Source organism: Hyperolius riggenbachi, chromosome 8, assembly GCF_040937935.1.
Source record: "Hyperolius riggenbachi isolate aHypRig1 chromosome 8, aHypRig1.pri, whole genome shotgun sequence".
Lineage (NCBI taxonomy): Eukaryota > Metazoa > Chordata > Amphibia > Anura > Hyperoliidae > Hyperolius > Hyperolius riggenbachi.
This window is the reverse complement of record NC_090653.1, coordinates 71,464,781-71,753,138: the sequence shown is the minus strand read 5'-3', so window position 1 is coordinate 71,753,138 and position 288,358 is coordinate 71,464,781. Positions and strand designations below refer to the sequence as shown.

Genomic DNA, 288,358 nt, shown 5'->3' with positions numbered 1-288,358 from the left:
TATGAAATTCCCTCACTAACTCATCCGCATGCATGCGGTTCCCAGGTACCCATTGCCTCTCCTCAATGCCGTACCCCTTCCAATGTACGAGATACTGCACCGAGTTCTGTACAGTACGTGAATCTATGATTTTTTCCACCTCATACTCGGGTTGGGCATTGACTAAGACAGGAGGAGGAGGAGTGGGACCCAGCTGGACTGCGGGTTTGAGAAGTGATACATGGAAAGACCTCACTCCCCGCATGCTGGTGGGAAGATCAACGGTATATGTGACATCGTTGATCTTCCTAGTCACAGGGAATGGGCCCACGAACCTGGGACCAAGTTTGTCAGAAGGTTGTTTCAGAGCCAAATGACGTGTAGACACCCAAACCAAGTCTCCAGGTTGGAAGCTCCACTCTACTGAACGTCTCTTATCAGCTTGACCCTTTTGATTAACAAAAGCTTTTCGTAAATTATCTCTCACCGTGCGCCAAATATCTTTAAAAGATCTCTGCCAGGCTTCCAAAGCTGGAAACGGAGAGGAGGCCACTGGCAATGGTGAGAACTTGGGCAATCTTCCAGACACCACCTGGAATGGAGAGAATCCGGTGGAGGAGCTTTTTAAATTGTTTTGTGCGAACTCCGCGAAAGGCAGAAATTTGACCCAGTCGTTCTGTGTTTCTGCAACATAGCACCTCAAGAATTGCTCCAAAGACTGGTTGATTCTCTCCGTTTGCCCATTGGTCTGTGGGTGGTAGCCCGATGAAAATGACAACTTCATGCCCATTTGTTGGCAGAATGCCCTCCAGAATTTAGAAATGAACTGTACTCCCCGATCCGACACTATGTTTTCCGGAATGCCGTGCAGCCGGAACACATGTGTGATAAACAGGTCAGCCAATTCCTGGGCCGAGGGGAGTCCTTTCAAGGGCACGAAATGGGCCATTTTACTGAAGCGGTCGACTACCACCCAAATGACCGACATGCCTTCTGACTTGGGAAGTTCACCTACAAAACCCATGGACAAATGGGTCCATGGCTCACTCGGGGTGGGTAAAGGCTGCAAGGTACCCACAGGTGCCAGCCGGGAGGGTTTACTCTTAGCACAAACCGCACATTCCCTCACGAATTCCTTGCAATCAGCTGCCAAGGAAGGCCACCAAGCACATCTAGCTACCAGATCCTGTGTTCTAGATGCTCCAGGATGCCCAGCATTTTTATGCGTATGGAACATCTCTAGAACCTGGAGACGGAACGGTAGCGGAATGAACAGCACCCCTGCGGGTTTTCCTTCTGGGATGTCTTGTTGGAAGGGAATTAAAGTCCCCTTCCAATCCTCCCAAGTCTCTGTTGCGGCCAGTACCAACCTCTGAGGAACAATAGTCTCTGGAATGGAGGGCTGTGCTGTCTCTGACTCAAAGCACCTGGACAAGGCATCCGCCTTAGTGTTCTTGCTACCCGGTGTATACGTAATAATGAAAGAGAATCGAGAAAAAAATAATGACCAACGAGCCTGGCGAGGGCTCAACCTCTTAGCTCCCTCGATGTATTCTAGATTTTTATGGTCAGTGTAAACCGTGACCGTATGCTCCGCTCCCTCTAACCAGTGTCGCCATTCCTCGAAGGCTAACTTAATGGCTAAGAGCTCTCTGTTGCCAATATCGTAGTTCCTTTCCGCAGGGGAGAATCTACGGGAGAAGTAGGCACACGGGTGCAATCTACCCTGCAAGCCAGATCGCTGAGACTGCACAGCCCCCACCCCGACCTCTGAGGCATCCACCTCAACAATAAAAGGAAAAGACGTATCCACATGCCTGAGGATGGGTGCAGAACAAAATAAGCCCTTCAGGGTGGCAAAAGCCTGTAACGCCTCGGGAGACCAGTGAGTGGTATCTGCACCCTTCTTGGTGAGACTGGTAAGTGGAGAAATCACCGTAGAGTACCCCTTTATGAACCTCCTATAATAGTTGGCAAAGCCAAAAAACCGCTGAAGCGATTTCAAGCCTACCGGCTGAGGCCATTCTAACACAGCGGAGACCTTGGCCGGATCCATGGACAGGCCAGTAGTAGAGATTATGTACCCCAGGAAAGCGACAGATGTTACCTCGAAGATACATTTTTCTAACTTAGCATACAATAGATTCTGCCTTAGTCTGTTCAAAACGAACCTCACATGGGTCCTATGTTCAGAGAGACTGTTGGAGAAGATAAGAATATCGTCTAGATAAACTAGAACAAATCTTCCCAACACCTCTCTGAAGACCTCGTTGATGAGTTCCTGGAAGACGGCCGGGGCATTACATAACTCGAAGGGCATTACCAGGTACTCATAATGCCCGTCTGGTGTATTAAAGGCCGTCTTCCATTCATCGCCCTTTCTTATGCGTACCAGGTTGTACGCACCTCGCAAATCCAGCTTAGAAAAGATCTGGGCGCCAGTGATTTGTGTAAAAAGATCGTCTATCAAGGGTAGCGGATAGCGATTTTTTACTGTAATCTTGTTGAGACCGCGGTAGTCAATGCAAGGCCGCAGACCTCCGTCTTTCTTTTTTACAAAGAAGAAGCCTGCCCCAGCAGGCGACCGGGACGGCCGAATAAAGCCTTTGGCCAGATTCTCCCTAATGTACTCCTGCATCGCCAATTTTTCGGGCCCCGACAAATTGTACAAACGACCCCGGGGGGGTACACAACCAGAACGGAGATCAATGGGACAGTCGAAAGGGCGATGTGGAGGCAATTTATCGGCAGCTTTAGGGCAGAAAACATCAGAATATTCAGCATACTGGTCTGGTACCCCTTCCACCTGAATTCTGGTTTGCCCCAATGTTAGCTTCCCCAAACACTGATGAAAACAATGGGGAGACCAGGAGGTTAACTGACCCGTGGCCCAGTCGATGTGCGGTGAATGGACTTGCAACCACGGCATGCCTAAGATAATAGTGGAGGTTGACATGTGCAGCACAAAAAATTGTAATTCTTCCCCATGCAGAACCCCTATGGTAAGTCTCATTATCGGAGTCTGTGACAGGGCACGATTCCGTTGCAGAGGGGAATCGTCCACTGCCGTAACCTGAATGGGGGGTCTCACAGGAGTGAGTGGGAGGCCCAACTCCTGAGCAAATTCGAAGTTCATAAAATTAGCCGCTGAGCCAGAATCAATAAAGGCTTCAGTGGATACAGATTTATCCTCCCATGTAACCGTACAAGGGAGAAGTAATTTCTTCTCTTTAAGGGGTGCAATTTGCGTGCCCAGGGTGTCACCCCCCACTACTCCTAGGCAAACTCGTTTCCCGACTTGTTAGGGCAGTTTCGCACTCTATGCCCTGCTGCTGCACAATACAGGCACAGCTGTTCTGTCATTCTCCGCCTTCGTTCCACCTGGGTCAGCCTTGACCGACCAATCTGCATTGGTTCGGGCGGTGGCAAGGCCGGGGAGGGTGAGACAGGCGGAGAAGGTGTCACTAGGGGTGTAGCGGATGGTGCCGCGTACGATGTCACCCTGACACGGTGACTGCCCCTAGCCTGCCTCTGGTGGCGCAACCTGCGATCCACTCGAATGGCCGATGATATGGCTTCATCAACCGTCTTGGGCTCAGGCACGGTTAACATTAAGTCAGAGACCTCCTCTGACAACCCAGACAAGAAGTAATCCATTAAGGCAAAGTTGTCAAATCTAGTAGTGACTGACCACCTGCGGAATTCTGCCGCATAATCCTCAACCGAACCTCTGCCTTGCCGCAAAAGTTTGAGCTTCCGCTCAGAGGATGCAGCAAGGTCAGGGTCGTCGTAAATTACGGCCATAGCCTTAAAGAATTCCTCTACCGAGGTTAGAGCTGTATCGGTAGAAGGCAGGTTATATGCCCAGGACTGGGAGTCGCCAGTCAGCAGGGTTTTAATGAAGATGACCCGTTGGGCCTCAGTCCCCGAGGATCGGGGTCTCAACTCGAAATATGACAACACTCTACTCCTGAAATTCCGGAAGTCAGATTTGTGGCCGGAAAACTTATCAGGTACAGGCATACGTATGTCATCACTAGGAGGGGATCGCACTGAATCAACTGACGTCTGTAGGGTTTTCACAGAGCCTGATAAGGCATCAATTAAGGCTTTGTGCTGGCCCAGTGCTTGATGAATGTTATCTACCGAAGTGGCAAGCACAGTCAGAGGATCAGTGCGTGATTCCATCGTTTTTGTGGTCTGGCGTTCTGTAACGATCGGTGGGCGCAGAGAGTATCTGATTACCGGTGATCTGCAGTATCGCCGGAAATACAGATATATACCAGATTATAAGTGATCTGCAGTCTCACCGATAATCCGATATACAAACTAACCTCTGTTCGCCTGAGTAGAGTGTAGTGTTTTGGTGTAACAGTAACACTAGGAGGCCTAGGCCTCAGTGCAGCAAGGAGAACTGCACAGATTCCTTCCGCAGACCTGAGCTCTCCAAGACGGGAGGAGTCAGACTGACAGTAGGAAGGAAAGTCCGAGAGTGACACTCAGGAAGAAGTGTCACTAACAGGACTGGGAACCGCCTCTAATCGTGAGGTCGGTTCTCGAGGTCAGACAAGCCAGGTCGTACACACACGGACAGATAAAGTACAAATACAGTAGGCAAAGGCGGAGTCAAAGTACAGGCAGGGTTCGGCAACGGGGTATCAGATATATCGGGGTACAAAATCAGGAGGCAGAAACAGAGTCTAGGAACGAGCCGAGGTTCGGCAACAGAGTATCAGAAATATCGAGGTACAAGGTCAGAGTTCAGGAGGATAGTCGAGGCAGGCAAAAGTCATAACAGAAAATCACAATCAAACTAGTACTTTAGCTATCAATAATCTAGCTAAGTGTAGGATTACAGCTCCAGCTGGTCCCGGCACACTTAAGGATCTGACTACGGATCTGGGTGCTCCCACATATGTGATCGCACGCCAGACAAAGAGCAAGTGAACAACCAGCAGTATATATACTCTAGGACCTTTCCAGGACCTCCCTAATTGCTGGTCCAATGAGAGCAGTGGAATTTGTCAGCTGACCCAGCTGGTCAGCCGACACCCTTCTAACTGCTATTTAAACTCTGCCTCTCTGCTTGCGCGCGTGTAAGTCTGAATCTTGGTGGACTATCAGTCCCAGCCACACCAGTACTGTCATGCAATGTATCTAGTGCGGGGGCCGCCTCTGATGCGGATTCCGCCGCACTGCCTATGCGGCATGCAGCGTTTTTTCCGCGTTGTGACGCCATGCTGGACGCGGAAACAGCCGCCTCACCTTGAGAGACGGCGGCATTTCCGCGTTTCCTTACACTACCTAACAAACGCTTGTCTCCCACCACCCAGGGAAACGCCAAACTTTTGGCTCCAACTTGAAAACAAAAAACCACCAACCCCCTCCCAACCTTACTAAAATTAAACTAAAGGGCGGGTGGGTGGGACGTTTGCTCAGACTGCCATCCACGGAGGTTGTGACCAACCCCCCGGAAGCCCCTCCTAACTTCCTGCACCAACTAGCTCCAGCCCCCGCAACCCTGCCTCTCAGCTCTCTCCCCCGCCTCTCAGCTTTAACCCCTCGTCTACCCCACTATACTTGGGAGTTTGTGAGAACTCGCCTGGGGTCATGATGCCGCTGGGCTAAAGGCACAGCGCATCGCTTGACCCAGCAGCCTTATACGCTCACGTACCCACTAAATATCCTACCCTACCGAACCACTCTTCCCCCCAATATATTTTCCTAACAACCAATACATTTTTTTTTTTTTTTTATATACTTAAAGCAGCCATGACCGACCATTCCCACTACACTCACAACTAAATGAATACTAGAGACTCCATGTCGTCATTTGGAGTGACACTTTAATAGTCGGCCACAGCTGAACACACCAACAAATAACATTAATCACTGAACAGTTTAGATACAACATAAATAACAATAATCAAACAAAAAGCTTGAAGACTTCAATCTTCATCCCCCACTGCTACCTGGTGGCGACCGAGGGGCCCCCTAAAATTGCGACCGTCCACCCGAGCATGCAACCAAACTCCCAGCCGTGTTACCTGGCCCAGGAGTTCCGTGGGCTTACATGCCATGCTCCTCCTTTAGATCTCCAAATAACCCAGTACCTTAATTTTCAAAATCGTCCATTTATTTCCTTCAGAACCCCAATTAGCACTCAGACCCCTCAGTCTTACTTGCCACCCTTCCCAGCAGAAGGGGACCGCCGCCACAGCAAGCCTGCAGTGATACCTTACTGCAGGTGCGCCCGCCACAATTCGAAGGCCAGCTCGATATGTTCCTGAAGCAGCAGGTTAAACATATCGAGCCCCACGTCGTCTAAATGCACGCCGTCCCGATTAAAAAACATTACTTTGCCTTCCAGGCTAACGTGCCGCACCACCAACTGCCCTTGCTTCAACAAAAATTTTCCGAAGGCTCTATTCACCTTGACCCGTGCCCTCTCCATAGCTCTATGGCTACGAGCGAACCGCCACACGAAACGAGGGATCATTTCTGACCATATGATTCTTACCTTGGGAACCAGCTCCCGAATTGCAGCAATGTCTTCCTTCATCATCCTGAGAAGGGCCCGAATAGGCATGCGCCCCATGTCATTTCCCCCCGCGTGAATCACCAAGACATCCGGCCATGGTGTCACCAGAAGCTTCTCCCGAAAAAACGGCAACAAATCCCCCCAACCTAGGCCCCGGACGCCATGCCAAAACACCCTCATGTCCTCGACATTAAGACCCATCTGTAATCCACTCCGTCGTAATTCCGCTCTCTTAGCCGCCCAAAATATGTACGAATGGCCCATGATCCACACAACACAGCGTCCGTGACCTGTCAAAAATTGAAACAAAGACAAACGTTACCGATACCCCCCTGCCAACAAACCCCTACCTATCCCATACCTCCCCCTTCCTTGTCAACCGCAACCTATCCGAATCCCCACGGCCCAACCTCAGACGATATATTCCACCCGCTCTGGGCGGATGTACGTGCGATACCTGCTGGATTGCCACCTCCCAATCTTCATCAAGGCCCCAGCGGACAGACCTAGCCGAGCCGCCTCCGTAGCTGCCCCAATACGAAAAGAGTGGGAAGCATATTCCTTACTCTTCAACCCCATACGCTGCATGCACATGCGCATGACCGCCACAAACTGGAAACGAGATAAAACCGACCCGTCCGCATGAACCAACAGTTTCCCCCCCGAAACGCCCCGAACCGCTACATAACTCCTCCATACCTGTAAGGGGCACACCTCCTCCCCGTGTATTGGGAACAAGGCCAGCTGTGCCCCCTTGCCCAACTGATCCGTCTTGGACCGATGAATCCTCACAAACAGAACCTCCTCCTGCTCCCATACATCATCCATATTCAACCCCCCATTCCCTCTTTTTGACGCACAAACCAGTTCGCCGACCCGTAAAGCTGCATAAAATGCTAGTGCAAATGCCATTTTGAAAAGAACCGTCTCATATTCTGATATGCACACCCCCGTCAATTCCCGAAAAAGACCCCGTAAAATATCCCACGTGACCGGCCGCCGTTTGTCGGCTGACCGGCGCTCCTTCCTCCAACCCTTTAGAGCCTGCCGCACAACAAACCCTTTAGTGAAATCCCCCCACCCGTGTAACTTTGCCAAAAACGCCAATGCTGCGACCTTCTTGTCCAGCGTAGACGGGGAGACCCCTTGCTCCATCCAAAAACCTATCAGCCCCATGAACAGATCCTCACGCCCTGAAGCAGAGTCGTGCAATGACCACTGCCGCTGCCAAGTGAACCAGTCAGCCCATACTTTGTTGTAAGCCGTCCATGTCCTTGGCGCCACCGACTTCTGAATCCAAGACCACATCAACCCTACAGAACGCTCCATACAAACGCTGGGCACAGCTCCCCAGTCCGCCGCGCCTCCGGTGCCAGGCTTCAGAAACGATCCCACTGAAAACGAGATAACGCATCAGCAATCTCGTTGTTAACTCCTGGCACATGTACAGCTCTGAAATGAATATTGAATTTCAAACAGGCTAAAACAAAACGCTGCAACACTTTGATTACCGGGCCGGATGACGCCGTGAGGGAATTAATTGCTGAGAACTGCTGCCATGTTGTCTGATCTGAAACGAACTGCCTTATTAGCCAATTCTCGCCCCCAAATCTCCACTGCCACCCATAACGGAAAAAGTTCTAGGAAAGCCAAATTCCGGACAATTTCTCCCTGTAACCACTGTAAGGGCCATCGCTGTGCGCACCACTTTCCCCCAAAAAAGGCCCCAAATCCTATAGACCCCGACGCGTCCGTAAATAATTCCATATTTTCCATGTCCCTCCATGGATCCAGCCAGTAAGCTAGCCCATTATATTGGCCTAAAAATTCCTTCCAAACCTCCAAGTCTGCTCTGTGTTCGCGAGTAAGCCTGATGAAATGATGCGGCTCGGTTACCCCACATGTTGCCAAGGACAACCGCCGTGAAAAAATCCTCCCCATGGGCAGAACCCGGCAAGCGAAGTTTAACTTGCCTAACAGGGACTGCAGCTGTTGCAGCGTCACCTTACGCGCACCTAGCGCTCTCATAATGTCTCCCAGCAGTCCGTCCAGCTTGTCTTGAGGAAGCCTGCATACCCTTTCCACTGTGTTGATCTCTATGCCCAAAAACTTCATAACCGGCGCTGGGCCTTCTGTTTTCTCCTCCGCCACCGGCACCCCAAAGTCCTTAAAAACCCCCAACATACCCCGCAGCGCCAAGTCGCACACCCTCGTATCCCCCGGCCCAACACAAAGGAAGTCGTCCAAGTAATGAGTGATGGCCGTGACTCCCGTTCTCTGTTTCACCACCCATTCTAAAAAGGTACTAAACATTTCGAACAGTGAACATGAGATGGAACACCCCATTGGCAGACAGCCATCAATGTAAAACCCCCCTCTCAAAAAAGCAGCCAAGCAGCCTCATACTCTCCGGATGTACCGGCAGCAGGCGGAAGGCAGACTCAATATCTGTCTTGGCCATCAATGCCCCTTGCCCCGCTTGCCGCACCATGTCCAGAGCAGTGTCAAAAGATGTATAGTGTACAGATGACAGTTCCGGATCAATTCCATCGTTCACAGATCCCCCTTTTGGATAGGACAGGTGATGAATCATCCTGAACTTGCCTGGCTCTTTCTTAGGCACCACCCCTAAAGGCGATACCACCAATCCTGAAACCAGAGGTGTGGGAAAGGGGCCAAACATCCTACCCAGTCCCACCTCCTTCCTAACCTTATCCCTGACCACCGCCGCGTGTACCCTAGCCGATTTTAAATTCTTAGTACAAGCTATGGCCCCGGGAATGTCCGACGGTATCCAAAACCCTTCCATGAACCCCCGCCTCAAAGTATCTGCCACCCCTTTATCACTGTATCGATCTAGCCAAGGGGCCATCACTTCTACCCTCACCGGCATCCTCCCTTTTACCAGTACCATCTCCGGAGCGCCGTTGGGGGCCCGATCCTCTGGACTTACGGAAACATTTAAAGGCCGGGTGGCTGCCACTGCAGAAGGAGCATTCATGTTTAAATTTACAGCCCCCCGCAAATTTACACTGAGATTCATTGTAAGCCCAGCACACCCCCCGTCTCCCCGGGCTGGAGGCCCCAGCGCTAGCTGAGGCCGGGGCTGCTGGAAAGGGCTGTAATGAAGGTGCATTGGTATAGAGCCCCCCTCTCGTGTTCATTACCCTAAGCCAAATCCCGATGTCTTTATGCCCCCAATCCAGATCAGGTTGCACGGACATACGCTGACGAAATTGCTCGTCATAGCGTAGCCAGGACATACCGCCGTACACCCGGTGCGCCTTCCATATCGTGTCTAGGTAGCCAAACAAAGCCGAACATCTTTCCGGTGACTTCTCCCCAATAATACTGGCCATGATCGTATATGCTTGTAGCCAGTTACCAAAAGTCCTAGGTATAAGACGAAACCTCCTACGGTCCTCATCTTCCTCCTTCCTATGTTCCTTGCCCTTAACCCATCTGTCGATATTAAAACGCTCCAGCGGTAACAAAGTAAAAATATCCAAATATTCCCGCTTCCAAATCTTATCCCGTATCTCTTGCTTCAGGTGCGTCCCCAAGGGGCCCTCATAACAGGTATATGCATTCCCTTTTGCTAAATCAGAAATGGGCAGTGCTTTCCCCGACTTACCAGCCCCGTCCCCGGCCGGGGACGCCTCCGCAGCCTCCTCCCCAACTTCCCCAGATCCTGAACTGGCGGTAACCTGCGCGGAGACAGCCCCCCCCCCCGTATTGGCGACCACTGGTACCTCCACCCCCCACACTGACTCCAGGGACCCACTACCCTCAGTCGCTTCAGCATTCCTCGCCTCCATGCGTTCTAGGAGGGACCGAACACCCTGAAGTAGATCCTGTACCCCATGCCCTCCCAGATCTGAACCTAGTCCCTCTGACCCCGGCATTGTGTTCAAAGTAGAAAGTGGTAACTCACCAGCGTGACGCGCAGGTGTGTCTGTCCTGCCGCCTGACGCAAAAGCTAAAACCCCAGATCCGTTGTCCACAGAATCCATGGAAGAAGACGGGCCTGGAGCCGCGGAGGGTATCGCCGTCCTCCCACGTCCTGCACCCGTAATATCCGCCTGTGGAAAAGAAAGAACAGGACCAGCACTGGTGTCCGTAAAATCCCTGGACCCCACCCCAGCAGCCATCTGCACCCCACCCGTCAGCCCCCCAGCTCCCACAAAGCCTCCGGCCCCCAGGCCTCCCCTTGAAAGGAGAGGTGCTGATACTCCTGTCCCTGCATCTGCCTGCGCCCCTACTGGCTGAAGGAAAAGGCCCCCCGGACCCTGGGCCAACATGAAAAGACCTCCCAGCGCCGGCCACTGTCCTGGTGCCAACCCCCCTCCCCCCAGTTGTACTGCCTGCGGGCTCACCCCCCCCCCTTTCAATGCTATTGGGCCCAGCTGACCCCCCACTACCAACCCTGCCTGCCCAGCCCCGTTAGGCCAGACCATCTGCCCTCCTGCCGACCCCAAAGTAAAGCTGGCCGCCTGCAGGGCTGCAGATCCTGCAGCAGCCGACAAAGCTGTTCCACCCCCCGCACTCCCATCAACTTGAGCAGCCACACTGCCCGCCGTTGCCCCTGCCATCAAACTCCCCTGCCCTATCCCATCTGTAGCCTGACCATCCTGCGCAGCTGCTGTTGCTCCCCTCGTGGTGCTCTGGCCGCCATTTTTGGAGCGGCCGCCATGTTGTGCCCCCTTCTTCTTCCCTTCCCCCCCCCCCCCCCCTTTGCCTGCCCGTGCAGTGGTGGGTGTTGTCCCGTTCCCATATGTCCCTTGTGCACCTACCCGGCCTCCAGCCGGAGTCCCGCCGCCGCTTCCGCCAGCTGTCTCCGCCGCTGGCCTCTCCTCCTGCCGCGCTCTGGAAACCGGCGGCGATGGGGAGAGCCGCTCAGTCGGCCTGCGAGTTCTTTTGGGCCGCCCGCCCGCCGCCCCGCCTCCGTCCTCCTCAGTAGCGGCGGCTGCTAGTAAGCCCCGCAGCCAGCCTTCTCCTCTCTCAGCCGCAGCAGCCTGCAAACGGCGCGCCATGCCCGCAAGATCCTCCTCGGCCATCCTAAACCCTGCACTACGGAAAAAACTAATCTAAGCTAACTAAGGCAGCAGAGCAAACTCACGTTTGCTCAGACTGCCATCCACGGAGGTTGTGACCAACCCCCCGGAAGCCCCTCCTAACTTCCTGCACCAACTAGCTCCAGCCCCCCGCAACCCTGCCTCTCAGCTCTCTCCCCCCGCCTCTCAGCTTTAACCCCTCGTCTACCCCACTATACTTGGGAGTTCGTGAGAACTCGCCTGGGGTCATGATGCTGCTGGGCTAAAGGCACAGCGCATCGCTGGAGGAAACTGAGGGACCTGTAGGGTTTCGTTGGCTGGTAGAAAGCCCAGGTAAGTAAAATATAACTTTCCCCCCTGTCAGTTACACTTTAATTAGGGGCAGAGTATCAGCTAGCACAGAAGTCAGGCAGCTGGCATTATTTATTCGATAGAGAATGAAGGTGGCAGCCTCAATATTCCTCTCACTTCAGCTTCCCATAAAGGCCTGTCAGAAATACACAAGGGATAGTTCATTTGGGATAATCATATTGTCCAGACACGCCAAACACTGGTTTCCTTCTATTATTTCTCTTCTGAGAAAAAATTAGTTGCCACTAAGAAAATGAAAGTATTGACATGCCACATGGACAGTCATTATTGGCGTTTATTAAAGGGCAATTGAAGTGAGAAGAACATGGCGGCTGCCATATTTATTTCTTTATAAACAATACCAGTTATTACCAATATCTATTTGGCTGCAGTAGTGTCTGAATAACACCAGAAACAAGCATGCAGCTAATCTTGTCAGATCTGACAATAATGTCAGAAACACCTGATCTGCTGCATGCTTGTTCAGGGTCTATGGCTGAAGGTATTAAGCTAAGTACACACGGGGGACAATTGTAGCTGTCGCTAGCACACGGGAGCGTGTGCGCGACAGCTCGGTGCCAAGTCCCTCTGCATCCACACGGCAGCAGAGGGATTAGCGATGCGGCGGAATATGTCCCCAAGGTTCCTCCCCCCCGCCGGAAGCTCCGTGTGCTGTGTGTGGGTTGCTGTCGCTAGCGCGCATACACATGCGGGACTAGCGACAGCTCCGGCGAAGTTGCGGCGACAGCTCTAGCCGGCGATTGAACATGTCAATCGCCTGGCGACAGCTCCGACGGGCGACGGTTCGGGGTGCGCACGTCATACACGAGCGACCTGTCGGCACAACACGCGCGTGCCACGTGGTTGCGGCGACGGCCGTACCCCGTGTGGATGAGCCTTTAGAGGCAGAGGATCAGTGGGACAGCCAGGCAACTGGTATTGGTTAAACGAAAATAAACATGGCAGCCTCCATATCCCTCTAGGTACAGTTGTACTTTAAAGAGAAACTGAACTGAAAATTAAAAGTCAAAATAAACATAAACATGTCATTCTTACCTCCTGTGTAGTCTACTCATCAATCTCTTTCTCCTCTCCTGTGTCCTGTTTATCCACTATGATCAATGGAATTCTCTGTCCACCATTTTGAAAATGGCCATTACCAGCTTCCTGCTTAGCACACTGTTAAACTGTAATATCTCCTACTTGAGCCATAAGGAAACATGGACATTACCTTGCACATTCAGTTGTAACTGACAGCAGCTGATATATAACTAACTGCAACTGATATTGATATATTTCAGTTCTGACAAAATATTGTCAGAACTGGAAGGGATCACTATAAAAAGAAAATGGCGAGCTTCTGAGAGGAACTGGTGGTGAGGTAAGTATGTAATATTTATTTGCAGCTACATTATGTGTTTATTTTAAATATTTTTACTCAGTTCAGGTTCCCTTTAAGCATTTCATCAATGCATTGTCTGGAGCACTAAACCATTCTCACTCCTCCTTTGCAGATAAGCTTTGAGGACTGAAGGCCAGAGTAGGGAGGCCACTGTCATATGGAACATGCTGAACATGTTATCATTAGCTTGGATACTCTCTACAAGAACATTCAAACATTAGCCTCTTAACAACGAAAGCTATCATTTGTAGTTCATGACCCTAGCCTCCAACCTCCTGACCCATAACCCTAATCTTCAATCTCAATGTCAAACCCCTTCCTGGAACCTAGCCCCAACCTCCAACTTGAACATTTACACCTTCTTGATGTAAATCCCTAACGTTCAACCTTAACCCATTCAGGTTCCGTCGTTTTCACGTGAGAAATGTTCACCTCCCATTCATTAGCCTATAACTTTATCACTACTTATCACAATGCACTGATCTATATCTTGTTTTTTCCGCCACCAATTAGGCTTTCTTTGGGGGGTACATTTTGCTAAGAGCCACTTTACTGTAAATGCATTTTAACAGGAAGAATAAGAAAAAACGGAAAAAATTCATTATTTCTCAGTTTTCAGCCATTATAGTTTTAAAATAATACATGCCTCCATAATTAAAACTCACGTATTGTATTTGCCCATATGTCCCGGTTATTACACCGTTAAAATTATGTCCCTATCACAATGTATGGCGACAATATTTTGTTTGGAAATAAAGGTGCATTTTTTCCGTTTTGCATCCATCACTATTTACAAGTTTAAAAAAAAAAATATATAGAAATATTTCATCTTTACATTGATATTTAAAAAGTTTAGACCCTTAGGTAAATATTTACATGTTTTTTTTTTTTTTATTGTAATGGTTTTTCTTTTTTATAGTAAACATTTTATTTGGGTAGTTTTGGGAGGGTGGGAGGTAAACAATAGATTTATAATGTAAATGTGTGTTAATTTTAAATTTTTTTTTTTACAGGTGTAGTATTAATTTTTGGCCACAAGATGGCGGCCATGAGTTTGTTTACATGACGTCACTCTAAGCGTAACATACGCTTACAGTGACGCATCGGGAAGTGAACGGCCAGAAAATGCGCAGCTTCCGAGAGAAGCTGTCGCTTTTTCAGCGGGGGAGAGGAATCAATGATCGGGAACCATAGCCTGATACATTGATTCCCTGGCTACCGAATCCGCGGCTGGGAGTGCGCGTGCACGCGCGCGATCGGCCGCGGGAGCACGCGGTAGCGCGCATGGTTCCTGGACGTAGAAACTACGTCCAGGAACCAAAATAGGTTAATGTTAACTCCTTCACCCAACATTAACCCCCTGTTCCTGCATAACTCTTTCTTCCACCCCTAATGAGACCCTTCCAAATGCCTAACTCTAAGCCAAACTTCATGTTTAAACCTTTCTAATTCTTCTACTTCCAACCTTAAAAAGGAACTGTAGTCAAAATGACATATTAAATAAAATTGCTTATTTTTTACAATATTCATTTATAGATTATTTAGTTAGTGTTTGCCCATAGTAATTTTTTTTCCTTTCCCTGATCTACATTCTGAAATGTATCACTGGTGGTGAGATCTTTGTGGTGCCAGGTCATCTGTACAGAAGCGTCTATTTGAAAAGTAGGGATGGTCGGAATGCCAATTTCCGATTCCGCGGTAAATCCGCTTTCCGCTACCAATTTCCGCATTCCAATGCGGAATTTCCGCCAGAAATCGCGGAAATTCTGCCCGACTTTAACATCGATTTTCTCAAAAACTATAAAATCTTTTTGAAAACTTTTTTTTGCATCTTACGGGGGCTTTGCTATTAACCGCTAAATTCGACGGATTTTTACTGTAATGTAAAATGCAGGAAATAGGCAGATGCAGATTTTCTGCATTTTACATTACAGTAAAAATCCGCCGACTTTAGCGGTTAATAGCAAAGCCGCCTTAAGTCCTAGAAACACCAAATTTTCAGGGTTTATTAACCCATACCGCCAGGGGCCAGGGGGCAGCGCAGCAGTTTTTTTTTTTTTTAAATCATGTAGCGAGCCCTGCCCGCTTCGATCGCCTTCAGCGATCTCCGATCAGGAAATCCCGTTCAAAGAACGGGATTTCCTGGAGGGCTTCCCCCGTCGCCATGGCGACAGGGCGGGATGACGTCACCGACGTCAGTGACGTCATTGGGACTCCGGATCCAACCCTCGGCGCTGCCTGGCACTGATTGGCCAGGCAGCGCACGAGTCTGGGGGGGGGGGGGGCGCGCGCCACACCGGATAGCGTCGATCTGGCGCGCGGCGGCGGTGTTCGGGGTGCTGGCGCAGCTAGCAAAGTGCTAGCTGCGTCCAGCAAAAATAAATTGTTTAAATCGACCCAGCAGGGCCTGAGCGGCACCCTCCGGCGGCTTACCCTGTGTCACACATGGGGTTACCGCTAAGGAGGTTAAACCGAATCTTGTGAACAAGATGCAAAAAACATTTTCAAAAAGACCTTATAGTTTTTGAGAAAATCGATGTTAAATTCGGGTGGAATTTCCGCAATTTCCGGCAGAAATTTCCGGCGGAAATCCGCCTACGGCGCTTGCATTACCAATTTCCGCATTCCGATGAGGAAATGCAATTTCCGATCGGAATTTCGGAAATTGCATTTCCGCGGAATCCGAATGAGCATCCCTACGGAAAAGGTCTCCTGGAAAAAAGGGCTCCTGGTGTAGCCCATATATACCAAATTCAGCTACAAAAAGGGTGCCAAGTGTAGCCCATATACCAACTTCGGCTACAAAGGACACATGGTGTAGCCCATATATGCCAACTTCAGCTACAAAGGACGCCTGGTGTAGCCCATATGCCAACTTCGGCTTCAAAGGGCACATGGTGTAGCCCATATATGCCAAATTTAGCCACAAAGTGCACCTGGTGTAGCCGAAAAAGCTAGTTTTAGTTTATTACAAAGGATGCTGTTATAGGCAACATTTGTTGGGCTATAAAAGGGCTCTAGATATAGCTAAAGTGATTATTATGACCTAACTGCTCCCTACTCTCACACAGAACCTTCCCCTGATGCTGCTTAACCCTAACCCCCTGGCGGTGCCTATCCCTAACCCCCTGGGTGGTGCCTAACCCTAAGACCCCCCCCCCCCCCATTTGGTGCCTAAGACCCCCAGGTGGTGCCTAACCCTAAGACCCCCAAGGTGGTGCCTAACCCTGAGACTGCCCAGGTGGTGCCTAACCATAAGACTCCCCTGGTGGTGCCTAACCCTAATACCCCCCAGGTGGTGCCTAACCCTAACACCCCACTGGTGGTGCCTAACCCTAAGAACCACCAGGTGGTGCCTAACCTTAAGATTCCCCTGATGGTGCCTAACCCTAAGACCTCCCCGCTTGTGATGCCTAATCCTAACCTCCCCTGCACCCTCAAATCAAAAATCTCAGCTATAAAAGGGTGCCCTTTTGTAGCAGAATCAAAAACCTTGTAGCCTAAAACCTTGTAGCTGAATCAAAAATATGGGCTACAAAGGGTTGCCCTACTGTAGCCAAAAACCTTGTAGCTGATTAAAAATATGGGCTACAAAAGGGGCGCCCTACTGTAGCCAAAAACCTTGTAGCCGAATAAAGATATGGACTACAAAGGGATCCCTTTTTGTAGCCGAAAACCTTGAAGCCGAATAAAAAATATGGGCTACAAAGGGGTGCCCTACTGTAGCTGAAAACCTTGTAGCTGAAAAAAAATAGGGGCTACAAAAGGGTGCCGCTTGTAGCCTATATTAACTCGGAAGCCCTTTTCACCACCTTGTAGCCCATATTTGCAGAAATAACATTGATGTCTATGGAGGAGCCCTTTTCATACAGGCAGCTCAGCAGCCCTTTTCAACGGATCCCGTACAGAATGTTCGTTACGGAGAGTTCTATGCACAGAGGGAGATATTCCTTGCTGGAAATTGGAAAAGGCTGTAATTTCCCACAATGCATTGAGGTTCACAGATGGCAAACTCAGGGGCGTAGCAATAGGGGTTGCAGAGGTAACGACCGCATTGAGGCCCTTGGGTACGAGGGCCCAGAAGGCTGAGCAAGTCCATGCTACTGCGCAGGTCTTCTATGGCCCCGCTTTGGGGGTCTAATCGCTGGATCGGCCTGGCTGAGGAGGATGACGGAAGCCTCTGCAGGATCCTACGTTTACCATTAAGGATCATGAAAAGTATAGGCCTGTGACCAGAAGACAGTTGATGCAGACGGTAACATCAGCCTGGGCCATTAGTCGGCAGCAGGATGGCATAGTGGTAAGCCTTGCACCTCTGGGTTCCCGGTTTGATCCCAGCCAGGGCATTATTTGCAAGGGGTTTGTAAGTTCTCCTCGTGTCTACGTCGGTTTTCTCTGGGCACTCTGGTTTCCTCCTGCATCCCAAAAACATATAAATAAGTTAATTGTCTTCCCCCTAAAAATTTGCTATAGACTACAATACATACACTACACGATACATACATAGACATGGCAGGGATTAGATTGTGAGCCCCTCTGAGGGACAGTTAGTGACAAGACAATGTACTCTGTACAGCGCTGTGGAAGAAGTCGGCGCTATATAAATACTTATTAATAATTAGTCTTGACTGTAGGAAAGCACATCACAATGATGAAGTTAGTAAAGTTAAAACTACTCAGAGGAGAGTCCGGAATGTGAATGAGGAATTTTCAAAGCCCGGCACGTTCTTCTTTAATTAATACTGTAATTAATGCTACTGCAGCACCTGTATGAATAGCCTGAAGATAACGCTGAGGTCTCAATGAGTTTAGAACCAGGAGCTCCTCCTAAAGACTTCAGGCCATTATCACATCTGGGCGTAACTGTTGTTTTATGGTCTGTCTGTAGTGACGTTCCAGGGCTGGATTGCTGACCCACCCAAATGACATAAGGGAGACCCTTGCGGAGAGTTAACCCTGTCCCAGCTCAGTCGTTATTTACCTAACAAGGAACAGCTGTTATTGAAGGGCTGAGATCACCACACTGAGCACTGCAACAACCAGATGATGCTCCTGTGCATAAGTCAATGGGAGGGTATCACCCCTAATGACAAACAGAGGCTTGCCTTCTTAAAACAGGTTAGAGCTCACTCCAACCTGAATATCGCAAATACCTTCTGTTTAGTAGGCAAACTTCTGATTTGCATAGTAAGGGGGGTTTTGGTCTTTTTCAGCCCGTTACACACTCCTAGGACTTCTGGTCACCATGAGCGTGCTGGGCAATCTGTAACCCCTAAAAAATAAATTGTCAGAATTACCCAATGTGGTCTTTAAAGTGGTATAAAGCTCAGCATTTCCTCTTAGTTCTAAGGCCTAGTGCACACCAAAACCCGCTAGCAGATCGGCAAAATGCTAGCAGATTTTGAAACGCTTTTTCTTTTTCTGTAGCGTTTCAGCTAGCGTTTTGCGGTTTTGTGAAGCATTTTTGGTGTAGTAGATTTCATGTATTGTTACAGTAAAGCTGTTACTGAACAGCTACTGTAACAAAAAACACCTGGCAAACCGATCTGAAGTGCCGTTTTTCAGAGCGGTTTGCGTTTTTCCTATACTTAACATTGAGGCAGAAACGCCTCCGCAATCCAAAATCTGCAGCAGCCCGGGAGTATGCGTTTCTGCAAACCGCCTCCCGCTCTGGTGTGCACCAGCCCATTGAAATACATTACCCAAGCGGATCCGCACCCACAAGCGGATCGCAAAACGCAGCAGAACTGCTCTGGTGTGCACTAGGCCTATAAGATTATTTATAGCACAAAATCTACTACCAAAAAAAAAAAAAAAAAAAAAAACAGCACATAGGGCTTGATTCATTAAGCTGCACTGCTAAAGCAACGCACCTTAATGTGAAGGAGCGGCCACTATGCATGCCTTATATAGTAGCGCTCACTGCTATGTAAGGAGCATGCCTTCCTTAGATAGGAGCGTGCCTTCCTTAGATGCTTTAGCAGTGCAGCTTAAAGAATACCTGAAGTGACATGTGACATGATGAGATAGACATGTGTATTTTACAGTGCCTAGCACACAAATAAGTATGCTGTGTTCCTTTTTTGCTTCCTCTGTCTGAAAGAGTTAAATATCAGGTATATAAGTGGCTGACTCAATCCTGACTCAGACAGGAAGTGACTACAATGTGACCGTCTATCACTGATGAGAAGTTCCAACTATAAAACACTTTCCTAGCAGAAAATGGCTTCTGAGAGCAAGAAAGAAGCCCTTTGTTCTTCAGTGGAAAGCTCCTTGCTTCAGTAAAAAAGCTTCTGGCCGCATCTGAAGAGGTGATAACATTATTTTTTGTTTACATTCCTTTGATGGATAGATTTTGTAAATATTAGCAAACTACTGGAACTGAGCTGTACTGAGCTATGCAATAAAATGCAATAGCAGCTTTCAGAGCAGATACACTGTACTTTGGGAACTTGTCATTTGTAAATAGACAATATTACTTGTGCACAAAAGGAAATAGGATAACTGTATGGGTAATAAAAAGTAGGAAAACACATTGGGCTCAATTTACAAAACGGTGCTAACTTTAGCACTGGCCCTTAGCACGTCTAAACTCAGTTGAAATGTGAGAAGTAGTGATTGTGCGCAAAGTACCGCGCAAAGTGTTTTGCACGCGCACTGCACAGAGCGCAGGGCGCTTCGCGCGAAGTGCCCACTAAAGCCTATGGGACTTAGCGCGTGCAAAACTTTGCGCACAGTATTTACCGCGCGATCTGATTGAGAAAATCGGTGCTAACCTACTTAGCACCCTGGTTAGCACGCCTAAAGACTTTAGATGTGCTAAGTAGGTTGGCACCGCTTAGTAAATCAAGCCCATTTTATTGAATGTTATGTCAGAGTTTTATCCCACTTTAACTCTCACACAAATCAGTTTATGGAGAAGAAACAGGTTTGGCAGCAGAGATAAATTGCAATTTTGGGCAAATGCACATTTATGGTGTAAAAAAGAAAAAAAAAGAATTTTGCTTTCACAACATTTTTGCTAAAATCTTTATTTTTATATCATATTTATGCAACTAAAATATACATGAGGACAGAGGAAGGAAACAGGTTCTTCTTCACGTACTTTGAGGGCTAGATCACACTGGGCACTTTATCACGATTGCATTCATCTCTGCGATCGCAATTCGAAAGGCAAAATTTCACAATATACAGCGATTTACGCTTGTTCAATAGAACGAGAATCGCAGTGTGATTGTCACCAAAGCACTGCATGCTGCTCATTTGCGATTGCTCGCATAACAAAGATTTAAAGGATACATGAGATGAAAAAAAAGTCCTGCAGCTTCACTTACCTGGGGCTTCCTCCAGCCCCTAGAAGTCCCTTGCTGCAGTTCTGATGTCACCCAATCTTGGCTGCGCAGAATGCTCCCAGCCAATCGTGGCTGGGAGCATTCTGCGCAGGCACAGAAGCCCGGGATGGAGGGGGCATCAGAAGATTGTGAGACATCGGAACTGCGGCAAGGGACACAGAGTCTTCCAGGGGTTGGAGGAAGCCCCGGGTAAGTAGAGCCGCAGAACTTTTTTCATCTCCTGTATAAATCTTATGTATATTCAGGCCCTTTTACGCTTGTGCGCTGCACTGCCTCGTGTCATTCTTCCCTGCCGCATCCCGGCCACATGGTCCATGCAAGTCTATGGAGACCTGACTACTTCACACGGTGCGACACGGTTTGCCCTAAGTATCTAAGACGCTGCATTTCTGATGCAAAGTATGGCGTGCGTTGCCGCATGATCCATGCCTACTACATGGATGCAAGTCAAAGTTCAAAGCAGCAAGTATGAACAACGGGAGTGTGGTGTGACGTGGTGCGCACGCGCTGACCGTCAGGTATCCCAGTGCGTATTTCCTGTCCAGCAGGGAATATCGTCACAAGCTGGGGAGGGCTATGCATATGACCCTGTCGCCGCACCGTGGCTCAGGGTCATATGAAGGCCCATATCTGCGGTGCAATAAGGTGCTACAAACATTAGGGGTAAAACCAGCCTTAAGGTGTCTATCAATAATATTGCTAACATTTGTATAGCGCTTTTTTCTTTTCAATCATTTTTATTACATTTTTTCAAAAAATAGAAAGAACAACTTATATCAGAATACACAACATGTGAAAATACAGGTACAGTAACAAGATTGAGCAGCAAACCTCACCTACAAGGTTGGCAATAAAATACATGTTGTTCATGACCAACAGGGAACATGCAGACATTTGATATATAAATGCAACAGAAGAGGTAGGTGTTTACTAGCTGTTATGTATAGCGCTTTTTTACTGCCAGATTTAAAGCGCGTGAGAGCTGCAGCCACTACAGACGCTCAATAGGTCAACCTGCAGTGTTAAACAGTCTTGCCCAAGGACTCGATACTAAATAGATACTGTAGACAGCATCATAGTTGTACCATAGCTGTTAGTAGTTGCATTGGATAACATTACCAGAAACCACTTACCAATTAGTTGCAGAGACTAGTCACAACCACCAAGTATCTCTTATAACATTGCACTTTGGCGACATGGAAAATTCCAGGCTCACTATGATGCACTGTGAACTTTATTATGTTGCTTGAAAAAATAAAGTGGAGCAGTTCATAAAGTGTCATAATTGTGTAAAAAAATTAAAGCGAAAATATATAGCCGTTTTTGGCACATATCTTTGCCAAAAGCTGTAAGATAAATAAAAAATGACAGCCTATGGTGGTCACGCCCCTAGTCACTGCCCAGGCATAAGGAAATGTGTGCTGGCAACTATGCCACACACGCCACCTGCTCCCCTGTGATGCGTAGGCCAGGCTACTCAGCTTATTACAGTGTGTAGCACTGGATGGCACTCTGTGAGTGGCAGAAACAGTAAAGGCCAGTAGTGAAGCAATAGGGGATGCAGCTCACTGTGATCACACAAGAGCCCATGGACCCATGGACCTTAGGGCCTATTTCCACTACACGCAGATTGGATGCAGAATGGATGCAGAAAAACTGACTCCAATGAATGCCTATGGGCCTGTTTCCACTAAACGCGATTTTTCTGATGCAGATTTTCCCATAGGCATTCATTGGAGTCAGTTGTTCTGCATCCAATCTGCGTGTAGTGGAAATAGGCCCTTAGGCTGAGTTTCCATTTGTGCAAAAACGGGCCAATTCCTCGGCCACAAATTCGGATGGAATTTGGCAGCCTATAGAACTCTATGTAGAGCATATGAATTAGTGGCCTGGGAAAAATATGAGGCCCTGCAGCATAATTGCTCGCGTCACTGTCCGAATCCCATAGCGGTGAATAGCGCGGCTAGAGGGATTCGGCTGCGAGACACGTCACGGCTGTGCTAGCATCGCGTCTCGCATGCCGCATGCCGCGCACACGTGGAAAGGGGGCCTAAGTGGCCCACAAAATGCAATCTGGCTGGCGGCAGATACCTCCACAAAATACAATCTGGTTGGCGGCAGATACCCCCACAAAATGCAATCTGGCTGGCGGCAGATACCCCCACAAAATGCAATCTGGTTGGCGACAGATACCCCCACAAAATGCAATCTGGTTGGCGGCAGATACTCCCACAAAATGCAATCTGGTTGGCGGCAGATACCCCCACAAAATGCAATCTGGTCTCTTCATGGAAGAGTTGCAGCCTAAAAGCCATACATGGGAACAAGGCAAAGCGATTCAAGTATGCACGGAAACATAGGAACTGAGGTGCAGAAAAATGGCAGTAGGTGTTCTGGACTGATGAGTAAAAAAAAAAAAAATGAGTAAAAAAATAAAGTAAAATTTTTGGCTGTAACAGTATGTTTGTGCTTTAAAGGGCTGGAGAGCAGTTCAATAATAAATATCTGCAAGCTACAGTGAAGCATGGTGGAGGGTACTTGAGCGTTTGCAAAAAACTTTATGAAACGTAAAGAAGAAGAAGTCCTGAAAGTGATGGTCCCCACAGAGCCCTGATCTCAACATCATTGAGTGTGTCTGGGATTACATGAAGAGACATAAGGATGTGAGGAAACCTACATCCACAGAAGATCTGTGGCTAATTCTCCAAGATGTTTGGAACAACCTACCAGCCAAGGTCCTTCAAAAACTGTGCAAGTGTACCTAGAAGAATTGATGTTGTTTTGAAGGCAATGGGTGGTCACACCATATATTGATTTGATTCGGATTTCTCTTGTGTTCATTCACTGCACCTTGTTGAGAGATGAAAATAAATGATTAAAAAAATTGAAAAAAAAGGTATTTGCTGCCCCCTGGCGGATTTTAACAAACCGCCAGGGGGCAGCAAATACCTTTTTTTAAATTTTTTTTTTTTCATGTAGCGAGACAATGTCTTGCTACATGATAGCCGCTGCTGAGCGGCATCCCCCCAGCCCCTCCGATCGCCTTCGCCATGGCGACGGGGCGGGATGACGTCACCGACGTCTTGACGTCAAAGGGGAATCCGATCCACTCCACAGCGCTGCCTGGCACTGATTGGCCAGGCAGCGCACGGGGTCTGGGGGGGGGCTCTTGCGGCGATGGGTATAGCGGCGGATCGGCGGGTAGCGGCGGCGATCGGAGGTTACACGCAGCTAGCAAAGTGCTAGCTGCGTCTAACAAAAAAAAAATTATGCAAATCGGCCCAGCGGGGCCTGAGCGGTGCCTCCCGGCGGCATAGCCCGAGCTCAGCTCGGGCTTACCGCCAGGGAGATTAAGGCACGGTTCACACTTGCATTAATGGCAAACGGATCCATGAAAATGGATTCGATCGTACTGGTCGATTGGATCCGTTTGCTTTTTTGAATTTTGCTTGATAGAATGGTCCATTCTCTCATTGCCTCCAATGTTATGCTTCAGCGTCCATTTCTGTTCCTCTGGGCTCAGCGGCCCAGAAAAATTGGTGCAGCAGCAAACTTGCGGTCCGATCAGCGGATCGTGTGCAGAATGGATCCGTTTGAACGGACGGATGTGAACGGATCCATAGGTTAACATTGGATCCATTCGCATCCTTTCCGATCCTTTCCCATCGGATCTGGGAACACACTGGTTTTTTTTTATCGCTAATTTGAACCGGGCCTAACTCTTCCATTTTTGAAAGCGTTCTTTGTTGACAGCATTTTTTACACACCTGCCTAAAACTTTTGCACAGTAATTTACACTTCATTCCAACCTTATTATCATCATTTCAAGGATGCCCCAACAATAATTCAGATATCTGATCACTTTTCTGTTATGATTCAGAAAACAAGCAACTACAAATCATTACTAAGGTGAATTCTTGAGGCACACTGTGAAACTTGCGGCGGTCGTTTTAGAACACGCACATACCGTAAATACCGCACCATACCAAAATACCGCACCACCCCAGTGTAAAAGGGCCCTAAGATAAAAATGAACGGTAGCTTTTTTTCATGGACACTCTGGGGATTTTCTGGTCCGTCACAAAAGTTTCACTCTGTCCGTCTGCCATTGAGTTTGGATGTGGCTTGATTGGGTTACATGCTCTGACACACACAGCGTGCTTCCCCAGCCTCCCCGCCTGGCCCCCGCTCCTTTATGCCAGGCTCTTTTCTCATACGCTGAAAACATAGCGAGGAATTTCTAGGTCAGATCTGTGCATCTCGCTGAGTTCCCAAACCCTGTATTATTATTATCCCCCCTCCCTGTATTCACCCCACCCTCTGCCCTGCAATGGGCCTGCCCTCCCCTTTGTTTACCTGCTCCCATGCCCATCAATCAGAGCTCATTTGTGTTTCCCCTCTGATAGAGTCTGGCTGTAACCCTGTCATTGTCCTCCTTGCATGTTTCTCACATTCATCATAAATGTGGCTTGTACAATTAAAGGTACCTATTAACAGTACAATTTTCCTTTAGATTCGATAGTTTGACGCACTTTTTATGATTGAATTGTATATTATTATTATTTAGTATTTATAGAGCGCCGACAACTTCCGCAGCGCTGTACAGCGTAAATAGTCTAGTCATTAACTGTCCCTGAGAGCACATTGTAATCCCTACCACAGTCCTATGTCTATGTATATATCGTGTAGTGCATGTATCATAGTCTAGGGCCAATTTAGGGGGAAGCCAATTAACTTATCTGTATGTTTTTGGGATGTTGGAGGAAACTGGAGTGCCCGGAGGAAACCCATGCAGACACAGGGAGAACATACAAACTCCTTCCAGATGTTGACCTGGCTGGGATTCGAACCGGGGACCCAGCGCTGCAAGGCGAGAGCGCTAACCACTACACCAAACTGTGCCATGTGTGGTGCAAATCGATGTGAAACGATTCTTTGGTCGATTGGAAAAGGAAAAAAAATTGATCCGAAAGTTGCATTTTATGATTGAAAACCTTCTTAAATCGTTTCACTAATAGGAACAATTGAAAATTGCCTTCCGATTAGTTTTGATTATCCAAATCGCGTCAAAAGATTGAACATTTTTTACCATTAATGGGCATCTAAAAAAAATTATCCCCCCAGTAATATCCGCTTCTGTAATTAATCTTCCTGTGCCGCGCTGTTTGCAATCTGCCGAAGGTGGACACTAGCGACGCAATTTGCCAAATGATCGTTTACTAACAATTATTTGTATGAATGATCAAAGCTGATCGTTTGGGGCCACTAATGAACAAAAATCTCCTGACCAATCTGATCAGATTAATTAAAGAGAGTCTGAAGCAAGAATAAATCTCGCTTCAGACCTCATAGATAGCAGGGGCATGTGTGCCCCTGCTAAACCGCCGATATCCCGCGGCTTAACGGGGGTCCCTTCACCCCCAAATTCCCTCGGTGCAGCGGGGGAGCGCTTCCTGGTTGGGGCAGGGCTAACCGCCGCAGCCCTGCCCCACGCGCGTCTGTCAGTGCGTATCTCCGCCTCTCCCCCGCCCCTCTCAGTCTTTCTTCACTGAGAGGGGCGGGGGAGAGGCGGCGATGCGCCGCTGATAGACGCGACTGGAGGCAGGGCTGCAGCCGTTAGCCCTGCCTCCAGGAGCGACCAAGTCTGCGACCAAGTGTTGCAGTGGGGGGTTTGGGGGTGAAGGGACCCCCGTTAAGCCGCGGGATAGCGGCGGTTTAGCAGGGGCACACATGCCCCTGCTAACTATGAGCTCTGAAGCGAGATTTATTCTCGCTTCAGAGTCTCTTTAAATAGATCTGATTTTCAGATCGATCCCGTCAACCTGATTGGATTGGTCAGGAGATTTTTTGTCCATTAGTGGCCCCAAATGATCATTAGCGATTGTTCATATAAATAACCGTTGCAAACGATCTTTCTGCATATTGTATGTTTAGTAGCCACCTTAGAATGGTTTCTATTAACATTTCTGTATTGTAAAGAAGGCCATGCAACTTTTTTTTTTTTTAATTTATTTAAGGTGGCCACACAAGTTACAATCAAATTGATTGATTTTCCAGTTGCATAAGAAATAGGAAATTTATCGAGAAAAAAAAAATCTGATCGGATATGCTGGAAAAATTAAAAAAAAATATAAAAACTGAATGTTTTATTTGATCTGTTTTGAGAAGTGGTCACAAAAGTCGTATATAAGTTTTTGGTAGATTGATTTGATTTTTTAAATTATTTGATCAAGCTGAAAAATCAAACAGATTTATCTGGTCAAAACAACACATTGCGTCGCATACAATGAAGCATACTATCAATAATGCTTCACTATCACTATCAAGTATGCTTCACTGTCAAATGCATGCACTATGTGGCAACGCACTGCACCAGACGCACTGTGAACTTCACATAGATTTACCATTGCATTGCGACTTTGTGAAAATTGAAAATCATGTAAATTTGATCCATTTTTTTTGTTAATAATGAAGAAAATATGTCATCATCTGATTGATTTCTATTCAGCTGATGTAAGAGGTGGATCAAGTGACTTGTTTGGACTTTGTTGGAAAAATACACACAGGAAGGACAGCAACCACCTTCAGCGCGTTCGGGGAAACACCCATCCCACACTTGGGTAAGTGGAGGGTCTTCTTCATGGATAGGTTGCTCTCTCTAAAAATTGGGGCTTTGGGTATGTACTCATATGCAATTTTGATTGGCCAATTTCTTCACTTCCATGTAGTATGAGGACCAACAGATATTTACATGGAGGGAAGCATGGTCTCAAGCAATCTTTAATGTTAAAGTGGATCTGAGATAAACTTTTACTCATTGCATAATTGTGTTCCTTTCATGTAGTTTATAGGGAATTCCTCAAGCCAAATACTTTTTTTTGTTTTGTTTTAATACTCCAATTCCCTATAAACTAAACAAGCCTCGCCTACAGCTCCTTTTGTGCCTTGGCACTGTAGCAAGGGCTTATGGGAGCTCAGTCTGGGCAGGAGGAGGAGGAGGTTACTAGCCATTGATTTCAGAGGCAGAGGGGAGGAGAGAGGAAGAGAAGGAACTGAATTTACACACAGGCAAGATGATAGCATCTCCACCCCTCAGCCTGTGACAATATGACAAACAGAACATGGCTGCCCTCATTGTATCACAGGAATAAATAATCATAAACTGTTGAAGCTGTTTGCAGCTAGATTTGCTGTGTAAACTATCTAAACGTTAGATAAGCTATATAGACAAGTTACTTGTTATAGTTAGTCTTTCATCTCTGATCCACTTCAACGTAAACCTGTAGTGAAAATGTGCCCTTAGGGGGTACTTACTTCGGGAGGAGGAAACCTTTGGACCGTCCTCAGCAGTAAAGGCGATCCGGCGCTGGGACTAGCGGCTTCCCGCTCGGGCTCCGGCAGGAATAGCCGAACCCTGTTGGGTTTTCTGTACGTCTCGCGCATGCGCAGTAGAGCGGACTTAATTGGGCTCAGCTATTTCCAAGCAGGAAGCCGTTAGTGCACAACATGCGCACAGAGGCAAGCAGGAATGTTGTTTGTTTTTTCTTCCAGCGCTGGATCAGGCTGACTAGGGAAGCCTCTGGATCCTAATGAGGTAAGTACCCCCAGGGGCTCTTTTTTTCCATACAGGTTTACTTAAATGTCAAAGATTGTTTTGAAATTTCTAGCACACTAGGGGCGTAGGGAGACCTCTAGACCACTTACCCCCTACCGAGGTAAGTAACTTTTTTTTTGGGGGGGGGGGGGGGAGAGGGTCGGCCTTTAGGTGTACTTTAAGCACAGGTTCACTTCACTGGTTCAGAAAAAGGAGGGCTGAACTCTATAGTGTTCTCCTGTTTTCTGCTAGATTTACATACCACCTGAAGCTCAGCCTGGGAAGAATGTTTGTGTTTGAATACCACAGTTAATTCTTCCCAACAGTGATAATAAGATTTAATGCAGCCCAGAGTCTGCAGCAGCTGTCTGATCCCTCCAGCAAATCCCAAGTCTCTTCAGAGCCAGGGTGGTCCTGATCCTCCTGGCAGCTTTACATCACGGATAGTGTGAGGTGCCCACACATGTGTGCAGCACACCCTGGGAGCCCTGGATTATGGATAGTGTGTGGTGAGGTGCCCACATACGTGTGCAGCACCCCCTGGCAGCCCTGGATCATGGATAGTGTGTGGTGAGGTGCCCACATATGTGTGCAGCACCCCCTGGCAGCCCTGGATCATGGATAGTGGGTGGTGAGGTGCCCACCCATGTGTGCAGCACCTCCTGGCAGCCCTGGATCATGGATAGTGTGTGGTGAGGTGCCCACACACATGTGTGCAGCACCCCCTGGAAGCCCTGGATCATGCATAGTGTGTGGTGAGGTGCCCACCCATGTGTGCAGCACCTCCTGGCAGCCCTGAATCATGGATAGTGGGTGGTGAGGTGCCCACACACATGTGTGCAGCACCCCCTGGAAGCCCTGAATCATGGATAGTGTGTGGTGAGGTGCCCACCCATGTGTGCAGCACCTCCTGGCAGCCCTGGATCATGGATAGTGTGTGGTGAGGTGCCCAGACGTGCCCAGCACCTCCTGGCAGCCCTGAATCATGGATAGTGTGTGGTGAGGTGCCCACACATGTGTGCAGCACCCCCTGGCAGCCCTGGATCATGGATAGTGTGTGGTGAGGTGCCCACCCATGTGTGCCCAGCACCTCCTGGCAGCCCTGGATCATGGATAGTGTGGGGTGAGGTGCCCACCCATGTGTGCAGCACCCCCTGGCAGCCCTGGATCACGGATAGTGTGGGGTGAGGTGCCCACCCATGTGTGCAGCACCTCCTGGCAGCCCTGGATCATGGATAGTGTGTGGTGAGGTGCCCACCCATGTGTGCCCAGCACCTCCTGGCAGCCCTGGATCATGGATAGTGTGTGGTGAGGTGCCCACCCATGTGTGCCCAGCACCTTCTGGCAGCCCTGGATCATGGATAGTGTGGGGTGAGGTGCCCACACATGTGCCCAGCACCCCCTGGCAGCCCTGGATCATGGATAGTGTGTGGTAAGGTGCCCACACATGTGCCCAGCACCTCCTGGCAGCCCTCGATCATGGATAGTGTGTGGTGAGGTGCCCACACACGTGTGCAGCACCCACTGGAAGCCCTGGATCATGGATAGTGTGTGGTGAGGTGCTCACACATGTGCCCAGCACCTCCTGGCAGCCCTGGATCATGGATAGTGTGTGTGGTGAGGTGCCCACCCATGTGTGCCCAGCACCTCCTGGCAGCCCTGGATCATGGATAGTGTGTGTGGTGAGGTGCCCACCCATGTGTGCCCAGCACCTCCTAGCAGCCCTGGATCATGGATAGTGTGTGTGGTGAGGTGCCCACCCATGTGTGCCCAGCACCTCCTGGCAGCCCTGGATCATGGATAGTGTGGGGTGAGGTGCCCCCACCCATGTGTGCAGCACCCCCTGGCAGCCCTGGATCACGGATAGTGTGTGTGGTGAGGTGCCCACCCATGTGTGCCCAGCACCTCCTGGCAGCCCTGGATCATGGATAGTGTGTGGTAAGGTGCCCACACATGTGCCCAGCACCTCCTGGCAGCCCTGGATCATGGATAGTGTGTGGTGAGGTGCCCACACACGTGTGCAGCACCCACTGGAAGCCCTGGATCATGGATAGTGTGTGGTGAGGTGCCCCCACCCATGTGTGCAGCACCCCCTGGCAGCCCTGGATCATGGATAGTGTGTGTGGTGAGGTGCCCACCCATGTGTGCCCAGCACCTCCTGGCAGCCCTGGATCATGGATAGTGTGTGTGGTGAGGTGCCCACCCATGTGTGCCCAGCACCTCCTGGCAGCCCTGGATCATGGATAGTGTGTGGTGCCCACACATGTGTGCAGCACCTCCTGGCAGCCCTGGATCATGGATAGTGTGTGTGGTGAGGTGCCCACCCATGTGTGCCCAGCACCTCCTGGCAGCCCTGGATCATGGATAGTGTGGGGTGAGGTGCCCCCACCCATGTGTGCAGCACCTCCTGGCAGCCCTGGATCATGGATAGTGTGGGGTGAGGTGCCCGAACCCATGTGTGCAGCACCTCCTGGCAGCCCTGGATCATGGATAGTGTGTGGTGAGGTGCCCACCCATGTGTGCCCAGCACCTCCTGGCAGCCCTGGATCATGGATAGTGTGTGGTGAGGTGCCCACCCATGTGTGCAGCACCCCCTGGCAGCCCTGGATCATGGATAGTGTGGGGTGAGGTGCCCCCACCCATGTGTGCAGCACCTCCTGGCAGCCCTGGATCATGGATAGTGTGTGGTAAGGTGCCCACACATGTGCCCAGCACCTCCTGGCAGCCCTGGATCATGGATAGTGTGTGGTGAGGTGCCCACCCATGTGTGCAGCACCCCCTGGCAGCCCTGGATCATGGATAGTGTGGGGTGAGGTGCCCCCACCCATGTGTGCAGCACCTCCTGGCAGCCCTGGATCATGGATAGTGTGGGGTGAGGTGCCCCCACCCATGTGTGCAGCACCCCCTGGCAGCCCTGGATCATGGATAGTGTGTGGTGAGGTGCCCACCCATGTGTGCCCAGCACCTCCTGGCAGCCCTGGATCATGGATAGTGTGGGGTGAGGAGCCCACCCATGTGGGCAGCACCCCCTGGCAGCCCTGGATCACGGATAGTGTGTGTGGTGAGGTGCCCACCCATGTGTGCCCAGCACCTCCTGGCAGCCCTGGATCATGGATAGTGTGGGGTGAGGAGCCCACCCATGTGGGCAGCACCCCCTGGCAGCCCTGGATCACGGATAGTGTGTGTGGTGAGGTGCCCACACATGTGCCCAGCACCGATCTTTTATTCAGAGAGATTAAGCTCAGAAAACAGAAAGCATGGATTCTGCTGGCTATTACTTATGGTCAGAGGTCAGCAGGGGTGGATTATAATTGTCATCCTGCCAGATCTGGATTTAGCCAAAAAGGGGCCCTGGACACAAATCACTGGGAGGCCCTGTGCTGGCACTTTAAGCTACTGTTAAATGCTGTTTTAATATTTGCTATATGTCAGTCTAGTTAAGCAATATAAACTGCTGCAGAGCTGAAAAGGATTAAGACATAATGGTACCATAATGGTGCCCTAGGCAAGAAAGCAGTTTTTGCCAACAGCTGATGATCACCTGTCATTTTTAGTCAGATTTGGTGGGGACTAGAGTCCACCAGGCCCCTAGACTCTCCCCAGGCCCTAGGCAAATGCCTAGGTTTGCCTTGTGGATTATCTGGCTCTGCTGCAGAGCAAAGCTCTAATCTTAGCTAGATTGTATTGTTAGCTATGTGGCAGTGAGCTAAAGGACAGATTTAGATTGCCCCAAAGGAGCCAAGAGAGCACTGCCAAGTAACCGAACAGCGTGTCAAACGCTGACATCATGCCTGAGTTTACAAATGCTGCTGTCCGGTGCTCGGTGGGCATAGTGCACGGTGCAGAAAGAAGCCTTGGGGTGCGTTTACACCATGCACTCCTACTCCTAAAAGTTACTTTTAGATATCCCCCAGTTTTATGTTATGATTAAAAACTTTAAAAAAGTATATTTACTAGGGATGGGACGAATCCACAATTTCTTCGAATCCGAATCCGGATCCGAATCTAAAAAGGTTCTCGAATATCTCGAACCTTTCGAATCCCGAATCTAACGAATCCTGCATATAAGAATTGTGCGATCCGTGGTATAGTTGCCCGCAGTATAGGTACCCAGGCATAGGTAGCGAGGTAAAGGTGCCTTCAGTATAGCTAGCTAGGTATGGGTGCCTTCAATATGGGTAGCTTTCAGTACAGGTAGCAAGGTATAGGGGCCTTCAGTATAGGTAGCAAGGTATAGGGGCCCTAAGTATAGGTAGCAGCGTATATGGGCCTTCAGTATAGGTAGCAGGGTATATGGGCCTTCAGTATAGGTAGCAGGGTATATGGGCCTTCAGTAAAGGTAGCAGGGTATATGGGCCTTCAGTAAAGGTAGCAGGGTATATGGGCCTTAAGTATTGGTAGTTAACTAGGTATAGGGGCCTTCAGTATAGGTAGGTAGGTAAAGGGACCTTCAGTATAGGTATATAGGGTATAGGGCCTTAAGTATAGGTAGGTATGTAGGTAGGTATAGGGGCCTTTAGGTAGGTAGGTATAGGGGCCTTTAGGTAGGTAGGTAAAGGGACCTTCAGTATAGGTAGCAGGGTATAGGGCCTTACGTATAGGTAGGTATATAGGTAGGTATAGGGGCCTTTAGGTAGGTAGGTAAAGGGACCTTCAGTATAGGTAGCAGGGTATAGGGCCTTAAGTATAGGTAGGTATGTAGGTAGGTATAGGGGCCTTTAGGTAGGTAGGTGTAGGGGCCTGTAGGTAGGTAGGTATAGGGGCCTTTAGGTAGGTAGGTAGGTATAGGGGCCTTTAGGTAGGTAGGTAGGTAGGTGTAGGGGCCTTTAGGTAGGTAGGTATAGGGGCCTTTAGGTAGGTAGGTAGGTATAGGGGCCTTTAGGTAGGTAGGTGTAGGGGCCTTTAGGTAGGTGGGTAGGTAGGTGTAGGGGCCTTTAGGTAGGTAGGTAGGTATAGGGGCCTTTAGGTAGGTAGGTAGGTATAGGGGCCTTTAGGTAGGTAGGTAGGGGGGCCTGTAGGTAGGTAGATGGGTGGGTAGGTATAGGGGCCTTTAGGTAGGTAGGTGGGTAGGTAGGTAGGTATAGGGGCCTGCAGGTAGGTATATGGGCCTTTAGGTAGGTAGGTATAGGGGCATTTAGGTAGGTAGGTATAGGGGCCTGTAGGTGGGTAGGTAGGTATAGGGGCCTGTAGGTAGGTAGATGGGTAGGTAGGTATACGGGACTTTAGGTAGGTAGGTATAGGGGCCTTTAGGTAGGTAGGTAGGTATAGGGGCCTGTAGGTAGGTAGGTAGGTATAGGGGCCTGTAGGTGGGTAGGTAGGTATAGGGGCCTGTAGGTAGGTAGATGGGTAGGTAGGTATATGGGCCTTTAGGTAGGTAGGTATAGGGGCCTGTAGGTAGGTATAGGGGCCTTCCCCATGCCTCCTCCGCTCACCGCCAACCCCCCTCCCCGTGCCTCCTCCGCTCACCGCCAACCCCCCCCTGCGGGCCGTGGCCCCCTCCGTCCCCCGTGCCTCCTCCGCTCACCCCTGCATGAGTATCTACTCACCTTTCCGTGGAGCGCAGAGCGGCAGACCTCTTCGATACTTCCCTGTTCCCTCTAGTGGCCGGACCGGCTCTTACTGATGACATCATTGTAAGAGCCGGTCACTAGGGGGAACCAGGAAGTCGGCGAGAGGTCTGCCGCTCTGCGCTCCGCTCAGGTGAGTTGATGCTGGCGAACGGAGGAGGCGCGGGGGGGGGGTCGGAGGAGGTCGGGGGAGGACGAGTGCGAGTGGAGCGGGGCGGGGGAGCGGCGTATGCGGCGATGCAGCGTCAGGATTCGGCGGATTCGAAAAGTGAAAAATGGCGTCGGGATTCGAATCCACGAATCTCGAATATTTCTCAATATTCGAGGGATTCGTGGATTCGCCGGATTCGTCGTCCCACCCCTAATATTTACTACCCCTCCTCTTTTTTCCCCTCCATTCCCTTAGATTGTAAGCTCACAAGGGCAGGGCTCACTCACCCTTTCATGTCTTGGAATGTGTTACATATTTTGTGTCTTGCATTTTGTTGTGGTACATTTTATTCATTGTGTTACTTTTGTCACTGTAATTACCAACTCTGTATTTTGTACCAATTCTATCTTTTGTAAATTGATGTATAGGATTGTCTGTATTATTTTGTACACTATGTTTGTTTCCTGCTTTGTACAGCACCACGGAATACGTTGGAGCTTTATAAAAAGAATAATCATTTATGGTTTTATTTCAGCTCAATGTCAGTCTATCCCGTGTCTTAGAAAGCTAAAATATATGAAGTTGTGACCCTTTTTTTTTAAATCTATCCCCTGTTCTCAGAAACCCAGTTCTCTGCCAGGAAAGTGATTTATGGCTGTAATTCCCTATCAGGGAGGGATGCTATCGTCCGACTGCATTGCGACTGGAGAGAAACTGTCAGCTGCATAGGCGAATATGAACGCTTTAAGGCAGAAAAAAGGAGAAAAGGAATACAGCATAAATAGTTGTATGCTGACCACTGTACATGCACATGTCTATCTCATCATGTCACATGTCATTTGAGGTTCCCTTTAAAGGGTCAGACTATACCTGTATTTCAAGTTCCACTCATCAACTTTTTTTATTTCGCATTCTTGTAACTCAAGCATGTCTTGTGCTGTGTTTAAAGTACTTCTGTGACTGTATTGAGGTCAAAGGGAAATCAGTGTTGAAGAAGACCGGAATTCAGAACTTCCTCTCTGCTCTAAAAGAAAAGGAACAAAATAATAACATTTAAAGAAAAAACATTTGTTTGTTAACCACTTCCCTACCACGCTATTTTGTGCTGATCGGTGCTGCGTGGGCTCTCCAGCCCGCAGCACCGATCAGCTAGCAGCCAGGCCGATCAGACTTCCCCCCCTTTTTTCCCCACTAGGGGGATGTCCTGCTGGGGGGGTCTGATCGCCGCCGGCTGCTTGCGCTTGCGGGGGGGGGCTCTTCAAAGCCCCCCTCCGCAGCGCTTCCTGGCCTCCTTCCCCTTCCCTCCCTCTCCCTCCCCCTGTGAGCGGCGCAGGACGGATTTCCGTCCTGCGCCTGATGGGATAGGCTTTAGCCTATCAGATGCCGGTGATCCCCGGCCAATCAGAGGCCGGGGATCACCGATCTCCTCTACGGCGCTGCTGCGCAGCAGCGCCGTATACATGTAAACACCGGGGAAGGTCTTCCCCGTGTGTTTACATTTACCTTGCGAGCCGCCGATCGGCTCGCAGGGTGTTCACGGAGACACCCTCCGGGAACTGACATGGAACGGCCGCTCATACGAGCGGCCGTTTCCATGGAATACACTTCAGGATTCAGGGGCGTGTATATACGCTCCGAGAATCCGGAAGTGGTTAAAGCTGGTACAAATACTGCAATAAATCTGCAGTGTGTCTACTTCCTGCTTTCATGGAAGTAGATATAGGGTAACATCCTGTGTTTACAAACTAGCTGCTTTGCCAAGGCAGCCAGCTGACACCGCTGAGAGTTCAAATTGCAGTTGTGATTAGTGAGGGGGAATTAGACAGCCTAAACTCTCCAATTACAGACAGGGTGCATTTCTCTCTGCTTTACTTTAATAAGGAGGCCCCCAGAGCTCCCCGCCGGCCGACGCTCGTCTCCGCAACCCCCCACAAAGTTAAATGCTTAAATTCCTTACCGCCGCTTTACACCCGTCGGCCGCCGCATCTCCCCGCAAGTCCCCGCTGTGTAATTACAGTGTACGAGTTACTGTAATTACACTTACTTATAACAGAGTCTCGGCAAAGCATCTTTGATTCAGCCGCCGGGGCTCCCCATTGGTTCACAGGCTGGACCAATGAAAATGGCTCAGCCTGTGAACCAATGGGGAGCCCCGGCGGCTGAATCAAAGATGCTTTGCCGAGACTCTGTTATAAGTAAGTGTAATTACAGTAACTCGTACACTGTAATTACACAGCGGGGACTTGCGGCGGCCGACGGGTGTAAAGCGGCGGTAAGGAATTTAAGCATTTAGCTTTGTGGGGGGTTGCGGAGACGAGCGGCGGCCGGCGGGGAGCTCTGGGGGCCTCCTTATTAAAGGAGACCCCCTGATGCAGCGGCAATGTCGTGCGTTAGCATGTTTAGACCTGCTTTTTGCAGGTCTAAGCTAATGCTCATGTCTGCTGGGAAGCATCGCTTCCCGGAGACATGCAATGTGTAATAGGATAGGGTGTAAGGAACTTGCTGGGCGATAATATCGCTCAAGCGAGTTCTTTTAGCACCCTGCCTAGGGCTAAATGCAATTTGATCAGGCGACTTTATAGTCGCCTGATTATCGGACTCACCAGCGTTTAACACTGGCGAGTCTGACAATTGCATCAGACCCATTGACTCTTGTTCTCTGTAGCTAAATGACTCATGAACAGGTGAGGTGAGATTCTGTACTCCCAACCAAGTACAGCTGCCATGGTTTCAAAGTGTGATTTGAGTTTTCTGCTTCTTTTGCCGTCAACAAAGTGAAATTGTATTTTACTGATATACATCATGTGCAGCACTGATGGAAGCTTACAGCAACTTTTTTTAAACAAAAATGGAATATCCTTTTAAAGGTCCTAGGCATGCTATAAACCTGCGGAATTAAGTGCATGCTTGGCCTAGAATGGCAAAAACCATATTTTTTATGGCTTTGCTCACAAACCTACAGTGATGCATTATGGGCTTGTTTTCATGAACGTTTGCTTTAAGTGATGGCCTGAAATTACCTTCTTGCCTAATAAGAGAACCCGAGGCATCAAAAGGTCAAAAAGCAAATACTTCCCTAAGGAGAGGGAATTGTACAAAGGGTTCCTACGCTGTCCTCTGCTGCTGCCTGTGAGTCTGGGACCTTCCTGCAGTGCACATCACAACCACGCTCCTTTTCTAGCAAGAGTGCACACACCTGCACTAGCACTGCTGCACAGTAGCATGGAGCCACTCCAGCTTACTACACCTGTGCTAGTAGCATAGCGGCCCCTGCACAGAGCTGCTCCAGCTTACTACACCTGCGCTAGCACGGCTGCCCCTGCACAGTAGCACGGAGCCACTCCAGCTTACTACACCTGTGCTAGCACGGCTGCCCCTGCACAGTAGCACGGAGCCGCTCCAGCTTACTACACCTGTGCTAGCATGGCTGCCCCTGCACAGTAGCACGGAGCTGCTCCAGCTTACTACACCTGTGCTAGCATGGCTGCCCCTGCACAGTAGCACGGAGCCGCTCCAGCTTACTACACCTGTGCTAGCATGGCTGCCTCTGCACAGTAGCACGGAGCCGCTCCAGCTTACTACACCTGCGCTAGCACGGCTGCCCCTGCACAGTAGCACGGAGCCGCTCCAGCTTACTACACCTGTGCTAGCATGGCTGCCCCTGCACTGTAGCACGGAGCCGCTCCAGCTTACTACACCTGTGCTAGCATGGCTGCCCCTGCACAGTAGCACGGAGCCGCTCCAGCTTACTACACCTGTGCTAGCACGGCTGCCCCTGCACAGTAGCACGGAGCCGCTCCAGCTTACTACACCTGTGCTAGCACGGCTGCCCCTGCACAGTAGCACGGAGCTGCTCCAGCTTACTACACCTGTGCTAGCATGGCTGCCCCTGCACAGTAGCACAGAGCTGCTCCAGCTTACTACACCTGTGCTAGCACGGCTGCCCCTGCACAGTAGCACGGAGCCGCTCCAGCTTACTACACCTGTGCTAGCACGGCTGCCCCTGCACAGTAGCACGGAGCTGCTCCAGCTTACTACACCTGTGCTAGCATGGCTGCCCCTGCACAGTAGCACAGAGCTGCTCCAGCTTACTACACCTGTGCTAGCATGGCTGCCCCTGCACAGTAGCACGGAGCCGCTCCAGCTTACTACACCTGTGCTAGCACGGCTGCCCCTGCACAGTAGCACGGAGCCGCTCCAGCTTACTACACCTGCGCTAGCACGGCTGACCCTGCACAGTAGCACAGAGCTGCTCCAGCTTACTACACCTGTGCTAGCATGGCTGCCCCTGCACAGTAGCACGGAGCCGCTCCAGCTTACTACACCTGTGCTAGCATGGCTGCCCCTGCACAGTAGCACAGAGCTGCTCCAGCTTACTACACCTGTGCTAGCACGGCTGCCCCTGCACAGTAGCACGGAGCCGCTCCAGCTTACTACACCTGTGCTAGCACGGCTGCCCCTGCACAGTAGCACGGAGCTGCTCCAGCTTACTACACCTGTGCTAGCATGGCTGCCCCTGCACAGTAGCACAGAGCTGCTCCAGCTTACTACACCTGTGCTAGCATGGCTGCCCCTGCACAGTAGCACGGAGCCGCTCCAGCTTACTACACCTGTGCTAGCACGGCTGCCCCTGCACAGTAGCACGGAGCCGCTCCAGCTTACTACACCTGCGCTAGCACGGCTGACCCTGCACAGTAGCACAGAGCTGCTCCAGCTTACTACACCTGTGCTAGCATGGCTGCCCCTGCACAGTAGCACGGAGCCGCTCCAGCTTACTACACCTGTGCTAGCACGGCTGCCCCTGCAGAGTAGCACGGAGCTGCTCTAGCTTACTACACCTGTGCTAGCATGGCTGCCCCTGCACAGTAGCACAGAGCTGCTCCAGCTTACTACACCTGTGCTAGCACGGCTGCCCCTGCACAGTAGCACGGAGCCGCTCCAGCTTACTACACCTGTGCTAGCACGGCTGCCCCTGCACAGTAGCACGGAGCCGCTCCAGCTTACTACACCTGTGCTAGCACGGCTGCCCCTGCACAGTAGCACGGAGCCGCTCCAGCTTACTACACCTGTGCTAGCACGGCTGCCCCTGCACAGTAGCACAGAGCTGCTCCAGCTTACTACACCTGTGCTAGCATGGCTGCCCCTGCACAGTAGCACGGAGCCGCTCCAGCTTACTACACCTGTGCTAGCACGGCTGCCCCTGCACAGTAGCACGGAGCTGCTCTAGCTTACTACACCTGTGCTAGCATGGCTGCCCCTGCACAGTAGCATGGAGCTGCTCCAGCTTACTACACCTGCGCTAGCACGGCTGCCCCTGCACAGTAGCACGGAGCTGCTCTAGCTTACTACACCTGTGCTAGCATGGCTGCCCCTGCACAGTAGCACAGAGCTGCTCCAGCTTACTACACCTGTGCTAGCACGGCTGCCCCTGCACAGTAGCACGGAGCCACTTCAGCTTACTGCACCTGTGCTAGCATGGCTGCCCCTGCACAGTAGCACAGAGCTGCTCCAGCTTACTACACCTGTGCTAGCATGGCTGCCCCTGCACAGTAGCACAGAGCCGCTCCAGCTTACTACACCTGTGCTAGCATGGCTGCCCCTGCACTGTAGCACGGAGCCGCTCCAGCTTACTACACCTGTGCTAGCATGGCTGCCCCTGCACAGTAGCACGGAGCCGCTCCAGCTTACTACACCTGTGCTAGCACGGCTGCCCCTGCACAGTAGCACGGAGCTGCTCCAGCTTACTACACCTGTGCTAGCATGGCTGCCCCTGCACAGTAGCACGGAGCCGCTCCAGCTTACTACACCTGTGCTAGCACGGCTGCCCCTGCACAGTAGCATGGAGCTGCTCCAGCTTACTACACCTGTGCTAGCATGGCTGCCCCTGCACAGTAGCACGGAGCCGCTCCAGCTTACTACACCTGTGCTAGCACGGCTGCCCCTGCACAGTAGCACGGAGCCGCTCCAGCTTACTACACCTGTGCTAGCACGGCTGCCCCTGCACAGTAGCACGGAGCTGCTCCAGCTTACTACACCTGTGCTAGCATGGCTGCCCCTGCACAGTAGCACAGAGCTGCTCCAGCTTACTACACCTGTGCTAGCATGGCTGCCCCTGCACAGTAGCACGGAGCCGCTCCAGCTTACTACACCTGTGCTAGCACGGCTGCCCCTGCACAGTAGCACGGAGCCGCTCCAGCTTACTACACCTGTGCTAGCACGGCTGCCCCTGCACAGTAGCACGGAGCCGCTCCAGCTTACTACACCTGTGCTAGCACGGCTGCCCCTGCACAGTAGCACAGAGCTGCTCCAGCTTACTACACCTGTGCTAGCATGGCTGCCCCTGCACAGTAGCACGGAGCCGCTCCAGCTTACTACACCTGTGCTAGCACGGCTGCCCCTGCACAGTAGCACGGAGCTGCTCTAGCTTACTACACCTGTGCTAGCATGGCTGCCCCTGCACAGTAGCATGGAGCTGCTCCAGCTTACTACACCTGCGCTAGCACGGCTGCCCCTGCACAGTAGCACGGAGCTGCTCTAGCTTACTACACCTGTGCTAGCATGGCTGCCCCTGCACAGTAGCACAGAGCTGCTCCAGCTTACTACACCTGTGCTAGCACGGCTGCCCCTGCACAGTAGCACGGAGCCACTTCAGCTTACTGCACCTGTGCTAGCATGGCTGCCCCTGCACAGTAGCACAGAGCTGCTCCAGCTTACTACACCTGTGCTAGCATGGCTGCCCCTGCACAGTAGCACAGAGCCGCTCCAGCTTACTACACCTGCGCTAGCATGGCTGCCCCTGCACAGTAGCACAGAGCCGCTCCAGCTTACTGCACCTGTGCTAGCATGGCTGCCCCCGCACAGTAGCACAGAGCCGCTCCAGCTTACTACACCTGTGCTAGCATGGCTGCCCCTGCAGAGTAGTACGGAGCCGCTCCAGCTTACTGCACCTACGCTAGCACGGCTGCCCCTGCACAGTAGTACGGAGCGGCTCCAGCTTGCTACACCTGTGCTAGCACGGCTGCCCCTGCAGAGTAGCACGGAGCCACTTCAGCTTACTGCACAGTAGCATGGAGCCGCACTAGCTTACTACACCAGCACGGCGGCCTCTGAACAGTAGCAAAGAGCCGCTCCAGCTTACTGCACCTGCGCTAGCCGTGCCGCACCTCCACAGTAGCATGGAGCCGCTCCAGCTTACTACACCTGCGCTAGCACTGCCGCACCTGCACAGTAGCATGGAGCCGCTCCAGCTTACTGCACCTGTGCTAGCACGGCTGCCCCTGCACAGTAGCACGGAGCCGCTCCAGCTTACTACACCTGCGCTAGCACTGCTGCACCTGCACAGTAGCATGGAGCCGCTCCAGCTTACTACACCTGCGCTAGCACTGCCGCACCTGCACAGTAGCATGGAGCCGCTCCAGCTTACTGCACCTGCGCTAGCACTGCCGCACCTCCACAGTAGCATGGAGCCGCTCCAGCTTACTGCACCTGCGCTAGCACTGCCGCACCTGCACAGTAGCATGGAGCCGCTCCAGGTTACTGCACCTGCTCTAGCCGTGCCGCACCTCCACAGTAGCATGGAGCCGCTCCAGTTTATTGCACCTGCGCTAGCATTGCCGCACCTGCACAGTAGCACGGAGCCGCTCCAGCTTACTGCACCTGCGCTAGCCCTGCCGCACCTCCACAGTAGCATGGAGCCGCTCCAGCTTATTGCACCTGCGCTAGCCCTGCCGCACCTGCACAGTAGCATGGAGACACTCCAGCTTACTGCACAGGGGTGGCTGTACTCACACAGACGCAGTATGGTTGCATTCCTGCTTGAAGCTGAGCTCAGCCCTAATGTTCTGTGGCAACACAGGTGAGGGTGTGCACAGAGTTCGGAATACTGTAGAAGGAAACAACGTGGCAGTTTTATCAATGGAGGAGGCGGATTTTTAGACTTCTAATGATTTACGGACAAGTTGGTGAGTTACTGCCACTGACACCCGCCGATCCTTGCAGCTCTGACACAGAAGCTTTACACTATATTTTCTGATCAAACTTGATGGACATATCTTTTTTTTTTTAACCCAAATAAATATGTAACACTTATAAAAAAAATTACAAACTAGGTACTCTTGAAAAATGATGATGCTGCAAATTGCTATAAAATCTGCTCAGGCACACAGGCCTTTATTGCCTTCCTCTGCCCAATGCCGTCCGTGTGTCTCCTGCTTGTGGAAAGGGCCTTATGTTTCTTTGCCTTCAGTCAGTGGCATTGTCCCAGTCAGCACACATCCAGGAAACCTGAGTCAGAGGAGACGCGTGTGAACCAAGGCCCAGTCACCCTTGTCTTATCACCCCTAGCCAGTCTTGGCTTTTGTTTATTGTGCACTCTCTGCCCATAATTCACCTGCATGTCAGAGGGACGGCTCCAGCATAAATCTCACAGCTCTGTGTCCCCTCAGACTGAACTCTACCCCAGGACATTATCTCCGAATGGCTCTGGGCTTTTTATCATCTCCAGGAAAGTTCAATGGCAGCTTTAAAGCAAACCAGAGCTAACAATAAACTTTAAGTAACCCTGAGATGGGCTTATTAAAAAGTTTTATACTTTCCCGGGACTTCCTCCAGCCCCATAAACACTGATGTATCCCTCACCGTCCTCCCGAGTGCCTCCGTTCGCCTGGTATCGGCCCCGGTAACTGGCTCAGCCACGCCATGCCTGCGCACGTGCAAAGGGGCCGTGCATGCACAGAAGAGCCAACTGGCGCGACTGAGCCAGTTACTGGGACCGATACCAGGTGAACGGAGGCACTCGGGAGGGATGCATCAGTGCCTATGGGGCTGGAGGAAGCCCCGGGTAAGTATAAAATCTTTTAGTGTGCCCATCTCAGGTTTACTTTAACAATTAACCACCTGAGCATTACGCCGCTCAGGAGGTTTTGTTAGCTTTTTGCCCCCAAGATTAAATAATTTGCTCACATGGCTGTAAAACCTTTAGATAGCAATAGGCTAGCTAGTAAAGGTGTCTGGCACCCCCCGATCCCCCGATCCAGCCAGTTTATACATTACCCAGCCTGGATCCAGCGATCGGCACAGCCTCCCTGCACAGCTTCGGTCTTCACTATGGGGAGGAACGCACATGACGTTATGACGTCATGCGCAAACCTGATCCACCCCATAGAGAGAACGGAGCTGTGCAGGGAGGCTGCGCGATCGCTGAATCCAGGCTGGGTAATGTATAAACGGGGGATCGCAGGCGATCGGGGGGTGCCGGACACCTTTACTAGCTAGTCTAGTGCTAGCTAAAGGTTTTACAGCCATGTGAGCAAATGATTTAATTCTGGGGGAGGCCTGAGAACAGAGAGCGGTATACCTGACACAGTGCCAGGGATACCGCTAAGGAGGTTAAAGGAGCACTATAGCAATTTTTTAAAAAAGTACAATACACGTGCATGAAACAAGGGCGAAATTGAAAAAAGGTCTTGGCTTGATAACAAAATGGCGCAGGTGGATAACGAAATCTGATAACGAGAAACATTGTTATCAAACTTGGTTAACGATAAATACCATTGTAATTACAGACGGTAAATAATAATGAAAAGATGTTAAAGTTAAAATCGTTACGTATTTCAACAATACAGCTTAACCCAACCCCACTCTTACACAGAACCCTCCCCTGGTGGTGCCTAAAACTAACCACTCCCCTGGTGGCGCCTAACCCTAATTACCCCCCCTCGGTGGTGCCTAACCCTAATTACCCTCCCGGTGGTGCCTAACCCTAACCCCCCCGCTGGTGCCTAACCCTATCCACCCCCCTGGTGGTACCTAACCCTAACAAGCCCCCGGTGTTGCCTAAAACTAACCGCCGCCTGTGTGGTGCCTAACCCTAACAACTCCCCCTGGAGTTGCCTAAACCTAACCACTCCCTCTGCAGAAACACCCTTTTACACATAGAAACGATATAATGAGATAACATAAAATCTGTACAGATAAATGAGATAATATGACAAAAACTATAACGTTGCAAGCTTCTAAAACGATAACTACTTCAAAAACTTTAATGTTGTAATGTTATAACGATATTTTTTGCGGCACCCTTTTTTCAGCTTTTTTTGTCGTATTAACGATAATTGCATTAAAGTCTATTGCAACGCCCTTATCGTCCACCTTAGTCTGCGCCCTTTTTTCCTGCTACCTACAATACATTCATGTACCATGAATTTACACCAGAGAAAAGTGCACTATAAATTACTTTTCTACTATGTCAATGTCACATACAGTAGTTAATAAAACTCACGGTAGAGTTTCAGGGCTCTTTTTCTTTTCAAAAACACTTACTGAATGGCAATTGCTAACGACTAAAAATTTTGAAATTTACAGTGAAATACATGTGTACGCATATATCTAAGATGAACATTTGAGGAGATGAACTAGTCCAAAACCTGTCAGAACAGTCAGCTTTCTACTATCTACTGTGGTAGCTACATAGGAAAAAAGTAACTTATATTGCATATTGCTCTAGTGCAAATATACATTTTATTTGTATGCATACACATTTTACAATTGTTCTTGATAGTGGTTCTTTAATTTGTATTAATTAGAACTGCACAGTTTGTAAAAGCTTCCTCTCAACTTGTCCCAAGAAAATCACTTGCATTTCTCTTTCCTCATTTTTCAGTCCCCCTCCTCACACACAGAAGCCCAGCTACTTTAATTTCTGCACTCTGCTGGCTGCAAGGAACAGTAAGGAGGGTGTGAGAGGAGATAGTGTCTTATTGCACACTGAGCAGGGAGGAGGAACAGAGCGGTGGTACTGCAGTGCTGGCCACAAAGACTTAATCTATCAACAACAAGGGGAGAAAATGGGCAGGGTCAGGTGATTGGTTCTATGCTGAGGAAGCAACTCCAAATCTGCGGCAAGTAACTCAAGATGCAGTCAGGTACGTTCTTTTACATTTATTAAGTGCTAAAAGTAAACAGAACTGTGTTTTTAAAAAAACGTAAAATGCATTTACGAAGGCAAAGCGTAAACTGTCGTTTTAGACCAACTTGGTCTGTGTTCCATCAAACCTGACGGGTGAGAATGTTGAATGCTTCAAACACAACAGATGTTCGGATTCTCCTGACATCCATTAAGAATGGATGGGCATTATTCCGTTACTACGGATAATAGTTCCATCAACCATACCTAACTTTCCTCCCATTGGACCTGGCATTTATCATCTGTGGGTGGCGGTTATAGTTTGAGCTGCTTCATCACAAGGCTGTGTGGTGATGAGGACCGCTGGAGTCAGGGAAAAAGTGTCTGTGTGCAGAATCAGTTATAACTAGCTGAGTATACATAGGCCTCGATTCATAAAGCATTCCCACATTCGGAAATGCTGAAAACTGCTCACTTTACCGACCACACAGCAAAATCTGTATTCATAAAGGCTTTTTCCGCATGAAAAGCCGACATTCGCGAGCAGAGTGATCAATCACCGCCTTGCGCAGTGATTATCATAGCAAAAGTAACAAATGTCAATTCATAAAGATTAGAGGTAGCGGTATGCGGACGGGTATTACCGCTACCTCTGATGTGGCGAGAAGCGTGCGGAATACATTGCAGTGAATGGGACAGACCTCCCAAGCAGCTGCAGAGAGAACACCGCACGGAGGGATTCCGCCTGCTTCTCCTGTTTCCGCATGTCTCCCGACAGCCTAACGCCTGCCTACAGCGGAATATCTCTGCACGCCTGTCACAACTAGCAAAATTTTTATGAATTACCACCCTGAATGCGGAAATACCGACAGCAGTGTTTCCCCGCTCGACGTTACCTTCCCGACAGCACTTTTATGAATCGAGGCCATAGTGTAACAGGAAAGGCACCCCCAGCTCAATTCCAGCACCACCTGAGCGGTATGGACGAGCTCAGCTCGTCCACATCGCCGCAGGGGATCGCATGGCCCCAGGTGGGTTTTTTTTTTTATAAAAATGGTCTCATATCATGTAGCTAGCACTTGGCTAGCTACATGTGGCCCCCGATTGCCGCAGGCACCCTCTGATCCCCCCGATTGCCGCCCTTATACATACCTCCCCCCGGAACCCACGATGGCGCAGCCTCTCCAATAGCCTCCAGGCGTCACTATGGGGAAGATCTGGACTGCGCATGACGTCAGACGCCAGAAGCTGTTCTGGGAAGTTGCGGTTCTCGCGGGATCGCGGCTAGGTAAATATAGCCGGCGGCAATCGGGGGGATCAGAGTGGTGCCTGGGGACGTGGGGGACATGTGTAGCTAGCCTAGTGCTAGCTATACTATATAAAACACAGGGGTCTAGTCCTGGGAAAAAAGGTGGGTGGACTCTACCCCGACACTAAAATGGGCGTGGCCATGCAGCAGAATGTGGGCGTGGTCATGGGCGTGGTCATGGTCATGGTCATGGGTGGGCCACTTTTTAGACAATATTTCTGGAGAAATTAGGTCACTTTTTTTACAATATATCTGGAGACAGCAGGTCACTTTTTAGACAATATATCTGGAGACAGCAGGTCACTTTTTAGACAATATATCTGGAGACAGCAGGTCACTTTTTAGACAATATATCTGGAGACAGCAGGTCACTTTTTAGACAATATGTCTGGAGACAGCAGGTCACTTTTTAGACAATATATCTGGAGACAGCAGGTCACTTTTTAGACAATATATCTGGAGACAGCAGGTCACTTTTTAGACAATATTTGTGGAGAAATTAGGTCACTTATTTTACAATATATCTGGAGACAGCAGGTCACTTTTTAGACAATATATCTGGAGACAGCAGGTCACTTTTTAGACAATATTTCTGGAGAAATTAGGTCACTTTTTTTACAATATATCTGGAGACAGCAGGTCACTTTTTAGACAATATATCTGGAGACAGCAGGTCACTTTTTAGACAATATATCTGGAGACAGCAGGTCACTTTTTAGACAATATATCTGGAGACAGCAGGTCACTTTTTAGACAATATGTCTGGAGACAGCAGGTCACTTTTTAGACAATATATCTGGAGACAGCAGGTCACTTTTTAGACAATATATCTGGAGACAGCAGGTCACTTTTTAGACAATATTTGTGGAGAAATTAGGTCACTTATTTTACAATATATCTGGAGACAGCAGGTCACTTTTTAGACAATATATCTGGAGACAGCAGGTCACTTTTTAGACAATATTTCTGGAGAAATTAGGTCACTTTTTTTACAATATATCTGGAGACAGCAGGTCACTTTTTAGACAATATATCTGGAGACAGCAGGTCACTTTTTAGACAATATATCTGGAGACAGCAGGTCACTTTTTAGACAATATTTGCGGAGAAATTAGGTCACTTATTTTACAATATATCTGGAGACAGCAGGTCACTTTTTAGACAATATATCTGGAGACAGCAGGTCACTTTTTAGACAATATTTCTGGAGAAATTAGGTCACTTTTTAGACAATATATCTGGAGAAAGCAGGTCACTTTTTAGACAATATATCTGGAGACAGCAGGTCACTTTTTAGACAATATTTCTGGAGAAATCAGGTAACTTTTTTAGACAATATATCTGGTGACAGGTCACAGGTGGTCACTTTTTAGACAAAAATATCTGGAGAAAGCAGGAGGTCAATAATATTATCAGGCAATATATTACACTGACACTGGTCTGACTGGTGGGTGGTAATGGTATTATATCTGGCTGGACTGGCACTGGCAGGCAGAGTTAAATTAAGTCTCCTGAGTCCTGTCTGTACTAGCAGGCAATATATCTGGAGACAGCAGGTCACTTTTTAGACAATATTTGTGGAGAAATTAGGTCACTTATTTTACAATATATCTGGAGACAGCAGGTCACTTTTTAGACAATATATCTGGAGACAGCAGGTCACTTTTTAGACAATATTTGTGGAGAAATTAGGTCACTTTTTAGACAATATATCTGGAGACAGCAGGTCACTTTTTAGACAATATATCTGGAGACAGCAGGTCACTTTTTAGACAATATTTGTGGAGAAATTAGGTCACTTTTTTTACAATATATCTGGAGACAGCAGGTCACTTTTTAGACAATATTTCTGGAGAAATTAGGTCACTTTTTAGACAATATATCTGGAGAAAGCAGGTCAATTTTTAGACAATATATCTGGAGACAGCAGGTCACTTTTTAGACAATATTTCTGGAGAAATTAGGTCACTTTTTAGACAATATATCTGGAGAAAGCAGGTCACTTTTTAGACAATATATCTGGAGACAGCAGGTCACTTTTTAGACAATATTTCTGGAGAAATCAGGTAACTTTTTTAGACAATATATCTGGTGACAGGTCACAGGTGGTCACTTTTTAGACAAAAATATCTGGAGAAAGCAGGAGGTCAATAATATTATCAGGCAATATATTACACTGACACTGGTCTGACTGGTGGGTGGTAATGGTATTATATCTGGCTGGACTGGCACTGGCAGGCAGAGTTAAATTAAGTCTCCTGAGTCCTGTCTGTACTAGCAGGCCTGGCCTGCAAGAGCAAGGTGGTGCACAGTGCACACACACTGTCTGTGACAGTGCTGCAGTCAGTCAGTCCGGGTGGGCTAAGAGAAGACTCTCTGGAGTGGACTGGGTGACGGACGGTCACTCTCAGACTCAGAGTGACTCGTCTCAGGGAGCAAATAGGGCAGGCTAGCTAGCCTAGTAGGTAATGGAGAATCCGAATGGAGATCACAGATCAGATTTCGCACTAGAGCTCAGCTCAGGAGCAGCAGACTGTCTCTCTGTCTGTCTGCTCTGCCTGTGTGGCTAAAATGGCGCTGGGGGCTGCTGGGCTGGGCTGGGCTTAGCCTGGCTGGGCTGGGAGGTAAAGACGTCACGCCGCATCACGCGAGCGGCCGTCATTACGCTCCGGCTCCAGCTCCACCCACTAGAGGAGGGGAGAAGCCGGGAAAGAAATGCCCAGCGTGCCGAGCAGTCATGTGACTAAGCTGTCACATGACCGCAGCGCCTGCGATCACGCGAGCTCAGCTGCCGCTCCGGCTCCGCCTACTAGAGGAGGGGAGAAGCCGGGAGAGAAGTGCCCAGCGCGCTGCGGCTGTTCTGCGCAGTCTAGCCCAGCCGCCAACCAGGAAATGGGGACAGGGTGGACGGCGTTCACGTTGAAGAAAAGGTTTGTGAACGTCGTCCACCCGCGTTCACGCCCCACTCGACCACTGATAAAACACATTTTAAACAAAAATTGAATGCTAGGGTGGTTAATAAGGCTGGCTTCACACATAAAAGGTCTCCAGTCCTGTCCTGTCAGTTTCTGACAGTGGGCATCAGTTTTGTATGAGTTTTCTATGTCTTGGTTCACACATAAATCATTCTGTACATTTTACGTCCTGTCAGTTTTGTATGAGTTTTCTATGTCTTGGTTCACACATAAATCATTCTGTACATTTTACGTCCTGTCAGTTTTGTATGAGTTTTCTATGTCTTGGTTCACACATAAATCATTCTGTACATTTTACGTCCTGTCAGTTTGCATGAGTTTTCTATGGCTTGGTTCACACATGAAAGGTGTGCATTTCCGGTCAAGACCAGTCCTGCCCTGTCAGTTTTGCATCAGTTTTCTATGGGTGTGGTCACACATAAAATGTGTACAGTTCCAAAACTGTCAGGTAAAACTGACAGGACTGGGCAGGAAATGTACAGATTATGTGTGAACCCAGCCTAAGAGTACCTGTCTCTAATTAACATCAAAGGCAGAGATACCAGCTTTACAAAACTGCAGCTGTATGGGCAACCATGGGGCTACTGTATCTCTTCTACTCATGGTACCTATTACTATTAATGAAAATCATTTATTTCACTCCAAAATCTATCATAGTGCTGTACACATCAACATGTTACAACAAAGGCCAATACAGATAAAATACAGCTGTAAAGCACATATTGGGTAATGTACATGTGGATGTTCTCATCACTAAATGGCCTTAGATTGTAAGCTTATTTGGCAGGGCCCTCCTCCCCATGTGCTCTTCTCACCACCATCTGGACCCAGTGACTTGTCTGCTAAATTTATCCCTGCATTGTAATCTGTGCACCATTGTTCATTGTTACCTGTGTATTCTGTGGCAAATTAAAATTGGATGTGTGTATCATGCTTTATACACACATATGAGGCCGGTCTCCCTAGAGGGATAAATACTTGATCCTCTGAACACAACAGAGCGTTCTGTTGCTGTGGAGGGGAGGAGACAAAGTGGTGGGCGGGGTGAGTAGGGAGAACAATGCTCTCGGGTGGTGCATTGCTGAATCAATCTTCCAGGACAGATCGATTGGCAACATGTTGAGGGAGATCGGACACTGTACTGCTAGATCCTCACCTGTGGTGGTCTTTATAGGACACCTCGACTGAGTTTAGCATGTGTATGCAGCTTTACAATAAGGAATTCTAATACATGAACTGTTTCCCATGCAGCTTACTACAGCATTCCTTTATTCATTATAATTCCCCTATCCATGAAAAAGGCTCTATTTCCTGCATGTGTGCCATAGTAAAAAAATCACTTGTGTTGTGGTCGTATCATGGTACCAGCAGTGTGGTGATCCTCACAAGGATAGGAGGTGCCTCAACGCCTTGCCCTGCCCCAGGAGGAGTATCTATGTCCCTGCAAAACACCACTACAGCTCACAGGGGCGTAGATACTCGTCTGTTGCCGCTGCGCACTCCCACTCGCTCCTGCACGTGTTCTCGCCGGCGATCGTTAGAGGGGATAGTTCACATTCATTGAACTAAGTCCCCCGGGTCAACGATCACCTGCATCAAGAGATGCCGGTGGTCATTGTAAAAAAAACAAAGTAATACGCCCATGCACTAATTCCTGTTAGTGTACTAATATTCCGCACAGGAAAGTAATTCGCGAGGAGATCTTGTGGCCAAATAGTAAAATTATACCTATATAAAAAAAAATTTTTTAAATAAAAATACCTACACATACATTTAAAATTAACCTCTTACACTTTCCCATAGTTACCAAAATAGAACTTTTGCATCAAAAAAAATAATAAAAAAGACAAAAAATAAATTCATAAATAGTTACCTTAGGGATTGAACTTTTTAAATACTGTATTTTAATATGTATGTCAAGAGGGCGTATTACTGTTGTTTTTAAATGATAGGCTTGTAATTAGTGATGGATGCAAACCTTAAAAAGGCACCTTTACTTCCAAATAAAATATTGGTGCCATACATCGTACTATTTATTTATTTACTGTATTTATAAAGTGCCAACATATTACGCAGCGCTGGACATTAGTTTAGGTTACAGACAATATTTAGGGATTACATACAGCAATATGACGATACAGGAATACAAGGAAAACCAGATCACGCAGCACAGTATGAGTACAAGGTAATGCTTAGTCACTGGATGGGAGCATGGAGATTAGGCAAGTTGAGTTAACTCAAATGCATAGCACGGGTGCACAGTAATGGAGGTGCATGATCAGGGAGGACACAGAAGGAGGAGTACCCTGCATAAAGGGTTACAATCTAGAGAAATATTACTAGGGAAATATTTTAAACGCTGCAATAACTGGGGCAAATGGGCAAATAAAATGTGCGGCATTTATCCACAGCAGAATGTTTTATTTTAAAACTATAATGGCCGAAAACTGAGAAATAATGATTTTTTTCCATTTTTTTCTTATTATTCCCATTAAAATGCAGTTAGAATAAAATAATTCTCAGCAAAACTACCACCCAAAGAAAGCCTACTTTGTGGCAAAAAAAACAATGTATACATCATTTCAGTGTGAGAAATTCTGATAAAGTTATTGGCAGATGAATAGAAGCAGTGCTGAAATGTGAAAAAGGGGAAAAACGCTTAGAGGTGAAGTGGTTAAAGGAAACATGAGGTGAAAATAAACTAATGAGATAAATAAATGTATCAATGCTCCTCCTAAAAATGTATTTTTTAAATATCCCACAGTTTTATTTTATTTTTAAATCTACTTTTTAAGTTTTTACTGTTCCATTGTCTCTGCTCAATGACACATGCATTGAAGTATGCCAGAGCTTAAATCTATGAGCTATTGACCCCTTTTATCTCTTTCCTGCTCTGAGAAGCCATTCTCTACCAGGAAAGTGTTTTATGGCTGCCTTTCCTTATCAGTGAGGGTTATGCTATAGTAATGCTATAGTATAGTCCGACCCGGTCCTGACCCAGACAGACACTTTCAATTGCATACCTGATTTTTAACTTTTAGGCAGAAAAAGGGGAAAAAAAGGAACACAATAAGTTATTTGTGTGCTTGGCTCTGCACATACACATGTCTATCTCATCATGTCACATGTCACCTCATGTATCCTTTAGGACAGATGGATGTTAATGAATTAGATATGACTCCTGTTGATCACTTCGGTTCCAAAGTCCTTTGTGACATGCAGATTGAGCTGGTCAGGTGAGTCCAAGGATCAGATCCTCAGTGCCACCCATGATGTCCCCTTACACATTAGCTGCTGTAGAGATCAGATGCCTCAGAAGCTTCTTTACTTTCTGCCTGGACAGTGACTCTCCTGCCTCTAGGGAGCGGATCAAAGTTTCTTTCCTGCTCCAGGCATCATTCACACTCCTTCCTATAAGGTTAATTGTGTTGTTGTAACCTGGAGGGTCAAGAGATCAGCATCCCCTAACGAGTGGAGCTGTCCAGGAGCCACTAGAAAGTGGCATGTTTAATAGATTAACTTCACTTGTTAACATGGACATACAGGACTCTACTGCACAGTTTGTATGCTAACCATACACAGGAGGATTTTGAATCGCTAAGCCATACAATTTAAAGTAAAGAGAACCTTTACTCTGAGGCTTAAAAAGGGTTCTGAGCCAAGACTTTGAATCTAGCTCTAGACAGAGCTCGGAAGGGTTAGAACAGTTTTAAAGATTTCCACTAATCATACAATGTTTTTCTCCTAATCTCACCATTTCTACAGTATGTATTAGAAGGGACTACCTAAAATATCCATCCAAAGTATCTTCACTCAGTTTACCTTTGTACTACATAGATTTGGTAAGTGTAACGATAGGTGTCAGCAACAAGAGAGAGAATCTGATTCTTGGCGATCTGCAGTATCCCCAAGAATACAGATATACCTGATTATTGGGGATCTGCAGAATCGCCAATAATCAAATATGTCTAACCTCTAGACACCTGAGTGTGTAAGTGTTTTGGTGCAACAGTAACCTTTGGACCACCGGGGTAGCAGGTGGTCCAATAAGTAGAGAAGACTCTACTGCAGTCAAAGACACCTGGAGAGGGAGTCCCTGACTGATAAGGAGCAGTGTCCCCTCTGTAGAGCAGGGGACCCCTGCGGGAAGGCTGGACACCCTGAGGGGGATGACAGCCAGAAGGTCAGACTGGCCGGGTCGGCAACAGAGTATCAGATATGCAAGGTACCAAATCAGAGATAAGAAGAATAGTCAGGAAAGCTACAGGTCATAACAGATATCAGAACAAGGCCTAGTCTGAAGTGTGAGGTCCGTGATCTCAACACCCTGGAGCTATGCTAGAGAACAACACAGATGATATACAGTATTCCTAGTCTGGGGTGTGAGGGCCGTGATCTCAACACCCTGGAACTATGCTAGAGAATAACACAGATGATATACAGTATTCCTAGTCTGGGGTGTGAGGGCCGTGATCTCAACACCCTGGAACTATACTAGAGAATAACACAGATGATATACAGTATTCCTAGTCTGGGGTGTGAGGGCCGTGATCTCAACACCCTGGAACTATGCTAGAGAATAACACAGATGATATACAGTATTCCTAGTCTGGGGTGTGAGGGCCGTGATCTCAACACCCTGGAACTATGCTAGAGAATAACACAGATGATATATAGTATTCCTAGTCTGAGGTGTGAGGGCCGTGATCTCAACACCCTGGAACTATGCAAGAGAATAACACAGATGGTATACAGTATTCCTAGTCTGGGGTGTGAGGGCCGTGATCTCAACACCCTGGAACTATGCTAGAGAATAACACAGATGATATACAGTATTCCTAGTCTGGGGTGTGAGGGCCATGATCTCAACACCCTGGAACTATGCTAGAAAATAACACAGATGATATATAGTAACTGGCTAAGTTTGGATTCCCAGGTCCTCCTGGTTCCACCACACTGAAGGATCTGACTGGTAACACATAGGCATTCGCAACGCCAGACAACCAGCAACTGAACAGCAGGAGATATATATAGTAAAGCGCCCCACAGCGCCGCCCAGCTCCCATCAACCAATCACTGACTGAACAGGAATCAGCTGACCGTCCTGATCAGCTGATCTTCCTCCTATTGGTATAAAGAGCTTGTCTTGCAGCGCGCACGCGCGTAGCTCTCCATCTGTGTGCACTACTAGGTCCAGACAGCCCAGACACATGTTGCTGCGGGGAAACCACCGCACTGGACGCGGAATCCGCCGCCTTACCGTCAGAACACGCGGCGGCCCCCACGCCATTCCTCCCATGTGCACCACCAGTTCCAGACAACCCAGACGCATGCCGACGCGGACAAACCGCCGCATCAGACGCGGAATCAGCTGCCTTACTGTCAGAACATGCGGTGGCTTTTCCGCTATTCATCACAGTAAGATTGGTGAGAAAAGTGTCCCGAGGGTGCACTTTATGGTGCCTATACGTCTACCGATTTGGTGGCCAATCGGCAATCCGATTCTATAATTATTGAATCGAATGAAAATCTGTACCGCCAAAAGCATGCCTGATCAACGTTATAATTTACCTGGTGTCATCTACCGCTGTCTTGAGGCATCGGGGGGTACATAATGGGGTACAGCGGTCGATGGTGCGAGGCGTGGTCATGAGGTATGTCAAACCGGTCCTACGAGGGCCGAGATCCTCACACATTTTTGATACAGCTCAAATGAATTGATGGGTCTGAATCAGGAAAGGTGTGGTCCATCAGGTAGAACATGTGCAAATTTGGACAGAGGCGCCAGGCAGGTTAGTGATCTAAAAACAACTAAAAAGGAGGAGTACAGGTGGACTTACCTCCTGAAATGATGGACAATCAAGATTGTTCAAATCGCAAATAACAATTTATTTTGGCACTCTGTTACAGAGGCGCATTGCCACTATTGGACCTTTTTGAGCTTGCACTCCTTGCCTGGTGAAGCGGGTTACACCTGCGAAACGCGTTGCGGAGTGCCAAAATAAATTGTTATTTGCGACTTGAACAATCTCGATTGTTCATCATTTCAGGAGGTAAGTCCACCTGTACTCCTCCTTTTTAATTGTTTTTAGATTATTTTAACCAGCCTGGCGCCTCTGTCCAAATTTGCACAGTATATAGTCCACCTTGGGTGGAGGGGACTGTCTCCTTCACCACCTGCATTTCAAGTGGTTGCCTATGTGGTAACCAGTGTTTGTGAGTATATGCACATCTGTTAATTATTTCACCAACATTTGTTAGACTTACTGCACTATATTGGGCTCTCGGTTTTTCTTTTTTTTTTTTTTCTTTTTGTTTCAAGTGCATCAGGTAGAACATGTTCCTTTCTTTCTCGGTCCATCCTAAACACTGGCATGGATCTGGCCCTCCAGGCCTGGAGTTCGACACGTGCTTTAAAGGAATACTGTAGGGGGTCGGGGGATAATGAGTTGGACTTACCCGGGGCTTCTAATGGACCCCCACAGACATCCTTTGCCCGCGCAGCCACTCATGCTCCGGCCCCGCCTCCGGTTCACTTCTGGAATTTCAGACTTTAAAGTCTGAAAACCACTGTGCCTGCGTTGTTGTGTCTTCGCTCCCGCTGATGTCACCAGGAGCGTACTGCGCAGGCCCAGTATGGTCTGTGCCTGTGCAGTGCACTCTTGGTGACATCAGCGGTAGCAAGGACACAGCAATGCAGGCGCAGTGGTTTTCAGACTTTAAAGTCTGAAATTCCAGAAGTGAACCAGAGGCGGGGCCGGAGCATTAGTGAGTGGCTGCATGGGTACAGGATGTCTGCGAGGGACCATTAGAAGCCCCGGGTAAGTCCAACTTATTTTCTTCCGACCCCCCTACAGTATTCCTTTAAGAATACTAAACAAAAGCTTTGAACAAAAGTGAAGTGAATGGATTTCACCAGTGGAATCTCAGGTAGGGCTCGTTCACACTAGAGACTTTTTTGAGATTTTTAAGCGCTGGCAATTTTCAAAATCGCCCTGAAAGCGCTTGTGCAATGATTGTCTATTACAAAGTCCACATCTGAGCGTTTTGTTTCTGATCCGCTCAGATAAGCGCTGCATGGGCCATTTTTTAGGTGATTCCGCCTCAATGAAAGGTATAGGAAAAACACAAAACTCTCACAAAATCGCTTTGTGCATCGATTGCGTTTTTAAGAATAAATACATTGTATTTGTTCTTTTCCGGGTGAAATAGTTCACTTCCTGACTTCCGTCATGGAGTGAATTACAAAACCGCTCGAGATTGGAAGAACGTTTAGAATACCACTTAGCACAAAAACGAATTGCCCACTCAAGTTCTGGGAAACCCCCCAAAAAATGACGCATTAAAAACCGCCTAACGCTAACAGCCACGCGAATGGAATGCAATGTGAACAAGGCCTTAAGGGATGTGCTTAGTGGCGTAGCTAAGAAGCCGTGGGCCCCGGTGCAAGTTTATCATTGGGGCCCCCCAAAGCATGCTATAGATAACAATTGATACAACACACCAAAACCAATTAACCACTTCACCACTGAGGGGTTTTACCCCCTGACCACCAGAGCAATTTTCACCTTTCAGCGCTCCTTCCATTCATTCGTCTATAACTTTATCATTACTTATCGCAATGAAATGAACTATATCTTGTTTTTTCCGCCACCAATTAGGCTTTCTTTAGGTGGGACATTATGCCAAGAATTATTTTTTTCTAAATGTGTTTTAATGGGAAAATAGGAAAAATGTGGGGAAAAAAAAAATTATTTTTCAGTTTTCGGCCATTATAGTTTTTAAATAATGCATGCTACTGTAATTAAAACCCATGAAATTTATGTGCCCTTTTGTCCCGGTTATAAAACCGTTTAAATTATGTCCCTATCACAATGTTTGGCGCCAATATTTCATTTGGAAATAAAGGTGCATTTTTTTCAGTTTTGCGTCCATCCCTAATTACAAGCCCATAGTTTATAAAGTAACAGTGTTATACCCTCTTGACTTAAATATTTAAAAAGTTCAGTCCCTAAGGTAACTAATTATGTATTTTTTTTAATTGTAAATTTTTGAATTTTTTTTTAATTACAAAAAAAAAAAAAAATGGGGAGTGTGGGAGGTAATGAGTTAATTTTTTGTGTAAAAGTCATTTATTTGTATGTGAAAAATGTGTAGGGTGTAGTTTACTATTTGGCCACAAGATGGCCACAGTAACTTTTTGCTTTATTGCGACCTCCAAGCCTCCTTCCGGAAGCTTGGAGGAAGAATAAGGAGGCTGGACACGTGAGTTTCTTCTCACAATGATCGCGCTGCCCATAGGAGAGCAGCGGGTCATTGTGGGGCTTAGATCAACGAACGGGAATGGATTTTCCCGTTCATTGATCTCCGGGCGAGCGGGCGGCGGCGGTTTTACTAGCGGCGGGCGGCGTGTTTACGAGCGGGAGCGCGGACAGCGTCGGGAACGCGGAAAGTACGTGTTTCTCCGTCCCTGGTTTTTAAAGGATGGAAAAAAGGGGGCGGAGAAATACGTACGCGCGGGGGTAAAGTGGTTAAAGGACAACCACAGTGTCAGAGGTGCAAGAAAGGGATGGGAAGCTGAGTGTTAGTGATCACTACTATTCAAATCAACTATAGAAGTGAATATTATCAGCACAGGAACTAATGCTGTGTTTGAGGGGAGGGCCCCTCGGGGACCCATTAGCCCAAGAGCCAGATGCAGTCGCTACCTCTGCACCCCCTATTGCTACGCCAATGGATGTGCTGCTAGTCCCATAAGTTGTGAGGTGAAGCATTTTTCTAGTATGTTCCACTCATAGCTGATCCTTAAGAACCCAAAAATCCACATGGTCTAAAAAAAAGTTTGATTCATTTCTGATTGGTCGATAAGGGTCAAGTGTGGTGAACAACAAGAGTCAACATAGGCTCTCTGGTCTCCAGTATACACAGTAAGCACTGTGTATTTTGACCATGGCCGGATTTCTGGCAAGGCCACATAGGCCATGGCCTAGGGCACCAGATAAACAAGGGGCGGCCTGCACACAGTGGGCATTATTTGCAGGGCATTATTTGTAAGTATCCAAACAAATGAAAGTGGTCAGGATAACTGCACTATTCAGTCCGTTAACCAAACGTTTGTGAACAGTGTGTGACTAGCAAAAAGCAAGACCTTGTCCAATAACATAGCAGCAGCTCCAGGCAGTTACAGAAGGTCGGGTCTCACGCACTTGGTGTGGGGGATGAAAGGACCAGGGGCAGCACCAGCAAATAGTACAGAATACAGAAGGCAGCGTCTCACAGCACCCATTTCTTAATTATTGATTGGCCAGCGCTGTTACCCTGGAGAAAGCAGTGGGTACAGGACTCACTTTTACGTGTTGCTGACCCCACCCAATGTCCAATTGTGAGCCACTTTTGACTATGTGTGTGTGGTGGACGGCTCCCACCACGCCCATCACCTGTAGATCGCTTGATTGACCAGTTCCCCCGTGTGACATGATTGATTCACTTCACGTTGCCATGGAGACCTTGACACTAGCACCAATAGTGGACACCATCGGCCCAAAATTTTTTGGATGGGTGTGTGTGGAGAGAGGTGGTAGGATACGGTTTCGGTTGGGGCGGCTGGTAATAGTCGGCCTTGGGCGGTAAGAAGTACAAATCCGGCCCTGATTTTGACACCTTATACATTATTCTTACCCTTTAAGTTGAGGTTTTGCTTAGTTTCCAATGCTTATATAAAGAAGGAGTATTGATGATAAAAAGTTCTAATTTGATTTGAAAAGTGAAAATATGTCTTTGTGTGAATTACTGTGTTATTAGCAATGTGTTGGGGGCATGGCTTGAGGTGATGCAGGGACGTGGCTTGAGGTATGACAGGAGTGTGTGTCTCACTTTCGAAAGAAGTTGGGAAGTATGTATTCAGAACTATTTCCTTTATAAATAGATCGTGCTCTTGATAAATTGCAAGAAGGTAATTTCTTTGCTGGACCTGATGAGGAAGAGCAGGAGCTCCCAGTTGGTTATATTAGGCTCGCTGGTACGCACTGGTTGTCTTGATTTGGATGGTGAAAGACGACATGAAATAATTGTACTGAAACGTTCTGGCTGTGCGCTATTACAGAATGGCTGCCAAGATCCGTTGCTTCAGAGCAGGAAATTCATGGACTCAGTCAGCCCATTTTTGTGAGGCTGCTCTTGTGAAACCAAGTGGATGAAGTGGCCTGTGATTGCACACTATGAAGGGTGTGGTTCCCTCTAACCAGTGGCCATAAGGAAGAATGGAGAGTGTAGCGTAGCTTTGCCAGCTAACGATGAGAGCCAAGGCAAGCCTGTTTTCCAGCATAACAATGCTGCGTCAACAAGACTTGTTTTAACTGTCACAGGACTACTATTATTATCCCTTATTTATAATGTGCCAACATATTACACATTGCCATACTGTAAATCAATAAGGAGAGTAGATTACAAGACAAGACAAATAACAATGCAGAGAAGGATCTTTTCCAATCAGGCCTTTTCACCCTGCCAACTGAGGCCCGTGTCATCGGAAAGAGAAATGCCAGGGAACCCCTGTTATGTCCTCAAGGAGCCCTGGGGTTCCAGGAAACCCTGTTTGAGAAACCTTGCTGTCTACACCAGTCGCAATGCTTTAAAGTATACCTGTGATGGGCAAATAAAAAGATGTTATACTTACCCACGGCTTCCTTCAGCCCCATGAGCCTCAACGCGTCCCTTGCCAAGAGCATGTGCCGCCCCCCAAAAAATCTTGGCTATATCCAGTGCCCTTTATAGCCAAAAAGAAAAATGTTGGCTATAAAAGGGAACCCTGTAATAACTAAAAAAAATCTGTAGTCACTTCCTGTCTGAGTCAGGACTGAGTCAGCCACTTACATACCTGATATTTAACACATTCAAGCACAGAAAGAAAAAAAGGAACACGGCATCTCATCATGTCACATGTCACTTCGGGTATCCTTTAATCAGCACAGTGGGAGGTTCATGGGAGTGACTGACATCCGTACATTAGCAGCTCGGGTATGTAGGTGTGCATGCTGGTTATTATGCTGGGTGCACATTGCATGTCCGATAGACGGGAAGCGGACGATTATTTCCGTTATGTCCGATCTGTTCCCGTTTGATTATGGGATTGATTTTCGGAAGTTATCACAGGAAACTCAATCCTGTTCTCAATTGGGAGCAGGTTGGACATGTACACACAATGCAACTCCTGTCAGATTTATCATCGATTGGATGGGAAATTGCATGGTGTGAACCCAGCATTAGTTACCCAGTCTGTGGCCAGCTCTCTTAGGCTTTGTTCACATTATAAATCGCCAGCACTATCGCAAGCGCTGAGTGATTTATACTGGGATTTTTGAGGAGCTTTTCCCTGTGATTTGCACTTAGAAAAGCGCTTTTTAAACGCTTTTGCTCAGCGATGTTTTTTTTTCACGTCAGGAAATTAATAAAGACAATGGGCTCAATTCGCTAAAGCGTGATAACTCAGTTATCACGTGTAAAGGCTTTGCATGTGCTAACTCGAGTGTAAATGCTTTACATGTGCATAAGGCTTTGCACGTGCAAACTTGGGTGCTAAGTGTAATGAATAGCGGAGATGCCGCCGCGCGGCTGTCTCTGCGTTCAGACCGGCGGTTTCCGCACAGCAACATGTCTCTGGTTTGCCTGGGCCTTCTAGTGCACACAGATGGAGAGTTGCGCGCGCCAGAAGACAGGACCTTTATGCCAGCAGGAGAGATATCAGCTGATCAGGACGATCAGCTGATTCCAGCGGAACTCCTGATTGGCTGAGTGGCTGGAGGCGGCGCTGCGGAGCGCTGTAGTATATATAGATCTTCCTTGTCAGTTGCTGGTTGTCTGCCGTTGCGAGTACTTACGTATGAGCACTCAGACCTCAGTCAGATCCTTCAGTGTGTTAGAACCAGTTGGAACTGGGAATTCACACTTAGCCAGATTCCGCTCTTGATGTTTACTTGGTCATCACTGTGTTATACTTTAGATCAGTTCCAGGGTGTTGAGACCAAGGACCTCACACCCAAGCATAGGATTACTGTGTCATTACTGTGTTATACTTTAGACCAGTTCCAGGGTTTTGAGACCAAGGACCTCACACCCAAGCATAGGATTACTGTGTTATACTTTAGACCAGTTCCAGGGTGTTGAGATCAAGGACCTCACACCCAAGCATGGGATACTGTGTTATTCTTTAGACTAGTTCCCGGGTGTCAAGACCAAGGACCTCACACCTCAGACTAGGATTGTGCTTGATATCCGTTATGACCTCTGGCTCTGTTGACCTCGCTCTTGCTTTCTGATTCGGTACCTCTGCCTATCTGTCTACTAGTTGCCAACCTTGCTTGTACCCGGTTACCGAATCAGCCTGTTTCTGTACCTTATCTGCTCGTGTGTTGCCGACCTGGCCTGTCTGACCCTTCTGACTATCACTCGTCTTTCTAGTGATCAGTCTGTCTGTACTATCCGTGACACTAATCCACCAGGTGTCAGTTAGCTGCAAGGACCTCTGCTCCTCAGGGAGTCCTTCCTGCAGTTCAGCCAGTGGCCTCTACCCCATAGGAGTCCACTGGCTGCAGTACAGTCTGATACCCAGTCCATCAGGGAATCACTGGCTGCAAGATATTCTCTATCTCCTCCTCTTAAAGAGATAGTCCCTGCACAGCCAGAGGCCACCTGCCCCTCAGGTGGTCACTGGCTTCAGTAGTATCTGTGTCTCTCGCTCCTCGGTAGATAGCCTACAGTTGCACCAAGCACTTACACTTAATTAGGTGTCCAGAGGTTAGTCATACTTGTATTATTGGTGATTCTGCAGATCATCCATAATCAGGTATACATCTGTATTGTTGGTGATACTGCAGATCATCAATAATCAGATACTCTCTGTGTGCTGACACCGATCGTTACACTAAGTAGTTTGCAAGTGCAAACTTGGGTACTAAGTAGTTTGCACGTGCAAAGCGGCTTTTCACTGCCGTGCTAACACTTAGCACCCTTTAGTGAATCGAGCCCAATGTATTTATTCATAAAAGCGCTCTGGAAATTGCTATACAAAGCGCTTTTTCAAGCACTTTGCGATTCCCCTATACCTTCCATTGAGCCAAAGTGCTCAGAAAATGGTACATGTAGCGCATTTGTGATTTTAGTCAAATTGAAACGCGCACGTGTGGACACTCTCATAGGGAATCATTGCACAAGCGCTTTGTGGGAGATTTCTAAAATTGCCAGTGCTTCAAAAAACCCAGAAACGCTCATAGTGTAAACCAGCCCTTAACTGTATACACATGTATAAGGGCTGCCTAAGTGGAAATTTCAGAAATTCCTCAGTGACCAAGAGCTGTCTTAAAAGAAAAAGGAAGCAGAAAAGAAACCGGTTGCATGAATGAATTTCATTTCATTCACAACCTTGTTTCACATCCTCTTTGTAATGCGATCCTGGCAGAGGTTTGTTGTGATGGAATGGATTATCAGTAGCTGTTTACTTAATAAACAAGCATGTTAATTGGCTTGTCAATGCCAGAGCTTGTTTCTACTTATGCCTAATGGCCCGTACTCACGGGCTGCAAATGTTGCCTGTCGCCAGCACACGTGAGCGTGTGGGCGACAGGCCGGCGACAGCTTCTCGCCAGGTCCCTCCGCGTACACACGCGGAAGAGGGACCAGCGGCGAGGCGGAAGCTGTCGCCGACGTTCCTCCTCCCCCCGCCGGAAGCTCCATTTGATACAATGGAGGTTGCTGTCGCTAGTCCGCGTACTCACGCGGACTAGCGACAGTTGCGGGGGAGGTGCGGCGGCGACTGTCGCCATGCGATTGAAACTTTCAATCGCATGGCGACATGAGCGGCGGGCGACAGTTCGGGGTGCGCGCGTGCGACGGCCCATACTCACGGGCGACCTGTCGCCGCAACACGCGCGCGCCGCGTGTTGAGGCGACAAAAGTCCCTCGTGAGTATGGGCCATAATAGAGATGGGTTTCCAATCATAAGCAATTTTCTTGTTCCACAAGACGTGGAATTCCAGTGGGCAGAACAAACTTCGTACAGGGCTAGTCAGGGTACGTAGTTTTTGAATAGTAATAACTTGATAGCTTATTAGTCATGTACACTGTTAGGTGTCAATCATCAGCCTTCTGAACCAGATTAGATTTCTGGAAAGTTTCTGTTCAAGGTGAGTATTCACTCAGAGAGAAGAGAACCTGCCTTGACAAATTTTACATCACATCTCTAGTGATCCCCCTGAGCTAGTAACGGTAAAATTGCTGTGCACTCCCTGCCCACTGCAACGTTACTGGAATTTAGTGCAGATTGCATCGTTTATGCGAACAATGGGAAAAGCTGGTCTCATGGTTTAAAGAGCACTGCCCATTCATTTTAATAAACAGCACTTGAGCAATGAATGCTGGGACTGCGCACAGGGGCGTAGCAATAAGGGGTGCAGAGGTTGCAACCACATCAGGGCCCTTGGGTCAGAGGGGCCCTGGGGGCCCACCCCTCAAGCACAGTATAAGCTCTCTATTGGTCCTGTGCTCATAATAATCGCTTCTATAGATACTTTGAACAGTAGAAATCATTAACACACTGTTCCCCATCCCCTTCTTGCTCCTCTGACACTGTAGTTGCCATTGGCAGGTTTTGGTGCGCCGTATCATTTGTTATGTATAGAGTGCTTGAGGGGGCCCAATGTAAAACTTGCATCGGGCCTACAGCTTCTTAGCTACACCACTGACTGTGCAACTTGTAAACTGGTCCTAAGACTAGAGACATCTTTTAACTGCACCTACAGTGGTTAGAGGCAGGGCCGGGCCGAGGCATAGGCTGGAGAGGCTCCAGCCTCAGGGCGCAGTGTAGGAGGGGGCGCACAATTCATTCAGCTGTCATTCCCAATTGTGTTTGAAGCAGAAAGAAATAAGAAAAGGGGATACATGACAGTGACTGCAAGCCAGATAACTAGAGATTAAGGTGTTGGGGAGGTTGGGGGCCCTGGGGCACCTATTAGTCTAATAGCAATCAGTGTGTGACGGCTGTGGTGTCAGGGATGGAGGGGCGCACTTTGCTGCCTCAGCCTTGGGTGCTAAAGGACCTTGTCCCGCCTCTGGTTAGAGGCATCCCACTAAGGGCATATGTGGCTGCTCAGGTCTGTACATCTGTACACAGTAAAAACAATAAAATAAATTAAGTTTGAGGTGGCTTACCTTTATTTTATTGTTTATTTTGTTTTTAATTAATTTTATCATTTTCTGGGTGCCTTTTCATCCTGTTGTGCATTGTATACCCCCCACCCCCTAGGGTAGGGGATACCCTTGGACCCCGTTTATGGGCCCCTAGGCAGTGGTGCTCACCGCCAGGTCGTGATCACGCTTACGCGTGGATTCACGACCATTTTGACGCATTCCGCCTCGGACACGCTAAGCCGTGAATAGATTTTCAACCACGAAAATCTGCTTCGGCTTCGCGTGAATGCGAACAGAAATCCGCATTCACGCTCGTGAAACCCGGCGCTGAAGTCGTGGTTAGCGGAAATGCGTCAAACTATGCGGAAGTGACACATTGCAGGCCAATCAGAGGGCCCCAGCCAGGCCCTAGCAACCAATCACAGGAGGGGAGCTATGCCCTCCCCTCCTGAATATAAAGCGGCGGCCATGATGGAAAAGCTCTGTCCTTGCTAGACTGTGGTGCTGAGAGGATTATCTCCAGGCCATTGTTGTTTGAGCAAGTGCATTTATTGTGTTAAAAACAAAGCGTTTTTTTTTGCTAACACTGCTCTTATACTGTACACAGTTAGCTAGTCAGTGAGTGATTGCTGTGCTGCTACTACTACCACCAGTATGTTGCCATGGTCCTTCTGTGCTGCTGAACTGACCCTCCGCATTGTCCTCCTCCTCCTGACTCAGTCGCTTCCACCAATGTACTCTGTCTGCGTTCACACTGCCCGGGTCACCGGGTGCATTTCATTTTTTGGCCAGCACTATGACGCTGTGCTACTACTACTACCACCAGTATGTTGCCATGGTCCTTCTGTGCTGCTGAACTGACCGCCCGCATTGTCCTCCTCCTCCTTACTCAGTCACTTCCACCAATGTACTCTGTCTGCGTTCACACTGCCCGGGTCACCGGGTGCATTTAATTTTTTGGCCAGCACTATGACGCTGTGCTACTACTACTACCACCAGTATGTTGCCATGGTCCTTCTGTGCTGCTGAACTGACTGCCCGCATTGTCCTCCTCCTCCTGACTCAGTCGCTTCCACCAATGTACTCTGTCTGCGTTCACACTGCCCGGGTCACCGGGTACATTTAATTTTTTGGCCAGCACTATGACACTGTGCTACTACTACTACCACCAGTATGTTGGCATGGTCCTTCTGTGCTGCTGCTGCTGAACTGACCGCCCGCATTGTCCTCCTCCTCCTGACTCAGTAGCTTCCCGCTGCTGCACTCTGCGTTCACACTGCCCGGGTCACTGGGTGCATTTAATTTTTTGGCCAGCACTATGACGCTGTGCTGCTACTACTACCACCAGTATGTTGGCATGGTCCTTCTGTGCTGCTGCTGCTGCTGCTGCTGAACTGAACGCCCGCTTTGTCCTCCTCCTCCTCCTGACTCAGTCGCTACCACGGTACCACCAATGCACTCTGTCTGCTTTATCACTGCCCGGGTCACCGGGTGCATTTAATTTTTTGGCCAGCACTATGACGCTGTGCTACTACTACTACCACCAGTATGTTGCCATGGTCCTTCTGTGCTGCTGAACTGACCGCCCGCATTGTCCTCCTCCTCCTGACTCAGTCGCTTCCACCAATGTACTCTGTCTGCGTTCACACTGCCCGGGTCACCGGGTGCATTTAATTTTTTGGCCAGCACTATGACACTGTACTACTACTACTACCACCAGTATGTTGGCATGGTCCTTCTGTGCTGCTGCTGCTAAACTGACCGCCCACATTGTCCTCCTCCTCCTGACTCAGTCGCTTCCCGCTGCTGCACTCTGCGTTCACACTGCCCGGGTCACTGGGTGCATTTAATTTTTTGGCCAGCACTATGACGCTGTGCTTCTACTACTACCACCAGTATGTTGCCATGGTCCTTCTGTGCTGTGCTGCTGAACTGACCGCCCGCATTGTCCTCCTCCTCCTGACTCAATCACTTCCACCAATGTACTCTGTCTGCGTTCACACTGCCCGGGTCACCGGGTGCATTTAATTTTTTGGCCAGCACTATGACGCTGTGCTGCTACTACTACCACCAGTATGTTGCCATGGTCCTTCTGTGCTGTGCTGCTGAACTGACCGCCCGCATTGTCCTCCTCCTCCTGACTCAATCGCTTCCACCAATGTACTCTGTCTGCGTTCACACTGCCCGGGTCACCGGGTGCATTTAATTTTTTGGCCAGCACTATGACGCTGTGCTGCTACTACTACCACCAGTATGTTGCCATGGTCCTTCTGTGCTGTGCTGCTGAACTGACCGCCCGCATTGTCCTCCTCCTCCTGGCTCAATCGCTTCCACCAATGTACTCTGTCTGCGTTCACACTGCCCGGGTCACCGGGTGCATTTAATTTTTTGGCCAGCACTATGACGCTGTGCTGCTACTACTACCACCAGTATGTTGCCATGGTCCTTCTGTGCTGTGCTGCTGAACTGACCGCCCGCATTGTCCTCCTCCTCCTGACTCAATCGCTTCCACCAATGTACTCTGTCTGCGTTCACACTGCCCGGGTCACCGGGTGCATTTAATTTTTTGGCCAGCACTATGACGCTGTGCTGCTACTACTACTACCAGTATGTTGCCGTGGTCCTTCTGTGCTGCTGAACTGACCGCCTGCATAGTCCTTCTCCTGACTCAGTCGCTACCACCACTGCACTCTGCGTTCACACTGCCCGTGTCCACTGACAACTCTGCTGCGATGTCATTGCTAATTGCTGCAAAAAAAAAAAAAAACCTCTCTGGGGCCTTTTTGGCGTCAGCCACTCATCCTCCTCCAGCAGTACCTTCGCCGCCAAGTGCCATTGGAACTCGCCTTCACCTCTTTGATTGCTTAACGCGTATATCCCTTTTTAAAACCACGTATTACCAATTAATAGCCCCATTTACAGTGGTGATTTGTCTTTAAAAGCCATTAAAAAAAAAAAAAAAATTGGGGAATTTTTTATGTTGAAGTTATGTTGCCCCTTATCACCTCGATAATCCATGCAATTTGGGGGATTGTAGCATGTATGGGGGCTTTGTTATTAACGTTAAAAGAAAATCCGCCTCCGGGCGGGAATCCACGCGTGATTACGCCATTCACAGCAGAAAATCCGCGTGGTTGCGTGGACGCGGACGAAAATCCGCATGCGGCGGGGCCGAATGCGGATTTTTTTTTGCAACCACGCGGATTGCCGAATTCGTGGATGAGGCACATCCGAGCATCCCTACCCCTAGGGCCTTTCTCTCGAAAAGTGCAACCATCTCCGGCTAGCCTGGACCCCTGAGTGGAGTTGGGTTTGTTGATCTCCACCTCCCTGCAGTGGTTGGTTGCCCCTTTGCAATCTCCCTTTATGAGTACCCTCTGTTTATATTTTTTTGCTTCTTCTATCATCTGTGGCGTGCTGGCGTGCTGCACCATTTGGGCTCCCAGGGTCTCTGTGTTTTTTTGCTCCAGAGTGACTGTTCACCCTCTACTTTGTCATCTCCCCCAGGTTAAACAGAAGGTTATAGAAGCAGTCGAAGGCCTTTCACACTGAAAATCACGATTGTGATAACAAGCATGGAGAGATGCGATTGCAATTTGTACTAGTTTACGAGTGCAAGTTTTGCCACAATTATGCTTACGATTGGCAGGTTCTATTATGCTTCCCAATAAGGAAAATAAATTCTAGGTAAATTATTTTAAATGAGAGATTGCAAAGCAAATCGAATAGCACAGCTTTTGCTATGTGATTTGAATGCGCTTTTGGCAGGAAATACACTTGCTGGAAATCATACGTTTTTTGCTATGGATGGCAAAATGTGCACGGCTGCGCTGGCCATTTAAGTCTTGGGAAATGCACGTCGTTTGCATTCATTCGCATTTTCCCCAGCCATCCCTGACACTCCCAGATGTGAATGTCACTATTAACCACACTACTATTCGCCCTACCTCTCAAGCCTGCTGTCTGGGTGTCACCCTGGACTCCTCACTCTCCTTCACTCCCCACATCCAAAACCTCACAAAGTCCTGCAACTTCCACCTCCGTTACATCTGCAAGATCCGCCCTTCCCTGACCTCTTTCACCACCCATGCCCTCATAATTTCCCGCCTTGACTACTGCAATGCCCTTTTGTCTGGTCTCCCTATGACCCGAATTGCCCCACTGCAGTCCATCATGAATGTGGCAGCCAGAGCTATCCACTCCTCCCATCACTCCACGGCAGCTCCCCTCTTTGAATCCCTCCACTGGCTTCCTATCCAGTCCAGAATTAGATTCAAGATACTGTGTCTGACCTACAAATCTGTTCACAAAATCTGTCCAACCTACATTTCTGATCTTACTCAGAGATACACACCTAGCCGCTCACTCCGCTCCTCCAATGAAGTTCGCCTGACCACCCCCCGCATCACCCAGTCCCATGTACGCCTCCAGTACTTCTCAAGAGCTTCTCCAACACTGTGGAACTTCCTACCTCCACCTATAAGGGCAGCCCCCTCCTTCAGCATCTTCAAAAAGGCTTTCAAAACTCACCTTTTTACTCTTGCCTACCACCCCTTACTAGTGCTCTAAACCCTAGGTTCTCAACGTGTGGTACGCGTACCCCGGGGGGCACTTCTGATGTTTCCAGGGGTACTCGAGCTTGATCTACTTAACCAAGAATAACGAATTTAGAGTTTTAGAAAAAAAATTAAATCTCCTTTAAACACCAAATGAGTATTTTAGCTAATTAAAAGCAATAGTAAATGCTTGGAAATTGTTTGGAGCCAATTATGATGTACTAGGAATAGATTAAAAATATATTAACAAGGGGTACTTGTGATAATGTTTACTATGCTAGGGGGTACATGTTGAGTACAGGGTTTTAAAAGGGGTACATACCAATAAAATGTTGAGAAACACTGCTCTAAACCCGCAGTGGAACTCTGGTCCCCTACCTTTCATGTCCCTACCTCTCCCTCTAGATTGTAAGCCTTCAGGGGAGGGTCCTCCTCCTTTTGTGTCCAACCTGATCATGCACCTGCATTACTGTGCACCCATGTTATGCATCTGAGTGAACCTAACTTGCCTAATCTCCATTCTCCCATCCAGTGACTAAGCATTACCTTGTACTCATACTGTGCTGCATGATCTGGTTTTTCTTGTATTCCTGTATTGTCTTATTGCTGTATGTCACCCCTAAATATTGTCTGTAACCTTAACTAATGTACAGCGCTGCGTAATATGTTGGCACTTTATAAATACAATAAGTAAATAAATACATTTTCACCGTGATTTATAACGCCCAGTTTTCTGCTTTTCCCGCACGACACAATGTATAAAATGAAACAAATTAACAAAAAAATTGTGCAGAAAATGCGATCGCAAATGCACTATGATGAAAACCTGGGAATCACAGGAAAAACGCCCCTGCAAGTTTGTTCCATGGCTAATGGTGGCCACTCACCATCCAATGTTATGGCAAATCGATAAAAAAGATTGGTTGTCCCGAAAAATTGAAAGCTTTTTTTATTTGAGCAATAAATCGTTTTTGTTTGTTTTTTTCAACATAAGTTGATCGGTATTGGTGGGTTTTGTTGATCAATTTTTTAATAAAAATGTAATGGTGTAGGGTGAATTTATTAATGAATAGACCCAATACATTTTTTCAGAGTTTTCAATCTTTTTCTTTTCATAATTGGAGAATAATTGAACACATATGTGGTGCATTGGACAGATTTTTTTAAATGTTACAATCAATCAGACAAACTGATCGTAATTCTTGAATTGAAAAGAAATTAGAAAAATTGTATGGTGTGTGGCCACCTTAACCCAATAGCAATTGCAAGAAAAAGGCAGCAAGCACTACGTTTGCGATTGGGTGTCAATCTTATCACACGAGTGTGTACATACAGAGCCCTGTGGTTACTATGTTAATCATAGAATACCCAAGCAGCTCGGGGTGACCCAAAACTATTAGGAAAGTATAGGGGAGCAAAAGAGACCGAAAAGCCCTCCTACTAAAAAAGCAATGCTTAATGTGTTTACCTGCTTAAAACAGAAGGTACTTGCGATAATTCAGCTTTAAGCGTGTAACTGTGTTTACCCATAATGCACCACTGCTGAATATGCAAATTATCTCTTTATGCCACTGAAGCCAAGCTTACATCCAGGAGTGCTGGTTTATAGCAAGCCTGTGCTGTACCTATCATGGTGCCCTTGCGATCGGCAAAACACATGCGCTTTGAAAGTTGTATTAAAGCGCATGCAGCGCGGAAATGCCCTCATTACAGTTGAGACCTGATGATGTGAAAGCTGTAAAGTGTACAGTATAAAGCACAGATGCCTCTGAAATTCACAGAATGGCATCCAGTGATCTCCCTCTCTCATTCCTCAGCCTCCTCCCTCCCCTCTTCAGCCTGATGAGCTCCTGCAAAGGAATGCTCCCCTCTGCTATTGTACAAAGTCTTCTAGTGGGTGTGTGTGACTCACAAATAGAGGGGCAGACTTCACAGCGCTCAGACAATCCTCCCTTCTCACTCACCCGCCCCATCACACACTGTGCACTCCCCAACTCACTTTCCACAACTTTGCAGCTATTCAAGGGAGAACCTTCCCTTTTCTTCGCTAAAAAAAGTTTACTCTGTACTATCTGCTCTGTCCCTTGATTATTTATTGATTCTATGTGACATAGTACGGTTCCTGGGGGCTACCAGGGGACTTGTGTTCTGTACCTGCAGTGATTTGGATTTCCAAAAACTTCCTGGGAAAGGTTAGAGGCTGATACTCTCTTCTGCAGCGTTGTGGATTTTTGGGGGCATACTTGTGTTAATTGAACCCAGAAATTTTGGAAAGTTTTGAGAGCGCTGTTTGGGAATCGCTGTCTCCGATGAAGCGTTAACGTCGCCGGCGCTGTCTGGGAATTTCGGAAAGGGAGAACGCCTTGACACCAGGATGGGATTAATGTTTGGGGTGCTCATTCTCCTGGGAACTCTAGAAGATGTGTTGGCACAGAGTGGTGAGTAACAAATGAACCTTTTGTGCACTGATTAGAAAAGGAGTGACAGGGAGACAATGTGAAGAATGTGGGGTCTGAAGGCTAGACAGATAAGAGCGAAGGTTATATCTTTCCAAAACATGGATTTGTACCTGCTTCCTACGCACAGGTTTCAGGTCAACAAACTGTTATTTCCATCTGTGCCAAAAAACGTTTGCAGACTGGGTTGAGTTTCTTCCATCTCAAAATTGGGTACCATGTTCTGCAACAGAACTAACCATCTATAGTGATGCCAAATCTGACAGATATGGGCAGTCCGGACAAGTGGCCACCAGCCATAGAACTAAGCGGACAATGACAACGATTGTTTCAGAGCTGCATACAGATATCGGTGTGGTGCCAATCGCCCTCTCCCTCCCGCCTGTATGGCATTCAAGCAAATGATTGGTGGGCATGGATCCTTGCACGCACCAATAACTGGCAGAAAGACTCTCATGCTGGCCATACACAGAGGAATCTAAAGATTGCCACTAATGATACAATTTGCTGAACGATCGTCTACGAACGATTCTTCGTATAAACAATCGAAAATGACAGTTTGTTGTGATCATTAATGGAAAAAAATCTCCTAATTCGATCAGATTATTGAAGTCAATCCAATTTTTGGATCGATCCTGTCAATCTGATCGTTTTTTGGGGAGATTTTTGTCCATAAAGGTGCCCATTAATGGTACAATCTTTTATCAGATCTGTTGACGCGATTTGAACGATTGTAACTAATCAGAAGGCAATTATTGATTGTTCCCATTTATGGAACAATTTAAAAAGGTTTTACATTCCGATTTGATCATAAAATCCAACTTTCGGATCAATAATTTTTCCTTTTTCGATTGACCAAAGAATCGTATCACATCCATTTGTGCCACAAACAGCGCAGTTTTCTGTACAATTCGATCATAAATAGTGTGTCAAAAGATCAAATCTGAAGGAAAAATTGTACTGTTAATGGGCATCCTAAGTGGTCCCAAACGATAATTTCCAATCGTTCATATGAAGAATCCTTCACAAACTTTCGTTCAGCAAATTGTAGCGTTAGTGGCAACCTTTAATGATAGGTCGATCAAGCTACATAAACTGAATTTTCACAAATTGCTTGAATAGCACCCGTCCACTTCATCGATTGCACCAATTCAGTCCGAAAAAAATGTAATTTTGCAACATTCGATGTATGTTGATATTACTTGTCAATAGATCATTCAGCTTGGTTGCTTATTCTGATTGTTTGGTGATTTTTCTCGTGATGGTAGTTATATACATTTCAGTAAGACCAATCAGTAATCTGATTGTTTAATGATAGCATGAAACTTCCAAATAGTGCTTGGCATTTTTACACCATTATGATCCCTGGTACACCAATCCTGTCAGACTTTGATATAGATAATTTCTGACAGGTCCGATCTGATTTCCGATTTTTCAGTGTTCACTACTCCACAGTACCAGCAGATAGTGTTCTCTATTCTACAGTGCCAGCAGTCAGTGATCTCTCCCCCACAGTGCCAGCAGTCAGTGTTCTCTACCCAACAGCAACAGTGCGAGCAGTCAGTGTTCTCTACCCCACAGTGCCAGCAGTCAGTGTTCTCTACCCCACAGTGCCAGCAGTCAGTGTCCTCTACCTCACAGTGCCAGCAGTCAGTGTTCTCTACTCCAAAGTGCCAGCAGTCAGTGTTCTCTACTCCAAAGTGCCAGCAGTCAGTGTTCTCTACTCCAAAGTGCCAGCAGTCAGTGTTCTCTACTCCAAAGTGCCAGCAGTCAGTGTTCTCTACTCCAAAGTGCCAGCAGTCAGTGTTCTCTACTCCAAAGTGCCAGCAGTCAGCGTTCTCTACTCCAAAGTGCCAGCAGTCAGTGTTCTCTACTCCACAGTGCCAGCAGTCAGTTGTCTCTACTCCACAATGCCAGCAGTCAGTGTTCTCTACTCCACAGTGCCAGCAGTCAGTGTTCTCTACTCTACAGTGCCAGTAGTCAGTGTTCTCTACTCCACAGTGCCAGCAGTTCTCTGTCTAAATCACAGTGCCAGCAGTCAGTGTCCTTTACTCCACAATGCAAGCATAATCCCCCCCTCATCTGTAACTAATAACAAGTTGTAATTTGATCCCTCAGATGTGTCAACTGACTGCCATGGCATGGATGTTAACAATATGTCTTCTTCAATGAAAGCATGAAGTAGATACACTACAGATTTATTGCAGGATTTGTATCAGTTGTAACAAAGAAATGTTTTTCTCTAAAACGTATTATGCTGTTGCGTATCTTTTAGAGCAGAGAGGAAGTTCTGAGTTCAGGTCTGCTTTAAAAAAAACCCCAAAGTCAGGCTATTTAGCTTGTTTTTTGTTCATTTTTCATCAGGTTATCAATTGGTATAACTAAGACGTTTTCTGTGTTTGCACTTACCTGACTTACTATGAAAAATGCCACCTGTCCAGTTGTTTAGTTGATCTTCTACCTCTATAGCTAAACTTACACATAAATTGTATGTTGCATAACACCTGCGCTGTAACTCGGGCATAACACAATGCATGCTCTGCACATCATAACATGCATGGGATTTTTCATAGCATATATACCATAAGTGCTATGGCAACGTGCTGTTATTGAACACACTATCCAGAAATCTACTGTATACGTGTTTGGATAATGTAATCCATTATAACTTGTAGATGTGAACATACCCATACAATCGTAGCAGCAATGTGCATAGTGTGCTCACACCCTAATACCCTCAGAGTCACCAATCCAGAGCAGGACCAGGTGATCCTCTGCACTTTGTCACGGCTGGATGCATGCTGAGTTGTGTGGGTTAGGTGTCAGGTAGGAAGTTTGTGTGCAGGGGGGGGGGGGGTGTTAGGGTTAAGCGCCAGGTAGGAGGTTTGTGTGTTTTAGGGTTAGGTATCAGGTAGAAAGTTTGTGCGGGGGGAGGCAGTTAGGGTTAGGCGTCAGGTAGTAGGTTTGTGTGCGGGGGTGGGTGGGTAGGATTAGGTATCAGGTAGAAAGTTTGTGCGGGGGGGAGGCAGTTAGGGTTAGGCGTCAGGTAGGAGGTTTGTGTGCAGGGGGGGGGGGGGGGGTTAGGGATAAGTGTCAGGTAGGAGGTTTGTGCAGGGGTATTACGGTTAGGCGTCGGGGGGGAATCTGTGTGAGAGGGGTTAGGTTTAGCCATAGTAAAATTTTGGTACTTAATACTGATATTTTACACTTTAATAGTAAAATACTGGTATTAAATACGGATATTTTACTATCAGTATTTCTGGGCGCCCAAATTTCTATGTGACTTTTTTAAATGTAGGCATGAAGTTCTGTAGCGGCCAGAAAAGCAAGAATTATTGTTAAGGTGCCCATTAACAATCCAGTTTCCCAAACGATCAATCGTTTGGGCCAACAATGGAGGGGAAATGATGTGCAATCCGATCAGACCAATAGAATTTTTCTGAAATTTGTACAGAATTATTGTTCATCATTGATTAACACCATTAATGACACATAATTCGATTGATCATACGGTTGGTCGTTTGGGTGATTGTACAGTTAATGGGCACCTCTAGGTGTAGGTTGGCAGACGTTCTGTGCCCGCACAGCCACTTGCCGACGCTCTGGTCCCCGCCGCCGATTCACTTCCGAAATTTGCCACTTCGCCTGCACGGCCTTCTCCTCGCTCCCCCTGACGTCACGGGAGTATACTGCGTCAGCGGGAGTGAAGATGCGGCTGTGCAGGCGCAGTAAGGGCAGTGCATTTGTGAGTTTAAAGTCGCAAATTCCCGAAGTAATCGGAGACGAGGACCGGAGCATCGGCAAGTGGCTGCGCAGGCACAGGACGTCTGCGGGGGACCATTAGAAGCCCCAGGTAAATTCAACTCTTTTTCTCCTTAGCCCATTACAGTAATCCTTTAATCCATCTCTGGAGATTAGCGTGAGGATAAAATAAGACAGAATATCAGGAAAATGACTGATATTCTACTATCGATAGCAGGTGATAGAGGGTGAAGCAGTAGATTAGTGGTTGAATTAGTGTTTTTTTTTTCAGTTGTGTGGGACATAACCTCAGCCTTCCCCACATACATCCTACAAAATAAATTGTCATTATTCTCATAGTTATTCCTATTGGCCGGGAATCAGGATTGGTGGGCTCTGAGATCCTCATGTGACCTGACTGATATGTGGCTGCACATAGCCGCGGGTGTTTTGTCTGCTTGTCATCAGTATTTTGGTTTTGTCTACCTCAGGTTGCTTTATGCAGGTTTCCTATATTGTCACGGATACTTTATTATGGAAAAGGGGCTTTCAAAGAGGACCTGAATTCTTGCACAGGACAGAGAAATGCACCCTGTATGTATGTAGAGAGTTTAGCCTCTCTAATTCCCCCTCAACTGTGACTAAGCACAAGTTGTAATTTGATCCCTCAGCTGTGTCAGCTCAGGAATCTCCTCTGCCATGGCAGAGCAGCTAATTTGTTAAAAATATGTCTGCTTCCGTGAAAACAGGAAGTAGACACACTGTAGATGTATTGCAGGTTTTGTATCAGCTGTAACAAAGAAATGTTTTTCTTTAAAAGTTATTATGCTGTTGCGTATCTTTTAGAGCAGAGGGGATGCTCTGAGTTCAGGTCCACTTTAAGTTGATTACAAATACAGAGTGTACTTGGCATACTAGCGATGCTTGCCCAGGATTATGCAGATCAGGATAAGGTATTGTGTTTTGAGCGATACCATCAGTCCTTTAGCTCTAGGCAGTGTCTTTTGTGATGTAAAAATGGACTCAGTAAAAGTGACTGCTTATTTCCACCCTGCATATGAACACTAGTCATCATTTCCTTAGTATGTGATTGTCACTGTATTTGTAACAGTTTTGGGGGCAACTAATACACAATAATCAGGATTCAGACTCCTTGCCTGTTGTTAAATAGACAGATACAGGATACAGGCTAATCTCATACAATAGGTTGGCAGAATAGCATGAACACTTATTATGTGCATAACATACCTATGCCAGACTGCACACCTCTACTGATCCTCCAAATCAGATCAGTGTATTGCTAGGCAATAGGCATGCACTATAATTTTTAGTGGATCAGATAAGCAAACTTGTGTCTGCCAGATGCAGATTTATTTACCTGGTTTACCACTTGAGGCCAGTAAATATCAGCAGCGACCTTGTCTCAAAGGAAACCAGAGACGGAAAAAAAATTTTTTATACATACCTGGAGCTTCCTCCAGCCCCATGAGCACGGCCACCGGAGAGATACGTAGAGAGCGCACTTCTCTTGCGCAGACTGGCTGTGACTGGAGGAAGATTTGGGACCCGGTACTGGAGCTGCAGACAGCAGAGGATGGCAGCGTGGGAGCGATCCGTGCGCATTGGGCTTTAGGAAGCCCCAGGTATGTATAAAACTTTTTTTTTTCATCTCTGGTACACTTTAAGGAAAATTGAAGCAAGAGGTATATGGAGGCTGCCATATTTATATCTTTTTAAGCAATACTAGTTGGCTGGCTGCCCTGCTGATCCTCTGCCTCTAATACTTTTAGCCACAGCCCCTGAACAAGCATGCAGCAGATTAGGTGTTTCTAACATTATTGTCAGATCTGACAAGATTAGCTGCATGCTTGTTTCTGGTGTTATTCAGACACTACTGTAGCCAAATAGATCAGCAGGGCTGCCAGGCAACTGTTATTGTTTAACCACTTCAGGACCATAGGCTTACACCTCCTAGTAAACATGCTATGTTTTACAATTCGGGCCACTGCAGCTTTAAGGGCTCGTTGCAGGGCCGTACAACTCAGCACACAGAGCTTTCTGTTGGTGGGCTCTGATCACTGCTGCCTTGTATATTTATTTATTTATTTTTGTTTTTTTAAATAAATGTAGCTATTTTTACTTTTATTTCTGTTAATCCCCTCCCTCCCCCCCACCAGCCAATCACAGCGAACAGCTCTCATAGGCATCAGCCTATGAGAGCTGATCGCTTTCTGTACCTCCCAAGGGGACAGCCGAATGGCACGGCTGTCCCCAGTACAGCGCTGCCGTAGATCGCAGTGCTATACAATGTAAATCGCGGAGCTCTGTCATTCATGCGGGGATGCGTGCGCATAGTCGCACGATCCCCTGCAAACCACACCCCAGGACTTAACGCCAATTAGTGTTAAGCGATTTTGGGGGTGCCGCCGCATTCATGACAATTGGGGTGAGGTAGTTAAAAGGAAATAAATATGGTAGCCTCCATATGCTTCACACTACAGCTGTCCTTTAAGGTGCGGAGGCTCTGGATCACTCTGGTGAGATCGCTGTTTGTCATCATGACGGCAACCTCACTATAGGGTTACAGCACCATCAGGAGGATGGAGGGAGAACTGCATCGCTGGATCCCAGGGATCTAAGTAAGTGCAGGGGCTGCTGCAGATCTCTTGCGGCGTGTTTTTTGTTTTGTTTTTTTTTACCCTAAAAATTTGGAAATATTCATATTGTCAGGGAGGTTAAAGGTGAGTAGTATATATACCTCTGAGGCGAGTAGTAAAATCCATCTCTACTTACCTGGGGCTTCTTCCAGTCCCTAGAGGTCACGGGTGTCCCTTACCGCAGCTCCGGTCCTCTCCCAGGTCCCACTGGCCGCCTCTGCAGTGTTGCCGACCCCCGATAGGTTAGTGTCTTCTGCGCAGAGAGAGCGCCCATGTCGCTGTACTGTGTGCTGCATGTAGCGTCCCGGGCCGGCTAGCCTAGACTCAGATCCACACACAGTTATCAGTGCTCAAAAACAGATTAGATGAAATGAAGCCCAAGGCAAGAGAGTAGCTTTGGCTCCCCTTTATGGTCCTCTCTGTAATCTGAGATGGAAAAGGGTTAAGAGAAAATGTTAGTTGGGCTTCCTGACACCCACTGGGCCCCAGGCAGTGGTGCTCAGCAGAGCTCGAATATTCGAGTAGCTCGAATATTCGAGCTCTTTTTCAGCTATTCGAGCTCGGTATTCGAGCTCCGAATAGCTGGAGCTATTCGAATGGGCTATCCGAGTACACTCGAATAGCCCATTCACTATTCGAGCTATTCGAGCAACTCGGCGCTATTCGAGCTCGGTACCGAGCTCGAATAGCGTCATAGCCCAGATTGATGTCCTTAGAGCCAATCAGAGGGCTCCCAGGCCCTCTGACGGCAGCCAATCACAGAGGGGGACCCTGGCCAGCCCCTACCCTATAAATAGCGGCCGCCATGTTACGTTTCTCCATGCTTGCCTGAGACTTGTACAGAGAGAGAGTTGCTCCTTTGTGCTTTGGCTTAGCAAGTGCTCTATTGTGATCATTTACCTAGCGTTTTTGCTCACCTACACCTGCCATATACACCTATATTGTTGTTAGTTAGATAGACATTGTATTTTAGTTAGTAGCTTGTGTGTTACATTAGAGACAGGCAGCTGCTGCAAGCTTACAGGTTTAGGCCTCAGGGGGGCCTTGCCTCTGTGGGCAGCTGTCCTCTGTTTATTTCTCTCATCTATACCAGTATTTCTGCTGTCCTTTACTAATAGTATTGTAGTTATACTGTACTAGGAGTAGGACACTCACTGACTGTCACTGTTTATAGGCTACTAGCTAGCTCCTGCGTGTGTGCACTCACTCACTGTCTGTGTGTACACACACTCTATTTCCTTCTGATTACTGATAGATTATTGTTAGTTAGTTGTACTTACTGTTACTACTTACTCTTACTGTACTAGGAGTCTAGGACACTCAGTCAGACAGTCACTGTGTTCATAGGCTACTAGCTCCTGCGTGCGGTCACTCACTGTCTGAGTGTACACACACCACCCACACTCCATTTCCTTCTGATCGCTGATTGATTATTGTAATTAGTTAGTTCTACTTACTGTTACTACTTACTCTTACTGTACTAGGAGTCTAGGACACTCAGTCACTGTGTTCATAGGCTACTAGCTCCTGCGTGCGGTCACTCACTGTCTGAGTGTACACACACCACCCACACTCCATTTCCTTCTGATCGCTGATTGATTATTGTAATTAGTTAGTTCTACTTACTGTTACTACTTACTCTTACTGTACTAGGAGTCTAGGACACTCAGTCACTGTGTTCATAGGCTACTAGCTCCTGCGTGCGGTCACTCACTGTCTGAGTGTACACACACCACCCACACTCCATTTCCTTCTGATCGCTGATTGATTATTGTAATTAGTTAGTTCTACTTACTGTTACTACTTACTCTTACTGTACTAGGAGTCTAGGACACTCAGTCACTGTGTTCATAGGCTACTAGCTCCTGCGTGCGGTCACTCACTGTCTGAGTGTACACACACCACCCACACTCCATTTCCTTCTGATCGCTGATTGATTATTGTAATTAGTTAGTTCTACTTACTGTTACTACTTACTCTTACTGTACTAGGAGTCTAGGACACTCAGTCACTGTGTTCATAGGCTACTAGCTCCTGCGTGCGGTCACTCACTGTCTGAGTGTACACACACCACCCACACTCCATTTCCTTCTGATCGCTGATTGATTATTGTAATTAGTTAGTTCTACTTACTGTTACTACTTACTCTTACTGTACTAGGAGTCTAGGACACTCAGTCACTGTGTTCATAGGCTACTAGCTCCTGCGTGCGGTCACTCACTGTCTGAGTGTACACACACCACCCACACTCCATTTCCTTCTGATCGCTGATTGATTATTGTAATTAGTTAGTTCTACTTACTGTTACTACTTACTCTTACTGTACTAGGAGTCTAGGACACTCAGTCACTGTGTTCATAGGCTACTAGCTCCTGCGTGCGTGCACTCACTGTCTGAGTGTACACACACTAAATTTACTTGTGATTACTACTGATTATTGTAACTGCTAGTTGTACTTCCTGACTGTTACTACTTACTTACTGTACTAGGGGACACTCACTCAGTCACCTCACCAACCAACCCACTCCATTAAAGTACCCCACTTTTCACCCGCCCTTTTACAAAACTTTTGTCTATACGCCCAAAACATTTAAGATGTCTGGAAGTGGCAGCCAGCGCGGTTTGGGCAAGGGGAAGGGCAGCAAGGGAATCAGGAGGAGAGGGAGCAGCATTGTGGCAAGCCGCGGCCGCGGGCGCGCCACCATGCACAGTTCCGCAGCAGCAGCAGCAGCGTCAGTGGCTAACATTCCTCCCATAGCCACTGGCCGTGGACGCCTTGGGCGCCGCCCAGCAGGAGCATCTGCAACTCACGCTGCAGAGACACAGCAGCAGCAGCGTGTAGCACCTGCTCCGATTTTCCTCCAGCCGGGTCGGAAACGTCCCATTGAGGAAAAGGATGCAGACACTGTGGTGCAACTCATGACGGAGGATGAGCAGCCCGCCATCAGCTCTGCATCCGAGGCCTCCACCCTCACCACCACCACCACCACCACCACCCCTGTTCGCAGCAGCCGCCCAGCAGGGTCTGGGGAGGAGGCCAGTTCACCGTCAGTCGCCGACCTCTCATTCAGCACTCTTTTGACCCCAGGCATGATGAGTCAATTGTCTGCTGTTGTTGGCGATTTTGAGGAGGAGATGCTGATGGGCACTTTGGGGGATGAGGGATTGGACAGCAAGACTGTGGCGACAGTCAAGCAGCCCATCCATGCATCAGGAGAGGAGTTTGGGGGGTCATCATCCCAGCAGGACATGTTTGAGGAGGGGGAGGATGATGTTGATGACCCGGTGACAGACAGAGACTGGGTGCCACCACCTCCAGGGGATGTCGTCCTCAGCAGCTCGGAGGAGGAGGAGGATGCGCTTGTGGGCCTTGCAAGGAGGCGCATCATTGCAAGCATTGGCAGCGACCCACAGCCTGCTGGTGTCTCAGGCTCAGCAGCAGCAGCAGCAGCATCAGCCAGTACCACCACCAGCCGCACCCAAGCCCCCCCCCCAACCACCACAGGGAGACAGGCAGCAGCGCTTCCATGCCGTAGGGGGATGTTTCTGTCACCAATCTGGCGCTTTTTCACCATGCCCACTGTGTACAGCAAGTACGCCACTTGCAACCACTGTCAGCGGAAGTTGAGCAGAGGTGCAGACCCCTTAAAGTTCAGCACCAGCTCGCTGATCAACCACCTTGCGGCTAAACATTTCCACCAGCATGAGGAGTTCCAGAGGCTGAAGGCATCTGGTGCTGGCAGTGGCACCACACCCATCACTGCACAGCCTTCAGCAGCAGCAACAGCAGCCACCCGCCCTCCTGCTCCTCCAGCAGCACCAGCAGGAGTGCGGAAACGCACTGCTCCTCCCCCCTCTGCAACTCCTGCCGCCGACACTGAGGCCTGTTCTGGCAGCCAGTCCTCAGTGGCCTCCTCCGCTGTGTCTGGTGATTCCCGTGTCAGCAAAAGGCCACGCCAGAGCCTTTTGAGCGAGTCCTTCCAGGGGGTGGTTAGGGCTCTGCCTCCCAGCAGCCGTCGCGTGCGGCAGCTGAACGGCTTGCTGGCACGGGCCATGTGCTCCCAACTCCTGCCGTACACGCTCGTGCAGGAGGGGAGCGACATGCGGGCGCTGCTTGCTTGTGCAGCCCCAGACTGGCAGCTCCCCAGCAGACACTTTTTCTCCCGCAAGGCCATTCCAGCACTGCACCGCTTTGTGATGGCCAATGTGGAGCGAGGGCTGGAGCACGCGGTTGGTGAAAGGGTCCACGTCACCATGGACTCCTGGAGCAGCCGCTTCGGGACAGGCCGCTACCTGTCCTTCACTGTCCACTGGGTCAGCTTGGTGGAAGGGGGTGAGGATGGGAGAGCAGCAGCGGGCACAGCAGCAGCAGCAGCAGCAACACAGTGGGTGGTGCCACCCCGCAGGGTCAGGGGAACTGCAGCGGGTTCCTCCGATCCTCTGCCATCCTCCGCCACACCTGGCCAAACCCCCCGCCTCAGCAGCAGCGTGAAGGCCCGCCACTGCCAAGCGCTGCTGCACTTGGTCAGCCTTGGCAAGACCAAGCTGACGGCAGCCCACGTGTTGGCCAAACTCCAGGAGCAGGAGAGGATTTGGCTGACCCCCAGAGGCCTCAGAGTCGGAGAGGTGGTGTCCGACAATGGGGCCAATCTGGTTGCTGCCATAGACAGGGGAAACCTGACCCACATCCCCTGTCTTGCCCACGTGCTGAACCTGGTGGTGCAGAAGTTCCTGCGCACCTACCAGGGGATGGGCGAACTGCTGGAAACGGCAAGGAATGTTGTGCGTCACTTCCGGCGCTCGGCTGCAGCCTGTGCGAGCCTGGAAGACGTGCAAAAGGAGCTGGATCTGCCACGCCATCGGCTGATCATTGACGTTCCGACTCGCTGGAACTCCACCCTGGCGATGTTGGAGCGTATGGTTGAACAGAGGCACGCTGTCAACCAGTACCTTGCCCTGGCCACTGTTTCCGCAGCTCGGAGAAGGGACAAGACCAGCAACATCCCGTCCATCGTCCCCGATGATGACTGGAGGCACATGCAGCAGGTGTGCTTTGTGCTGGCTCCCTTCCTGCAGGCCACAAACATGGTGAGCAGGGACCATGCTATGGTCTGCGAGTGGGTGCCCCTGGTTTCTCTGCTGAACAGGGCCCTCGATGGTTTGCTGGAACAGGGAGCGGCAGCCTTGGACCAGCAGGAGCGGCAACCAGCTGCGCAGTCCACCTCTGAGGGGGAGGAGGAGGAGGACTTGGTGGAGGTCCCTGACCTGGCTGCTGATGAGGGGGATCAGCACAGCGCAGCTGAGTTGGTGCGGGGGTGGAGAGAGGATGAGGCGGCAGAGGAGGAGGATGAGGACAGCACTGACGTCGATGTGCCAGCAGACGTGGCCCGCCTCTTCCCAATGGCAGCGCACATGCTGGCGTGCCTGCGCAGGGACCCCAGGGTGATCCAGATGAAGCAGAGGGAGGACATCTGGATCAGCATGATGTTGGACCCACGCCTCAAGGGGAAGTTGAGCCAGTTCCTGCCGCCTGCAGGAGGAGACCCAGCGCAACAAATAAGGAGCTTGCAGCAGGCCCTTGTTGAGCGCTTGGAGGAAGCCTTCCCCCAGCCTTCCACCCCCACTGTCCAGCAGCCAGCACAGAGGCAGCAGCAGGTGCCTGCATCCAGCAGCAGCAAGCGCCCCACAGACCTGCTGTCTCTCAGCCACGAGCTCTACAGGACTGTAGAGGCTCCGGCAGCAGTGACTAGAGAGGAGATGCATGCAGCAGCATCCTCCTCCGGTCACAGCCAGCGCCTGACCCGCATGGTGGCTGACTACATGGGGTCGTACAGCGGGCTTGACAGCGATGCCCCTGTTGATCCCATGGAGTATTGGGTCAAGCGCATGGAGATCTGGAGCGAGCTAGCGCAGTACGCCCTGGAAGTGCTGTCCTGCCCCCCTTCCAGCGTGCTGTCCGAGCGCTGCTTCAGTGCAGCTGGTGGCGTGGTCACCGAGAAACGCTCACGTCTGTCTCACAAGTCTGTGGACAGACTGACGTTTCTCAAGATGAACCAGGCGTGGGTGGAAGGCGAGTTCCTGGCCCCTGTTGTCGGCGAGAGGGGGACATGAACTGGCTGCCGGAACCATCGTTAATGTGCCTTACCACCCTTTACCACCTCCTGGCTCCTGCTCACTAAGCCAGCCTGGTTCACTTTGACTATTACGTCGCCTGCAGCCACACATTTTACACCTACAGTGGGCTGCTGTGTACTGCCCTTCTGCTGTCTGTCTGTGTTTCCCACTGCCAGGGTACACAGAATGACCTTCTTCTGCTGCCACTCTGCCACCAGCTATTACGTCAAACAATAGCTATATTGGTTGCAAAACCGAAACCAAACAAACCATTAAAAAAAAAAAAGGTTTAATTTTTCTGAGGTGCCCGGGTTGAAAACTGTGTTGTCCCAGTTGTGTATTGGACACAATGTGGGCTGCACGACCGCTGTCTGGGACCTCCTGTTGTGTTTATTTACGGCCCTGGTATCACCGCTAGGTACCAGGGCTATTATGTCACGCTGCCTACCTGCTGCCACACTCACACTACTCCTCCATTCCTCCTGCTGCTGCTGTCTGTCTGTGTTTCCCACTGCCAGGGTACACAGAATTACCTTCTGCTGCCACACTGCCACCAGCTATTACGTCAAACAATAGCTGCTCACATAATTACTCTCCTCCATTCCTCCTCCTGCTGCTGCTGCTGTCTGTCTGTGTTTCCCACCGCCAGGGTACACAGATTTACCTTCTGCTGCCACTCTGCCACCAGCTATTACGTCAAAAAATAGCTATATATCTGTGTAATTGGTTGTAAAACCAAAACTACAAAACCATTACAAAAAAAGGTTTAATTTTTCTGAGGTGCCCGGGTTGAAAACTGTGTTGTCCCAGTTGTGTATTGGACACAATGTGGGCTGCACGACCGCTGTCTGGGACCTCCTGTTGTGTTTATTTACAGCCATGGTATCACCGCTAGGTACCAGGGCTATTATGTCACGCTGCCTGCCTCATTGACTGCATGCTGCCACACACTCATCCTCCTCCTCCTGCTGCTAAATTTACCTCCTGCTGTCTGTGTGTTTCCACTGCCAGGGAGCACATACAATGGCGCTTCCAACATGCGTGCGCCACCAGCTATTTGTTGTTACGCTCAAAAATAGCTGCATTTCTTTAAAAAAAAAAAAATGAAAAGAGAAATAAGTGACGAAGAAGACGATATAGAAGAAGATGAAGAAGAAGAAGAAGATGAAGAAGATGAAGAAGAAGATGAAGAAGATGAAGAAGAAGATGAAGAAGATGAAGAAGAAGATGAAGAAGAAGATGAAGAAGATGAAGAAGAAGATGAAGAAGAAGAAGAAGAAGAAGAAGAAGAAGATGAAGATGAAGAAGATGAAGAAGAAGATGAAGAAGATGAAGATGAAGAAGATGAAGAAGATGAAGAAGAAGATGAAGAAGATGAAGATGAAGATGAAGATGAAGAAGATGAAGAAGAAGATGAAGAAGATGAAGAAGAAGATGAAGAAGAAGAAGAAGAAGAAGAAGAAGAAGAAGAAGATGAAGAAGAAGATGAAGAAGATGAAGATGAAGATGAAGATGAAGAAGATGAAGATGAAGAAGATGAAGAAGAAGATGAAGAAGATGAAGAAGAAGATGAAGAAGAAGAAGAAGATGAAGATGAAGAAGATGAAGATGAAGAAGATGAAGAAGAAGATGAAGAAGAAGAAGAAGAAGAAGAAGAAGATGAAGAAGATGAAGATGAAGAAGATGAAGATGAAGAAGATGAAGAAGAAGATGAAGAAGATGAAGATGAAGAAGATGAAGAAGATGAAGAAGAAGATGAAGAAGATGAAGATGAAGAAGATGAAGAAGAAGATGAAGAAGATGAAGAAGAAGATGAAGAAGAAGATGAAGAAGAAGATGAAGAAGAAGAAGAAGAAGAAGAAGAAGAAGAAGAAGATGAAGAAGATGAAGATGAAGAAGATGAAGATGAAGAAGATGAAGAAGATGAAGAAGAAGATGAAGAAGATGAAGATGAAGAAGATGAAGAAGAAGATGAAGAAGATGATGAAGAAGAAGAAGAAGAAGAAGATGAAGAAGATGAAGATGAAGAAGATGAAGAAGAAGATGAAGAAGATGAAGATGAAGAAGATGAAGAAGATGAAGAAGAAGATGAAGAAGATGAAGATGAAGAAGATGAAGAAGATGAAGATGAAGAAGATGAAGATGAAGAAGATGAAGAAGAAGAAGAAGAAGATGAAGAAGAAGAAGAAGATATAGAAGAAGAAGAAGAAGATATAGAAGATAAAGAAGAAGAAGAAGAAGAAGTATATACAGTACTGAACAAAATTCTGGACACAACTTCTCTTTTCACCTTTTTTTTTTTTTAAAGGAACATCCCCACATAATCACTTGCTGTTGTCACTTGGAAAAAAATATGTTTCTTGCATCATTAACCCTCAAAACAAGTGTTGGGAAGCTATTTAAGGCCAATTCGAATAGTCAGCTCGAATAGTTAGCTCGAATACCGACTCAAATAGTGAGCTCGAAGTCCGAGGTCGAATCGAATAGTAAAAATTATTCGACTCGAATATTCGACTGACCTCGAATAATTTACTATTCGAATTCGACCAAACTCGAATTTTAAAAAGGGGTATTTGAGCATCACTGGCCCCAGGCACCTGCCTAGGTTGCCTTGTGGATGATCCTGCTGGCCACAAGCACCCTGCACAGAAGCAGGAGCAGCTGACAAGCAGGAAACTGCGCTGCTGTCAGCCATTTGCGTAAAAGAGCCCTTACAACGGCTTCCTTCAGTCTTTCTGAGCTTAAACATTTCAGAGAATATTTGGACACAGAGTGACATATGCTGTTCTTTAAGAACTAATAAAAGTGTCGATCGTATCAGCTGATGATCTGATGCTGTGATCGTTACACACACTCGTACACTCACAAGTTTCCAAATGAACCAATCATTTGCACATGTTTGTGGGAGCTATTAAGATTGCAGTGCCTGACCGTACCCAGATGCAGTGCACATGCTTATAGGGCTTATAGCCCATGTGCACATCACATGTGTGGTCACATGGGGCTTTGAAGTCTAAATTGTAAAGAGAACATCAGGCACAAGTGTAAACCCCATCGCACACCTTCTTACTGCATTTCTGCTCCTTAGAGCATTTTGTGTTATATGTCTAACTGCGGAATTCTTCTAATTGTAATATTTGTTTTATCAGCGTAAAGCTGCAGTAAATTCCTTGTGAATGTTAATTGTATTGCTTTTAATGTTATTCTGCCTGATTGTATGGCCATTTTCTAAGGGACCCTGTAGTCACTACAGGGGTGTCAGTATTTAGTTGGTGCCATCTGTTGCAGATCAGTGAATAATGGCGCACAGCGCCTATGCATAAAAATGGTGCTGCATTAAAAAGATACGCTTATCGCTATTTATCGTTAGTACTGCATAATAATGGCGCACAGGGAAAAAAGAAGAAAAATGGCACACAGCAACGTTATTTATCAATAGTGCCATTCATATGCCAAACAGCAGACGTTATTGCGCACAGTAACGTTGTATATCAATAGCGCCCTACATAAGCCAGACTGCAGACGTTATTTAACTGCAAAATGGTGAATGGATTTAATGTAACACTGTCAAGGTTAGGGTTAGGCACCACTGGGGGGGGGGGGGGTCTTAGGGTTAGGCACCATCAGGGGGGTCTTAGGGTTAGGCACCACCAGGGGGGTGGTTAGGGTTAGGCACCACCAGGGGGAGTCTTAGGGTTAGGCACCACCAGGGGGGTGGTTAGGGTTAGGCACCACCAGGGGGTCTTAGGGTTAGGCACCACCAGGGGGGTGGTTAGGGTTAGGCACCACCAGGGGGGTCTTAGGGTTAGGCACCAACCGGGGGGGGGGGTCTTAGGGTTAGGCACCACCAGGGGGGTCTTAGGGTTAGGCACCACCAGGGGTTAGGGATAGGTACAGAGAGGGTTAATACAATACAATAATACAATAACATTTGTAAAGCGCTTTTCTCCCATAGGACTCAAAGCGCATAGCTGTGTCTCAGATTAATACAGGGTTTCAGGCTGGGTTGTGTTACAGAGGAGATAGTCAGATGTTCATGAATGCCAGACTGAAAAGGTAGGTTTTCAGTTTAGACTTAAATGCTTCCAGGGATGGGGCTGTCCTGATTGGGTGTGGCAGGGAGTTCCAAAGTGTAGGGGCAGCATGACAAAAGGCTCTGTCTCCAAAGGTTTTGAGGTGGACTCTGGGGGTGACCAAGGTGTTACGTCCTTTTGATCTAAGATTGTGGGGGGTGTGATGTAGTTGCAACAAGTCCTTCAGGTATTCAGGGCCCAGATTGTGCAAGGATTTGAATGTCAGTAAGCCAATCTTAAACAGAATTCTCCATTTTATCGGTAGCCAGTGGAGTGAGCTCAGGGTTGGTGTTATGTGGCAATGGCGGGGTTGGCTCGTTAACAGCCTTGCGGCGGTATTCTGTACTAATTGCAGGCGGCGTAAGTCTTTCTTATGCAGGCCTGTGTAGAGGACGTTGCAGTAGTCTAACCTTGATGTGACGAAGGCATGAACTAGGGTTGGAAGATCCTCTGAAGGAATTAGGTGTTTAATCCTTGCAATATTCCTTAGGTGAAAGAAGGAATGTTTCACAACAGCTGAGATTTGATTCCTGAAGCTTAATTTCCCATCAATCAGTACTCCCAGGCTGCGCACACAGTCTGAGTTGTTCAGGTCTGAGCTCCCTATCCTTAGCGGTGTTGGTTGAGACTGGAGCTGCTTTGCTGTTGAGCCCTGGCCCTCGATAACAAGAACCTCAGTTTTGTCAGCATTAAGTTTTAGCTGTGTGTTAACGGTAAATAACAATAAGGCTTTAATGTTAAATAACAATAAGGCTTTAACGTTAAATAGCGATAAGCGGCAAACGGATTAGCGGCAACACCGTGCGCCATTATTCACAGGCGCCATTTTCAGATGGACCCATCTACGGAGGGTGGACTTATGGTCTTCCTACCCATCTTTATTCATATTGTGATGATATCCCCTCCAGTAACCTGGGCTCCTGTATGACTGTGTGGGAAAGTTGATCCAGGCCAGACATAGTGCCAGCCTGAGCCTTCCCCTGCTGAGTAATGTAAATCCCACCCACCCAAGTGGTGTAGCAGTAGGGAATGCATTGGTTGTGACTGCACTGGGGCCCCAGACCCAGAGGGCCCAACCAGGAGTCTCCCTTCAAACACTGCATTAGCTTTAACAATCTTTTTTTCCTCTTCCATTTAAAGTGAAGCAAGCACTATTTTTAGCATCCAGGGCATCTCAATAGCACATTTATAGGGAACCAAGCACCACTTTTTTTTTCTGCAGGTTGTCCTGGTTTCTAATAGCTATAGGAGCTGCCATGTTCCTACCCCCCCTCCCCCCCCCTTCTAGCTGCCCATTATTTATTCAGGAGAAGTTGTGAAGGTAGCATCTGTGGCTTCTGTAAACTCTACCCTACCGCAGAAGTTTCAGGCAGATAAGGACTGATGTAATTATTTTATTGCACACATTAGCAGAGAGCAAACAAAAGCCTTCATCAGCAGGGGGATGGAGAGGTTAGACACTCCGCTTCAAGGAGTTTCTAGTAGTCACAGCTGCTATCTTCACACCTTCCCCTGGATAAATAATGGACAGCTTGAAGGGGAGGGGCAGGGGGACATGGCAGCTCCTATAGCTATTAGAGACCAGGAAAAAAATGGTGCTTGGTTCCCTTTAAACCTCTCTGATGCTGAAATGGTGGATGTTCTTAGTAGGTTTTGGTGCCCCATATCAATTATTTTGGGTAAAGTGCTTGAGAATGCACCATTTAAAACTCACAGGAGGACCCATAGTTCCATAGAAACACCATTGTGCCCACGAATCTTATAAATCCAGTTTAGGAGAGGTGGTCAGAATGGGGTGTGGGTTTGAATGAGGAATGACAGAATTAACTGTGCTGACATTTTTGTTATAGTTTGGTTTGAAGCACACTTATTTTCTCCCTTGGACACCTTTATTGTCAGTTAGTTTTGTCTGCTATTTTCTTGCATCTTCTCCAGAATCCAACACCAAAGTCTCTGCACTAAAGCCTTGTACCTGCGATAGGTGGTAATCGGCTGAGGCGGGTAGCTGGGATGGACTCTGCGGAGAATCTAGCATGTGTATGGTGGTTTCTTAACCCCCTCCTCCTTAGTGAGGGATCCGGACTGCCAGATTACCTGGTCCAAGTCCCAGCTGAGGCCATTGTTCTCCTCCTTAAGGCGTGTACACACGCCGTACTTTTTCAAACGACTGGTCCGTCAGACCTTCCCGTGGTGCGGTCGTTCTGCCGACAGCTGCACGTGAGCACAAGCTGTCGGCTGACTGATAAGTCTGTTTTTGACTGATCCGCTCGGTAGATCAGTCTCTCACGTACAGCGTGTGTACGTGCCTTTATTCTTTCTGCTTCATACCGCTATATTGCGCTCCACACCGTTGGCCTTCCTTTGTCGTAGCAGAAAGCAACGTTGCCTGTAGGTTAAAGGGATACTGTAGGGGGGGGCGGGGTAAAATGAGTTGAAGTTACCCAGGGCTTCTAATGGTCCCCCGCAGACATCCTGTGCCTGCACAGCCACTCACCGATGCTCCGGCCCCGCCTCCAGTTCACTTCTGGAATTTCAGACTTTAAAGTCTGAAAACCACTGCGCCTGCAGTGCCTATAGCTTTTGAGTGTGCCAAGGTGTATCAATATGTGTTCTCTCGGTAATTTGTTGTTCATGTCTATACAAGACTATAAAGTCCTCTGATATACTTCAGGGTTCATGAAGACAGACAGTGTCTTTGTGCACATAGCTTTGAGTTCGGAGTATTTGGCACTGTGCAGAGGGAACTTTAGACAATACAGGCACTGTGCCTGGCAGAATACAGGACTCATAATGAGAAGTCAACCAGTGACAGAACATCTGCTATAAGAACTGATGCATCCACTGTGAGGCCCTGACTGATTACAACCCAAAGCCTAATTTTAACTGACCACCTGTACGGAATAAGATTGGACATTTCCATCACACTTTCACCTCTACAGTCTATCAAGGACTTTGCTGCAAGACACCCTCATTCTTTTCCAACCAGTGGCATAGCTACCGTAAGTGTTGTGTTCAGTAGTCACGGGGGCAGGATAACTGAAATAAGGTTTTACTTATGGCGAGTTGCACACCTAATGTTAGTGGTGCGATGCAGTGTAAGCACTGCATTACACCTCGTAAATCAGCCTATGTATGACCCTACTCCTCGGAGCTTATTATTTGCCCTAGGCCGTGAGTGTAAATGGAGAAGAGGAGGGGTCCAAGGACAGAGACTTGTGGTACTCCCACAGACAGCAGGCATGGAGAGGAGTTGGTATTACTAGATGTCATGACTGTACAGTGTCTTGAACTTCTGATATATAATATTTGTACTATTTACAGCGCTATGGAAGATGTTGGCGCTATATAAATAAAAAATACTATTAATTCTTTACATAACAGTGTATGATATGGAGCACCAAAACCTGCCAAAGATATACCCAGTGTTGTAGAGATTTAAGCAGGAGAGAAGAACAGCCACTCTTCTGAGAACATGTAAAGGTGATTATCAGCGTAGCACCAATGAAGAGATAATATAGCAGCTGAAGGCTGAACCCTGGTTGTCCTCCATCCATGGGGTCTGGTGCAGTCGCAGCCTCTGCATCCCCTATTGCTATGCCACTGTTCCTACCCCTCACTGGTTTCTGTAACGATTGGTGTCAGCACACAGAGAGAATCTGATTATTGGTGATCTGCAGTATCACCAAGAATACAGATTTATACCTGATTATTAATGATCTGCAGAATCACCAATAATATAAGTATAACTAACCTCTGGACACCTGAAAACGTGTAAGTGTTTGGTGCAACAGTAATGAGTAGAATCACCTGAGGAGCAGATGACTCTAACCAGAAGAGTCAGACTCTACTGCAGTCAAAGGACTCCTAGAGGATGAGTCCCTGACTGGTTTGCAGAGAGGTCGCTCTGAGAGACAGGGGGTCCCTGCAGATGGACTGAACACCCAGGGGGCGGGTGACAGCCAGAAGGGTCGGCCAGATCGGGTCGGCAACACACGAGCAGATAAGGTACAGAGACAGAAGGCTGATTCGGTAACCAGGGACAGGCAGGTTGGCAACAGGTAATCAGATATGCGTAGGTACCGAATCAGAAAGCAGAAGGAGAGTCAGGAAAGCAATAGGTCATAACAGATATCAAACAAGACCTAGTCTTGGGTGTGAGGTCCGTGGTCTCAACACCCTGGAACTAGTCTGAAGTATAACACAATAGTAACACAGTATCCCTAGTCTTGGTTGTGAGGTCCGTGGTCTCAACACCCTGGAACTAGTCTGAAGTATAACACAATAGTAACACAGTAATCTGGCTAAGTGTGGATTCCCAGGTCCTCCTGGTTCAACCACACTGAAAGATCTGACTAAGGTCTGAGTGCTAACACATAAGCATTCGCAACGCCAGACAACTAGCAACTGACAGGCAAGGAGTATATATAGTAAAGCGCTCCTCAGCGCTGCCCAGTTCCCTTCAGCCAATCCCCTGCCACGCCGGGATCAGCTGATCGTCCCGATCAGCTGACCCCTCTCCTATTGGCATAAAGAGCCTGTCTTGCAGCGCGCGCGCGCGTAGCTCTCCATCTGTGTGCACTACTAGGTTCAGACAAACCAGACGCATGCTGCTGCGGAGAAACCGCCGGTCTGAACGCGGAAACAGCCGCCTCACTGTCAGACCACGCGGCGGTGTCTCCGCAATCCATTATAGTTTCCAGTCTAAAGCTGGCTATACATCACACCAGGGCTGTGGAGTCGGTACAAAAATTCTCAGTTTATGAAACCTCCGACTCCAACTCCGACTCCGGGTACCCAAAATGGCTCCGACTCCTCGACTCCGACTCCTTAGTCTAATACTTACCAGGGCTGTGGATTTTGTACACAAATCATCCGACTCCTCAGTTTATGAAATCACCGACTCCAACTCCGACTCCACAGCCCTGCATCACACAGTCTTGACTGTAGTATCTTACCACATGTATTTAGTGTAAGGTGTGTGCACTTGTATGAAGATTGTCTCCCGCATTGACTGGGACTTGGTTACTCAGGTGACAGTTCACGGCGAGAGTCCTGTTGCAATAGGAGGGAGGGATCTTGTGCACTGTAAGGAGACACCAGTACCCATGCTAGATTCTTGGCCATGGCAATCCTTAGTGACCTCTTTGGCAGAGATTCATCCAGCATGCACCTAGCTTAGAGGCAACAGACTGGAAAAGTTTTGAACATATTGTTTGTGTACAGGGGAGTTAAACTAGATACACACTTTCAATTATGACTGGCCAATCACTGACCAATGTTACTGCCTCCATGTAGTATGAGGGTTTACCTGCAATCTGCTTCTAATATTCAGTATCTGTTGACTCTGATACTACATGGTGGTGGTAAAATTGGTCAGTGATTGACCACACATAATTGAAAGTGTGCTCTAAACTTAACAAGCATTTGCCCCCACAGCAAAACCCTTCATAAAGCATAATAATTGCCATCAGTGCCATGCTTCTGTGGTTAGGGGGTATGCACACATTCAATTTTGATTGACTAATGGTTGACCAATTTGACCTCTTCCATGTAGTATTAGGGCTAACAGATTTTGAATACTATGAACATATTTTTAGGTGAACCCTCCTACTACATAGAGGTGGTAAAATTTGCCAGCGAGTGTCCAATAAAAATTGGATGTGTGTACCAGGCTTAAGAGTGCATCAGAACTGAAGGTGATAAATCAGTGGCAGGGAGTAGGGATGATGGGAACAGGCGATTTTCGATATCGCGGTAATTCCGCATTCCGCGGTACCAAAATTCCGTCACCACTACATTCCGGCGGATCACCGTGGTATTCCGCGGAATTCCGCATTCCAGCGGAACCATTTCCACAATGTTGAAGGTAGAAAAAACGTTTTGTACAATACCTTTTAAATGTTAAAGGGAACCTAATGGATGTTTCCTTTTAAACAAATACCAGTTCCTTGGCAGTCCTGCTGATAACTTTGGCTTTAGTGGTGGCTGAATCACAATCCTGATTACAATTTTTTTTTCGGGAGCAGCAGGAGTTGTTGTAGGCCATGGGACCTAGAGGTGCTTTCACGGCGGTCATCACAATTATTTTTGAAGCAGCAGGAGTTGTCGTAGGCCATGGGACCTAGAGGTGGTTTCACAACAGTCATTATAATTTTTTTTTGGAGCAGCATGAGTTGCCGTAGGCCATGGGATTGGTTGGTTTTTGTTAAGACTCTAATTGGTGCAGAAATTCCGTTAATGCAGAAATCAGCATGTTTTAAGCTCCTGTGATGGGGCTATCCCTTCCGATTCTTCTGATTGGCTAATGCAGCTTTTACACGCTTCTGATTAAATTCCGACGGAATCCCGCATAGAAATTGCGCTATTTCCGATTACCGCTATAGCTTTTCCGTTCCGGCTCATCGGAACGGAATTGCCAATTTCCGACCGGAATCGCGGAAATCTCCATTCCGCAGATTCCGACGAGAATCCCTAGCAGGGAGCTGCCCACACAGTACTGATGGTCCTGCCAGCCTTGCACCTCAGATATTTGTAAGCTGCTGTGCACTGGCCTAACCTGTTTGAGGTCCCATGGTTAGGACTTTGACCTCCCTGGCCAGATATTTTCATTAGTAAAATGCAGGTGGGGCAGCTGCAAAAACCCATTACTGTGTGTTTAGTGTTACAATGGATAAAATACATTGTAAAGGAATAATCCACAACCAGTCGCCAGACAATCCTTCATTGCATTATAAAAGATAACGCCCAACAGCAGGTCTCACACACAGCAAACAATTTATCCTGGCAGATCCGATCACTCGATTATTGTTAAAGTGGACCGGAACTCTTGCCCAGGAGAGAAGGAGAGCATGGAGAAATGCACCCTGTATGTATTTAGAGAGTTTAGCCTGTCTAATTCCCGCTCGTCTGTGACTACGGTACGGTAAGGAGCGGAGAGATCATTTTCCCCACTGAGCAGTTTATTTGAATGAACTAGATCAGTGGTGCCCACACTTTTTTGGCATGTGAGCTACTTTAAAATTTGCCAAGTCAATGAGATCTACCAACATTTCAAATGCTAAGCTTAGCAAATATCTGCAGAATCCTTCTTCCCCCCACACACACACATTGTAGTGAACAGCCCCCAGCCAGGTACAGGTGACTCCAGTATAGGTAGAAAGGAATAGGTGCCCCCAGTATAGGTAGCCATATAGGTTTCCATTGTATAGGTAGCCAGGCATAGGTGCCTCCAGTATAGGTAGCTAAGTATAGGTGCCTCCAGAATAGGTAGCTAAGTATAGGTGCCTCCAGTATGAGTAGCTAAGTATAGGTGCCTATACTGGCGGGTGGCAAGCATGCGTGTATGTGGGCAGACGTTTTGTGCCCGGCGCTGCTCCCAGCTATAACACCGCGTCATGGCAGAACAGCCCCTGGCCTCTCCCCTTTAGCTCCGCCTCTCTCCTCCCCTTCCTTCCCTGATTGGCTGTGATCGAGACCAGTGGCCGGCTGCAGAATCTGATGGGCCACGTTCTACAGCTGGTGGCAGCAAAATTTAATGGTATTTTTTCAAAATTTAATTCTACCCAGCAGTCGGTCATGATCTACTGGTAGATCGTGATCGACCTATTGGGCCCCCCTGAATTAGATATTGCCTACCCATGTTATAGCAGCTCCCAGCACTGGAGCTGAAAGGACTTGTGATTTTTACAGAGATTACATTATTTTGGGAGGAAAGCAAGTAGGATATCTATATGGTCAATAAAGAGAAAGAAACAAGTTTTCGTTGTATTGTATGCAGGACTGTAACTCTGCTATTAGCCACTGATATCGTTCACACTCTGTACCTGTCCAGGCCCACTACTAAAGGGAATTGTATCAAAGTAAAAGGGCCCTTTGCTAGTGACTGGGCTTAATTCACAAAGCAGTGATAACTGTTCTCACGCTGTGAAAAGTGCTTAGCGTGAAATTTAGCGTGAAAACGGTTATCGCATGCAAAAATTCACGTTCGTGCGATAATGTGATTTTTTTGTGTGCGACGTTCCACGTTCGCGCAATACGTTTGCAAAGGTTATCGCGTGAAAATTTGCGGTAACGCTCGCGAAGCACTTTTTCACAGCCGTGATAACAGTTATTGCTGCTTTGTGAATCAAGCCCACTGTGAGCACCTATCATCAGAGGCGATGATAGGATCCTCAGACATCTGGGGCATTGTGGGGCACTCCAGCCAGAAAATGGGTGTGGCCACAGCCCAGAATTTGGGCGTGGTCATGGGTGGAGCCAAATTAACAGTGGTCTAAGTAGGTCTGCTTAGCAAAATGTTGGACAAAGCCCCACTCTCCATTAATACATTTGGAGGGACAGTCCCTCTTTGGGAGCCCTGTCACTGTGTCCCTCTTTCCTCCTCATTTGTCCCTCTTTCAGGACTTTGTCCCCTTTTCTATGTAAATATACATATTTCTCTACTAAATATGTGTTTGATTGACTCAACTTTATTTCCATCCTTTAAATTGATATATTACTAATTTGAAAATGTTAATATGAAGGAAAATGAACCAGGATAGAAAGGACCAGTGTGGTCTGAATTATAAAACAACATATTTTTCTTATGAAATCGTTATGGTATGCGTGACTAGGGGTGTGATCAGGGGTGTGGCAGGGGCATGGCTTAAATGTCCCTCTTTCTCATTTCAAAAAGTTGGGAGGTATGAAATAGGAAGTGTCACTTAAACATAACTAGAGATACAGACTAACCAGCAAGCTCATGGTGAACCAGAACTCATTGGAGTGTGTGAGGGGCTACAATGGTCCTAAAAGCCCCTTAAAACAGAAAGAATTTGTGATAATTCCGGTTTGAGTGAGCTTGAGATGTCTCCCAGTGCATCACTGCTGAATATATGCAAATTAACCATTGTTACCCTTAGAAGCTAAACACCCCTCCATGAGTTCTGGTTCACCATGAGCTTGCTGGTTAGTCTGTACCTCTCGGTGTTAAAAGCCCTTCTCCATAGAGCCAAATTAATCCATGCCATGCACTGATGAGGATCAAACAATCCAAAACAGTCTGTATGCATATTGGATTATTATGGCTCTGTACAAATTAACAAGCTGACACATCATTGCATTCCAGCGGTTCTGGAGGTGTGTTTAGCGTCTAAGGATAACAATGGTTTATTTGCATATATTCAGCAGTAATGCACTGGGAGACATCTCAAGCTCACTCCAAGCTGAATTATTGTAAATTCTTTCTGTTTTAAGAAAGCAAACTTTAGTTTTGTTAAACATAACTAGGCAGAGTTACCTGGCACCTGTGCTGGCTGATCTGGCTTTCTGCTGGGTGGGCTGGCGTGCCACCAGGTTATCTGGCAGTCCCCCCATAGCATTCCCTGACCTTCTAGTGGACCCCCTCCCATGCTCCCACAGGGCTCCCATTCAGGCACCACAACTCCTAGCATGCCCCATAGAAGAACCACAGCTCCATGCAAGCCCCCATAAAGGCATCACAGTGCCCAGCATGGCACCACGGCACCCAGTATGCCCACATAGAGGTACCACAGCACCCAGCATACTCTGATTGATGCACCACAGCTTCCAGCATGCTCGCCATTGAGGCAACACAGCTGACTCTGCCTGGGGGACATCCGGGCACCCCAGAATAGATCCGGGGCACGTGCCACTGTTTTTGGGGCTATCAACATCCACTGCCTACCATGTATTCAAATGATGTCAATGAACCTTGTGCATGCATATGCATCAATGGAGGTCAGTGAGGAGGGGGGTGGGGACTGGGGAGCACATGTTTTGGAACGTTGTAAGCTTACAAGTTTTGCAGATTAGATGGAGAAGAATCCACAGAAAGGACTCCAGTTCATGGAATAGGCCTTTCACCTGGTTAATGTGTAGGAGGTCTGCCCCTGAGTGCTTCAGATCAGCCTTGACTGCAGCCCACAACACCATGATATCTGTTCTGCGCTGTTCTGCTCTCTTACTCCCTGTGTGCAGCATTCTGTTCAGCCAGCACTTCATGTCACCAAACCAGTTTGTTGCGGGTCTCATTTTACACAATTATGCAATAGTTAACAAAAGCTGGCATTTAAATAGATTGTTTGTTGTTTGAGTGATTGCTATCTCTCTAGAGCAGAGGATTAAGGGCACTGGATTTGCTGCACTGCATTTAGCTGTACATTTTTACTTAAAGCGGACCTGAACTCAGAACTTCCTCTCTGCTCTAAAAGATAAGCACCAGCGTAATAACCTTTAAAGAAAAGCATTTCCTTGTTACTGCTGGTACAAATCCTGCAATAAATATGCTGTTTGTCTACTTCCTGCTTTCATGGAAGCAGGCATGGGGCTAAAGGGAACCTGAGAGGAGAAGTGTCTCAGATTCCATGCTCACCTGGACCTCCTTAAGGCCTCTCGTCCCTCGCAGTCTCCTGGGGTGTTTCCGGTCCCCCACAATTCAGCTCGAAAGCCTGGCTCCCTCGTTGCGCTTCTGTCCCCGGAGGCGTTCTGCGCCTGCACAGTAGTACTGCGCAAGTGCAGGTCACTCAAAGCTGCGGGAGCGCAGGGGAGAGCACTGGCCTGTGCATGCGTGACGAAGCGTGGCTCAGCCAGGCTTTCGGGCTGAATTGTGGGGGACCGGAGCCACCAAGGAAGATGGCGAGGGATGGGCTTAAGGAAGCCCCAGGTAAGTCTGGTACCTGAGATGCTTCTAGTCCCAGGTACACTTTAACATCCTGTGTTTACAAATTAGCAGTTCTGCCATGGCAGAGGAGATTCCTGATCTGACACAGCTGAAGAGATCAAAATACAGGTGTGATTAGTCACAGATGAGGGGGAATTAGACAGTCTAAGAGTTCAGGTCTACTTTAACCTCCTTAGCGGTAACCGGTAAGCCGCCTCGGAGGATATCTCAGCCCCTGGTGGGGCGATTTAAATTCTGTAAAGTGCTGTACGCACAGCTAGCAGTTTGCTAGCCACGCGTACAGCTTGATCGGCGCCGCCGAGTGGCGATTGGCCGCCCACCAGAGCTCTGTGCAGCCCGGACCAATCACTCCCAGGCAGCGCAAAGGGCTGGATCGGGTGCGCCTGACGTCAGCTGACGTCCATGACGTCATTCTGATCATAGCCATGGCGACAGGAGAAGCCAAATAGGAGATCGCGTTCTAAACGCAATCTCCTGTTTGCTGTTGTTGCCGGTGGCGATCGGACTAGAGGGCCACATGCGCCCTCTAGTGGTGTTTCATGTAGCTACCACTCGGGTAGCTACATGAAACAAAACAAAAAAAATATTACAAAAAAAGTGTAATGCAGCCTCCTTGGCGGAGAAATTGAACCGCCAAGGAGGTTAAAGGACAACTGAAGTGAGGGGGATATGGAGGCTGCCATATTTACTTCCTTTTAAGCAATACTAGTTTCCTGGCTATTATGCTGATCCTCTGCCTCTAATACTTTTAGCCATAGACCCTGAACAGGGATATGCAGATCAGGTGTTTCTGACATTATTGTCAGATCTTATGAAGTAATTACGTAGTAATCCGCACCACCTTCAATAATAAATCTTCATTTATTGGTATAAAAAGAAATACAATAAAAACAAAGAACTGTAGGGCAAGACAGCCCACTGTTTCAGGCTACCTGCCCATTTTCATGTTGCCCAGTTCTAAATGTTACACACAGCAATACCAACCTATATACACACAAGCATCCAATCAGAAAAGACATACAAATGTGAGGACCTGATGGGGAACTGCTAATTTGAATATTGAATATGTAAGTCACACCCACAAAGGAAACAAACCCTCCGATTGGCCACCCATGTTCCTTAAATATACACTCTATAACTGCTCATCAAAGCGATCAGAATAGTGTAATCATTGCAATAAACACCCATTAATCAAGTCCTAATCTCATCAATGAAGACGCCACACCATACTCACTCTGCAAAGAAACGTATCTTCCCTGCGGTATGGCGTCCTGGGAGGAAATGCCTAAGCCAATCGCTATAATGAAAAGGAAAGCCACGACCAAGAATTATTGTCAGATCTGACAAGATTAGCTGCATGCTTGTTTCTGGTGTTAATCAGCCACTAATATAGCCAAATAGATCAGCAGGACAGCCAGGCAACTGGTATTGTTTAAAAGGAAATAATTATGACAGCCTCCATATAATTCTCACTTTAGTTGTCTTTTAAGAAACAGGGAGGGTGTCCATCGTCTAATGTTCTGGGAGCCCCATTGGAATTTTGCAATGGTTCCCCATGACGTGTAGCCTCACCACTGCTAGAAAGCACCAACTTTAAGTAACATGGTACTTACATTATCATTCACTTTCCAATACGAATACAATGTACAACCTAAAAGATCATCAAGTGCACAAAGCCTGGTTTGATAATCTTCATGTAAAATTATCACAAAAAATGCCTGTTTGGCTCAGCGAAGCTTGTATGCTTGTACCTGTAGAGAGTGGAAGGGTAAAGTAACAGAAGACGTTCAGCCAGTGGGAACTGTGATAACAGTTTGCAAAAAGAACCCAACACATTTGACCAAGTTCAGATCCCTGGGATTCCTTGGCTTCTCATTGGTCAGTTTAGGTCACATGGTTACATGGAACACCTACCTCATAGCTCTTCCTACTTGCCAGTCAATGAGTTCCAGTTGGCCATAGCCAGATGGACAATATGGTCATACAGATGATATGAATGCATCCACCATTTTCAGAACAAGAGAGTCTGAAAATAGCGGATGCATTCATATCATCTGTATGACCATATTGTCCTTCTGGCTATGGCCAACTGGAACTCATTGACTGGCAAGTAGGGAGAGCTATGAGGTACTGGTGTTCCATGTAACCTTAATTAACCAATAGGAAGCCAAGGAATCCCAGAGATCTGACCTTGGTTAAATGACTCTCTTGTTCAGGGCACACTGTGTTTCTCTTAGCTTAAAGTGAACCAGCACTGTTTTTAGCATCCAGGGCATCTCAATAGCACTTTAAAAATGCATGCCAACAATGTGTCTCTTTATTAACAAAAAGACAAAAAAACTTCCATTACCTTTTCTTTTTACATTTAAGGTTTAGCAGATGTTTTATTAACCTACTTCAGCCAGCCTGCCCCACCGCGGAGGTTTCAGGCAGATAAGGACTAATGTAATTGTTTTGTTGTACACATTAGCAAGAAGTAAACAACACCTTTCATAAACAAAGGGGGGTGGGTAATTGGGACAACGGCTTCAAAGAGTATATCCAGAGGGAAGGTGTGAAGATAGCATCTGTGACTTCTGTAAATAAGGACAGCTAGAAGGGGAGGGGGGAACATGGCAGCTCCTACAGCTATTAGAAACCAGGAGAAATTCCAGGGAAAAAAATGGTGCTTAGATCCCTTTAAGAGTTTTACGCTCGTGTATCGATTGCTGTCTCACTTAAGACTTTAGTCACGTTTCAGTAATGCAAACATTTAATCCCGTGGCATGAATACGCTGCCTCTGATCTGAGTCATTCCCCTCAGCATGTGGAGCGCAGAGCCGCTGTCACTCGGAGGCTTCACGGTTTAGGGGAACTCCAAATCGATGTGACAGAAAGAGACTTTCTCCCTTATAGGGTGCTGAGCTCTCCGCTTCTCCACGGTGTGAGCCAGAAATCACTGCACAGCACTCTGAGACAGCAACCAACAACGCCAAGAGGAATGTTCTCCAATCTCCAGAGGATATTCATCCACAAACAGGAAACTGCATCTTTATCAGAACAATGCTAACTTTCTAAGTTTCCTTTTAAAGGGCATTTTATTGGTCTGAACGACCGTAAAACAACTGAATCTTCCAAAAGCTGCGCGTGTTGGGAGTGGAGCTCATTCCCTTGGAGAATCTGGTCATACAGCTGTGATATCTGCTTATGTAGTTAGTATGTCTCTTCTGCGCTCAACACAACCCAGAAGCTCATCTCTGGTGCCAGCAGGGAAGTTACAGAGCCATAAACTACACTGAACCACCCCCTCATATCCCCCCAGCACATTATATCTAACAATCCCTTTATACTGAGGCCAGAATCTGCTTTCCAAGAACAGCAGCCGTGTGAAAGAGGTGTCAGCTGGGGGAGGACAACCATTTCGTAATGATTGATAATTACCACTATGGCATTAATAGAGCGCGCATTCACCAGAGGAGTGCCCTAACTGGCCAATCTGATCCATGGGCCTAGGTGTGTTTGCTTCCTCTGCATCCCCTGTTACTACACTATTGTCTAAACCATTTGTTTTCATGCATAGCTCATACCCAAGATGAGAAGGAGTACATCATTTCCAGTGAAAATATTTGGACAAAATCACACCCCTGTTCCTCCTCTGATCATACTTCCAGTCACGCCTCCACCGCACTTCCAGTCATGACTGCACCCTAGACATCCCGATACATCCCTTACACACCTCCAGTTACATTTCCTTTACATCTCCAGTCACATCTCCACCACACCTCCAGTGATACACCAAAACACCTCCAGTCACACCTCCACCACACTTTCAGTCACGCCCCCACCTTAGACCTCCCAATTCATCCCTAACGCACCTCCAGTTACACTTCCTTTACATCTCCAGTCACACATCCACCACACTTCCAGTGACACACCAAAACACTTCCCGTCACACCTCCACCACACCTTATTCATACCCCTCTCACACCTCCACTCAGTGTCACTTCTCCACCACACCTTCAGTCACGCCCCCACCCCAGACCTCCCAATTCATCCCTAACGCACCTCCAGTTACACTTCCTTTACATCTCCAGTCACACATCCACCACACCTCCAGTGATACAGCAAAACATCTCCAGTCACACCTCCACCACACTTTCAGTCACGCCCCCACCTTAGACCTCCAAATTCATCCCTAATGCACCTCCAGTTACACTTCCTTTACATCTCCATTCACACATCCACCACACTTCCAGTGACACACCAAAACACTTCCTGTCACACCTTCACCACACTTCATTCATACCCCTCTCACACCTCCAGTCAGTTTCACTTCTCCACCACACTTTCGGTCATGCCCCCACCCCAGACCTCCCAATTCATCCCTAATGCACCTCCAGTTACACCTCCTTTACATCTCCAGTCACACATCCACCACACTTCCAGTGACACACCAAAACATCTCCAGTCACACCTCCACCACACTTCATTCATACCCCTCTCACACCTCCAGTCAGTGTCACTTCTCCAGCACACTTTCGGTCATGCCCCCACCCCAGACCTCTCAATTCATCCCTAACGCACCTCCAGTCACACATCCACCACACCTCCAGTCACACCTCCACCACACCTCCACTGACACACCAAAACACCTCCAGTCACACCTCCACCACACTTTATTCATACCTCTATCACACCTCCAGTCAGTGTCACTTCTCCACCACACTTCCAGTCACGACTCCACTACATCTCCAGTCACACCTCCATGGCCTCCCTCCATCACATTTCCTGCCACCAGCTGGTAGTGAGGTATCCGTGTATGACTGCCATGTTGCTAAAAGTTGTATCTCACCATTTGAGTACTCGTCATCATTGGGAGCCAAGATTTGTCATCCTCAGCAGGGGGGTAATTAGAAATCATGGGGCCCCTCATCAAAACTTTGATGGGGCCCCCCTGTGTTTACACCGTTTCCTTTGCCTAACCTTGGTGACCCTAAAAGCCTTGAGACCCATCTTGCTCTTATACCTAATCTTCATCTACCCCCAACCTGTAGACTCAAAGCCTTGTATACATGCTAGAGGGTGCGGCTGGTTGAGCCTTCTCTGTTGAGAATCTAGCATGTGTACCGCCTGTCTGATGCATTGCAGAGAGATCCGAAGTGCTGCAGCACCTGAGCTGAACATGCTCTGCTTCTCACCTCTCCTCCATGAAGCCACTTCATCATCACTTGCCACCTTATTATCCCTCTTCCCATCTCCATGGCAACAAAACATATCACGAGGCTATAACCCAGTGATGTGTCTGTGCAGCACTCAACTTTGAATGGTTGCTTGAGGGATCAAGTCCCATTCCCTGCAGGTGTAATTTTTAATGCGTGTCTACACATCTTAACAAATGGTTCACCTATGAAACCTAGATCTAACCCCAGCCCTCTTCCCCCATCATAAAATAAAGCTCTGCTCTACACCCTAACTTTTAAACATTTAGCACTGTGACTTTGAGGTTTTGGGTTGTTTGTGTTGTCTTTAAAATGTAGCTCTTCACATGATTTAATCTAGTGACAGAATTGTGCAATAGACACTTCCTATTCACTGTACATGTGGCTCTATATTTAGAACTCAATACTTCATGTGATTCAGTTTCCATTAACTGGGTACAATACTGGCTTCTCTGTATAAAGGTTATGTCAGGTTTTATTAGATCTTTTCTCATTACATCTGTAATTTAAATTTCTAAAGGGCAACTGTTGTAGGCTCAAATTCAAATAAAAATCACCAATATAAATCACTTAATTCTGGGAGTGTCAGCACCTTCCCAACAGTCTACCATAAGTTATGGTCAATTTTGGACAGTTTATTGATCAAAAACATGACTGAGAGTAGATTTTTACTAATACTGCACTTGGCGGTAACAAACCAGCAAGGCATCAGTAACATCATCAATTTTAGATCAGGTTTTTGGCAGAGATTTTATTGACATTGCATGCTGGATGTGGTGCACCACGGACCAGTTGCTGCAAAGGAATAAATGGTTGTAGCTGATCATAGACAGTAGTCTGTAACTAGCAGACGTCTGGTGCTGAGGTTGGAAGGTTTGGCTTAGGCACTTAGAGGAGGGGTTAGGGTTAGGTATTTAGTTGGGGCGGGGTTGGTTTAGGCACCAATGGAGGGTTATGGTTAGGCATTAGTTAGAGGGCTTGGTTTTGGCACTTAGATGGGAGATTAGGGTTAGGCATTAGGAGGAGGTGTTTGGTTTAGGCACTTACGGAGAGGGGTACGTTAGGCATTAGTTAGGAGGGTTTGGTTTTGGCACTTAGTGAGGGGGTTAGGGCTAAGCATTAGGTGGGAGTTGGTTTAGGCACTTAGAAGGAAGGACTCAAGTTAGAATGGGTGCCGGGTAGTGCATTGTGAAATATTGGTATTTTAAATTACCAATATTTTACTACTAGCAGCACCAACCGGCACCCAACTCAAGCATTGCCACTGCAATAAGTACTCGGTGCACCAATCCCTCAGTCTATAGTATTTTTTTAATTGTGCTCTGTATAATCCATGTGTGATACTATAAGTTACAGAAACAAATTGACTGTGGCCTGATCAGTTAGCTGAAAAGTTGATTGGTTGAGTAATAATTGGTTCACCTTACTGCAATATTTAACCTATGATCTGTTTAAAGGTTGGCTGCTTGGCTCACAGTGAGAACGACATTAGTGCTTAGCTGAGTAGTATCTAACTCGGGGGATCTGCAGAGGACCGCAATGATGCTGGGGGTACCTGTACCCTTTACTGATTTTGACCTGTAAAGATTATGAAGGATTAGTGAAAAAAATATATAGTGTGTGTACAGAGCTTTACAGTAAGTGAATGTCCATTCTAGTTGATCACAGCTGAACTGGGATTGCAATGGTTGGTGTTGTGGTTTTCAGAATGCACTAAGTTATGTTATGCTGTCTTTGGAAAACTGAATGCCTTACAACTGGGGTACGAAGGAATATAATTGAAAGGAAAGTCTGCACTTTATCCAAAATAGAAATCTTTATTGTGGGCGTATCCAGTAATAAACAGAAATCATTGTTCACCAACAGCTTACATAATCTGGCTATGACATAGCTATGACTAAGGACCATGTTGGTCTGCCGAAACGTGTCAGCTGTTGGTGTGTGCAGATTGCTGTATTTTACTGGATATGTCCACAATAAAGATTTCTATTTTGGATACTCTGGGCAAAGTGTGGACCTTCCTTTCAGTTATATTGCTTTGTAGACTGGCTGTCTGTGGTCAGGCACTGTCTGGATTCCAGAAGAAAGAGCCGTACATTTACATTTGTTACCTGGGGTATGAAGGCATTTAGATGCATAAGTACTTTGGGAGTAGATCTGGAAGCCTCAGAAAGGCAAAGGTCCCAACTTCTCACCCTTCTTCTCTCCTTTCCTCCAACACTGGGGTACCCTTTAGAGCAAGTGTTGTGGTGGCCTTGCTATGGGTGTGGCAGTCTTGGTGTTTGGAGGTCATGGTGGCCATACTCATTATACAACCTTTGGCAGATGGGCTCTCTGGCCATAGTGGTCACCATGGGGAAAGGATGAATAGGATGTGAAGAAACTGAAGGCCCAATCAAGGTTGGCATGCTTTATTTTCTCACTGCCTCTTCTTACTTTGAAAATGGCCAAACCAAGGATTTTTTCCCCCTCTAATGAGGGTTTGGTCCCCTGACATCCTTGTGAAGGTCTTTGGTCTTGGCCATGGTGACTAGTTTGGAATCTGATGGATTGCTTCTGCAGACAGGTGTCTTTTAATCTCAACTCGCTATGTGCATACAAGGAAGACACCTTGAAGCCTGAAATCTTTCTGGTTGATAGGGGATTTCACTCATTACAATGCACATCAAACGCTGACTTTGGGGCACTGAGTTTTAGAAGGTTTTTCATTGTTATTCTTTCTCTCACAGCTACGATAAACCTACCATTAGAACTATAGGCTGGTTATTTCTTGATCAGAGGGCAAATGAGCAAAATCAGCAGGGGATCAAATACTTTCCCTCACTATATACTGTACATATAGCTTGTAGATTGAAGTAATAAATCTGGAACAACAATTGTATCTTGGGCCTCCTGAAATCTCAGTTTCTCTGGCACTGTTCTATATAAAGGAATAATTGAGTTTTATTTGCCTTCTTATGAGCTAATAATGATAGCATGTGGTGCATAATAGTACAGCATATCTGCATTGATAATCATCACACTGTTCTATGTAATAACAAGATAATAACAATCTATTCAATGCCTCTACTTAATAAAGGACTTGCTTTTTTGTCACACAATGGAAAGCCTTTAGCCTCTGATGTACTCGCTGTAACCCATACTTAGGTAGAACAGTATGGAAACTTATAGACAATGAACTTGCAGTGTTTGCAGAATGAGTCAGTAGGTCTTTGACAAGTATATACACAGCTAGCTTATGAGGAAACCCATTCATGGATGGAGAGAAAAGGGTGATTCAGGCTCACAGGCGTTATCAGTAAAAGAGTCTGCTCTTATTTCCAAGTTACTCCAGGACAATGACATCGCTACACACTTTGTCCTCACAGCAGAAGACTTCTTGAAAGTTCCTCAAAGTTCATGTAAGTGCAGGGCAAAATGTTATGGCTGTAAATATTTCAAACGAGCCAGACAAGAAGTCTGTAAAAAGCAATGGAAGGTGATTTCTAACTCAGTGCATTCATAATTAGACTCGTAGCTTTATAAAATTATGGCACTCAAAAGATTATTAATGGACCACTATTATAAAAAAATAATTAATTTAAAGAGGCACTTTAAAGGGACACTGAAGCGAAAAAAAAAAAAATTATGATATAATGAATTGGTTGTGTAGTACGGATAATTGCTAGAACATTAGTAGCAAAGAAAATATTCTCATATTTTTATTTTCAGTTATATAGTTTTCTTTTATAACATTGCATTATTCTCTAATATTTGCAGTTTACACACTACTCAGCATTCTAAATGATTTTACAGAGCAGGCTAGTGAACTTTTGAATTGTCCTCTGCAGGAAAAAAAAAATACAGTCACAAACACTTGAGATAACAAGCTTCAGAAGACAGAGCTCTCTGCGGCTTTGAAAGTCATGGAGCTCAATGGCTCTTTTGCATAAATAACAACTGGAGTTTCTTAACTCTTCCTATACTGGAAACAATATTAGACTTATGTCTCTGCTCTTAACATTTTATTTCTTAGCTTTACTACACATTGAAATCATTATATCATAATTTTTTTTCGCTTCAGTGTCTCTTTAACCAATTATTGAACATCATCCCAATCAGTACCCCCTTTCCCATAAGAAATCTTTACCTTTTCTCAAATAGATCATCAGGGGGTTCTGTATGGCTGATATTGTGGTGAAACCCCTCCCACAGTGTGATGTCATGACCATGGTCCTGACTGTGAACCTTGTTGCATTGTGGGAAATAACAGCCTTTTCCAACTGCCATGTAAGCAATATCTCTCTCTGTCCATAGAACTCTCAGTAATGAACATTCCGCACAGATCACCTGGCAGAACTAAATATGTCACCACCAGTGATACATTTCAGACTGTAAATCAGAGAGAGGAAAGATTTTACAATGGGCAAACACTGACTAAATAATCTATAAATAAATATTGTACAAAAATAAGCAGTCATATTCTTGATATTATTTTCACTACAGTTCCTCTTTAAAATAGATACAATATACATTTCTACCAGAGTAAAATGCACTGTAAATTACTTTTTTATGCTGCTGTCACATACAGTAGGTACTTAAAGAGAGTCTGAAGCGAGAATAAATCTCGTTTCAGACCTCATAGATAGCAGGGGCATGGTGCTCCTGCTAAAACGCTGCTATCCCCTGGCTTAACGGGGGTCCCTTCACCCCCAAATCCCCTCGTTGCAGCGGGGGAGCGCTTCCTGGTTGGGGCAGTGCTAACCGCCGCAGCCCTGCCCCACGCGCGTCTATCAGCGCGTATCTCCGCCTCTCCCCCGCCCCTCTCAGTCTTCCTTCACTGAGAGGGGCGGGGGAGAGGCGGTGATGCGCGTCTGATAGACGGCGCTGAGAGGCAGGGCTGCAGCCGTTAGTTCTGCCTCCAGGAAGAGAATTTTAAGACCAAGTTTGCGACCAACTTTTGCGGGGGTGGGTTTGGGGGTGAAGGGACCCCCGTTAAGCCGCGGGAGAGCGGCGTTTTAGCAGGGGCACACATGCCCCTGCTAACTATAAGCTCTGAAGCGAGATATTCTCGCTTCAGAGTCTCTTTAAGAGCTGTAAGATCTTTCAGATTTTGGACTAGTCCATCAGCTTATGGGAGCAGCACGGTGGCGTAGTGGTTAGCTCTCTCGCCTTGCAGCGCTGGGTCCCTGGTTCGAATACCAGCCAGGGCACTATCTGCAAAGAGTTTGTATGTTCTCTCCGTGTCTGCGTGGGTTTCCTCTGGGCACTCTGGTTTCCTTCCACATTCCAAAAACATACAGATAAGTTAATTGGCTCCCCCTAAAAATTGGCCCTAGACTACAGTACTTACACTACATAATATAGACATATGGCAATGGTAGGGATTAGATTGTGAGCTCCTTTGAGGGACAGTTAGTGACAAGACAATTTATATACACTGTACAGCGCTGCATAATATGTCGGCGCTATATAAATACTAAATAATAATAATAATAAAAATAATATGGGAGATTCACAGTATTAACTTTTATTCTTTACAAAAGCAATCCCTGGAAAGGATCCATACAAACAACTCATCCTTCTTCCCTACTCCTGTGACCTGTCTGCATCTGACTGGCACAGTAATTAAAGGGACTCCGAGCACCTCTCATAGGTATGCCTTTAAGCCAGGCGACTTCCAACAAAGTCGTGCTATGACCCCTCTGGAGGAGCCTCTTGCAATGGCCGTGCGTGTCACTTCCTCTTCCTGCGTCATTCAGTGATGCTTTTCTCTAACAGAGAAGACGGGTGACCAGGAAGTTATAACATAGCCAAGATGGCAGCCACGATTTTTAAATTGAAATCGAACGAAAACTATTTGGTGTAGAACGGTGACAAATAAAAGAGGAGAGCACAAGCTACAAAATGGTACGCATCTTTAAGTACTTTGCAGTACTGGGCGGAGTCTTAAAGACAGACATGACAGGTGCTCGGAGTCCCTTTAAAGGAGGGAATTCTATATTCACAGCAGAAGTCAGTGGAGATCTGAGACAGTGGAGATTCTGTGTGTCCCAATGACACTTGTGTTGCATAGACAGCCTTGATAATTCATACTGTGTGTGCCACTGCCAGGCCCAGCACATTCAGTGACTACCTGTGTGTGTGACAGGTGCACATTGTAATACTCATCACTGCATATACCTACCTGTTGTTCACTGTGCTCCCACCTACCTACGTGAGCGCATGCAGTGTCACTGTGCCTGTCCGCTACCTGTCTGTGTGTGACAGGTGCACATTGTAATACCCATTCCTGCATATACCTACCTACCTGTTGTTCACAGTGCACCCACCTACCTACGTGAGATGAGTGCAGATGTTTTAAAGCACTTTAGGCATGCAATTTAGCATTCAATGTGATTTCTGCCCCTAAATTGCTGCTTTGCGTCCAATCCGGATTTTTCCCCGGGACTTTTAGCGTCTATCCCACTCCGCCATGCCCCCCTCCAGGTATTAGACCTCTTGAAACATCTTTTCCATCACTTTTGTGGCCAGCATAAGTGTTTCTAGTTTTCAAAGTTCGCCTCTCCATTGAAGTCTATTGCGGTTCGCAAAAGTTCGCGCGAATCGAACGTTTGGCGGAGGTTCGTGAACAAAAATCTGAGGTTCTGGAGATCTCTAATAGCAACGTGTCTGTACAAAACTTAGCCCTGAACTGTTGCCTGAACTGTTGCCCAAAAAGCTGAATCCTGATCCCTGCAGCTGACAGTAATTGTTGATGTGCCTATACCTTATAGGAGTAGCAGAGTTTTCACTATAAAGTCCTCACATTTCTACATCTGGAAGGGCTGGCTCCTGGTTAACTAGCAGCTTGAATAACTGGGCAAAGGTCACGTGACCCCTATTGTGGGTGTAAAAAAAGGATATTTAGCTTTATTAATGTTAGTAAATATGCTCTGTTTACTTTGCAATGAGGGAGGTTTGCAGACGAGCAAATCACTGAAGACTAACCGTCCATTCCTTAAATTCTAGATATCTTCTTTACAAAGAATCCATCCAACATCACGTCGTCCCTCGGGAAGGACACTGTGCTGCGATGCGTTGTGAGCGGAGAAGGAGAGCCGCCAGATGTGGAATGGGTGAAGGACGGGGAAACGCTGGACCTTGCCGATACCAACCAGATCCAGGTGCCTCAAGATGATGACAAATGGATGGCCATCAGTGAGCTGAGGTTAGTGGAATTCCTGACATTGTCACCTCCTCAATTGTCCTCCAGGAATTTGAAATGTGATATCTGGCTGAGCAACTAGTCACTCTACCATGTAAAGCATTAATGACTTTACAGCTTTTTTGGGGGGTAAAATCTGCAAGCCATTTATAGAGGAGTTGTCAGCCATACTATCTCAGAAAAACAACAACACAGATATAAGTAGATAAATACCTGCTTTACTTACATGACACATGTATTGCACTCTCCACGTTTTGATTTTAATGATTTTTCTGTAGTAAAAAAAGAGAAAACCCTTCTTAGGATTCTCCGTTTTAACTGTGTCTATGTTGAAGCCAATCCCGATGTAATTTCCTCCATATCTCTCATGCACATCTTCAGGCACTCCCACCCAGCTCTGCATTAGAAAGTGCATTGTCTCTGCATGAGAAATATTGGCCAATCAGAGCGGAACAGAGATGTGGGAAGGGAAAACAGGATGGAAAGAGGCTTCAGCCAATCAGGCTGCATTAGTTAAAGAGGAACTGTAACGCCAAAACGGCCCCTGGGGGGTACTCACCTCGGGTGGGGGAAGCCTCAGGATCCTAATGAGGCTTCCCACGCCGTCCTGCGTCCCTCGGGGGTCTCGCTGTAGCCCTCCGTGCAGTCCGGGCAGCGGTGACGTCATTATTTACCTTCCTGGCTCCTGCGCAGGCGCTCTGATGCCTCTCGGCGCCGAAGTAGGCGGAAATACCCGATCGCCGTCGGGTCTGCTCTACTGCGCAGGCGCAAGTTTCCGGCGCCTGCGCAGTAGAGCGGACCCGACGGAGATCGGGTATTTCCGTCTATTTCCGTGCAGAAAGTCGCCACAGCGCCCCCGCTGGAGCCAGCAAAGGTAAATATTGAACTGACAGTCGGCACAGTCGCCGGCTGTTCGGAGGGCTGCGGCGAGACCCCCGTGGGACAGAGGACGGCGTGGGAAGCCTCATTAGGATCCGGAGGCTTCCCCCACCCGAGGTGAGTACCCCCCAGGGGAGGTTTTTGTTGTTACAGAGTCTCTTTAAGTCTGAGAGGAAAGTAAAGAAGCGAAAAAATAGACAATCCAGCATGCCCTTCCTTTGTGCAGCAATGTACCAAACAAGAGTCAGGTAAACTGGGTAATGATCATTTATCAACAAGAAAATAAATATTGATTTTTAACTTTTGGATTGCCTGGTTAGCATCCTTATTAGTTGTTTACCAGATAAAAATAAAGAATTGATTTTTGATTTTATGCCCGACAGTTACACTTTAAAGGAAACGTGAAGCGAAAATACATTTGTGAGATAATGATTTGAATATATAGGACAGCTAAGGAATAGAACATTAGTAGCAAAGAAAAGTCTCATATTGTTTCCAGTAGAGGAAGAGTTAAAACAAATCTTCAGTTGTTATCTATGCAAAAGAGCTTCTCTGAGCTGTTCAGCCCACTGGGTCAATACAGTCCTGTTTTCTGAAGCACTTAAAGGGACACAATGGCAAAACATTGTAAAATTTAAAATATGTGCAAACATAAACAAATAAGAAGTATGTTTTTTTCCAGAGTAAAATGAGCCATATATTACTTTTCTCCTATGTTGCTGTCACTTACAGTAGGTAGTAGAAATCTGACAGAAGTGACAGGTTTTGGACTAGTCCATCTCTTCATAGGGAATTCTCAGCAAGGCTTTTATTCTTTACAAAGATATTCCCTAAAAAGGATTTAAACAATGATACTGGCCAGATTCCCTGCTCCCTACACATTTTTTTGGCAGTTGGACAGAGCAACTGCCATTCACTAAGTACTTGAAAATAAATAAATCCCTGAGAATCGCCATAGTGCCCCTTTAAACAGCAAAGAAACAGAGAGAGACAACTTGAGATAAGTAAAGAAAAACTGCAGTGATGTTCAAAGGGTCATTATTTTTGCTTTTGCTTGTTTTATAGTTTTAATAAAACAACTGATATTACGATCGTGCCAGCGTTTTGCACCCGTTATAACACGCGTAATGTTTTACGTGCGCAATTGCGAATTTTTGCACACAAACGTGAAAATTTGTGATTGCGCAAAAACATTACTCGCCTTATAATGTGCGCAAAACGTTACAGCCACCGTGATATCAGCTATCGCGGTTTAATGAATCAAGCCCAGAGTGCGGTTTCTAAACTGCAAGTATAACAGAAAATCATTAAAAAAAAAAAGCTCTATAACTGAAAAAAAAAAATGAAACGCTTTTCTTTGCTTCTAATGTTCTATTCCTAATCCGTACTATACATACAAATCATCATATCATGGCTTTCAGGTTTGCGTTAAGAACGCCACAGAATCTCATTGGCAGTGACATAGCAATAAGGGGTGCAGAAGTTGCGACCTCAACAGCAGTATTAGCTCTCTATTGGTCCTGTGCTGGTAGTAATCACTTGTATTCACTGCTTTGAACAGCAGTAATCATTAACAAACTGCTCTCCATCCCCTTCTTGAACCTCTGACGCTGTTTGTCCTTGGCAGGTTTTGGTGCGCCGTATCAATTATTATGTGTAGAATGCTTGGGGAGCACCAATGTAAAACTTGCATCAAGGCCCATCGGCCCTTAGCTACGCCACTGCTCATTGGATTGAGCTTGGAATAGGTAGAACATTTGTAATCTACTGTAAATCTTCTAAAACATTTTATGCTTCAAAGATTCTCATGTACTCTTGTTTGTTTGTACTCTGTACAGCGAAACGGAAGATAATGGCACTAAATCAATATGAACTAGATGGTGTCATTTCTGAAGAAACCACATGATGTTGGCTTTGTGTCTAATTGGCTGTATGTGGCTCCGCCCACCTTGCCAAATTTTAACCCCAGCCACCCAGTGACCTAGTGTGCCAAGTTTGGGAACTCTGGCTTTAATACTGTGAGAATTACAGCTGATTTTCTCATTGAAGTCAATAAGGAAAATCTGATTGGTTGTTTGTGGCTCTGCCCACTTTTTTGGGTCCCCAAAAATGTGACAGAATTTTTCAGCTTCACCCCATGACTAAGTGACCCAAGTGAATAATAATGTGCTTTGGCATAGAAAGTCTGGAATCCTGATCCCACTTTTGCATTGTATTCTTCTTGTAAAGAATAGCCGAGGCGAGGAAAAGACGTTCAGAAACTTACCTGGGGCTTCTTCCCGGCCCCTCCCCCGAGACCCCCCCCCCCCCCCCCACACACACACACACAGTCTCGGATGTCCTTGGAACACAAACAAACTTCCTTATGTGGCATTTGCATTTCAATAGATGTCAATAGATACATTTTTAAAAACAAGCAATTGCGTTTGAAGTGCATTTCCATACGTTTCCTCCATCAGTCATGGACAAACTGGAACACAGAAAAAACATGCCCATGATCACATTTAACCACTTGCAACTACTGCAAACGCACACGGGAGAACATATGGCCGTGCATCGGGTTTTCTTGACCACAATCACATTCGTTAGAGAAAAACCAACCCTTAGAGAACATTAAATGTCAACTGGAAAAACATTTTTTCAAATATATAAGTTTCAAACGATATCCGCCATCCCATGAAATATGTGGAGATTTCCTATAGGAGTATATAGGAGTGTATCGAGAGGCTCCTGGTTTCTCATTTCCTGCGGTGGAACGCGCCATTTTCCCCAGCACTATGCAGTTTCTCATTAGTCTCTTATCCCCCTGACAGGCATATAGCAGGCTATAAATATCGAGCTGCCCGCTCGGTGAGATTAGCTGTATAGTACGAGGAAATTCTGTAATCCAGATTGGAATGCGAGCATTAACATATCCAGCTGTGGGGAATGTCTGTACTGTAAACAGGAGTGGTCTGGGCAGGATGCTGACGGACTTTCAGATTCAGAGAAAGGGGAAGGCAAGAGGTCAGGCCGGAATGTGGAAGGAAGATGAAGTCAGCCTATATGAAGCAATAGGAATAACTAATCATGATATTTACAATACACTTTTGACCCTGTCCTTTTGTCTTAGTGACTTTTCACACTTTGCACACATGATTCGTGGCTATCCTACACACTTCGCTATATGCACCTTTGCACTTCTCAAATTGACGGAAGGCACAGATTGGAGACGAATCAGAGGTGAAAATAAACTGATGAAATAAATAATGATATTGATCCTCTAACTCCTAAAAATGACTTTTTTAAGTATCCCAAGTGTTTTTTGTTTTTATATTTGGTTGAATGTTTTACTGTATCTAATCAGTGGTCTCTAAACAGCCTATTAAGTGTCCCAGAGTACAAAAAAAAAAAAAGGTCAATAGTTCATGTATCTTCCCCCTGCCCTCAGAAGTTGTATTCTGCCAGGAAAACTTTCATGGATGCAATTAGCTTATCAATGATGTTTACTATATTCCTGACAAGGTACAGACAAGACAGAAGCTGTCACTTCTATGCCTAGAAATTAACTTTTTCAGGCACCAAAATAAAACAAGTAAAACAGCCTCGTTATTTATATGTTTTGCACTGTACATACACATCTATCTCATCATGTGAGTACACTTTAAGTGCAGAATCTGTGCTTGCTTCGCCGTTCAAACTACCCAGATATTTTCCCCCTCCCGCATGAGTAAATATCTACTCGGCACAGGAAAAGCTGTTACTTATTTTCCACACCTGCACTGATTGTGTGGCTGGTGGTGACCATCTCAGTCTGATATTCTCTGTCAGGATCATTATTGAGTGGCTATGTGTTTATATACACAAACTGAAGGTAAGCAAGTTGAAAAAATGTTTGCCAATAGCAATGTTGCTTATTTCTCAATAAAAGCAGAGTATCTCGTTAAAGGGATCTTACATTTTATAGAGTATACTTAAGCTGCATAGAAATGATAGGTTTTCGTTACGATGGTTAGTGATCATCATGGGTGATTATGTAGTGAGAGCAGAATAGCAGACACATATGACTGCTGTTTTTTGTCACCTCTAGGTTGTCTGAACCACATGTGCACACCGAAAGCAATCACTTGTCCACAACTACTTTCTTTCACTGCACAAAAAAAAATATGTAAACTGGCCTAAAAAAGCTAAAAGTGAGACTCGAATCTCATTGGTCATGGAGACACTTACAGCCCACCATACAGGATCCCAGCATGCAGGGCCGGATTTGTACTTTTTACTGCCCAAGGCCACTGTCAGCAGCAGTCATCCTTTCCCGCTAGCATTAGTTAGCCTAATAAACCTCCCTTCCCTCCAGAATAGGTATCTACCCCATTTCTCTAGTATAAGAAGCCCAATGACCCCCCCCCCCCCGCTCTATATAGATAGCCTGATGACCTCTGTCTCTCCAGTTTAGGTAGCAAGGTGAACCCTCCCTTCCCTTAGTAAAGCCTGCTGCCCACCCGCCCTTGATCCTGTGGTGCCCTTGGCCATGGCCTATGTGGCCTTGGCTTAAATCCGGCCCTGCCCGTATGAATGATCCAGGTACCATATTGCCACTATTATCTCCATCCTGTCATTTAGATACATGATACATATCAATACATTATATTTGCTTTTTGTTTAGCAACAAACCTTTTTCGTTTGTTATTTTTTCCAGCATTCACTCGCTTCAGCTGTCGGACTCCGGCTGGTATCAGTGCTCAGTCTCTGATGGGTTTCATGCAATCCTATCTGGCGCTGCATATCTACAACTTGAAGGTAAGAGGGATACAAATACATCCAAATTAAACACTGAATGCATTTATAAGAACATCTGAAAGTACAATTAACTACAACCAATCAGGCTTTGCATGTTTCTTCCACGTTTGGGGGTGGCTATATTAAAGTGTACCTGAGAGCAGGAATAAGAAAGATTTTATACTTACCCGGGGCTTCCTCCAGCCCCAGGTGCACCGATGCGTCCCTCACCATTCTTCTGAGTGCCTCCGTTCAGTCACAATCAGCCCCATTATCTGGCTCAGTCGGGTCAGTCGGGCTCTTCTGCACATGGGCGGACGTCCGTGAATGCACAGAAGAGCCCGACTGAGCCAGTTTAATGGGGCTGATTGCCCCATCAATTTAAAGGATTAGGGAGGAAACAGTGGCGTAGCTAGAGATTAGCAAAATTTTCATGGTGCCCTCAGATGCAGGTACTCTTGAGAAATGCCACCAGCCCCTTCTATGTCACATGTGGCAGCAAGTAAATTGGCACAAATTGAACACTTTACATTGAAAACATCATAACTGCCTAATTATTATATTCAGTTGGCACTGCTAGTTATTGGCCTCAGCAGGCATCCTTTCATCAGCAGCCAGTGTGGGTATGATATTGTTACCGCTTGCCTCATCCAGGTCTGCCAGTCTTCACTGAGGAGCCAGAAGATAGGCACTTGTACCCCAATGATCACTTTAATCTGACTTGTGATGCCCACGGACCCCCGGACCCTGTGCTGGTCATATGGCTGCAGGATGGCGCCCCTCTCAACACCCTGGCAGATGACCTGGCACTGACGCCTTCATTGCTTCAAGTGAGAGGTGAGTGGCCTGAAGGCTGTTCTCAGTGTCATATACCGGGTATCACATTTGAAATGTAATGTACATTGTATGGAAAATATCATGTTTTGCTAAGAAGCATTTTGCATTGCACATTTTTGTATTTTTTTTTTTTTACATTGATGTCTGGCTTTGCAAAACTGTCATCAAGTGTGGATGTGACATGCAGCTGGGTTAGATTGAAGCCTGTGTTCTGTACAAACTTCCACCCCATCCCATCATAACTCACAATACAGAGATGACCCCGCCCACCTCCTCTGTGCTGCTGAGAGAGATTACCTGTTTGTGACCAGCACAGCAGCTCTGTAGAGTCTCATCATCAATTCCTAGCTAGTTCCTCTCTGATCAGTGTGCAATAAAACCAGAGCATGATCATCCACAAGGCAACCTAGGCAGGTGCCTGGGCCCGAGAGGGTGAGTAACTTCTTTAACCACACTTTCACCTCAGCTTAACAGAAAGACAATCGGTAAGGGCTTGTGCCTTCTTAAAATATGTATTAAGGGCCTGTTTTCCATTTGGTGTGATTCATTCCTTTTTCTCGCACGCAATTTTTTTCCCCAGAATGCATTAGAACCCCATTGCATGGCACGATAGGGGGATTCGGATGAATATTCTCATCAGCACCGTTCCCAAAGAGTGTGTAAAAAAAAGTTAAATTAAAGATCTGTGAGAAATGTTTTCATACTGCAGGGTGATGAGAATATTGTACATTTTATCAGTGCTGATCCCAAACAGTTAAGCAGTGGGAGTGAGCAGGGTCAGGTGATCATTGTTGTGCTGGTAAAGGAACTCCCACTTTCCTGGCAATAAGGAGCAACTGGTTGCAGCTTGTGCAAAACCAGCCAGCTATTTTCCATCTATTTATTGCAAGAGGTGCAGAAACCCTGGTGCATTGCCAATGGATAGGAATGAGATCTGCGGTTCGGATTCTGAATTTCGAGTAAAATTTGCGAGACGCCGCAGGGGGGCAGTTATCCTATCCTTGTTGTTGCCTATAGCTGATGGGCTCCACATCGTGCTCCATTTCATTCTACGTCACTCGAATACTTCCTTCTTCCTGGCTTGAAGGAGGAAGCATTGGTGTGACATGGAGCACATTAGCTATAGAAGGAAGTAGGCAGGAAGTACCGCTTCACTGTGCTGAGTGGGACAGTGCAGGAACACGAGCAGCCAGGCCCAGTAGAAAAATGTGGAAAAAGGAAGGTCCGCACCAATGTCTCCACTTCCAATATCTTTATTCAGGACGTATCCAGTTTACAGGTAATAGCACTTGACTGACATGTTTCGGACTCCAGGTCCTTACTCATAGTCATTTCATGGCTCAGTAAGTGCAGGTTAAAAAGAGAGATGGCAGCTGGAGGTGGAACATGGCCCAGCCCATCCTAGGGAGGGAATAAATCACTGGCCACATCCCACCAAAAACTACCGACTCACTGGAGAACATAAAAAGTTTTTATATATGTATAAAACCAAACACTTAAACAAATAAAATACAAAAAGCCAACAAACAATGCAGCATAATGAATGAGGATTAAAACACCAGCCATTGATAGAACAAGACAACATGCACCAATGAGATCAGACAAATGGTTTGTTACAGTGTTGGGCACATAAATATGGGATAATGTCCAAAATAATGAGGACATACCTCCCCTTAACCCCTCTTTGGCCAACCTCTATATGGGGTGGTGGGAGGAGTTCCACATCTTTGGGGGTGGCGGGCGCCATCTGGAGCAGATTGCGTGGTACGGGAGATTCATAGACGACATTTTGGTCGTCTGGAGGGGTGATTGGGATCAGGTGCAGCCATTCATGTATTTTATTTGTTTGTTTAAGTGTTTGGTTTTATACATATATAAAAACTTTTTATGTTCTCCAGTGAGTCGGTAGTTTTTGGTGGGATGTGGCCAGTGATTTATTCCCTCCCTAGGATGGGCTGGGCCATGTTCCACCTCCAGCTGCCATCTCTCTTTTTAACTTGCACTTACTGAGCCATGAAATGACTATGAGTAAGGACCTGGAGTCCGAAACATGTCAGTCAAGTGCTATTACCTGTAAACTGGATACGTCCTGAATAAAGATATTGGAAGTGGAGACATTGGTGCGGACCTTCCTTTTTCCACACATTAGCTATAGGCGGTGACAAGGATAAGTTAAAGGGGAACTTCAGCCAAAACAAACATACTGTCATTAAGTTACATTCGTTATGTTAAGTGAAATAGATAGATATTATAATCTCTTACCCACCCTGTTTTAAAAGAACAGGCAAATGTTTCTGATTTCATGGGGGCAGCCATCTTTTTCATGGGGGCAGCCATATTTTTGGTTGAAGGGAGGTGACAGGGAGCATGAGACACAGTTCCAACTGTCCTGTGTCCTGATCACCCCTCCCAGCTGGGTGTGTTAACCTTCAAATCTCAAATTCAAAATTAAAAAAAAAAAATTGTGGCAAAACAGCAGAAGGAGAACAACAACATCAGAAATCCCATCATGCTTTGCACAGCATTGGAAAAAATGCCCGGGCAGTTTTTTTCTGTGAAGCTAAAAATGAGGCTTGGCTGCTGAGTAGATTTTTAGTCTGGAAGTTCACTTTAACTGCCCCCCTGCTGCAGCCCGCAAATTTCGGAAACTGAACAGTAGAGCTCTCTGCAGAGCTCACGCTTACTAATGGATGCACTATCATATGCATTAAAAGTTGGGAATCACTGAACTAGGGCTGAGTTTTATTAGATATATCTTTCCATTTCAGCCTGCAGTTAGCTAAGAATTTCCAGAACTGACAGTAAGCTCAGATTGCTCCTCTTTGTAACCTATAAACAGCACTGGCTGTACTCTGTAGGATTACCGTTTCCATGACCATGTTCAGAAATTCCCACCTTGCTACGGGAGTAATTAGCTGCTCAGGGCAGGAACTTTTGCTACTCCTTTTCACCAGGACTAATACAATTGCTGGCAGGAGATTGTAGCGCTCCTGTTTCCCAGTGTCTACAGAAACACTGCAGACTTCTTACGCTTTATATGTACACAAATACATAGCGGCCCAGGGTTTCCATCGTGCTCATCCATCGCACACAGTTACCACCGTGCTTTTGGCGGCACCGATTTGCTTCCGATTGTTTAATTATCAAATGGGATGGTCGATTGCCCGCCAAATCTCCTGATGTATGGCCACATTAAGATTGCTGTGCCCAGGCAGCACAGAGCAAATGTTACCATTGCTACCGTTGGCAGCATAGCACACTTTGCCTAATTAGTTACCTAAGTAAAGCGTACATAGAGGAAACATGAGAGCGATCGAGAGAAGCACGCGGACGTGCCCTTGCATGCGCAGTAACCCCCGCCTACAGCTGTAGTCAAGTATCTTTCAGAGGGGACAGTGGCACCCTGGAGGGCAGCAGAACTACAGTGAGAGACGTGACTGCTAGAGGCTGGAAGAAGCCCAGGTAAGAACCATAACTCTAATCTCCCCCACCCCACCCCGCTTGGATGTACTTTAAAGGAAACCTGTAACCAAAAAAACCCCCAAAAAAACCTCTGGGGGATACTTGGAAGGGGGAAGCCTCTGGATCCCAACGAGTCTTCCTCCGTTTTCCGGTGTCCCGGCAATCCAGCACCGCGATCACCCAAACAGCAGCAAGGTAAATATTTACCAACCATGATCCAGCGCAGGCGCAGTAGCGGCTCTTGGTTGGGGCTATGCCAGAAATAGCCGAGGCTGATCTTATTCGCTCTTCTGCGCAGGCACAAAAGTCTTGCATCTGCGCAGTAGAGTGGACACAATCGGGCTTGACTATTTCCTCCCTGGCTCGAACGAAGAACTGATACTGCACCTGTGCAGAATCACGGTAGGTAAATATTGTGCCGCTTGACGGTTTTGGGGGAGCCAGCGCTGGATTCCTCCAGGCTAATGAGGTCGGGGAAGCCTTATTGGGACCCTGAGGCTTCCCCCTCCTGAGGGCTCTTTCACAGTGGGACGTTAACGTCGCACGTTATAAAAATGTATAACTCAGACTAACGCACAGCAATACAAAGTCTGTGCAACATTCACAGTGCACACGTTGCGTTGTGTGTAACGTGTAGCAATATTTAGAGAGTGCTGCATGCTGTGCGTTTAGCAATACATTTGCTGCGTTATGTGTGTTGCACATGCTCAGTAATGTTCTTTTTTTTTTTTAATGTAACGCATGCACCGTTTTCGTTCCATCAGTATATGATGAAAACAGCGCACCAAGAGACACATAACGCAGTGCAAAATAACATCTAATTTCATAACCTACATGCGCTGCGTTAGGGGCACTTTGTGCGACTTTAACGTCCCATCAAACGCAACATCCCCCTGTGAAAGAGGCCTTAGGTAAGTGCCCCCCAGAGGGTGTTGTTGTTTTTTTCCGTTTAAGAGTCTCTTTAACACTGGCTGCATGCTTATTCTAGATGTGTGGTTCATATATTACTGAAGTCAAGAGATCGTTATGTATGCCAGGCTGCTCTCATGTTTAAAACGAGTCATGAAAGGAGCTATACCCGCATTTATTGCTGATTTTTTTCCTTGCTTCTGGAAAATGACACGAGTTTTCCAGGCATATTAAAAGATAATGTGAAAGTGCAGTGGCAAGTATTTACTGCTTTTAGAAATCAGAGAGAGTTGAGTTCCTGTCCGGTAATGTACGAGGCATTCCTTGAATAACTACATACCATAAACGTGAGTGGCGTGCTAAGGTCTGATAGCTTGCCATCTTTCCATGGTGCCTTGTAGGAACACGTCACGCCGTTCACACAAACAATGGCAAACTAATTGGTGGTCTCGCCGCAGCTGCCTCAATTCCACCTCAAGCAATTTCTCAGATAGATTTTTAACAGGACATCTGAGTTGTAATTCAGGGACTGCAACAATTAATGGTGCAATCTCCCAAACGATCAGTTGTACAATCAACCGGATCTGGTATTGTTTATGGTGCCGATCAACAACATTCTATCGATGGTTTTGTCAATCCGAATTACGGAAAGATTATTTAAGTCTGGTCGGATTGCTTATCGTATTCCCATGAATTAGTGGGCCCAAATTATCATTTCCAATGGATCGCAACTTTCAATTTGGACTGTGGATTATTCAGGAAATTGGATTGTTAATGAGCACCTAAATAGTGGTAATTCACAGCCTGTTCGCTTGTTTTTCACCAGCCTGTAACAGTTAATTGTCACAGAAAAAGTTCTTAACTTTTTTTTAACTTGAATTTATTTTTTATGTTGTAAAAAAAACCCCAAACAAACAAACAAAAAAAGCTGCGCCCCACACGGTTCTGAAACAAGGTTATTTGTTTGTGTTGACCTGAGGAAGCGGGCTGAGACCCATGAAACGTGTTGTCTACAGCATAACCGTTTTATAATAAAGACTCCTTATTTCCATCCTAGTGAGTCTTCTTTGGAGGTAAAAATCAGTAACCCCTCGCACAATCGCATGCAGATGTTCAAGCAAATGCATTCACAGATTCACTCATCCAGGCACCACTGTTATCCCTACAGCTAAATTAAAAGCCGGAGTCTTTTTTTTTTTTCTTTGTTTCTTTGGAGGTAAGGCACCTCTTTTTATATTACTTACAGTAACTATACCTTACACACCATTATAGTTCTATTGGGGGCCTCCCCAAATTCTTAACTTCATTTTGTAGGAGGAATGCTTACATTTGTTGTGATAAAATTAGTGGAAAAAGAACGTGGCCCTTAAAACTGATTAGCAATTAATTTCTGAACTAAACTATTGCTTGTGTATATTCGTTAGATTTCTTTTAGCCAAAACAAACGTGCCTCATCGTCTTGGTTTGTGTGTATCGGTGCAAAAAAGCCTACAAGTGTCCACTAGTGTCACAGGCCTCTACTCTAGCAGTATAACTGGACTGTGGGAGCTTCCTTTGAAGCTCCCCATCAGAGTCCTCCTTGTTCATTCCCCCCTCCCCTCTCCATTAAACAGAACTCTCCATTCAGCTGGGATCCAAGCTGCAAATTACTATACAAGCTACTGTCCAAAATGATTTCATCTGGAGTAACACAATTTCAAAATAAGCAAGTGGCTTGAATCTGAAATGTCAATTCCAATGTGCACTTTAACCCATTAGCACCTTTAAAGGAATTATCTCATTTAAGATAAGTGCACTGCTTTTGATCTCAGCCGGCAGAACTACTTGTGCTGTAAATTCTTGGAATGATTTGATGTCTTTCTACTAGCAGAAAATATAGAATCTGAAAGCAGAAGTCCTTTGTTATTGTCGCACACTGCCCCCTAGTTACATCTGGCCATAAATACACATTACAGCAGTACTAATTCTAATTATTAGCGAGCACCAAATAAATAAAACATGTGCTAAAATAATGTTTTCTGGAGCATTTGCAATGCTCTAAATAAATTGGCTGCTAAAGAGTTAAAGCCTAAGTCAAAGTGAAAAGGAAGTTATGCTGTTGATCCGTCTTATAAATGCCAGCAATATGTTACCAGGCTTTCAGCATAACTGTGACCCTGTGATTAGTTGGCATTCCATTCATTCCATGTTTGCCCTTGAAGAAGTGTTCCTTCCAACCAGCTTTCCATGTACACAACAACAGATTTTGGTTACAATTTAGCAAATTCCATATCATGAGGCTGCAAGTTTATTTTTAGACAGAAGGCCATAAAATCATGTCAAGCTAATTAAGAATGGGCATATGTGATCTCTTTCATACCTAAAAAAAAATCATTACAGGACTAAAGGGAACCTTATGAATGACTACGGGGGCTGTAAAAAACCCCAGGCAAGTGAAACTGACTGCTTTGTTGGGTTGAGTGGTTCTGTAAAATGTATAAGCTATAGGTTTGCCATTAGGGATAGTAATGCTTAGGAGGACTCAAGGAGAAGCATGTGACCAGCTGATAGATTTGTAAGGCTCTGATTTGCTGTGATGACTTCCTGGTTTAGCACATAATCATGACCAGCAAATCAGAGCCTTACAAATCTATCAGCTGATCAAACTAGTCACATGCTTCTAAGCATTGCCGTGGTTGCTAAGCGTTGCTATACACCAGAGGTTCTGGATGTGAGCCTGGTTTCAGGGGCAAAATGAGGTAATTAGCATATTGAGGTGTGATGCGTCATGGGAAACCACAGTTGCTCACTGAAAGTTGAAATATCGGTAATGCCTTCTGCTTTAAGAAGGCAGATTACACTTCATGTTCTCTTAAAGCCTTGTACACACTTTAGATGGTGGTTGGCCAAGGTTAGGCTGCCTTTGCTGAGAATCTAGCTTGTGTGTTCATCAGCCCGCAGTTCCCTTTGATGTGTCAATGTTAGATCTGCCTGGCGAATTGTTTTGGCTGAGCGCAGGCCAAGGGATTTATTCTCCTACTCAACCCGTCTGTTCCATACCTCTCTATTGTGCACTGGACTAACGGCGCCATACCCCCTCCGTAGCAATATAATGTATTGCTAGCCTAGAGGCTAGCGACATGTCTGAACTGCATTGGGCCTGAGACTGTTGGCTAAGGTATCTCCCCACAGAGCAAGTGTTAAAACTATACACAGAGTTCTAGAATAGAAGGAAAGTGAGCCGCACATACTACCTAAAAAAAGACTTTATTGAACATCAAAAAAGTGGACAAGCGATTTCACATGTCTCAGACCACAATGGTCCTTAAAGTGCACCTAAAACGGAGCATATAAAAAAATGATATATACCTGGGGCTTTCTCCAGCCCCCTCAAGGCTGATCGCTCCCTCACCGTCCTCCTTCTCCTCCTGAATCCACCGCAATTCCCCCCGGAAAGTCCTTTAGTCGGGGTCAGTCCGCCAGCTCACGCTCCCCTGTCGCGCTTCTGTGGCTGGGAGTATTCTGCGCAGGAGCAGAACATTCCCGGTGTCAGGAGTGCGATGAGGGAGCGCACAAGGCTAGGCAGCGCATGTGCCGGATGCCTCAGATCCTCGACTTTTCTGCCAAATTGGATCTAGGCAGTGCAGGAGGAGGGCAAGGGAGTGATCAGCCTGGAGGGGGCTAAAGGAAGCCCCAGGTATGTATACATTTTTTATATCCCCTGTCTCAGGTGCAGTTTAAGCTCGGTTTACACGGACACTTGCCAGGTAGTAAATGCCAGCTGCGGCACTGCGGCACTTGTTGTCAAAGCACTCCCAAATGAATGGGAATCGCCAGTACTGTCGTTTCCTGCCGTTTATCGTCACTCAATCTCTATTTTTCCCGTTACTTGAGAGGACCCTAGAAGCAACCTTCACGCCTGTTGGGGTGAAAATGCTGATCGCCGCCGAAAAATGCTGATCTGCCTGCTTGCAGAAAAAGCATTTGATGCTCCCGATGCCGGGACCTCGGTATATACCCAGAGTTCTGCTTTAGAGCATTCTGATACAGAATTCTTTGAAGGTATGGATCTGATTCAGGTCTGTATAATGCCTGAAGAAGAAACTTAACGTTTGGAAAGCTTGCAATAAATAATGTAAAGTTAGTCATTAAAGGTATCACCAGAATCAACGTTTGTTGGTTTGAAGTCTGCATTGAAGGTACGGATATCACTTAATAAAGTTAACCTCTAAGAAAAAATCCTTAAGTAAGCACCTGATGGTGTGAAATGCGTCAGAGAGAGGTGTCAAATATTCTTTCCATGCTGCAGCAAAGCCCTGGAGAGTAATAAACGTTGTACGCACCATCTGTTTTTTAAGTTCCCTAGCAATCACCCAAAGCTGAAATGTCAGCCCTGTATCATTATACCGAACGGGAAACATTATCTGCTAAGTGCCCAGATTGAGCCCTACTGAAAGGTCCCAAGAAAATCCAGAAAGGCAACCACTAGATGATATAAGCACCCGGTTTGCTAAATGTCTTCATGTCTTTGTGATGATGTCATACTTTCCTTAGCGCTGATCAACTGGCAGTATATAACTGTCAGAGGCAGCGAGACTGACTATGATGTAACCTGATGGAGGTACCTTAAAGGGCTTCCTTATCTCATCCAGAGAGATGTTAATAATTAGGATGGTCAGGCTGGACAGGAGACTCTGTTTTGTGGCTCTCTCTCTTATCCCCCCCTTCCCATATCATGGCTGTTCCAGGGACTTTTTCACTTTACACTATTCTTAGATCTCTTCATGTGTTTGTCTGTTTTCTGGGGGAAGTTCACAATTTCCACTGACATCTGTCTCAGAAGAGCTTGGGAAGCTGGAATATTGCAGAGCTGGCAAAGGGGAGGGAGTAGAGGATCCCAAAACTAAACCAAAACCACATTGCCTGTCCAGAGAGGGGGTGAGACGCAGAGGCGTACCCTGACTTTCACTGCTTACTATGAGCACACTGCATTCACTATTTATGCGGATGAGCAACATGTACCAACAACACGAACATCTGAGTCACTTCAGAGTTTATCAATAAGCATAAGCTGTTTACTAGTGCAGGGTGTTGTGAAGGAAACAACCAACAAACAAATGACAAATCCACTTACATAACATATTCACTGCTTACAATTAGACTTAACCATGGAATAGCTGAGCTTGGAAGATCGGAGCTGTAGCTAATGTCAAACATTCTGAGATCCTCCAATGCTAAGTTTCCAACTTTGACCAAAAGGGATTGTCATTTTTATTATGTATTCCTATAGATCCAGCACTTTTCCACAGTGGTTTATAGAATGTGTTGAACAAATCATGGCCCATACGCAATTCAAGATTCATCTTAAAGTGAACCTGAAGCGTTTCTGGAATAAAAAAATAAATACTGTATTTTTCGGACTATAAGACGCTCCCGTGCATAAGAGGCACCTAGCTTTAGAGGACAAAAACCAGGGGAAAAATATATATATACTAAACCTGGTGCATCCATGCTGAAGGGGCATCTTGTGGACTATGCCCTCTTTGTACTTCATGCCCCCTTGTACCGCATTGTGTCCTCCTCTGTCCCCCTTGTGTCCCAGATGTGTCCACCTATGTCCTCCTCTATGCCCCTTTGTGTCACTCTTATGTCCTCCTCTATCCCCCATGTGTCCACCTCTCTCCTCCTCTATGCCCCTTTGTGTCCCCCTGTGTCCTCCATTTGTCCCCTGTGTCCTCCTCTGCATGGGCACAGTACAGGCAGTCCCCAACATTGCAGCGGGTTGGAGGTTCATATTGGCAGGCGTTCACAAGTCAGGAACTCCCTACATTTGGACTATTCCCCCAAAAGTGGGAAAAAAAGTGAGTCTTATAGTCCAAAAAAATACAGTACTTACCTAAGGAGCCTTCCTGTTCCTCTCCTAGTTGCCTGGTTCCAGCGCTGTCACCACTGTTAGCATTCTCCGTTCGATGGGTCTGAGACTGCTCTCTTCCGCTGCAGGAGGCTTCAGAAGTAGTCTTCGAGAGCCCGAACACTCTCGAAGATAGGGTGGTTTTGTAGTGTGCATGTGCAGTAGGGCTTCCGGAGACTTCAAAAGCCTCACGTGGTGGAAGATTTGAATGGGGAGACAGCACTGGAATGAGGGGATTATTAGAGGAACAGGAAGGCTCAATAGGACCCAGAGGCCTTCCTTAGGTAAGTATCTGTTTTTTATTATTCCACACATGTTTCAGGTTTGCATTAAACCACAAACAAGCGAGAAATACTCCAAATAATTTTTAATAGTTCATTTTCTGCTACTTTTTGGTACTTTTGAACCTGTACAATTGAAATGCTGAATAAGTTGAATAAGTTATTTAAAAAAGAAGTTGAAAAATTATCTCCCTGGAAAAGTTAATTGCATTTGGGCCCATGTTGCTAAGGACTTACAGTTTTGTTCAAAATTATTCAACCCCCACTAAAATTTAGTGTTTTGGCCAGTTTGACATTGATTTTGATCATTTCAGTCATCTTGTTTACAATTAAAGAGGCACTTGTAAGTCAGACAAATATAACATAACATTTATAATGAAATAACCACAAATGTCTTTTCTGTGCTCACATCATTATCAGTTTATTCAACCCCCAAGTGACATTCATTCTTAGTTCTTAGTACAACATCCTTTTCCAGTTATAACCGCTTTTAAACATGAAGCATAGCTTGACACAAGTGTCTAGCAGTGATCTATGGGTATCTTAGCCCATTCTTCATGGGCAAACGCCTCCAGTTCAGTCACATTCTTAGGCTTGCGCGCTGCAACTGCTTTCTTTAAGTCCCACCAGAGGTTCTCAATTGGATATAAGTCTGGTGACTGCGATGGCCACTCCAAAATGTTCCAGCCTTTAATCTGCAACCATGCTCTAGTGGACTTGGAGTTATGCTTGGGATCATTGTCCTGTTGAAAGGTCCAACGTCTCCCAAGCCTTAGGTTTGTGACGGACTGCATCACATTTTCTTCCAATATCTCCTGGTACTTAAAAGAATTCATGGTACCTTGTACACGCTGAAGCTTCCCTGTACCTGCAGAAGCAAAACAGCCCCAAAGCATGATTGACCCCCCGTCACGCTTCACAGTAGGCAAGGTGTTCTTTTCTTCATAGGCCTTGTTCTTCCTCCTCCAAACATAGCGTTGATCCATGAGCCCAAACAGTTCTAATTTTGTTTCATCAGTCCACAGAACACTACCACAAAAGTTTTGGGATTGCTAGGAATTGTACCATTAGTAGCCACCTTAAGGTTTTGAGAGTGTCATTGGAGAGGTGTGTGTGTGTGTGTGTGTGTGTGTGGGGGGGGGGGTTCTAGGGAACAGATTATTAGCAGCAAGGAAGGGTACAAGAAACTCAATAAGTTTAACAAACTGTATTTGCAGTTTGATATACTGTATATGAACTGACTACTTCACTGGCTATCTCATCTCCCTCAGTGACATAGGATAGGATTATGTGATAGATCCAGTGCACAGTATCCACAGATGCAATATCCTGCTCTCCAGAGGCAGTCCATCCAATATCAGGCAGAGCCTCACTGATATTATATAAGAGCACAGCATGGGGATGCTGGGAGTTTTCCACTGCTCATGATGATGCTGGGCTCACCACAAGGCAGCTGTGTTGTTGTCTCCAATGCTCAGTCTAGGGAGGGGAGGGGGTAAACCAAAGTCTGATCAATTCCAGATGCTCTAATCCCTCTGCACCACATCTGGCAGAGGAAAGCGAATCTGGTGCCCATCTGAATGTCCTTGTTGCCTAGAAACCCATGTGATGGACTCCTCTGGCCAGTACAGGTGGTGGGAAGAGAGAGAGTGCTGGATCTAATGTGTGTCTTCTCCTTTTCCCCATGGTGTTTATCTCCCATCACTCTGCAGTTCCGGCTTCCTTCATTGTCTGTTCCACATTCCTCACTCCTCTGTGGTATGCTCGTTCCCAATCTCACGCTCTCTGGGCACATCGCTATTATTAAAATCATTTCCTCCCATCTAAATATAAACATGGACCATCGCAGCTTATTGTGAAGTGTCTAAAAACAGTTACATTAACCCCAAATTGTCCACATGGTGCTAATTAACACAACAATGCCTAATACAATATACACATACCAATGGCTGCCACTACAGCTGGAGGGTTGTTAAATATGGCAATATGCGTTAACCGATAGCAAACAATAAAATGTCCTGATTTATACCATCCAGCATGTGGCGATCACTTCCAGAGGCCGATATTAAAAAAAAAAGTGGAAAATCGGGGCCTAGAAAACATAATAGTAGAATGTTGGTAAATTTACCGATATTCGATTACAGTTAAAATGACGATAGCATAGTATTGGTAATGCATACCGATATTTTACTATAGCTAAACATAACCCTTTTCTCACGCTGAACCCTCCCACTACTGATGCCTAGTGATGGCCTGAACCTCTGATTTTAGGTTCAGGAACCTCCGCAAACGTTCGCGAACTTGCAAACTTTCGCGATCCGCAATAGACTTCAATTGGGAGGCGAAGTTTGAAAACTAGAAACATTTATGCTGGCCACAAAAGTGATGGAAAAGATGTTTCAAGGGGTCTAACATCTCAGTTTTTGCATGAATGAATGGGATAGACGCCAAAAGTCCCTGGTAAAAATCTCGATTTGACGCAAAGCAGCATTTTAAGGGCAGAAATCACATTGCATGCTAAATTGGAGGCCTAAAGTGCTTTAAAACATCTTGCATGTGTATACATCAATAAGGTAGTGTAATTAGAGTTCTGCTTCACACTGACAGACCAAACTCACTGTGTAACGCACCGCATACAGCTGTTTGTGTTGTGACGGCCGTGCTGGACTGGTGCACTATGGCCAGAGTGCAGGCCATGGAGGTTTTTAAGCTGCGGTGCAGCCAGAAAAGTTAGGCAGGCATGTACACACACTAGGAAAATTATTATAGCGGCCACTGCTAGCAGCAGCCTTAAAAATTCAGGAATCCGCCTGGAGTCCTGGTGGGCCCTGTTGGTGGTGGCAGAGAAGGCAGTCAAGCGGCCAGCAGGCAGAGATGCTGTATGGGGACCGACTTAGTCTTAGAGCAGGCAGTCACACGGCGTGCAGGCAGAGATGCTGTGTGTGGGGACTGACTTAGTCTTCGGGCAGGCCTGACTGTGCTTTGCAGACCAGGCATCCGTGGTCAGATGGACCCTTGACCCAACGCTGTGTGCCAGAGATGTCACCACTTGCCTTTCAACATCACGGTACAGTTTAGGTATCGCCTTTTTTGAGAAAAAATTGCGGCCTGGTATCTTTTACTGCGGTGTGTGGCTTTGCTTTTGTGTGCTGCTTTTTCCTCAGGTGGTAATGCCATTTCAGTTTGTGCTTTGTCATCGTGTGCCTTTGTAAGGTAGTTGTCCCTACGGTCTAATGATGCACTATGGGGGCGAATCGAACTTCCGAAAAAGTTTGTGGTTTTCCGCGATCGCGAACCACGGAAGTTCACCGGTTCCTGTTCGCCGGCGAATAGTTTGGGCCATCTCTACTGATGCCTAACCTTAACCCAGAGCCATCGATAGACCATCACAGGAGGTACAAGTGGATGGGGCCCCTGTGGCCCAGCCAGGGGGGTCCTACCATGAAGCACATGGAGGCACTTATCCAATACTTTACCAGAGCTGCAAGTTCTGAGGAGGATGCTTGCAGGTATAATATAGATTCTGAATGTCATTCAACAGCAGCAACAGCTTGCTGTGTCTCACCCAGTAGTGTTGTCCGGATCATGAACGATTCGGATCTTTGATCCGAATCTATTTTTGTGAGTCGAATCATCCGAATCATCAAAATGAGTGATTCGGATCGCAAAAGGGGTGGGAACAGGAGTGACACGCCCCCTTCTCAGCGGCCAGCGGGGTCCTGGAAGCAGAGCTGAGATGGATCGCTCTGTTGGATGGGAGCCAGCCTTGCAGGGAGACAGGTAGATGAGAGAGAGGGGACATGGGTGCCACTGCCAGATATGTGTAGAGCACACATACTGGCTATAACGTGCTGCTCATTATAGGCTGTCTGTTCCGTAGTCGTGCACAGTGAACACATTGGAAGCTTTTGGCTCAGCACAGCACAGCTCAGTAACTTTGCAGGCACTGTGATTGCAGCGCAATATGATCCTCCTGCACTCGTTCTAAACAGCTGCACTTTACTTCTGGGAATGCCTTTTTTCACTGTGCGACGTTTGCATTCAAAGTACACAGATGAGCATATAGGTGAAATACATGTAAAGCTATTGTATGATTGCAGCATGTGGGTATTGTGTGCAAGCAAACATTTCTGCTCTCTGCTCGTCCTTCCTCCCTTCTCTGTCCACTCCCTGCCCTCTGTCCATCTTCTCCTCTTCTCTGTGTGTCCACCCCCCTCCCCTTCTCCTGTCCACAGCAGTGAAAGACCTGTCCTGCTATTCATTTCACCCCCGAATGCTTCGGTAGTAAAATGATCCGAGATTCGGATCAAAGATCCGGATCTTTTCAATGATCCGATTCGAATCATCCGGATCATTGAAAAGATCCGAACTTCCCATCTCTATCACCCAGACCTCCTGACACCCCCCTCCCCTTCTCATTATTATTCACTTAGGCCCCATTCACACTTGCATTTTGCCTTGCAAACGGACCGGATCCTGATCGGATCCTGATCGGATCAGGACCTGATCCTGATCGGAACCGTACGGTTCCGATCAGGATCCGATCAGGATCCGGTCCATTTGCATCAGGCATGCATCAGGCTGCCATCAGGATCCGTGGGCAAAAAATAGCGAAATTAAATAAAAAAAAGTTGGGGTCAGCAGAAGGTGCACCTGTAGAATCAGGTTCCTCCGCTGTAGGCCTCACCTCCACCTCCGACATTCTGCCAAAACAGCTCCAGCACGTCTGTCACTGCTGCTCCACTCCAGACATGCTTGGCCCATGTGTCCCCATCCGAAATGGCCGCTTGGATACGCATAGGAAGTGGGGTAGAATGTCAGGTTTTTGTAGGCAGTGTGTTCTGTGCCTTCCGTTCCCCATTGGTTTCTGTGTGCCTGATGGTGCTGTCAGGATGCGTGGGTCGGAGATCCGGACCCAAAAAATAGCGCATGTTGGAAAAGAGTCCGGAGTCCGGAACCGATCCGGCTCCGGTACGTACGGAACGGACGCGTGTAAACGTCCGCATAGACATTACATTGCTATGCGGAACGTACGTTCCGTTTGTACAGTATGTGTTCCGGATCCGATCCGGAAAATCCTGATAGCGAGCGCTAATGTGAACCGGGCCTTAGTCAATGGGGTCAGGAGAGCAGAGAAGGCTGTAACCTGATCTGCTCCTACTTGCTGTTTGTTTACAGCTCTGAGCCAAGCTGATAATCAGAGTTCTGTAAGCTACATACACATGGGGGACAATTGTCCCCCATTGCATGGCTACAAGGGACCGTGGAGCGACAGCTCCCTGGCGGTGACAGCTATCCACACGTCTCGCTAGAAAGGCAGAGACGCGGCGGAAGCTTTCTGTGAATGGAGCATCCCCCGGCCGGATGCTCCATTCACTTGCATTGTGTTTCCTGTCGCTAGTCCGCATACACACGCGGACTAGCGACAGTTGCGGCAAAGTTGCGGCGACAGCTGTAGCCGGCGATTGAACATGTCAATCGCCTGGCGACAGCTCCGGCGGGCGACGGTTCGGGGCGAGCGCGTCATGCACACGGGCGACCTGTCGCCACAACACGCGCGTGCCACGTGGTTGCGGCGACAGCCGTACCCCGTGTATGAGCCATTACAAAGTTGGGCATGACAGGGAGGCAGTGAGTGAGTGCTGGCTGTGTGTGATGTATGCATATGCATAGCGCATGTGTGTTTGCATTTTGTGTGCTCTATACAGTAAGTACACATGGCTTTGCTGTTTTTGATCTGAGGGCTCATGCACACTTATAATTAGTGTTGGGCGAACACCTGGATGTTCGGGTTCGCGAACAATCGCCGAACATGGCCGCGATGTTCGGGTGTTCGCGCCGAACTCCGAACATAATGGAAGTCAATGGGGACCCGAACTTTCGTGCTTTGTAAAGCTTCCTTACATGCTACATACCCCAAATTTGCAGGGTATGTGCACCTTGGGAGTGGGTACTAGAGGAAAAAAATATTTGAAAAAGAGCTTATAGTTTTTGAGAAAATTGATTGTAAAGTTTCAAAGGAAAAACTGTCTTTTAAATGCGGAAAATGTCATTTTTCTTTGCACAGGTAACATGCTTTTTGTCGCCATGCAGTCATAAATGTAATACAGATAAGAGGTTCCAGGAAAAGGGACCGGTAACGCTAACCCAGCAGCAGCACACGTGGTGGAACAGGAGGAGGGCGGCGCAGGAGGAGAAGGCCACGCTTTGAGACACAACAACCCAGGCCTTGCATGAGGACAAGAAGCGTGTGGATAGCAATGCCTTTTGCCGCCATGCAGTCATAAATGTAATACAGATGAGAGGTTCAGTAAACAGGGACCGTAAACGCTAACCCAGCAGCAGCACACATGATGGAACAGGAGGAGGCGCAGGAGGAGAAGGCCACGCTTTGAGACACAACAACCCAGGCCTTGCATGAGGACAAGAAGCGTGCGGATAGCAATGCCTTTTGCCGCCTGCAGTCATAAATGTAATACAGATGAGAGGTTCAATAAACAGGGACCGGAAACGCTAACCCAGCAGCAGCACACGTGATGGAACAGGAGGAGGCGCAGGAGGAGAAGGCCACGCTTTGAGACACAACAACCCAGGCCTTGCATGAGGACAAGAAGCGTGCGGATAGCAATGCCTTTTGCCGCCATGCAGTCATAAATGTAATACAGATGAGAGGTTCAGTAAACAGGGACCGGAAACGCTAACCCAGCAGCAGCACACGTGATGGAACAGGAGGAGGCGCAGGAGGAGAAGGCCACGCTTTGAGACACAACAACCCAGGCCTTGCATGAGGACAAGAAGCGTGCGGATAGCAATGCCTTTTGCCGCCATGCAGTCATAAATGTAATACAGATGAGAGGTTCCGTAAACAGGGACCGGCAACGCTAACCCAGCAGCAGCACACGTGATGGAACAGGAGGAGGGCGGCGCAGGAGGAGAAGGCCACGCTTTGAGACACAACAACCCAGGCCTTGCATTAGGACAAGAAGCGTGCGGATAGCAATGCATTTTGCCGCCATGCAGTCATAAATGTAATACAGATGAGAGGTTCAATAAACAGGGACCGGAAACACTAACCCATCACAGATGTTCACTGTGATGGACGGAAGTACTATGAACGGAAGATACACTGGTGATGGACGGAAGTACTACTGATCCCAGCAGTACAAGCTGACTGGCAGTACAGTGGCAATAGAAGACAATGCTATATACTATTTTATACACTGGTGATGGACGGAAGTACTACTGATCCCAGCAGTACAGTGGCAATAAAAGACAGTGCTATATACTATATTATACACTGGTGATGGACGATGTACTACTGATCCCAGCAGTACACGCTGACCGGCAGTACAGTGGCAATAGAAGACAATGCTATATACTATGCTATATACTGGTGATGGACGGAAGTACTACTGATCCCAGCAGTAAATGCACGCTGAGCTGACTGGCACTACAGTGCAGTGGCAAATATAGTATAGGAGGCTGGGGGGCCCTGGCTAGCCTAGCTGGTGAGAGAGAGTCTAACCTGCCTGCCTACCCAAAGCTAAACCCAAACGCAAGTGGTGGAGAAATGACGTGGTTCGGGTATTTATTTACCCGAACCACGTGACCCGCTCGGCCAATCGCAGCGCGAGCCGCGTGTTCGTGCCCGAACCACGTGACCCGCTCGGCCAATCACAGCGCGAACCAAACGTTCGGGGAACACATGGCCGAACACCACGAGGTGTCCGGCGAAGCCCGAATCGAACTCGAACAACCCGAAATCCGGGCGAACCCGAACAGTGGCGAACACTGTTCGCCCAACACTACTTATAATGCACAAGCAAATGTGCATTATAAGTATGGGGCCCAGAAATGTGCAGTATGGGGCCCAGAAATTTCTGAAGGTGGCCCTGCCTTAAACCCTTCCCTATCCTAAACTTACCTACCCCCCCCCACCAACACCTAACCTTAATACTGGAGAGACGGGAGGAAACCCACGCACATGGAGAACAAACAAACTCCATGCAGATAGTGCCATGGCTGACATTTGAACTGGAGGTCCAGCAATGCAAGGCAAGAGTGCTAATCACTACGCCACCATGCTTAGTCTTTATTTAGCATTTTTCGGCTTCACTTGCTTGTTTGTCGGTATGACCTAGTGCCCAGCACCAGCAGCTGCTGGAAAAGGCTCCAGAACTTTGTGAACCCTTATTGCCTTTTATACACCTATCTTTAGGCATCAGGAGAGCCATAAATCCTTTGATTCTTTATTTTCTTAATAAAAACTGGCTTAATTGAGCTAAATATAATCTCATGCGTGTGCAGCCTTGGATTATTATTGCGCTGGTTAAGGACACTTTTTCTAAATATAGCAGGTGACCTTAGGTGACAGGAAAGTAAAACGTCCTCTCGTGCATTGCATGGCGCAGGACTAAAGTCTTTGTTCTCAGCCCAAGATACTACAGACAATGGCCTCTTGAACCAGAAGTAGAAACACAGATGTGGCTGGCACTCAATGCAGGCTGACCGGAGATACACACTGGACATCTGAAGCTACACTGTGCTCTCAGCAAGTATACAGTCTCAAATCCAAGACAGAAGATAGATAGAGCCGGGGCACCGGTGTAAATGCTTCAAGAATTTTGAATCCATGAGGTACAGTACACACAGTTACAGCAATAACAAGGAGTAAAGGGTTGGCCTAACCGCTAGGATAGACCTATCTTTGCCTCTGATGAAGCGGGGGGATCCGACAATTGGCAGTTAGGCCACCCCTTCACTCCTTACTATTGCTGTAACTGTATGTACCATACCTCCTGGATTAAAACTTGTTGATATTTACATTGGTGCCCCGGCTTTATCTATCCTCTATCTTAGATACCGTATATACTCGAGTATGAGTATAGGAATTTAGATCTGATTTACTTTATACAAGTATAGGGGTCGACTCATACTCGAGTCATGAGCAACACCGAGCACACTAGTAATGTGTGTACTATTAGTGACATTCCCATCTTGCATTTGCAGCAATTAACAGTGGTACGTAACACTTTCTTGATAAAGGAATTGCCAAGAAAACACAGGTCTGAAAATCCTGGCCACAAAAATTAACAAGGAGAAGGCGGGAGAAAGACCGGGCTGTGGGAAGGGTAGTAAATAATTTGTGCACTTTGGGGTCTGGAGGAGTTATTGGCTGCACTTAAGCGGCATGAGGGGTTAATGGCTGCAATACCGTATCCAGTGCCGTCATTATCCCCTCCTGGGCCCCAAGTGCAGCCATTAACTTTGCTGGGTAGACTTATAATTGAGTCAATAAAAAAAATCCAGCTTAAGAGGGTGAAATATTGGAGTCAACTTATACACAAGGTCAACTTGTATTCGAGTATATACGGTAATTGTCTCGGTTTGTTTTAAAGAGAACCCGAGGTGTGTTTAAAGAATGTTATCTGCATACAGAGGCTGGATCTGCCTATACAGCCCAGCCTCTGTTGCTATCCCAAACCCCACTAAGGTCCCCCTGCACTCTGCAATCCCTCATAAATCACAGCCGTGCTGTGAGGCTGTGTTTACATCTGTAGTGTCAGTCTCAGCTGCTCCCCCGCCTCCTGCAAAGCTCCTGTCCATGCCCCCGTCCCTTCCCTCCAATCAGCAGGGAGGGAAGGGATGCAGGCGGGGTCTGGAGTTCTGCAGGAGGCGGGGAGAGCAGCATACTGACACTATAGAGATAAACACAGCCAGCTCTGACAAGCTGTTTGTCAGCAGCGTGGCTGTGATTTATGAGGGATTGCAGAGTGCAGGGGGACCTTAGGGGGGTTTGGGATAGCAACAGAGGCTGGGCTGTGTAGGCAGATCCAGCCTCTGTATGCAGATAATATTCTTCAAACCCACCTCGGGTTCTCTTTAAGGCTGACAAAATTAATTGGAACTTCTCATTGTTTACACAGCATTTAACAAAAATCAGATGTGGCTTTAGAGTCTACAGAATATTTAAAATAACAAACATAGATTAAACTATATGGGCCCTCTTAAACTGAATACACACCACCTGACATAAGTGAGCGTTCCCCAATCCATCAATCTGCCGGATGGTACACATGACATCATGGGACGGACACAAACAAGTTCACACTATTGCGGCACTTTGCGCAGGAGCGTTGGGTGTTGTCGGGGATCTTAAACATCTGACCCATTGTGATGTTCATTATCGTTCATTATCATGACTAGAGGACATGATCCGCGCATGGAGGAAAAACGTTTTAGCCATTTATTTAGTAAAGGGTTCTTTACAGTAAGAGTGATTAAGATGTGGAAGGCATTGCCACAGGAAGTAGTTATGGCAAACTCTATACCTGCATTTAAAGGGGGCTTGGATGCTTTCCTTGCATTGAAAGACATCCATGGCTACAATTACTAGGTAATGCCCAGTGATGTTGATCCAGGGATTTTATCTGATTGCCATCTGGAGTCGAGGAGGAATTTTTTCCCTTTTGGGGCTAATTGGACCATGCCTTGTAAGGGTTTTTCGTCTTCCTCTGGATCAACAGGGATATGTGAGGGAGCAGGCTGGTGTTGTACTTTGTTCTCTGGTTGAACTTGATGGACGTATGTCTTTTTTCAACCCAAATAACTATGTAACTATGTTGCGCGTCCCCAAAAGTCGTTCTCGTAAATGCACACCTTTATCCATGTTGTGAGATTATGGAAGCGATCGCTTGTTGCTTATAGATATGCAGGACATGACAGACACACAGGTTTAAGTTGTTAAAACGTAGTTCAGATTTGCTAATATCCTGGCACTCACTTTCACCCCTTCCTGATCACTGATAGGGTAAAGCATGTATTAGTGGCCTTGCAATGTGGTTAGCGTGAGCTTAGCAGCCATTTTGTTCTGTACACCCAGGAACTGTTTGTGTGTACTGATCTACCTGACAACCAAAAGGCAGTAAATGGAGGAGGACAGAAGATGAGAAAAGGAATCATGTGGAGGAGGAAAGAAATGGACTTTAACATAGCTGAGAAGAAAATGGTCTACTTGAGTTTGCAGATTTTTTCCGTTCTCCTCAGATTAAGCATGTCTGGTCTTCGCCATTCCTTACTGTGGGGGCCGATACAGCCAGTGACGTACCACACTTTTCCTCTAAGTGTTTTAGTTATTAGATCATCTGAAATAGAACATTCAGACATGCCTTCCTTTCCTGGTGAAAGATTTGGACGCAAAATGAATTCCCTGAGGGTATCTTGCACACTTGCAGCTTGCCAAAGTCAATAATAATTACCGTAAAAGAAACAGTGCTGGGAGGAGGTGCTTATCACGGTGCCAGTCTCCACCACACATTGATACAGACAAAAGGTAATTTACCTGGAGGGGCTGATGTTTCACACACAAGATCCACCCACGTTAACAATGATCTATTCTATGATCTTAGTAATGTAGTCATTGTTTTATTTTTAAAGAGGTGCTTCTGGCAATTTTTTAATAAAATCTGCTACAGGAAGAGATTAGACAATATTCCTCTCCTACCTGGCATGAGCTGTGCTTCCCGCCTCAGCCTTTCTCTGGTTTCATGCCATTCCTCCTGGAGATCCTGGTGCAGGGGCATAACATGGGGGTTCCCAGCAATACTTTCATGGGGACAACACTTTCTTCCTTGCCACATCAGCGACCCCAGCAGCCTCAGAGCCCATGTGGCAGAGGTCAGATAGCAGGTTTGGCTATCATGATCCCCCACCAGGCCCACCCCTTATAAGTATGGCCACTACAGAAGCTGATCTGGAGACTGGAACAGGGATCAAGTAGCCTGGGGCCCTCCACAGCTCTGATTCAATCAGTAAGCACTCCATACATGTAATTAGTGCAGTGGCGTAAAAATAGCCATGTGACCATGGTGTATGTGTGTGTGGGGGGGGCTATAGGGGCCCACTCCCCCCCTCCCCCCCTTTGTGCAGAGAAAGCCCAGGGAACACTTTTATATTTACCCAGTCCATGCTGCATCAGGCTGTCATGTCATCAGGAGCCTCAGGGGGGCAGCATACAGTGCACGGAGGAAAAGGGACCACAGGGAGCGGGGACTAGGTAAATACGACAGCACTCCCTGTGCTTTTACTCTGCATGGGGGGGGAGGGGGGCAGAACAGTTGGCCACTATGGTGGTCTCTATCTGGCAATGAGGTGTGTGTGGGGGTCCAGCCATGATACGGCCAAGGCCATTGAAGTTACACCCCTGAAATTAGTGTAAATGGAGAATCTATTGATCCAGCATTTCAGAGTTGCAGCGATTCCCTTTCTCAAGTAGTAATCAGGTGAAATAACATGATCTGCTGAAAAAGGACACTGGGGACTCTATTGATTTCTGTCCAAAATGGTCAGAAGCATTGCGATCATCTCAGTCAAGGAAACACTAAATGTGTATTACTTTTTTGTGATTCTGCTGTTGGAATGTGTATTTTAGTCTAATATGTGTTTATCTATTTTGGAAGATGCATTACTAGCTATAAGCACAGGGTGGCAGTGTGGATTTAGTAGCAGAGGTTTTCCTACATCCTGTGTTGTAAATACATCTTGTTGGTATTCTTGGTGTGTAATAGCCAATAGAGCCAATAGGCAAGAGGTTGATTAATCTCTGTTTCTCCTGAATACTATATTGCTGCACACTAACAAGCTAGATTATAATAGCCCTTCTATCACCTGCAAACCCAAACCTTAATTTTGTCTACTAGGTGGCAGGAGCTTGCAGTCCTCAACAGAGGCATATCAGAATATGCGGTTGATGAACAATTTTTTTAAGTACATTTTGAGCTGTTGCAACCATGTGCTGCATCCATAGCAGGAATGTTTTTTTTTTTTTTGTAATTAGTTCTTTACCAGCCAATTAATTTAGAGGCTTGCAAGTGCTGCAGGCCAATTTATTTAAGCACATTTTTTTATTTTGTATTTGTTACATTTTCCTAATTAGTACTTCTGTAATGTCTATTTATGGCCACTTGTCACTAGAGGGCAGTGTGAGACAATAACAGAGGACTTTTGCTTTCCATTTCTATATTTTCTGCTAGTAGAGAGATCAAAGCATTCCAAGAATTTACAGCACAATGTGTTCTGCTGACTGAGGTCGAAAGCAGAGCACTTATCTCAAACGAGATAACTCTATTGAAGCTTCCAATGGGTTAATACAGTATCAGATTCATTATATATACATGTTTTTGCTGCCAGTGTGTTCTTATTACCACAATTCCACAAACACAAAATATGCTAATCTTTCAGCTCAGCAATCCTCCCTAGTGCACTAAGTCTTGCTATGACCCAGGTAAGGGTCGCAAACATATGCCACTTAATAGTAGACAATTTGAAAGCAATCCAGCCTGAGTTTGTCAGAGCACTTAAGTTCCAGTCTTGTTTCCGATGGTCTCTGCAGAAATAAGCTGATTGCTGTCTTGGAAGCATGCCTGAGACCAGCGCTATGTAAACATCAGAGGGAGAGTCTAGGGACAAAATACACAACACTGTTGCCTGGATGAAATGAATACACCAGGCCAGCCCTCTGAAGATACTCAAGGTTCAAGTAACAAATCTGTTTAACGTGGCCCTGAAAGGAGAGGGATAGGGAGGCTGTTATATTTATTTCCTTTTAAACAAATGTCAGTTGCCTGGCAGTCCATCTGATCCTGTGCTTAGGGCGGGCTTTCCGGAATGGTCACAAAGGCCCAGGCCTTAGGCGGCGTATGCCCAAAGGGGCGGCAGGACTGGAAATAGGAACCAACACATGGAGGAGGGGAGCTGCTGCCTAAGGGAGCTGTGCATGAAAGAGAGGGGCTTCTGTATATGGATGTTACACTTGTGCATGAAAGAGAGGAGCTGTATATGGAGTAGGGGGGATGATGCTACACATGAAAAGGGAGAAACAAGAAAACTGGTCTAAGAGTGTGTGTGGGTGGGAGGGAGAAGTTGTAATAACCTAATGTGCTTCTAATTCTTCAAGCCACTAACCCAGAAGAAGGGTGCTGATCAAGTACTGACAACACTAACTGAAGCAAAGTCTGACAACACTGGCTGAATCCTTGTTAAGGGCTCGTTCAGATCATTCAGCGCAGATGGCTGTGCGATTGGAATGCAATGCGTATGATCGCATGCCATCTGCGCTACTATGTGCTGCGCTGCAGATCCCATTCATTACAGTGAATGGGATCTGTGCTGCGATTCCCGAAAATGCATGCAGCAGCGCGATAGCGCATCACACTGCTGCACAGCGCATATGATGGGAACGGTAGAAGGGCTGTCTATGCCCTTCTACTGTTCTTGCGTGTCGCACACTGTAGGCGCTGCCAAAATACGCACGGCAGCGCGCATAGTATGAACGAGGCCTTAATGTGTGTGATTATGATACTTCTGCAGCTGAAAAGGTCAACAAGATAGGCACACAACTTGTTCTGTTTAAAAGGAAATAAATATGGTAGCATCCGTATCCCTTAGCCATTCATTTAGTGTTTCTGATTACTAGTGATAGAATGCTGCATCAGAGAGAGCATGACATTTTATAAAGGGTAGGTAGTGACGGGGAAGTTTTTGTTTTTCAAAACGAATTTAAAGGATACCTTGTGGAAGAAAAAAGGGTGTACTCAGTGGTGTAGCAATAGGGGTTGCAGAGGTAGCGACAGCATCTGGGCCCTTGGGTCAGAGGGGCCCTTCCTCAACCACAGTATATTAGCACTTTATTGGTCCTGTGCTGGTAATAATCACTTCTATAGATGCTTTGAATAGTAGTAATCATTAACAAACTGTTCCCCATCCCCTTCTTGTACCTCTTAAGGTGGCCACACACGATACAATAAAATGATCCGATTTTACTGTAATTCAATATAGACGATCGGATCTCCCGAAAAAATTGAAAGCTTTTTTTTCATTCGACTGAAAAATCGGATCGGCTTTCCTGTTTTCTTCGATTTTTATCGATCCGGAATGCCAGATATTTTTCTTCAATCTTTCTAAAGATTGTATGGAGTGTGTTAGATTGCCAATTTATTAATATACACACCCTGGCAATTTTGTCAGAGTTTCCAATCATTTTTTATTATAATTGGGGAAAAATTGTACATACAGTAGGTGTGTGGTACATTGGTCATATTTTTTGAAATGTTACAATCAGTCAGAAAAAATTATTGCAATTCTTAAATTGAACAGATATTTAAAAAATTGTATGGTGTGTGGCCACCTTAATACTGTAGATGACCTTGGCAGATTTTGTTGCGCCGTATCAAGTGTTATGTATAGAGTGGTTGGGGGAGGCCCAATGTAAAACTCGCACCGGGGCCCACAGTTCCTTAGCTACATCACTGGGTGTACTAGTCAGACTGCACAAAATGCACAAGATAGCAGTTTCAACAGTGGACTCAAAACTGGTAGCTCATGTTAATTCTTTAGGGGCTTCTAACAGGTTATATTGAAACGATACTACAAAAAGTTAACATCTTGATTCCACAGTTTGTAATGTATACACCTGTTTATTGTGTTACTCATATGCTGTTGCTGTATTCTTATCCTCTTTAGGACTCAACAAGTCATCTTTGTTCTCCTGTGAAGCTCACAATGGAAAAGGTGTGACAACATCTAGAACGGCATCAATCAAAGGTATATTGTAAATGGATGGAAGTCTTAATTTTACCACTTTAAAGTGGACCTGAACTCTTGCACAGGATATAAGGAAAACATAGAAATGCACCTGTATGTACTTAGAGACTTTAGCCTGTCTAATTCCCCCTCATCTGTGATTAGGCACAAGTTGTAATTTGATCCCTTAGCTGTGTCAGCTGACTGCCACGGCAGAGAGCTCATTGGGTAACACAGGATGTTAACAATATTCCATGAAAGTAGGAAGTAGACAAACTGCATATTTATTGTAGGATTTGTATCAGCTGTAACAAAGAAATGTTTTCCTTTAAAGGTTATTATGCCATTGCTTATCTTTTAGAGCAGAGAGGAAGTTCTGAGTTCATGTCCACTTTAAAGGAAGTTTGCTAGATTGGATGCCAGAACGCAGGCGAAACATGCCTCCCAGCACTCCCTACTGGAGGGACAACGAGTCCCTATTTTGTAACCATATCCCCAATCTAGCTTTTCTCCTTGGTTGTCCCCTTTTTAGATCTGATGTACAGATCTGTATAAATAAAGTTATTCATCTTCAAAATGGTGTTTCTGCTGAGGTAAACTTCATGTTGAACTTCTAAAATATCACATTGGTTATTCCTTAAAGCTAATGCTCATTCATGGAAAGTGTTGATGACAGAAAGCACCAATATTATGTGTATTCTGTCACACCTGACAGCAACAAAAAATAGGAAAAAAATTAATTGATAGTGCATTTTACTCTGAGAGAAAAGTACATATTTTTGTAACACTATTTTTATTTGCATCAAGTAGTAGACCATATGAATTCAGGTATATAACAACCAATAGAAGACCAAGACCAAGGATAAGATGTAAGTAAGGCATATAAGTAAGAGTCCTAAGGGCTCTTTCACATCAGAGCTGGCGTTGGAGAACGCTCAAAGCATACGTTTTGTTGTATGCGTTTTAATTGCGTTTTGATATGCGTTGCACTGCAGTGAGTGTGCGTTTTTAATCCGTTTTCAATGCGTTACAGCACATAGAAAAACGCAGGTAATTTTTTTTTCTTTTAGTTTTGAACTTTCTACATTGTTCCTCTGTTGCATTCTGGGACTGATTGCCTGCGTTAACGGATTAAAAACGTGCATAGTGTGCGTTTTACATTGACTAACATTGTAACGCATAAAGCTAGCGTCGGCCGAAAAACTGCACCTCGGTGCAGTGTAACGCAACGCACAAAAAGGCTGCGTTATATGTGAAAGCTAAAATGAAAGTCTATGGACTTTCATTTCACCTTGGGTAACGCAGACTTTACCCTTTGCGTTGAAACGCAGAAAATCTGCCCTAATGTGAAAGAGCCCTTAGGAAAGACTCCCTAAGTCCCTAAGGCCTCTTGAGCGCGTCCCAGTGACTGAAGCTCTTAGCGCTTTGAGTCCGACAGGAGAAAATCGCTATACAAATGTTTGGATTATTCATTTTAAGATATTTATAAGATATAAATAGATGTCCATAGAGAATAGTTCTAACATATTCCAAAAAGTCAAATGTGCCTACAGAAAACAAATATAACTGGGTTCAAAAACATACTTTTTGGGAAAATACAAGAATATATACAGTCCGTGATTAATGCACAGGAAAAATCAGCTAACATAATACCTATTGATAATGTCCATACTGAAGCTGTACAAGCCTAAGTATCGGGCGTAGCAATAGCCGTAGCAGCCATAGCAGCTGCTATGGGGCCCTGGAGGAGAGGGGGCACAGTTAGTACTTAATGTTCTCACCATTAACTTTCTTGTGTTTCTCCACCCACTTTTGTCTCAGTGTCCATGGACTATAAGCAGTGTACATTGCATGATAATGCAAATTGCCCAATTAACTCATATCCATAGGGTAGGGGCAGGTGGCATTGATTATGAGTGCCTACATGTAAAGGCCCCATGAGGGCGCGTTCCCACTAGGGACGTTTTCAGACTTTTTTCAAGAGCAGGCGATTCTTAAAATCGCCCACAAAACACTTGTGCAATGAATCTCTATGAGAAGGTTCATATCAGCGCGGTTTGTGCGCTGTGCGTGCAGCAAAGCGGTGCCTGTACCAATTTTTGGGGTGATTTTGCCTCAATGGAAGGCATAGGAAAAACGCAAACGCTCCCAAAATCGCTTTGTACAGCGATTGCGTTCGCGTTTTTAAGAAAAAATACATTGTATTACCTTAATTCTCTTCGAGGTCAAAGAGTTCACTTCCTGACGTTGCGTCAAGGAGTGAATTAAAAAAATGCTCAGAAAAGCGCTTAGAAAAGCGCTTTTCACAAAAACCCAATGCCCACCCAAGCACCGGGAATAAAAAAAAATTTGCTTCAGAAAAAAGACCAACGCGTGCGCTAACGCGACCAAAATGCAATGTGAACGAGGCCTAAAAGTTTTGCTATGGGGTCCCATGGTCTCTAGTTACACCACTGCTAAGTCCTGTATATACTCGCATATGAGCCGACCTGCATATAAACCAAGATGCCCACTTTTCCCTCAGAAACCAGGAATAAGTGATTGACTTGTGTATAAGCCCCCTCCCCAGTAGAGCCCCCTCCACAGTAGCCAGATGTGCCCCCAGTACAAGTCAACCCTCTCCCCATAGCCAGATGTGCCACAAGTATGACAGACCTGTGTCTCAAAACACCACTAGATGGCATCACAGATATGAAACACGGCGATTGCAACAGGAAGAATCCCCGATTATTGCACCGCTGACACGTAGCTTGCACCCTCCGCTCCACAAGCCAGGGGACACAGGTAGTCTTAAGCAGTGCACTCTGCACACCATGTTGCAGGGGCTGGGGGGTACGGACACAGCAGGGAGCCAGCTGGCAAGAGCAGAATCACTAGTGCAATGTCCTTATGTCCTTCTGCCAGTAACAACACCTGCTCCACCATCCGTACTGCTCCACTGACTTGCATATAAGCTGAGGGGGAAACTTTTCAGCAGATTTTTTGTGTTAAAAAATTAGGCTTATACGCAAGTATATAAGGTATACATTTTTAAGATACTGAAAAGGAGAGGAAATAACACAACATGAATAACTAAGGTGGAAGAAACACCACCTATAACTATTGAGGAGGGTCAAGTCTGTTTCCACATTACTCAGAGAAAAAATTTAAAACAAAGTCCTGCTTTCTGCACAGGTAAACTTATGCTGGGGATACACGGTACGTTTCTGTACCGTGTATCGAGCAGCTGATCAGGCCAGCTGATAATATTCAGCTGGCCTGATCAAGCCGCTCGACTGCCGCCCGCTCGATCCCCGCCGGCGGACAATGGCAGGGAATCGAGCTCTGATAAGGAAGCACCGGCAGGGGCAAGCGGTAATCCATCTGCGCAGACGAGGGGGACGTGGCTGGGGTCGATCCGGCGGCTAATCGAGCCGCCGGTCGACTCGTGTATTCCAGCCATTAGAACCAATGTTATTCAATTGGCTAGTGCAACCTTGAATGTGTACACTAAAAATAACAGACAGCAGTGAAGCACTGCACGCATTTTCTCTATCAATTACATTAGCGTCTGTGATAAACATGCATGTTTTCACACATGCAGACACACATGATGTGCAGAAAACGCATACAGAAAATCGCACCCAAAAAACTGACAGACTAGTGCGCTCCCTGCCGCGGCTTATTACACTCACTCTGTGTCTTTTGATGGAGCAGAACTGGCTCTGCAGACTCCTCCAGCATCAGTACAGTACAGAGCATTTGGGGAGTGGGTGGTGGGGGCTGGGCACTGTACACAAGACCCTGCTCTACACTGAATAGGGACTGTCTACAAAACTTTGTATGATTCTTTATCAGTTGCTGAGCACATGCAGTCATAAGAATATTTGTGCAGAGAGCAAAAAGTTTTTTTTCTCTCCATGCCCTTAGTTGTCAGTCTCTCAGGACAGGGAAAATAAATTTCTCCCTCCATGGGGCCCCCTGCAGCTTCTGGGCCCCCCTGCGCCTGCTTCCCTTTGCAAGGGATGTTATGCCTCTGGAGGTAAGGCCCCATATAGACCTTATGGAGAGCTGAGGGCTTGGAGTATAAGAGTTTCCAGTACTATATAATAATAATGATATGAACATTTTGTATAACACTTTTCTCCTGTCGGATTCAAAGCACTCAAAAGCTGCAGCCACTGGGACGCACTCAAGAGGCCACCCTGCAGTGTTAGGGAGTCTTGCCTTGAACTCCTTACTGAATAGGTATTTACTGACCCTAGCCAGAATTTGAACCCTGGTTGCCCACATCAAAGGCAGTGCCCTTAACCAGTACACTATCCAGCCACTATTGTCCCAGGATTCCTGAGAAATGTACATTTTATATATATGCATTTTGAATTTTACAATTTTTCATGATAGTGGTCCTTTAACTTTTAAATTAACCCTTTAAAAGCCATTTATAAGATGTCTTACATTATGGAGAGAGTCTTTGTAAGGGAAGGTTGAGCTGTGCATTGGTGAGTTCATGTGGTAAAAGTTAAAGAGGAACTTCAGCCTAAACAAACATACTGTCATTAAGTTACATTAGTTATGTTAATTAAAATAGGTAATATAATCTCTTACCCACAATGTTTTAAAAGAACAGGCAAATGTTTGATTTCATGATGGCAGCCATCTTTTTTGTTGAAAGGAGGTGACAGGGAGCATGAGACACAGTTCCAACTGTCCTGTGTCCTGAGCACCTCTCCCAGTTGCTAGGCAACGTGAATAACAACATAGGAAATCCCATCATGCTTTGCACAGCATCAGGGAAAAAAAGCCCGGGCTTTTTTTCTTCGATGGGTGGAGCTTAGCTAAAAATGCAGCTAAAAATGAGGCTTTGGTAAGAAAAACAAAGTTCTGATGCTGTGAAACTGTTAAAGAAACACCAAGTCTTTTCAGTTCTGCTGAGTAGATTTTTAGTCTAGAGGTTCACTTTAAGGTGCCAGTATAAAGACCATTTCACGAACCCGTGAACTGAGGCTTCACGCTAATCACTCCCACCTGTCTCCCATACCGGTGACACATCCTTGCGGAAGATTCCTGCAGGAGGAATGCGACTGATTCACTTGTTTAGCCTCAGCGTGGTCTGACTCAGTGCCCGCTAACCTCGCTGGCATCCCGGGCTGGAGAGCGGAAAGCGCTGCAGTCTTCTGTTAACTGCTGCATGGCTGCACTGATTCACTCTTTCACTATTTCCTCCAAATAATGATGGGCTTTATACACCCCTTTCTCCACCTGCTTTCTGCAGCCCGCAGATCAGTGTGAGAAGATGAAAATGTAATACAATCCAGCAGGATGTTACTGATTATACTGGCAATGACTTCTGACACTTTAACACTAGGCAGTAAAGGGCAACCGATCAACAATGCTGCCTGTGTAGATCATGGCAGAAGAATGTGGAATGGGAACAGCGTGTGGCTTTCTCTCAATTTTTGGCATTATTTGCTAATAGTTTATAGCTTGCCTTATCAATGTCTCTATAGCAGTGAAAATAAAGCAGATGGCATTGCAGCTATGCTTGGAGCTACTGATTTATAAAGATCAATGAGAGCTGCTTGCATAGCCTCCTGGGGATGACACAGCTTGACTGGGAACCACATCGCTCCGCCCAGTGCAGGCCTCCCGCATAGTACAAGGCTGCCTGACCTTTTTACCCAACACAGTGGAAAGTACCTGGAAAGGAAGATGTCTGATTCATCTGCTTTGTACTGTGCTTATGGAGTAACTGCCCAGAGTAACTGCTACGTGGAGAAGCTGCATGGAACTTTCCCAAAGCCACCCTTCACTATCATTTTAGCTGACAGTGTAGGAACAACCGTTGTATAGACATGCTGCTCAGCCCTCTTCAGTAAAGTTGCCATCTGCAAGGAGTGCATGTCAGTTTTACCATTACTTACAGTGAGAAGGTAGTGCACTGTGTGTGATTAGCGTGACCTGCATTTCCTAGGTAACGCCAGTGCTGTTAGAGCAAAGGTTCCCAAACGATCCACCATCTGATCTGATCAATGATGGGGAAAATGATAAGCAATCCAGTTAGACTAAAAAGAATCCTTTTGAAATTTGATTCGATGGAACAATTGTTAATTGTCGATTGCCACCAATAGCAATTGTTCAGGAGATTGTACCATTAATGAACACATTGGTGCACACTATGCAGGTACCATGATAACTGTTACTCCAGCAATGCCCACAATACCTAGGTAACACGGGCCGCGCTAATTGCGCAATGTGGGCTAAGTAATTTGCAAAGACACCACAATACAGAGCGTCCTGTTTAGAAGTGATGTTTATTGACAGTAATTTTTAACAAAAGTGGAGTTACAATTTAACTGACTTAAAGTGGTCTGAAAGTCAGCATTTCTACTATGCTCTAAAAGATTCCTTCCAGCTTTAAAGCTACTATCCCAGAAAAAAAATGTGTAGCAGAACATCATTGAAACGGTTAAACACAGCACTTTGTCCTGCTAAGGAAAGGCTATACAGCTTCAAATTCACATCCAAACTGGAGATAACGGTATCTTTGTTTACATTCCAATGTTGTTACATTTGTGTGTAAACAACTGAAAAAACTCTCTGAGAAGCTCTCTCTGCTTCAGGCATACACACAGTTCAGAACAGCTCACTAGAAGATTTTAATATATAATAAAAAAAAAGCAGCTGGAATAAAATGCAATGGCAGCTTTCTGGGCAAGATAAACTACTCTTTGCAAACTTGTAATTTGTAAACAGACAATATTACTTGGGCACAAAAGCAAATATGATAACTGTATGAGTAATAAAACGTATTTTTATTGGTATGTTATGTCAGAGTTTCAGACCACTTACAAGGGCAACTGAAGTGAGAAGAATATGGAGGCTGCCACATTTATTTCCTTTAAAAAAATACCAGTTACCTGGCAGCCCTGCTGATCTATTTGGCCGCAGTCATGTCTGAATCACACCAGAAACAAGCATGCAGCTAATCTTGTCAGATCTGATAATAATGTCAGAAACACCTGATCTGCATATGCTTGTTCAGGGTCTATGGCTAAATGTATTAGAGGTAGAAGGGTCAGCAGGATAGCCAGGCGACTGGCATTGTTTAAAATGAAATAAATATGTCAGCCTCTGCTTCAGTTCTCCATTTCATTTCACTAAACAGTAATATTAGTGGTTGGATCATGCCTGTGCTTTCTATGCTATTGTTCTCTGCACTGCTCAATACTCACAACATCATAGGATTACTCCATTGATGTCTCCTCAAACTTCATAAGAGTCATTAAACAATCACCTCTGTTTCTGTTCATTGTAGTTCTGCCAAGGAAACCGAAGGACCTGACACTAGTGACACGGAGTACGACAGAGCTGGAGGTGTCATGGCAGCCAGGAGAGAGTGGTGCTTATCAGGTGTATGTGTGTACTGTGCAGGTAACTGGACATTTCTGCAGCATATGGGGCTATTATTATATATTATATTATCATTTTATATATATATATATATATATATATATATATATATATATATATATATATATATATATATATATATATATATATAATATTACTTCCCAAAAACTACAATATATGAATGTCTTCTGCATTAAAGAGAAAAAAAAACTCTATTCAAGATCATTGTTGTTTTTGTGGGAATTAGTCGAGAATGTAGGGCTGTTGTTTTTTTGAAGTTTGTTATGTTTCCTAGGACAGGTCTCAGACCGCCCCTTATGTGCTTGTGGACTGTGATGATGTCACCATATGACTCCTCCCATTCACCCTCAAGAAATGCAGGCTCATTCAGACAAATTTCATCAAAGGAAGCTACATTTTTGGGTTTTTGAGGGAGCTGATGTATTATAATTGTTTTAACTGGGAAGCTTTGAATTCCATGTTAATACAATAGGATTGTAGAATGTAAATAATGCTTGAAAATGTCTGTAAAGTAAAGTCTACAATTAGGCCACTGTGGGCTCTCTAGTAGAGAAAAAGGTTGAGTGACGAGGTAGAATGTAAAGCTGTGTATTACAGCTATATCTCCTTATCAGAGGGCAACCCCCCAACCCATACCCCCCACCACCACCACCACCACCACTGGCCTTGCAGCAGGGCGGCATGGTGGCATAGTGGATAGCACTTTCGCCTTGCAGCACTGGGTCCCAGCCAGAGCACTATCTACAAGGGGTTTGTATGTTATCCTTGTGTCTGCATGGGCTACCTCCGGGCACTCTGGTTTCCGTCCACATCCCAAAAACATACACATAAGTTAATTGTCTGTCCCATAAAATTGGCCCTAGAGACTCAGGTAGGGATTAGATTGTGAACCTCTCTGAGGGACAATTAAGTGACAAGATTATATATACTCTGTACACCGCTGCTAAAGATGTCAGAACTGTATAAATACGAAATAATAATGCAAATAGCTACAGCCACAACATGCACCCTCTACCTATGGGGCCCTCTCCACTGCATAAGGGGTGTAATTACAACCTACCAGGGCCCACAGTCACTAATCTTACAGCCTCCCACCCTCATTATGCATTTGCTGACAGATGCAGGCCCCCTTAGCCCCAGAGGAGCATTACACACTTCTGGTGTCAGGACAGGTCTTCCTCACTCCCATGTTCAGTATAGCTCCACACTGTGCGGCCAATCGCTGTGTGGCTCCTGTCATGTGACAAGCACTGTGAGCTGCATGGTTATTGCTGTGACTACACAGAAGAGGAATGAGGAGGGTCTGTCCTGCTGCCGGAAGCACATTACGTATACTTCTGTGCTGCCGACCCCGCATTTTAAAGGAACCTGAGGTGTGAGACCTATGGAAGCTGCCATATTTCCTTTAAAACAATACCAGTTGCCTGGCAGTCCTGCTGATCTTTCTGGTCACTACCGTCTAAATCATACACCTGAAACAAGCATCTAATCTTGTCAGATCTGTCTGATCTGCATGCTTGTTCAGGGTCTATGGCCTAAAGTATTAGAGGCAGATGATCAGCAGGACAGCCAGGCAATGTGCACTATTTAAAAGTAAACAAACAGGTGGGCATCCATGTCCCTCTCACCTCCGGTTTCCTTTAACTCAGCACTTGCTGACGGTGTGGGCCCCTTAACCCACCCACATTAGTCACAGGGGTTATTCTTATGCCCCTGCACTGCATTACCTCTTTGTTGATGTTATAGTGGGAATCACTTTTATATATACTTTGAATATCGGTGATCGTTACCAACCCATTTCTTCTTCTCTGCTCTCACCTCTTAATGGCCATACACTCGTTAGATTAGCAGCAGATAGATCATCAGTAGATTTTCTGATCTATCTGATGTGTTTAGGAACATTTTTTACTAGGAACAGATTTCCAATAGATTTCAGTATAAAATCTATTGAAAATCGATCTGATGGCATTTTGTTGCCATCAGATTTCCATTAGTCCAATGCAAAATGATAAGCCATCTCAAGAGATAAGCCTAAATTTTCCAACATGTCAGATCGATTGAAATCGATCGAGATCGGACGCAAATCGATCGGCCGGAAATCGGCTGAGTGTATGGGCCCCTTTACACAGTGGCTGGCCTGGAATGCCAGCGCCACACACCGTATCACATGACTATTATACAGAACTGAAGGCAGTGTAACATTTGCTCTGTACCCCCAATTCCCCTTAATACAAGCAGAACACACTCAATATGCTCGTTTCATTTCTACGCCACAGAATGCAACAGAGGAAAACTGGATCATGACTGATCACCGCATGCAAGCCTATGGCTGGCTTCAGGATAGTAAGGAGCTATTGGTGTGTTACTGCTTTGGATCAGTGTTACTGATGACAGTGACCTGTCTTTATAGGCTATAACCTTTCCTCGCCACTTCATACATCTCCCCTGAGTAATGATTGCCATATAATAGGAGGGACAGCACTGTGACATTCCTTGAGACAGCCAGCTTCTGGTGAGCAGTGGGGGGGATTACATTGGAAAGCCATTACTCACTGTTAACAATGGAGCCTGCTGAGTGTAGAAATACCTCAGGGTGATGTGTCTTTTATCACAGTCTGTGCTGGGCAGAGGGGTGGATGGTGAGGAGCGTGCGGCCGGCTGCTATGTTTTGCCAGGTGGGATGAGTGTAGATGAAAGGGATTTTACAGAACAACTATCAAAATAAAGTAAAACTTTTCTGTATTTAATAGAACAAATGCGCCTATAGTGAAGTAAGTTCAATGTTTATCACTGCGATTGAGTATCGAGAGCAGTAAAAGCCAGTCACTTAAAGCCCAAGCATAAATGTTTTCCTTCATCTGTGCAGTACTCAGCTGCAGAGTTTGTTTTTTACCTGTGCAGAGGTTCATTATTATTATTTATTGTATGTATAAAGCGCCAACATATTACACAGCGCTGGACAATAAATAGGGATACATACAATGTAAACAAGGGGTGACAGACAGAGAGGTAGCTAACGGTCAGGGTCGGACTGGGCCACAGTAGTACAGTTTTTTCCCTCAGTGGGCCCCGCCTCCTGGTCTCTGGTGGGCCCCCCCTCCTTGTCTGACAGAGCTCCAATTGCTGCCTGCAGCACAAAAATTCTCTTCTCAGTGCTGTAATCACTCATGCTGAGAGCAGTGGCGTAGCTAAGGAGCTGTAGGCCTCGATGCAAATTTTACAATGGGGCCCCCCAAGCACTCTATACATAACAATTGATACGGCGCACTAAAACCTGCCAATGGCAACTACAGTGTCAGAGGTGCAAGAAGGGGATTGGAAATAGCTTGTTAATGATTACCACTGTTCAAAGTATCTATAGAAGTGATTATTATGAGCACAGGACCAACAGAGAGGTAATACTGTAGTTGAGGGAGAGCCCTTCGGGGCCCCTTTGGCCCAAGGGCCCTGATGTGGTCGCAACCTCTGCAACCTCTGCGGTCGCAACCTTTGCAAAGTAGGACATTACTTTATATTGAAGGAGGGGACTCTATGCAAAGTTTTGATGGGCAGCAGTGTCTCTGAATTACAATTTGTCCCTCTCCAAAATACATCATGACCACCCCCACCTTCCGGTGCATGATCACGCCCCTTTTTTCACTGCAATCATGGGACGTGTGGGCCCCAGGTTGAAATTTCTTTGGTGGGGGCCCAGTGTCCCAGTCCGACCCTGCTAATGGTTATACAACATAGCACAAGGTTGTCCATGCAAACGGTATAGGATGCACGATCATGCGCTTTTACAGAGACCCAGCAAATTAAGTCCGAGTTAGTCCATGGGAAGGGTGTCATTGCCGGGGTTGTAAGACCAAGAAGGACACACTAGCGCTAGTTCACACTGGGCGCTTTTGTAACGTTTTTCTGATTGCCGACGAGCTCCCCCAAGCTTCATGTGCGGCAATATTTACCTTTTGGGCTCCAGAGCAGGCACAGAAGAAGCTTTCCGATCGGCCTCAAGTGGAAATAGCTGAGCCTTATCTGGTCTGCTGTACTGAGCAGGTACAGGCGACTCGCACCTTTACAGTAGAGTGGACCGAATTGAGGGAGGGCCCATGGTGGTTAATAGACCCTTTTGCTATCTAAACAACTTGAAGAGCTTTATGAGGACATGATTTTTTGAAGACACCATGACAGGATATTGCAGTTGAAAACTTAGTTTGCTTTTATTGACACAAAAATACAAAAGTGAATCTTATCCAATCATTCAATCTTTACGAATATCACAATGCAGCATCAGAAGTCATAATCCAGACAAAACAATCCTTAATGAGACTGACAGAACGAATAATTTGGCTTGACGTAATGAGCGATCATTGTTTAGGAAACGACACATAAGTTTGTTTTGGGCAAGATGTGCCCTTCATTAGGCCTTTGTGTATATAAGAATTTCATAGACCCATTTGGGAACAGAACCAAATAATTTGTACAGGTAATGTAAAAAGAAGGACATCTGAACCAAACAGATGCAGTCAATCACACCACAGGCCGGTATAAGGGACCACCGTGCAGCTAAACGGGGAGTGTGACTGGATGTTTTTTGCCCTTCCCGTTGAAAGGACCTTTCTCAACTATATATCTATATAAGCTATCTCAACATCTGCAACACTTATTACTACACCAGTGCTAGACCACTGGCCCTGAGAGAAAGGTACCAAAACATAAAGCGCATTGTAGCTGGCTATGTATGGATATATAGCAGTCACAGAACTAGCCAGTATGCCCATGCTGATCCCTGCCCACCATCCACAGGGACTATACTGGGCATGTCAGAATTGGACTATGGGCCAATGGAGGAAGGTTTCCTGATCTGATAAATTGTGTTTTATTTGGCCTCCAAATTCCCCAGTTTTCAATCCCATTGAACATCTGTGGGATATGGGGGGAAACGTGCAGCCCATGGAGTCCGCACGTCTCAACTCAAGGATTTCCTGCAGACATCTTGGTACCAGATGCTACAGGATGCCTTCAAAGGTCTTGAGGTGCCCATGCCTTGGTGGTCAGACGTGTCTTGGCAGCATATGGGGCAGAAATGGATTCAAGTGAAATGGGGCTGTAGACAAGATATCAGTTTTGCCCACCACTGATGGTCACCTGACTTTTATTTTTAGTTAGATTTGGTGGGCGCTAGCATCCGCCAGGCCCCAGGCAACTGCCCACGTTTGCCTTGTGGATGATCCGGCTCTGGAGGAGGGCAACACAATATTAGACGCCTGTTTTTTGTTTGTTTGTTTGTTTTGTTTTTTTAAATATCTTTATTGGAAATCAAGGATAAATAAAAAAAAGATAAATCAATGCAAAAGAGTGCCATAAGACAAATTACAAGTTTCATCAAATAACAGCAAAATTGACCTCCATTTACTTTTTTTCCATTTTCTATTATGTTTTTAAAAACACAGCAAAAATTGGCAGGTGCCTCCACCTATTTTCCCATACGATGGTACATATACACATAGCATATCCTTATAGTGGGTATTTTGGGCCCATCTCGGTTCTTTTACCCAGAAACCCACTTCGTAGTGGAAAGACATTTGTCAACATTGACCATCATAATTAACAGGACAGTACAACAGTTTTTCCACAAACCTTATTTACTATGTACATTCCCAGTTTCCTCGTCAACACTAATCCCCAAAACTATCCTAGCATATCTCCCAAGTAAGGTCCCGTACATCTGCTCAACTTAAATACTTTCCTCAAACCTCAAGTTTTCCCAAATAACCACCTATCTTTCAGACACCTGGTTTAAACTTTGGACAATCAGTGTGTATCAATCAAACTATATTGCGATAAAAAGCCGGACCACAGTAGACAGAAACATTAACCTCAGCAGAAGACTGTATCAATATAGTCCTCCCAATGAACATGTCTTTTCTGAGATGCAGGATTTTTCAGCTAAAATGGATACAGATGAGATGTATCTAGACAGACGTGTGTATCGAGACAGACATTATGATAATATCCCTTATTATGGAATAACGTAATAGATGTGGAGGAATTCTGTGACAGGCTGTGGTGAGAGGATCCTGGTGGTGTTCTCCCCGTTTCCTGTGGTGTTGTTGAATTCACTAGGCTAAGTGTCCTTGGTGTATAAACAGACAGTGAAAGAGGAATCGCTTATTGCTGAGTGTGACTTCTTACTTCTGCAATTTTTGGGGGCTTGCAGAGAAAGGAAACTATTTGTTACAATGTGTGCTTATAATTTGTTTTATGAAGTTATCATTTCCAGTAGTGAAGTTCTGCAGGGAAGCCATTTTACATGAATAATTAGGAAGCCTGAGAAAAACCTTAACACCAACTTCAAAACATGGACAATAGCCTTACTGGATGATTACATTTATAGAAAACATGGTAAAATGGAGTGCTCTACAAAAAAATAGCATATCCACGCTAAACAACTAAAACTAGTATATAGGTGATACGTGTAATGTATTTCTTTCTCAAAAGGACAAAACAATAATTAATGGAAAAGGTATTTATTCATGCACAATAGACAATGCGTTTCACAGGTCTTGTCCTGCTTCATCAGGTCAATAAAAGTGCCTAGAATGCTGTTGGTTTGTCCTTTTGAGAAGGTAAGACATTACACTTCTCAGTCTCACCTATAAAGCAGTTTTAGTTCTTGTCTATCATCAAGGTTGCCTCCACCAGTACTTTTAGCATGGTCCATACCCTTCGGCGTTTATAGTTACAAGGACCTTAAAGGGAACCAGAGAGGAAGCACCCTTGTGTATTTTACCATGTATATCAGTAAGAACATTAGAGAAAACACTTACCATGCTCTCTGTTTCCTCCTCACTGCTAAAAGTGTCTGTTAACAGCAGTCACAAGAATCCCAGACTGAGCAATTAAATCTGGCTTTGCTGGGAATGATTATAGCTGAGTCATTATAGCAAAGCCACAAGGGGGCAGGCTTGGGCTTGAAATAACACCACAGAATACAGACTTAGCTATAATCTTTCTGTAGCAAAGCTAGACGGAGCAGCCTGACTTCTCAGTCGGGGATTCTTATCAGACGTGATAACAGTCAGATTACACAGAGAACAATGAAACAAAGGGCAGATTAGGTGTTTACTGTCATGTTCCCACTGATTTATAAGGTAAAATACAAGAGGGTGCTTCATCTCTGGTTCTCTTTAAAGAGAATCTGTATTGTTAAAATCACACAAAAGTAAACATACCAGTGCGTTAGGGGACATCTCCTATTACCCTCTGTCACAATTTCGCCGCTCCTCACCGCATTAAAAGTGGTTAAAAACAGTTTTAAAAAGTTTGTTTATAAACAAACAAAATGGCCACCAAAACAGGAAGTAGATTGATGTACAGTATGTCCACACATAGAAAATACATCCATACACAAGCAGGCTGTATACAGCCATCCTTTTGAATCTCAAGGGATCATTTGTGTGTTTATTTCCCCCTGCAGCTATCTTCCACTGAAGTGTCAGGCTATTTCTTCCTGCAGAGTGCAGACAGCTGTGCCTGTATGTAATTCCTCAGTATGTGAAAGCCCAGCCAGCTCAGAGGAGGATTTATCCAGCTTGTAAAAGATAATAGAACAGAGAGAAGCTGCACTGATCTAAATATCACATAGGCAGTGTGCAGAGAGAGGCCTGGATGGGAGAGTTCATAGCAGAACCACAACACTGAAGAACTTGGCAGCCTTCCAGACACAGGCCTGACAAGTCTGACAAGAGAGAGATAAGTTGATTTATTACAGAGATGGTGATAGTAGAACGTGTTGCAGTAAGCCAGAACACATTAGAATAGCTTTTGGAACTTGTAGGATGATAAAAAAACAGGATGCAATTTTTGTTACGGAGTCTCTTTAAAGTCCTCACAACTATCCAAGGAGAGCAACCAACCAGCATCTGCTTCGACAGACCTGGAAAACGGAGTTGGGATGGTTATATTCCCGTAAGCTCTGATAAGTTCTTGCAACCCACCTTTGTGAGTATATTTCTTATACATTTACATATACCAACTCATCCTATGATACTGCACCATTGGGATCCTGGTTTCCCTCTTTCTATAGATACTTGGAAGTTACAGGTAACCATCAGGAATTGAAAAAAACCTTTCTGCAATAGTATATCCAGAGCAGGATCTTGTACAAGACACCCTAGGCAGGTGCCTGGGGCTTAGTGGGTGTCAAAGTGCTCAACTGCTATCTTCTTTGAGCTCACCCTTGCTTTTCAGAAAGACTACTATGGGTAGCTAAAGATACTACCTTGCCTTAGTCCCCGTTTAGGCATAATCCTTCTCTGAGCAAACCTTACTGTGCATAAGTAATCACAGCTTCGCGAGAAGCTAAACCATACCCATTTGTGGCTCTCTTTCCTGCTCTCAGAAGCCATTTTCTGCTAGGAAAGTGTTTTATAGCTGTAATTTCTTATCAGTGAGGGTCACACTGTAGTCACTTCCTGTCTGAGTCAGGACTGAGTCAGCCACGTACATACCTGATATTTAACTCTTTCAGGCAGAGAAAGAAAAAAAGGAACACAGCATAGTTATTAGTGTGCTTGGCACTGTACATACCCATGTCTATCTCATCATGTCACATGTTACCTCGGGTGTCCTTTAACCACTTCAGCCCGAGAGCAATTTTCACATATAGGCGCTGCTCCCATTAATTTGCCAATAACTTTATTACTCCTTATCACAACTAAATGATCTATATATTGTTTTTTTCAGGACAAATTCGGCTTTTAGTGTGTGTTCATTTTGTTTAGTAATCACCTTATTTTCTATGAATTTTAAAGGGAAAATAAGGGAAAAAGATGAAAAAACAATCTATTTCTCCATTTACATCCATTATAGCTTTAAATTAAACAGTGCTGACTATAAGTTAAACCCACCAATTTTATTTGCTCATCCATCCTGGTTATTGCAACATTTAGATTATGTTCCTAGCACAATGTATGGAGAGAATATTGTATTTGGAAATAAAGGTGTCTTTTTTCTGTTTTGTGTTTTTTGCTATCTCTTTGTACACTGTCAATGATTACAAGGCCTTATTTTGAAAAATAATAGTAATATACCCTTATGGCATACATATTTAAAAAGCCAGGTTCCTAAGGTAACAATATATGTTGTTTCTTTCATATTCTGTCACTTTGTTTTCATTTTACAAGTCTTTTATTTTGGTACAGAATATGCAAAAATGTAATTTCTTTTGATTCAGTTTGTGACTAAAAAAAATACAGGAGACATGCGCCTCAACCCTAAAACTCTTTAAACTCTATCCTACTACTTCTCACGGTTAAAATGATACCACAAATGTCTCTTGTAGTGTTGCTAAAACTTTCCCAAGTTTGATCATAATTCTGAAAATGACTTTTTATATTTGATTGAGTTTGTCCCTACCTATTTTTTCATGTGACGTGGTTCACAGGTTTTAGACACACCAAAAAAGTTTCCACAACTCGTCACGGTTAAAATGATACCACATGTGCCTCATTTAGTAGCAAACTGGTGGTGCGCTCTCCACAACAACACTGGACAAATATATTTGTCCAGTTGGGCTTAAGTGGTTAAAGTTATAATACAGGCCACAGTATGAAAAGAAAGATCCAGCAATCAGTGTTATGAATTACTGATCTACAAACCAGCATGCATGCAGCATCATAGATAGGAGGGTTGTGGGGCACCATTCCCCGCCCACATTCCAAATGACATACTAGTAGGTTAACCTCCCTGGCGGTAAGCCCGAGCTGAGCTCGGGCTATGCCGCGCAGGAGGATTTCTTTGGCTCTACTGGGGCGATTCGCCCCATTCAAAGTACTGTGCGTGCAGCCAGCACTTTGCTAGCCGCGCGCACAGCTTGATCGCCGCCGCTCTGCGGCGATCGGCCACACGCAGCGGCGAAAGAGGGCCCCCGCCAGAGCCCTGCGCTGCCCGGACCAATGAGTTCCGGGCAGCGCTATGGGCTGGATCGGGTGTGCCTGACGTCAGGACGTCGGCTGACGTCCATGACGTCATCCCGATCGTCCCCATGGCGACAGGAGAGGCCAAACAGGGGAACGCGTTATATAAGCGTTCCCCTGTTTGCTATTGATGCCGGCGACGATCGCACTAGAGGGACACATGCGCCCTCTAGTGGTGTTTCATGTAGCTACTACTCTGGTAGCTTTACATGAAACAAAAAAAAATAAAAAAAAAAAAAGGATTTTTGCCAATTTGGCAAAAAAAATTAACCGCCAGGGAGGTTAAAGATTGGCCGTCAACTGTGGTAGAGATAATAGATTGTGACTCCCTCTGAGGGACAGTTAATGATCTGAATTATTCAGTATACTCTCTAATAATGACAGCAATAAAAATCTTAAGGGTGTGTGCAATAAACTGTGTTATGCGTAATGCATGGCATGTGATGTTTTGTATTCTGCTCTACTGATCGCGTGGTAAGACTTTACCCACCTAATCGTGCATTAAAGGAGCCCCAAGTGTGAGACATATTGAAGCTGCCATATTTATTTCCTTTTAAACAATACCAGTTACCTGGCAGTGCTGCTGATCTTCCTGGTCATTAGGGTCTAAATCACACACCTGAAACAAGCATGCAGCTAATCTTGTCAGATTTGTCATAGACATCTGATCTGCATGCTAGTTCAGGGTCTATGGCTTTACGTATTAGAGGCAGAGGATCACCAGGCAATCTGCATTATTTAAAAGGAAGCAAACATGTCAGCCTCCATATCCCTCTCACCTCGAGTTCCCTTTAACACAGTCCATTGCACACACTTCTTAGTCCTTGTTGTCTTTTGTCAAAATATTACATTTTGTATTTATTTTCTCTTGAGTGGAGGATGCCTTCAGGACACTGGTGTCATAGTCTCATCATCCTATACATTGTATTGCAGCATGTTTATACCAGTATGTTTGTCAACTACCGCACTTCAGCACTTAGGGTTTTACTTGTAAGTTTTGATTCCTTTGTTCGCTTCCTCATACACTGAATTGCAGGGACTTTTCTATGTTGCAAAAATATTTTCACTAGACAGGAAGAAAAAGAGGGAAAATCTAATCTAATATTAGATATCAGTATTTTTATAAAGCTTGCTTACATTTATTATGGAAAAATGAATAATTAAAATCAATACATTAATAAACAAAATTAATACACACACACACACACACACACGCACGCACGCACGCGCACACACACACACACACAACATTTTAAATATGTGCAAACATATACAAATAAGAAGTACTTTTTCTTCAGAGTAAAATGAGCCATAAATTACTTTTCTCCTATGTTGCTGTCACTTACAGTAGGTAGGTACAGTAGGAAGCGACAGGTTTTGGACTAGTCCATCTCTTCATAGGGGATTCTCAGGGATTTATTTATTTTCAAAAGCACTTAGTGAATGGCAGTTGCTCTGTCCAACTGCCGAAAAACTGTGTAGGGAAAGCTGGCCAGCATCATTCTTTAAATCCTTTTTAGGGGATATCTTTATAAAGAATAAAAGCCTTGCTGGGAATCCCCTATGAAGAGATGGACTAATTCAAAACCTGTCACTTTTGTCAGATTTCTACTACTTACTGTAAGTGACAGCAACATAGGAGAAAAGTAATTTATGGCTCATATTACACTGGAAAAAATGTACTTCTTATTTGTATATGTTTGCACATATTTTAAATGTTAAAATGTTTCGCCATAGTGCCCCTTTAAAGAGTCACACTAGCATATGGGCTGTCTAACACACTAAATAAGTAACTAGTTTCACGAAAAGCTTACTTTTTGAGTAATACTTTATTACTATTATTTATTTATGTTGTGTCAATATGCAGCATGAGATACATGAGATGTTCAAAACTCTGTACAATCAGGACATCCAGCAATACAAATACTGTATTGTCAAACCCCATTATCCTGAACTCAGTGGACCAGAAGTCTCAAGCAACCAGAAAACAAATCCGGGCCTGTTGCAGGATGCCGAAATCTACTTTTTTATACAGTAATAAACCTCTGTTACATGAAGTTTAGTCTGTCCTTTGTCCTAATTTGTTTTTAATTACTGTATTTAAACTTCAATACAGAGTTTATGGTAAGTATACAGTGTGGAGTATAGTACTGTTTATTAGCTAGGCTTATTTTTAACATTGACTCTCAAGTAACCAGATACTACTTATCCGGCCTCAGTCGATCCCCGTTGGTGTGGTATAATGGGAGTTTTACTGTATTTTCATAGTTGAGGTGAGGTTTGAGACATCTCCAATACTTGTGCATGGCCACATGATGAATTACATTAGATAAGAAACACTAGGAGGAGTTCCCTGTCCTTACGAGCTTAGAGTCAGGAGGGTAGTGGGTTGGAGACATTAGGGAATCACTGAATCGCTGTCTCACATTGAGGACTGACATCTGCAACAGTGCTGGGCCGAAATTACGCATGAGCGTAATTACGCATCGTAATTCAATGTAAATTTACGCGTAAGCGTTACGCGTAACTTACGGTCTTACGCGGAATTATTTACGCGTAAGACCGTAAGTGGTATCGTAATTACACTGTCTACCGTAATTGCTAGGCATGCGTAATTTTACGAACACTTACGCGTAATTTTACGCGTAATTACTAACGTAAAATCTCCCATTTTCTAAGAGTAGCCAATCAGTCAACATCCTAAGCAACCAATAGTATCTTCTCCCGCCCTTCAGTATAAGCGTACGTTTTGACGCATACGAATGATATGTACGCAATAACTGTCACATTGACGGCTATTGCGTACATATCGTCCGCATGCGTCAAAAAATACGCATTAATGGTTATTACGGCACTACTCGTAACATCGTAGTGTAAGCGCCTTCATTACGGTATCCTTACGCGTAATTGCGTAAGTTTACGCGTAATTACAGTGATGTACCGTAGATAATTTCCTACGCCGTAACCGTAATTGCGTAATGCGTAATAGCGTAAAATTACTCGTAATGATCCGTAAGCGTAGATTTTTCCATTACGAGCAGCACTGATCTGCAATCTCCAAGTCCACTGCATGCTTGTTGCAGCCATGAATAAGAAATTACTAAAGGCAAAAGATCAAAATTATAGGCAGACTACTGACTCTATTCTTAAAAGAAAAAAAAAAATAGATGGCAGCCCCAATTCCTGCCATTTTTGGTTTCTGGTGTGCTTATAATGACTTAAAATGGGTAATTGATAAATAATCCAATCACTGATTTTGCTCTCATTTTATAAAAATGGCATGTCACCTCTAGTATGTACAGTAAAAGCCATTACTCTGTGTCTGTTGTGAACTGGCTGCAATATATGTTGTTCCTTGTGTGAACAATGTGCTTCCCACTGCTGCTAAAGCGTTTTATTCCTTCTCTCTAATTGTAAATTATTATTCTGTGCAGTTTCTGACATCCATAGCTCTCTAGCAGTATATTTTAGCTACTACTGAGGTCGGCTATCAAACTCTCTGTGTATCATAACTCTAATTATGGTGCACAAGTCTTGTGGAGATGCTCAATTAGGCCCTGTTCACATTAAAGTGGATGCAAAATGGGGATGGTGCGTTACATGTTTTGCATCTGCTTACAGCAATTTCACCGTCTGCTCCATGTCCGCATGTCCGCTTCAATCTGTGTTCTGAGTCGATCATGTTCGCCCCGAACGCATCGCCGCTCACCTGTCCTACTGCCACTTGGTCCCTCTATATTCAGCCCGGAGGTCGGCAAGAGCATGGGGCTCTCCATAGGCTGCATATGCTAATTCTAATTCTCCCTAGCAACAGGGTCCACCATGAACCAATGAGAATCCTCCCTGTTGCTAAGGATTCCCATTGGTCTTTTGCAGCCCAGTGGAGATTCACATGCTTCCTCCGGCCACCAGGCTGTGTATGGGGACCGAGCAGCGATCGACGATGGGACAGGTGAGTATTACATCACGGCAGTGATCAAAACATGCGAAGCAGAAGCAGCAACTAGCCTAGTGAGAACGGACACTGTCTGTCCTTATAGGCTTTCTTTGCATACATTTTCCCGGCTGATAAAATGTGCAAAGTTTGGACTCTGCGTTCCGCTTAGCGCAATGCGGCAAGTGGATCCATTTTCTTAAGTGGAGGCAGATCCTATTTTAACATTAAGATCTGCTTTCTGCGCTAAGCGGAGCTTAAAAAATGTTTCGAACGGATACGTTTTTTAAGCAACTGTGAAGCGGCCCTTTACTGTTTCCAGGAATTATAAATAGTAATAATTGTTTGCTATATACAGTATGCTGCTGGGTTATTTGGACTATAGGGAAGGAGGGGTGAGATGCTACCCTTTGTAAACTCCAATAAAATAGTGATTGGTCATTACTGATCCCACAGTGATCACTGATTATGTTGTGGGAAAGATGCACTTACACTAGATTTTCACCTGGAACAATAACACCTGATTGTCTCAGTATATGAAAATCTAGTGTGTGCATTTAGCTCATGCTTTGGTTGCACGTATGAAGTGACTATAGAACATTTTCTCTTCCTTACCTAGCAACCAATCTCCCTCCATGTTTCTTGTTACTAGGGGAAGCTTCAACTTCTAAGCAGAGTGCTGATTGGATGCTAAAAGACCAATAGAGTTTTTTCTTCTCCAGTGAGACATTTTATACTTGCACTGCTTGTGAATTATTAGTGAATATGTGTGTGTGTTGCACGATGTTCTAACAATATCTTACTCCCTCTCTTTGATCCTCTAGGCCACTCTGCCTCACAGTCATCTTGGCACTGTGCCCCATCACAAGATCTACAACCAGAACATCAACGTGCCCCCTTATAGTCATGTGATCAGCGGCCTGGCTCCCTACTCAACCTACAATGTCCGCGTAGCCTGCCTGAACAGCGAAGGGGTGTCCCACTGGACTGAATGGGTCGCTATGGAGACAATGGAAGGAGGTATAATGCAGTGAACTATGCTGAAATTAATAAGATTTTTTAATAAGAGGAACTTTAACCAAGGATTGAACTTCATTCCAATCAGTAGCCAATACCCCCTTTCCCACAAGAAATCTTTATCTTTTCTTTAATAGATCATCGGGGGGTCTGTAGCACTGATATTGTGGTGTAACCCCTCCCAAAGTGTGATGTCATGACCAAGATCCTGCCAGTTGGCTGGACCTTGATGCATTGTGGGAAATAACAGCTTTTTCCAACTGCCAAACAAGCAATATCTCCCTCTGTGCATAGAACTCTCAGTAACAAACATCCTGTACAGATCACCTGGCAAAACTAAAGATATCCCCACCAGTGTTACATTTCAGAAGGTAAATCAGAGAGAGGAAAGAGTTTACAATGGGCAAACACTGACTAAATAATCTACAAATGAATATTGTAAAAAATAAGCCGTTTTATTCATTATGTTATTTCTACTGCAGTTCCTCTTTAAAATGGCCATTCCCCCCATTCCTGCCATACTTCCCCATGTTCTAACAAAAGATCTAATGGCTGCCTGTTCTGGGCACCCCTGAGCACCTGTGTGATTTACTTTTCACTTTGATTGTCACTGTTTTCTTTTTGCAATGGGATAAAAGATTTCTGCAATAAAGGTGAACTCACACACTTTAATTTTTAGGTTGTTTTTGACCAGAGAAATCAGATTGATTTTTCTTCTTGATCAAATATCAGAAAAATCAAGCCAATAAACCGTACACAGAAGCTGGGCTCACACTTATTAAAAATCATGTGCATTTTCCAAATGGGCGAAAATGCGTGTACTGCACACCTAATGAAAGTCAATGGAAAGTCAAAGGCTTCGTGTTTTCAAAAATAAGCATATATTTGCACATCGCATGTGATTTCCTTTTGGCTTGCTCATACCTCCCAACTTTTTGAGATAAGAAAAAGGGACACTTAAGCCACACCCCTGCTACACCCCTGATCACGCCCCTGCCACTCCCCTAGTCATGCCTACCATAAAGATTTCATAAGAAACATATGTTGTTTTATAATTCAAACCACACTGGTCCTTTCTATTCTGGTTCATTTTTCTTCATATTAAAATTTGAAAATTAGTAATGTATTAATTCAAAGGATGGGAATAAAGTTTATAGTGAAATACATTTTTTAGTAGAGAAATAGATATATTTATATATAAAGATGGACAAAGTCCTGAAAGAGGGACAAATGAGGAGGAAGGCGGGACAGATGGACAGGGCTCCTGAAGAGGGACTATGGGAGCTATTGGAAGCTATGCTTGCATCATCTGGGGAGAAAAAAGCAGGAGTGCAAAAAGACACACAAATTTGAATAGTGTTGTGCATAGAAAAATGCAGCCGAAAATAGCAGAGATAAGTGTGAACCCTCCCTCATAATCAACCCTTCCATAAATATCAAACAACAGTTTTTTTATATATAATTATTCTTTATTAAAAAAAAGAAAACGTTTTACAAGAGTTCTAATAAAACGTTTGCATTTTTTTATTTTTCTGATTTTTCCAATCTTTTTGATTTCTTATACAATCAATTGTTTTGATCGGAAAAAAGTGGAAAAAGTTTTTGTAACACTGCACAGTCTCCACGAAAGCATTGACTCTTCTGTGCTGTAGAGTTTGATGCCGTAATAGAAGATTAGAGGGATTGCTTTTGAGATGGAAAGGTCAGAGTGAGTTGGAGCACTACACACAATAGTTAAGTCTGTCCACCTCTCCATAAACTCTCCTTTTATAGATTCTACAGCTGTTGCTCTGCACTGTATGTACCAGCCTGGCTGTATACTATGTCAGCATTCTTTTCAGCTGTTCAGCTTCTTTTACTTCTTCTCTAGCTCTTTTTTTTAGTAATTTTTTTCTGCGGTCTCTGTTTCAGGCATCATGCAGGTTTGTTTTCTCAGTCTCTGTGTGTCTCCTGGCAGAGGAAGCGAAGGAACTGAGCCTTTCAGAGGGGCTTCTACTTTGCTTGGGCCCCCCAAGTTAATTAGTATACAAGGCGCAGGCATTTCTGTCTGTGTCAGAAGCCGGCCGCAGTCCCAGTAGCGGTGGGCCCACTGTCTCTCCTCTTCTCCTTCTGATACATCCATTTATTTCCCTTCGCCTCTCTCTGCTTGTCTTTGTTCTCTGTCCTGCTGCCTTTGCCTGGGAGTTTTCTTGGCGCACTCGCTGTATTGTGTGGCCAGAAATTAAAATGTAAATTAAGGATTATAATAAACTACGTTACGAGTTCTGCAACAGTTTTGCAAAGTTTTAAAGTGGTATTACCACCCCCCTAAGCTACCCAACATACCACTGCAGATTCTCGTGCACACACTACTTTACTGCTGCCCTCGTTAGTTTTTTGTTAGGATGATCATTTTCTGAACGAGTGCTATATTATTATTATTATTGTTGTGCATATATAATGCTGGCATCTTCTTGTCACTCTCGAAGGGGCTCACAATCTAATCCCTTCCGTAGCCAGTCTTTGTCTTAAAGTGTACCTGTGAGAAAAAAAGTGCCCCTTGGGGGGTATTTACCTCGAGAAGGGGAAACCTCTGGATCCTAAAGAGGCTTCCCCCTTCCTTCTCAATAGAGAGGATCCAGCTCTGGCACCTCCCCAAATCATCTTGTCAGTGCTTGTTGGCTTGCGCATATGCGCTGTAATGGTTCCCCACCCGGGCTCCGTCAGAAATAGCTGAGCACGATTGGCTCAGCTCTACTGCGCATGTGCAGACTGCTCATGTCTGCGCAGTAGAGTGGACCTGATTGGACTTAACTATTTCCGCCCGAGCGGAGAGCCACTATTGCGCATGTGCGCACCGGCTCTTGTAAATGTTTTTGTGAAAGATTGCTCGGTGGAACCAGCGCTGGACCCTGCCTGAGGAGACTGGGGGAAGCCTCATTAAGATCCAGAGGCTTCCCCCTCGCAAAGTAGGTATCTCCCAGGGACACTTTTCTGTAACAGGTTTACTTTAAGGAGGTCAAACACTTGTTGATTTTACCCATCGACATCTGGTAGATTCGGTAACTGTGATAGAATCTGCTAGAAATCGATGCTGCAAACAATGCCCGATCAATTTCCTTCCGGTGAGCCTCCTCCCATGTTCAGTGTGCTTTCTCCATGCCGCAGTGCTCCTCCTCCCTGTGTCTTCTCTCCCAGGGCACCTGTGTCATGTGCAAAAAGTCAGAGGTCAAAGACTAGAGGTCCGGCAGCATACATGCTGGACCTAAGTGTTCGATCTCTAGCTTTTGTCAATTGACACAGGCAGAAGAGACACAGGAAAGAACGCTATGGCATGGAGAGAAGACACCAGATACAGGAAGAGGCACCCTGGCGGGACCAGGGATAGTTAGCTCTGCCGCCAAGAGTACAGATGGGGAGACTTTGGTGGTGCGGCAGTTGGTGGCGGTGGCAGCTCCACAGATTTTCAGTAGATTTCATGCTGAGATGTATTGAAAATCTGTGTACAGTGTGTAGGCAGCTAATAGATCATATCTGATCAAAGTGGGATCTAGCTATCTATCTAATGGTTGATCTGGTAACCACCTATTAGTGTTACAGTGTATGGCCACCTTTATGTTCCTATTGTAGTCTATAGGCCAATTTTTTGGGGGGAGGACCAATTAAAAGACACCTGCAGTGAGTGGAATATGGAGGCTGCCATATTTATTTCCTTATAAACAATACCAGTTGCCTGCCATTCTTCTGATCTAGGTGACAAATTCAGTTAAACATCTGATCTGCATGCTTGTTCAGGGTCTATGGCTAAAAGTATAGAGGCAGAGGATCAGCAGGGCAGCCAGGAAATTTGCATTGTTTGGAAAAACAAAAAACAAAACAAAGAAAAAATGGCAGCCTCCATATACCTCTCACTTCAGGTGTCCTTTAACTTATCTGTATTTGTTTTTGAGATGTTGGAGAAAACCAGAGTACCTAGAGAAAACCTACGGAAACTTGGGGAGATCATACACGCTCCATGCAGATAGAGAACTGGGGGCCTGTTTCTGCTAGGCTAGTGGGCTATCCACCATACCACCATGCTGCCCATATAACACTACTTTGCTGTTCAGCTACACCAGCACAGCATAAGCTGGTCTGTGAAGAAGAGAGAATGGACAAGAAGCACACAGCATGGCAGCATGGAGGAGAAAAGAACACGATGCCCTCTTTTGGGTTTTTTGTCATCCATTTTGGTGATCTGCTTGAAAACCAAGGTGCTGCTAAGGGAAATTAAAAACTCTGCTAGATATGGTTAGTAATGTATGTTAGGTGCATGGCTGGGTTTGAGGCAGTGCTCAAAGGCCATGGCCTAGGGCACTAGAAAGCAAGGGGCAGGCACACTCAGGTAGTTAAATTGCCAAACCTGTAAATGACAGCCGTAAAAAAACCTAGTCCACAGCAGCGAAGGACGTTACAGGGCGGGGGGAGAACAGCACAAGACGAGGGAAGCACAGGAACGGGCAGCTGGGTGGTGGGCCTTGGGCAGTAATATGAACAAATCTGGCCCTGGTCAGGTGAGCAGACTGGTGAATCTCTGTTTCACAATCTTCTCAGCGGTGCTCTTTGTTTTTGTGCACCTTGGATATACTGTCAATATGTTCATCAGAGAACTTATTTTCTCCTTTTAGTTCCGTCTGGCCCACCTGAAAATGTCACAGCAGTCAAAAACGACACGGTTACCCTAGTGACTTGGAGAGAGCCAAGACCGCCGCTGAACGGTGTACTGAAAGGATACAAGCTGGCGTACCAAAGCAAAGATCAGCCAGAGGTGAGGAATGCATGGCTACTGTCTTTCTGGGCTGTGAGCTCACCTGCCATATCTCTATACCTGGCTGTGAGTAATACATGTACATAATACTGTATATGCAGGTGGTGATGGATGCTGGTCTGAACACTGAGGTGACACTGGAGATTGTGTACCCCGTGGACAATCTGACCGTCAGGGTTTCCTCTTATACATTTGCTGGTGATGGTCCATGGAGTGACCCCGTTGTTGCCTCTTATCGAAGTTATGGTAAGTAACATCAGTGCAGGATTGACTGAGCTGTGACTCTTGTATATTTGATAGAGTCCTAAGTGTATTCATTTTCTTTCAGATTCAGATTCTCCTCAAGGTGAGGGACAGAGCATGCTGGGAAACCATAGCTGCTTAACTGTTTATTGTCTTGTCCATCTTTGTCACTGTGTCGTGCTATAGCGGGTAAGACAGACTTTTCTATAGTTTGCTTCTATGTTGGGTTTCCTTTCCTTACAGTGCAAAACCATTTTTCCTATCATTGCCACAATATGATTTAAAAATGAGGAACAGTAGGCATAGTAGGCACATGCCTGGAGGGGGTTGGTGAGAAATGGAAGCCCCACCTTTAATTTCTATTGCTTCCTGCTGCTGCTCTGTTGTCTCCAAGTTTAGAGTTTTTGCAAGGACACAGTGAAATGTCCAGTTGTGGTTGGACAAGTATTGGTTTTTAGATGGCACTGTTCCTCTGCTTCTATAAATTATTTCAGCACATGCTTTTTCTTGGGTTTATTTGCAAAAATGTGGCATGCATAAGGGTATGACATCTGCTGAAGAGTGGAGTTGAGGGCCTCAGGTCTTCTGTGCCTATAGGCTCTCGAGCACCTTAAGGCCACAATAAATACTGGACCAATCAGACAATAGTAGGCTGATAAGGCGACAAGTTTAATGTGAGGGTAGGGTTTTTGGTAAAGGATGCTTCAAGTTAGTTAAAGATTAAATGTTAGTATTGTTGGATTATGTACGTGCAACAGCTTTCATGGTGTGTGTGTGTGTGTGTGTGTGTGTGTGTGTGTGTGTGTGTGCGTGCGTGCGTGCGTGCGTGCGTGCGTGCGTGCGTGCGTGCGTGTTTGTTTGTTAAACCACCAAAAGGTGGCACTGTGCATTTTGTTGATGTGCATGCTCAGTGTTATGTGATGCTGTGTGAAACTTTCTAATCTATAGTAGTAGTTCCCTGTGCGATCATCATAAAGTCTGCATCTACCTACAAATATGAAGCATTGTTGCAGGGATTAAAGTGGTCTGAAAGTCAGTATTTCTACTTAGCTCCAAAAGATTCCTTACAGCTTTAAAGCTACTATCCCAGAAAAAGATTCTAGCAGAACATTACTGAAACGGTTAAACAAAGCACTTTGTCCTGCTATTCAGCTTCAAATCCGCATCCAAACTGGAGATAACAGTATCTTTTTTACTTGATAAACACAAATGTATCAACACTGGAATGTAAACAAACACTCTCTGAGAAACTGTCTCTGCTTCAGGCACACACAAAACTCAGAACTGCTCATTAGAAGATTTTAATATATAATAAAAAGCCGTTGTAATAGAAAAATAATAAAATGCAAAGACAGCTTTCAGGGCAAGATAAACTACACTTTGGAAACTTGTAATTTGTAGACAGACAATATTACTTGTGCACAAAAGCAAATATGATAACTGTATGAGTAATACAAAGTTTGAAAACACATTTTTATTGGATGTTATGTTCAGACCACTTTAAGATTAGTATTAGGCCTAACCTTAAAGAGACTCTGTAACAAAAAAAAATGTCCCCTGGGGGTTACTTGCCTCGGGTGGGGGAAGCCTCAGGGTCCCAATGAGGCTTCCCCCTCCCCTGTAGCTGCAGGCAATCTAGTGCTGGCTCCCCTGAAGCGACACGCAATCCTCCCCCGACATGCCTGACAAGGCTTGATATATTTACCTTCCCTGGCTCCAGCGGGGGCGCTGTTGTGGCTCTCAGCACGGAGATAGGCAGAAATTGCCTATCGCTGTCGGGTCCGCTCTACTGCGCAGGTGCAAGTCTACTACGCAGGCGCAGAAGACTTGCGCCTGCGCTCTAGAGCGGACCGACAGCAATTGGCTATTTCCACCTATCTCCAAGCGGAGAGCCAATACTGCGCCTGTGCTGGAGCCGGGTAGATAAATGTTTACATCCCCGCTGTTCGGAGGGGCACAGCGAGACCGCTGTGGGACACAGGAGGACAGGGGAAGCCTCGATAGGATCTGGAGGTTTCCCTCACCCGAGGTGAGTACCCCCCAGGGGAACTTTTTTTAGTTACAGGTTTCCTTTTTAACCCCTAAAATGAGCTGAGCCAGTTCTAGGCTTGATGGGGCCCTGGGCAACAGTGGCATAGGGCATCCCTACATCCAGGCCCCTTTCATAAACAGCAATAGACCCCGTTGTTTTTATCCTCCCCCCCCCCTGCCAGGGGCCCAAGAGCCGACTAGCGGACCCCCCCCCCCCCTCACCTCCCCAGTCATGGGCAAACCCTATTAGCTGTGCGCTCCATGTCTCCTTCCCCGTTGCCACCGCTGTGATCTGGCACATGTAACTCGGGTAACATGCTGACGAGTCTCTGAAAAGATGTGGCCAGTGGGGATAAAGGCGGGGTGCAAGCAGACTGATGGAGGACTGCACAATTCAGACAGATCCCCTGCTGAACTCTCTATAGGGGCCCCAGGGACCACTACACACTTAGGGCCTGATTCACAAAGAGGTAATAACTCAGTTATCACGCCTAAAAGACTTTAGGCGTGATAACCTTTGCACCGCTGAGTTAGCACCGCTTTGTGCTCTTTATCGTTCACAAAGTTCCGTGCGCAAAGTTTTGCGCGTGCAATCACGCAATTCCGCACGCAGCGCACACAGGGTTTAATGGGCGCATAGCGCGCACTGCTCTGTGCGCCGCGCGATTGCGTGCGCAAAACTTTGCGCGGGGGAATTTCGCGCGAGTTTCATTTTATCACGCCTAAACTGAGTTTAGGGGGGATAAAGGGCTTTTCACAGGCGTGCAAACGCTTTGCACCGCTTTGTGAATCAGGCCCATAGGGAGGGACTCCCGTGGGAGGGGGGCTAGTAGCCAGCTTGGGGGCTCTGTACAAATGCCTGTGCAGACATCACTAGCTGTCCATTTACAGCAGTTTCCAGAGAATGGAACTGTGATTTTACCTTGACTTCCACTTTCATAGACATACTTACTACAAGAGTCCCATGTCCCATTATTTTAATATCAATGCTTATGAAAGTATTTTGGTATCCAGCATTCACTGAGGGCTTCATTTCCGTGGCTGTTTCCTATTGTTCATTAGAGTTGGCATGCTCTTGTCCCACATGGAGTCAATGACTTACAGATGGTGGCAGAACAGCCTCCCACATACCCATATTATCCCGAAAATAACACAATTAATCCAAGACCTGATTAAACTTTCTCTAACAATGCGTTATTATTACTGTATTGCCGAGAGGACAATAAAAGACCAGTTTTCCAAATACATTTTAATGGGCACATGGTTTCAAAATGAACTGGATATCAAGCTGAATAGCTGCCTGTGGAGCATTTGATGGAGTCTTCCTTGGCTTGGCGTGAGTACCAGACAGTGGTGCACCTGTTCAGAGTCACAAGGAGGTAGGTGACCCCCCCTGGTACTTTTACCAGTCGTATGGATGGTGGTGGTTTCCATCAAAGGATTTTCAGGCAGCTATTCAGCTTCATTATGTGCATCTACTAAGACTAAAGTTTAAAGGGAACCTGACTTGAGAGGGATACAGAGGCTGACATTTTAATTTACTTTTAAACCATACCAGTTGCTTGGCTGTCCTGTTGATCATCAGAGATGTCGCGAACAGTACCCAAACCGTTCGCCGGCGAACATCTCTGCATCACTGGGCCTTCTACTACTTCCGGGTCGCTATGACCCGGAGTAGTACGCCTGCGCTGCCCGGCGGAGCGCGTCCTAGATCGCGCTCCTGTTGCTGGGCACTTTCTGCGCATGTGCGTGACGAATGAACGACGTCACGCTCATGCGCAGAAAGTGCCCGGCAACAGGAACGCGATCAAGGACGCGCTTCGCCGGGCAGCGCAGGCGTACTACTCCGGGTCATAGCGACCCGGAAGTAGTAGAAGGCCCAGAGATGTTCGCCCGGAGAACGGTTCGGGCCATCTCTATTGATCCTATGCCTCTTATATGTTTAGCCATAGCCCCTGAACAAGCATGTGGATTGGATGTTTCTGACAGAATTCCAACTGGATTAGGCACATGCTCGTTTCAGGTGTGTGAATCAAGCTGGTTTCATAATTGTGTGATGCGATTTTACCACGGCGAAAGAGGCCATTGCAGGACAATCGCATCACACCAAACCCCTTTCATATGGCCCTGCGGCATAGAGCACTGAAAGGGTCATATGCATATGACGTTCTCACTGCTGGACAGGAAGCCACACATGCACATTCTGTCACACCACGCTCCGTTGTTCAGACTCACTGCATGGCTATAGACTTGCTTTACTGCATAATTGGTGCGGTAGGCATGGCTCATGCGGTAACAAACGGATGACTTGTGTGTGTGACGGGATTGCAGAGTTTTAACTACTTCTGTCATAGTGTGTTGCATCGCACTAAGTACGAAAGTCTCCATAGCCGCCTCTTGTGAAAATATTGCTTCCCGCAATGCCATAATGTGAAAGGGGCCTCAGACATGACTGACATACCTCCCTTCCTGCCCATGATAGCCAATAGATAGTCAATTTTAGAGTCCCCAGAGGTCATGCAGTGATATAGCTCACAACATGCAGGGAAATGAGAAGGGGTCATGTATGTTACTGATCACAGCTGCATTTCTCTACTGCCTACATGTGAATATGCCGTAAGGCACCAGGGATTTGTTGGTGCATTGGGGATTACAGTCCTATCCATCCACCACATAATGCAGTCTGTGTCACTGACTTACTGCAAGACTTTCAGGGATGGCCGTGTATAGGGAGCAGGTGAAGGGAGGGAAGGGGATATTTTCAGCAGTAAGGTGGCTGCCATCTGTGATATGTTGCAGTAGGTCATTTTTGCAGATTAATTGTAAATGCACAATCTTTTATAACTGTTTAGTTTTTTTTAAATGCAGCTATAAAAAGAGAGGATGAATATGTTTTAAATCTATCCTCATAGCCAATGGCCTTAATTTGTAAGGAATAGGGGATCCAGTGGGAAACATAATCCATCAAACAAACTCTAAAACTGCATACCGCGACCTTTGGCCACTAGACTTTGGGCACGGCGCTTGCTTTGTCTACCCCCTATACAACTTTTCTAAACTTATTTGGTTGGTGGTCTGGATAGTGTTTTCCACTAGGTCCCCTATTTCTTACAAATTAGTGGCCAAGACCAAATTGGCTTGAGCAAGGAGCTGCCGTTGGTCTATGAGGTTTCACGCTGGGTCACCTTAACTAGACTAGCTTCAAGTCTACTTGAACCCTTTGCAGCCTTTTATTTAGCTGAGCTCTATAAAGCATCTCTTTTTTTCCCATAGCTGTCCGAGATTTAACAGCCTCCCTTTTCACCTGGCAGTGGTGGTATGTGGTTCTGGTAGTTGCTGTGGCAATATTCGGTGCTGCCATACTTGCCATTTACCTGGCCCGTCATCGGAAAAAGGAAACACGATATGGGTAAGTATGCCACTCTGAGTAGATATAGGGGGATCCATCTGAAAATGGCGCCTGCGAATAATGGCGCACGGTGTTGCCGCTAATCCGTTTGACGCTTATCGCTATTTAACGTTAAAGCCTTATTGTTATTTAGCGTTAAAGACTTATCGTTATTTAGCGTTAACACACAGAACCCTCTCTGTACCTATCCCTAACCCCTAAACACCCCCTGGTGGTGCCTAACCCTAACCACCCCCTGGTGGTGCCTAACTCTAAGACCCCCTGGTGGTGCCTAACCCTAAGACCCCCCCTGGTGGTGCCTAACCCTAAGACCCCCCTGGGTGTGCCTAACCCTAAGACCCCCCTGGTGGTCCCTAACCCTAACTACCCCCCTGGTGGTGCCTAACCCTAACCACCCCCCTGGTGGTGCCTAATCCTATCCACCCCCTGGTGGTCCCTAACCCTAACTACCTCCCTGGTGGTGCCTAACCCTAACCACCCCCCTGGTGGTGCCTAATCCTATCCACCCCCCTGGTGGGGCCTAACCCTAACCACTACCCTGGTAGTGCCTAACCCTAACCCTAAGACCCCCCCTGATGGTGCCTAACCCTAAGACCCCCCTGATGGTGCCTAACCCTAAGAGCCCCCCAGTGGTGCCTAACCCTAACCTTGACAGTGTTACATTAAATACATTCACCGTTTGCAGTTAAATAACATCTGCAGTTTGGCTTATGTAGGGCGCTATTGATAAATAACGTTACTGTGGGCAATATCATCTGCTGTTTGGCAAATGAACAGCACTATTGATAAATAACGTTAGTGTGTTCCACTATTGATAAATAACGTTAGTGTGTGCCGTTTTTCTTCTTTTTTCCCTGTGCGCCATTATTATGCAGTACTAACGATAAATAGTGATAAGCGTATCTTTTTAACCTCCTTAGCGGTAACCCCGTGCTGGACACGGGGTAAGCCGCCGGAGGGTGCCGCTCAGGCCCTGCTGGGCCGATTTTCATAATTTTTTTTTTGCTGGACGCAGCTAGCATTTTGCTAGCTGCGCCAGCACCCCGATCGCCGCCGCCGCGCGCCCGATCGCCGCTATCCGGTGTGGCGCACGCCCCCCCCCCCCCCCCCAGACCCCTGCGCTGCCTGGCCAATCAGTGCCAGGCAGCGCCAAGGGGTGGATCGGGTCTCCCAATGACGTCCCGACGTCGCTGACGTCATCGCGCCCCGTCGCCATGGCGACGGGGGAAGCCCTCCAGGAAATCCCGTTCTTTGAACGGGATTTCCTGATCGCCTATCGCCGGAGGCGATCGGCGGGGCTGGGGGGATGCCGCTGAGCAGCGGCTATCATGTAGCGAGCCCTGGGCTCGCTACATGATTTAAAAAAAAAAAATTAAAAAAAAACTGCTGCGCTGCCCCCTGGCGGTATTTTTCATACCGCCAAGGGGGTTAATGCGGCGCCATTTTTATGCATAGGCGCTGTGGGCCATTATTCACTGATACCGATATAGGGACACAGGACATGTAACAAAGGTATTGACGATGATCAATGTTGTTCTCTTTGTGTTTACAGAGAGGCTTTTGAACCAACTGTGGAACAAGGAGAGCTGGTGGTCCGATACCGAGTCAGGAAGTCTTACAGCCGAAGAACCACAGAGGCTACTCGTAAGTCAATCAATCTGCGCACATACTGGGCCTGATGTGCTAATCCTAGCCAGATATGGAACAATATTTTCAGCAATCATATGAGAAGCAAGGGCCCTTATTCAATTAACTTTTTCTTACAAGTTTTCTCATGGGAGATCATTTTTCATCTTCTGTTTAAAATGACTGTTCTGCAGTCTACAATTGAAAATGTACCAAAAGGTGGGTGTAGAAGTACTGACAAAATTTATTCTGAATATTTTCTTGGTTGCTGGTGGCTTAAAGGGCATTTTATTAATCAGATGTGAAAATATTACCTAGGAGAAAACTTAGGAGAAATTCCTGTCCATTTTGAAAACCAGCCTGGCAGGATATCTAATGTGATCGGGTCCTCAGAACAGATGGTGATTTGTGCTAGTGGGGATGAGGGCATCAGGATTGTTAATATTTAGTATTTATATAGCGCCAACATCTTCAACAGTGCTGTACAGAGTATACTGTCTTGTGACTTAACTGTCCATCATGGGGCTCACAATCTAATCCCTATCATAGTCCATGTCTATGTATGTATTGTGTAGTGTGCAGGCCCAGATTTACATCACAGGAGCCTATAGGCACAAATGTCATGCCTACACTTCACCCTCCATGGACCTACAAACACCCATTGAACCGCTACAGGTGTCCCTTAGCATTAGGTAGCCAGAGGTACCCTCTGTATTAAGAAGCTAGAGGTGTCCCTGAATGAAGGGAGATCTAGTCAATAGAATGCAGAGAGCAGAGTGTGTAGCCTCTCTCATTTATGCTCTTCTCTGGACTCTGCAGAGGGAAGAAGGGAGGGAGGCACTAGGGGAGAAGAGTGAGCCGCCTTTCCATCAAGAGGTGCCTGTAGGCACGTGCCTACAGTGCCTTATGGTAAATCCGGCCCTGGTAGTGTGTGTATCTTAATCTCGGGCCAATTTAAGGGCAAACCAATTAACTTATCTGTATGTTTTTGGGATGTGGGAGGAAACCGGAGTGCCCGGAGAAAACCCACACAGACACGGAGAAAACATACAAACTCTGTGCAAATAGTGCCCTGGCTGTAATTCAACACCAGGGACCCAGCGCTGCAAGGCGAGAGCCCTAACCACTACGTCACAATGCTGATCCTGTTTGGTGTTCCTTTATCATCAGTATTGGACCCCCTATGGACTGTCGTAGCCAAGGATGAGATCAAGATCATTTTGCAAATTTATGCAGCGAGTTTCAACTACTAGTCCATTTTCAAGCTCAATAACTCTGCATCATTTCGGAACTATTTCCCTTTCATTGACCATGGCTAGTCCGAACACGGAGAAGACCATCTGTCAACTTTTTATGCGTATCTGTGTTCCTTTGTGTTCTCTCATTTATTTTCTCTGAGCCATTGGCAAAGGAACAAACGAAAGGAGAATTCCGCAATGTTCCATAATCCTCAGAATCTGGGCATAAATATCCCAGTGGTACATGACAACCATCGAGGTGGCTTTTGTCCTCTTCTTTTATAGATGCCCATGAAAGCCTCTTCATATCCGTTATTTACGATGGATTTCATTTCCGTGGTCATTTGCCCTTGTTTATGCACATTTGCGTTGGCATGCTCTGGTCCCAGATGAAGTCAATGACTTGCAGATGGTGGCAGAACAGCATCCCACGTACTCATGAAAATAACACTGTATTTCCATGGCATGACTAAGCAATAATATGACTTGACTGAGCATTCTCTAACAAAGCATTATATTATTATACTAGCCGCTATATCCTTGAAGTGGAAATCCAAATACAAGTTTTCCAAATACGTTTCTCACGGTAATGCCTGAAGGAAAATTGAGAAATTCCACTTTCATTATAAGCTTGCCATAAATGTAGATCAGTGTTCCAGAAGTCTATTGGCAATTTCATGTACCTTCTGTCTGCAGCCAGCTAAGAACTTGCACATCTAGCAATACGCTCAGGTTGCGCTTCTTTGCAACCATAGCAACAGTGCCCTCGTTGGAGTACTGTTACCATAAGATGTGTCCAGAAAATGCCACCTTGCTCCAGAAGTGCAGAAGCCTTGGCTACTCCTTTTTAAAGTGGACCTAAATTCCAAACTCCTCTCTGCTCTAAAAGATACACAGCAGCATAATAACCTTTAAACAAAAACATTTCTTTGTTACAGCTGATACAAATCCTAAAAAAAATCTCAGTTTCTACTTCCTGATTCGTGGAAGCAGACATATTGTTTACAGCCTTCTGTGCTTTCAAATGAGCTTATCTGCTTAGATGCCATAGGAAGTCATGTGACACAGGTGATTAGACACAAATGAGGGGGGATTACACAGGCTAAACTCTTTAAATACATACAGGGTGCATTTCTGTTATGTTTTCCTTGTGTCCTGTGCAACAGTTCAGGTCCACTTTAATGCTTGGACCAATCCATTTACTTGCACCAAACCTTGACACTCCTGTACTGTCTGAAATTTATGTTAAAGTGATTCCAAGCCGAAGCTCGGGTACAAAATGAGATACTTACCTAAAGAGAGGGGAGCCTCAGGATCCTATTGAGGATTCCCTTGCTGGCCTGATGTCCCTCGTCGCTGACTGTCGCCCCCCAGAAGATTAGTGACAAGGCATTGTCGCTAATCATATCGGGGCCATGCAGCTCGTTTTCCTGTATTGTGGCCTGCTACTGCCCGGTCATGATACAGGAAGACGAGCTTGCGCGTCCCCGATGTGGAGGGAGGCCACTCGCAGCAACAGGGGGATTCAGACCACCGAGGGAAGCCTCAATAGGATCCTGAGGTTTCCCTTTCTTCAGGGTAAGGTCTGATTTTGAATCCGAGCTTCGTCTCGGTTTTACTTTAAGCTAGGTGCACACTTTAGATTAAACTCGGCTGAGGCAGCCATTAAATGAAATGTATTTATACACTCCACAATGCAACACGTTTCGCAGGATAAAACCCGCTTCATCAGGTAATAACGGGAGCAAAAACTAGTACTGGTCACTGTCACTGCCAAACGCCTCTGTCTTGAAGCGGGGTTGTTCCTACGAAATGCATTGCATTGTGGAGTGTATAAATACATTTCATTGTTGACTATTAAAAGCAACCAATTTGTTGTCTACTTATTGGGGAGGTAAATCCACCACTACCTCCTCTTTTAAATGTTTAATGGTTTTATCCTGTTATTGGCATCTCTGTTCCATCCTTGCTACATTCTCGAGTCCACCCTCAGTGGAGGGGTGTTACCCCTTGTCTCCTATCTACAGAGAGCGACTTCTTAACCTGAGTGGGATCAGGTCCTAATGCTCCCCACCCACCTGTACAGTGGTTGCTGTTGAGGTAACTCACACTTGCGAGTATAACAGCACACATTTTGTCTTTCTCCATAACCTGGTTATACTACATACTTCACTTTATTGGGCTCTCGGTGTCCCTTTCTCTTTCCTCTTACAAGCTACTTTCTATGTATTTCAAATTCATGTGCGTGTGTATGTGCGTGTGTGTGTATGTGCGTTTGTATGTGCATGTGTTTCTTAGTGAGCGGAAGCCTTCTCGTCTATTACTGTTTTTGTTTTTTATAGAAATCTTTTGTGTCTTCTCAAAGCACACCTGTCTTTTCAGTGAGCGATAGCTCTGCTGCAGTACAATGCTTAGGGGCTGGCCTAAGACACACAATACCCTTGTATTAGCCAATCCTTTGTATACAGAGTCAGGTTCACAAAAGACTAGAATTACAGCGAGGATTTGAGAAAAGAGGTTGTCAGAAACACCATGTTTACTATTGAACGTTTAGGATGTCCAAAAGCAATTTTCTCTTTACAAATATGAGATGAGCTGACAGATCCACACAAAAGTGTTTACACTCCAATCGACAAAAAAATACAGGAAATCCTTCAAGACTGTGATACATGGACAATTCCCTGCCCTGCTACATGATCACTTGTAGGAAGCTGCCCCCAGGTCTTTAACTTGTACACAACCATCTGGCTGTGATAGGAGGGATGCTGCACTGACTCCATCTGGATTGTTAAAGGTAAAAATCTAGGCAAACAAGAAGCAATCTATCTAGGCAGTGAGCTTTCTATCTACCATGTCAAGCCATACAGGTCATTCCTTTATTGGAATTGTGTTGCTCAGCATAAAGGTTTGTACACACTTTTGATTAAACTTGGCAGAGGTGTCTGCTTAATGTCACCATGGCCAAAAATGTAGTGCGCACAATAGCTACCCCCACACCTTCAGCTAGAGAACGGGTGTCAAATTTAAATACAAAGTGGGCCGAAACTGAATACTGGGACCAAGTCCAATGTCTAGTGACCTCCTCCCTCCCTTATAAAGTTCCCTGGTGTCTAGTGGCCCTCTTTTTCTCCTATACAGTTCCCTGTTGTCTAGTGGCCACATCCCTCCCTTATAAAGTTCCATTGTTTGCCTAATGGGCCTCCTCTCTCCCCTATACAGGTCCCTGGTGTCTAGTGGCCTGCTCCTTTCCCTACATTTCCCTGATGTCTAGTGCCCCTCTCCATCCCAATACAGTTCCTTGCTGTCTAGGACGTCATATCTAATATAGCTTCCCTGGAGGTCCAGAGTGAGCCAAACACAAGGTAAAGTGGGTAAACCACTTGCAGGCCAAATCTGATTTGGCCCATGGGCCGGAGTTTGACATGGATGAGCTAGAGCCAGTAATGCGTTCTGTTGCTATGGATGGGGGATTAGGGCTGATGGTGTAGCCAATGATAGAGTAGTATGAGTGGTATGCTGCTGGCCGTTTGAGGAGGGGCACTCAGCCAAGATGGCCTGCACTCAGCCAAGATGATCCGCCAGTCTCATAATTCTTACCGACACACCGGGGGCCATCATACACACCCCAGATTCTTGGCTGAAGCAACCCCAAACAGCTGGTTTGGCCAAGAACTATCCAGCGTTTGTACAAGACTTAATAGTGGGAGCTTGATAACAAGAACGTATGAGGACATTTATTACACATTTTTGTGTTACCTCTTTAAACTAACCAATTAGCAAACCGTGGGAGGGGCTTTGTCCAGGCTAAGCAGCTGAAAAATGCTGACGGCACTGAGCTGATTGCGCTGGTTCAAGGTTATTTAGGCTCCAGAGCTGACTGAACAGAATTTCAGATGTTTTGATGAGATATTTTACATATAGGCCCATATGCAAATTACTTTTTCTCCTGAGTTTTCTCCTAGGTCCTTTTTTCACAACTTGTCAATAAAATACTTTTTTAAACCACCAGCAAGCAAGAGAATACTTTAAATAATTTTGATAGCACTTTTTCACCTACTTGTTGGTACTTTTTCAAATGCAGTGCTGAAAATGTATTTTAAATATAAGATAAAAATTGCATACGGGCAGCACGGTGGCGTAGTGGTTAGCTCTCTCGCCTTGCAGCGCTGGGTCCCTGGTTCGAATCCCAGCCAGGGCACTATCTGCAAAGAGTTTGTATGTTCTCTCCGTGCCTGCGTGGGTTTCCTCCGGGCACTCTGGTTTCCTCCCACATTCCAAAAACATACAGATAAGTTAATTGGCTCCCCCTAAAATTGGCCCTAGACTACAGTACTTACACTACATAATATAGACATATGGCAATGGTAGGGATTAGATTGTGAGCTCCTTTGAGGGACAGTTAGTGACAAGATATATATATACAATGTACAGCGCTGCGTAATATGTCGGCGCTATATAAATACTAAATAATAATAATAATAATAATAATATGGGCCATACTGTGTTTCAACTCCTTATTTAGCTATACATAGCTTTCTGCCTAGAGTTCAAGTTCAAAGAGTGATAATTGATATTCATGAATCGATATATTTAATTACAATAACAGTCATGATAACTCTAGTAGTTACAGCTGACTGTGTTCAAAGAGTAAATAATATTTCAGGGCCACAGGGCTGACACTTTAAGCAGGACGTATACCCTTGTTAATTGTTGCTTCTCCAATTGCTTATTCTTTGGCATGCAGCCTGGATATCTTCAAGGATGAAGTCAACTTAGATTCCAAACATCGCTAAAAACATTGGGAACATTTTGTTTCCTTACAGCAAAATTAATTGCTGAATTGAACTAAATGCTCTCTTATGTAACCTATAAATATTTTATGACTGCTAAATTGTGGTCCTCTCCAGATGTCAGGACAGGTCCAAGGGTGTATCTAGAGGAGAAGGGCTGAAGTAAGGGTAGTAGCCATGGGATAGGTGGAGTACCCATTAGACTAGATTAATGGACACAAGATATTGGAGCGGTCTGCAGAGAATCTGCCTGCGTAAAGACCATTTGGCAGTACATCAGGAAATTCCTGCTCATGTCTTGAGTTGGACAGAAATGTGATGGAGACAATTCTGTGTTTAGAAACCGTCCGCCCAGCTATGGTCACTCTGATACTCCAGCTCACATCTGTTTTGGCTTCTGAACTTTGTTCTCTAGGAATCCGAGTATCATAAATCAAGAAGCCATTAAGGTTTTGTCTGCTTACACAAAACTTACTTTTGTTATTTTGACTTTCCTGACGTTACTGGGAGACCATGTCTGTACAATTTTTTTGCTTTGATGTCCCTCGTGTAGAATGTGAATCAGAGCACTACAACATCGTTCTGTTTTCTGACAAATTCCTCACTCATAGACTTCTTACATCTCTGAGATTCAGTGGTGTGATTTCACCGTAACAATTTACACATTTGTAAGATGAAGGTGTCATTCTTGGTTGGATTTGCCAGTTATTTGTTTAGTCTGCAATATGTATCCATCTAGGGATAACACCATCATTTGGCTCCCAAGTGGCTGCAACCACTGAAATCAAATTTAGTGTGTGATGCTTCTGAGTCTCCCAAAGGAAATAATTATCATTTCTGTATTAAACACTGGCATACAAAAAACGAGCATTCTTGATGATGGTTGAAAATGAGCCGTCTATGGACATGGGCTGTCTTTTTTTACATCTCCTGTCCTTCGTGCAGCTAAATCTCTTGGTTGGGACCTCAAATGTGGCCTAATGTTGGTCAAACCTGTTGACATCTGACCGAGAAATATATTCACAGTCTTACACAAAATTGCAGAACCTTGAAACAAACAACGTGTAAATAAGAAGACTGGTTGGCAGAAAGTGAGCATGCTATGTGGTAAATTTCAGGGGCAAACCCAGGATTTTCAAGGAGGGGATTCCTAAAAGGTCTCCCTCGCCACGCACAATACAGTTTAATAGTATGGTAGGACATCATGCTAGGTACACACAATGCCATTTCCCGCCTAACCAACCGACAATGGGATCGATCAGGAGCAGTTTGGATACAGATAATAATGAGGACAGACGACATTGCTAATGAAGGGGAAAGTGAAGCATTCACACAGGGCTGTGCTTATACCTGACTCTGTTAAGTTCCCCAGAGCTGCTCCATGCTCTGTACACACGTTGCTGCTACATCCAAAGTCAGCTGTAGCAGGGAAAGAAAGAGGGCAGTGCTATGAGCTGCAGGAAGCCTGCAGACATCCTGGTGTCTCAACTTGTGCCTGTCCCCAGACACTGCACCGGCCCTGGTCTGAGGGGGGATTCTGGGCAGCTGTAATCTCCCCCTGCGTTTGCCTATGCATTTGTTCAAAGATTGCTCAGTTCTGTCGCAGCAGAAAGCACATGAATTAGCTTTTGAGGTGCTAGACTACCACTAGATTATATGGGTCTCTGGGTCTTTTTGAGTGTTCAGTGAGGATTCTAACCTCTAAAGGCCCACACCCACTAAGCGATTTTTTTAGAACGACTTTTCTTAACGAACATTTTTTCCACGATATTGCGCTACATCATTTCATGAAAAGTCAGTAAACAATAAACAAAAAGCGTTCATGATTCATGTTTGAACTACCGCCATGTTGGTTCAAATACAGCAAGGCTGTGTTGAAGAAACTTTGTCACAAAAAGGCATTGGCTAGTGTTTGAACTGTCACTTTAAAAGAGTAAACACAGTGAAGGTTTCCCAGTCAGTATTACTAACAATATTTACATTCTCGGTTTATTGAGAAATGAAACTTAGCACCGTCTCTCAGCGGAAGCTGCCGGTTGGGGACACCTCGGCTGATAATATGTTGTTGTTTGTTGTTGGTGACATTGCTGCAGGTTTTTTTAGGAGATATATCTTTCTTGTAATTGGTCACTGTTCAAATATATAAGGCTGTATGATAACTATTTGCAGCTAAACAATACCTTTTTTTTATGTTTAGTGAACCGGCTTGGAATTAGTGATGACCTTAAAGAGAAACTCCGGGATGTGATGGTGGATAGACACAAGCTCACTCTTGGAAAGACCCTTGGAGAAGGTAAAATCCCCACACAAGGCATTATCCTATCATCACTGCTTATTACATCCTCTGGCAGCAAGATGTGCTGTGAACATCTAAAGTATAAGTGGACTGTTAGGGAATTAGAATTGTACTTGTGACTCATGTGACATTAGTCTGGATCTCTCCCTCCTCCTCGTACTCCTGTTTGGCCTGTTGTTGACTTCTCAGTCTGCTCTTGTGCCTGCTCGGGGACAAGACCCGCCCCTATCCTGCCTCTGCAGGCTTTACAGAAGTTATTATGGACAAAGCAGTGCACGTTGGGAAAATAGCGCGCTGCTCCAGAACCTGAAGGTGGCACCTGCAGTCACATGACCACATCTAGGATTTTAAAGAGAACCCGAGGTGTGTTTAAAGAATGTTATCTGCATACAGAGGCTGGATCTGCCTATACAGCCCAGCCTCTGTTGCTATCCCAAATCCCACTAAGGTCCCCCTGCACTCTGCAATCCCTCATAAATCACAGCCATGCTGTGTTTACATCTGTAGTGTCAGTCTCAGCTGCTCATCCGCCTCCTGCATAGCTCTGGTCCCTGCCCCTGTCCCTTCCCTCCAATCAGCAGGGAGGGAAGGGATGCAGGCGGGGACTGGAGTTCTGCAGGAGGCGGGGAGAGCAGCAGACTGACACTATAGAGATAAACACAGCCAGCTCTGACAAGCTGTTTGTCAGCAGCGTGGCTGTGATTTATGAGGGATTGCAGAGTGCAGGGGGACCTTAGGGGGGTTTGGGATAGCAACAGAGGCTGGGCTGTATAGGCAGATCCAGCCTCTGTATGCAGATAATATTCTTCAAACCCACCTCGGGTTCTCTTTAAAGGACAACTGAGGTGAAAAGAATATTGAGGCTGCCATTTTTATTTCCTTCTAAACATTACCAGTTGCATGGCAGCCATGCTGGTCTATTTGGCTGCAGTAGTGTCTGAAACACACCAGAAACAGGCATGCAGCTAATCTTGTCACATCTGAGAGTAATGTCAGAGACACCTGCTCTGCTGCATGCTTGTTCAGGGTCTATGGGTAAAGAGGCAGAGGATTAGCAGAATAGCCAGGTAACTAGTATTGGTTATAAGGAAATAAATATGGCAGTCCCCATACCTCTCTCTTGCTCTAGTTGTCCTTTAACAAAAAAAACTTGGGCTGTTTTTGTTTTCTTTTAAGGAAATCTGTCACCAGATTAAGCTGCAAGAGACAGTTATAAATACATTGAAAGGAGTGCCTGTGATAGTCACCTCTTCCACTGCTCTACATTGCATTTACAGCGCTGCTGGTCCAGGTCTCTGCCAAGCCTTGTACAGACAATAGATGGATAGATGGTTCTTGGCCAAGGTGTCTGATCGGGGCCACCTCTGCCGGGAATCTAGTGTGTGTACAGCGGCCCGATCCCCTGCAAAACGTCAGCGAGCTGTCAGTCTTGAGGATCATCTACACCGAGCGCAGGCTGAGGGTATCGTTCTCTTACTAACCTCACCTGCTCCATGCCGCTCCATCGTGCCCCGTTGCCATCCTTCCCCCTCCATAGCCACTGAATGCATCACCAGCCTGCAGGCTAGTGACGCTTTGTCAGAGTTCTGCCCTGAACCACCGATCCCACTGGGTAACAGCCCTTATACTTGTGTACAAGGTTTTAGCTAGTGTTACACTCTCCATTGAATAGACATGGAACTGAAGTGTTATCAAGCCCCTGGGTCAATTGAGTGATTGCAGTGAGAGAGATGGTTATTGCTTCTACTCCGTCCAATGTGTTAAAGCGGACCTGAACTCAGAACTTCCTCTCTGCTCTAAAAGATAAACAACAGCATAATAACCTTTACAGAAAAACATTTCTTTGTTACAGTTTACAGAACTCCTGCATTATATCTGCAGTGTGTCTACCTTCTGCTTTTATGGAAGCAGACAAAGGGTGAACATCCTGCATTTACATATAAGCTGTGTCTGCCAGGACTGCCAAATTGTTGTGCTGACACAGCTGAGAGATCAAATTACACTTGTAATTACTTGCAGATGAGGGGAGATTAGACAGGCTCTACCCTCTAAAAACACACATTTCTCTCTGTTTTCCTTGTGTCCTGTGCAAGAGTTCAGGCCAACTTTTAAGCCCTGTAATTAGGTTGAAGCGTACCTGAACTCTTTGTTGTCCTGAAGACTTGAGACCATGGGCTTAAACCCCCCTAAAGACCAGGCTATTTTTGTCAAAAAAGGCCAGTGCAGCTTTAAGGCCAAGCTGCAGGGCCGCACAACACCGCACACAAGTGATTTCCCCCCCCCCGCCTTTTTCACCCCCCCCCCCCCCCCCCCACTGCCCTTTTCACCCTACCAACAGAGCTTCCTGTTGGTGTGTTGGTGGGGTCTGATCGCTCCCCCTGTGTTTATTTTTTTTTGTCAATATTTTTCTATTTTTTTTTTATAATAAATATTACTATTTTTGTTTGTTTTTTCTCCCTCCCCGCAGCCGGCCAATCATGGCGATCGGCTGTCATAGGCCTTGGCCTATGAGAGCCGATCCCTCTCTAGTGTCCCAGGGGGACAGCCGTGTCACACGCCTGTCCCCAGTACACGGTCCTGGGGCTGCCGCCGTGGCCACCCCGATCGCGTGATGCGGTCGGCAAGCAGTTAAAATGTATTTGTTTTACATTCCCCTCCGATGCATAATAAGCTACATATATATATAGTTCATTTCTTGCAGGTCCCATTCCTCAGATATTCTCATTTGCTGCCTTCTGACTGCGAGCAGGCAGGACATGGGAATATCTGAGGAATGGGACTGCACAGAGACAAAGTAAAGGTATGTAGCTAATAATACTTTAAGAGGAGAACCTACTTCAGAGTGCATGTACACTTTTAATGCAATGGCTTTCATTCATAAAGGTGCAGTCGGTAGTGCGGGAAAACACAGTTCTTCTCCGCAAGCGGTACTTAAGACTTCAGGGTGGTCATTCATAAATAAGTTGCCTGTTGCGATACAAGTGCGGAGGTTTTCTGGAGGAAGCTGGCGGTAGCGTGGCGGAAGACATGCGGAAACATAAAAGCTGCCCGATTCCCTCCGTGCGCTCCTCTGTCTGATGCTGCTTGGGAGGTCCGTCCCATTCATTTACAAGTAATCCGCCCGCCTATCGCTACTGTCGAGCAAACGGTATTTTCCTTCCGCATACCGCTTGCTCTAATCTTTATGAATGGACGTGTTTGTTACTTTTTCTAGATAAATCTAGAAAAACTCCGCACAAGGCGGAAATGTATCGCTCTTCACGGGAATGTCAGCTTTTCATGCGGCAAGAGCCTTTTATGAATTGGGATTTTGCTGAGTGTTCGGTAAAGTCAGCGGTATTAAGCATTTCCGCATGCGGAAATGCTTTATGAATGATAACCAATGTATACTTGTGATGGACTATCCAGGCTCATTACAGCAGCACCTGGAGTCTCGATTTAGTACTAAATTTATGCCACATTGGGCGTAGCAGTGTAAAGAATCCACTGTTTAATGATGAATCCATTTATTTCCTGAGTGTAGAATGTCCAGAGAGGAAATGCCCTTTTGAGTAAAGCCATTCTTTTGCATGGACTGCTCATTAGCATTTAAGACTTCCCCTAGCAGTAGACCTTGACTGTGTATTAAATGAGAAAGGTCCCTCCTGTCTGCTGCTGTGTTTTCCTATGCGTGGGAACGGTCACACAGTAACACGAGTCTTGCAAGCTCCGTTTCCGCTCCCTGTTTTATCCTACACAGTCTGGAAAAGCTATCGGAAAACAGTCCTTGGTCTAATGGCTTCCTCTGTCTTCCTCCTGGGAGCCTGGTCTCCAGCCAGGGCTGCCTCTGCTACTCCTGCTGGGCAGCTTGTTAACCCAGTGGCTGCTGACTTATGTGTCTCGTGGTAGGAAGGACACCCACCGCCTGCACATTCTTTATACAAGCCTACAGCCAATCTGTGCCACGTGTAATAACAGATCAAGCATTTTCCTTACATGTAAGAAATATAAAGCCACTCAAAGTCCTGTTTGTGGCATTACAATGAAAGAATAAATGATACCCGAGGTGACATCTGACATGATGAGATAGACATGTGTACGTACAGTAGTGTTGCTCGGATACAATCTGCTATCACGGCATAACCGTTTTTTCACTATCCGACATCGTGATCCGAATCCATGATGGGGAATCGATCACTGAATTCAATCACGGATCCGTTATTCTGCGTATTCGGCCCGTGAAAATATATCCGTGATTATAAGCTGAAAAGCCGCCAACTTTATCGGTTAATAGCAAAGCCCCCTTATATGATATAAATATCAAATTTGCAGGATATGTTAAGCAGAACAGTGGGAACAAGGGGACATTTTTTTTTCAAAAATAACTTATAGTTTTTGAGATAATGGATTTTAAAGTTTCAAAGGAAAATAGTATACATTTAAATGGGGTAATGGCAGTTAATGTATTTACCACATTTACATCTATACTTTTTTCCTTTGAAAATTTCCTTTGAACCTTTAAATTCGATTATCTCAAAAACTATAAGGTCTTTTTGAAATGTTTTTGTTCCTTGATCCCACTGTTCTGCATAACATATCCTGCATATTTGGTGCTTATAGCATGTAAGGGAGCTTTGCTATTAACTGCTTAAGTTGGCAGGTTTTGGCTTTATTTAAAGAGAACCCGAGGTGTGTTTAAAGAATATTATCTGCATACAGAGGCTGGATCTGCCTATACAGCCCAGCCTCTGTTGCTATCCCAAACCCCCCTAAGGTCCCCCTGCACTCTGCAATCCCTCATAAATCACAGCCGTGCTGTGAGGCTGTGTTTACATCTGTAGTGTCAGTCTCAGCTGCTCCCCCGCCTCCTGCATAGCTCCGGTCCCTGCCCCCGTCTCTTCCCTCCAATCAGCAGGGAGGGAAGGGATGCAGGCGGGGACCGGAGTTCTGCAGGAGGCGGGGAGAGCAGCAGACTGACACTATAGAGATAAACACAGCCAGCTCTGACAAGCTGTTTGTCAGCAGCGTGGCTGTGATTTATGAAGGATTGCAGAGTGCAGGGGGACCTTAGGGGTGTTTGGGATAGCAACAGAGGCTGGGCTGTATAGGCAGATCCAGCCTCTGTATGCAAATAATATTCTTCAAACCCACCTCGGGTTCTCTTTAATCACCATTACTTTTTCATTGGAAAATTTAAATTCGATTTTCTCAAAAACTAGAAGTTATTTTTGAAAAAATTTTTTGGTTGTTGTAACTACTGATCACCTTTATAATCCATGCAATTTTGGTGATTGTAGCATGTATGGGAGGTTTGCTATTAACGTTAAAGGCAAATCCGGATCAGGAACCCATTATCACAAATTTTACAGGCAATCACGGATAAAATCCGAGTCGAATTTGTCAGTCAGTTTCAAATCCGGATCACAATCACGGCTTATCCGGATTTTGGGACTGCCGTGGCCAGATTTATTTGAATCCGTGATTGGGAGTATCCAAGCAACACTAATGTACAGTGCCTAGCACACAAATAATTATGCTGTGTTCCTTTTTTTCTTTCTCTGTCTGAAAGAGTTAAAGGGACTCCGAGCTCATAAAAAAAATGAAAGTTGTACTCACCTGGGGCTTTCTCCAGCCCAGTGCTGGTCGGGAGGTCCCACGACGGCGTCCTGGCTCTTCTCCTTCTCCCCGCTCCGGAATGGCTGACAGGCCGCAGCCCGGGCGACACTCAGCAGAGTGTCGAGCTGCTCCTTCCGCATATGACGCGGATTACGTCACACGCCGGCCACCTCGCGTCATCACGGCGGCCGGCGTGAAAGTACTGCGCATGCGCGATTAAAGCGCGCATGCGCCGTACTGCCCCTCTGCTGAGTGTCGCCCGGGCTGCGGCCTGTCAGCCATTCCGGAGCGGGGAGAAGGAGAAGAGTCAGGACGCCGTCGTGGGACCTCCCGACCAGCACTGGGCTGGAGAAAGCCCCAGGTGAGTACAACTTTCATTTTTTTTATGAGCTCGGAGTCACTTTAAACATCAGGTATGTAAGTGGCAGTTCCTATCTGAGTCAGGACTGGGTCAGACTACAGTGTGATGCTCACTGATAAGAAATTACAACTATAAAACACATTCCTAGCAGAAAATCGCTTCTGAGAGCAGGAAATAGATAAAAAGGGTTGATAGTTCATAGATTTTAGCTCTGGTATACTTCAATGAATGCGTCATTGAGCAAAAACAATAAAACAGTAAAAACTTAAAAAGTAGATTTAAATATAAAATAAAACTGTGGAATATCTTAAAAAGTCATTTTTAGGAGAAGGAGGATAGATACAATTGTTTATTTCATTAGTTTATTTTCACCTCAAGTGTCCTTTAACCTCCTTGGCGGTAATCCCGAGCTGAGCTCGGGGTATGCCGCCGGAGGTCGCCGCTCAGGCCCTGCTGGGCCGATTTGCATTCTGCAAAAAGCAGCACACGCAGCCGGCACTTTGCCAGCCGCGTGTGCTGCCCGATCGCCGCCGCTCCGCGGCGATCCGCCGCGTGCAGCGGCGAAAGAGGGTCCCCCCAGCCGCCCGAGCCCAGCGCAGCCGGAACAAACAGTTCCGGCCGGCGCTAGGGGCTGGATCGGGCGGCTCTGACGTCAGGACGTCGACTGACGTCCATGACGTCACTCCGCTCGTCGCCATGGCGACGAGGAAAGCGAAACAAGATGGGCCGCTCATTGCGGCCTATCTTGTTACTTTCGATTGCCGGAGGCGATCGAAAGTACGCTTCCGGAGCGCCCTCTAGTGGGCTTTCATGCAGCCAACTTTCAGTTGGCTGCATGAAATATTTTTTTTTTTATTTAAAAAAAAACCCATTTCAGCCTCCCTGGCAAAATAAATAAACCGCCAGGGAGGTTAAGGGAAGAACAACAATTTTTTTGAGGGGTCAGAGAAGGATTAACTTGAAATGGGGCCGAAGGCAAGATGCCAAATTTGGTTCCCACTGTTGGTCGTCTAGATTCTTTGGTAAGGTAAGATAAGGGAGGTTTGTCGGTAAAAGGTGCCAGCCAGGCCCCTAGGCACCAACCAGGCCCTAGGCGCCTGCCCAATTTGCCTTGTGGATGATCTGGCTCTGTCAGGGCTAGTTCACACTGAGGGCAAGTATGTTTTGCTTGACGATTACCAGCAAACGGCAAAGCGCTAGTTCAGTGTCACCCTATGAGGGTGTTCTCACAGCAGTGTTTTGATTTTTAGAAAATCGAACTCTTGCTGCCTGAACCATTATTTTTTAGAGCGATTCTGAACACACATTCCTTAAAAATCGTTCCAAAAATTGCATTGAAAAATCAGCAATTCCTTTTGCAGCGTGTACTACGTTGCATTTTTCAATTCAATTTCGATGGCTAATAGATCGCAAAACGCAAGGTACCAATAGAAACAGCGGTGACCGTTTTCATCAGTGCGATCAGATTGCGGTGTGATTTTTTTTTTCTTGAGGGCAATCGTCCTTATGCCTGGTTTTGGGTGCGATTGGGCTCCTATACTGCATATATTTCCTAAATCGTTATCGCAGTATTGAAAAATTGAAAATTAGGAAGAAACGCAAACGCAATGGAAAACAGCCCTAAGCCTTATGGTGTTTCCATATAAAATTATATGATATGATTGTGTTTTTCTTCTGCTGTAAATTTCCATCCTATATGCTAGATATAGCAGTTTATGCATTAGTCACTGTAGCCATTGCAATCACTTTGCTTCCATTATTGAAAAACGGTTGATACACGATATTAGCCACATAGAAAGTGAGGCCCAACACAGAGACCGGCATTGACAGTGGTGATTGTTATCAGTTCTAAATATGATTGTTACAACATATCCAACTCATGCTGCTTTCAGAGGCAGGAAGCTGTGGAGAGTGACATTTCCTGCAGGCTGGGATTGGTACATGCTGTATTTTGCTTTTCAGCACTGATATCCTGCCATTGTGTTATAGGACACAAGACATCGGGGGTTAATCACAGAACGCACAATTGCTGTACTTGGGTTACTTCTGTTGCCACTGACCCTCCTCTCCAGCTTAGCCCTAACCTCTTACTAGTAAATAAGGGCGCATGCGGCGAGTCGGATGATTGGGCGCCAATGTAAAATATTGGTATTGGTATTAGTGGAAATTTGGGCACCCGGTAAATAGGGCCCTGGTACTGCGGGCACCCAAATGCAGATATTTTTAGGTGCCCATGGAGGCATCTGAGCATTTGCGATTTGCTCTTCTCTTTTCTTGGAAGTCTGTGTGTGTGTGTGGGGGGGGGGGGGTTGTTAGGTTTAGGGAGTTAGTGTGCGGGGATGGGGGGAAGGGGATTTAGGGATTAGGCAGGTTGTGTGTGTGTGGGGGGGGGTAAGGGTTAGGCATTAGCTAGGTAGATTGTCTGGGGAGGGGGGCTATGGCTTCGACATTAGGTAGGTAGTTGGGGGGGGGTTAAGGGTTAGGCGTTAGGTAGGATGTGTGTGTGTGTGTGTGGGGGGGGGGGTTAAGGGTTAGGCATCAGGTAGGTCATCTCTACAGGAGAGGGGGGTTAAGGCTTAGGCCTTAGGTAGGTAGTTTGTGCAGGGTTAGGTATTAGGCAGGTAGTGTGTGTGTGGGAGGGGGGTTAAGGGTTAGGCGTTGGGGGGAGGGTTCTTCTGTGTGAGAGCAGGGTTAGGTTTGGCCATAGTAAAATATCAATTGTAGAAAAAATTACAATGGTGAGCGCATAACCATTTATACATCTGTGTACCCCACGTGATGTGGGGAGGCCACCATAAGACAACTACACACTGCTAGGAATTGAAAAATCTCCAGGGGCCTTCAAATCACATATAAAGTTTATTAATAACTAGCAGACCCAAGCCCATTTAAAAACGGGCTCTAGGTCTGTGTTTACGGGCTCTAGGTCTTTAATTTATGAACCTCCCGCAGAAGGAGTTTGTTTTTGAGAAGTTTTGACACTTTAGTGCAAAGTACCCATTAAGTTAACCTGCACCTTTTAAACTATCACTAAGGTTAGGTTCACACTATCATTTAAAACAGTCCGTTTCACAGAACAGACCATAACGGACCAATGGACTTGTAGACAGATCCTATGTTAAGCACAGGATCTATTAAGACATGTGCTGTCCAGTGTCTGTTGACACAGGCAAACTTTTACAACCTAATTTAAGAGCTTGAGGTCTGGCAAACGTGGCTTGGCTCCCAGAGGTATTCAAACATACAAAATAGCTGTGCTCATCCTACACAGACTATAAATGGTGGAAAGGGCGGAAATGTGTATTTGAACTTGTTGAGGGCTAGTTACGGGGAATTTGTACCCATTTCCTGAACCTTGACAAGTAAATTACCTCTGTGATGCTTAATGAAGTTTCTAAGTGAAAAGGGGTGTCCTGTGAGTTCCCATGAACTGTAATTATATCTGACATGCCCTGGGGTCAGGTTAGATAAACACGATAGTCACTAATTTCATTTCTTATTTTAGGAGAGTTTGGCTCAGTCATGGAGGGTCAGCTAAACCAAGATGACTACATCCTCAAGGTGGCTGTGAAGACCATGAAGAGTAAGTGATGATGGTTGTCCACTGGGGACCTTTATCCTCTAGATCCAAGAAGCATTCACATAACCCAGTCCTTCAATCCTGTCATATCTGTCTTCTAAAAAGATGTAGGAAATATGCAAATATGACCAGGTTCTCTTGCTAAATCATGGCTTGCATAGTAATCGTCTCCTTTCTTTCTTTAGTGAGGTTCACATTATGTTCTCATACCATTTTTGTCTGTGTCACCCTACAGTGGGAGGGACAGACTTTTTGTCATAGTTCCCTTTTGTTTGTGTCATCCTACAGTGGGAGGGGCAGACTCTGTGTGATAGTGCCCTTCTGTTTGTGTCATTCTACTGTGGGAGGGGCACTCTCAATAACTCCCCACATCTGTTACCCTGCAATGGGTGGGGTAAACTTTATGTAAGATAACACCTTTAAAGAGGAACTCCAGTGAAAATAATATAATAAAAAAGTGCTTCATTTTTACAATAATTATGTATAAATGATTTAGTCAGTGTTTGCTCATTGTAAAATCATTTAAAACTCTAATTTACATTCTGACATTTATTACATGGTGACATTTTTACTGTTGGCAGGTGATGTAGCCGCTGCATGCTTTTTGGCAGTTGGAAACTGCTGTAAACAGCTATTTCCCACAATGCAACAAGGTTCACAGACAGGAAACTGCCAGGAGTACCACGATCCTCAGAGTTTTTTGTGGGAGGGGTTTCACCACAATATCAATCATACAGTGCCCCCTGATGGTCTGTTTGTGAAAAGGAATAGATTTCTCACGTAAAAGGGGGTATCAGCTACTGATTAGGATAAAGTTCAATTTTTGGTCGGAGTTTCTCTTTAAGCCTATGTCACACTATAGTAAGTTGAAGAAGAAGAGGACAAATTCGTAACGCACAGCTCCCTTCTTCCTATCTTACTTAGCAGTAAGGAGGGCAGACGTCATGTCTCATAGCGCCCCTATTTTAGTTACCCTATGGTTTGAGGGGAAGTCTCCATGTCTCATAGTTACCCTATTTCAATTTCCCTACAGAGGCAGGGGCAGTCTCCATGTCTTATTGTTACCCTATTTCAGTTGCCCTATGGTGGGAGGGGCAGTCTCAATCTCTCATAGTTACCCTATTTTAGTTGCTCTACAGTGGGAGGGGCCGTCTCCATTTCTCATGGTTCCGTATTGTCTGTGTCATGTTACAGTATGGGGGGCAGACTACATGTATCATAGGTCTCCTTTGTCATTTACCCTACAGTAGGAGGGGCAGTCTCCATGTCTCATAGTTACCCTATTTCAGTTGCCCTAAAGTGGGAGGGGCAATCCCAATGTCTCATATTTCTGTTTTGTTGCAGTATGGGGGGGGCAGACTACATGTATCATAGGTCTACTCTGTCAGTTACCCTATGGTGGGAGGGGTCTCCAGGTCTCATAGTTCCTTTCTATCTGTCTCCTTACACCATTTTTCCCTTCTATCCAGTTGCTATCTGCACCCGCACCGAGATGGAAGACTTTTTGAGTGAGGCCGTCTGCATGAAAGAATTTGATCATCCCAACGTCATGCGTCTCCTTGGTGAGTGGTGGGTCTTTGACACCCTGAAAATGATGTTCTGAGCAGTGGCAGCACCCATATCTCCATCTTAACTAGTTTCCTCTAAACATCTGCAATAACATGCTCTAGAATCTTCCAACCTGTACTTCCTCCAGCAGCGACAGGAAGTGATGTCAGTGATCTGTGTGCATCGTGGGATAGCTTGTTTATGTAGCTATAGGGATGTTGCTAGTTGTGGTAGACTCCTTCATTCCCAGACATATTACTGTATCATGCGATATTGCTGTCTTATTAACATCACTGGTTCTGGAGAAGTCGACCTTTTGCAATACGTTTTTCCTCCACAGAAATGCCTTGCTGCCTCCGCAAACCACCAAACAATTTAAAACTCACAGATGTTTCTTCACTAGTTAGTGATGATCAGAGCAAATTAAATCCAATGCGTTCAAATGACTCAAACAAACCTAATGCCCTGCTGTGTTGTAAAAGGAATAATAAGATTAAGAAATGATTTCTCTCATAAAGGATAGGAAACAGTGCGCAGTGCCTGAACCTGAACTTGTACAGATATCTGTTTACTCCCCAAAGAGCATCAGAAAACTAGAGTGGGCTCTTACCTATTATGTATTTGACGATAGTGCAGCCTAGGGCCATGCTGATCCACATAGTCAACTGTAAAGTGACATCATCTCCTGTCTACCCAAAGAAGCTAGGATGCTGACAGGGAGTAGGGCTTCTAGGGGCTTAGGGGTTAAAAGTGAATCCAAGATTAAAAACTAACTATGAACAGTAACTTGTCTATATATCTTATCTAAAGTTTAGATAGTTTACACAGCAAATCTAGCTGCAAACAGCTTCAACAGTTTCATGTTTATTTATTCCTGTGATACAATGACAGCGGCCATGTTTTGTTTGTCACATTATACACAGGCAAGCTGCAGCTACATCTCTAGCCCTCAGCTCACTCCCCTCTCCTGCTCCCTCCTCCCCTCTGCCTCTGAAATCTCTGGCTAGTAACCTCCTCCTCCTCCTGCCCAGACTGAGCTCTTATAAGCCCTTGCTACATCGAGTGCCACGGCACTTTGAGCTTTGGGCGAGGCTTGTTTAGCTTATAGGGAATTAGGGTATTAAAATAAAAGAAAATAAGTATTTGGCTTGAGGAATGCCATATAAACTATATGTAAGGAACACAATTATGCAATGAGTAAAAGTTTATCTCGGATCCACTTTAAGGAGGGTGAATTCTGCCATAGACTTATATTGCCCCACCCACTGCAAATAGAAACTCTACCTTATTTCATAGCAGGTGTGTTGCTAGCCCCAAAGAAGGTGGCACGCGTCTGGTGGATGCCCCCAACAAATCTTATAAAAAAAAGCCAGGTGACCATCAACAGTGGGCAACAACTGCTATCTTGCCTGGGGCCCCATTTCATCTTAATCCTTCTCTGTTCTCAGGTAGGAAGTACACTTTAGATACACTGGGGTGGATAAACAACTTTATTAAAGCGTGTAACTAGATTTACGCTTTAGGGCACTTTCACACTATGGGCTTGATTCACTAAAGCGTGCAAAGTGTTAGCACACCAGTGAAAAGCCACTTTGCAAGTGCTAACATACTTTGCACGTGCTAACTACGGTGCTAAGTGGTTTGCAGGTGCTAACTAGGGTGCTAAGTAGTTTGCACGTGCTAACTAGGGTGCTAAGTAGTTTGCATGTGCTAACTACGGTGCTAAGTAGTTTGCACGTGCTAACTAGGGTGCTAAGTAGTTTGCACATGCTAACTAGGGTGCTAAGTAGTTTGCACGTGCCCTATTAATATTGTGTTGCGCAAGCTGAAAAATAGGATTGTAATGGTGTTGAAAAGTCGTGAAGCACACAGTACAAAGAAGTATGTGTCACTACAACTATAACTGCACATGCCCGCCAGCATGCTGTATGTTGTTAATTAATCAGAAGTATAAGCTGAACTAAATAAAGATGGATTGGTCACATGACCACAGACTAAAGCGCTGCAAAAGATAACAGAGCTACTCTATATAAATACACATTGATAATAAAACGCATTTACCTATATATAGCTTAGAAATGTTGTTATTTTTTGCCACCTTGTGGCTGCAATAGAGTACAGCACCTCCTGTTATAGGCCAACATCTGCCAGTGGATTTAGCCCAGTCCACCCTCCTTCTCTGTGCTGCAATCTATCATTTCTGAGTGCAGATCCCTAGATTGTACTGAGATGTTTTCTTTTTCTAGTTAAAACCATCTGATTTTGGGTGGAACGGCATTACAGCAGTGATTTGCAGTTTTAGCCCCGACGTGTTTTTATTACAACATCTTTTTACGTGGAATGCCCACCCTTCCCAGAACCACCGATTAGTAAGAGTGCGATGTTCTCGTAAATTAAAACAGCTGGGCGATATCATAAAAAAATGATGCTATATGACCTCAACATTTCTACCTTCAATGTAAACCAAAACGCAACAGTGGACTCTGCTGTGAGAAAAACAAAAAACCTGCTGACTGGTGTAGTTCTGAGAAGAGTCACATGACCAGCGGCACGGCCACTAAGGGGTGGGACCTTTTGCCGAAGAAAACAGCAACTGATTGATTATTTTCTGAAATGACAAAATAGCAGGTTATTCCTCAACAAATAATAAATAATGCAATTAAAATAAGCAGCGAAAGGGGTACTTGAAAGAGAACCCAAGGCGGAACACTACATAAAAAAATATACTACCTAATTTGCCTCTGTTTATAAATAAAATGATGCCCTCCTTGCCATCCTACAGTCTTCTGTTCCTCCTGGAAGTCAGCATCAGTGTTTCAGCTCTACTTTTGAGCTGAGGGGTAGCTAGCTACACAGAGAGGTGGGGAAGGAGGTGTTCCTGAGGCATTCATGTAAACAAGGCGCCCGGAAAAAAGGGTGCAGGGGATTTCCAATAGTAGAATATTGGTAATCTTTACCGATTATTTTACTATGTCTTAACCTAAACCTACTTTCACACAGAAACCTCTCTCTATCGATGCCTAACCCTAAGACCTCCCTCTACTAGTGCCTAATCCTTAACCCCTCAAGGTGGTACCTAACACTTAACCCACCCACCAATTACTTAGTGGATGCGGTGCCCCTAAAATTACCTTCTTTGCTGCATTGGGCGTAGCAATAGAGGGTGCAGAGTTTGCAACCGCATCAGGGCCTTTGGGCCAGAGGGGCCCCCGAAGGGCCCTCCCTCAACCACAGTATTAGCTCTCTATTGGTCCTGTGCTCATAATAATCACTTCTATAGATACTTTGAATAGTTTTAATCATTAACAAACTGCTCCCCATCCTCTTCTTGCACCTCTGACACTGTAATTGCCATTGGCAGGTTTTGGTGCGCCATATAAATTGTTATGTATACAGTGCTGGGGGGCCCCAATGTAAAACTTCATCGGGGCCCATAGTTCCTTAGCTACGCCACTGGCTGCACAACGCAGCTTTTATAATGAATGACTGTGGCAGAGTCATTTTTTCCGCAAGGGTCCCTGCGCCCTTTTTTTTTTTTTTTTGTTCTGGTTATAGAGACGCCGAGAGCCTCAGAAGCTAGTATAGGAGGCGGGGAAGGGAAGGGGCATTCTTAAGGCAGGGAAGGGGTGTTCCTAGTGCAGGAGTGGGCATAGTGCAGGAGTACCCTTCCTGCAAAGGACGCCCCTTCCTATTATGAGATGCTGACAAGCTGCTTGGTGGCAATTTCAGGGGGTGGCAACTTCAAAGTCTGGGGTTACGGGAAGTCTGTAAGACGATCTCTACGGACTTGGAGTGCCTGTTTTAAGGCTGACATATTGAAGGTCCTGCACAATGTATTGGAGGCCCAGCACAACTTTTTATTCTCCTTAGAGCCAGGGTAGAGTGTAACTGCTATCTCAGAGCAAATGATACAGGAATAATGTATCATAAAATATGTTATAGTTGACTTAAAATATGTCTGTACTGAAATCCAATGTACCTTCAGTTTTAAACATAAAAAAGAAAGTCTGTTAGCTTAGCAGTGTTTCTCCTTGTCCCTTGTCACAGGAGTGTGTCTTCAGAATACAGAGAATGAGGGTTACCCGTCACCTGTGGTCATTTTGCCATTTATGAAGCATGGAGATCTTCACAGCTTTCTTCTGTACTCTCGGCTCGGTGATGCACCTCTGGTACGTATGAAGTCTGTTGTTGTCTAAAAGAATGAACCATTTGCAGCCTTTCATAAGCTGCTACTGTGTAGCTACAGGCCCAGCTTGCCCTGCATAGTATATCTTATGTATATGGGACTAAGCGTATCCAGACTGGCTGGATATTGTACTTCTTCAGCAGATGGAAAGCCACAAATAACAACAGGTGTCTGTGTACTCTCTGCATATTGTATAATACCGATTTCTCAGTGTTGTCCCTACCAGGTAGCAAGAAACTCTGTAAGGCAGGGCCACAGTCTGTGTGCATGTTGGGTTGATGTGGCTCTGTAAAATGTATAAGCTATAGGCTTACTATACACCAGAGATTTTGGATGTGAGCCTGCCTTCAGGGGCAAAAAGAGATAATGTGCATATTCAGGAGTGGTGCATTATGGGAAACCACAGTTGTTCACTTAAAGCTGAATTATCGCAAATATCTTCTCTTTTAAGAAGGCAAACTACACTGTGGACCCCAAGAGTGGGACATTAACATTTTTAAAGTCCACACAGTGAAGAAGGTGTTTGTTTTACAAAAATATTTGTTACCTTTAATGTTTACTGATGTAGCTGTCACATGACCATTTAGGCACGGTCCTGCTGGCCACAGATAAAAGTATCCAGTGCACAAGGTTAGTCTGTGGGCCACCAACTTTTCTGAGGCCAGTGGCCACTGTATCACCTGCACAGAAAGCAGAGGCCAACTTCCATTGCCGGGCCGAGGCATAGGCTGGAGAGGCTCCAGCCTCAGGGCGCAATGTAGAAGGGGGCGCACAATTCATTCAGCTGTCATTCCTAATTGTGTATGAAGCAGAAAGAAATTAGAAAAGGGGATACATAGCAGTGACTACAAGCCATATAACTAGATATTAAGGTGTTGGGGAGGATGTGGGCCCTGTGGCCCTCTTAGTCTAATAGCAATCAGTGTGTGACAGCTGGGGTGGGAGGGATGGAGGGGCGCACTTTGGTGTCTAAGCCTTGGGTGCTGGAGGACCTTGTCCCTGCTCTGCCAACTTCTGACCACAAAGAACAGAGCTGAATATGTGTTTTTTGTATCTACTGTGTGTATTGGCTGATGGTACTAACAACATGTTAAATTCATTTAACAGTTCCTCCCCACGCAGACACTGGTGAAGTTTATGACGGATATAGCTAGCGGCATGGAGTATCTGAGCAGCAAGAACTTCATCCATAGAGACCTGGCGGCCAGGAACTGCATGTAAGTTTGTTAGAGCAGATAACGAAGAGGGGAGCTTGTCTAAATATAATAAACTTATACAAAACGAGTGATTGGAGAATAAATGGTCATGAGATGTAGTTGCTGGTGTATTAGGAAGTACACTCAGCTGTAAAGCTTTGGTACTCGCAAGGCTACCAGCCTGATAAAGCTACAAGGATTGCTTCTGTGGTTCTATCGTTCAGAGAGGGGAACCATGCTGGAAGCACTTGCTACTATTGGGGGAGTTTGTGTGTGTGTGTGTGTGGGGGGGGGGGGGGTTGGATGGAACATCTTTCGCTAAGGGGTGAATAGAGATTAAATTGTTAAGATGATCATCATGTGACCCTGGTGGCCTTTGAGCTCTGTTATCAGCTCAACACGGAGAAGCCAGAAGGAAGAAGAGCTGAAGAAATAAGGAACTAGCCTGGCCAATTTTTACTATATTTACATAGCCTTACTCGCTCTCCCTTAGTTTGAAGCTTAGTGTCTACCCCTCTACTGGTGATATTGGTGCAGATCTACCAACCCCAAAGTGACTTCATTTTATGATCTATTCTCTCTCAATCACCTGTTCATAATGACGTTACCCGAACTAGCATTTGACCAACTACCTGATGGACACAGATATACAATTCCCATAATCCCTAGTGGTGACTGTCAGTTGCTAGTAACTTGCTTAGAATTTTCTTATTATCTTGCAGAACAGTCCTCCCTGCTGGTTAGAACAGTTTAAAAAAAAAAAAACTGTCGCTAATGCTTGGAAAAATCTGCCCCGCTGACTCTTATTAGTCTGTAGTTCTACTGGCCATGGTATGACAGTGAGCAAAATCAAAGTAGCCCAATGTCGTCATAATACAGGAAGTGTGGCCATATTAATGGCTTTCAACAAATGGAAAATATAAAAGTTAGATAAACAGAGGCACAACAGTACTTTTATTTAATTGCACAAGTATATAGTTATATCTCTCTTTTGCCTTAATTTCCCATTAATTTTACTTCTTACAGGTACCCTTTACATCAGTGGATAGTTGTTTTCCTACAGAACATCTATGTGATACTTTGTGTTGCTTCCCCTCAGGTTGAATGAGAACATGAATGTCTGTGTGGCAGATTTCGGCCTGTCCAAGAAAATCTATAATGGAGATTATTACCGCCAAGGTCGTATTGCCAAGATGCCGGTCAAATGGATTGCCATAGAGAGCCTGGCAGACCGTGTGTACACCAGCAAAAGTGATGTGGTGAGTAGCAGCTCTCAGTAATGGGATATCTCCTTGTAAGGGAAGGCTACATGGAACTAACCTGGTTATATGTAATGTATAATACTGGAATTTCTCATGAGGCGGCAGGCGCAGCTAGTTTACTGACTGAAACCTGCTTAGAGTATCTATAGACTTACCTCATCAGAAATGTTCTTTCATCATCCTGGTGAAAATATACAATGTATACAGGTGTCCCATGACCCCATTGGCCTTCCCTAGGCAAGTCTGATAGCTCCTGTCTGATCACTATTGACATTCTTTTATATTTCCCGCCATCAGGCGTTGCTCACCCCCCGGGCTGGTTCTAGACTTTGTGCTGCCTGAGGCAAACTTGTGAGGATGCTGTGGCTCATCAATCATCACTGCAGGTTCTATCCCGTGGTGGTGGTGATGATGGGCAGGGCGGGCGGCAAGCAGCATGACTATTCTTTCTGATCCAGACTTTCGGTTTCTGCCTCCACCCGCTGTACTCATGTGCGGCAGGGAGGGCAGGGGCCAGGGGGTGTCCAGGCAAATGGCCAGGCGGGCGGCAGTAAGGCGGGTGGCGGCAGGCCAAGCACTTCACTTCCTGTTTCTGCCTGGCATCGCCCCTCACTTCCTCCGCCTGAGGAAACAGGGTCACCTGGGTTCATGGGCGCTGCACACTCCTCTCCTCTCCATAGAAAAGAACATGCTGCTCAGCCAGTAAGCCAAGCAGTGTGTATGTACAGAATTAATTTTTAAACTCCTCCCCCATCTAAAACAATCACAAATGAGTGTTGTGGGAGACAACGCCTATTCAAAGTGTGTACTTAGTTTCATGTCTGAAAGGGACGGGAGTTTGAAAGAACATAGAAAGTGAGGGAGAAACAAAGGCTAAAACAAAAGTTTAGTATAGCTATAACTGTCTAATGCCCGGCATTCAACCTCTACCATCAGCTACAAATCAGTGATCAGCATTAGTTAATCGGAACCTGGGCTAGAGAAGCCTGACCAAAACCAAAACGAGGTCATGTAAAGAAGTGTTTAATGCCTGTTAAACATTTATTTTTCTACTTTTATATCTACTTTACAGTATCTGGGCCAGAACACTATTAGCATGGCATTTGTATGTTCTCCTCGTGTTTGCATGGGTTTCCTCCAGGGACTCCAGTTTCTCAAAAATGTCCATATTGGTTAACTGGCTTCATCACAAAATAGGCTTCAGATTATGATGGATATGACCGTTTTGACTATCTCTAAATGGAAACTATAGAGGGAACCTTCTGGATCAGACAGGAGGAGGGAGAGGACAGTGACAATTGCATTGAAAAGCTATAAAGGAAATCGATTTATAATAGTAAAAGTCTATTTCACTTTAGCCTGGCCACATAGAAAGGAGCACTGACCTGTTTCTGTTATTGGTGATCCATTCCCATGGTCACTACTAGAAGCTCAAACATTGAACAGTTTGTGGCCAAGCTTACCACCAAACTAGAAAAGCTGAAGTTCTCTTAAAATAACCTGCACAAGGATGTTCCCTATTCACAGAAAGTAGTTTGAATGTTGTCACAGGTACTTGGATGCACTACAAAGTGTCTCTTCCAGTTCATCCTGGTCATGTGATGAGAAAGGTCCACTTTAAGGTGTGACTTCCTGCCAATTCACTGCCTCTTACAAATGCTAAATCCCAGCCGTGATGATAACCTCAGTCCAATCATAGCTAGGATTTTGCTATGAGGCAGTAACAGGTACCTAAGGCTGGATTTATACCTTTTTGTGCCCCTAGGTATGTTGTGGCTCCCCTTTCTTGTGCAGTAGCCCTCCTATTTCATGTGCAGCCCCCTCTTCCTTGTGTAGCATGCATTTACTGTAGCCCCTTTCTTTCATGAACAGCTCCCTTGGGCATCAGTTTCTCTTTTTCAAACTTCTCTCTCATATATAGCCACCCCTCTTTCATGTCGAGGTGCCGCCTTGTACTTCCGCCACCCAAGGCCCAGGCCTTGGTGGCTTTTCCAGAAATCCAGCCCTACAGACCTGTGACCTTCAGAAATTACCTACATCATGCACGGTTTCCTACTTTAGAATCTTTCTTTTTCCTGGGCATAAAAGGACAAACTATTAATTGCAGCATGCCTTATTAGCCCTCATCGGCCCTCTCACCAAGTAAATTGCAGCTGGTTTTGGCTGTGCTTTGATGTACATGAAGATTGGCACATGCGTTATCTTCTGTTGCTCTCCCTCAGAGATTTTCTTGTCACTGGCCAGTCTAAATATGTGATGATGTCAAGTAGTCTGGAACACTTCAGCTGTAGTGGAAAATTAAGCAAACATGTTCCGACAGGCAAGCAGATAAACTTATAGACTGAAATGTTTCCAAAACGACTGCAGTTATCAGCGTGACCGTATGACCTGCTTTCTGTCTATTCAGGAGGATGTACATAGCTGCGTCTTGTTATTTTCATACCAGTATAAAGTGAATGACCCTATGTCCTTCTTTTCAGTGGTCTTTTGGTGTGACCATGTGGGAGATCGCCACACGAGGTCAAACTCCCTATCCTGGGGTGGAGAACAGTGAAATCTATGACTACCTGAGACAAGGAAACCGGCTGAAGCAGCCTCCGGATTGTCTGGATGGATTGTAAGTCTTAGTGATGAGCGTAATCTGATAATTACGATTACACGTACATTTTTGCAATTATGGCCAACTTTAGCGGTAATTAGCAAAGCCCCCGGACAGACTGTCATCACCACAGTTGCTACATACGTTAAGGGGAGTAGTGGCAAAAAGTAAAAAAAAAATAATTTTTCAAAAAGACCTTGTAGCTTTTGAAGAAATTGATTTTAAAAATGAAAAGAAAAAATGTTCTTTTACCATTTGTGCCGCCAGGACGTGATTGTCACGTCCAAGGTCCCCAGTAGAAAGACGGACCGCTTTCCTGTCCTTCTTATATTTCCTGGAAGCTTCCAGGACTAAAAAAAAATAAATCAATGTGACCATCTTGTGGCCAAATAGAAAACTACATCTACATACATTTTTTTTTAATAAAATAAACACACATTATTACATTTAAAATTAACTGTTTACCTCCCACACCAAAAATTACCCAAATACATTTTTTTTATGAAAAAACAAAATTACAATTAAAAAAACGTTACCTAAGGGTCTGAACTTTTCTATTATGCATGTGAATATTACGTGCATTTTTTTAATTATAAGCTTGTAAATAGTGATGGACGCAAAACTGAAAAAATGCACCTTTATTTCCAAATAAAATATTGGCGCCAAACATTGTGATAGGGACAAAATTTAAATGGTGTAATAACTGGGACAAATGGGATAAAATACATAGGTTTTAATTATGGTAGCATGTATTATTTTAAAGCTATAATGGACGAAAACTGAGAAATAATGAATTTTCCCATTTTTTTCTTAATATTCCTGTTAAAATGCATTTAGAAAAAATAATTCTTAGCAAAATGTACCACCCAAAGAAAGCCTTATTGGTGGTGGAAAAAACAAGATATAGATCAATTCATTGTGATAGTTAGCGATAAAGTTATTGGCGAATGAATGGGAAGTGAAAATTGCTCTGATGCATAAGGTGAAAAATACTAAAATGGTTAAACTCAGAATGAGAGTTTAGGGGAAAAAAATGTCATTTGCATTTTTTAAATCGTTTTTAAGAAAAACGACAAGGTCTTTCTGAAAATTTTGTGATGATACCACGTAATAGGTACTTTGCTATTAACTGCTAAAGTTTACATGAAAGTTATGTGAAAATGCGAAATTAAGTTTTGGTGGGGAGTTTTTTTGTAAATGGAGAGTCTAGTTTCAAATGTTAGCTTGTAGTATAAGTTTAAAGGAATACTGTAGGGGGTCGGGGGGGAAATGAGTTGAACTTACCCGGGGCTTCTAATGGTCCCCTGCAGACATCCTGTTCCTGCGCAGCCACTCACCGATGCTCTGGCCCCGCCTCCGGTTCACTTCTGGAATTTCAGACTTTAAAGTCTGAAAACCACTGCGCCTGCGTTGCCGTGTCCTCGTTCCCGCTGATGTCACCAGAAGTGTACTGCGCAGGCACAGACCATACTGGGCTTGTGCTATACACTACTGGTGACATCAGCAGGAGCGAGGACACGGCAACGCAAGCGCAGTGGTTTTCAGACTTTAAAGTCTGAAATTGCAGAAGTGAACTGGAGGCGGGGAACGGAGCATCGGTGAGTGGCTGCGCGGGCACAGGATGTCTGCGGGGGACCAGTAGAAGCCCCGGGTAAGTTCAACTCCTTTTCCCCCAACCCCCCTACAGTGTCCCTTTAACAATAAGTTTAACAATGCATGTTACCAACGCAACTGACGCCCGGGATAGGATGAGAAAGAAAGAGAAAGCTTGCGTGCGGGGATCGCGGAAGGTGAGTTATAACTGCGCTATGCCCGCTCTCCCCTGCCACTCTGCCGGGTGCCCCGGACGGTCCCACTATTCGCATGCCCATAGAAACGGGGGACCCGGGAGGAACTTTAACCCAGGCTTGAACTTCATCCCAGTCAGTAGCTGATACCACCTTTCCCACGAGAAATCTTTACCTTTTGTCAAATAGATCACCAGGGACATCTGTATGGCTGACATTGTGATGAGACCCCTCCCACAATGTGATTTGCTGTCTGTGAACCTCATTGCATTGTGAGAAATAACGGGTGTTTCCAAGCAAGCAGCATCTCCCTCTGTGCATAGAACTCTCATTAAACGAACGTTCCGCAGAGATTACCAGGATGGGCTATGGATCTTACAACGGACAGACAATGATTAAATTAAGTCAGCGCCACGGAATATGCTGGTGCTTTATAAATCGATAATAATAAGTGAATATTGTAAAATATAAGCAATTTTAATAGTTACTTTATTTTTACTACAGTTCCTGTTGCACTAAAAATGCACTATAATTGTTTTATTTTTTTTCCTTTAGTAAGAATATATCTGGTGAATATGCTCTTTTTTATCGTACCCAGCAGAATATTCTCTGTAAATTGGGCTGATGACACTTTTTACAGAGAATAGTCTGCTGGTTACAATAAAAAAAACTGGTTGTTAGCTGTCACCTGGTGGCCTGACATGGGTACTACACTTGTGTGAACTGCTGCCTATAGCATGCAATGTTAAACTTCCACACTAACTAACTATCTAACTAACTAAACTACTTCAAGCTAACATTTGAAACAAGACTCTCAATTTACAAAAAAAAAAAAAAAAACAACCAAAAACAAATATATTTTTTTTTTATTTTTTTTTTACAATGTAAACTGCAGCTCAAGGTTTCTAGAGAAATATCCTAAGAAAAATAATGTTGCTCCACTTGGACAGTATTTTTGGTTCTGGTGGACGTTCCATCACTCTTACATAGTACATTCTTAAAGAGACACTAAAGCGAGAATAAATCTCGCTTCAGTGCTTATATTCAGCAGGGGCACGTGTGCCCCTGCCAAAACGCAGCTATCCCGCGGCTGAACGGGGGTCCCTTCACCCCCAACCCCCCCCCCCCCCCCCCGCCTGCAAAATCAACGACCAACTTGGTTGTAAATTTTGCTCTTCCTGGAGGCAGGGCTAACGGCCGCAGCCCTGCCTCCAGTCGCGTCTATCAGCGGCTCATCACCGCCTCTCCCCCGCCCCTCTCAGTGAAGGAAGACTGAAAGGGGCGGGGGAGAGGCAGAGGTACGCGTCTGATAGACGCGCGGGAGGCAGGGCTGCAGCGGTTAGCGCTGCCTCAATGCGGAAGCGCTCCCCCGCTGCACGGAGGGGATTTGGGGGATCAGGGACCCCTGTTAAGCCACGGGATAGCGGCGGTTTATCAGGGGCACACATGCCCTTGCTATCTATGAGGTCTGAAGTGAGATTTATTCTCACTTCAGACTCTCTTTAAAGCCTGCTACACACCTTTCATTCTGATTGGCCTATGATTGGCCAATATTACCCCTCTATGTAGTATGATGGTCAACAGACTGTGAATACTATGAGCAGATTGTGCAGGTAAGCTCTCATACTGCATGGAAGTGGTAAAATTGGCCAGTTATTGGGGTGTACTAGGCTGTGATTCTGATGCTGAAACCAAGACAATTACCATAAAAGTAGGGGTCCTGAATAATTACCTGCATTCTAATATATGTCACTACAGTGGCTCTTTAATGTGTGGGCAGGATTATGTCTGTAGCTGGGAATCTTTGTACAGACAGGGCACACCCGGGACAAGGTCCTTCAGCACTCAAGGCTGAGACACCAAAGTGCGCCCCTCTATCCCTCCCTCCCCAGCCATCACACACTGATTGCTGTTAGGGTAAGAGGCACCCCAGGGCCCCCAACACCTTAATCTCTAGTTATCTGGCTTGCAGTCACTGCCATGTATCCCCTTATCTTATTTCTCTCTGCTTCAAACACAATAGGGGAATGATAGCTGAGTAAGTTGTGTGCCCCCTCCTACACTGCGCCCTGAGGCTGGAGCCTCTCTTGCCTCTGCCTTGGCCCGGCCCTGGGACAGGGTGAAGATTGGCAGCCATCCACTAGAATTATGAAAATTTCACATCCAGAGTCCGTAAATACAAATTCAAAAGTTAGATCCACTAATTATCATGTGTTAGTTCTCTATCACTGATCAGCAGTTCCAGACTAAATTACTCATAATCAGTTATTTCACAATATGCTTGCAAACATAACACACAATGATGCCAAAAAATCCTCATGCATTTAACTCCCTCATATGCTGTCAATAGCAAAACCTTCTTGGGAAAATAAAAGTCTAAAGACGGGTGAGGTAATAAAACAAGTTACCCTCCTGCTGTCAAGACCCATTACATTTAATAGTGGCCGTAATTTAGCTGTCGTCTGCTTGGAATGTAGGTCTGTCATGCTGTGGTGGCTGCCTTGTGTAGTGACAGATAATATGGCAAAAACAAGCAGTACATTGCAGCGCATGCATGAAATAGCAGCAGGGCTGGTGCTTCCATAAGGGCAAACTAGGCAGTAGCCCAGAGCCTGTGGGGCTCCTAATTCTCCCCCCTATAAGTGGCGCCATTATGGGGGAAGAGACACCTCTGTTTGTTAATGCAGGGTTAGCATAGCTCAATGTCTGGCCAGCAAGCTCCTCCCTCTACCATAATGCTTTATGGGAAGGGGGCAAAGACCACCTAATACCTTTGTATAGGGGGATAGAGGCACAGTGGCCACCTAATATTGTCAGCAAGTAAGGGGGGGGGGGCATGTTCATGTGGTCTCCATATAACCTAAAACTGGCCCTGTATAGTAGGCATATACAGTGCTGTTCATAGCAAAAATTGTGTATACGTATGAGAGCTACTCCCGTAGTAATTGATTATCCTCAATGAAGAAAATCCTTTCAATTAGCGCTTAAACATTAATCATGCTCAAATCAAAAACTAAGAACAAATAAACATTTCCACAAATGTCAATGTTTTTCTCAATCAAGTCCCTCCCCTTTTTGATTTTAGTGTTTTAACCCCTGGGCACCTCTTTCCCTATTGTGCTGTATACCCCCCCCCCCCCCAACCTTCTAGCTTGGGAGGGTACTTTCCTAGCCCCACATTGGTTCCACCAGTGTGCAGGCAAGCGTTTTTTCTTCAAGAGAGCAACCACATCCTCTCCGGTCAGAAACCCTGGGTGTGGAGTCGGGTTAAAAATCTCCACCATTTCAAAGTGGTTAGTTGCCCCCCCCCCCCCCCCCCATGCAACCCACCTTTGTGAGCATTTTTCAATCACTATATTACATCATTTGATCCTTACATATTGCGCAGATGTTCTGGCACCTTAGACTTTGCTCTCCATGGATCTACAAACCCCCCGCCGAACCACACCACAAGTGTGCTGGCTGTACTAGCTGTCACTTCTCCCACATTACCCATGCCTGGTGTAGGTAGCTACAGGTGTTTCTTAGTATTAGGTAGACATAAGTACCCTCAGTATTAAGTAGCTAGTTATGCCCCCAACTGACGGGATCTCTCATCAGTGGAATGCCAAGAGCCTGGTGAGTAAACTCTCATTTACACTCTGCTCAGGACTCTGTATGGGGTAGATGGGAGCCAGGCACTCGTGGAGGGAAGTGAGCCGTCTTCCCATCATCAGGCGCCTGTAGGCACGTGCCTACAGTGCCTTATAGTAAAACAAGCTCTGCTAGGGCACCAAAATATCCATAAAACAACTCTGAACACACTATAAAAATTGTACATGGCCTGAGTCACTTGATCAGTTCTGTTATTACTGTTATACATCCGTTACATAATGCTGTTTCCTCATCTAACTGTCTCTAGGAAAAGACTGTAAACCACAGACCTACACACTCATGTCACAATCCACAACTTGCATGGGCACATTGAATTTCACAGTCTTACAAAACTGGTTTTGCAGTGTAGTCTCTTATTGCCATGAGTGCTGGTCAGATAGGCGAATGCCATCTGCTTTGGGCCCGAAGGCATTTGATGAAAAGGTTCTATTTCTCATTTGAAAGACATTAAACCACATCCTGCACTTATGCCGGGAAGATGCTGACGATTTTACCAGCAGGATGATGTGACTCCAGGCCACATATTTACCAGTGGTTCTGACTGTCAGAGCAGCAGTGGTTTTACCCACAAGAAAGTGTGCTGTCAGCAATCTGCCAATGTTATCCATAGCGGCTCACCCAAAGCCACGAGCTTTAGCGCTCTTCCTGGGATTAGGAATGGTGTCACGGTTGCTTATGTTTTGAAAGACAACTTGTGGGTGCACCTGCTGGAGCCACAGATCAGCATTCTTGTGTTCTGATAGCTTAGAGCAGATGGGTTGATGTTCTACATTTTGGCCCTTTATTCTTTTTTTTTTTTTGTTCAGAAATTTAAAGGGACTCTTCCAGATAACATGATTTTCTAGGTCATCATAGAGAATTTTCCAAATTTACTTTTCATGTACCTCTAGGCCAACTATTTTGTGGCTCCCATTTCATGTACAGCAGCGCCCCTTCCATTCCATGTGCAGCCCCCTCTTCCATGTGTATAATCCATGTACTGCAGTTCAACAGCTCCTTTGGGCATCACTTTCCATTTTTCATGCGTTGCTCCTCTTTCATATGTAACAATCCCTCTTTCATGTTCAGGTGCCCTTTTGGGCTGCAGCCACACAAGGCCTGGGCCTTTTTGGCCTTTCCAGAAATCCGGCCCTACTCGTTATCTGCATTGTTCTGCTCCTGTTGTCCACTCAAGGCAACTGTGGATTGGCTTTAGAAGCATGCAAAAAAAGTATAATTGAGGTTTCAGTGGAAAATTAGGTTATACGTCTGTGTGGCAACCATGGTAAGAGAGTAAATGGCTACCCCTACAGGGGGCATACGTTCAATCAGGCCACTGCGGTAATTTGGATGATTGAGAAAGCTGCTAGTGAAATATTGGTAAAATTGCCCAAATTCAACTTCTTAATTCTTGCAGTTCCTAACACCTTATCTTACCCTGTTCTCACACAAGCCCTTCCTCTACCAATGCCTAAGCCTAACAAATCCCCTGTTGCAAAATGCCCAACCCTAACTGACCCTTCCAACCAATGCCTAACCCTAGCCAACCCCCCAAACTCCCGGTGGCACCTACATTTCCAGTTATAGCTATTAATGTGGGCACCTATGGCAGCACCCAATGTTCCTCAGCACCTCCAAGGCTTAAAGAGAAACCTTAACCAAGAATTGAACGTCATGCCAATCAGTAGCCGATACCCCCTTTCCCATGAGAAATCTTTTCCTTTTCAGAAAAATGCTTGATGCACTTTTTGTGGCAAAATCACGATTTTGCACAAAGTTCTTTACAGTCAAAAGAGATGTGATTTGTCACGATCAAAGTTGAAGACTGGCAATATGAAAGAGTGAGCATGTATTTACGTAATAGCTCTGAACTCAGGGTCGGATCTAGACCAAGTTGCGCCTGGGGCAAGGTCAGGTTTTGGCGCCTAAACTGCCATTCCCCATCCAGTTTTGGCGCCTAAAGGTCAGGTTTTGGCGCCTAAAGATCAGGTTTTGGTGCCTAAACTTGTATTCCCCATCCAAATTTTGCCGCCTTTTTAAGAATTCAACAAACTGCGCCTGGGGCAAGAGACCCGTCTGCCCCCCCCAGATCCGTCCCTGTCTGAACTGGAACTGGTAAACAACAAGACACTTGTATGTTTTTAATAACTGAGAAACTACTGGTGTATTGGTCTCCTGAGCTGAACAAAGAACCGTGGTTCACACAGTATACCACAGTGATCCCTGCTGTAATATGCTAAAATATTGATACTATGTGCATTTTTGCCCAATTGCTAATCAGCTGATGTGAGTATAATTGTTTTAATAGTTTCTTTCCTTTCTTAAGGTATGAGTTAATGTCCAGTTGCTGGCAGTTGAATTCTAAAGATCGCCCAACATTCGAGACACTTCACAGTGAATTGGAGAAGATCCTCAAGAATTTACCCCCAGCAAAAGACCCAGATGAAATTCTCTACGTCAACATGGAAGAAACTCTTTCATCTGCTTTCATTGATGAGGAAGACGGGGAACTTGGCGCTGTTGGTGGTTTGGATACAAAGGATTTCGGAGATGATATTTTCTCCAAACCTAGTTCTGTCACGGCAGAAGTCCACCAGCCTGAAAACACCAATCGATATGTCATGTGCCCAGGACGGGAAGCCACGCGGCTGTTAACATCAGTATCTATGGAGCACCCACGTTACAGCTCAGCTTTGGAAGAAGGGACATTGGAAGAGTTATTGGCTGGTCAAGGATCCAGATAATAAACAAAGTACTCTTGAAATCCAATATCATATGACATGGAATCTTGACATTGGATTTCCAACATCAATTTCATGGAGTTTCAGTCTTGCCTTAGAGTATTTTTATCTTTTTAACAAGTCGTTCTCATTCCACAAAGGCATTACGTAGCATATTGTCTCGCTGGTCTTCCTACTCTAGAACCTCCCAAACCAGTACGCAAAGCATCATTAATGAGACAATAATGTGTTGGTGCTTCCTGTGATAAGGTCATGTGAACAAAGACCAAGAGTGAGGTCTAAGCAACAATATCACTGTCACGTCAAGTCTTTTTTTTTTATAATGCTGTGGTACGAAGAACCTAGTGTATGAGTGTGTTTTGATACTGAAATGTTCAAGAGACTGAACAACATTCCTATAACTTTGCGTACAGAACAATTCCAGATTTGTGCTGGAAGAGGTACAGAACATGACAAACTCCAGCGCACAATGGAGAGGTTTGAACTAAACATCTTCCCAGTGGAAATTTCACCATGACGTTCTAGATGGAACTAACAATTCACAGTTGCTGGTGATATTTTTTTTAAGAAGCACTTCTATGTTATTTAGTCCCATGTCTATGACTTATTCTGAAGGATGTGTATTTTCTTGAGAAAGGGTTAAAAGCCCAAAAGTCCAATACTGATTATGAGAGAGATATTTGTTTTTGTTTTTTTAAAAAGGGACATGCACCTTTCTGTTTGAAAGACTCGTTGGCCTGGTCATCCAGGTGTGTTTATTGTGGGCCTCCAGTTTCAGGGAGGAAAAACTAGCAAGGCAGAACAATGGAATCCACCGTCTTTCTGGCTGTCTAGCCCCAATGGTTAAATAAGGCTGGCTGAACACTATTTGATCTTCTCTATCGCCAAACCTAGACACACGCTCCACAAACACCATTATCTATAAAGTGGCATTGTAGGAGTTTAGAAAAAAGATAGGCTTGAGGCTTTTATTGATCCGTGTAAACAAAATAGCTCAGAAAAATGGCATATTTCGATGTTTAGCCACTTGAGGTCAATCTTTGAAGTTCTGTCATATTTCTTTGAGTTTGCTCAGCCCCCAGCCATTTGATCTTTGTAGAGAGTCCAGAATCCATCAGAGCTAATAGTAACCGCAGAGTTAAAACCATTAGACCTGTGTCACCTACCTAGATGACATTCATGAGCACTGTAATAATCAGTATTATAATTTCACTCTACACAGGGAATGACATTGCACTGTTTGTTCACTTTTTACCTTGCCAAAATCCTGCTGCCTTTAATATACAGTAAGACAATGAAATAAAGGGATCTATGCTATTATGTATTATTGCCTTTGCTGCAGAGTCACTGATGAGGGGTTATAATGTCACTTATTCAGATCTTTGAGTCATCCTGTAGTGAGAGGGGTAGAGTTATTTTGTAGCTGTCTGAGTGAGTGGGAGGTGCAAAGTCTTTGACCAATGTATCCCCTCATTCTGGCTAACATTCATTACGTAGTTCCCTCCTATCTGGGTCATTTTGCATGAGAAGGTCATACTTCATGTCTTACAGCTCCCTCCTGCCTGAGTGAGTGAGACATATTCCATATTGCCTAGCTCCCTCCCGTCTGGGTCATCGTGCAGTGAGAGGGTCATACTCCATATCTCCTAGCTCCCTCCCATCTGAGTCATCGTGCAGTGAGAGCGGTATACTCCATATCTCCTGGCTCCCTGCCACCTGGGTCATTGTGCAGTAACAGAGGTAGCTAGTCCTAGCTCCCAGCTGCCTGGGATTTCCTGTAGTAAAAGGGGTATACTCCATGTGTCATAGCTCCCTCCCACTTGGGTCATACTGCAGAGAGAGCAATGTACTCCATATCTCCTGGCTCCCTGCCGCCTAGGTCATCGTGCAGTAACAGAGGTAGACACCATATGTCCTAGCTCCCGGCTGCCTCGGATTTCAGCAGGAAAAGGGGTATACTCCATGTGTCATAGCTCCCTTCCCATGGGGGCATCCTGCAGTGAAGACAGGCTCCATATGCTCTAACTCCCTCCTGCCTGGGTCTCACTGCAGTGAGAGGGGCAGACTTCCTGCTTCATAGACCCCGCTTCCCTAGCCAGTGTCATCCTGCAGTCAGAAGGGCGTACTCCATCTGTCCTAGCTCTGTCCCGCCTGAGTCATCCTGAGTGAGACAGACAGACTACATATCCCGTAGCTCTCTTCCGTCTGGGTCATTCTGCAGAGAAAAGCATACATTATCTTTCTTCATCCTTGCTTTGTTTGTTTTTTTACAATCTTTTTATGTACTTTTTGTTTCCACTGTTTGTATTTGAGTTGCACATGTGAAACCAGCTAGACACTGCCTACTAGCCACAAATGCCTTTTTGTAGTATCTGTCTCTTCCATTTTCTTTGGTCAGTCCTTACACCCTGGACTGCAATGTTTACAACAGGTGTGAGCAATCTGCAGGCCTTAATCTCTGGAGGAACTCTGATCCAAACAAAATATGAAATGCCAGTCTCTAGACATGCTAGGGCTTGTAATTCCTCATAAATTGAAGTTCTGTGGATTAACCACACCTGGTTTACAGATACATTTACTACGTTTTTGATTGGTCAAATGTATCAAATACGTAGAAAATATGTGTTCGTGTCCTAGAGGGCTCAGACATTCTTCTTAATAAATAAAAACACAAAATTGAAGTCACATCAAATGTACTTATGAGTACATATTTGAAATATGATGTAGGGGAGGAAAGAAAAGCTGGATAGTGTACTGGTTAAGGGTCTGCCTTTGACATGGGAGACCAGGGTTCAAATCCTGGCTAGGTCAAGTACCTATTCAGTAAGGAGTTCAAGGCAAGACTCCCTAATACTGCATGGTGGCCTCCTGAGCGTGTCCCAGTGGCTGCAGCTCTTGAGCGCTTTGAGTCCGAAAGGAGAAAAGCGATATACAAATGTTTGGATTATTGTTATTATTATTATTAAAAGCCGATGAGATCTGATAACTCTTTTTGCTCCTGGGGCTCATAGCTGCCTGAAGTATTGTTCTCGCACCCACCAGCCACTAGAGGCCACTCTTGGCAGGCAGAAGATGGGCTGTTTACTCACCAGAACTGAATAGTCTCCAATTGAGCAAAAGTTGACGCTAGTGATGGGGTGCTACTTCCCATCTCAGCTGTCTGTCCTGCAGTTAGATGGCATTCCTTTACAAAGGAACTTAGTATTATTCACTTTGACTGCTGTTCCACTACTTCATTAGGATCTAGAAAGGGTAAGAGATAGTCTTCCCCTTTATAAAAGCCAAGCTTCCCTTTAAAGGGAACCTAAACTGAGAGGGATCTGGATGTTATTTTTTAAACAATACCAGTTGCCTGGCAGTCCTGCTGATCTCTTTGGCTGCAGTAGTGGCTGAATCACACACCTGAAACAAGCAAGCAGGTAATCCAGTCTGACTTCAGTCAGAGCACCTGATCTGCATGCTTGTTGAGGGGCTGTGGCTAAAAGTATTAGAGACACAGGATCAGCAGGAGAGTCAGGCAACTAGTATTATTTTAAAAGGAAAAATCCATATCCTTCTTAGTTTAGGTTCCCTTTAACCTTCTCTACCTTTTCTGGTGTCTGAGTATTGCAGCCAATTACATTTTTCTAGTGGACATTAGAATGGACACATTAGAATGGATACATAGACTTTATTACAGAAGCCTGGCCAGGAATGGTTTTGGGGTGCTGCATTGTGGTTTTCACCACTTAGCAATACTTAAAGGATACCCGAGGTGACGTGTGACATGATGAGATAGACATGTGTATGTACAGTGCCTAGCACACAAATAGCTATGCTGTGTTCCTTTTTTTTCCTTTCTCTACCTGAAAGAGTTAAATATCAGGTATGTAAGTGGCTGACTCAGTCCTGACCCAGACAGGAAGTGACTACAGTGTGACCCTCGCGGATAAGAAATCCCAACTATAAAACACTTTCCTTGCAGAAAATGGCTTCTGAGAGCAAGAAAGATGTGAAAAAGGGGAATTTCTTATCAGTGAGGGTTACACTGTAGTCACTTTCTGTCTGAGTCAGGACTGAGTCAGCCACTTGAATACCTGGCATTTAACTCTTTCAGGCAGAGAAAGAAAAAAAGGAACCCAGCATAGTTATTTGTGTGCTAGGCACTGTACATACACATATCTATCTCATCATGTCACATGTCAGTTCGGGTATCCTTTAAGATGGCCATACACTGGCATATGGCCGCTGAATGTGCCCGGATTCCTCTTTGATGGAAATCTAATCAGAGGGATCTATTCCTGCCACACATTGCAAATAAACGTTTAATAAATTTCATCTTGAAATCTATTAAATATCTAGAAACTGCTACTGCTGGCTGACAGCCCCCCCTCCCCCCACACTCTCCCCCTAACTCATCTCTTAGGCCAGCGTGCTCCCTTCTGTGTCCTTCCGTACATTGGTGCCTGATCTCTGTGACCTGGTGGCAAGTATGCACTTACATAACATGCTTGTGGGGGATGAAGAACAGGTGGCTGGTGGGAATGCAAACAGAAGGACACAGGAGGGGTCTTGCCGGGCCAGGTGAATGTGCTACTCTGTCCAAGGAGCATGGTTAAATCTTGGGAAGAGACCTAGGTGGTCCTTCAGACGGCCATTGATCTATGTCCCACAATGCCCCTGCCCCACCCCCCTTTGAGCAAGATAATTTTGATCAACATTGGCCAGAAAACTTTCCTAATTATGCTCAGGCTGCCATTTTGGGGTATCAAAAAATGTATTAGTGTATGGGCACCTTTACAGTGTGAAAGTCACAGTGCGTGTTGTCCACAGAAACCAATCTTGATTTCACTGTGGAACTTACCCAAGACCAACTGCTGAAAACTGCTTGGCTGTATTGAAGAACACATTTTGAAGTTTCTCTGGTGTTTACACAAGTTACATACAGCTTTGAAGTTAATTTGATCAGTGATATCTAGAGCCGGAACAAGGTCCTCCAGTACCCAAGGCTGAGACACCAAAGTGCACCCCCCCATCCCTCCCACCCCAGTTGTAATACAGTGATTGCTATTAGACTGAAAGGCGCCCTAGGGCCCCCAACCCCTTAATCTCTAGTTATCTGGCTTGCAGTCACAGCCATGTATCCCATTTTCTTATTTCTCTCTGCTTCAAACACAATAGGGGAATGATAGCTGAGTGAGTTGTGTGCCCCCTCCTACACTTCGCCCTAAGACTGGAGCCTCTCTCGCCTCTGCCTCGGCCCGGCCCTAGTGATGTCACTGATCCCTGGTGAGCTGGGTGGTTGTATTCTCCTATTATCGGCCTAGAAATGTCTTTGTGCACATAATGCAACACTTTAAGGGGTCTGTCCACTGATTACAGCTATCACTGCTACAGGTAAACTCTGAGGTGTTGAACCACTCCCTGGCTTACTATGGCTTTTTAAACTACCAGTAGAGAAATGTTTGGCTATGCACAGTCTCCTGAAAAATCTGGTACACACAGGCAGATCTGCCACAACCGTTTGGGCAATCAATCTTTATTCATGTGCCAAAACAACATAAAAACGTCAACAGTACCTCTATATCTGACCTGTTGTTCCCAAATAAGTGCCCTCGGGTGCCCACTAGTTTACACTGACCAGCTGTTTGCACATTAGGGATGCTCGTTTGGAATCCGTGGAATTGAAATAACCGCATTTCCCATCAGAATTCGGAAATTGGATAACGGAACTTTATAAATTCCGTACAGTTCTGTAGAATTCCAGTTTGCCGCAACTCTGTCATTTTAGACCAATCACAGAGCTTGGAAGCACTGGACCAATCAGAGAATGCAAAATTTTTCCATAAAAGTATGGTTACTGCGGTAATTTTATACCTTTCACAAGACTCGGATACTTTCTGTGGTATTTTCCGATTATCGTATTTTCCGATTATCGCTTCTGACTCAACTCCTAAGTATTTGGCCAATCAGAGAATACAAAAAATTACAAAAAAAAAAGACTTCTTGGAAGTCGGAAAATCGAAACTCAGCATTGGCGGAAATCGGAATTTCCACAGAATCAGAAATTGGCATTTCTGACCATCCCTAATTGCACATATACCAACTGATCATTAATCAATCAAGACCTATGTTGTTAGAGTTTTCTAATCAATCAAGATCTCAGTTTCTGGCCAGCAGACAAATTCACTTTCAGAAAATCCCAAAATTTGGTCAGATTGTTTACCGGATTGTAAGAGAAAATTTGCCTGTGTGTACCAGGCCTAAGAGATACTCGGGGACATTTATCAAGAGCTGCATGTAACGCGTCTGCGGTTAACGCTAACCGAAAAACGTGCAAACACTACCATAGGGTTAAGTGGCTAGTGGTTTTTAAAAACGTTTGCGGTTAGCGGGAATCGTGCGGTTCCCGCTCAAGTGTGAACGGGCCCTTAGGAAGCTTTCTCAGACAATGCAGCGTGTGAGGGAAATTGCTATTGCTGAGGTAACCAATGCATCTGCTGTATGGCATTAAAGAACAGCTTCACAGGATTCAGCGGGGGGGAGGAGCACTTCACAAAGCATGTCTAGCCTGCACTGCACAAGCTGTGTAGAAGTGCTATTAAGCACTTCTTAATCTTCAGCAGTTCAGGAATGGATTTGCACTTTTCTTAACTGTAGTGCTGTTCTAGAAAGTCAAGCTAAACTGTCGCTATAAAGTAGGATTAAGAATTTTCTTATTATCATGCAGGACAGTTCATCCTGCTGGTTAGAACTGTTTAAGAAGAAAAAAAACTAATGGTAATGCTTTGATAAATTTGGCCCAGTGTATGATTATGTAACCAGGAGAAGCTAGGAATTCATGTGCAGTGATCTTGCTGCTGATGTCCTGAAGAAGCCAGTAGATGCCAGCCAATCAGCAGCCACCCAACACAGAATTGTCATTTTGGTTGGACTGTGTGATTAATGTCACAAGTGCAATTTGATCCACTAGACACGTTTGTGTTGAGCCTATTCTGGGACAAAGTGACATATCTGCGTTACAGATCTAGAGGTAGATTTTTTTATTTTTTTTTTATTTTTACAATCCTTTTTGTTACAAATGTATATACTTATTTTTTTGTATATCAAATGAAATATATATTTCTGTACACTTTCCTAATAGAAAAGCTTAAACTGTCAAATAAATGCTTATTTTTAATCACTTCATAGTCTTGTTATTTATTCATGGATTTCAGTTTGATTGAAGTGGAACTCAATCAATTAAAGAAAAAACTTTTTAAGTTGGAAAATAGTCTGACCTAGATGGTAGCCAGATGCTGAGCTCCTCCAAAGCTGTGTAACGTGGTCCCATACAGCTATTACTATTCATGAACCAAATCCTTAGGCCACTTGTACACCTGTAGCCTGGGTCGCCCTGCGTTAGGCTTCCCCGAGGCAAGGGCAATGCCGGTCTATGGAGATTTGCACACTTAACGCGGTGCAAGGCAGTGCGCCAGAAGAATCGAAACGACTACAATCATGATGCAAAGTCTGCAGTGTCCTGCGACGTAATCCGTGGCTACTGGACGGATTATGCAGCAATGCAAGTTAATGGGCGACGCAGTAAGTGTAGACGTGCCACGCATGCGTGGACCGATGGAATCCCAGTGACATGCTTCCTGCCCAGCAGATAGTATGTCACTATCCAGAAGGGCGGCGCTATGCATTCGACCCTAACACCGCACAGGGTCCTATGAAGGCTGATTTCTGCTGTGCACATCACACTGCAAAACTGCAAAAGTGTAAAACCAGCTTCCAAGGGCCACCATTGTATAATGTTAAAACCATATGTAAACCTATTTATAAGGAGTTTCCCACAGAGCAAAATGCACTGTAAATTACTTTTCTCCTACATTGCTGGCATTTACAGCAGACAGTAAAAATTTGACATGTGACAGGATTTGGACTAGTCCAACTCCTCATGGGGGATTCTCAGTATTTCCTTTATTCTTTACAAAAGCACTTTAAAAAATAAATATCTATACAAAGATGCCAGCCAACCTCCTTACTTGCATACTATTTTGGCTGTTGGACTGAGCAATGCTGTTCATTAAGTGCCTTTGAAAATAAAGAAAACTCAGAGAATACCCCATGAGAAGATGGACTAGTCCAAACCCAGTCAGATTTTAGTGACAGCGAAATTTAGGGCCGGTTCACACGGACGTCTGCCGACGGTATTTTTGGTCGTTTAAACATCACGTTTTAACCGTTCGTAATAGGTTTCTATGAGAGTGTTTGTTAGTATAGTCTGTCAGTGGTTGTGCAAGTTTTTTTCAGTGTCGAGGTAGATGGCGTTCTTTCGGACGCCTCATGCGACTTCTATTGACAGCTGCATTTGACTAACGTCAGCGGTAAACACGAATAATCGCCGTCGTAAGCACGCAAACGACGTCCTGGAAAATGCGGTTGACAGGAAATGGACCAGAATTCATAGGGAAGCTAGCAAGCTTTTAAACGCGAACGCTCCCTCGAATGCTGACAACCGCAGGCAAACAGTTTTGTCAGCCGCTTTTCAAATGACATGACGATTTATGTCATTCGGCGTTCAGCGGTTGAACGCTTATAAACACAGATGCAGCACAGACGTACGTGTGAACCGGCCCTTAGAGTGCATTATACTCTGAAATAAATGTACTTTTCATGCATATGCATACACATGTATGCATATGTTGTTCACAGTGCACCCACCTACCTACGTGAGCGCAGGCAGTGTCACCGTGCTTGTACGGTACCTGTCTGTGTGTGACAGTTGCACATTGTAATACCAATCACTGCATATACCTACCTGTTGTTCACTTCAGTCAGTGCACCCACCTACCTACGTGAGCGCACGCAGTGTCACTGTGCCTGTACAGTACCTGTCTGTGTGTGACAGGTGCACATTGTAATACCCATCAGTGCACCCACCTACCTACGTGAGAGCACGCAGTGGGATATAACACTCCGTACATACTTGTTAACTGCACCTGTGTGATTGCACATTGTATTAGTCAAGTCAGTGCATACCTTTCACTCCCCCCCCCCCCTCGATATGGACAAAACAGGTAGAGGCAGAGGTAGAGGCAGACCCAGAGGAAGGCCACCCGGCAGGTCTGTGTGAGGTCGTGCTGATGCGATTTCATGCGGCCCTGGCTCAAAGTACAGTGCTCAGAAGAAGGCAGATCCCATCAACTCCCAAGATTATCAGAACGTGGTTGACTATTTAACACAGAACACCTCATCTTCCGCAGCCACCAGCACTACTACAAGCACCACATCTGCTACATTTGACAGTTCGCAGGAGTTATTTGGTGGGGAAATCACCGATGCACAGCCATTCTTGTTACAACAAGATTAAGGCGCTAAGCAAGTTACACCACCTCATATGTCTGAGTTAGGCGGCGACACTATGGACATAACGTGTGAGGAGGAGGATGATGAAGTACCTGCTGTTGGTGCAGTTTGTGAGGTGTCTGAGGCAAGCGAAGCTGGGCAGGATGATTATGATGATGACAATGATATGGATGCCACGTGGGTTCCTAAGAGAAACGATGACCAAGGGGACAGTTCAGAGGGGGAGTCAGAGAGGAGTAGGAGGAGACGAGTTGCTGAAATAAGCAAGGGGAGCTCGTCGTCAGAAAAAGCTGGTGGCAGTGTCTGGCGCCATGTATCACCACCTATGGACAGCCAGCCAACATGCCCTTCAACGTCAGCTGCTGCTGCCACCATAGTGCCATCACCCCAGGGGGGCTCAGTGGTTTGGAAATTTTTTAATGTGTCTGCCAAAGTTTAGAGCAATGCCATCTGTTCTCTCTGCCTCCAAAAACTGAGCCATGGAATAGAGATGGCCCGAACGGCTCGCCGGCGAACGGTTCCAGGCGAACTTCCGGTGGTTCGCAATCGCCATGGAACGCAAACTTTTCTGGAAGTTCGGTTCGCCCCCATAGTGCACCATTAGGGTCAACTTTGACCCTCTACATCACAGTCAGCAGGCACATTATAGCCAATTAGGCTACACTCTCTCCTGGAGCCACTCCCCCCCTTATAAAAGGCAGGCAGCCCGGGGCTTTACACTCACTCGTGTGCCTGCATTACTTAGTGAAGGGACAGCTGCTGGCAGACTCTCATAGGGAAAGAATAGTTAGGCTCTTGTAGGCTTGTTAGCTTGCTCCTGGCTGATTGTTATTGCTAAAATAGCACCCCTCAACAGCTCTTTTGAGAGCTAATGTTCTCCTGATGTGTTTTTTTTTGTTGCCCACTGACACTGCATTATACAGCCCTATCTGTTGCAGCTGGACCTTGGTAATTGCTATTACTATGCCAGCCAGGCCCTGCCTAACTATCTATACTGGGACACCTACCTATGCCTACCTAACCACTGGGGCACCTACTTACCTATACAGGGACACATACCTATGCCTACCTACCTACCTATACTAGGGCACCTACCTATGCCTATCTACCTTTTCCTCACCTTAGGGCTCTCCCTCCCTCGCTCTCTCCTCTCCTAATGTGCTGTGTGGCGTTTGGCAGAGGGGCGGAACTTACCTCCGCCTCGCTCCAGCGCCGGAAGTTCTGATCTGGTGCCGCTGCTCTGGTCTGGATCAGACCAGACTAGCGGCAAATCATCCCGGGCTGCAACGAGACGCAGGTAAGCACTTACTTCTGGAGGGGAGAGCGAGGGAGGGAGAGCCCTAAGGTGCGGGAAGGAGATTTGAGATGGCCCTCCTTCCCCACTGTGCCCATAGCTCTCCCTCTTCCCTGCTCTGGGGACATATACCTCTGGCTACATATACTGGCCACATATACCCCTGACTACATATACTGAGCACATATACCCCTGACTACATATACTGGGCACATATACCCCTGACTACATATACTAGGGACATATACCCCTGACTACATATACTGAGCACATATACCCCTGACTACATATACTGGGCACATATACCCCTGACTACATATACTAGGGACATATACCCCTGACTACATATACTGGGGACATATACCCCTGACTACATATACTAGGGACATATACCCCTGCCTACATATACTGGGGACATATACCCCTGACTACATATACTAGGGACATATACCCCTGCCTACATATACTGGGGACATATACCTCTGGCTACATATACTGGGCACATATATCCCTGCCTACATATACTGGGGACATATACCTCTGGCTACATATACTGGGCACATATATCCCTGGCTACATATACTGGGGACACTGGCTGTTTGTCATTATGTGCATTTACTGGTGAAAAGCTGTCTCTTATTATGTGCATTTACTGGGGAAAAGCTGTCTCTTATTATGTGCATTTACTGGTGAAAAGCTGTCTCTTATTATGTGCATTTACTGGCGAAAAGCTGTCTCTTATTATGTGCATTTACTGGTGAAAAGCTGTCTCTTATTATGTGCATTTACTGGTGAAAAGCTGTCTCTTATTATGTGCATTTTCTGGGGAAAAGCTGTCTCTCATTACGTGCATTTACTGGTGAAAGGCTGTCTGTCATTACGTGCATTTACTGGTTAAACGCTGTCTCTTATGTGCATTTAGTGGGGAAACGCTGTCTCTCATTTCATGCATTTACTGGGGAAACGCTGTCTGTCATTATGCGCATTTACTTCATATTTTTTTTATGTAACTACATTAGCTAGTATAACTACATTACAGTTAGCCCCACCCACATGACATCATGGCCACGTCCATTTTAAAAAAAAATTCCTCGAATATGTTGCTCCCTACCCATTTTTGACTGCTCCCTCATATATGCCAGTCTAGAACCGGCCCTGTACCCCTGCCTACATATACTGGGCACATATACCCCTGACTACCTGTTCTGGGGACATCTCTACCCCTGGCTACCTGTCCTGGGGACATCTCTCCCCCCGGCTACCTGTTCTGGGGACATCTATACCCCTGGCCACCTATTCTGGGGACACCTATAGACCTGGCTACTTATACTGTACTTAGTGGGGTGTGGGAATGTTGGGGTGGAGGGTCCTGGAGGAATGTTTGGGTGGGAGGTCCGAGATCCGTGGGGTTGGAAGGTCGTGGGGGGGCCCATAAAATTTTTTTGCTATGGGGCCTAGTCATTTCTAGCTACGCCCCTGCTACCTACCTATACTGGGACTCCAACCTATGCCTAGCTAACTACTGGGGCACCTACCTATGCTTACCTACCTATACTGGGGCACCTACCTATGCCTACCTACATACAAGAAGATAATAAGGTAGTTGCTTCATTGTGGATAGACCAAATTTGATCAGCTGGACAGTCACTGTTGTTCTATCATTGAGCTACCACAGCCCGGCGACCATATGGGCTTAAAAAACGCTATCACCATGGTGTGCACCAGTCCAGCACGGCCGTCACTACGCAAACAGCTGTTTGCGGTGCGTTACACAGTGAGTTTGGTGTGTCAGTGTGAAGCAGTACACTAATTACACTACCTGATTGATGTATACACATTGATGTATAAAGCACTTTAGGCCTGCAATTTAGCATTCAGTGTGATTTCTGCCCTTAAAACGTTGCTTTGCGTCAAATCCAGATTTTTTCCCCAGGACTTTTGGCATCTATCCCACTCATCCATGCCCTCTTCCAGGTGTTAGACCCCTTGAAACATCTTTTCCATCACTTTTGTGGCCAGCATAAATGTTTCTAGTTTTCAAAGTTCGCATCCCCATTGAAGTCTATTGCGGTTCGCGAAAGTTCGCGCAAACCGAACCTTTTGCGGAAGTTCGCGAACCGAAAATCGGAGGTTCAGGCCATCTCTACCGTGGAAAGGACAACTGCCTTACGAAGGCACACGCAGAAAAGGCACAAACTGCAATGGGAAGAGCACCTGAGCAAATTCGGCACACAAAAGAAAAGCCGCCCACCTTCTCCTCTTCCTCCTTCAGGTGCAGCATCTTCAGCTGCTTTCTCCCTTGCACCTTCACAGCCACCCTCCTCCACTCTGCCTCTGACCTTGAGCGGTTCCTACTCCTCTGCCCACAGCAGCCAGGTGTCTATGAAGGAAATTGTAACGATTGTGGAACTTTCTCCGTGAGCAGCGCACAACGCGTGCGCTGATACGGCGGAAATCCTCCACAAGCGTATAATTGCAGGCACTCAGCAAAAGGTGCTACGCACCCGTAGAGGGAAATTCCTGTCGGCAGATGGCGCTGGGGAGTGCAGAGGAACCAATCCTCTGTACCTCCACAAATGCCAGACAGGAATTGTACGAAGCGCAGAACGCAATCGCAAGAGAAGCGATTGCAAATGAGAACGAGCAAAGGGACAGGTTGTGTGTGTGTGTGCGCCAATCTACAACAACAGCAGATACGAAACAGAAATGCGATCGTGAGAGGTGCAATCGCCAGAAATGACAAGGCTACAGCAAGGCGGAGCACGAGAGTAGCAAAGGCACAGCAAATCATACAATGAGGAGATCCGGAAAATAACAAATGCTAGCTAACCGCAAACACCGCACTCATTCGCAACAGTGCACGTGGTTATGCGCGGTCTCCACGTGATAAGCACAATAGAGACAAGCACGCCTAACTAACCATCGACAGACAAACATGAAACAGAGGACGCGAACGCTTGCTTAACGGTTACCTCACCGAGCCTCCAGCAAGCGTCCGTAGCAGACAAGACAGACACACGAGAACAGGAACAAGCGAGAGACAGGATCCACAGCACTAGCGAAAAGAGACTAGTGCGATCCAGATACAGAGTAGCAGAACAGAAGGATCCACAGCACTAGCGGAAAGTGGCTAGCGCGATCCCAGGAGACAGAACAGAAGGATCCACAGCGCTAGCGAAAAGTGGCTAGCGCGATCCCAGGAGACAGAACAGAAGGATCCACAGCGCTAGCAAAAAGTGGCTAGCGCGATCCAAGGAGACAGAACAGAAGGATCCACAGCGCTAGCGAAAAGTGGCTAGCGCGATCCAGAGAGGCAGAACAGAAGAGATATCTGCTAGCAACAGCTGCACCAGCTATGCTCCAAGAACAGAGATCAGAACGACTTCCTATCGACCACCGCTGGGACAGGACAATTGCAACAGACAAACAAAACAGATAAACAATCCTAACTGCACTAGGGAAATCTGCCTAGCACAGTTTCCAGGAATTACTCTAAGCTGATCTTCAAACAAAGAGCATGGCTGACACTCTCCAGAGTGTTTCACAGGAAGGAATCCATATGAACAGCGAAGCATTGTGGGAAACACATAGTACTTATAGTACACGCCTCTAATGAATGTGGCCAGGCAATTTGCATGACAACGTATGCAAATTCCTCAGCAAGCACAAGCTGCAAAACTGACAGAAGCTCTTCTTTCCAGAGTCCTGCAGCATGCAAACCTACACAATGGTCAAAAAGCTGCCTGCCTGCACAGGCAGCTGAGCAAATCATCACAGTACCCCCCCCCCCCTCCAGGGTCGATTTCCAGACGACCCTCAAAAGTGCTATTAGCAACAGACTCGAACTGAAGACTCATGAAGGTCGGAACAGCCCGACAAGGTCCAATTCCAGAGTCAGTCCACCCGAAACCGACCTCATCGGAAACAGAAGCCACCGAAACATGCCCATCAGCACTACAAGTCTCAGCTTAACACCCATCAGGACTGTGGATACCAGAGAAGAAGCCACCGAAACCCTCTAGACAATACCCACCACCTTCCAAGGAGCGTCCGAAAATACCAAATCTGCCACAAAACCTGTTCGAAGTGTCCCTTACAACACAAAAGCCACCTTTGATCTTATCCAGGGTACCAAGCAAAATTTCTCCCGGAATCTCCCAGAACCTTTTGAAGCTCCACAGAGATCCCAAGAGGGCAGAACAATCACCAGGCTCACATGGAGAACTATCAAGAACCCCTATGGAACCAATGACAATTCCAGATTTGGAATTACCAGGACACCCATCAAGATCAAGACTTTCAGGGACCACTTCTGGGCATGCAAGCAGGCAGGCTAAATCAGAACATGTCTCCACCGAGGAAGCATCTGAGTACGCTGGTAACCGAGACACACTTGGGCTTCCTGGGTCACAGAGCACACTGGGGTACACCAGCACAGGAGAAACCTCAGGACATGTCGGGGAACTGCCAACCTCAGAGTCCGGCACGATCAGACCAAAACCAGGACCGGGCAGAGAATCATCACGAGCAATGGTTTCAAGCACTGGACTTTGAAATTTCTGTGACTGCAATATCATCATTGACTACACATGACTGAAGCTCCACCAGAGCTGAAAAGGTAGCCAGCAAGGCAGCAATGCCTACGGAAGAGGGCAACACCTCAAAAGGACTTGGGGGGCAGGAGACATCTCCTACAAGTTCTGCACCCTTTTGGGAGGAACTCGGAGACCTCCAGAACATCAAACAAGACCTCAGGAACATCATTTTTCAAGTTTTCTAAGAAGGATTCTGTACTATCCATGTTACAGGGCAAAACTGGAACTTTATTTTGTGAACAGGGCAGATGTCCCAGGGAAGGTTCCACCATAAACTGAGACTGAATTTCATCATCATGAGTGGAACGTACAGGAATATTCACTGGACCACACACTGACTCCCTAACTTTAATCTCGCTGCACCCAGAATTCTGCGTAGCAGTCAAACTAGCTTGCAACTCCAAAACTGCAGAAAAACAGGTAAAAATAGCAGCAATACCTAGACGAGCCTCTAGGGGCAGGGCAGGAGATATTATACAAGGCAATATTGACTCATCCAGAGTACAGGGTGGAGAGTCAGAACTTTCTTCAAAGCAAGAAAGGGACTCCCAAATGTCAGTGTGATTGGACATCATTTTGTTATTCATGATACAGGGCAGGCTCAGAGAAATTTTCTCTGGACCCAGCAGAGCTGGTTTAGAGTCAGATTCGCAAAACCGAAGCGCTGTCTCACTCTTAGATTCGGCCAACAATGTCAAATCCGAAGAGCCAGGACACAAAACCTGCGAATCAAAAATCACTTTAGGTTGTGAAACTGACGCTTCCATAGCGCAAACCTCCGCGATCTGCGGAGCAGACTGCAAGGCATCTAGGACGGAAACGCTGGAGCAACTGTCCCCAGGCAACGGGCCCTTACAGGTGAGAACAGGGTGAGACAGAGACTGATTTGCAGAAGAAATAGCGACATCAACAGGATAAACTTTATTAGGCATATTAATTTTACTTTTGACGCTGCACAGTCGAGAAACTTTCCCCATAGCAGGGTCACAGATGGAAGATCTCAAAGATCTGTTTCTAAATGACAAAGGATCCCACACATCCTTGAGGAAACCGGCAGACTCATGCCGATCACAATCTGCAGGAACATCCGAGAAACAGGCATCAGATCGCACAGATTCAAATTGCACACTGTCAGGCGAGAATCCTTCAGGATTCGCACAGGAATCAACCACAGCGGCATACTCATTCATTTCAGATTGCACAAAGTCAAGACTCTCATGCTTTACCCCTGAAAGGCAGGAACAATCATCCGACAACGATGTCTCTTTATTGGAATCAATTGGTTGGTGTGTGTGCAACTCATCCAAAATCGTTTGCCATACATAGATCACCAGATCCACATCATCCTTGTCAAATTCATCGGAATCAATTAGAAGGTACATAGAATCGAGACAAGAATTCAAGACATCTTCGCTTTTTGCGATGTAAAAATCGCAAAAGGCTTTCCAATCAAAATCGAATTCCTCCAGCAAGGCCCCAACATCCCAGGAAGCAAATGGGGGTTCAAACAGGCCAGTATCCAGATAATCTCCATAGGGGTGGAGTTCAGGAACAAGAACAGATTTTTTAACTGCTTTAATATAGTGTGCGATCCTACCTATAGCAGGATCCACATAAGCTTTGGATTGGGGCAAAAAACCTGGAGATTGAGCAACAACATCATACACATCATTAGGGAGTGTTTTATTCCGATGCTTGCGTTTTTTAGTTTTTCCCTTTTTTGCAACTTTGCATGTCTGCTGTTTAAAACCTGAAGTGGCAACAGACACATTGAACTGATGGTCATACTGAAAGGTTTTGCATGGAAGGGATAGGTCAGCTGACTTAGCTGGCAGCTACACACTCAATCAGAGCAGGTGGTAAGCCAGGCAGTTTAAACCAGTGAGAGAATATCACTGCAAGAAACTGATACAGATTATCATTCCAAGAATTGGTTTTTAGCACATCATATGCCCAGGTGAACAAATCGTCTTTTAAGAGCACATAGGCAAACAGAAGAGCCGATGTGGACGGATCAGAAATCTGAAAGGTGGGATTCAGGCAAAACTTCACACATTCAGAAAGAAATTCCGCCTTGGTTTCTGAATTTAGCCTTTTAAAGCTCTTAAAGACACAAGACCCAAACTCGACAAAATGGTACAAATCAGAAATTCCGTCTACACTGGGGTTTTGGGTTGGGCTGTTCATACTGTAACGATTGTGGAACTTTCTCCGTGAGCAGCGCACAACGCGTGCGCTGATACGGCGGAAATCCTCCACAAGCGTATAATTGCAGGCACTCAGCAAAAGGTGCTACGCACCCGTAGAGGGAAATTCCTGTCGGCAGATGGCGCTGGGGAGTGCAGAGGAACCAATCCTCTGTACCTCCACAAATGCCAGACTGGAATTGTATGAAGCGCAGAACGCAATCGCAAGAGAAGCGATTGCAAATGAGAACGAGCAAAGGGACAGGTTGTGTGTGTGTGTGCGCCAATCTAGTCGCCACCCCGTGACCGCGCACACACAACAGCAGATACGAAACAGAAATGCGATCGTGAGAGGTGCGATCGCCAGAAGTGACAAGGCTACAGCAAGGCGGAGCACGAGAGTAGCAAAGGCACAGCAAATCATACAATGAGGAGATCCGGAAAATAACAAACGCTAGCTAACCGCGAACACCGCACTCATTCGCAACAGTGCACGTGGTTATGCGCGGTCTCCACGTGATAAGCACAATAGAGACAAGCACGCCTAACTAACCATCGACAGACAAACATGAAACAGAGGACGCGAACGCTTGCTTAACGGTTACCTCACCGAGCCTCCAGCAAGCGTCCGTAGCAGACAAGACAGACACACGAGAACAGGAACAAGCGAGAGACAGGATCCACAGCACTAGCGAAAAGAGACTAGTGCGATCCAGATACAGAGTAGCAGAACAGAAGGATCCACAGCACTAGCGGAAAGTGGCTAGCGCGATCCAAGGAGACAGAACAGAAGGATCCACAGCGCTAGCGAAAAGTGGCTAGCGCGATCCAAGGAGACAGAACAGAAGGATCCACAGCGCTAGCGAAAAGTGGCTAGCACGATCCAGAGAGGCAGAACAGAAGAGATATCTGCTAGCAACAGCTGCACCAGCTATGCTCCAAGAACAGAGATCAGAACGACTTCCTATCGACCACCGCTGGGACAGGACAATTGCAACAGACAAACAAAACAGATAAACAATCCTAACTGCACTAGGGAAATCTGCCTAGCACAGTTTCCAGGAATTACTCTAAGCTGATCTTCAAACAAAGAGCATGGCTGACACTCTCCAGAGTGTTTCACAGGAAGGAATCCATATGAACAGCGAAGCATTGTGGGAAACACATAGTACTTAGTACACGCCTCTAATAAAAGTGGCCAGGCAATTTGCATGACAACGTATGCAAATTCCTCAGAAAGCACAAGCTGCAAAACTGACAGAAGCTCTTCTTTCCAGAGTCCTGCAGCATGCAAACCTACACAATGGTCAAAAAGCTGCCTGCCTGCACAGGCAGCTGAGCAAATCATCACAGAAATATTTGAGCGGAAGAAGCCCCTTGCCCAGTGTCTGACAGCTGGCTTGGCATAACTGTTAGCTATCCAGCTGTTACCATACCAGCTGGTGGACTCTGAGGCCTTCCGTAAATTTGTGGCCATTGGGACACCGCAGTGGAAGATACCAGGCCGCAATTATTTCTCTAAAAAGGCGATATGCAAACTGTACCGTGAAGTTGAGAGGCAAGTGGTGTCATCTCTGGCACGCAGCGTTGGGTCAAGGGTCCACCTGCCCACGGATGCCTGGTCTGCCAAGCACGGTCAGGGCAGGTACATTACTTACACAGCCCAATGGGCCAACCTGGTGCAAGCAAGCAGGGAGTACGTGGCTGTGCAGCGGACCAACTTGTGACACCTCCATGGCTTGCAGGCAGACCTCCTGCCACCTCCTCTCCTTCTGCTACATCCGCTTCGCTGTCGTCGTCCTCCTCCTCCTTGGCTGAGTGGCAGTTCAACTCTACTGGTGCTGCGATCTCCTCTCCAGCTACACAGCCCCAGCTCCCCAGGGCCTATGCTGCATGCCAGGTATGACGGTGTCACGCCATCTTAGACATGTCTTGCCTCAAAGCGGAGAGTCACACTGGAGCAGCTCTCCTGGCTGCTCTTAACAAACAGGTGGAGCTGGAGATTGGCAACGTGGTGTGTGACAACAGGAAGCTCTGTTGTTGGGCAGAAATCACTTGCGTGCTAGGTTGTACGGCCCTGCAGCGAGGCCTTAAAGCTGCAGTGGCCTAAATTGTAAAAAATAGCGTGGTCACTAGGGGGTATAATTTCAAATGTCCTCCAATGATATGCGCTCACATGTATAATACAATGTATCTTCCTCCAGTGATATCACTCAAAAAAAGGAAACAAGAAGAAAAAAACAAAACATAGCGTGATACTGTATAGGTATATATATATATATATATATATATATATATACATCCACTTTAAATCACCCTTAGACACCCAATCTCTGCACCATCAATCCAATGCAGTCACATGTGATCGCTGCTGAGATGTTTGTTTATTTTTATATATATATATATATATATATATATATATATATATATATATTTTTTTTTTTAATAAATACAGCTATTTTTTTCTTCTTTTTATTTCCCACCCTCCCCCGCCAGCCAATCACAGCCATTGGCTGTCATAGGCATCAGCCTATGAGAGCCGATCGGTCCTGTGCCTCCTGGGGGACATCCATGTCACATGGCTGTCCCCAGTAAAGCGCTGCCATAGATCGCAGCACTGTACATTGTAAATAGACGGCGGTTTTGGCGTGTAACAGTCTCCTAGCGACGATTGGAGCTCCGTCATTCAAGCAGAGATGCGCGATCTACTGCAATGCACGCTCCCAGGACTGCACGCCTGGCGTTTGGCGGTCCTGGGGCTGCCGCCGCGTCCACGCACAAATTTCGTGGAGCAGTCTTTAGGTAGTTAAGTCTCCCAGGAGAAAAGTACAATATAAATGTTCAGTGTCTTGTCTTGACTCTTGACTTGTTTTGAAAGGGGACTGTTAGGCCCAGTTCACATTAGCATTCTGAGCCAAAAGGATCCGGTGAGCGGATCCGGTCTCCGCTTCACCGGATCCGGATGGCTCAGTCCGTGGCCCAGTTCACATAGTGAAAACGGATCTGATCAATGATTGATCGGATCCGTTTTCACGCAGCAAACACATACCTAATCTTCCGTAGCAGCCGGCGGTAGAGGCTTCCTCTTCTTCTGCTGTGATTACACAGTCACATGATGCAGAAGAAGACGGAAGCCTCTACCGCCAGCTACTACTGAAAATTAGGTATGTATAAACCCTCCCTCACCCACCCGCCCGGCTGCTGCACCCTCCCCTCACCCTCCCGTCTCTAGATTTGCGTCAGCACATACCCCCATCCCCTGTGGAACGGTCAGTTTCTTCACTAGCGTGAAGAAACGTTCCGTTTTACATTGCACACTTTGGAATGTTTAGGCATAGACTAGGGATTATAGGATTTGTGATGGGGCAAATATGAGAAATGGTTACAGGGGAAAGGGGGGAGATGAATGTATGAAGTTTAGGAAAGGTTATAGAGTATAACATGTAGGCAGGAGGGATAGTTGTTGGGGGGCAGGGAGTGAATAAAATGTAGAGTATAGGGCAGGGTGGAGAGTGTAAAATGTGGCCTGGAGGTGTTTTGTAGGCAGAGGGAGATGAATTTATGCAGGAGAAAGATGGGGAGGTATAAAATGTAGGGTTGAGGGGTGGTTGGTGGGAGCAGAGGGAGATGAATTTGTGGGATGTACAAATGGGAAGCACAGTGGCGTAGTGGTTAGCGCTCTCGCCTTGCAGCACTTGAGTCCTCTGGTTCGAATTCTGAGCCAGGGCAACATCTGCAAGGAGATTGTATGTTGTCTCTGAGCATGTGTGGGTTTCCCCTGGGCACCTGATTTCCTCCCACATCCCAAAACCGATAAGTAAATTGGCCTTAGACTACAATAGACATATGACTATGGAAGGGATTAGATTATGAGTTTCTACCAGGGACAGTTAGTGGCAAGACTACACACTCTTTAAAGCACTGTGGAAGATCATGTCGGTGCTGTATAAATACTGATAATAAAATACCATGATACTTGGGTCCATCCACAACAGTTTATAATAGAAAACACAGAGCAGAAAGCAAATTTGTAGTAAAAAAAAAACATTTATTAACAAAGAAAGAAATTAATCTGTACAAAACACATTTTTTTACAATTCTAAAACTTGCTTGGTTTCTGTAAAAAGAATATAGACAATCTATAGCGAATCTACCGTATAAGGAATCTTTTACATTTTAAAGTAAATTCTGAATCGTAACTAAAGGAAAAATGATTTGCAAGGAGTAATACAAGGAGATTGTCTGCATCTCATTGGTCATCTCTATGTCCAACAGCTCTGGAATAACTTGTTGATGGTTCAACCATCATGGTTGCAACTGCCTTCCACTCAAATGACCCAAGGGATAATAGCTGCAGAATGTAGTTTTAGATTTGGATAGGGAATCTAATTGTCATATACACTCAGGATGGGCCCATCCACAGATAAGCCAACCTCCCCCCCTCCCCCCTAAAAAACTAGGAGAAGAGTGTGACGCTCAGATAAGCCTGCCCCCAATGTGTACTCCTAGGCCCCTAGTGCGTGTTGGAAGTGAGCCGGCAGACATAGGCCTTGATTCACTAAGCTGCACTGCCAAAGCAGCTTAAAATGAGCTGCACTGCCAAAGCAGCTTAAAATGAGCTGCACGAGTTAAAAATCCTGTGCGCAGGCTATGCGTGCGCTGCTAATTTATGCCAGCTCCTTTCTAAGTACCGTCCGCTCCTTTATTCCCACCCTGAGCCCCTTCGGGTCCAATGTCTTTGTAAGACTTGATTGGCCCAATAGGCTGCCTGTTATGTTTCAGGCAGCCTATTGAGCCAATCAAAGTGCGGGTATCACGTCCTACAAAGTCACTGGACACAGCAGGGCTCAGGGTGGGATTAAAGGCGCTCCCAGTACTTAGAAAAGAGCGGGCGTAAGTTACAGGCAGCCTATTGGCCAATCAAAGTGCAGGGATCACGTCCCATAAAGTCACTGGACACAACGGGGCTCAGCATGGAATAAAAGGAGCGCCCGGTTCTTAGAAAGGAGCTGGCGTAAGTCAGCCGCGCATGCTACGCAGCACTACCGCGCATAACATGCGCATAGGATTTTTTACTCGCACTGCTCAATTTAAGCTGCTGCTTTAGCAGGCAAGCCTATAGTTACTTCTCCCGGCTGCTGCAACAGTCCTTGCTAGGGATGAACAAAATTATTTATATTGACTAGTCATGCCATTACATGTACACGTTTATAATGCAACAAATAACATGACTAAAAGTCATAAACATATAAACATATGAATGCTAGTTTTCAGCACAACAACATGAATGTTACCAAAACCTAACCCTAACAGAGCTCTTTGCAATTGCAGAGTAACAAGTGTCATTTTTATTTTTTTCCTATTTTTTTTTACCTGGTGAACTTGGCTGCCTATATAACGAGAAGCGCGCTAAATGAGGTTGGGACTGATTCAACGTGAGACCGAACTTGAAAATTTTGCTTGGGCATGGCTAATCCTTGCATGTCCCAGTGAGAGCTCCAAGGCTCACTGTCACACAACTATAGCGTAGACCCAAAGCTCGGAGCTGTAGGAAAGACATGAGGATGGATACAAGCATGCTTCCAACCCCACACATAAGCCGAATACCTAGCTTTGTGCACGGCTGAGCCAACCCCAAACTTTTCACCTAATGTTCAGGAACAAAAGGTTGGCTTATCCGCAGTAATATACGTTTATTTCTTCCAGGAGGTCAACAGTGGAGCAGAACATAGAGCATATCTAAAAAAAAATCTCATTTAGCCTTAAAAAAAAAAGTCTTAAAATATATACAGAAAGAAAGTCATGTTCATCTGCAGTTCTTGTGTTATCTAGAAGGTGTTTCATCACCCATTTGAGTGACTTCCCCAGTTCACCACTTATCCATGTTACTTGTAAAATGAATTGCGAATTGAGAAAGCCTCTCAGATCAGTGATGCCACATCTTCATCACTCAGTGCCTTTTATTCAAATAACTTTTCTTATGAGTTTTCTCTCAAGAGATAATTTTTGATCTTCACTAAAAAAATACTTTTTCAATATTTAACAATTGAAAAAGTACCAAAAAAGCAGGTTATGTAAAACTTATATTGAGCATTTTCTAACTTTCTGAGGGCTGTCAAGGAATTGTATTGATAAGGTGTAAAAATATCTCCTGGATAAAAACTCAGGAAAAAGTTAATTGAAAAGGGCAAATGTGTCAATTGAAATGTGGCTTACTTTAGCTATGTAATTCAAAACATGATTCTTTATTTTGGGAAGAATTGGCAGTAATTTTAAGCAAGAGTTTCTTTTGGCTTAAAGGCGAGATCATAGGTAACCTCATAGCCATCGTTGTACATGTAGAGCTTGTGGTCATTGGGGTTGTAGTTCAGCCCCTGTATGTTCTCCATCATTTTGTCAAATATGATGCTCATTTGCTCCTCCTTGCCTGACTTTGTATCATACATATAGAATATTTCTTCTTTCCGGGTGCTGAGGGTTCTAGTGGCGTACAGGACTCCACAGATCATGAAAGCATTGGTGGTAGCAGGTTTGTACTGGGAAGTTTTCCAGGTCTGCTCAACAGCCATGCTGGTTGAGTTAAGTTTGCTTATGACAATATTTCCAGAATTCTCCTCTGTGGAGTAGATGACCCAAAGACCGCTTTCATCACCGGCAAGGTCAATGTCTTGCCAGAGAGATGAGGCATAGGAGAAACGGTTGTTGAAGGTGGCATCAGTAAGTGTCTTCCTCTCCACTGCACCATTGTCTACGTTGTATTTGCAAAGGTCCCTTGTGTTGTAGCAATTGTAGTACATGGAGTTGTTATACATGATCATACCACCTCCTTGACCACAGGTGGAGTAGTCAATGTTGTTATAAGCCAGATTTCTTGTGAGGACCTTATCGGTGGGTTTCTTGAAGAGTAAGAGATCATCATAGGTTGGGTAGACTCTTATGATGTTCATTATACGGGAATCTGTCATTAGAGGGGCCACCCAATGTACAACCTGACCTGCACCTACAAATGTGTCTTTGCCCCAACCTCCAAACTTGTAGTTGAACCCCTGCCAATTCAACTGCACCACAAAAGGCTTGCTGATGTTTTTAAGATTACCATGATTGCAGGTACCTGTGGATTTAAAAAGAAAATATTTTACTACATAGCCTGTTTGGCAAAATTGAATTTTTTTCAAATAAAAAATAATATATATATATATATATAAAATATACTAAACCATGATAATGGCAATGCTATTTCTTTTATATTTTCTAGAAGATTTACTTATACTATGGGAGACTATTCCCAATTTCCCCATTTATAATAAACCCCAAATTTGCAGTTAGAAGTAGCAACAGTAACATGGGAGGTCTAGAGCCCGTTGATGTAACGAGCTTAGGTCTACTAGTAAAGTATAACTTCAAACTGGCACAGCAGCTCCCACACAAAGAAATAATGGCCTTTTGAACTTTTCATTACTGTCCTGCTTATTTCCATAGCCACACAGTGGATTTATGCCCTGTGTCAGTTTTCAGAAGAGCTTTGGGTATGATTGGACAGGTAAAGCAGGTGTTTAATCACTTTTACAAAGAAAAAACAAGGCACTTAGGAAAATTCTAAATAAGATTGGCACTACTTTTATCTTCTCATGTCACATTTTAGTTCAGGTAACCCTTAAGCAGGATACACTCTATACAACTAATGTTGATCATAATGAATACATTTGCTTCTGTGAATTCTATACATTTTATAACTACGATTCTGATTATAATTACGTTTTTGAGGGTCATCTTAATTTCGCATAATTTTATAAGGTAGCCTAAATTTTGTGTGGGAATTAAAAAACACATTTTCACATAAAAGCATTAAAGTCTATGGGCATAACAAAACATATTTTGTTCACAAATGCATTGATGTCTATAGGCATGAGAAAGTTATAGCCTAGCAAAATTACGTGTCAATACGGAAATTTCACATTACAATTACATTGTAACTGTGAATTTCGCTGTAAAATTACTATTATGTGAAATTAAGCTCACCATACAACCTTGATCGTACAATCTTTTTTCAATATCTACTTCATCTGTGTGCTATATATTTGTTGATCATATTACATTTGTCACTGTAATTACTACTGTATGTCTACCAATTCTGTATGATATACTAATGTCTTCTTTTTGTGTATACCAATGTCTGTATTATTATGAACCCCATGTTTGTTTCTTACTTTGTACAGCCTCACAGTATGAGTGTGATTATTATTGGTGCATTAATTATAATCATGTGCTATAAGAGGAAACAGTTTCGGTATACTTTGAGCAAGATTGCATGGGGTGTGGTCAGCTTTAGCACTACACTGGGGGAAAGAGAGAGGAGACCATGATCTAGATTCTAGAATGACATTGTTTTGTTTCAATAATTTAACATAAGGCACTTCGTTGGAAGCTGTATATAATACTGTTGTCCTTTCAGTTTTGCACATTGTACCATTACGGTACATAAAGTAAATCTTGCTGCAAAAAGAAACGTTTTCAAATAAAGTAGCAGACCAAATACACACAAGTCCAAGTTTACAATAGAGCACAACCTGCACAGAAATGAATAGTTTAATGCTGAATGGATAGTTACTACTGAGATAACCTGTTATTATATTTCTGTAAATGACTGACCAATCAGTTTTGTTTTCTGCACTAAATGATTTTGTTTTAAAGGACCACTACAGCAAAAAAAAGTAAGCAGTTAAAATCTGACATGAACCGACAGGTTTTGGACTAGTCCATCTCCTCATGGGGTATTCTGTTTTTTTTTTGTTTTCAAAAGCATAACCTGAACGCCAGTTGCTAAGTCTAACTGCTAAAATAGAGAGTAAGGAGGATACCCGGTATCTTACAATTTGTCAGTTAGACTTAGCAACTGTGGTTTAGTTCGGGGGTAACCTGTTCGGGGTAACCAGTTCGGGGTAACCTGCGCAGGAGGATTTCTCAGGCCCCGCTGGGCCGATTTGCATAATTTTTTTTCTTACACGCAGCTAGCACTTTGCTAGCTGCGTGTAGTACGCGATTGCCGCCGCTCGCCGCCGAGCCGCCCCCCCCCCCCCCCCCGCCCCAGACCCCTGCACAGCTTGGCCAATCAGTGCCAGGCAGCGCTAAGGGGCGGATCGGGATTCCCTCTGACGTCACGACGTCCATGACGTCGGTGACGTCATCCCGGCCGGTCGCCATGGCGACCGGGGAAGCCCTGCAGGAAATCCCGTTCTCAACGGGATTTCCTGCATACTCGGGTGGGGGGATGCCGCCGCTCAGTGGCTATCATGTAGCGAGCCCTGGGCTCGCTACATGATTTTAAAAAAAAATAAATAAAAAAAGTGCGCCGCTGCCTCCTTGCCGGATTGTTTAGACCGGCAAGGAGGTTAACAAAGGAAACCCTGGAATCCCTCATGAGGAGTTGGGCTAGTCCAAACCTTTCAGTTCTGTCAGATTTTAACTGCTTACTTTTTTCACTATAGTTGTCCATTAAGTCAAAAATAAGATTGTAATTGTGATTGGCTGCTGGGTGGTAGCTATTGAATGCTCTGAAAAAGTCTTACCAATATTGATGGGAGGTGGGGCTGGACCACCCTGGTTCTTCTCGCACTCCTCCAGTTTCTTCCGCAAAGCGACAATTTCTCGTCTTACAGCCAAGACGTTGTTTTTGTCATATGACTCCAGTTTGTTCACCATGACAGAGATATTGTGGATCTGGAATAAGTAGACAGAAAAAGAAAATGTAAGAGAAAGAAAACATGAGTGAGAAGGAAGAGATGCAAGAGAATGCAGAGAGAGAACATGTTTCTAGCAGGCCAAAAATCAGTCTAATTATTTCTCTACCTACAGTTTTGGTGCTGGATCACACTCAAATCGCACTTGATTGGATTCCTGCCATGTCCACCACATAAACCCCAAGTCAGAGAGTCTACATTGTGTCCCTTGACTTGGACAGGTCATGTTTAGCATTGCTATTTATAACATGTCTGATTTTCATCAGGTCTCTCAAATTATGTTGTATATCCACTCGCTGCAACGGAATAGTGACAGCAGATCCCTTGACAACAGACATGAACAGATCCCATACTTAAAGCGATTTCGAGATGTAAAACGAACTATAACAAGTAACTTGTCTATATATCTTATCTAAAGTTTAGATAGTTTACACAGCAAATCTAGCTGCAAACAGCTTTAATAGAATATGATTATTTCTTCCTGTGATACAATGACAGCAGCCATGTTGTTTGTAAACATTACACAGAGGCAGACTTATCTGTATCTTGAGCAAAAAAACCTAATCCCCCCTCCTCCTCCCTCCTTCCCTCTGCCTCTGAAATCTCTAGCTAGTAATACCTCCCCCTCCTCCTGCCCAGACTGAGCTCCCATGAGCCCTTGCTACTGTCTGAAAGTGCCTTGGCTCTCTGAAAACCTGTGGGTGTGGCTTGTTTAGTTTATAGGAAATTAGAGTATTAAAACAAAAACAAAAAAGTATTTGGCTTGAGGAATGCCCTATAAACAATAGGAAAGGAACACAATTATGCAATGAGTAAATGTTCATCTCGGATCCACTTTAATATCTATCTACTGACATGTCCATTTATCCGCTGCTCTCCGATGTGGAAAAAAGGCTAATGGGGAGGAACCGGGTCTAATGGGGATATCAAGGCTGCACAGCAGACTTCAAGCAGATTGGTTGGCCCGAGTTAGTACTTGGCACAAGCACAAGTAGTGGTTGTGGAATTTAGTCAAATCAGACAACTTACCTGGTTACTAGGGGTTACTTTTGCATTGAAATCCCTGTGCGGTCACCAGGTTAGATACAAACTCTTGAAAGGGATACTAAGAAGGATGTTATTGAATATACCAGGCATGATGGAATGTATACAAGTGTGAATCATGCATGATAGAATGTCTACATATGTAAACTCCAATATATACTGCACAACCAGTAAGCTTACCTCCACAAAAATGGATTCCACCAACGTGCTGGAGCCATTGATGGATTCTTTGAGCTTAACCACCAAGGACTCCATTTGTCTGATTTCCATTTTAAGCAGCTCAAAGTCCAGCTCCGTAAAAGAGATGCCACCCATCTCCATCACTTCCACCCGCCGCGTCAGGTTCCTCATTTTCTGGACATACTCAGTCAGTGTGGCTTGATAACTTTGCATCTGGAGGAGAAATTAAAAGTATTATATGATACTTTCCAATAACAGTATAGCCAGACCTACAAAAAAAATGATTGTTATTTAAAATATAATCTTTCACTAAATAGATGTGGATATCAACTACCGAAACAAAAAACTGTTTCTCATAACAGGTTTTAATTTAAAAAAAAAAAATGTATTATAAGTTTCCATCAAATATACAGAAAACTGCATTGACAACAGTTTTTAATTTTAAACTGCCATGGGTCTGTCAGGTTTTAATAAGATGTGTGTAACTTTTAAAGAGAACTTGAAATGAGAGAAATATGGAGGCTGCCAACTTCATTCCTTTATAAACAATGCAAGTTACCCCCATTCTTACAATTTTATAACAACTCCCAATACTGATGTGGCGGTTATAAGAACCAGCATACCAGTATAAGAACTTTAACCCTTTCCACTCGGAGTTCTTTCCTAAAGGAAGTCGTTTCTGCTCGGAGTTTGAAATGCGCTCTCCCTCTTACTCTCTCTCTCTCATTTTAACATGGAACGTAACACCGTAACATGGCATATCTTATTTTAAAGAACACATTATAACTTTTAATTTGATAGCTTATTTGGACAGTTTGGCATCTTCTACTGGCTGGTAGCAGAGGAGAAAGCCAAGGTATGGTGAATTGAAAAACAGTTTCCTGGGTGTAATCCGGGCCTGCGTGAGCAAGTTTCGCAATAATAGGTGGTTTTATGCCCGCCACCCAGGGTCTTACTGTCCCTACACACAATGCAATCTTTGGTATATCGATTGGGCAGATTAGCAATAAAATACTGGCTACTATTTACACCCTCCCCAGTCTCTTCCATAGGATTCTCCTTGCAACTTTGCAAGCAACTACTTTTTATGAAAAAAAAAAAAAACAGAAAAAAGTGACATTTAAATGTAAAGGCCACTTCCTGCGGATCCAGGTCGCAGACATCCGGTACGGGGCTAGGGGGCACAATGTGTGTGGGCATGTACTATTACATGCCCACAAACCGGCGCACGGTGATCAGTGGTTTGCGGCGGTCCTGATGCGCTGCAAACCGCCGTTGCAGGGACATACGAGCACATCGGGTTTTCCCGTATGTCACTCTATGCGGGACATACGAGTGGAAAGGGTTAAAGGACCTCTGTTGCGAAAATCTTAAAATGTAAAATACATGTAAACATATACAAATAAGAAGTACGTCTCTTCCAGAGTAAAATGAGGCATAAGTTACTTATCTCCTATGTTGCTGTCACTTACAGTAAATAGTAGAAATTACCAACTGATTTTGGACTAGCCCATCTTCTCATGGGGGGGTTCTCCGGGTTTTCCTTATTTTTAAAAGCACTTAGTGAATGGCAGTTGCTCCTACCAACTGCCAAAGAAGTGTACGGTGAGCAGGGAGGCTTGCGAGCATCACTGTATAAAGCTTTTTCAGGGAATGTCTTTATAAAGAATAAAGGCCATGCTGAGAGTCCCCCATGAAGAGGTGGATTAACCCAAAACCTATTGGTAATGTCAGATTTCAACTACCTACTGTAAGTGACAGCAACATAGGAGAAAAGTAATTTATGGCTCATTTTACTCTGGAAGAAATGTACTTCTTATTTGTATGTGTTTTAAATTTTAAGATTTTCACAACAGTTCCTCTTTAAGGGCTGGTTCACAGTGCTCAGTTGCGTTGCAGAATAGTTCTGCATGTCAACTCAATGCCCATGCAATTCTACGGGCCTGTTCACAGTACTGTGTTGTAACTGAAAACGTTATATTACTTACGGCATGCAGACTTTGTAATAAAGTCTACGTCTGGTCTCCATTGCAGTTCACAGTCATTTTAAGGCGTGCGCAGGGGCGTAGCAATAGGGGTTGCAGAGGTAGCGACCGCATCGGGGCCCTTGGGCCAGAGGGGCCCCAAAGGGCCCTCCCTCAACTACAGTATTAGCTCTCTATTAGTCCTGTGCTCATAATAATCACTTCTATAGATACTTTGAATAGTGGTTATCCTTATCAAACTGTTTCCTATCCTTTTCTTGCACCTCTGACACTGTAGTTGCCCTTGGCAGGTTTTGGTGCGCCGTATCAATTATCACGTATAGAGTGCTTGGGGGGGCCCATTGTAAAACTTGCATCGGGGCCCACTGATCCTTAGCTACGCCACTGGGCGTGCATAATGGTAATATCTTGAGTTTCATAAAAAAGAAATTTGAAGACAAACACTGTTCCTCGGGTCTGCAGCCAAAAGACTGGCGACAATTTTTGATTCAGAGCTGGATTATTAGCGGCAGCAGCATTTACAGTGCCAGCTTGTTCCTGACTCTCTACTACTTCTGCATTATCTGGGAATACAAACAGTACCTTAGTGATCTCTGCCTGGACACTGATGCTCATATCTCGGTTGGAAATCTCCAGGACTTCCAGGCGATCTGCAGGGAAGGTGTTATCAGGAAGGATGACAGAACACTGGCAGGTTCCAGATTCATTAATTTCCCCTGTGACATTGATCTGTGTAAGAAGATGATTAAAATGAGATACATAAATGGTAAACAGGAAGTGTTCAGTCATTAATTACTTCAAGTGATGAAAATAAAAAAGATAGACACTTACCTTGTTAGTGGCAGGGGCGTTGCTAGGATCTTAATAGATCCGGGGCACTTTTGGGCACACCAGCCCAATGGGTGGAGCCATGCACCAGAATGTGGGTGTGGTCATGGGTGGAGCCAAAATTACATGAACTTAACAGCAGTCTAAGTAGTCCCTCCAAGCAAAATGTTGGCGGAAGCCACCTCTCCATTCATAAAATAAATACATACATGCAGCATATTACACAAATAGGCAGTTCCACTAAAACAGCTTGCACCCATAGAATAACCACAGCTCCCTACATAACCCCATAAAGGCATCACAAGAACACCCAGCATGACACCACAGCACCTAATATGTCCACATAGAGTCACCACAGCACCCAGCATACCCTCATTGATGCATCACAGCTCCCAGCGTGCGCTCACCATTGAGGCACCACAGCTCCCAGCATGCCCTCATAGATGCTCCACACAGCTCCATAGCTCTGCCTCTGCCTGGGGGACATCTGGGGAACCCCAGAATAAATCCGTGGCATGTGCCACTAATCTTTGGGGCTAGCAACGCTCCTGGTTAGTGGGAAGCATCTGTGTAGCCCAGAGGATTCAGTTGTGTTTGTATGCAAGGTTGAATATGTTTTGAGGGACCTGGAAAAGAAACAGTGCAGTGCTCGTACAGGTCTCCAGTATGTGACTGCAGCCATGGACGAGCATGTCTGTGCTGCACCTGCATGAGTACGGTTCATGCAGGCCCAGTAGAATGAAGTTGCTTATGTGCAGCATTGTGCCTCAATGCACGAGTACCTTCATTCTACTGGGCCTGTGCAGCTGCACTCATGCATGGCATGGTGGCACAGTACAGCCACGCTCCCTAAAGACACTGAGGGACCTGGCGCTAGAATAGTTGTTGTCTTCAGTAGTCACGGAGGCATGATAACTGTAACTAGTTTTATTTAGAGGATTCCTCAACTCTCTACATAAACATTTTCTTCTCTCTGGGTTTCTAGCCAGGGTGGAAAAGAAAGCAATGGCCCACTAGAGTATTGATAATCTATTGCATTAAACAAGCATAACAGTGCCACCTGCAGGCCAGATGTATGAAAATCACAATGGTGCAGTGTACAAAGGTAGAAGAAACCTCTGGACTATACAGGCTTTCCACTACAAGGTATATATGACATTCGTGCTCAGTGGAATTAGGGCCCATTTCCACTAAGTACGAATTTGCTAATTGCAATGCAATTTTTTTTTGCATTAAAAATGAAACCAATCCATATCAACGGAGTCATTTCCATTGAATGCAAATTTTTGCATGCAGCGAGATGCAGAAACACTATGGATTGCATGCTGCATTTCTGCACCACGCATCCGTTTCCCACTTAATGATTGCTAGACACAAACAAAAATTCACATTAAAAATTGCATACAAACACAAAAAACTGTAACAACATACGCAAAATGTAATATTCGAGTGGAAATAGAGCCATAGGACCAAAGTGCTGTGGAAGATGTCAGTGCTATATAAGGCCCGGTTCACATTGGCAGTCGCCGTCCGGAATCGCCGTGCCGGAGCCGGACCGCATGCGGAACGGACGGAACGGATGCACGGCACAGCAATGAAAGTCTATGCGTCCGCTCACATGCGTCCGTTCCGTCCGGACCGGAGCCAGACCGGATCCGTACTCCGGCGTAAGATCCAACATGCGCTATTTTTTGGTCCGGCTCCTCCGGCAGACGTATCCGGAGCGGAGCCGGACTGTTGTATCCGGCCAATACAAACCAATGAGAACCGGAGAGCGCACAACACACTGGCCGTAAAAAACGGACGCTCCACCCCACCTCCCATGCTTCCTCCATGCTACAGCGGCCATCCTGGACGGGGACACATGGGCCCAGCGCCCACAGAGTGGAGCAGCAGCGACCTCACGCTGGAGCTCCCCGGCAGCAACATGTCCGATACGTCTGATAACGAGGAGGTGAGGCCCTACAACGACCCCAGAGCTTCTGCCGACCTCCCAGACCCCAGGTATTATTATACAGCTTGTTATCTCAAACGGATCCGGACTGCAACCATGTTCATACCGCACGGAAAACGGATGCAAACGGACCGGATCCGGAACGGATCCGGATAGGAACCGTACGGATCAGGTCCGGTCCGGATCCGGTGCGGTCCGGACATCTGTTCCGGTTTTTAAAAAACCGCAAGTGTGAACGGGGCCTAATTCTATAATGATCCAAATTGCATAAAAATCAAAGGCAGGGGTGTACCTGGGGGGGGGGGGGGGAGCAGCTCCTGTGACTGCAGGGGGCTGAGAAGTGTGTAGGGGGCTCCAACTACTACACTTGTGGCTACACTTATGGGTGTGACGATCTGCTTTATGACCCTTGTTGGGCTCCCAGGCTGTGAGGGTCGCCAAGAACAGGCAAAAGAAGAGTTGTGAATATTGCAGGGCTTCATCAAAGTTTTGCGGGGCGGGCTGGGCAATGCATGATTTGTAGTTACGCTCTGATCATAGGAAAGGTATTTGTGGTTAGATGTTATCTTTTGTATTCTTGAAGTTGAATAGTTCTCCAGGCTAATCTCGTGGGCTTGCCATTTTAAATGAGGAGATGACATGCCCAGAAAGTCATATGTCTGTATAGTATAGGCACCAGAGAGTCTGAATTAGATTACATTAACCCTCTGGGCGATACAATTACATCGCCCAGGAGGGAGCGCAGCACTTTTTTTCAAAATTTTTTATTTTTTAAATCATGTAGCGAACCCTGGGCTCGCTACATGATAGCCGCTGCGCAGCGGCATTCCCCCACCCACTCCGATCGCCTTCGGCGATCAGAGTAAGCAGGAAATCCCGTTCAGAACGGGATTTCCTGCTGGGCTTCCCCAGTCGCCATGGCGACGGGGCGGGATGACATCACCGACGTCATGGACGTCGTGACATCAGAGGGAGTCCCGATCCACCCCTCAGCGCTGCCTGGCACTGATTGGCCAGGCTGTGCAAGGGGTCTGGGGGGGGGGCTGCGCGGCACGGCGGGTAGCGGCCGGATCGGTGGCGAGCGGCGGCGATCGGAAGTTACACGCAGCTAGCAAAGGGCCTGAGAAATCCTCCTGCGCGACATACCCCGAGCTCAGCTCGGGATTATCGCCCAGGAGGTTAAGGGGCCCACACACCGAATTTCGCCGCCGATATACAGCAGATTCGATCACTGTGATCGAATCTGCTGTGAAATTGTTGCACAAGCGCTGACAGAACGATCGATTTCTGTCCGAAATCAATCGTTCCCATTGATTCCCGTCGAGACGTCCGTGCGGAAGATTTTTCTCGATCGCCGGTGGGTTTGGGAGGGCGTCAATAGCGGCGTTCGAATGCCCGACGACCTACGCAATACAGGGCAATACATTACCTGCTCCGGCCGGCGCGTATCCCCGCTGTCACCTATGTCTTCTTCTCTGCTGGGTTCCGCATTCCGGTCCGGCTGGCTTCACTTCCTGTCCCGGCAGGAAGTTTAAACAGCAGAGCGCCCTCTACTGTTTAAACTTCCCCGGACAGAAAGAATTGAAGCTAGCTAGACCGGAACGCGGAACCCAGCGGAGAAGAAGACATCGGTGACAGCGGGGATACGCGCCGGGGGGGGGGGGGGGGGGGGTTGGGGGGGCGGGGGAAGAATGACTTTTTTTTTGATAATTAGACCCTTACTAACCCTTATGCTGGGAATACACAATTCGTTTTTTCGGCCGGATAGATGGCTAGATGAATAGTTTATGGCAGGTCCGATCTGATTTCAATCAGTTTTGTGATTGATTTTCTGATCACTTCTATACAAATCTATCAGAAAAACGATTGAAAATCAGATCGGACCTGTCGGAAATTATTGAACCATCTATCTGCCAATGTGTATGTGGAGAGGGTATGTGTAGGGGGGCAAAATATGTAAAGTTACATATATCAAAAGAAATAGCAATGAATTTCGGGGATGGCGGGGGTTTCCAGGGGGTCCGCAACGCTTTGGCCAGGGATCGCTATACAGCCACAATATGGCTATGACAACTTTATCTATTTCTTTAAACTTTTTTTTTATGTTCAGGGAGTGTGAAATGTAAAAAAAATGATTGTGGGGTCCCCCCTCCCAAGCCTTTTTAACCCCTTGTCCCCCATGCAGGTTGCAATAGCCAGAATGGCTCCCCCCCCCCCCCCCCCCACACGAAGCCATTGTCCAACCCATGGACGACTGGGCTGGGGGTTCAAGGTGGGATTTGGGAGTCCCCCAAGAAGGGGACCACCAGATGCCTGCCCCCTCCCAGGAGAAATTAGTATAGGGGTCAGGAGGATCCCTATTGGTCTGGAGCCAAAATTCAGAGATGCTTTCGCGGCTGTAGCTGTACAGAGTATAGCTAGAGCTGTGCTGTGCGGTGGGGAGTGGCGGTGTGTAGCTTCAGGTGCACGTTTTTGATCTTTTGCTACAATCAAGCTTGCAAGATGAGAGGATATTGGTGTGGGACATTTCCGAGGATACTGGCCTGGGAATTTTTTTTATAGGTACAGGTATGTATTTATGGTTAATTAACGACTGAAGAGCCCCCGCAGCACAGATCAGATATCAGGCAGGGCGATCAGACTTCCCCCCCCTTTTTTTCCCCACTAGGGGAATGTCCTGCTGGGGGGGTCTGATCGCCGCCGCGCTGCTGTGCCTAGCGGGGGGGGGGCTCCTCAAAGCCCCCCTCCGCAGCGCTATTCCTCCCTCTGCCTCCTTCCCTCCCTCCCCTCTTCATAATGGGCTGCGCAGGATGGAAATCCGCCCTACGTTGCATCAGATAGGCTTCAGCCTATCAGATGCTGGCGATCCCCGGCCAATCAGAGGCCGGGGATCGCCGATCTCCTTTACGGCGCTGCTGTGCAGCAGCACCGTATGTATGTAAACAGCGGGGAAGATGTTCCCGCGTGTTTACATTTACCCTGTGAGCCGCGATCGGAGGCTCGCAGGGTGTTCACGGAGACACCCTCGGAGACCCACGGAGACACTCATACGAGCGGCCGCTTCCATGGAAACCGCTTCAGGATTCAGGGGCGTACTTCTGCGTACGCAGAATCCTGAAGTGGTTAAGAAAATAAAGGACTTTTTTCGTGGTTGTGTTTCAGTTTTTGCCGACTCGCAGTTGGTGGGCCACTGCGCCTGGCCCTGGCCACGTGTATCCTTCTTTGTGTTCCCCACGGCAATAGAAGGGGAACGCGAAGAAGGATACGTGTGGCATGGGCTATGCATGCGCAGTGGCCCACCGACTCTGAGTCGGCAAAACAGAACTAACCTGCGGCAGGGGAACAGAGGATCATTGAGGACTGACGTTGGCACAGGGTGGCTGCAGGGGGCTGGAGGAAGCACCAGGTAAGTGAAATTATTTTTTCCCCTGTCGGTTTAGGCTTCCTTTAAATACATTTTTCTATAGAAAAATACATATATTTACATAGATATTTACATCAGTCCTTAAAGAGGGACACATGGGGAAGAATGAGGGACAGAGGGACTGAGTTTCAATAGAGTGACTATCCCTCTAAAGGAGGAGGCTCTGAAGTAAGGGAATTAGTACTGAGTACTTACCAGGGAGGCAGCATGGCTCTGCAGCAAGCCTGCAGCAAGGATAAGCAGTGACAGCATCTTGTCCTTTCTCGACCTGACTCCTGTCCCTCCTGTCCTGTGCTGGGACACTGCCAGCTATATTTATGAGGACAGTTCAGGGAGGAGTGACCTCTGGGAATTTCCAAATTCCCCCTCAGAAGAATACACCCCCCCCCCCCCCTTCTCTGTTAAAACACACACACCTTATTTGTGCCCAAGTCTTGAGAAATCATGCTGTTGACATAGTTGTAGTAGTAATAATGTCCTTTTAAATCTATATATGTAATCTCTGTGCAGTAACTGGGCGAATGCAAACACTCTGTCTGGGAATCTGCACCGGCTTTTACTGGAATTCAGACTGAGAGGGAACAGCAATACTAGAGGGAAAGACAATAATGTAAATGGGGGGATACAACTTACATAAAAGATGCCTTTACAGCTATTAAATGGACTCAGGAAATAAAAGAACTTGACAAGGGCACAGGCTCACTATCCTGAGCGATATCTAGTAAAAAAGAAAAATCATAAAACTAAACTACAACAATAAGTAGGGAAAAAATGAAATACTACTGCTATTCGTTTGTGATTTGATCACAATTTATCAAGCGATTGTGGAGGAATGTGCGATTTTGCATCAGTCTTTCAAGCACCATTGCTAAAAAAAATGCTGCAGGCAGCGTGTTTGCAACACAGGTGTAGCTATGGGGGGGGGGGGGGACATATGTCCACGGGTGCAGCACTGTGTGGGCGTCAACACCCCCCCATGAGTGAGAGGAGGATCCCTGGGTGTCCAAAGGGTCCCCCCGCCTCTCTCCCGCCTCTGCAGAGGAGTACAAAAGCCTTAACAGCAGCAGAAAACATGGGACACATCTGGCTATCTTAAGAGGGGGCACATTTAACTATTTAAAGGCGGGGCAAGGGGGGCATATATGGCTATCTTAAGGGGGGCACATCTGGCTATCTTACCAGGAGTCGTTGCACCAGAAAGGAGTGGCCGAGGAGGACGGCGAAGGAAGCCACATTGCTCATGGGGCTGGAGGTAGGGCTGCTCAAATCCGGATCCAGGAGATACTCGGATAGTTGCTATCCGGATATCTCCCAGTAAACCTGTGCAGGGTAGGCGGGGGGGTCAAGCTTACCTGTCTGACGTCTTCTTCGCCCGTCACGGGCGCCTCCCACGATGCGGTCCACGTGCATTACGTGACTACAAACACTTCTTCCTTCAACCAGGAGGAGGAAGTGTTTGTTCTCACGTGACCGCTATGTGGAACGCATCGTGGGAGGCGCCAGGGACGGACGAAGAAGACGTCAGACAGGTAAGCTTGACCCCCCCAAACCCCCGCCCACCCCGCACAGGTAACTGGGAGATATCCAGAAAGCAACTATCTGGGTATCTCCCAGATCCAGATTTGAGCCGCCCTAGCTGGAGGAAGCCCCAGGTAAGTATAAATAAGCGGCGCTAGTGAACCATCTCAGGTTCACTTTAAGTTAGCCATTAACGATACAATTCTTCGGACAATCTATTTTCTGATTCGATCGTAATATTGATCAAAAACGATCATTTCGGACGACTAATGGAGGGCAAGCTGCTATGATGAGGTATCGTGCATTGCACACATCCATCATAATGCACATCCAACCGCACAACATGACCAACCACACAACAAGTTGTTTACATTACAAGTACGTACACACACAAACCAACCAATTAAACAACCAACTCACTTAAATACATCAATACGTTTCATGGGTACTAGCCCGCTTCCTTAGGTCAATTCAAAAAGTTGTGTATAATTCAGTAATAACAGTGAACAGTGAGCGTAATCTTCCGCACCTGTTATCAGTTGGTCGTCTGGTTGTTTGCCAGCCGTACGCACGCCCAACTCCCAACTGTAACGATCGGTGTCAGCATGCAGAGAGAATCTGATTATTGGTGATCTGCAGTATCACCAAGAATGCAGATATATACCTGATTATGGATGATCTGCAGAATCACCAATAATACAGATATAGTTCTAACCTCTGGACACCTATGTATACTCGTGAGTGTTTGGTGTAACAGTATGACTTTGAGTAACGCACCTGATGAGCAGGTGATCTTAGACAGTATAGGCAATACTGCTCACAGAGAGCACAGAACCTTCCAGCAGCCTGAGACTCTCCAAGGGGTGGAGTCAGGCTGAGGTAGGAAGGACCAGAGAGTGAGTGACACCTGAAAATGGATGTCACTGACAGATCTGGAGGCTATCTCTTAAAGTACAGCGCAGTACAGCCCGGAGGACGTCCGATGACGTCAGCGCGCCCCTGTGAGGCGCATTTTGAAACGCAGAAGAGCCCGACCTGGCAGCCGGCCTGGCCAGGTCGGGTCAGCCACCGGAGGGGACCGGGAGCCTGCGGAGCGGCGCCGAGGGCACGTCCTGGCTGCCCACGGCTGGAGGAAGCCCCAGGTAAGTGGATGGGCATTTTTATTTTTTTAAGAGCCACCCTGAACCTTCCCTTTAAGAGGCGAGATAGCTCTCGAGGTCGGGCAAGCCAGGTCGGCAACACACGGACAGACAAAGTACAAAGACAGAAAACTGATTCGGTATCCAAGACAGGCAGGGTTTGGCAACGTGATATCAGATATGCGTAGGTACCGAATCAGAAAGCGGAGGGATAGTCAGGAAAGCAATAGGTCATAACAGATATCAAACAATGCCTAGTCTTGGGTGTGAGGTCCGTGGTCTCTACACCCTGGAACTAGTCTGATGTATAACAGAATGATAACACAAGTTCCCTAGTCTTGGGTGTGAGGTCCGTGGTCTCTACACCCTGGAACTAGTCTGAAGTATAACAGAATGATAACACAAGTTCCCTAGTCTTGGGTGTGAGGTCCGTGGTCTCTTTACCCTGGAACTCGTCTAATGAATAACAGAATAATAACACAAGTAATCTGGCTCAGTGTGAATTCCCAGGTCCTCCTGGTTCAAACACACTGTTGGATCTGACTAAGGTCTGAGTGCTTCCACGTAGTGTTCGCAACGGCAGACAACTTGAGAGTGGCCAGCTGTAACCATATATAGTGAATTGCTCTCTGGCGCCACCCTGAAGTGATCAACCAATGGCTACCAGCTCTGAGGTCAGCTGACCGGCCTGGTCAGCTGATCCCTCCTTGGCCATCATAAAAGTTCTGCCTTTCAGCGCGCGCGTATTCCTAAACCTGTGTGAACTAACAGGCTCAGCCACACTAGCTGCACGCTGCTGCGTGCAAACCGCCACGCTGGACGCGGAACCAGCCGCCTTGCTGTCATTACATGCGGCGGCTTTTCCACGTTCTGCCATGTCACTAGATGCACGCTTCCGCGTGCAGACCGCCGCGTTGGACGCGTAATCAGCCGCCTTGCCGCCCGCCAGTACACACGGCGGCTTCTCCGCGTTTTCTCATACCAACAGACCAAGTTTAGATGATAGTTGGGCAGATTGTTTGGACCTTTGTACGAGACTTTAGCTTTACATCCTCCATTCTCTGCTTTATTCTGACCGGCTAGCATCAGAGTAAGCTAACAATATATGGAACGCAATAGGGATCTGTTCACAGTTTACATGAGTGCTTTTTTGCATTTTTACACAATGCTCTCGTCTCTTTTGTAGGGTGTGTTGCAGGTCCAGTCAGAGCAGCCTTGTGCCTTTCATCAAATGAATGGCACAAATGATATCCACTGTTCAGGAAAAAAATGCATGTAGCAATACATTTCTGCAGTCAACTGCAACAGACGGGAAATGGATTGGGATAATAAGAGGACTGCAGTCTTCAACCTATTCGTTTTCAGTCCATTGCCTGGTCTATCATCATGCAGGACAGTGGTCATAGTGTGAACCAGGCCTGAATCCTTCCCTAAACTGAAATCCTCTAACTGATTCAAAGTAAAAAGATGCTCCATGTAAATATTTTACTTTAAATAAATGATCCATAGCTTTTCAGTGGGATTGTGTCCAGAGTCAGAATTTAAATTTAATAACATTTAAAGTTAAATTATATTTATTGTGAGGCTGAGGTTTTTAAATTAAAAAAACAAAGCAAATGAAAAAAAAATCGGCAAGTAGACTGTGCCCAGATATTTGTAGTTAAAAGATTTGTTCATCATAACTGACTAAGCAATCAGCTTCTTCCTTCTGCAAGCAAATCTTTTATCAATAAAGATGGCCCGAACAGTTCCAGGCGAACTTTGGGTGGTTCGCGTTCGCCGGCGAAGGCGAACTTTTGCGGAAGTTCGATTCGCCCCCATAATGCTCCATTAAGGTCAACTTTGACCCTCTACATCACAGTCAGCAGGCACATTGTTGCCAATCAGACTACACTCACTGCTGGAGCCCTTTATAAAAGGCAAGGTTCTCCTGCCGTTTTACTAACTCATCTGCCTACAGTAATTAGTTAAGGGACAGCTGCTGAGAGACTCTGCTAGGGAAACCTTAGTTAGGCTCTTGAAGGCTTGTTAGCTTTCTCCTGGCTGATTGTTATTCCTTATATTGCATCCCACCACAGCTCTTGTCTTGTCTTCCAGGGAATTGTATGTAAGCTGGCTTTTGAAATCCTACAATTCCCTGGAAGACAAGACCCTCCTCTGGAGGAGGGGAGTGAGGGAGGGAGGAAAGGATTACACTTCCTGATTTTGTAAAGCAGTGTAGGCCTGCAATTGAATATTCAATGAGATTTCTGACCTTAAAACACTGCTTTGTGTTAAATCCAGATTTTTTTTCTGGGACTTTTGATGTCTATTCCACTTAACCATGTCTCCCTCCAGGTATTAGACCCCTTGAAACATCTCTTCCTTCACTTTTGTGGCCAGCAGCATTTTTTCTAATATTTTAAGTTCGCCTCTCCATTGAAGTCTATTGCGGTTCGCGAAAGTTCGCGAGAAAAGAAACTTTTGCAGTAGGTTCGCGAACCTAAAATCGGAGGTTCGGGCCATCTCTATTTATCAAGCCACTTTTGAAGAAAAAAAAAACTAACCAATAGAGATGGCTCAAACCTCTGATTTTCTAGAAACATTTATGCTGGCCTCAAAAGTGATGGAAAAGATGTTTCAAGGGGTCTAACATCTGAGTTTTTGCATGGCGGAGTGGGTAGTGTAATTATTGGCGTACGTTAAAAAGGGGCGCTGGGAAAAAAGGGCGCCGGGTTTTTAACGATAAGCATGGATAACGTTTAAAAATGTATTGTACTGTATTTCGTTTAAAATTAATGTTTTTAAAGTTATAAATCATTAAATAATGTGCATTAAATCGGCAATTGTAAAAACATTAATCTTTCGTTTAGATAGTGAAACGTATAATAACGTTTAAAAAAAAAATTACTAAGTAACCCTCCCTGTACCTACCCCTAACCCCTAGACCCCCCTGTTGATGCCTAAACCTAAGACCCCCCCCTGTTGGTGCCTAAGTAACCCTCCCTGTACCTACCCCTAACCCCTAGACCCCCCTGTTGGTGCCTAAACCTAAGACCCCCCTGTTAGTGCCTAAACCTAAGACCCCCCTGTTGGTGCCTAAACCTAAGACCCCCCTGTTGGTACCTAAACCTAAGACCCCCTGTTGGTGCCTAAACCTAAGACCCCCCTGTTGGTGCCTAAACCTAAGACCCCCCTTTTAGTGCCTAAACCTAAGACCCCCTGTTGGTGCCTAAACCTAAGACCCCCCTGTTGGTGCCTAAACCTAAGACCCCCCTGTTGGTGCCTAAACCTAAGACCCCCCTGTTGGTTTTTTCGTTTAAAAATAATGTTAAAAAAAAAAAAGTACTGTTTTTCGTTTAAAAATAATGTTTGGAAAAAAATATTGTACTGTTTTTCGTTTAAAAATAATATTTAAAAATGTATAAATCATTAAATAATGTGTAATCATGAGAAACAGTAATAAAACATTAAGTCTCCGGGCGCCGATTTTAAAACGTTAGTTTTCTCCGGCGCCCTTTTTTCCTATCGGGCGCCCATTAAACGATATTTATTATAGGAGTGAATGGCGGCGCCCGATTTGTCCACTAGCCTCAGGCGCCCGAATTTACTGTTACCAATTATTGTACTGCTTCACACTGACAGACCTCTGTAACGCACCGCACACAGCTGTTGTGTGTAGTGACGGCCGTGCTGGACTGGTGCGTACCATGACGAGAGTGCAGGTGATGGCGGCTTTCCAGCCCATATGGTCGCCGGGATGAGGTAGCTCAATGACAGAACAGTGACTGTCCAGCTGATCGAGCTAGCCCCTTCACCGCGGCAAGGTAACAATCACAAAGGGGAATTGACACATGTACATGCCTTTGGTGTTGTTGTTGCAGCTGCAGTGCAGCCAGAAAAATTAGGCAGGCATGTACACGCACCAGAAAAATTATAATAGCGGCCGCTGCTAGCAGCAGCTTTAAAAATTCAGGAATCCGCCTGGAGTCCTGGACCCTGCTGGTGGTGGCGGAGAAGGCAGTCAAGCGGCCTGCAGGCAGAGATGCTGTGTGGGGAGCGACTTAGTCTTGGGGCAGGCAGTCACACAGCGTTCAGGCAGAGATGCTGTGTGTGGGGACTGACTTAGTCTTCGGGCAGGCCTGACCGTGCTTTGCAGACCACGTGGTCAGATGGACCCTTGACCCGACTCTGTGTGCCAGAGATGACACCACTTGCCTTTCAACCTCTCGGTACAGTTGGGATCACCTTTTTTGAGAAATAATTGCGGCCTGGTATCTTCCACTGCGGTGTGTGGCTTTGCTTTTGTGTGCTGCTTTTCCTCAGGTGGTTATCCCTTTGCAGTTTGTACTTTGTCATCATGTGCCTTCGTAAGGAAGTTGTCCCTACGCGGGTCTTGGTCTTTCCACGGCTCAATTTTTGGTGCCAGAGAGTACAGATGGCATTGCTCTCATCTGAGGCAGACACACAAAAAAAATGTCCACACCGCAGAGCCCTGGGGTGATGGCACTTTGGTGGTGGCGGCCGACCGAGTGTTAAGTGGGGGGCTAGAATCAGAGCAGGAGGAGGAATATATGTCACGCTTCTGTACGGAAGCTGAGGAAGATGAGGTGTTCTGTGTTAAATAGTCAACTACTTCCTGACAATCTTGGGGGTTGATGGCACGCGCCTTCTGAACACTGTACTTTGGTCCAGGGCTGCACGAAATCACGACAGCATGACCTTGAACAGACCTGCCGGGAGGCCTGCCCCTGCCTGTTTTGGGGGGGGATGAAGTGAAAGGTATGCACCGACTTGACTAATACAATGTACGGTTACACAGGTGCAGTGAACAGGTATGCAGTGACTAGTATCAATACAATGTGCAGCTGTCACACAGGTGCAGTTAACAGGTATGCACGGACTGGTATATTACGCAGTGTGCAGTCACACAAGTACTGTGAGCAATTATGCAATGACTAGTATTACAAATTTGCAGCTGTCACACACACAGGTACCGTGAACAGGTGCAGTGACTGGTGGTATATAACACTGCGTGCGCTCACATAGGTAGGTAGGTGCATTGAACAGGTGGGTATACAGTGATTGGTATTACAAATGTGCAGTTGTCACACACACAGGTACCGTGAACAGGTACAGTGACTGGTATATAACACTGCTTGCGGTCACGTAGGTAGGTAGGTGCACTGAACAGGTGGGTATGCAGTGATTGGTATTACAAATGTGCAGCTGTCACACACAGGTAGTCACTGAATGTGCTGGGCCTGGCAGTGGCACAGTAGGAATTACCAAGGGGCCAAGGTCCAGCAGCTGCGACTGACAGGGCTGTATATGCAACACAAGTGTCCGTGACACACACACACACAAAAAATACATCACAAGAACAACAATAGCTCTCAAAAGAGAGATGAGGAGTGCTTTTTAGCAATAAGATCAGCAAGAAGGAGCAACCTAACAAACCTAACACAAGAGCCTAACTAAGCTTTCCCTACGTCAGCAGCAAGGTTCTCTCCCTTCTCTAATTACTGCAGCCACATGAGTAAGTGAGTGAAATGGCTGACGCTGCCTGCGTTTTATAAGGGGGGGGGGGGGCTCCAGGAGGGAGTGTAGCCTGATTGGCTACCCTGTGCCTGCTGACTGTGATGTAGAGGGTCAAAGTTGACCCTAATGATGTAGTATGGGGGCGGGTCGAACTCGCATATAGTTCGAGGTTGACTGCGACCGAAGTTTGCGTGCAAATCGTTTGGGCTATCTCTAATTGTGTTTCCGCATGGAAAAGACAATTTCCTTTGATTATGCATTCGACTCGAAACTACGCTAAGTTAAAACTTAATTGCAATATACAGTATATATATATATATATATATATATATATATATATATATACCCGCATTTCCTTATTTACGGCTATGTGCAAAGTTTTACGTGAAGTCAAAGCTTCACGTAAAACTAAGTGACCATTCGTGTAAAACTTTGCATAAACGAAGTCACAACTGAACGCAAAGGTGCCGGCTTCAAGCTCGAAGGAGGCGTGCTCAAAGTTTCGAGCTCAAGGCGTACACCACTAGTCAGAACACCTGATCTGCATGCTTGTTCAGAGTCTATGGGTATAAATATTAGAGACAGAGGATCAGCAGGACTGCCAGGCAATCTGCACTGTTAAAAAGTAAATAAATATGTCAGCCTCCTTATCCCTCTCAGTTCAGGTGTGCTTTTAGGAATTAGTAATGAGGCGTGCACAAAAAAGGTACAAAGAAATTTGGCCGCCCAATATGGGTTAGTAGAATATCAGTAAAATTTACAGTCTACGTTTTTACAGTGCAAATTACCATAGTAAAGTAAATAAAACCAATATTTTGCTACAACTTAACACTATTCTCACACAGAATCCTCCCTTGCCAATGCCTAACCTTAACCCCCCATGCCTAATCCTTAAAAACACCCCCCCAAGCCTAACCTTAACTGCCCCTCCCCCATGCTTAACCCTTAAACCCCCCCCCCCCCCCCCACACACACACACACACACCTAACCTTAATTGACCCCACCACCAATCAGTTGCGAATACGATAATGTTAATAATGATAATGTTAGAGTTGGCCCAAACTTTAGATTTTGGGTTTGCGAACTGCAATCTCGAACTTCCCAAAAAGTTCATGTTCGCGCGAACTGGGCGAACCGCCATAGACTTTAATGGGCAGGCGAATTTTAAAACATACAGGGACTATTTCTGGCCACAAAAGTGATGGAAAAGTTGTTTCAAGGGGTCTAACACCTGGAGTGGGCATGCTGGAGTGGGATACACGCCAAAAGTGCCTCGGAAAATTACGTATTTGACGCAGAGTAGGGTTATAAATCCCTAAAGGGCAGAAATCACATTGCATTCCTAAACTGGAGGCATACAGTGCTTTAAGACATCTTGCGTGTGTATACTGTACATGTATCCGGTAGTATAAGTAGTGTACTGCTTCACACTGACAGACCAAACTCACTGTTTAACGCACCGCAAAGAGCTCTTTGTGTAGTGATGGCCGTGCTGGTGCGCACATAAACCTTCTATTGAGCAAAAATTCTCAGAAAATGATACAGGCAGCGCTTTGCTGAGCGGATTGGAAACGAACCGCTCAGATGAGAACACTCGCATAGGGAATAATTGCACAAGCTATTTAGGGCAATATTCAAAATTGCCGTTGCTTGAAAAAAGGGCAAACACACCCTAGGTGTGAACAAGCCCTAACAGAACCCAAGCCTGTCACCACACTCTGCTGCAGGGTCATATGAATGACTTTTGTGCACTGCGGTGGGATGCGACTAGGCGGAGCATCGCAAACGCACTGGCCGGGTGTCAAACCGACCTAACGGCGCAAAGGAGGTTCAATGAATCCAGGTCAAAGTTTGGTGCCACCACAACTAATATATTGTAAATGTGGTTTCCTAAACATACTGTATCTAATAAAACTATAATGATTACCTGAAAGATTAAAGGGGAACTGAAGAGAGAGGCATATGGAGGCTGCCATGTTTATTTCCTTTTTTAGCAATACCAGTTGCCTGGCAGCCCTGCTGACCCTCTGCCTCTAATATTAGCCATAGCCCCTGAACAAGCATGCAGCAGATCAGGTGTTTCAGACTTTAAAGTCAGATCTGACAAGACTAGCTGCATGCTTGTTTCTGGTTTTAATCAGATACTACTGCAGAGAAATAGACCAGCAGGGCTGCCAGGCAACTGGTATTGATTAAAAGGAAATAAATATGGCAGCCTCCGTATACCTCTTACTTCAGTTCCCCTTTAAATTCCTGCAGAGAACATATAGACCTTATAGTTACAAAAACGTACTGCCCTAGGTTATTAGGATAAACAAGCCTTGTAGACTAGCACTGCCCTCTTTTAACTGCTAAACAATCCAAAGCTGTAATTAGGTTCTGGTATTCCTGCCCTGCAGACAGAGGCTCATTCCTGCATAAGCTGAATAATGATCATGCTCCAAGACACTACTCTGTCACTATAACCAGCAATAGGCCACATTCACGCCACTATTCTAAAAAAATGATGTAACACCGCATACAGATCAATACACACTTTCACCCATGATTTTGTGCACCACTATGCATTTACACGTGTATTTTTGTAAGTTTTTATGTGGACTTTATACAGACTTTAATGTCATTTTTTCAATTTCCTTGAAAAAAATGCTTGTGTTAAAAAAACACACAAGCAGGGGCGTAGCAATAGGGGTTGCAGAGGTAGTGACCGCATCGAGGCCCTTGGGCCAGAGGATCCCCGAAGGGCCCACTCTCAACTACAGTATTAGCTCTTTATTGGTCCTGTGCTCATAGTAATCACTTCTATAGATACTTTGCATAGTGGTGATAATTAACAAGCTGTTCCCCATCCCCTTCTTGCACCTGTGACACTGTAGTTGCCATTGGCAGGTTTTGGTGCGCCATTTCAATTGTTATGTATAGAGTGCTTGGGGGGCCCCATTGTAAAACTTGCATCGGGGCCCACAGCTCCTTAGCTACGCCACTGTACACAAGTACACACTGCATGCTCACTGAGTTGCCCGGATTAAGATGTAATGTAGCCCCCTAGGCAAGGTAGTAGATCTGGAGCCTCCTTGTGGTCCTTTTGGTAAGATGAAGTGAAGAGAGGTCAGAGACGGTGGCAGGTGGGCCCCTTGACAAACACTAGGCCCCAAGCACCTGCCTAGGTTGTCTGATGGATAATCCTGCTCTGCCCCATAGCCTTCCATTGGCATGTATTGTACGTGTGTGGTGCAGAAAATGCATAACTCTTCATGCAAGCAACGTTTGCGTTTCCGTAGAGATATGAAATGTAATAGGAATGCTTATGGAATCTCATAGGTCTCTGTGGATTACATGGCCTGTGCAGTCCCCTAAAAAGGATCATCTGAATTCTCATCGCACACAAAACTATTTTTTTAATTCACTTCAATCAGTATCAGTGATGATCGTAATTAGCTAATTTACGATTATGCAAAATAAATTAAGTACATTTTTGCATTTACGCTTGTACGTAATTACGATTTGTAAATTCAATTGATTGCATAGTGATTCGTAATTTCGCCTAAAATTCCTCTTAATTTTCGCAAAATTTCATGCTGATTATGGCGGTGAATAACAAAGCCCCCATACAAGGCAATGGCACCAAAATTGCTACATATGTTAAAGGATACCCGAAGTGACATGTGACATGATGAGATAGACATGTGTATGTACAGTGCCTAGCACACAAATAACTAGGCTGTGTTCCTTTTTTTCTTTCTCAGCCTGAAAGAGTTAAATATCAGGTATTTAAGTGGCTGACTCAGTCCTGACTCAGACAGGAAGTGACTACAGTGTGACCCAGTGTGAATCAGGACTGAGTCAGCCACTTAAATACTTGATATTTAACTCTTTCAGGCAGAGAAAGAAAAAAAGGAACACAGCATAGTTATTTGTGTGCTAGGCACTGTACATACACATGTTCGATCTCATCATGTCACATGTCACTTCAGGTATCCTTTAAGGAGAATAGTGGGTACAAGTCTAAAAAAGAATTTTCCAAAAAGAACTTCTAGTTTTTGAGAAAATTGATTTTAAGAATGCAAAGAAAAAGTGTTTTTTTACACTAAAAAATCACAGTTTAAAAACCATTTTTCTTTCCATATTTATAAACGATTTTCTCAAAAACTACGTCTTTTTGAAAAATTATTTTTTTGACTTGTACCCACTATTCTCCTTAACATATGTAGCAATTTTGGTAGCAATTGCATGTATGTGGGCTTTGCTATTAAACGCTAAAGTCGGCAAGAAAATTCACGAAAGTGCGCAAAAATTACATGAAATTTTACGCGAATTTATGAAATATTAACTATTACATGCAAATTCAATTACGATTTTCCCTGAAATTTCACATTACGATTACGATGTGTAAAGCTAATTTCGATGCGAAATTTCAGCCCACCACTGGTTAGTATCACTTGCACAGTTGTGCAGTGCTATATGTGTAATAAGTAGACTTCAGCTGGACATTTTTGCTGAAGCAAATGGGTTTTGTTTTTTCTTATTGATTTACAATTTACAAAAAAAAATGGATTTCTTTATATTGATTTTCATTCAGCAAAAAAACCCTGCTCTTGGTAGGGGGTCTTTAATATCACTATTATTACTGCAAAGGGTCCATAACAACTCCCACCTTCCTGAGAATGATTCCAGTGTGATTGAGGGTTGTCAGAACAATAGAAAGACTTGCACTGTGCCATCTACAAATTAAACAGTGTGAATTTCCACCACACCCATTTGTGTTCTCTACCTCTGACACAGGAGACCTGGGTTTAAATTCAGTAAGCCTGCACCTATTCAGTAAGGAGACCTTGGACAAGACTCCCTAACACTCCTGCCTACCGAGTGCGCTTTAGTGGCTGCCCTGCAACCGTTTTGAGTACGCTAGGAGAATTCTTGGAATTTCCACAAATAAATGCTCATCAAATTTAGAACTGGCAGCCTATTAAAAATCATTGGACTATTTCCACTTACATGCATATTTTCATGCACATTGATGCTTAGAAGAAGAATAATGAAAGCAGGTGGTTTAATTCACTGAACAATGTTGCGTGGTTTTGGATAATGTGCATATTACGATGCGTATGAGGTTTTTTTTGGAACTCTGGGCATGAAAACGCACACCCAGGCCTGAGAAAAATTCAGTCTTCACATCTTATCCTCTGCGGATATGCTGTGTCCATCACGACCTTCATATTACCGACCATTGTGCAACCAGTCCAGTCAGATCTGCAGCCACTCAGGTCCTCTACTGCCACTTGGGTCTTCCTTCGCCAGGGAAAAAACGCCACACGGGAGCCTCAGCAGCTACCCATTGGATTTAAATGGACCAACAAGAATTCTCTCGCCTCAGGGAGGTTTCTCATTGGTCCACCATCTGATCAGTATCAAGCGGCACAAAGTGGTCATGCTGTTGTATGTTTTGATAGATTTTCGGTCAGGGAAAATATTGACCATTGGTTTATAGGTGCATTGTAAATACTCATTAAAAGGAGATCACCTTGTTTGTTTCCCATTTTAAGGATACCTTCACTGCCCCCATGAACTCTGTGGCCCCTCAGCTACATCGGCTTCCCCTCCAACTTAGAGCTATGTCTTCCATTCAAACCTCTGACTAAGCAGTTAAACGAAGGGCATATGTCCCCTCCATGTGCCCTTTTTGTTTGTGTTCCAGAATGGTTGAGCTCAGCAGCCATGGCTGGGAGTGTTCTCGGCATGAGTGGTTCTGAAAAATTTGTAACGAGGAGGGCCCGCAGAGTGGACAGAGCATGTGCCCTTCAGGGGTGGGGCGGTGGTGGTGTGTGTGTGTATGTATGTAAGTGTGTGTGTGTGTGTGTGTGTGTGTGTGTGTGTGTGTGTGTGTGTGTGTGTATATATATATAAATGAACTGCCTTGCAGTAATGCTATAGTCTGTGGCCCACACACAAGTAATTTGGGGTTCACCAGTAGTGTTGGGCGAACAGTGTTCGCCACTGTTCGGGTTCTGCAGAACATCACCCTGTTCGGGTGATGTTCGAGTTCGGCCGAACACCTGATGGTGTTCGGCCTTTTAAGTTCAGGTTCGCCCCGAACTACTGAATGGCCCGCGAACAGGGCCCCTGTTCGGCCGAACAGGGCCCTGTTCGCCCGAACATGCCGCAATACGGCCCCCCTATGGGGTCGCAGGCATAAGGGGGGAGCATGCCCCGATCGCGGGGGGGGTCGGAAATTCCCCCCACCCCCTCCGCTACCGCTCCCCCCTCTGCCCGCTTCCCCATAAAAAAAGTTTAAGGCAAGTTAAACAGTACTTGGTGGCTGGCCTGGCACTGGCAGTGGAGTGAGGAGGAGTCCGAGTAGCAGAGTGACGCGTTGAGGCCGGGCAGCGGGCGGTTCAGCGGTAGTACCCTTGTGGTACTTCCGCCCTTTCTCTGACCTCACGTCCTCTACGTGATGACGCATACGAGGGTACGCGTGACGCGTACCCTCGTATGCAGAGGACGTGAGGTCAGAGAAAGGGTGGAAGTACCACAAGGGTACTACCGCTGAACCGCCCGCTGCCCGGCCTCAACGCGTCACTCTGCTACTCGGACTCCTCCTCCTCCTCACTCCACTGCCAGTGCCAGGCCAGCCACCAAGTACTATTTAACTTGCCTTAAACGTTTTTTATGGGGAAGCGGCCAGAGGGGGGAGCGCTAGCGGAGGGGGTGGGGGGAATTTCCGACCCCCCCCCCCGCGATCGGGGCATGCTCCCCCCTTATGCCTGCGACCCCATAGGGCCCCCAAAATGGGCATGTTCGGGGGTCCCATTGACTTCCATTGAGTTCGGCGTTCGGGCCGAACATGCCGAACATCTGGCCCATGTTCGGCCTGTTCGGCCCGAACCCGAACATCCAGGTGTTCGCCCAACCCTGTTCACCAGACCCCAAACTACTTCTCCCTCTGAGTTGCTACGACTCGGAGGAGAAATAATATTTAAATCTGCCAGGAATTTGAGCGGTAGCAGGGTGAGCCAGCATTTGGCTTACCCTGCGCCCAACTCACCGGCGGCCAGTGGCGTAGCTAAGGAGCTGTGGGCCCTGATGCAAGTTTTACAATGGGGCCCCCCAAGCACTCTATACATAACAATTGATACAGTGCACCAAAACCTGCCAATGGCAACTACAGTGTGAAAGGTGCAAGAAGGGGATGGGGAATAGTTTGTTAATGATTACCACTATTCAAAGCATCTATAGAAGTGATTATTATGAGCATAGGACCAATAGAGAGCTAATACTGTAGTTGAGGGAGGGCCCTTTCGGGGCCCCTCCTCAGGCCCAAGGGCCCTGATGCGGTCACAACCTCTGCAACCCCTATTGCTACGCCTCTGCCGGCGGCTTACATTTGTGTACACCTCAAAAAGGGTTTGGTGTCACTCTGTACTCAAATAGAGTTGAAAGATGCTTCTTACAAGTAATAAGTAGTACAGATGAATTAACAACAATTTTTTTTCCACAAACATTTTGCAAGAAATAAACATAGAGAAAAAGGTGAATGTACTTTATGCCTAATAAGCAAAAAAAAAAAAAGAAGAACTTTATTTTTTGTTAACCATCCAAAATAGCCAAACACGCGAGCAGAACAGGAACTGCTGGTCAGAACACGGGACACAAAGCGTGTAACTACAGAATTCTTAGAAGTGTCCAAGCAAGGTGGAGTACAACTGAAAGGCCACAGAGTTTTTGAGGCACTGAAGAAGCCCCAGGTATGGCCACCTCAAATATATATATATATATATATATATATATATATATATATATATATATATATATATATATATATATATATATATATATATTTGAGGTGGCCATACCTGGGGCTTCTTCAGTGCCTCAAAAACTCTGTGGCCTTTCAGTTGCACTCCACCTTGCTTGGACACTTCTAAGAACTCTGTAGTTATATATATATATATATATATATATATATATATACAGTGGCGTAGCTAGGGTGTTTGACACCCGGTGCGGATAATTTACCGACACCCCCCCCTCCCCCGAAAAAAGCGCAGCAGCAAAAAAACGGGTGTGGACATGACATCATATGAGTGGGGGTAACTGTAATGTAACTGTAACAGTAAGGCAGTGGGCTAATATAGGTAGCCAGAATAGTTGCCCCCAGCATAGGTCAGATAGGTAGGTGCCCCCAGTATAGGTTAGTTAGGTAGGTGCCTCCAATATAGGTAGCCAGTATAGTTGCCACCAGCATAGGCTACCTAGGTAGGTAGGAGACCCAATACATGTTAGATAGGTAGGTGCCCCCAGTATAGATTACATAGGTAGCTGCCCCCAGTATAGGTTAGATAGGTAACAGCCCCCCAGTTTAGGTTAGATAGTTAGCAGCCCCCCAGTATAGATACACCACACATGCTTTATACACACACACTGTACACAGATACACACACTGTACATAGACACACGTACACACACACCACACAAACTGTGCGCACGCACACACACACACACTTTACACACACAGACACACCATACACACTGTACACAGACATACACACACACACACTGTACACAGACACACACACACACACACTGTACACAGACACACACACACACACACAGTACACAGACACACACTGTACACACAGACACATCACACACACACACCACAATGTACACACACACCACACACACACTCACAGATAAACACACACACAGATTCTGCAAACTCTCCTGTACATCTCCTGGTGGGTGCACTATGGCTGCTGCCTGCATGCTGTCCCGGGAAAGCTCCAGCCTCAGATTACACTCAGTGTTGGCAGCTAGTGTTGTCCGGATCATGAACGATTCGGATCTTTGATCCGAATCTATTTTGTGAGTCGAATCATCCGAATCATCAAAATGAGTGATTCGGATCGCAAAAGGGGCGGGGCCAGGAGCGACACGCCCCCTCTCAGCGGGCAGCGGGGTCCTGGAAGCAGAGCAGAGATGGATCGCTCTGTTGGAGGGGACTCAGGGGAGCCAGCCTTGTAGGGACAGGTAGAGGGGACATGGGTGCCATTGCCAGATATGTGTAGAGCACACATACTGGCTGAAATGTGCTGCTCATTATAGGCTGTCTGTTCGTAGTTGTGCACAGTGAACACATTGGAAACTTTTGGCTCAGCTCAGTAACTTTGCAGGCACTGTGATTGCAGCGCAATATGATCCTCCTGCACTCGGCACTAAAGAGCTGCACTTATCTTCTGGGAATGCTTTCTTTCACTGTGCGACATTTGCATTCAAAGAGTACAGATGAACATGTAGGTGAAATGTATGTAAAGCATATGATTGCAGCATGTGGGTATTGTGTGCAAACATACATTTCTGCTCTCTGCTCGTCCCTCCTACCTTCTCTGTCCACTCCCTGCCCTCTGTCCATCTTCTCCCCTTCTCTGTGTGTCCACCCCCCCTCTCCTTCTCCTGCCCTGCTAGTCATTTCACCCCCCGAATGCTTCCCTTGTAAAATGATCCGAGATTCGGATCAAAGATCCGGATCTTTTCAATGATCCGATTCGAATCATCTGGATCATTGAAAAGATCCGAACTTCCCATCTCTATTGGCAGCTATGGGAGGGGGTGGGGTTACTCTGCCTGACAGACACTAGTGCCTCATACCTCCCAACATTTTAAACTAGGAAACCGGGACACTGACCACACCCCTAACCACACCCCCTAACCACACCCCCTAACCACACCCCCATCAGTCGCCTACCATCGTTTTTTGAAGATTTTTTTTTTAATTTATATTATGCCCTTATATATTTTTTTACTAAACATACCCTCATACACCCTGCCCATGGGTGGGGAGGAGGGTAAGGGTGCCCATGGGTGGGGAGGAGGGTCAGGATGGGTGCCACTGCAAAAAAAAAAATGATCGAGGCGCCAGCCGCACCTATATGGTATGCGGGATGCGGCCATAGCATTATTACCTCCCTCCCTCCTTCCCTTGAGATCTGCCCCCCTGTGTCCCCGTTAGCAGAGTGCGCAGCGAGCGGAGCGGGCTGTCATTACCTGCGTCCATGCACGGGTACCGATGTCTGCATCCAGCTTCCTGCTTCCTGTGACGTCACAGGAAGCAGATTGAAGATGGACATCGGTACCCGTGCATGGACGCAGGTAATGACAGCCCGCTCCGCTCGCTGCGCACTCTGCTAACGAGGACACAGGGGGGCAGATCTCAAGGGAAGGAGGGAGGGAGGTAATAATGCTATGGCCGCATCCCGCATACCATATAGATGCGGCTGGCGCCTCGATCATTTTTTTTTTACTCGCTGCCCACTGCCGCCCGGGACTTGGGGGGCTCATACCGTGACAGCGGGAGAGCTCCCCCAAATCATGACAGTCCCGACGAGATCGGGACGGTTGGGCCCTATGGTGCCTCACAGACTTGCACTGAAGTTTTCCAGCACTTGTCAGCTGCTGAGAAGCAGCCAACAGTGCTCGTGCAGTCTGTGGAGGTCTGTACAAGGTAAACACAGAGCGGAGGGTAACTATACTTTACCTGGTTCTGTTAGGATACACAGCTTCTCCACTTCCTTATAAGTTGTATGTGCTGTACAGCCAGCCAATCACCATGCGGCTTCACTCCCTGCAAGGTGATTGGCTGGCTGTACGGCGGGCTCATGCAACTGCTAAGGAAGTGGAGTGAAGGAGCCGTTGTATCATAACAGGACGAGTAAAGTACTGTATAATTACCCTCCGCTTTGTTTATTATCTACCGACCACCCCCCTCCTCCGAGCTGCAACCACCCTGACCTCCTAGCTGCCCTGCCAGTGCCACTGCAGCTGAGCTGCACAACATGCGGGGACACACACACAGCCTGGCTATGAGTGCACCCCCTCTAGGACGGCTGGGGTCACCCTACCTGGTGCAGGTCGCACCCCCCGCACCTCCCTCACGACGCTACTGTATATATATATATATATATATATATATATATATATATACATACATATATACAGTGATGCTCATCTGAGCTAGGATATCCGAGGTACTCGGATATCCTAGATCTTTTTTCACTATTCGAGCTCGAATAGCGAGCTCGTCACGAGCTCAGATAGCGTCACGACAGACGTTACCTCGAGTCCTCAAGCGAATCAGAGGGCTCCAAGCCCTCTGACTGTAGCCAATCACAGAGGGGGAGCCTGGCCAAGCCCCCCTCTATAAATAGCGGACGCCATCTTGCCTCACTCGTCCTGCTTGCGACTTACTGACTGATTGTACTGAGAGACTGCTCCAGTGCTTTTTGTCTGTGTGCAAGTGCATTGCTATTGTTCTAAACCTAGCGTTTTTACACTCCAACACTTGATATTCAACTGTATTGCTTTGTATTGTAGATAGATTGTATTTTAGGCAGTTTAGGTTGTGTGATTAGGGACTAGGGAGAGAGACTGTCACTGGTGCTGCTGCAACTGCAGCAGCTAGGCCCTGTGCCTAGGCAAGGCAGCCTGCCCTGCTCTGTGCTCTAGTCTCTACCTTACCTGTGCTCTCACCTGTCCTACTCTACTCTTGTACTACTACTTCTGAGTTAGATAGATTATTGTACTATAGTATTTTGTAGTTAGCAAGGCCCAGCTTTACTGCTATACCTGTCCTGCTTTATCTGCTCTCTGTAATCTAGTCACACCTGTTGTATTATTTAGCTAGATTCTTCTATTGTTTAGTTAGTAGTACTGTAGTCAGTGTACTCTAGTCTGTGTATAGGTACCATCCGTCACCGCGTTACCTAGGGTCTTTGTGTGCGCAGTGCACATCTGCGCTGTCCGCACCCTCTCGTTAGTGCTACACCCGTCCTATTTTTTCTATTACTTCTATTGTGTATTTGCTGACTTGTACTGTAGTCTGTGTATAGGGACACCGTCAGTCAGCGTCAGCTAGGGTCTTTGTGTGCGCAGTGCGCACTCTCTCGTTAGCGCTACACCGATCTCTGCTGTAGAGTACACCTGTCTGTTACCTCACACACCCACCACCACCAGTCCCACCCCATTAATGTACCCCACTTGTCCCACCCACCTTTACATACATAAGTTTTTTTTTTCATTTGTATAATATTAAAAATATACAATGTCTGGCACTGGCAGCCGCGGTCTGGGCAGGGGCAGCAAGGGCATCGCCAAGAGAGGAGGTCGTGGGCGTGGCAGCCGCGCCACCACCACCATGCGCAGTTCTGCGTCTGCACCAGTGGCTATTCCGCCATTAGCCACTGGCCGTGGACGCCTTGGCCGCCCAACAGCTGGGAGTCACGCTGCAGAGACACAGCAGCAGCGTGTGGCCCAGATGTTCCTCCCACCGCCAGGTCGTAGCCGTCCTATTGAGGAGAAGGACGCAGACGCTGTGGTGGAACTGATGGTGGATGAGCAGGCCAACATTAGCTCTGGAACCGAGTCCTCCACCCCCACCACCGCTCCTGTTCGCAAGAGCAGCAGCAGCCGCCCAGCACTGCCTGGGGAGCAGGAGGAGGAGGAGTGCAGTTCTCCAACCCCAGCCGGCGACATCAGCACCCTGTCACTCAGCACCTTCTTATCCCCAAGCACAGCGGGGTTATGGAGTGCTGTTGCGGAAGAATTGGCGGAGGAAGGAATGCTCATGGGCACTTTGGGGGATAATGCTTTGGACAGTCAGACAGTGGTGACTGTCCATCCGCCCATGCATGCAGAAGGGGAGTTTGGGGGATCCCAGCAGGACATGTTTGTGGAGGGGGAGGATGATGATGACACTGTGAAGGACAAAGACTGGTTGCCAGGTCCTCGGAGTGGGGATGTCATCAGCTCTGAGGAGGATGCGTCTGCGGGCCTTGCTAGAAGGATCAGCATCGCAGGCATGGGCAGAATCACAAGTGGGCGTGGTATGCAGGCCACACAGCGTGCTGATCAGGAGACGAGTTCTGCCAGTGCCACCACCAGCCGCACCAAGAACCCCCCCCCCCCCCAACCACCACAGGGAGACCAGCGGCAGCAGCACCTTCCAGCCGAAGGGGCAACTTCACCTCCCCAATATGGAATTTTTTCACCCTTCCATATTTGGAGTGCAAGTATGCCACCTGCAACCAGTGCCGCAAGCAGCTCAGCAGAGGGAAGGAGCCCTCTGCGTTTGGCACCACTTCTCTGGTCAACCACCTTGCAGGGAAAAACTTTCACGAGCATGAGGAGTTCGTGAAGTTGAAGGAAGCTGGCAGTGGCAGTGGCAGACCCGCCACCACTGCGAAGCCGTCGGCAGCAGGAGTGCGTCAGCAACGCACTGCTCCTCCTCCTCCTCCCTCTGCAACTCCTGCCGCCGACACTGAGGCCTATTCTGGCAGCCAGTCCTCAGTGGCCTCCTCTGCTCCCTCCACTGCTTCCCGTGCCAGCAAAAGACCTCGCCAGACCCTGCTCAGCGACACCTTCCAGGGGGTGGTCAGGGTTCTGCCTCCCAGCAACCGTCGCGTGCGTCAGCTGAACGGCTTGCTGGCACGGGCCATGTGCTCCTGATGTGTGCAGCCTCCGATTGGCCAATCCCCAGCCGACATTATTTTGCACGCACGGCCATCCCTGCACTTCACCGCTCTGTGATGGCCAATGTCGGGAGAGGGCTGGAGCACGTGTTGGGTCAACGGGTCCACGTCACCATGGACTCGTGGAGCAGCCGGTTTGGGACAGGCCGCTATCTGTCCTTCACCGCGCATTGGGTCAGCTTGGTGGAAGGGGGTGAGGAGGGGGGAGCAGCATCGGGCACTGTCAGAGCAGCAGCAGCACCAACTACGCAGTGGGTGGTGCCACCATGCAGGGTCAGCGGAACAGCAGCAGGCTCCTCTGATCCGCTTCCATCCTCCACCACACCAGCCCAAACCCCCCGCCTCAGCAGCAGCGTGAAGCCCCGCCACTGCCAAGCGCTGCTGGAATTGGTCAGCCTGGGGAAGGCCAAACTGACGGCGAACCACGTCCTGGCCAAACTCCGAGAGCAGGAGAGGAATTGGCTGACCCCCAGAGGCCTCAGAGTTGGAGAGGTGGTGTCCGACAATGGGGCAAACCTGGTCGCTGCCATCAGCAGGGGAGACCTGACCCACATCCCCTGCCTGGCGCACGTCCTGAACCTGGTAGTCCAAAAGTTCCTGCAGACCTACCAGGGGATGGACCCACTCCTTGAGGTGGCAAGGAAGGTTGTGCGTTACTTCCGGCACTCGCCTGCAGCCGTGGCGAGCCTGGAAGAGGTGCAGAAGGAGCTGCACCTGCCACAGCACCGGCTCATGCTCGATGTTCCAACTCGCTGGAACTCCACCCTGGCGATGTTGGAGTGTCTGGTTGAACAGAGGCAGGCTGTCAGCCAGTACGTTGCACGAGCAACAGTTGCCTCCCTCACTACAACTGGGCGTGGCGCCACCAACCTCCTGTCCATCATCTCCACGGAGGACTGGGGGCACATGCAGCAGGTGTGCTCAGTCCTGGCACCCTTCCTGCAGGCCACCAACATGGTGAGCAGAGACCATGCAATGGTGTGCGAGTGGGTCCCCTTGGTGTGTGTGCTGGACAGGGCCCTGTATGCACTGGTGGAAGAGGGAGCGGCAGCCTCGGACAAAGCAGGAGCTGCAGGCAGCTTCACAGGCCACCTCTGAGGAGGAGGGCTCGGAGTTGGTGGAGGTCCCTGACCTTGCTGCTGATGAGGGGGAGCAGCAGAGCGCAGCTGGACTGGTGCGGGGGTGGAGAGAGGATGAGGTGGAGGAGGCAGAGGAGGACAGCAATGTCGGCTCTGGGGCTGCCGATGATGTGCCAACAGACGTGGCCAGACTGTTCCCAATGGCAGCGCACATGCTGAGGTGCCTGCGCAAGGACCCAAGGGTGATCCAGATGAAGCAGAGGGAGGGCATCTGGATCTGCATGATGCTGGACCCACGTCTGAAGGGGAAGCTCAGCCAGTTCCTGCCTGCAGGAGGAGACCGTGCGCAACAAATGAGGGATTTGCAGCTGTCCCTTGTTGAGCGCTTGGAGAAAGCCTTCCCTCAGACATCCACCCCCACTGTCCAGCCAGCACAGAGGCAGCAGCAGGTGCCTGCATCCACCAGCAGCAAGCGCACGCGCACCACAGACCTGCTGTCTCTGACCCAAGAGCTCTACATGAGTGTAGAGCTGCCAAGGACTAGAGAGGAGGTGCCTGCAGCAGCATCCTTCTCCAGTCACAGGCAGCGCTTGACCCGTATGGTGGCTGACTACATGGGGTCCTTCAGCGGGCTTGACAGCGTGGCCCCTGTTGATCCCATGGAGTATTGGGTCAAGCACCTTCCGATCTGGAGCGAGCTTGCGCAGTACGCCCTGGAAGTGCTCTCCTGCCCCCCTTCCAACGTACTGTCAGAGCGTTGCTTCAGTGCAGCCGGTGGAGTCATCACTGAGAAGCGATCTCGTCTGTCTCACAAGTCTGTGGACAGACTGACGTTTCTCAAAATGAACCAGGCTTGGGTGGAAGGCGAATTCATGGCCCCTGTTGTCGGCGAGAGGGGTACATGAAGTGACGACTGGCACACACACATACACCTGCTGCTGCTGCTGCTGCTGCTGCTGTTATATTTCATCCTGCTTTCTGTGTCTCCACTGCCAGGGAACACATTACAAGGTGCTGCTGCCCAAGCGCCACCAGCTATTACGCTCAACAATAGCTGCATTAATTTGAAAAAAAAAAATTGTAATTATTTTAGAGGTGTCCGGGTTGAAAACTGTGCTGTCCCAATTGTGTATTGGACACAATGTGGGCTTCACGACCGCTGTCTGGAACCTCATGATGTTCATTTACGGCCCTGTAACCACCGCTAGGAACCAGGGCCTACTATGTCTCGCTGCCTGCCCTCCTGCCTGCTGCCAAATGCCAGTCTGCCACACACACTTATCCTCCTCACGCTGCCTGCTGTTATATTTCCTCCTGCTGTCTGTGTCTCCTCTCCACTGCCAGGGAACACATTACAAGGTGCTGCTGCCCATGCGCCACCAGCTATTACGCTCAACAATAGCTGCAATAATTTAAAAACAAAAAAAAAAATAGTTATTATTTTAGAGGTGTCCGGGTTGAAAACTGTGCTGTCCCAATTATGTATTGGACACAATGTGGGCTTCACGACCGCTGTCTGGAACCTCATGATGTTCATTTACGGCCCTGGTACCACCGCTAGGTACCAGGGCCTATTATGTCAGTCACATCACACTGCCTGACACACATTACTCCTCCTCCTGTAGCTGCATTGAGCTTCTGCTGTCTGTGTGCTGCTACCACTGCCAGGGAGAACAGAATAACAACTATTTTCTACTGCCACCTGTCCACCCACTCTCCTACCGAGTACCGACCGACTATTACCACACACTACAAATAGCTGCAAGCCTGCAACTACTTCCTCCTCCTGCTGATGTCTGTGTTTTACCACCGCCAGGGTACACAGAAAAAGGCGCTGTGGCTTGCAGTGTGCCACTACCTACCTATTATGCCATCAACACAAATATAACTATGGTGTTATTAAAATAAAATATTTCCACAAATGAAGTAAAAAAATATATTACAAAAGAAAGGAAAACCAAGACACATAATATAATGATAGAGAAGGAGAGGAAGAAGAAGATGAAGAAGAAGAAGATATAGAAGAAGAAGAAGATATAGAAGAAGAAGATGATATAGAAAAAGATGAAGAAGATATAGAAGAAGAAGATATAGAAGAAGAAGATATAGAAGATGAAGAAGATATAGAGGAAGAAGATATAGAAGAAGAAGATATAGAAGAAGATGAAGAAGAAGAAGAAGAAGATATAGAAGAAGAAGAAGAAGATATAGAAGAAGAAGAAGAAGATATAGAAAAATAAGAAGATATAGAGGAAGAAAATATAGAAAAAGAAGATATAGAAGAAGAAGAAGAAGATATAGAAGAAGAAGATATAGAAGAAGAAGAAGAAGAAGAAGAACAGTAGAAGAAGAAGATATAGAAGAAGAAGATATAGAAGAAGATGAAGAAGATATAGAAGAAGTAGATGAAGACGACGTAAATGAAGACTTCCAACAACCATTTTGGACACACCTTCTCATGCAAACACTTTTCATGAAGTTAATTTACTTTTTTTGAGACCCTTTTTATAACTACTACATCACCACATAATCACTTGATGTTTTTCTTCATAAAAAAGGTGGTTTCATGCATCATTGACCTCCAATACAAGTTTTACAAGCTAGGTACCAGGGCCTATTATGTCAGTCACATCACACTGCCTGACACACATTACTCCTCCTCCTGTAGCTGCATTGAGCTTCTGCTGTCTGTGTGCTGCTACCACTGCCAGGGAGAACAGAAGAACAACTATTTTCTACTGCCACCTGTCCACCCACTCTCCTACCGAGTACCGACCGACTATTACCACACACTACAAATAGCTGCAAGCCTGCAACTACTTCCTCCTCCTGCTGATGTCTGTGTTTTACCACCGCCAGGGTACACAGAAAAAGGCGCTGTGGCTTGCAGTGTGCCACTACCTACCTATTATGCCATCAACACAAATATAACTATGGTGTGACGGACGAGCCGTCAGTGCGCAGAAAACGCAGCCGCAATCGACTTCCTGCCTCGGTTGTCGTTGCACTGCCCCAATCAGAATCTCATGTCTGTGGACACCAGGCAGTCCAGCCTGGGGAGTCTCTGCTGTCTTCAGGGGAGTAGTTAGCAGAGTTCTCTTCATGAAGCCTGTGCCCTGTGACTTGCTAATGAAGCCAGAGGGGTAACACGCAGATGTTAATTAACAAACCAGGAGTCTTTTCAGAGCCAAGGAAGGTAATCCCAGCAGGGGGCAGACTTAGCGGAACCATTCAGCCAGGATAGGGAAACATAGAGTTATGATCTTTATGCATGTTTTAGAAGTACCATACATCGGAGAGCTGTGGGAGTTATATCCTTCTGCTGGTCCGGATCTTGTGAGTATTTTGATATTAAATTGGGGCCACTGGCAGAATCAGAACTCGGGGAATTCCACCGTTTTTTAGCCGGGCATGCAAACATGCCCAAGTTTGATATCATATTAATCGGTAGGTTCTGGGGATCGAGAATATGTAATTATTATTTGTGTGCCGGCCGCGCAGGTCTGCCTAGGGAACATGTCAGGATTATGAGGTTGCTAAAGCCCCTGCCCAGATGTGATTACCATAGTCCGGCCTGCGGGCCGACTCTGGAAGCCCGCCTCTGATCTCAGCTCCATTAAAAGTGAATGAGCTGCCTGGGAAGGAAGTCCTCCCATTCCATCCATATGAGAACATCCTGCTGCCAGCTCAGAGGACATAGGGCTGGTGGCCATTTTGCTGAACTTTGAATGAAGCTCTGAAACAAAGGAACATGTGCTGGCGGCCATCTTGATTGGCCATCTTCTGTAATCTGGAACAAAGAATTCTGCAGAACTCTAATTTTCCCACAAAAAGGACATCTTTCCAGGAACTAAGTATTTTTCTCCCTTCTTTTATTTTTTTATACTGGCTATTACTGTCTTAATAATTGTGATTTTAATAATTGTCTGTATATATTAATTATTTATATTGCGTGAATAAACGACTTTCTCCAAGTCATTCACTGTCCGCTACCCTGCTTATCAGCACACACAGAACTGATCCCGGGTCTCTGAAGATACGCTACTGTTTGTTTGTTGTTGGCTAGACAGAATATCGTGTGTTTAACCGTTTTATTCGCAGGATTAGTCAGTCAGTTAGTGGGCTCCACGGTCCCATGATAACCGCGGTGGTGGCAGTTTACTCTGAACCAGTGGGTGAAGTTGTAATCACCTGTGTCTCACAGGCTCCCTTCTGAGTTGTCTGCGGCTAATTCTTAACGGTTCCTGCGCATTGACTGCGACCAGAGTTCGCACGATCTGTGCGCTGGCACCGTTTAGAGGGCTAAGTGCGGTCCTGTGACATATGGTGTTATTAAAATAAAATATTTGCACAAATGAAGTAAAAAAAAATATTACAAAAGAAAGGAAAACCAAGACACATAATATAATGATAAAGAAGAAGAGGAAGAAGAAGAAGAAGATGAAGAAGAAGAAGAAGATATAGAAGATGAAGAAGATGAAGAAGATATAGAAGAAGAAGATATAGAAGAAGAAGATATAGAAGATGAAGAAGATGAAGAAGATATAGAGGAAGAAGATATAGAAGAAGAAGATATAGAAGAAGATGAAGAAGATATAGAAGAAGAAGATATAGAAGAAGATGAAGAAGAAGAAGATATAGAAGATATAGAAGAAGAAGATATAGAAGAAGAAGAAGATATAGAAGAAGAAGAAGATATAGAAGAAGAAGAAGAAGAAGAAGAAGATATAGAAGAAGAAAATATAGAAAAAGAAGATATAGAAGAAGAAGAAGAAGAAGATATAGAAGAAGAAGATATAGAAGAAGAAGAAGAAGATATAGTAGAAGAAGAAGATATAGAAGAAGAAGATATAGAAGAAGATATAGAAGAAGAAGAAGAAGAAGATATAGAAGAAGAAGATATAGAAGAAGTAGATGAAGACGACGTAAATGAAGACTTTCAACAACCATTTTGGACACACCTTCTCATGCAAACACTTTTCATGAAGTTAATTTACTTTTTTTGAGACCTTTTTTATAACTACTACATCACCACATAATCACTATATGTTTTTATTCATAAAAAGGTGGTTTCATGCATCATTGACCTCCAATACATGTTTTACAAGCTATTTAAGGCCAGCTCGAATATTTTACTCGAATACAGACTCGGATAGTGACGTCGGATATCCGAGGTCGAATCGGATATTCGATTACATCGGATATTGAACTTCGAGTGATATATAAATATATATATATTTACTGGCTGAGAAGAGTATCCTGCAATCAGATATAAGTTAGGGATTTCTTCATTTCAAAGCGCTCTCCATCTCCTTCTCCATGAAATGCACAACTGTGTATATAATACAATATATACACAACTGGTGTATATATATATATATATATATATATATATATATATATATATATATATATATATATATATATACACACACATAAAAACGGGCTCTAGGTCTTTTTACGGCCGCGGCCGCCAGTGCGCATGCGTGCGCACGCAACCGACGCGTGCCAAGTGCGCACCCGCTCCCGCCACGCGCGTGCCCGCACCCACCCAGCTCCCTGGTCCCAGCTGTCCCTTACTGCGCACATGCGCAGTAACAAAAAACCTGGGACACAGGGACAGCTGCTGTAGGATAGTACAACTGGTGCAAAACATCCAATATGACAGACTTTTGCCATCATGAGCTTATAGTATTATGTCCAAATGTGTTTATTGCTTGTAGACAGATGGAGCCTGCCTGAAGCCTAGTCTAGTGCATGGTGGTCTTATAGGGGTTTTTGGGCTACATGATATAGAAAGGGGTGAATATAGCCAGGCACTCAGACTCCCCATTCCACCAGTACTATCCATGTGCATCAGCCTCTCTCTTTCATGTGCAGTTCTCTTGGGCAGCAGCAGCCCTCTTCCATGTGTTTTTGCTTTCAATCTGAAATCCTGGCCTTTCATTTTAAATGCACAAATCAGCTTACAGCCACGTACACAGGATTAAAGTCGGCTGTGGCGGTCATAAGTACGCATGTACAGTAGCCCGGATCAACCCGGCCAAGTGGCGGCCAATGGCATTGTGAACTCCACTCCCCCGCCCGCTACGTGACCTCACTCTTACGGCGTTCCGTCATCTCTTCGCCCCCCACAGAGCAAACTCCTGTATTGTCACAGCCTGGCCCAGTGATGCCACCAGAGGAGATCGGGTCCCGACATTAGTTACACGTAAGTATGACCAGATGATAAGGCGTATAGATGAATTAACCACAATTTTTTTTTCCACAAAAATTTTGCAACATAGAGAAATAGGTGAATGCACTTTATGCCTAATAAGCAAAAAAAAAAAAAGAACCGAAAATAGCCAAACACACGGGCAGAATAGGAATTGCTGGTCAGAACACGTGACACAAAGCGGGTAACTACAGAGTTCTTAGAAGTGTCCAAGCAAGGTGGAGTACAATGCAGAAGTGGCATTCAGTTGACAATATTATGAAACTAATACTATTACTGAGACAGTGCAGCTCTCGTTTCCTTTTTACAGAAAATCAATTCTTATAACTGTAACTCATTCCAAATAATTGAATACCTGAACTCTGCTCTGAGCTCACTGCAATAGCTGCATTCGCGTTGCTTACTCCTGCTGCTGAGGCCAAAAAATGTTTTTTGTATGTTTTTGGGATGTGGAAAAAAACCCACGCAGACATGGGGGGAACATACAAACTCTGGGCGGATAGTTCCCTGGCTGGGATTCAAATCGGGGTCCCATCGCTACAAGGCTAGAGTGCTAACCACTACTCCACTGTGCTGCCCACTATTAAATGAATGTGTCCTTTTGGTACTTCAGAATGCAGTGGTGCAAAAAGGATATGTGATTTTTTTCTTCCTGCTTTGTGCAAAACTCTGAAACAATGGCACAAACCTGACATTATGGTTGGTCTTTAAAGAGATAATTACCTAAAGAGAGGAAAGCCTCAGGATCCTATTGAGGCTTCCCTCAGCATCCTCAGTCCTCCCACTCAAAGTAGCACAGTAATCTTCTGTGGCGCTGTGCTCAGCGAGGGGGGACAGCGGAACACCACGGGAACCCTCAATAGGATCCTGAGGCTTCCCTCTCTTTCGGTAATTATTTATCTCTAGCTTGGTACACCTGAACACTAAACCACAGATTGTACATTGCAGGGGCGCCTCTTGCCATTTTGTCACTCCAGGCGAGAAAACCTGTGGCACCTCCCCCAACCCCCCCCCTCCCCCATGAAAATAATCGTAATGCGGCACTGTTTCACCAGAAAATACACGTACTGCGGAAGTGTTTCACCAGAAAATAATCGTATTGCAGCAGCGTTTCACCAGAATATAATCGTAATGTGGCAATGTTTCACCAGAAAAATAATCATAGTGCGGCAGCGTTTCATCAGAAATGACACTTATTGCAGCAGCGTTTCAACAGAAAAATACACGTAAATGCGGCAGCGTTTCACCAGAAAATACACATAGGCAGGGCTCCACTTTCATGAGGCAAAAAGGGGGACAGAAGGAGGCACAGGGGACTGAATAAGGCACACAGAGCGACATAGGGAGGCACAGGGGGACAGAAGGAGGCATGAGGGTCAGAAGAAGTCACAAAGGAGGACAGAAGGAGGCACAAGGGAACAGAAGGAGGCACACAGGGGACAAAAGGAGGCACAATGGGCAACAAAAGGAGGCACAAGGGGGACAGAATGAGACACAAAGGAGGACAGAAGGAGGCACAGGAGGACGGAAGGAGGTACACAAGGGGGCAGTGGGCGGTACAAGGGGACAGAAGAAGACACAACAAATAACAAGAGGGCCAGAAGGAGGCACAGGGGGACTGAAGGAGGCACACAGGGGGAGAGAAGGAGGCACAATGGGGGACAGATTGAGGCACAAAGGGGGACAGATTGAGGCACAGGAGGAAAGAAGGAGATACAGGGGGACTAAAGGAGGCACACAGGGGAAAGGAGGAGGCACGATGGGGGACAGAACAAAAGCACAAGGGGCAGAAGGAGGCACAGGGAAACAGTAGGAGGCACAAAGGGAAACAGAAGCATGCACAAAGGGGAACAGAAGGATGCACAAAGGGGGACAGAAGAAGCTACAAAAGGGTGACAGAAGAAGGCAGAGGGGGATGTAAGGAGGCACAGGGAGACAGGAGGCAGAGGGGGACAGACAGAGCCACAGGGAGACAGAAGAAGGCACAAAGGGGCACAGAAGGAGGCACAGGGGGACAGAGGAAGATGCAGGGGACAGAGGTGGCACATAGAAGAAGAAGAAGAAGATATAGAAGAAGAAAATATAGAAAAAGAAGATATAGAAGAAGAAGAAGAAGATATAGAAGAAGAAGAAGAAGAAGATATAGAAGAAGAAGAAGATATAGAAGAAGAAGATATAGAAGAAGAAGATATAGAAGAAGAAGAAGAAGAAGATATAGAAGAAGAAGAAGAAGATATAGAAGAAGAAGAAGAAGATATAGAAGAAGAAGATGAAGACGACGTAAATGAAGACTTCCAACAACCATTTTGGACACACCTTCTCATGCAAACACTTTTCATGAAGTTAATTTACTTTTTTTGAGACCTTTTTTATAACTACTACATCACCACATAATCACTTGATGTTTTTCTTCATAAAAAAGGTGGTTTCATGCATCATTGACCTCCAATACAAGTTTTACAAGCTATTTAAGGCCAGCTTGAATATTTTACTCGAATACAGACTCGGATAGTGACATCGGATATCCGAGGTCGAATCGGATATTCGATTACATCGGATATTAAACTTTGAGTGAATTCGGATAGTTTACTATCCAAATTCGACCAAACTCGAATAGGATAATGAGGTATCCGAGCAACACTATATATATATATATATATATATATATATATATATATATATATATATATATTTACTGGCTGAGAAGAGTATCCTGCGATCAGATATAAGTTAGGGATTTCTTCATTTCAAAGCGCTCTCCATCTCCTTCTCCATGAAATGCACAACTGTGTATATAATACAATATATACACAACTGGTGTGTATATATATATATATATATATATATATATATATATATATATATATACATAAAAGCGGGCTCTAGGTCTTTTTACGGCCGCCGCCAGTACGCATGCGTGCGCACGCAACCGACGCGTGCCAAGTGTGCACCCGCTCCCGCCACGCGCGTGCCCGCACCCACCCAGCTCCCTGGTCCCAGCTGTCCGTTACTGCGCACATGCGCAGTAACAAAAAACCTGGGACACAGGGACAGCTGCTGGACGCAGCGACACTTAGGTTTTATTAGGTAGGATAGTACAACTGGTGCAAAACATCCAATATGACAGACTTTTGCCATCATGAGCTTATAGTATTATGTCCAAATGTGTTTATTGCTTGTAGACAGATGGAGCCTGCCTGAAGCCTAGTCTAGTGCATGGTGGTCTTATAGGGGTTTTTGGGCTACATGATATAGAAAGGGGTGAATATAGCCAGGCACTCAGACTCCCCATTCCACCAGTACTATCCATGTGCATCAGCCTCTCTCTTTCATGTGCAGTTCTCTTGGGCAGCAGCAGCCCTCTTCCATGTGTTTTTGCTTTCAATCTGAAATCCTGGCCTTTCATTTTAAATGCACAAATCAGCTTACAGCCACGTACACAGGATTAAAGTCGGCTGTGGCGGTCATAAGTACGCATGTACAGTAGCCCGGATCAACCCGGCCAAGTGGCGGCCAATGGCATTGTGAACTCCACTCCCCCGCCCGCTACGTGACCTCACTCTTACGGCGTTCCGTCATCTCTTCGCCCCCCACAGAGCAAACTCCTGCATTGTCACAGCCTGGCCCAGTGATGCCACCAGAGGAGATCGGGTCCCGACATTAGTTACACGTAAGTATGACCAGATGATAAGAATTAACCACAATTTTTTTCCCACAAAAATTTTGCAAGAAATAAACATAGAGAGATAGGTGAATGCACTTTATGCCTAATAAGCAAAAAAAAAAAAAAAAAAGAACCGAAAATAGCCAAACACGCGAGCAGAACAGGAACTGCTGGTCAGAACACGTGACACAAAGCGTGTAACTACAGAGTTCTTAGAAGTGTCCAAGCAAGGTGGAGTACAATGCAGAAGTGGCATTCAGTTGACAATATTATGAAACTAATACTATTACTGAGACAGTGCAGCTCTCGTTTCCTTTTTACAGAAAATCAATTCTTATAACTGTAACTCATTCCAAATAATTGAATACCTGAACTCTGCTCTGAGCTCACTGCAATAGCTGCATTTGCGTTGCTTACTCCTGCTGCTGAGACATTCCTACCTGTTGTATCCATGTCCCCAGCACACCCACAGATGAGCAGGATTCATCCTCCCTGTATTACTATTTATATATAGTATAGCGCCAACATCTTTACATCGCTCTACAGAGTATATTGTCTTGTCACTATCTGTCCCTCAGAGTGTCTCACAATCTAATCCCTACCAGTCATATGTCTATGTATGTATCGTGTAGTGTATGTATTGTAGTCTAGGGCCAATTTAAGGGGAGACCAAAAAATGTTTTTGTATGTTTTTGGGATGTGGAAAAAAACCCACGCAGACATGGGGGGAACATACAAACTCTGGGCAGATAGTTCCCTGGCTGGGATTCAAATCGGGGTCCCATCGCTACAAGGCTAGAGTGCTAACCACTACTCTGTGCTGCCCACTATAAATGAATGTGTCCTTTTGGTACTTCAGAATGCAGTGGTGCAAAAAGGATATGGGGGACAGAAAAAAGCACAAGGGGCAGAAGGAGGCACAGGGAAACAGTAGGAGGCACAAAGGGAAACAGAAGCATGCACAAAGGGGAACAGAAGGATGCACAAAGGGGGACAGAAGAAGCTACAAAAGGGTGACAGAAGAAGTCAGAGGAGGATGTAAGGAGGCACAGGGAGACAGGAGGCAGAGGGGGACAGACAGAGCCTCAGGGAGACAGAAGAAGGCACAAAGGGGCACAGAAGGAGGCACAGGGGGACAGAGGAAGATGCAGGGGACAGAGGTGGCACATGGGGACATAAGGAGGCACAGGGGGACAGAAGGAGGCACAGGGGGTCAGAAGGAGGCACAGGTGGCACAGGGGGACTGAAAGAGGCACATGGAGGCAAAAAGGCAGACAGGAGGCATAAAAAGAGACAGAAGGACAAACAGGGGGTCAGACATGGCACAATGGACTGAAGGAGGCACAAGGAGACAGAAGGAGGCACAAAAGGGACAGAAGGAGGGGGGGTGAAAGGATGTACAAGGCACAGAGGGACACAGTGGCAGCTGCCAGCAACTTACGCTAAGCAGATGCAGCAGAAACAAGTAATAGAACACCCGTGGAGGTGGGGCTTAGTCAGGGGGCATGGCTTCATACAGGGGGCGTGGCTTAATCCAGCAACATGGCGCCCCCAGGATCAATGGCACTCCAGGCAATGGCCTGTACTGCCCATGCCTAGAGGCGCCCCTGGTACATTGCCATGCTTGCCAGAAAATTCACTACAAAGATAAAGCAGTTGCAGGGTAAACATGGAAGAAACTTTTTAATGGCTTATGTTGATATGATATCTTACATTGGAGTAGGGAGTAGCACTCTTGCCTTGCAGCACTGGGTCCATGGTTCAAATATGGGCCCTGGACACTATCTGCATTGAGTTTATATGTTCTCCCCGTGTTTGCGTGCGTTTCCTCCCAGTACTCTGATTTACTCTCACATCCCTAAAAACATACACATAGGTTAATTGGTTTCCCCCCTCCCCATTATGGCTTTACACTACAATAGGAACATAACACTATGGGCTTCATTCACAACAAAGTGCTAACTGTTAGCACGGCTTTTCGAGCGTTTTAGCGCGTTTTCGCATCAAAAAACGTGTTTTACGTGAAAAACTGTTATCGTGCACAGAAAATTGTATTTGCACGTGAACATTAACGCACGATAACACAATTTTATCGTGCAAACGCAACCATTAACACGCGAAAAGTTTGCGTTAAAGTACGAATGCAAATTTTTGCACGCGTTAACCGTTATCACGCTAAATTTCGCGTGAAGCACTTTTCGCAGTGTGCTAACAGTTAGCACCGTTTTGTGAATCAAGCCCTATGACTGACTATGGTAGGGATTAGATTGTTAGCTCCTCCTGAGGGACAGTAAGTAATATGACAATATATATATATATATATATATATATATATATATATATATATATATATATATATATATATATATATATATATATACACTATATAAAAGTGCTGTAGAAGATGTCAGCACTATATAAAAGTACAATGATAATATAATAATATCTGTTCTCATTAATTATCCCACCCAGTCTGTTTGCACCTTGTCCTATATAATAATCTTCCTGTCCTCCTGCGTCCCTTTGTCTGTGCCAGTGCCTGTCACACAGGTGTGGGTGGGCTTTGGGCAGCTGTGGTGAAAAGGCATGGGGCATGGTGCACACCAGCCTGTTATTAAATGGGCTTTGTGGCTAGTCTTTTGTGACCAACTAACTTTTAAGAATTCAGCATGGAAAATAGTTCTTATAATAAAGAGAGAAAAGTATCTACCTTATATACTCACGTATAAGCCTAATTTTTCAACACACTAAGTTTGCTGAAACATTACCTCCTCAGCTTATATGTGAGTCAGTGGAGCAGAACAGATGGTGGAGCAGGTTTTGTTACCAGCAGAGTAGCGTAAGGATCTTGCACTAGTGATCTTGCTCTTGCCAGCTGGCTCCCTGCAATGTCATGTGCAGAGTGCGCTGCTCAAGACTACCTGTGTCCCCTGGCTTGTGGAGCGGAGCTTGTAAGCAACGTGTCAACAGTGCAATGATGGGGTGTTCTTCCTGTGTGGCAATCGCTGTGTCTTATATCTATGTTGCCACCTAGTGGTGTCTTGAGACACAGCTGTATCATCCTTTAGGCACATCAGGCTATGAGGAGAAGGAATTACTTGTAGTGGGGGCACATCTGGCTACTGTAGGAGTCGGGGAGGGGGCTTATTTGCAAGTCAATCACTTTTTTCCTGGTTTCTGGTGGAAAAGTGAGTATCTCGGCTTATATGCGGGTCGGCTTATATGCGAGTATATACGTTAAGTTACTTTACCCAGGTGCAACTGTTATGTTTTTGCTTATTGATTTATTTATTTTTGTTTGGAAAAAAAATATTTTTAAGATAATGTGAAAAATAAGTGAGGGGATTGAATTTATAGGAATTTTTATGTTAAAAAAACGTGCATCTTGTACTAAGTACCAGATACAATTTAAAAGAACATATAGATGGAAACTCACCAGTCCAGGCACGCTGCTCCATCTGTGCTTCCCAACTTCATCCCTGCTGCCTGCCTCTTCTAAGTGGCCTGATGCGTATATGCGTAATAACATGCAACAGGTCAAAGAGAAGAGGCAGTCAGTGAGGATAAAGACGGGAAGCAGGCAGCGCGCCAGGACAGGTGTGTTGCACACCTGACAAAAATAGTGAAATAGTGCAGGTTAGCGCGGGTTCTGTTCTGACAGAAGGGATTATTAATAAGGAGGAGTTTAGGGTTATGTCTCCCAAAGGATTTAATTCTGAGGAACATTTCGGTTGAGGGTCAGGAAGGATGTAACGTAAGGGTGAAATTAGGGTTAGGCATGGGTAATGGGTTACCCTTGGGGGTTAGGCTGCAGAAAAAAGGTTTAGTTAGGGTGATCAGGTTAGGTAATGACGGGAACATGTGTGAAAATACAAAGGAAAACACTGCAAACAGGGCAGGTTCTACACTTTTTTCTGCCCAAAGCAAACTTGTGAAAATGAGACAAATATTATTTACGAACCCTGGGGAGCTAAGGTGAAGGGACGAGTGAATGGACTGAGTAGGGAGAGTCTACAAATTCCAAAGTTTGTATAATTCCTTTTGTGTGGTAGGCACATGCAGTCGTTAACACAATGGTACAGATGGCATACAGTTTTTTGGGGGGGTTTGCAGACCATTTACTGACCTTTATAAGGTCGCCACCTCTACAAAACGCCGCTCTGCTTCAGGTCGCTTCATGGTAGAGCCAGCTCTGACTGCAAACTTCAAACAACAGAATATCTATATTTCTGTTACTGGTACTCTACTGCACCTAATCCATACATACCCTACAGCCTTCCCATCGGTTTGCT

The 288,358-nt window shown here is 46.0% G+C and overlaps 2 protein-coding genes across 2 annotated transcripts; one reads left to right on the top strand and one right to left on the bottom strand.

The window, feature by feature from the left end:
* Positions 1–70,903: 70,903 nt before the first annotated feature.
* Positions 70,904–214,919, top strand: AXL (AXL receptor tyrosine kinase). The gene is made up of 20 exons (XM_068250668.1): positions 70,904–71,352; positions 110,825–111,023; positions 116,578–116,678; positions 117,312–117,494; positions 143,556–143,636; positions 150,913–151,028; positions 165,749–165,944; positions 170,588–170,727; positions 170,829–170,973; positions 171,056–171,073; positions 176,275–176,410; positions 177,963–178,054; positions 186,262–186,357; positions 195,822–195,899; positions 197,366–197,458; positions 201,492–201,613; positions 202,738–202,847; positions 203,926–204,085; positions 206,569–206,705; positions 214,434–214,919. Exons 1-20 carry the CDS (start codon positions 71,289–71,291, stop codon positions 214,849–214,851), a joined length of 2,685 nt encoding a protein of 894 aa, XP_068106769.1. The 5' UTR covers positions 70,904–71,288; the 3' UTR covers positions 214,852–214,919.
* Positions 214,920–236,333: 21,414 nt separating this feature from the next.
* Positions 236,334–251,686, bottom strand: LOC137528202 (olfactomedin-4-like). The gene is made up of 5 exons (XM_068249463.1): positions 251,604–251,686; positions 245,785–245,931; positions 243,218–243,430; positions 241,823–241,973; positions 236,334–239,367 (listed from the first exon to the last, which is right to left on the bottom strand). Exons 1-5 carry the CDS (start codon positions 251,658–251,660, stop codon positions 238,529–238,531), a joined length of 1,407 nt encoding a protein of 468 aa, XP_068105564.1. The 5' UTR covers positions 251,661–251,686; the 3' UTR covers positions 236,334–238,528.
* Positions 251,687–288,358: the final 36,672 nt, after the last annotated feature.

What these genes read in the sequence shown, in the direction of transcription:
- AXL (XM_068250668.1), top strand. Translation starts at nt 71,289, where the DNA reads ATGGGATTAATGTTTGGGGTGCTCATTCTCCTGGGAACTCTAGAAGAT. An exon ending in CTGGCGGCCAGGAACTGCAT is followed by an intron (nt 202,848 to 203,925) that starts GTAAGTTTGTTA and finishes GCTTCCCCTCAG; the next exon opens with GTTGAATGAGAACATGAATG. An exon ending in ACACCAGCAAAAGTGATGTG is followed by an intron (nt 204,086 to 206,568) that starts GTGAGTAGCAGC and finishes CCTTCTTTTCAG; the next exon opens with TGGTCTTTTGGTGTGACCAT.
- LOC137528202 (XM_068249463.1), bottom strand. Translation starts at nt 251,660, where the DNA reads ATGCTGTCACTGCTTATCCTTGCTGCAGGCTTGCTGCAGAGCCATGCT. An exon ending in AGAGCCATGCTGCCTCCCTG is followed by an intron (nt 245,932 to 251,603) that starts GTAAGTACTCAG and finishes CTTCTTACACAG; the next exon opens with ATCAATGTCACAGGGGAAAT. An exon ending in CCCACCTCCCATCAATATTG is followed by an intron (nt 239,368 to 241,822) that starts GTAAGACTTTTT and finishes TTAAATCCACAG; the next exon opens with GTACCTGCAATCATGGTAAT.